The 288,358-nt window shown below is 40.5% G+C and overlaps 1 protein-coding gene and 1 long non-coding RNA gene across 11 annotated transcripts; both read right to left on the bottom strand.

Moving 5' to 3' along the window:
- Window positions 1-1,125: 1,125 nt before the first annotated feature.
- Window positions 1,126-227,070, bottom strand: PDE3A (phosphodiesterase 3A). Of its 8 annotated transcripts, XM_069003527.1 has the most exons (18): window positions 87,578-87,693; window positions 86,931-87,002; window positions 86,377-86,474; window positions 85,781-85,831; window positions 43,851-44,111; window positions 41,425-41,579; window positions 38,052-38,170; window positions 34,101-34,320; window positions 30,782-30,867; window positions 30,172-30,341; window positions 29,114-29,251; window positions 23,802-23,913; window positions 22,464-22,577; window positions 20,884-21,083; window positions 19,306-19,509; window positions 17,648-17,803; window positions 13,978-14,218; window positions 1,126-10,559 (listed from the first exon to the last, which is right to left on the bottom strand). In XM_069003527.1, the coding sequence occupies exons 3-18, from the start codon at window positions 86,410-86,412 to the stop codon at window positions 10,312-10,314; spliced, it is 2,511 nt and encodes an 836-aa protein (XP_068859628.1). In that variant the 5' UTR covers window positions 86,413-86,474; window positions 86,931-87,002; window positions 87,578-87,693; the 3' UTR covers window positions 1,126-10,311. The 8 variants fall into 8 exon arrangements, with proteins under 8 accessions (XP_068859628.1, XP_068859630.1, XP_068859625.1 ...); XM_069003529.1 differs by lacking the exon at window positions 86,377-86,474; XM_069003524.1 differs by lacking the exons at window positions 86,377-86,474; window positions 86,931-87,002; window positions 87,578-87,693 and adding an exon at window positions 226,678-227,070 and having other exon boundaries at window positions 38,052-38,167.
- Window positions 227,071-276,977: 49,907 nt separating this feature from the next.
- Window positions 276,978-285,985, bottom strand: LOC138104783 (uncharacterized). Of its 3 annotated transcripts, XR_011148281.1 has the most exons (7): window positions 285,922-285,969; window positions 285,532-285,627; window positions 284,471-284,594; window positions 282,751-282,939; window positions 281,166-281,231; window positions 278,831-279,080; window positions 276,978-277,250 (listed from the first exon to the last, which is right to left on the bottom strand). It is a non-coding gene; the product is annotated as an uncharacterized lncRNA (long non-coding RNA). The 3 variants fall into 3 exon arrangements; XR_011148280.1 differs by having other exon boundaries at window positions 285,532-285,985; XR_011148282.1 differs by lacking the exon at window positions 282,751-282,939 and having other exon boundaries at window positions 285,532-285,985.
- Window positions 285,986-288,358: the final 2,373 nt, after the last annotated feature.

Here is a 288,358-nt window from a genome sequence, read left to right on the forward strand (position 1 = left end):
TTCCTGTTCTGTGAATTTTAGCATCAAATAATTACATGCTATTGAGTTATTAAGTGTTTGGGACAGACCAGCTGCTGGCTTAGAATCAGTTCCCTTGGAATAGGTATAAAAATCTTTTACTTTCCTACTGGCAATGATCCCGACTTGTATCTTCCTAATCACTGCCTGGTGCAAATTTCCTTACATTTTTTCCATTCAAAATTTTGGCCAGAGGACAAATAAACTGGGGGGATTTGAAAACTGATGGCCAGATATGTGGCTGATACTCTTGCAGATTTCGAAATCTGTTAATTTTTAAGTTATGGGAAAATAGGTTTTGAACACATGGTTGATCTAGATAATTTTTATGCAGCCATTTCAAATCAATTAGCTGAAGAGCTCTCCAGGTCTTTGATGAAAGTAGGTAATAAAACTTTAAAAATGGGTAAAATTTTTGACAGCTGTGAGATACTTTTTTGAAATTATAAACAGTGAGCAAAGACAGTAGCTAGATGTCAATTCTAGCCCACATAAAAGACTAGTAAAATTTTTCACTGAAAAATGACAGCATACTTACCAATATAATGGCAAGAAAATTGATTTCACTCACTGATGTCCCACTTTGACAGATTACTCCTATGATTAATATGGAAAACTGTTAAGGTAACACATTTCATTTTCTCTGGAAGCATTAGTCACTCTGCATTGCTGTGGCTGAATGCTGCCATGTAATACTGACCACATTCAATCCGTATGGTCTATATTAATTGGATTGAGAAGTACACAGATGATGGACGCTAAATATTGGTCATCAGTAAAGAAGAATGGTTATAATGAGGCTTTCCACAGATTGGCTGAGCCATAAAGTATTTAACATGGGATTTATTAGTAATCTGAACCAAAGTGCAGAATTCTGCAGGTAAAAGTCGCAGGAAATCCGATACCAATAAACAGGAGCTTGGGTCACTAACACATACCAAGCAGGGCTGGCAGCTAAAATGGTAATTCAATATATACAAGCTTTTACTGGATTTAAATCAGAGTCCAAAGAGGGTACAAGTCATTTGTAGTCTGACACTTAAACTGAAAGCTGGGCACCGAAAGCAAATTTGTTCAGTAAAGGAAAAAGAAACACAGCCAACAGGATACCACAGAATTATATTTATGTTGTACATTTGTCTTCACATTGCAACATCCACATTGTTCATTTTGTGACAAGTATTTCTAATAATTTTGAATACATATTTACTGTATAATACATTTTACCAAGAGGCACTTCCAGTAATTCTGGCAAAAAGGAGCTTCATTAGAGTGTCTAACTTACAAAACAGTAAAAATAAATAATGTTTATCTAAAAGATTTTTTTTTTCCTGTACAGAATCTATTTTGTACAAAACATTTATCAGCCATTAACTAAATCACTTAACAAATACTTGTGAAGAGAATATATTAAGTATTGCTACATGTATCGAGTGCAAGATACTAGTGAAAGGAAAAGAATTATTCTGTTTATGAAAATCACCTAAAAATACAAGGCCTTGTTCCTGAAGTGTTTAGAAAGGAGAAGTTTGGTTACAACAATATTGACAATATATAAATATAAATTAATGTATGTAGTACTTAGTGAAAAGAACACTGTGTTAAAAACTGGCGTGTACAAATCCTAAACAAGATGGCACTTTTCTGCATTGCCACTTTGGCTGGCAGTTGTTTTTTAAAATATTGCTTCAAAAGAATTATAAAGGTACACAAAACCCTTTTCAAATAGAGCCGTATAAAATTACACTCCCCCCACCTTTTTCTCACCTTTTGAAAGGAAAAAAAAATCTAGGAGGGATTAAATTTGTAGTACTCGAGTGATTTGTGGAAACTTGCTACTATAGCTGAGTCTGAATAAGCATCAATAAAATAATTTTGCCCTGAGGTTCCAGGCCAGGAGTCAAACCTCACAGGATAGGATGTAAGATGACCAAATTCCTCAGTGTTTCCTGAAGTAAAAACTTTGTCTGGCCCGTTGTCAATTTTAAAATACAAAATTTGTATAATTTGGCCCTAAAATCTGGTGGGGGTCAAGTGCTTCAATTATATTGGCAACCCAAGATTTTAATTCAGAAAGGGTTGTGATCTTGCTACGTTAATTTCTTGATTACCAGAATGGGTTTTTGAATTTTCTTAATCATACTTTCTACACGATATACATACTTGCATATTGTAACCCAGACAGGGCACACTGAACTGGAAAAGAATTATTTTTGGAAGGTATTTCTTCTACAACTGGAGGCAAAGGTGAAAATACGTGTTTTTGTTGGAAAATGTCCTAGATGTTCTTCTATCAAAAGCACTAAAAAGAAAAAAAAACTGCCACCCATCAGTGAAAATGTTAATCTGTTAAACAAACGTAACCCACAGTATGAATCACTGCTTTTTTAAAAGTGAACTTAAATTACTTTCCATCATGCAAACATCTTATATTGATTACTCAAGAAAAGAAGACTTAACTTTAGAAAAGTAATGACCAAAAGTATGCTGACATCGTTGAAATATTAAAGATATCATCAACATCACATAGCAGTTATTAACATTGTCTTTGATCTTTTGGGACACCACCTGCAGTACTGTATCAAGGTTTACAAACACTTACAAATCAACATTCTGCATTCAAATACAGGTTTTCGTTGTGTTTCAGGATCAGGCAGGAATTTTGAAAAGGAAATTCAGCTTTAACAGACTTTAGCAGGCTTTCTACCTAAAGCAGTATGTACACACATGGCAAACTCCTCACTGTTTTCTCTCTGACCAGATCACACAGATTTTTTATATTTTTTTTTAGCAAAGCATGGGGGAATGTCATAGGTTAGCTAACCTATGACAGGGAAACATGACTAGGGACAGAGGAGGAAAAAAACCCCTGCCACCAAGAACTCCCAACTTCTTTAAATAAATACTTAAAAGCAAAGAGCAATAGGAACAATTGCTAATTCACATCAATTGTTTCAAAGCGTTCACTGCAGTAAAGGAAGACAGCGTTGAAAACTGGAGCTATTATTTGATCTGATTTCTATGGTTTTGCCTCAGGACAAGAGAATTCAGTCATAAAAGGACACATGGCCTGCAGCTGTGGCAAAGTCCTGTATACCTGCTCTTACACTTCCACACAGAAGACAGAAATATTTGGGTTTCCCCAACTAATTCACTGCTGGGATACACCCCTTTCCACCCCTGCAGATTTCAGTGGTGCTCCCTGGAGCACACAGATTCCATATGGCATCCAGGGCAGAACAATTCTCATCTGTTGCCCCTTTCCCACACCTTGGACATACTACACACATGACTTTGGAATATGAAACCACTGGCACAGACCAGCGACCTGAAAAGCTCAAATGAAATATTCTTTTTTTATTCCTCCTCTTGCACCAACCAAAGTTTTCCTTAATGAAGGAAAATTAAACAACTTCAGCAAAAAAGTCTTGATTTACTACATCCTTCAGCTTGACAGACCACAGCCAAGGCCAGTTGGTTTTACCTGAACTCATCAGCAGTTTTACATGAGCAAGTGCTTGGGGGAATGTCTGCATACACCTCAAGTGACACTGGCAAGGTTTCAGACTGCACAATGCTTATCGTTTCAGTTTTATCAAAGAAGTATTGTTAACTAGCTCAAGCTTTTGCCCCCTTTTGTCATGGTGAAAATGGACTCTCCAGAAATACACCAGCACTGTTCTGCCCCCAGGCTCCTGAGGAGCTTATATCACCCTAAGAGCTCAGGCAGGTGCTCAGTCAGGTGACATCTCCATCCTACTGAGGTGGTGTGATGCATTTTTCATCAAAAGAACACCTGCTTGCCAGGAAAATCCCACTAATGGCTTCTGAATAAATCATAATTAGGTTGTAAATGGAGAATAATTCTCACACTGCTCCCTCCAACACTGGGACTCAATAACTACCACAGCAGGGGCTAAACCCTGCTTTGATTTACCTTCAGAGGAATGTTGTTTTGCTAAAAGAAAGTGATGAAATTCAAAGAAAGATTTATCACACTAAATTGCTCTCAAAAGTACCGGTGCTATTTTGCTCTAAAGTTTGACTCCAATAATCAATAATTTTGCAAGCTCTTCCAATGTTTCTTAAGACAGCTGTCACCTAATTTCAATTATTCTTTCATCTGTTCAAAATCATTTAACATGCATTTTTCTCCAAGATCTCTGGACTTTTTTATTTGTTGATTCACTGAAAAATAGGAAAAAAAAAAAAAAGATTCCTCCACTCTAATGAATGGGAATAATAATTATCTTCTCTTTAACACTGCCATCATTTTGACTAACACTGCAACACCAAACAGAAATTAAACTCCCAGAAACTTTATGTTTGCTCCATTTCAGCAGGATTACATTTGATTTTGAAAGAAAAGGAAAAAAAATTTTGTTCTATAGAATCTGTTTGATAGTGGACTACAATTTCCTTTTCTCCTTCCCACAAAATGCTAGTTTGACTTCCTTCCTGTATGTGTACAACCCCATCAACTCGAGGACTGATTAGACCCTCTCTGAGCTGTCAGCTGAGGAATACCCAGGTTCTAAGGCCACCATCCAGGGCTGAGGCTGGGAAGAGCAGGCAACCCTTTGTGCCTGCAGAGAGGTGCGTTCCTCACTATGGGAACATGCTTCTGTCTAATCTTCTGCCCATGAGGCCATGGGATGTGCAGCAACTTCTCATACTCAGCCTTAAATTGAAACCTTCCTTCCTTCAACATGTGATGTTGGGACATCTCGATCATGACAAGATTTGCATAAGTAATAGCAAATGTTACATGTTGTTTTCATGCAGGTTTTCCAACAGTCAAAAGCCTCTTCTTCAGAGAACGAAAAGCCACAGACTGTGGCTGTTGTCCTGCCAGCCCACTGAGCACTGTGTGTGTGAGATGGGCCAGCCCTAGCTTGGGCCACAGTGCATCTGCATTGCCTCTGCCACACTTGAATCACCTGGTGCCCTGCCTGGGGTATTCGCTGTCTTCCCTGCATGCCAGTGCCAGCAGAGCTGGTTTGCTGGGCTCCCAGGCTCACACTGACTGGAGCATCTGGCTGCACATATTGAAGGTTGGTGAGAGGGTGGACTCAGACCTGCACCCATCTTCATCAACAGCAAAGCCCTCACAGGATCACACCATAGATTGAGCAGGATAATTCAGGGACTTTGCACAAATACTTAATTAACAATCAGGTCCAACCACAAACCTTTTGCTGCATTAGACTTATGGCTAAGTTTTCAAAAATCCTTAGGGTTCATGTTGAAAACTGACAAAATTCTCTAGGATTCCAAGACCAGCTAGGCTCAGGTTGCTGACAGCTACCCCACACCTACTCAGCTCACAGATCTGCAGCATGGGCACAGCACTAGATGCCCACAGAGAGTCCTTACAGGCTCTGCCACTGACTGATGCTCAATTTGGCAAGATCTTTGGCTTCTTCACACTGCATTCTACTTTCTAGGACATTTCTGAAGAAAGATGGGGCCAGAATTTGAGAAAGAAAAAAAAATTCCAGCAAAAAAGCAGACAGATATTCAGAATTTTTAAAGAAAACAAATTAACTTAATGTCCAGCATGGAATGCATAGAAAGGGACTTGGAAGGGGAATTTGCTTAGATTCCAAATGGTACTTTAAAAAGCATCTATCTGAACCTCTACAGCTTTAACTTCCTTCCAGATTCAGACCACCAGGATCTTAAGAAATTCTACCAGTGGCACACTAATGGTAAAAGACCCAAATGCATCTTGTATTTTAGGCTGATGATGATGCAGAGAGAAGTTCACCCATGATGCCAGGATAAAAACTGCTGAAAATTATCCTTGCATTAGTAACAAAAGCATTCTCAAATTACATCTACCCTGGGAATCACTTCCTGCCATAACATGACCATGTTTGCTATAAGAACCAGCACCCTGCACAAGGTCACGGGGAAGCCTTTGGTGACACACAGCTTTGTGTAAAAGATTTCATTCACAGAAAAAGGCTGTCCAAAATCCTGCCAAGAGCACAGTAAAATCCCTTTTCTCTAGATTGTTTCAACTCACTTCTGATGCACAGCTTGCAACATCTCACCAAACACCATCTTCCTACTGGAGAAAGTAGATGATTTTGAGAGATGAATTTTAAAATGCCCTGCACATTAGCTAAAAACAAACCAAGATTTTAGAATTAAAGCACAAATATAGAGCACAGTAAACTATAGCCCTTTGAACATGGTGGAAACTATTGTTTTTAGACACAGCATGTTTGGTTTCTTAGAAGCTAATGTCTTACACTCCTCCTAAAAGAAAAGGTAATGAAATAGTTTGGGGCTTTCACACTCTCTACTTCTACATGTTCCATCTGCAACACAAGTGCAATGAGAGAAGTTATATTCCATGGTAAACAGCATGTAGCTATCAAGGAAAGTGTCAATATATGGACAAAAGTGTTTATGTGTGGTTGCTATGTGACAGACAGAGTGCTTTTGTCACTGCACTGGGAGCTGCAAGGACTGTAAAAGCCCCATAATTCAGGCAACAGCAAACTTCTAGACTAGGAGAGAACAGGATCAGACACCAAGTGCCATGAAAGAGGGGAAAACAAAATATCCAAATGGAAAAAATCATCTAGTCTTCCTCTTCCTGCTTTTAAAGAACAGAAAACTAATAGGCTTTGGGTTTTTTTATCACTGCAAAACACTGTTCAAATGGGGGTTGCTTTCTCCAGTATCTAACACGCTGCTTTGCATATGGTATGTACCAGAAATTCCTATCAACATTGTAAACATGCCACCTAAAACATGAGTGTTTTGTTGATCGGATTCAATTAATTTTCTTTTATTTTTTTTCTTCCTAAAATATTTCATAGGCTGTGGTTTATTTGGTGCTTGTAACACCAAAGGACTATGCAAAGTGGAAAATCTTCAAGATCTAGCCTCCAAAAGGCTGCTGTAACTGCAGGTGAAAAATTTTGCCTCCTTTGGACTAGAAAATACTATAGAGCCCCCTAAATTACCTGCTTCATTAACTATGAACCCTAAAGCACAAGAAAAGGAGATTTTCACATTCTTGACATAAAATCCCTCTGGTATTTTCTTTTGTGTTATATCTAAGCCAGCCTGGAGATTTCCTGATCATTGTCTGCCAGACATGCACTTCAAAGACTGAGAATCAGATTCATAAGAAGTGGCCACCTGCAGAAATTGGATTTGACTACTCAGTATTTGGAGTGGGAAAAAAAGTCACCTCTTACCAAGCTGAGCACTCACAGCTACTTCAGCTTCTTCACTGGAATTTCTTTCCAGTTTAGATAAAAACAACAATCATTCTGATTTTAAGCCTGGCAGCAATTTCTTCACCATAAAGATCCAATTCAATGACTGTTCCCACAAACAGGCTTGGGTAGCAATGGTGTATCAATTTCTAACAGCTGCATTGGCAATGTCAAAAAACAAACTAGAAGCTGACACCAATTTTACTTAATGGCAACCAAAAATGATGACTAGAAAAATACAATGGTTCAATTCCAGCACATTTATAGATAACTTTTCTTAGTTCAACCCTGCATATGCCAGTTTAGAAGAATATGTGAAACTTCACTTACAGGATTTTGCCTCATTCTTGAATGCCTCTTTGTAATTTTACCAGCTGGAAACCCACTAACGCTGCAATAGAATTTTTTCATCTTCCAGGTAATATAAAACCCAATATTAAAATCCAGTTGCAGTGATTATGTACTGAAAATTGAAAAAGAAGTGCTTGGAGATGTGACATTTTAAAGCATCTCTGTGAGTTTAATTTTTAAAGGACAGAATGAGGCATAATAAATCCTTCTCATATTATAAGGTATGCATATCATTTGTACAAGAAAAACCCAAATAAAATGATCAATCAAAGTGACTGAAGAGATGTGAAAACAATGCAAGCTGGAATTGGTGGAGACTTGCTGAGATCTTGGAGACAACTTTTTTCTTTTGAATGCATTCTGCTATGTCCTTTCCCTTTAAAATAGCAGTGCGATTTGGATCTTTGCTTTCCTGATTTCATTGGAAAACACTTCCTAAATATTCCTGCTGATAAGAGCATTCAGAACCATGCTCCAGTCACTCTGCTGAAAGGCAAACACATTGTCTACTGGTAAGAGTAGGACAGGACAGTATCCTGCAAATGTAACCAGTAAAAACCCAAAATCTTCTTTTGAGCAAAACCTCATTCTGACATAAATGCAAAGCAAGAAGGAACTCTGAAGTGATAACACAAATGTGATTGGCTTTGATAGAGAATGTTTTCCAACGTTTTGGGGAGGTGTCAACAGGATCATGAAATTTGGTGAATGTGTAATAATAGCAAAAAGTGATGGGTGTAATGTCAGAAACTTAACACAGAAAGGACTTCTACAAACTCTGCCTTTCACAAGGAATCTTACTCTCACAAGCAACCCTCTTCTTGGTAATGGGCTGCAGAATCAAAGTAGAAAAAGCATACATAGTCAAATAATTTTTGAGATACTGAAGTTTATATATATAATTCCTTCTGTGGGAACAAATCTCTAAATTGTGTGGTACTGGTCGGTGTTGCCAGTCTTCAAGAGCATTAATATTTTAAAGCCTTGATCCTGTAGACCACTGGCTTCCCAGAAGGGTCTATACAAATTACTCAAGACTTATTTGTGGGGTTTGGAAATGGCTACGCTGTATAAAAATGTTTTTGTATTTATTTTTTAAAAAATTATCTTTACAAAACAGCTTTTCCCTTTTTTTCTTTTTCTTTTTTTTTTCTTAAAGATATCATTATCTACAGGAACCCATAAAAATTTTTCCATATTTACATCTAGATAGCTAATCATTGACAAATATACCGTGACATAAAATATTGAAAGTGAATATCCAACCTTTTAAATAGACATTTGGCTCACAGCATAAACAACAGAGAAAACAAATGAACAGAACAACAACAACAAAAAAGATCTGCTGTTCTTACAGGCCTGATCTTTTTCTTTCTCTTAAAAAAAAAAAAAAAAAAAAGAAAGAAGAAAAGTATATTGGTGGGATCAAACATGCTGCTTCTAAGCAGAATGCCAGCAACAAACTGCTCCCATCCAGCACCTCACACTGAAAACCCAAGTTCTCTGAAGCTCACGTGAGTGGTTGCTGGGACGCCCGAGTGTCCGGCCCACGCAGGACTGGCACCTGTCCCCCATGCAGCTCCTAATGCACCCTTGGCATTTTTCTGGGGAAGGCCATGGCCCCCACGCTCCCCCTTCTTTTCTCTCACAACAGTTTAGCTTTGTTCTTAAATGGTACATTTGGTCATTGATGCCCAGAGGCAGAGGGTGAGGGCAGAAGAGGATAGTGTGCTTCCAAGATAGCTTCCAAGCACGCATCTGCTCCCCGTTTTCTCCTGCCCAAACACTCGTGCTGACCCCACGCTGTTGTTCACGTGTGCAGCAGTACAGGGAGGGCCAGGTCATCTCCAGGGGAACAGACTGCTGTGTCACACAGTTACCCCTTTGGAAACAGCCCTCCTGGCACATCCCTTTCGCCAGCAGTCTGGGAAATGCCGAGGAGGAGGAGGAGGAGGTGGTGCCGGCACAGCTGGGTAGGGCCAGAGCGGCAGCCTGGGCCACTACTGAATGGCTGCTGCCTGCAGCTGGAGTGCAAACTGGGATTGGAGGGCTATGGGAAAGCAAAGCTCCTCAAAATTGTTCCCTTGCAGGCACAAATTCTCTAAAATTCTGGCCTTCTGTTTGTTGTGGTATACTGGGACATGTGCTACAGCTAGTGTGGTAAGAACTCAGACTATGCTATATTTCCTCACATGCACTCACACTTGCAAACACCCCCTCACTCACACATATGTGTTGGCAGGATATATCAGCATTCATATAAAGCTTTGGAACTTTTATCCCTCAGCATTAAGAGCAAAAGCTACTTAACTGGTACCTTACTGTTAACTGCAAATGTGCTTCAGAAGCAGCATTTCCTTAGATAACTTTCTTCTGTAAATATCACAGTGACCATAATATATCATTAAATGTATTTTGCTGAAGTGTGCAGCCAATGACCCTGGCTATATATATTTTTATATAATTCCACCCACCCCCAAAATCTCTTCAAAGACAGTCTGTAAAGCCAGTGTTGCAGTGTGAAAGCTTCCTTGAGCATAGGAGTTTAAACAATGTACCTCACCATAAAAAGGAAAGAGAAATTAAACAGCTGTAGGCGCATTATCCCATACTTCTACAGTGTTGTGTCTAAATGCTGTGCTGGCTTGAGAAAGAGTCTGTGCACAAGTCAATCTGTCTTAAAATACTGCTGTAAATATTGTCATTGGTTTGGTTCTACAGTTGTGTTCTCCTCTTCATCCTTTTTGGCCTTCCCTTTCTCCTCTTCCTCTTCCCTGATGGCCTGGATTTGTTCTGAAGATTGGTGCAGTGTGGATTGCTCCGTGCCTTGCTTCTCTGACCCAGCTAACCTCTCCTCATCCTCAATCACTTTCTGCCACATCTTATGGTTCTGAAGCAGGTGCTGAGTGATCTGACAGTAGATTTTCCTCCTCTTGAACTTCTTCTTTCCTGTAAAACACCATGTGACATTATGTAATGGTTTCTATTGGAGAAGGAAAAGGGACTGAAGGTATAGGAAGCAGACAGAGTGTACTGTGACAGATTTTTAAACCCACAAATTTAAACAGTGTTAAAATTCAGAAAGCTGTGTCTCTCCAGACCCTGGGGAAAGCAAATGGGTTTCCTGCACAGTTTGAGCCCCAGCTTCATCCTATCTCAAGGCTGCATGTTGTGCCTGACTCTGCTGCTCACAGCGGCATCTAGTCTTTGAATGATTATGCATCAAACATGTTGCTGAGCTGTTTCTGCTCATTTTATATCAAGTTCTTAAAGACTCTGATCAACACACATTAAATTCTGTGCCCTCCCCACCCCCAACAGATCCCTGCTGATTGTCCTAGGAAAAAAATCCTAATTTTTTTTCTCCACATTTTACAACTCAGAAGAGCTGTAGAAGGATAATGAACGATTACTAATGAAGCATTAGTAATCAAAGGAGGGAACCCATTCCTATGTCCCATTTTCAAAGTCATCTATTGCTCCACCATTGCAGTGGAGGTGACCTTAAAGCTTTAGCACAACATTGCTTTGGCACCAGTCTGAGCACTGAAGAAGGACTCATAGAGCCAAATACTATCAGGAAGCTTGCTTCTCTTTGGTTTTGAAGCACCAGTCCCCTGCTCTGAGCCTATAAAGTGTTTTTGTCCCTGGTGGTTCTCATGGCTCCTGACATAGCTGCACTACAAGTGTTTTGCTGTCTGAAGGGTGGTTTTTTTTCCTGTCAGTACAGTCTGTCCAACACAGATTGTTAACTCCTTAACAGTACAAAGTTCGAAAAATTTTCCTGGTCATTAACAGTGACAATGGCAGTCACAGAACTGAAATAATCACCCCTCCAAAGACAACTGCTGATTTTTCTTTAAAGGTGACGTAGAGGAATGTTTTGTACCAAATAAATTTGCATGGATTAGTATTTGCAGGTTGCCTAAAGCATGTCTGTGTCAGGATCCAAAATGGTTAGCCCTTGAGGCTTTTGAACTGGAAACAAAGAGCTTTTCACTGAGCACAGACCAAATCCAATTCAATCCTTCATTAGAAAGCCCTTGGTTCTCTGTAGGAAACCTTCAGGTTTAGCACTAATAGGAAGCCCCTACCCTGCCAATGCCACAGCAGGACATTCTCTCCTGGGTTTCCCAGGTGACCCCACATCTTGTTGCTCTCTACAGACACTGGCTGTGGTGTTAAAATTTGTCTGAAACACTAAAGACTGAGTCTGTTTAATTCTTATACTTGCGTAAGACCTTCAGGGAAAGTACATGTTCCTGTATAGTAAAAGAATTATTTCAAGCTACCTTACGTTTTGTAACTCTTAAATTTATCTGAACTGCATCAGTGAATTATCAGGACTTAGGTGAAGTGTTTTCTGACACAATTATATTTCTATCTGCCTAAAAGGCATTTTCATCAAGAAGAAGATCTCTCCCAACATCTACACAAGTCTTAATATCTGTGCATCTGACATCTCAACCTTTTATTGTTTCATTAAGAAAGTTTAGAACATCCAAAATTGTGTTGATCACTGGTATACATTTCTAAGGAACTACGAAGCCCCTATATTGACACAAAAGGTGTCACAGAATCCTGAGTAAGATCCACACAGTCACAGAGAATTTAAGGAACCTGAAGAAAACAATTTGCCACACATAGGTATGATAGAGAAGATGAACATCCCCCATTTGGTACAAAGGAAGTAGAAAGAATTTGTTGGATATTTCAGAACTTATGGTTCATTAAAGTTTTGAAGACCATAGTCTAAAAACACCAGGCTGAATAGTAAGGTACTATAACAGGGTAGAATGTGAAAAAGAAAACACAAGACCACTAAAATTGGTCTGTTTGCAATGTGAAAAGCGTTAATAATGATCAGTGCTTTTAACCTGAAAACAGCATTATTTGACTCCACTACTGGTGATACAGAAGATAAGTGAATAGAGATACAAGATGAAAAGAAACAAAGGATTTCAGATTGAGGTTAGACACTCCATGGATATATGAGAACATCCTTCATCTTTTTGTTTAATACGGCAGTATCAGTTTCAGGCTTTGGGGTCTGTGTTAATTACCAATTGCATACGCTTCCTCCTAGCAGGCACTTCCATAAAGGCCACTCTGCCACAAACACGTGGCTCTGCCTATTACAGAACTGACAGATCATGAGGTGCTAAATTAAGCCATGTGTGTTATATTACTTGTGTTTACTGTTCTCTGCAAGATTTTTTGTGCATGTGAACGTGCTAAACTTGGAACGTGTGTGTTTGTGTGTGTGTGTGTGTGTGTGTGTGTGTGTGTGAACAACAGGAACACCAACAATGATTTCTTAAATACAAACTGTTTACCTTGGGATCTTATTAGAGGTAAAAGGTTAATTCTGCACATCAGGAGACAGATTTTAGTTCCAATCCATATGTGACTTACTGCACTCATCAAATCTTTCTCAGCTTTCCCAACAGAAAACAGGGATGATACTCAGGTAGGGCATGAGCGTGTGGGAAAGAACAGAAAAACTGAGGCTGTTGAGGGGAAAAGCTATATATTGGTATTTCATGAGTGCACTTAAGGGTGGTGTTTCCTAAAAGTTCTAGATGTAGGGGAGAGAGAGAAGGAGAAAGAACATGAAAGGAAGAAAAAGGTAAAACATGCAGGATTAAACTGGTAAAAGAAAGAAGTCTACAGCTGCAGTATTTTCTCTTAAAAATCACTTCCCACAAGTGCCTGAAAACTCCTTTCAAGGTAAAAAGCTTTAATCTCAGTACAGCAAATATTAGCAATGTTGCCTTTCTAGAGAAGAGGCAGGAGAATACGAGCTTTAGTTACTGATTAGCCAAGTGTTGCAGCTCCCAGCACACAACACAGCAATGCTCAGTGCCAATTCTCTTCCCACTCTTCTCCACATTTCCTTGAAGAGATTTGCATTAAAATGATTCCATTGTTAAAAACTCTCTTACTGCATCAGCATTTCAGACCCTTATTCTATTATTCCTGTACCTCATACTAATTCGTGGAAATGATGAGTGTTTTTCTTGGAAAATCTTCTCCCAGACTTCCTTCTTTCAACTGAAATTCTTGCAGTCTATTAACACTAGTCCTGAAAGAGTCTAGAAAGCCCTCATGCACAGACAGGTGACCCACCACCAGAAACCTCAACTAAGGTAGAAATAAATGGTAGATATGAACCACATTGGTCCTGAAACCATGGAGCATCTCCATTAACAATGTAAGTGGCTACAGCTTCACCAAGGACAGCACTGACTCACTGTCCCTCTGGAGGAGGCCCATGTTGAACCTGGCCAGCTCACAGCCTCAGCTTAGTGCTTTGGTCACAACATGGAACTTGTTTTGTTGGAAAATGTAAGTGTCAACAACTTACTGGATTCGGCATTTTCACAAGTTTCCATTTCTGCTGTTTCTTCCTCTTCTTGCTCATCAGTGTCTCCTGATTCATCACTATCTTCTATCCATTTTCCTGGCATCAGCCCCGCTGAGTCATAGGAGTTACACAGTGGTCCCACGATGTGAGTGATGAAGGACTCCTGGAGGTGTGCCAGCTGCGGAGCAGAGCGGTCCATGAAAGGGCTGATTGGCAGCCCCAGGCTGGCCTCTTCATCACCCTGGAGATGCAAAATAGCTGTAATTTCTCTGAACTAAATGAAACAAAACTATGTCACAAAAAGGGTGTAAAGCACATCCAACCAATTAAAAATGCTGAAAGAACAAGAAGCAAAGGCCAATGGCACTTCCAGCATGACACTGCTACAGTGCCATCGTGTCAAATGGGCAAAGTTACAGCTCTTCTCTTGTAGGAGCTGATAGCAACCCACTAGCGATAACATGAATTTAACAAGGATGTTAATGACCCTGCAGAAGGATTCCCCTAGCCCTTGTCCTGAACTTTACACTGTGTGAAAACTTGAAAATTATTATTTCATTTCTTTATTTACATTATTTCAAAAAAATCCTTTCTGATTGTGTGATTGCTAGCTCACACCAACCTTGTTTACAGGGAACAAGACAACTTCAACAAGACAACTTCTACAAGACAAGGCTATCTCACCAAACTAGTTTTCTTAATAATTTTGTCCTTATTAAAAGTAACCTGGAAATGTCCTCTTGGCTTTGGGTCATAAATATTTGTTTCCTGCGACTATTAGAATCATCCCAATGAAAGCAGGCATTGCTCACAAGCAGTAAAGCTTTCCCATGAAGCTTTTTCTTAGCTTTTTTTGGGGAGAGAGGGAGGTATGAGTTTTTTCCCTCTCCTCTCATGATGTAAAATAAAGTAAAACTTCATTGCAGAATCAAATCTGATAGACTCAATTCCCTATCACAGCAAAGCTTCTGGTGATATCAGTGCACTTTCAGCTGAACAGACATTACAAGATGCCATCTTCCCCCCAAAAAATATCTAACCTCCCTAACAAGCCTGATATATAAATTAATGCTTTAATACAAAACAGAGTTCTACATTTAAGGATATAGATTAGAATTTGGAGATACATTTTCAGTTTCCATTATATTATACTCATATATATATATGAGTATATATATATACTCATATATATATCCTTGTAATGTAAATTTTTCAGAAGTAATGGTCTTTATATCTGACCAACACCCTGTCTGTATCTGTGTTCGGTGAAGGCCAAAAAATGAGAGCTAAATTTTGGAGCACGTACAGCAAATATCTCATTTCCTTGTGTTTTGTTTGTTACTTTTACAATAACCAACCCTGAAATGTTATGTTCAATCATTAAAAACAAAATATTTGTGTTGACAAAACACTAAACATGCCATCCATTCTTGAAATAGCAAGCAAATTAAGAAGAGGTGACAGCTTGCTCTTCTTTACAGAAACTTATCTGAGATTTCATGGTTGTGAGCTGGGAAAAATGCTGACTGTTGAAATGTTTACAAATTCTTTTTTATTGTTCTGTTAAAACATGATTTGTTATGTGAAACATCTTGCAGTGTGGTTTTTTTTATTCTAATATGTCTAACCTGTCTTCAAATAATTATGCTGGGCATGTGAAGAGAAAGAAACATCCTGCAACAATATGACACAGGATTTTGAATATTTCTATACAACACATTTTTATTAAGTAGTGTTTATTTATGTGAAATTCTTCAAAGGAATTGGTGTTTATTGTAACAAAGATATTTCATGATTTTCACAGCAGAGTGAAAATATGTGTGCTTTTTGATAATACTTCCTGGAAAATTCAAACTTCCCATGAAATTCTCCTTTTTAAAAATGAAAATATGAAGACTCTTCCAGTTGCAGAAAAAATCTAACACTCAAAAGCCCCGTGAACATGGTTTGATACACCTCTTGTAGCATATTACATTAAAGAAAACCAGATTTTAATATAGGTAAAATAAATTGAGAATCTGGCTTATCCTCCTTAAAGTCAAAAGTAAGTACAAGAAAGAAAATGTTTTCTGTTTTGAATCCAATTTCTGAATGATGGAAAACAACACAGATTCATACTGTGGAACAGATAACACAATATCTTCCCACATCTGTATTCTCACAAGCTTGCTTCACTGTCCAACACTGCAATAATATTAATGTATTGGGGCACTTCCCTCTGCTAGAACTTATATTGGAACAAAGGAAAGTCATATAGCACATCTGATTAACAGCCTTTGTCTGCCTGCACCAGTCACCCACATAAGCTATGATCATCACCAGAATTGTGAAGCACAGTTTGTTGGGACAGTTGTAATGAAGAAGAAAAGCATTTCCTGAAAGAAAATTTGGGACATGAAGGTTGTTTTGGGACACACTTTCTTTGTTTAAGAAAAAAAATGAAAACAAAAATTGAATAATAATATAATATTCCTAATATATGTAAGGTTCATTGTACTTTCTTTTTCTTGGGAGATTTAAAAGAAATTAAGAAGTTTCAGGTCAATGTTCGAGTTTTGTTCCTTTTCCTGTCTCCTTACATCCTCCAGAAGTCAGCAGCAAATCCTGGTTGGTTTTTTTTTTTCCAAACTGTAAGTGCAGTAAATTTAAGGAAAGTTGAAAAGGTTTTAAAAGGGATTAGTCTGTGACTCCAAGTTACTGCACAGCCTCCTCGAGAAGTCTGTGGGTTGTCTGGTTAAGTGATTTAGCCTGCTTGCTTCATCTGGAAAAGACAGGATGTGGAGTTTAATCTGACCAAAACATTCAAAATGTTCCCACTCAGGAAACAGAGGAATAGTGTGGGAACAGCCCTGACCCTTGCACTCAGCAGGGCTAAATAGGTTATAATGAGAAAAGGTTCAGTTAAGGGCTCCCTCACACCTAGAAAGAGAGGACCAGTGCCTGGCTGTATTCCCAGGTCTTTGTAAATCAATCTGTGGCTCTCCTCCTTCCTTGTGCCCCCAGCATGGCCTTGCATAATTAGTGCAGTTGTACTTACAAACCTCTGAGAGCTGGAAGTGTTGTCTTAAAAAATAAACTATGGGTCAGGATCAATGTGTAGGGAGCAGATGTGGTTGGCTTGTGATGAGATGAAAGCCAGTGTTACAGTCCTGCTCAGCACATAGAGGTTCTGCTTGTGTGAACAGAGATGTGGCCTGCAGGGAAGCTAGAATAATCCCACTGCTCTGTTTAGATCATCTGAACAAGGATGTTGTGTCCACTTTTGGAGACTACATGTCAATAAAAGTGTGAGACTGCAGAGGAGAGCCATGAGAACCATCTGATGTCTTGAAAGAACACAGAAGGAAGGATGAAAACATGGTTTGCACTAAAGAAAAGTGAAATGACAGCCATGATGACTGACAACAGGGGAAAAAAAAACAGGAAAGGAACACTTGTTCACCATGCCAGTGCTTGTCCATAGTGCCAGAATGAAACAGTTCAGCCTGTAGAAACACCATCACCAGAGGTCTCTGAGGACACATCAGAAACCTCAGTGACAAACGGACTTTCACTGGTCCAGCAAAAGAATGGATTAATACAACTCTTCACTCCCATTCTATCCCATCACCAGCACTATCATGCTGCAGGACTGTTTAACACCAGTCATGCAACTTTGGAATGCATTTACCTGTTCATAAAACTCATTGACGATGCCTTCTGTCCACTGCAGATGCAAATCTTTGCATTTTGCAGGCCCATTGATGTCAGCCAGCTTGATGCACATCTGACAAACCAGCAAGCGGTCGTTCTCATTGGTCCAGTCAATTCCAACATCATCGTTCACCTAGGAGACAGGAGAAAGAGACCATGACAGTAATCCTGGGCAAAAAGATGCACCCACAAAGGAAGTTCTGACCTGGGATATTATACAATATATTTAGCTATTTAACAAAATCACTAGCATAAGCAGGTGAGCTAACCCCAGGCTGGAATTAACATTATGGAAAAAGAAAAATAAGTGAAAACCAAAGAACATTGAGATGAATAATAAGTAATCAATATTTAGCACATTATGCACCTGTTTAAAGCACTTACTAGGAAAACAAACAAATGCAATGTTTCCATGACATTTTTCAGGAAGTAAATACCTACTGGTGTATAAATATAGATTACCATAAACTACCATGCTGGTTTGATTGCAATGTGGAGATGTGTGTAATGAGCTTATTTCCCTGTTTGATCTAAGTTGAAACTATTTCCACCCTTTTTCCTTTTCTCTATTTTTCCCATACCTCTCACAAGAAAAAGTGATACATATTATCAACTGCTCTAAAATAAAAGCAGAAAGATTAAGGTTGGAAGGGACGTGACTAGCAGGGATGCAGAAGGATCTCAGACTTTTATGGACCTACAGATCAGTTTTCTGCCTACCCTGGACCATATTTAGGGCCTTTCTTTGCAGATTCTTAAAGCCTAACAAAGAGAGATGTTACAGGGAAATGGAAAACAAAACCAGTCGTACATCTGGAGGCTTCAAAGTGTCAGCGCACAGATCCATCCTAAGCAGTACCACAGGAAAACCTTTTATCTGTGTCACCAAAACAGCTAGGAGGTTCTAGATATGAAACACACTGTTCTTGGGGGTTTCTCACAAGGAACAAGAAAGCAGTACTAGCTCCAAAGGCAGGTAACCAGTTAACATGCCAACAGCTTTGATGGGTGATGGAGTTTATTAAAATATCTGAATAGGAGGTGAATTCCAGTAAGTTAGGTTGAAACTGTAAACAGGTTTTAAGAAAGGTTTCTCAGGGTTGTGATTTTATGCTCACCGAATGGAGCATGCAGGAAAGATCTTTAGTGATCTTTTTCTGGAAAGAGAAAGGAAAGGAAGACCATGCTTTCACTGCATTTGGAGTTAGAATGTCAAAATTGTTGTGATTTCTGTGCTTTGATAATACAACAGTGTCCCTAAATCAGTGAAAATTCACTTAAAGTAGCCATTATGGAAACTTAGTAATTAACATCTTTGATTTTTCCCCCCCAAGTGCTTTGCTAATAGGTCTAAAGTGCCAGCGAACCAGAAAGCAATGCTGAAAAGTAGAATATAAAAATAGTCCATAATATTTTTAGCCTTAAACCACTTTCTGAAAAGAGTGAATATGTATAAGAAGAGAAGCTGTGCCTCTAACTTTAAATGAGTAAAACCCAACGGAAAGGCCAGATTATTATTCAACATTTTACAGCAGCCAAAAGGACATTCAGAGGAAATAGAAACCCTTTTTGCTGGATGCCACCGAGGCCCACAATCTTTTCTGACCATCCCCCAGAAACCCAAACTAATCTCACCTTGGCGTTGAATTTGGCAACGAAATCAAAGTGTTTCTTCAGGTCAGTAGCCAAAATCGCCTCAATGACGAGGAAACGGAAATGCTTGAACTCCACGTGGTCCAGGTTGACCAGGAAGTTGTACTCTGGCCTGGACATGAAGAGGTTCCAGGCAGCAGCAGCGTGGTGGTTCTCCAGCACAGAGCGGTCGTTGTACAGCACTGCCTGTGGAAGCAACGCGGCCAGGGGGACGCTGAGGAACATCTTAGCACAATCACAGCAGTGGATTATTCTGTTTCAGGCCAAGGTTAATGGCTAATAGAACACAGGTGTGTGCTTCCCTGATTCTCAGAATTACCCTCATTTAATGGATTACTGTCTTTGGTAATTGCACCAGGCAGCTGTGTCCATGTAGGACTGATTCCAAATGCAGAAACAAGTCAAATTCCAGTTTCCAACCTGAAAACACATACTCAGCCTGGCAGATATCTCAATGCTAAAATCCAAAATTGGTGAAATCTTTACCAATATAGGATTTGTAACTCTCGTAGTCACGGTAATTCCATTAAGAAAATAACAAGAAAATTATTTTTTCCTACTACTTTATTTTCAAACTAGAGGCAATACATAAAGGCTAATCATCTAACTTCTTTTTCTGAGTTTCAAAACCACAGAGCTATAGCACTTGTTTCTTACAATTAGATTTAAAGATAGTACATATCTTCTTCCAGTCTATTTACCTGGCCAGAGTATTAAAGTTCTTCATCACAGAAATGCATTGCAAGGATGAGAAGTATTACTATCAATTTATAGACACATACTGATACCAGAGCGAGTTCAGGTGACTTGCTCTTGGTGACAGAGGAAGTTTGGTTGCAAGCTGGGGAGTAAATTTCTGCATCCCTACCTGACTTGCCACCATTAATATATCTTTTTTAATTTCCTCATCCATATTTTCCAGCACAGTGTGCTGAAGCCAGATGGGTCAGCTATGTAAAGTAAGGAAAGATGATCACATAATTAAGCCAATAAAGAGTGACTCAGAATTGCTGCATTCAACTCTCAGGACTGGCAGCAACTTCTGTGTAACCTTAGGCAAGCCTCAATTCTACATTTATAAAACTGAGATTATTTTCCACTCCCTGCCTCCAAATACTTTCATAAAAAGACCGCAGCTGCTCATATTCTATAGAAACAACATAAAATGTGTTATGATCATGCACAATTAACTCGCAAAGCACAGTCAACTACACAAGTGGGTTTTTTTATTTTATTTTAATCTTTCTGTGCCTTATTTGGTAGAATAATTCTTCCATTCTTTCACAGTTACAAATCCTCTACCAGTCAGCAGAGCTTTAGCTTCTCCTTCACTGACACAGTTTATCAGTACCTTTCTTAACAGCTCTGCAAACTGAGAGTGTATAGGAAGACTCTTACCAGCAATCCCCAAGTGAAGTGATTATTTCTGTCACTTTGATAAGTTGTTTCAAAATATTTGGCAGACTTGTGCTTAATAGAAGCCACAGGCACCACTAGCAAGGAAAAGCTGTCATCAAGACCTTCCAAACTGCACAGCAACACTGCCTGAGATTTGTTTACCTGAGGAGCACTCGTTGCTACCAAGAAGGCATTGGTCCTTCCTGGGTGATCATAGTCATGCATGGCTGCAGCTACATAAAGAGCCATCAGCTCCAGGGCAGGGATGTTGCCAGCCAGGCATCCATAGCTGTCATCTGTAGGTGTGTATGTCTTCGAAAACACATAACCCATATGGCCGTGAGTGATTCCGCTGTCAGAATCTGAGCAGAAATAAATAAATGAAAACAGTAAAAAATCCAATGACATTTTTTCATTGGCCTACTGTAACAGAAGCAATAAAGCAGGGAGAGAGGGAGCAAATTTACAGTACATAACAGAAGAGTAAATGCAGCCTGACCTCAGTGCTTTCTGTGCCTATGATCCAGTACAATAAGGCAAACAACTGGAAAGGAACAAATCCTGATCCCACCTGGGGATCTTCCAGACATCCAGCAAAACGTATTTTCAAACTACGTAGGTTACAAGCAGTAAGACATGGATTCACAGCCATGCTGGAGCTTTGTGAGGGAACTTGATCTTCCCACTCCTTCCTCTAATTTCTTTCATCATGTAGACAAGTCTATGAGACACTGATAGTCCTTAAAGCAATGCACTAGAATTTATTAATTACATTGCAGTGCATTTTTTCCAATATGAACGTCTAGACTTTGAATCTTTGCTGATAATCCTCTTACCATCTGCTTTTTGAAGCATCTTGAGCATACCTGTCAGAGACACATACTGAGATGCTTTGCTAATTTAATCTGAATGACCTTGAATGGATCTTGCATGCAGTTGAACAATGTCTTCCAAATAAAAAATATCAAAAAACCTCAAAACTCAACCCCCTCTCATTCCACCTCACCAACAAAGCCACCAAAATCCCTTTCTAATAAACGTTTCCAGGAATAAAACCATTTAACACCAAAAAAAAAGAAATTGAACTAACTCCTGCTTTTCCAGCAACTCTGTGAGAACTCCCACAAAACACAGACAGGTCCTCTAGTTGCCATAGCTGAACATGGAGAAGTTAATACAAAAATGCAAGAAGAACAGCTTCCTGTAATGAGCAATCATAAAACAGAAGGAGAGTGAAGTCTTGTAAAGCAGTTGCCAGATAGTAACAAGTCTCTTTCTTTGGAGACAGTGAGGAAAAGCAAAGAACACCTCATGACAGCTAAGCAGTGGAAAGTGCACAGCACTACCTGCAACGCCCCAGAAATTTTAGAATATCAAAACAATGAAGGGTTTAAGGATTTAAGTCTACGCTGCTTCTGGTGCAGCATTGAAAAGCACTATTAATACGGTTTTCCTAGGAAAAAACCTATTGCAAAAATCAAATGGTAACAAAGATCTGTCATTATAGGCGACCACGAAGGCTTGCATTCACACATCATTAAATGTTAAGTATTGAGTTTTGAAGGAACAATTCCATTCCCTTCAAAGTCACACAAAGACACCTGAACACCCTCAGCATCCACAGTGTTACTGAACTACAACACTGTGTTACAGATTGCAACAAGTTCTGCATGCAATCATCAACTGCTGGCTTACACCAAATTTCATGAGAGAAAATTTAAGAATACAACATTTAAATATACCTGAATCACTTGCTGACCCGTGGTCATTAATCACAGTTGGGAGTCCTGGGATGGGCTGAGTTGTAAGGTACCACACGGCGTGTAGAACATCAGTGGCATGGATTCGGTTGTGATCTGTGATGGAAAGAAAACCACCCAGCTATAAAACATCAGGCTATTTCTGACAGAGGGATATCAGCACCATCTAGTGGGTACTGTGTGGCAGTCAATCCAACAGAGACAAAACCAACATTACCACGAGCATCAGAGTTGTTTTTACCTTTTTCACAGAAATAAAAAAAAAGATAAATTGATTTTGTTCTAGACAAGATAATCCTCTTTCCTAAAACAAAACACATGAGAAAAAACCCAAGGAAATACAGTGGTAGCTTCACAAAAATCCCAGAGACTCTATGAATAGTTAAATGTTTTAAACAGAAAGTAATGGCTTCAGTAGAACAGGCTGTGGGACTTCCATCTCTAACCTCCTCAGGCTGCAATCTGCTGCTTTAGATCCCCAATCCAGGTCAAATACAAGAAAAGGACTGAAACTGTGTCTCTTACTTTCCCAGAACAGAGTCCAAACCACCTGGCTGAAGGCATTTTGAGGTAGTTTTCCTTAAATCCTTCCCACTGTAGCTGCTCCAACTGGTATTTATTTTTTTGACAGAGAGACTATATGACTTTTTATAATAATGTCTCCTACATTTTTCTGGGAGTGCAAAGAAAACATGTTCCTCAGTGCTGGGTTTATCTGCCAGCTAAAGGGGGTAATAACTCTTTCCTCTTGGGAAAACAGTCTTTTGCAGCTGAAGCAGTTTGATAAATTGGATTTGAATACTTTGGGGATGACTGAAAAAAGGTTTTTCAGTGAACAAATGCTTCCCACTGAAAAATATCAGCCAAGCTGTAGTTACAGAACAGGGTTCACTCATGTATTTGGCATATTTTTTCTGCTTATAAAGCTCATCTCCTTTGGTAGCACAGCACTGGTACTGTGTAAAAGTCCAAGTTGCCTTTAGGGGGTTAAATGTTTCAAGAACCTCCAGCTGGGGCACTGGGGTTTTTATACACTTGCATTATCAGAAACAGTCTTTATTTATAATAGCTTTATATGATTTCTGGCTTGTGCAGATTTTGCCATGAATTATGAAACAATGTGAAACATAAAACACAAAGAAAAAAGCTGGGAGGCTGTGGTTCAGCACCAGCCTCTGCCTAGCCATCCATTTGGTCATGATGTACTAGAAGAAAAAAGCAGCTGTTATAATGTGAGAAGAAAGGCTTCAACACACAAGCATGTGGAAAATGCCCAAAACTTTAAGGAAGCATCATTATCTGCCAGGAAATTTTACTTACAAGGTATCTCTCGGTATCCACACTCCAAGGCATGAAAGTAGTTCATAAATTCCCTCACTGGTATTTTAAAGGTTTCAAACAGCCCCATGTCTTCAAAAAGCCTGTATGATACCTGAAAGAAAAAACCAATAAAAAACCATGCTGCTAAGTAGATGAGAAAAACTCTAAAAATTAGATATAAAACTCCTTAGGTCAAATTACCCCATGAAAATCTGCTTTCCTGGTAGTATTTTCTCAAATTCATCTGGTCCAGCTGTAGCTGCAGCTATTTGCATTTCTAGAGGGATATGGCTACTCAGTCAAGATATTAGTGCCTAACAGTCCTCCTCATTCCCTCATTACAACCCTCCAGATGTTGTTCTCTTCCTTTTAGGCATATGGATCCCTCAAATTTTGCAAACACCTCAGAAACCTAAATACATAAAGTGTCCAGAGGTCCTCGGTGCCTTTGGAAAAAATTCTCTACAAACTTATCTAAGAAACATCCTCAGGTTAAATCAATTCCCAGAAATGGAAGAGCAAGCAAAGGGCTGACAGAAAGGGGAACCACGTGGATTCTATGCATTGTGTTCTTGCTTTCTCTCCAATTTTGGAAGTGAAATAACAAAAATGACTTCAACAGGATATAAGAGGCAGCAAATAGCTTAGAAAGAAGAGCTGCTCTAAGTGTTCCTGCACTGTAACCACCTAGAAGAGGATGCATTGGGAAGGAGAATGTGACGGATGAGTGAGGAGGTGTTCTGGAAAGATGAATGCTCAGGAAATGTAGACAGCAGCTGACACAAAATGGGCACTTCTGAAGACAAGTTTATCTTGACAGACAAAACAATGGGACACAGTAAAATCACTGCCTGATCTTTTCACTTCTTTCACAAATTGGACCCTAAAGCCTTGCAGACTCTATTTATTTACTGCTGCTAGGCTAAATTCTGTCCTTTTGATGCCATCTGCCTGATAATGACTTGCCTAGAACTAAGCAACTTGAAGCACATTTGGACTGATGAGTGCTACATGGCAAGAAATGGTTACAAATTACACTTTGTGTTTTACACCTGAATGCAAATCAAACATCTATCCACACCTGCTTTTTTCTGTATATTTTGTATATAAAGTGGGACCTGTGAACTGCACCTGAAGTTTAATGAACATCAGCTCCAATTGTCCTGCCACTGTGGATCTTTACAGTAAGAATAACAAAAATGATATGAATTTGCAGCATTAATGATCCTCCTCCTGCCTCCCCTCAAGGTCATTCCCTACCAGGAAAAACCTGCCTGTGAACTAATTCTGGCAAAACATTACAACAGGCAGTGATGGTGCAGAGACAGGTTGAGTGTGGTGTCATCCAGGATGACCCTCTAGTGACCAATATCTGACAGTGGGAGTTCTGCTGGTGGCCCCAGCTCTTCTGTTCCTACCATAACTGAACTACTGAACTATTGTGCTCTGGAAGACAAGAGCTTAGAATAAAAGGTAGGGCCTGTAAAAAGTACTCTTCATTACTCTCTGAAAACCCCATGGGATGCCCCTGTATTGAGGCAGAGTGAGTAGAGTGACCTTATGCATAATTTGGATTAGACATAGAACCCTTTTCATCTCTCTAGAATCATGGTTTAACTGTATCAGCTGGGATCCAGTATTTCACCTAGAGAGATGAGGATTATTACATTCTAGTTTTAGGTCAGTGAAATGTAAGCCACTTATTTCCAGAAAAACATCTCTGTATAAAAAGAGGAATCATAACAAAATAATATTCTGCAGGACCAAATCTTACTGGTCTACACTAGCAGTACTGGAAAGGTATCTTAAATAAAGCATGTCATAAAAGCATGTTTTTCCTCCCCTTGGATTTTGGGGGGGTGGGAAATCCCATAGTTGAAAAGAAGCAAAGTTGACTGTGATGTGTAGGCATGACAGCTTTTCCCTCTGACTTGGGAGTAAAATGGCATTATTCTCTGTGGTCATTAGAAAGCATAAGTAGTCAAGCACATACTTTGGCCCTTTTCTTTCTTTTCTTTCTCTCTCTTTCTCTCTCAGCAAATAGGGAGGAAGCAGGTGTAAAGGCAGGTCAGAAAGATGAAAAACGGGCACTGATGTCTTCCCCAAAGTCAACTAGCCAAATTTTTTCATTTAAAAAAAACCCCAAAAACAACAACTGTGCAGCTTTTTTTATTCCTTGCTCTTGATTAAACATTTTCATGTGCTTCTTCTGTCTTTCAAAATACTTTCTTCCCAACCCACATGCTGTTTCAGGAGCTCCCTGGGAGTTGGAATCCTGTGGCCTGAGCACTTGCAGGTGAGGTGTGGCCCTTGCTGCCAGGGACAAGCCCAGGGACACTCTGATGGCTGCCAAGTGCTTGGCAGAACGTGCTCCAGCTCCTCCAGCCTCCCTTTCCTGCCTGTCTCTCATGATGGCTAATGCTTGGATGAATCATATATAACTCAGAGACTTCTAGTGGCACTGCCTGAGGAAGGACAAGCACTTCTGCATGATTCCTACTGGAAGCTGTTTTGCAGTTGGGCATTGTTATTCATATGTAGCTCCTCTCCTGGGTGTTGCAGGCACACGGGAATGGCTCTCCTTGGTGGACATGTGCAAGGCTTAGATTAGCAGTTCCCTTCTCAGTGTTTGCAAGCAACCCTCTTGCACTCCTTTTCATGTCTCGTGTATTTGCTTTCTTCAGATATGTGTTTCTGAAATTGCTGGTACCCAGGCTCTGGCTCTGACAAATTCCTCACAAGGTGGGTGTGATGATCCGAGGAATATCCCATCCCCCACATGTGATGATGAGAGGACCAAACAATCCTCTTGTCATCATGCAGGGACCAACTCAGAGGCCCTGCAGTGATGCCACCCTGCCTCTGACACTGCTCCTGTACTGCCAGCATAGGAGCACCTCCACTTCTCTCTATGGGCCCAGTAATAAAAGCTAAACTACAGGTTTTAGTCTTATAGGAGATGCCAGAAAAATGTTAAGTGTGACTGAAGATATTATTGAACTTTATGGCCTGTTATGAAGCAACAGCTCAGTTCTGAGAGCTTGGCTCTTCGTTTCTGAAATGAGACTGAATTGCATGTTCCTCTCTAAACGCTATCATGCTTATTTGCCACATTTACTGTGCTTGCCACTCTAGTTTGCACAGATGCTTTCATGGCTCCTGACTGGTTTGGGGTCTTTTTACATGTCTAAATCAATTTAACATTCCACAAAGAAGGAACAGACATCTCAAGCAGCGTCAAAGATGCTAAGCCAGCATTTGCTTTCTAAACTGAATGCTTCCCTAGAGGCATGTGTCAACTTTACTCTGTTCCATCTCATAAATTTAACCTAGCAAGGCAAACATAGTTAATTCAGCTTTTTAATCTACTTTTTTTTTTTTGAATGGGTTAGTCCATTTAATAGCAAAATACAGAGAATAAATCATTAGAGCTTTTGCTTTCCTTTGTTAATAATATCCCAGGTTTTAAAAATCAAACTAGAAAAAAATAGTGCTTTGGCTGGAGAAAAAGATTTATTTATTTTAGTTTCCTGATTTCTGAAAATAATTTCATTAGCAACATCTGAGTAGGTGGGAGAAATAAGGATCTCTATTTTGTAAACAAGGCTGAACTTGCTACATTCTGCTGTTAGGGAGAGGGAGTTATTACAAACAGCTGTTACAGAAAATGTTGAATTTTCATCACAAATATTAAAGCTTCTCTATTTTATTTCACAGGTCTCCTTTTGTGGAACTGTGAAGTGGATAACATGTTGAGAACCTGTGCAAAAAACACGTTGGGAAATAGAGTGAGGAGATTTAGTGCAATTTGAAGGAGGCATGGAAGACTCGTGTCCAGAGGTACAGAACCCCACGCAGCTTGGTAAAGTGCTTAAAGCTACAGAGGTACCCATGTCAAACCAGAACAAATTTTGGCTCATCCAAACCATTGGTTATGCCATTAAAAGAAAGTTTTCCTTATGTTTCATTCATTGTTCTATTGTCATTCCATGTTATGAGCTAATCATACTGCTAATGAGCAGTATGATCCAAAACAGCATTTCAATCACACACTCACCGTCTAGTGCAAAAGTGCCTCAATGTGCATCACTGAATTTATCCAATAAATATATCCAATATCCACAGTTTGCCTATTTCTCTAAAATGAACCTAGAGACTTGGCAGGCTGGTCAAACACAGATGTTGCTTGCCAGCTACAGAACACTAAAAGGCAGACCACAAAATAAATTTGAATTCATGCCATGGTTTTCCTTGCTGACCACCAGATAGCTGAATCTAGCTGAATAATAGGTAACCACCAAAGGACTGTAATTTGATCCAGCATTCTCTGGAGCTTGTTACACTGAAATCTGCCTGACACACTAACCTCTGTGTTTCTGGGGGGGGGTGATAATTGTACCACATTGTACCAATTAACTTTATCTCTTCTTTCCAGCACTCATCACTACATAATGCCTTGTAAAGTGATACTCGTTCAGTCAGATTCTCTTGGGCTTTTTTCCCTTTCATCCCTAAATAATAATAAAAATAATTACTTGCTTTTCCTGTTTAATAATCTTCAATACTTTTATAAGAAAAAATGACTAATTTGTCAGTGTGCCAGGAAAAGGGGCATAACAGAGTAGAAAGTTCAGCCAAGAAAGTGATTATGGAAAGTGACACTGATCGTGCTGGATAGAGACAGGCTGTGTCAGTAACTGAATTAAACCCACAGGAAGGAATAAAAACCTGAGAGCTGAAAGAAAGACTAGTCAGCTCTCCCATCCCAACTCATAGCAAATGAGTCTTCACTATGTAATAATCATATGCATTTTCTCTCAAAGCTCTGATTCTTTAAAAATGAGGGAATATAGCAAGGGTTCTTTCTCCCCCCACTTCCTCAGACCTTGCTTTCTTGCCTAGCCTGACTAAAATCTTCAGTATAAAAGAGGACCAAACCTCTGTATATCTTGCATCCACTGAATATATTTACTGTTTAGTTCTCCCATGCTAAACCCTGTGAGAATTTCTTTCCCAAAGAGCTCAGTAAGGGATGGAAGCATCTCAAGAGAATATTGAGAAAAGCAGAGAGAAGGCGGCAAAATAGGTGCATGGTTTTTTCTTTCACATTTTTAAATTTAAAAATGAAGACAAAAGTAAGGAAATATCAAAAGTAAGGAATATCATGAGACAGAGTTCATACTGTCAGCTTTGAATTAGGTGTCAGGGATCACAGTTCGTTGGATCATCAGCTTGTAAGGATGATGGCTTTTAACACATCTGTGTCTAAATCTGTCAACATTCAGACACTGCAGACAAGGTACACTTCTCACCTGACTGAGAATCCGACCGCATTTCTTCCCAATTTTTTCCACCAAATCAAAGATTGGGAAGTTCCAATTATTTAGCTGCTCCATCAGGGGATCCAAGTTGTCCATAACCAGAGGCTCAGGAGCCAGTACAGGCTTGTCCTGTGCCAGAAATCAGAATAAAGAGAATTGTTAATTCAGTGAAGCATCTCAAGCAAAAAATAATGCTCTTAAAAACTGAAGGCACATTAGCATCATGTGTAAGTCAGTGGTACTTCACTAGGCTCAGCATAGATGTCCTCATTTCTAGCAGCCCTGCAGCTACTCACTCTCCTTTGTAATGTGTTTCACTTGAATGGATAGGAAAGTCTGCTTATGAAACAGCAGTGTCTGCACTTAGCACTGAGACTCACTCATTCATTCATTCACTCATGGGAATCATTCATTCATTTCCAAGGGAGTCTGCCTTCATTGTGAAATTCGCTGTGGTACAGAGGGAAAAGCTCTCAGTTTCTGCTTCTGCCTCAGGACCCATTCATTACACTCTAACATGGTTAACACACCTCAGTCCAAGTGAAGACTTGTACTCCTTAACCTGAAACTACCTGTTTTTCAAGGTCTGCAAATAAAAGATGGGTTGTGCCCCTCCTTTCATATTTCTCCCTGTATACTCCCTGGAATTTCATTTTACTTAGAAAGTGGAGATGAGTAAATGTCAGAACATTTCAAGCAAAATGCCTTCTCTCAGCACGTCCAACTCCAACAGATTACAATAAATTTTTCAAGAGCTCCTGCCAACTTCAAATTATTAATTCAGTTGTACAACAGGCTGTGGAAAACTTAACTAAACAAAGCTTTCCCTCTGCATCTCAACCAAGCTCACAGCTGAGACAATCATCACTTGTTCACCACAGTGCAACATTTGTTGTTTAATACACCTAAAATAATACCTTGCAGCACCCTTAGGCCAGATTTTTTTTGTGGGGATTTGGGTTTTTGGTTAGTTTGGTTTTTGTTTTGTCTTTCCCCTCCATGTCAGCATACACTCAGCCTGTTGTGCTGGGGCAACTTAGAGGAGCTACCTCAGGTGGTATCAAGGGATGCAGGATGATGGTCTCGGGTGTGTAGGACCTACAGCTGGATCCCTTCCGTGGCTGCTCCTTGGAGCAATCTGTGTCATCATCGTTTTGTACGATGTCGCTGCTGTCGCTGTTGTTGGTCTCATAGTCAGAAGTGGCTTGAGCAGGATCATCTGCAAACACAAATCACAAAGCTTGTGGTGTGAACAGCAAGGACTTAATGGAAGTCTTCCTGTGACCTTCTGAATAACAGCAACAGGATCTCTGACTCACAATACGTATGTGCTGCTTGGCTGGCTTTGAAGTCAGACAATCTGTCCAAGGGCATTAAAGATATACCCTGCAGAGTGTAAAAAATGGCATCAGGGAATGAAGAGAGAAAAAATTTTGAAGGCCATTATTTAAGTAAATGGAGAGAAACAGTATATCCTTTATATTTTAACTCCATAAGAATTTTGTACATGTTGTACATACAAAAAGGGAAGGAGCCTCAAAGATGATTTGTATGGTCTCACCTGTGTATGTCCTCCTTTTATGACAGACAAGCTCATCTGCCCTTTTAGTGGATGATTACTGAATTTGAGGGAACAAGGTGTTTTTGACAAAGAATTACCTGTTCTGTTCAGGGTGTGTGCAGTAGCATCATTTCTGTTTAGTGTCCCATCACCAGCTTCTATTTGGTTGTAGGGTCTGCCACAGCTGAAATACATCAAGAAACATGCACAGTATAAAGAACCATGTGCCTCAGACAGTCTTGTGTAAAATGATTTCCTGCTGGCAGTGTGAGATTATGTCATACAGTATCAGCCATGGTTGAGGGTACATTCTCCAGACAAAATCACAGGAGAGTGCTGAAGTTTTATTGGATCTCAGGACAAAAATACAAAAACAACTTGGATTAACTGGCCACCACCATTAAATTTGTGTTTTCAACAGTAAACCTGTATCACGTGGTTTCTTTAAAGGATTTTTTTTATTATTCTCTAAGTATACCAGTACAAAATAAATTCCCTAGTTCTATACTACAGCTGCCCAATAAAGATGAATTAAAATTATGAAAATGCCAGAGTCCCATACAGTCTTACAGAATTCAGTTTGAGCACAGTCATAATCTGGCTTCACTCTTCTTGCTTAAAACTTGAATATGTTCCTCTTAAGGAGGAAAATGATATTTTATCATTACTTCAGTGACAGCATACCAAGTACATAAGAACTAAGAGAGCAGAGTTTGTTTCATCATTTCCAGAACAGAAACACATTTTGGGAGGGATCACAATATTATGAAATTTTAAAATGACTGGCTCTTCCCTCCCATTAAAAAGCTGTACTCCTTGTGTATAATTCTCTTTAAACCCTAATTAGGACCTGACATTTTAGCATTTTCTCTGGTCTGAGTCAGCATTTTGTGGCATATCTTATATATAACAGTCTTCACAAAGCAACTATTACAGAATTATTTGGATTGGTCAAACTTTGTACGAGAAACTTTGCACCATTTTAAGTTCAACATATAAAAATGGCTGAAATCCTGTGCCAGCTAGCTTTTGACTGGGTCATCCAAACATATCCTGGAGCTTGGAACCCCCTGCAAACTTAATGAGTTCCTGAAAGACTTTCAAATAAAAATGCTAATCTGTATTCAATGATACCTGTGGTGCATAGCAAAGCAAATAAAGTCTTTATCACTCAGGTTGATAAACAAGAGGAAAAAAAGTATTGATTTTCCCCTCTCACATTCTTTATGGTTTCTATAAGGTCAGTGATAGCCTTTGATTGGCTGTAATGCTACAAGGCTTTTGCACCAGTATGAGTGCACCTCTTTATTTCGTGAAAACATGCAAACTCACACTGATTTAATGTGTATGGTCCACAAAGCACTGTAGTAAAAAAAAGATTACTGAGCTGCCCAGTAGAACACTTGAAATCTGCTGTGTGTTGGAAGTAAACATGCCCATGCAGCTTTAACTCAATCCCTTCATGCACAGGCATTATAATACACTCCTTAACTTCAGGATTGTTTGCTATTTTTTGCACAGGATTTCTGCCTCATCCACTCAGCAGAATTAAAAATTATTACTTATGAGTTAGTTTAACAGCCTTTCCTGATATATGCTCTTGCTTAACGTGCTTTTCAAACTGTGCTGTCTTACCATATTTCACTTTGTGAGTAAAAAAAGAACTACAGTAAAACTGCCATCTTGATACCCCTGCCTGATCTGCCTTAAAGGACTGAACCCATCAAGAGTTCATTTTCTCTTTTGTTGTTGTAGGGGTGGGATTAGTTTGTTTGTGGCAGGGGTTTGCTGAGTTGGAATTACTCCTCTACAAGGCAGGTGTTGAGGCAGGGAATTTAGGGGATTGCATACCATGAAGACCAGCAATCTACCATGTGAAAGCTCAAACATTCAAAAATTTATCCTTGGTGTTTGTTAATTTAACTCTCACAACTTGTCATAGCCATTTAATTTCTTTGGCATTTGGGATTTTATTTTGTTTTGATTTTGCCTTTCAGCTGTGCCTACATTACCTGTGTACATTATTTATGTGTTCAGCTTCTATCTCTGGATTTGGCACCTCTATATACTAATGGCTAGAAATGGGACAGTGCTTATGATTTTTCAATGGATGTTAAAGGAACAGTGACTATTAGCACTAGGGGATGCCAATTCTATTAGCAATCATTACACCAAAATATTTTAAATAATATGTTTGTTTCAAATAATCAACAACAAAGACTATGTCAGCAATGTAACTATTTGCAATACTTACACAGTCTAAGCATTTGAAAACAAGTAAACTGAAAACCTACATAATCTATACAACTTACATAGATCCAATAAGACAGCACTCACAAGTTAATGAGCATTTTACTAGTGATAGTAATGAAAACAATCTGCACATGTCAAGAAATTATATTTCATTACTATCTACAACAACCTTACATTGATTTTTTTTGGCATTTTTAATGCAACTGTTAACTTTTTTTTTAATAGAAGGCTTCCAGAGATGATTGCCACTTGTGAAATAGCAGTACTTTATTGTATTATTACCACTTTGAAATGGTAATAAAGGCACAGCTTAATAAAACTGTAGCACCTTTATGCTGTATTTCTGTTGTGTAATACAGTTTTAATTTCAAATGAATCTGTCCAAATCCCAATTTTTGTATACCTTCGGAAAACTCTTAAAAGCACTTGAGTTTCTATTTAGTCATCTAAATACATCTTAAAAGCCTGTTGGGATCCTACCCCAAGCTCCAGTGAGGATGACTCCCTTGAGCACACTTGGAATCTCAGTTTTGACTTTCTCACAGCCACTCCACTTCCTAGCCTTGCACACAGCACACTGAGACACATCCAAAGTCACGTGATTGAAGCCAGAAACAAAAAACTATTTCCAAAGATAGTCAAACTTGATAACAGCCATGCTCTCTGCTGGCTGGCCACTCCTCCTGAGAGAAGGCTCAAAATTACAGAGACTCCAGGCATTGTTGGCCCACCTTTGTCAGAAGCCTACAGGCCAGAAGCTTTTACTAGAAGTCAGATTTTTCTATTCAACATCAGGTTCCTGCTGTGGAAGACTTGGCCTGGGACCTAAAGGTGACTGCTCATGTCAAGAGCATGTCTTGAGAAGCACAAGCTGTAAATCTGAGATCCAACTTTGGGATCTGCAGGTTACTGATAAAGAATTTATGAATCAGGCTGTCCATCTGACAGGAATAAAAGCAATAAACATAGCAATAAACACAGACAACAGTCTTCCAATTTAAAAGCATTTTGTAGCATTAATCTACACATTTACTCAAGTATTATAAACCTGAAATATCAACACAAACACTGCAGTAAATCACAAAAACTTGTATGTGGGCCAATAGAACATGTTCCTGAGAACAATGTGAAATGATTCCAAGGCATGTCAAATTATTATCTTACCTGCTGCAGATGATGGAAGGACTGATAATAGGGTCTGACAGGCTAGGTGCACTCTGAGTAGAAGTTAAGACTTTGTGTGGCTTTAAGCCCTGCTTGGTGTCAGTATCTGTAGACTCTGGAAATGACACAGAAGATGTTTTTCCAGTAGGACTTGTGGCAGGGGTCCCCTGAATCGGTGAATGGCACGGGGAGGTGAGAGGTGAAATATTTGGTGGGATACCTGGCCAAGGACAAGAAGAGTCTTGTCAATTAACAGAAGTGGCAGATGGGTGTACTAGTTCACTGTGCAGACATACTCCTCTTGAGATGCACCAGCATAGTCTCCAAAAACAAAATAAATAACAGCATACCCTCCTCCACTCTGAGCCAAGCTCAGGGCTGTCATAGAGTGATGAACTTCCATTACTATCAGCCACTTTTACCTCTTGAAGATCTGGCTCAAAACACAAAGCTTATTTTCCCTGTTGAGCAGGATGCACTAAATGGACAGGCATGAAGTGAAAGACATGTTTGTGGCATGACTGTTGGTACCAACATGTTCTAGTGACAGAGACACACAGCCCCAGACAGGCAGTTCCCAGACCTTTCTGCAGTTTCTCTGTCACCATCTGTAAAGCAGGGACAAGGAAGGCTTACATACATTCCCAGAAAATTTGGATTTCTCCATGTTTGAAGACTAGCAATAAACCAAAAAGAGGAATTTTTAGTAGTCATACATTATACAAAATACTGTGCTTCTGGTGCCGTTTCTGCATTCCTCATAGATTTTGACCTTGATCTTCAACTTGAGTTTATTTTCCAGTATCTGTTGCTCACTAAGGGAGACTTGCAACCATTACCTGCAGCACACGGTACTGTACACCTGAGCTAGAGTATAGAAACTGCCAATATCCACATGTGCAACCCTAGCAAAATGTAGTTCTCTCTGTCCCTTACTCCACCTAAGCACCACTGCCAAGATGAAATGCATCAGCCAGTCCAGTATTTAAACAAAGTGCTGCCTTCTCTTGGAATCCACTTTACAATTCGTAGTCTCTGACAAAATGATCCCACTCCAAGTGCAGAGGAGCAAACTTAATCTATTTTAAAAGGAAACACATGGAAATTGAGTTACCTGCTGTTCTGAAGTTTGTAGGAACTCAGCCCCAGTTAATTTACCACATTCATCTTCAAAGCCAAAGGATATCAAGGCCTTAGGAACTTGAACCGGTTTTAAGTCTGAATTGTGCCCTCTATCTAAATGTATTCCAGACACAAAAATTACCTTAAAATAAGGCAATATGTTGATCTAAGTTTATGAAATATTAACCTTGCAGGATATGCATGTACAGTTCCAGTGTTTTTTTCCCTGATAGGACTTACTGTGATAGGAGGCTAAAATATGATTTACTGTTGACAATCTGAGAGTTCAAAAAAAATTCTGATAGTTACTGTGCTGTAATTTGGAGATATCCAGCATCTCACTTTTGATTAAGGGTATTTCTTCAGCAAAAGTGGTATGCATTTAGTGTCTTAATTCAATGTTTACAAGTAGGATATAATGCTAGTCTTGAGATCAGAACACTACAGCCTTCAGAGCAATTAGAATGTTATCAGATGGCCATGACACAGGAAAATTGCCTTAAAATACAGAAAAACCTGTTTCACATTTATGAATTCATTGAGATATCAGTTTTCCATCCAACAAAAAAATGTTTTTAAAAACATTTCACAGTCTGTTAGTTGCACAGGGGATTGAGTTGGATTATTATCTATCTTTGAGCTATATGTTACCAAGTAATACTTGTAACTCTTAGAGGAGGCAATACATATGGTCATCTTTCAACAATTTGAAACAAGTCCTGAGAATTTAAACAGCACTTTTCACAATAATGTCTCTAATCACAACAGGCTTTCTACTGCTAGTAGGGCTCCAATCTCTTGAAATATTTTTTGTTGTGTGTGTTTTTGTTTTTTTTAAGAGAGTAATTTACCAGGGAGGGTAACTACAAATAAATAAATTTACAAAACAAAAAGGAAACCTTTTTCCAATAATCCAACATTCAACCATTTACTGGCAAAAGTGAGAGAAAATGTCTTGCTACAGCAAGGATTTTTTAACAATCAAGACAAGAGAAGAATAAAAATAAAAAGAGAATTTTTAAAGTATGTCCATGCACTTAGGTCCTCCAGAACTTCTTCAAATGTGCAGTGTTGAAGATATAGGACAGTGACTTCGATGTGATGTGAAATTACAGATGAAAACACTTGAGTTTTTGCCAAAATAGGTAGAACTAGCAGTATTTTAAAATGTGAATGTTTTCATGCATAATTAAAGACATTTTATAAATTTTATAGATGAACATATTTACAGATTTAGCTAGAACAATTTTACTAATAATAATTGTATAGTGCCAATGGAGCTAAGACATGAAAGTCTAAATTGCATTAAGTAGTGCAAATTGAAATTATTTAGTTGGAACATGAAAACAAATCATAACTAAAAATGCATGATTATTAACAGTCTAAAATATTGTAATATCAATTTTCTACATAAAACACTGATGAAAAATTTTTACTCCTCTCCATCAGCATCCCTAGGAATTGCTTGTGATGGAATGGAGATCTCCCTTCATCATGGGGGAGCTCATGTATTTGGACAACAGAGATGACTATTAACACTTTCTGAAAGCAGGAATTGCTAAATGTAAAACTGACTGATGGGCTTGATACGTGTTGATTTCCAAGTATAAGATATTATACACCCACTCCTCTCCCTTTCAGTTTACTGGGATAATCCCTGAAAATCACAAGCCAAATGTTTGTTTTGTTCTAAAGTGAATTCCTGGATCCTTGGTACTATGTCTCCATTATTTTCCAGTTAAATTTTATTCATTTGCCTATGTGCGTATTACGTTTTAAGATAATATTGTGCTACTTAATCTTCACTGTGGTAAAACAAAGCAGCTTTGTACAAGAGAAGATCTTTTGTATGGTTCTCTTCAGTTTGAAAAGGTGATGTGATGTGACAGCACTAGAAATGCAAAATAATTGTGCAGCCATATCTTCAAACTCATCTCTAAGTCGGGATTCTCTCACTTTTCTAATGTCAGGCCTCAGGCATCTACCAATTTCTATCTGATAGCTCGGTCACCAGGATCTCTGAGTAATATCTCAAGAGTATTTCTCTTTGGATAAAAAGCAAGCTGGTATGAAAAAGGAAGTCCTTGCAGTAACTTTGAATTGTGAGTTGAAGCACAGGGAAACAGCACGTTATACTGTGTTTGTAGAGAGAGGAGAACCACATTATTGTAGATTAAGGCTGCTTCATGGCTGTCATATTCTACATTTCATTATCAATTCCAGAGTCACCTTCTCAATTTCTTTCAGGAAAGAAATACAGGAGTAATGCTTTTTTTAAAGGGTCAAAAAGCTGAGTGAAAAAACCCCATATTTCTCACCTCTAAAAATCAGTAAGAATGACCTGTACTTTCTCAATAGTGAATATACAGAGATAGACCTCTGAGTTATAAAGGTTTTGTCTTGGATATGTTTGCATAAGACAAGTCAGTTGCTGTTTCCAGCTCACAATGGATTGATGTAGGTTGTGCTTTAGGAAATCTCACTCAAGTGATATGCACAGACAGCTAATGTCACAAATGTTATGCAAAACACCCTGTTCTCAGCCCTGCTATAGTCAAGGGAATAACAAAGATATAAATCACAATTTAGTATTGCATTTTCTGCATCATGTCACGGCTAACTTCTATAAATCAAAAGAGTCAACACATTTACAAAGGGCATGACTATGAGCTATAGTATGTTGGGTTTTTTAAAATAAAAGAAATAACTATATTATATTGATGGAAAAATAAGAAAAGCAGCAGGTTGGACAGAGAACAAAAGCAGATGCACCAGCTCGTCACAGGGAGCAGTTAAGCAAGGCTGACAGAGCTCAGGATGCCCACTCACCTTGCCGGCTCTGCCTTTTGGCATTCAGGTGGTTGGTAGAGGACACGGCGTAGGAGGTGGAGAAGGACCTGCTCTTTGTGATTGTCATCAGAATGGAGCTGTTCCAGGAGTCAGAGCTGCTAAACCAGAGCACAAACAAACAACATTCAACATGGGAAAAAGCCTCAACGGCAGATCTTAAGAAGTTAGGCGCTGCAGCAAGAAGTATGTGATACTGAGATAGCACAAAATCTGATGAGGAAAATGACATCTAGGGGTTAGCTGAACTGGTGTTTGTGAGGCACTCAGTACTGTGTTCAGCAAAAATATTTACAATGCAGACAGCCTGAAGCTGGACTTCCCTCAGTGCTGAGGCCTATTTGCCTTATTTATACAAAGATGCCTTCATTGTATTGTTTTGACAGTACAAAGAGGCTCAAAAGTTGACTTGAAATAAGTTAAATTTATGTTCTCTTTTAACACCTCCTTAAAAGAGCCAGAAGTGACACAAATTCTCAGCAGAACTGGAAACCCAGTCTCCTCTGCTGAATGTGCCACAGCAGATAACACAACAACGCTTGGGGCACTGGAGGAACTCCTCAGGAGGCTGGGGAGGACTGGAAGCATCCTGCATGGCCATGGTTAGTGGTGTGTCCCTTCATGCCCTAACCAGAAATTCCTGCTGCATCCCCAAAAAAATCCAGACAGACCCTGGAGACATTGGTCCAAGAGAACCACACTGAAAGAATCAGGGTGCACGTGTCCATGTGTGGGGGGAACAAATGTTAGTCCCCTACAGCAGCACGGGTTTATGCTTTTAGTCTTTGGGCTGTAATTGTATGCCAGAAGATGCCAAAATCTTCTGTACAGAAAGAAAACTGTATTTATAATCATTTTCCTGAATGACACCCATCAAATGTCAGCTTCTTGCAGGGATGCAACACTGGCTCTTATCAAGCTCTCTGGACAGGTCTGCCCGGCATCTCAGGCTCCACATTCCTCCTCACAGCCTCACATCCAAGTGATGAGGTGACACTCAAGGCAGAAGACAGACTTTTAAAGTAGCATAGCTCCAGCTGAGCTTGAAAAAAAATGAACTTGAAAGGAAAAAAAAAAAGGATTCTGAAAGAAAAAAGCATGTGACACTGTGTTACCTCTACAAACATTGTTTTGGAATAGTAAGTACTACCTACAAAAATATTTGTTGGTTGTCTTCATGGGCCAAAATTCTTAAAATCTGTGATGAAGTGAGGCAAAGAAAGAATACAGATGTTTTTTAAAAAATTTTGTTTGTTTTGGTTTATGGTTTTGCTTTTTTTTTAATTGATAGGAAGAATATAACACACTGGCCCACTGTACAGTAAAATAACCCCCATGAACCAAACCAAACCAAAAATTTCTGAACTGCATTCTTTGATTTCCTATGGGAAAATCACTCGATATAAAAAGTGGGTGAGGGAAAGAATGCGGGAGCTCTATTATTTTTCCAGTATAATGTCTACCCATTTCAGTGACACTGGGCTGGAAGAATAGGGGATTACTAATCTCAAACTGAGAGTTAAGGGGGCTTTTTGCAAATATGTGACCACAGAAATCCAGAAGTGATGTCCCACATTGTGAGGAACAAGTTTCATGTTTTGTAACTACAGAATTTGCCACAGGGCAATTCCAGGGTCAGCCTCTCTCCTATCCTTCAACTTATAAAATGTTTCTTTCTCTGTGACCAGTGGAGTGCTTGAATTTGGTACAGGGGAAGTGGCAGATAACCAAGATATATTTTTTTCTCTTCAGTTCAAAATTCTTCTCCTTGAAAGCAGATCTCTCTTGGTCTGCCAAAATTTTTAAAGCTAGACTTATAGGATTAATTTTCCCCCTTTCTGGAATACACATTGTTTCTCCTACTGTAAAAGAAGTAGTGCAAACAGTAGGCTGGGAGGCTTGACAGAGCTATAATTATACAACTGGCGACATTAAACATAGGAAGAACTGATAGCCTGCTTAGCTGGCTCCTCATGCAGAGTTATATAACAACCGCAGGAAAGGCCCAACAATAATATTTAATTGCTCTCCTTCTCCCTCTGCTTCCCATCTTGGGACACTTACACACTACGTGAGAGTGGGATCAACAGTATAAATCACATGCACCCCAGGAACCACAGGTTTGTGAGTGAAGAACATTTGCATTTGGTTACAGCTTCCTTATATTTACTTTTACTGAGACAGATGGGACTTCTCACAAAGGGAACTTTGGCAAAGCACGTATTTTTCTTGCATGAGACTTTCAGGGTACTCTGCAGGCTGCCTTGAGCACCTCCATGCCCTGTATGAGAGTCTCATCCATTGGAAAGGTTTAGGTATCTGGAGAAAGGCCAACCTTGGAAGAAAGCAGCTCTTTGGGGCTGCATTCACCCAAGCCACCCAACAGCCAACACTAGTGATGCTGGGCCTTCCCAGGTCCTATCTTTTTCTCCACTACCATCACCAAATTTTGAATTTCAGAAAAGCATGTGAGTCTTCCGATGTCACGGCTCTGAATTCTCTTCTTGAATTTGGTGCTTTCATTCTGATCTTCCTTTCCCCAAGGCAAAGCATGTCTCCACATTCTTTCTTCATCCACCAGCTCCAAGATGATAGCCCTTGCTGTGGTGGGGAGGGGACCTGAACTTTATTCTCACAGGGCGGTACCACAACTCGCTGCTCTCCACCCTTCCTTTGAAGGCTCTGCTCCTTTCTGACTAGAACAGAAACGTATTCATGGATCCAGAAAGGAGGAAATCCTGTTGTAATGACATGATGTGTAGCTATTACAACATTTATTACAACCTTAATTAGGCTAAACCTCTGCAAATTCCCCAAACAAGTCAGCTGCTAGCTATAAGCAGCTGAGCAGACTCAATTCTCTCTCCATTTCATGGGAGGACTATGTGTTTTATGATACCGGCTTGGGGATCAGACCCCGAGAAGAATGGAAGATGGAGTAGTGCTTTATGAACTGGTTTAATGACAGGACCATATCATTAGGTGAGTTCTTAGAAATGGCTGGGTTAATTGTTACAGTTTTTGCTTGGCTGGGCAATAACCACCCCTGCATATCAAGAAAACTTTAAGTAGATATCTTGCCTTTTTTCCAATTTTATTGGGCAGTTCTGCACTTCATTAGCATAAATAGATTTTTTTAAATTTATTTTTCTGCCCAATAATATGAATAATTTTGGCATAATCTGACAAAAAATGGGAATGCTGCTTCTTTGGCAAATCAATTTATAGAAACATGAAGAAGTAATTCTAAAACAGTAGTTCACAGCCAGCATTTTTGAATGTTGGACATCATCACACAGAACCAAAGAAATCTGCCCAAAGAGACACATAAAAGTGAGGGGAGGCAACTTGTAACCTGGATGAAGATGATTCATGGGGTTTGATGCTGGCACTGCGATCCCTTCTCACTGGGGCTGGCTCCAGTGTGGGTAATCCTGTGGCTGATGTTGTTGTGGTCCAGGTCGAGGACACTCGTCTCAGCAGTCCTGGAGGCAAACTTCTCCGTAAGCGCTGCGGAGAAATCAGCTCCTTACAGTTTATACAGACTTACAAAACCTCTACACATGCAGAAATAAAACCATTTCCATTTGCTTAATTCTGTCTGACAACACCTAGTGAGGTACTTGAAATCTGGATTCTCCCAGCTATTATTCATTTCAAACACAGCCAATGCTTGAAATGCTTGGAGAGTCTGGACCATCCTCCCTATCTCAAGTTTAAAAAAAGAAGCATGTCCACAGCCCCATAGCCACAAGATGTTCAACACCTGATGCAGCCAAAGGTACTTAAACAAGTTATCAGGGCCACAAAGGTGACTGAAGCATCTGTTATAAAAACAAAGGCTGAGGGAGTTGGAATTGCTCAGTCTGAAGAAGAGATGGCTCAGGGTAGATCTTACCGGTGTATACAAATACCTAAAGGGAGGGTGTAGAGAAGAAGGCTCTTTCCAGGGGTGCTCAGTGACAAGGCAAGAGGCAGTGGAGCAATAATTGAAGTACAAGAAATTTAATTAAAATGTAGGAAAATCTTTTTTACTGTGAGGAGGACTGAACACAGAGAAGTTGCTTGAAGAAGCTGTGAAGTCTACATTCATGGAGATGCTCAAAACCCAACTGGACATCCTCCTGAGCAACCTGATCTAGGCTGAGCCTAGAGAAACTTTCTCCTCGATGAGCTGAGGGATAGGACTGGACTAGACAATCTCCAGATGCACCTTCAACCTCAACTACTCCATGATTTAAACTGTCACGAACCCTCAGAATCAGAGATTCAAGGCAAGAAAGGCTGTGAGAAAAATAATGCAGGGGAGTCCAACTTTTTCCCCTACTGTATCTACCCAACCCAAAGATTACACACTGAAATAAAACTTTCATGCTCTGGGATACAATGCCTCAAAAAGCTTAGAGAAAGCAACACTGTTTACAGCAGATTTTTATTGACCACCCTGCCTTTTTCTTTCATCTGACTCTTCCATTTCTCCAATTAATAGAATTCACATGTTTTTTTTCAAATTTTTGCTGGCAAATAAAGGATCTTTTTTGGATCCAGATTTGCTGTAGCAGATCCTGTAATTTTGTCAGTTGTTTCTCTTGTGAAGTTCTCATGAAGTGTTTATAGTTAAGAACTAAAATAAATATATCTGCAATGGAGAGCTTCAACTTTGCCAGAGAGAGGGTCAAGAAATATGAGATGGAAGACATCTGTGGTTCTGAAGCTCAAAGTTGCAGATAAATATGTTAACACATTATCTCCTTACACGAAATGCTCAGTGTCAGATGCTTAAGGTGAAGATCCTAAATCTGCTTTTAGGCACTTAGATAAAGACCTGCAAACTATTTGTTTTATGAACCATAATACATTTAGGTCAGTGAATTCTTCAGTCAAATTAGTTCTCTGTAGAGAACTCATTTCTTCATCCTTCATTTCTCCTCATAAGGTATTATGCAACAGCAAACTGCTATCTGCTCCCTGCGTTTGCTCATGTGATAGCAGTGCTCTTCCACTTAACTCTTCCCCTCAGAGCCTAGAGTGCAGCCATTATAGACATGGTCACTGAAATAAACTGGAAAATGTGCTTAAAAACCTGTGAACATCCATTTCATACATACAGCTGCTAAAGAGGCAAATAGGGTGGTAATTATCATCACGCTACACTATAATAAAGAAAGAATCACGAGCATTGCAATTCAGATGCCTGGAAATGCTGGAATGAATACTGGCTGTGCCATTTAAACGGTACAAACATAAAAGCATTCGCCTGTGCACACATACTCTGCCTATATTTAATTTTACAAGGGAGGCTGCAGTACAAAAGCGTTTTGGTTTAGTTTCAGAAATGAAATGTAAGCTTTGCAAGATAGCTAATTAGCAACAAATCTACAACTCAAACTACTTCAAATCTGATGTGCTCTTTCCAGGTGTTCACTTGCTCAGTGTGGGTGGTTAACACTGGTTATTTCCTGTCTGATCTCTGAGCATTCATTAAGCCATTTTTCAAGGCGTGTATATATATCTGTGGTTCTGTCTTTTTCTTCTCAAGACAACTTCCATGAGCTCACAGTATTTGTCATACTAATGATTGTGATGATATTTTTGTTAGTTTGTGGGGTATACAACAGTTTAGACTTGATCCAAAGCACCTAAAGGTCATCAATAGAGACTTCTTCACTGACTTCTGTAGGTTTCACTCTTCTGGTTAAGGGAAGGAAGAAGAGATGAAGCCCAAAGAGGTCTGAGAGCCCAGTGATGTCCCTTTAGGGAGAGCCAGGCTCTAGCACTCACCTTGGGAATAGCTAGTTTTTCTCCTTTCTCTGGACATTCCTCCGAGTCGGAGCAGGTGTAGTTCTCACTGAAGGACACCAAGGGATTCACCCTTGGCTTGTGGATGGCCTGGAAGGTTAACTGTGTATTGAGCAGGTTGCTCACTGTTCTCAGTGACGTGCACACGTTAGGGGGCAGCGAAGGATCGGCCAGAAGGTCTGTGATGAGCCCGTGTGCTTCTCCCATGACAGCGATATCCACGGTGATACTGGTACCAGAAGACTAAAGAAGAGAAAAACAATACATGTAAGACAACAGAAGTGAACAACCTGCTGAGTACTACCTCAAGCTGTGGTGAACTCTCTTCACAGCTTCTGTTAAAGCGGTTACAGGTGGAAAAATAATAACATAAAATAATTCTTTAAATACAGAGAACAATGCTGAATAGATCAATCAACAGTCTGCAAAGACTTTGTAATTCCATCATATCTGATTTCACAGCTTTCACCATCTGCAGCTGACTTAACCCATCTGAAATGAATTGTTCAAGCTCCCGATGGAAACATGGTCAATAGCCAGAGCTTATTTGCACAAATAATTTTGGAGACATGGCTTAGGATGGGAGGAGTCTCTCTTGAGAGATGCCTGCATACTAACTACGGAGATATCTAGAACAACTAATGCTCATTGCTTATGCCTGGATGAATGAAATGAATCCCAAGCATATACTGAGATTTTTAAAATATCCCCGTGCAGCTAAACTATAGTATTCTGGTATGGTGGCAACAGCACTCTTCTCCAAGCAATTGCATATTGGGCAGCTGTATCAAAACTGAAATGGAGTAAAAAGTGGATTTTTTAAACCTTAAAGTTGTCAAGTCTGTGAATTGACAGCTATATAATACAATTGCAAAGGACTGGGGATCTTTAAACTCTAATAAACAACAGTGAGACTTGGATGCACACAGAAGTAGAACACCTAAAAAGGCAGGAGGCATATGGAATTTCAGTGCATTTCAGCCTCACTAGCTGGTGCACTAAAACCCACCATGAATTCTGCATGGAATTGCTAATTCAAGGCACTCCAAGAGTGGCCATCTACCCTTTGTTATGTCTCTGACACATAAGCTCAATCCTGCTGCTACTGTTTGGGACTTAGTAGGTGTACGTGCTGTTTCCCAGAGAGACCACTGCAGCAGATTTTGTACTAATTTGCTTTCATGTATTTCTTAGAAAAAGCTAAAATACACAGTTTGCTAAATGGGGAAGTTATGTCTGTGAAAAGAGCATATAAGTTACTTGGAGTGGCAGGCAAAGAGCATGGAGAATTGGTCAGACTTAGAAGAAGAGTGATTAAAGCCCCAGCCAGGAATGACTCATCAGTGACAGAGTTCATGGACCTTAAAACTCAAAGAACAGAGTAACACTCGACACTACTTTGTTCTCAGAAAAGGCTTTACAGGCAATAAAAAAGTATTTCTGAGGAAAGTGATATATTAGTTAAGTATAGCTAAACCTCTTCCGTCTGTCTTCCCAGTTGCATAACGTGGACATCAGGCCCTTGGCAAATAAATGTTTCACTCCACTGATCCCTTTCTCGTGTCCTACTTCTTGCTAAGACAGAGGTAGGCTGCAGGACCAGAAGATAGGCTTCCTCACTCACCATCCACTCCTGCTGCCAGAAAACCAGCCTCCTCCCCCATTTCTCTACCATGCTGTGAAATAGCACAAAACAGAAACAGCTTGATCTACTGGAGTGCTATTTCATGCTACTGATAAAAATTAATGCCTGAATTTAACTTAATGGCTCTTTCATTGCTTAACATCTCAGGAGCACATGCAGAAGATTCTGGCAGATGCTAAAGAAAATTCTTAAATTAAAGGACAAGGCTTGAGATGGGAGTAATTAATTATCCATCTTAACCTCAGCCATGACAAATGGACCAAGGGGGAGTGAGGCAGAATACATCACTCAAAATGCGACAGAAGCCTCATATTTTCAGCAAAACTGTGTCATCTACAGTTTGAAATTCTATTAAGCCTGGAGCCTGGAGTTGTCGACCGCCAATCAGAGACAGAGATTAATACTTCTATGAAGTAAACAAGTCTGACTCAGCGGGCTATAAGCAGAGATTCTGTAAGGCAGTACTAATATTTTGCAAAGCAGCCAGCATTGTTCTCCATGATTAGTACCAAGTGGGGAGAGGGAGAGCCCTTCTCTTCTCAGTGGTGGATTTCTGCCACAGGGCCTCCAGCTCCCTGTGTTGTCATGTGTGTTGGTGACCCCTGCCTTAACTTTGAGACCAAGCAGGTTTCTCCCAATCAAATGCCAGGCTGTGATGAGTTATGCGAGTCATGAAATATGAATGTTTCATCCATCTCAGGTGAATTTAGAGCACGATCAGACGAGTCTGACTAGGTAAAATTACAGCTATGTAGATTATTATTTTCTAAAAAAATATTACAAATTGAATGCATGGGAACATTTTAAAATATGTTACTTTTCAGATTCTCTACTACAAAACAGTGGAGAACTGTGTATGGTTTGCAGACCATCATTCAGAAAGTAAATGATAATGTGGTTCTCTAAAGGGCAAGGAAACCTGGAATTTAGTGCACATCACTTTGATGATGAGAAAGCAAAAGAGTAAACTGGTGAAGATTTTAGATTAATGTAATTGCATATGTGCATATGTATTGTACATATGCACATACACGTGCACACAGATATATATGCACGGAGTCTTTTTTTAGGGTAAAAGTGCATACAAAATCCATGCTCAGTCTTTCTAAGTTGTTTTCTCCTAATGTACATAGCCTCTGCATGAACTGATTTGGATTCTTTCCAAACCACTTTACTCATTGAAGCTCCAAGGCCGGATACTTGGGAATAGTGGCATAAACAACGTTTGCAATCAACACTAACAAGCAACTAATTTGATGAAACAAAACAAAACAAGGAAGAGCTAAGCTAAGGTGAATTTAATTTCACAATGGTCAGTGTTCATTTACTCATCTATGCCAATAATTATGAATGCAGTTCCCTCCCATGAATTTTGGATAAGACTGGCTTGCTGTTCACTTTGTGACTTCATTCCAGCCCTGATTTCAGCAATGTCATACAGTGACTAAAACTGAAACGCTCTAGGGCATGAGAATGAGAAAGCAAGCAGGCCAGGAACAAAAGCAAAACTAAACAGGCTCATTTTTAACTAAGGTAAGAAGAAAAATTAATTCCTTGCAATGCTGAAAAACAGCTGGTTTAGGTCACAGTGCCATCTGGAATTACTAACTGGGCCCAAATGCACTTGCTGCATGTTTTGAGGGTTTGTTTTATGTACAGAAATTAAAAAAAAAAACAACCCAAAACATACTGCTGCATGTGCAGGACCAAACCACAAAAGTAGCATGTCCCAGTATCACAGAGATGATTTTTGTCAAGGCAGGAAACAACTGTAAGGAACACTCTTATATTCAATAAGAAAAAGTATTCTGAAAAATTTTATTAATCATTTAGAATTTTTAGATTTGACTCATCTGTTTTGGAGTCTGCAACATGACTAGAAAAGTTTTCAAAATTTGCATAACCTTCATTGGGCTTTTCTATTACAGTTCACAAAATCCTATTTGTTTTCTTCTGTTAAATTATATTATGCACAAAACTCTTAAGAATAGCTTTTTACTCAGTAGGAGGAAAAAGCAGATAAAACTGTGCAGGAAAAATGGATTTAGGAAAATAGGAATAACAAATTCCTTTAGCCATAAGACCCGATAGATAAATTTCAGTATGAACTATTCCTGTTGGCTCACCTGTGGAGCAGATTTGACATCCGTACACTTAACAGATGCTTTACCACAAAGAAAAGTCTTCCCCCTCCCCATTCATGTTTTGCATATGATTCTCATCCAGCTTAATTAAAAAACACCTCTCTCTCCAACCTAGAAAAAGGGTTATTATCGTGACAACACAAAACCAGTCAAAACTTAAGCAGGAAAAAAGCCTCAAACCAATTATCCATTACAAACCACAATTCATTTCACGCAGCCTCATGTTAGGAAAAAATAAAATCTTCATTTGCTGTGGTTTGTACAAGGAAAAGTAATGAAGGCAGAGATGTTGGCCTTTCACAACGTTACACTCAAGAACACTCTGTAAGCAAAAGAATGAGGGAGGCGAGGAGGAAAAAGAAAAGAAAAGCAGCATCCAGCGTATCTTCAATCTTCACACAATTACGAGCAACTATAAATCACAATTTGATATGGTTTCCAAGTCACATCATAAATGTTCAGGCCAAGCTGTCTGGAAACAAAATTAAAAGCAAATATAATTCTCCATTATTTTAATGTCCACAGAGCAATTTGAAGGATAAACATCAATTGGCTTCTATGGAAATAATGAATCATTTTAAAGGCGCCACAGACTTAACTACTCCACCTTCCACTGAATGACTAAGGAAAAAAAGCGTGCATGCAATTCTTTCACATTTCACTTTTCTCTATTTAAAGCTCTAGAACTGGAGTGTTTTTATTTTTATTTCTCTCTTACTTTGTACTAACAGAAGATTTCAGATTTTCTCTTCTCTGGTGAGCAAACAAGATGTTTATGACAATCTTTTCTCCAGCTTAATGAAGCACAGCATTCCCACTGCTCTCTGGAGGTGAACCAGCCACAGGCTCTGTAAGGCACACTCTTTGGTAGGGCTGAAAATAGCATCTTCCTGTTGTCTCATCACATTGATCAAAGAAAACCTTTCCGAGGCATCTATGTAGTCACTGACTTTGCTACTGAGTCTTTAAAGCACCCAGAGCCACGTAATCATAAACCAGACATTGACGCACAAAAGATGAGCCCACAATGAAGGAAACTTAAACCTTGCTTGAGCCATAACGATTTTCATTTTAATCCTGCTTCTAAGATGCTTGAGATGGCACCACTAGAGCAAAGCAGACCTACCTGACAACAATTACATTGAACTCTGATCTGCAGAGCAGAAAATGTCATGACTGCCACATGAAGTGTGTCTGTAGCATGAGCACATGCCAGAAAGATGCCAGAGTCGAAGGATCACAGAGCAAGTCTTTCAAAGTAGCTCTGCAAACAGAGGATCTAATGAAGTGGGTCTCACTAAAGAGTTACACTTTTTGTCCCCTCACTGTATTGCAATGACCCCTTCCCTCAGCAGTAGACCTGAGGCCAGAGTCAGCAAGAGGCAGCCAGGCCTGGGGCTAGGTGTGCATGCAGCTGGCTCTGTAATCTCACAGTATATTAAACTACCAGTCTTCTACTACCAAGCAAGGTCACTGATTTGGACCTTCCTCTGGTATCCCACCATTGGCTAACATAAAATTTCTAGGAAGGTGACCATCTCTGAAACTTCCTCCCATCTGCCACATTTGTTTGGAACTGTCACAGAGGAGCATGAACATGTAAGATTACTTTCTTTAGAAAACCAGGACGACAACACCACCATCCTTTAAGAAAGAGACACTGGTTTGGGAAGGAAATACTTTTTCCCCCTTCTTATAAAACCTGTGGAATGTATCACTGTCTATAGCACACTTTGTCTGGGGAGGCAGCTGCCATCCCCACATCCTGCATCTCTACCTTAGGTGACACCACTCACAAAGCTCATAGTTACAGCTGACTAACTTTCTTCCATTACAGGATCTTTCAGTTCATGACAGCTTTGTCAGCCAAAGAGCTCAGACTGAAACATATACTGCCAGGTATTTGTCTGGGGTGAATTATTTCAGTGTTTGAGAAAAATTGCTCAGACATTTACAAGAAGACTGTTGGAGTCTTTTATCCACGCTAAAAACTCTTCGTAAACTGATACCACTTAATCTGCAGCAGGCACTGAAGGTGCAGGAAGGCCTTTTGCTTTCCCTGCCTTGATATGTCCAGATTTGGTTGTGAAGTCCCTGGGAGAAACGAAATCAAAGCCAGCCCTGCATGACCTCTGTGAGCTATCAGAAACCCACCAAACTGCCCTAAGTGTGCTCAACTCCACACACTGCACACATGTCCTCGTGCACTGTGCACAGCATTCCAAGGGGCAAAGGATCACATTTAAGAAACAGAGAACACATTTGAGTTCTATGCAGTTTTGGTGCCATCTGTAACTTTCAAGGGAAGCAATCAGTTCTTTCAGGTCACCTAGCAGGCTTTTCCAGATTTGTTACACACACCAAAAGGAAATGTCCTTGTGGTCACTAGCAACCAAGCAATAACAAAAACATAGATGCAGAAATAATCTCGAGTGGGAGGATTGGATTTGTTAAGATTCAAGACCTACAGACCAGGAAATTCTGAACCCGTGTGGATGCAAGTACTGGACACAACCCAATGCAACATAATTAAATCCCTGTCATTTGTATCTGACAGAAGGGACCTCAAGTGAACTAACTCCACTGGTACTGACATAAAGCAGTACTTAATTTTCCACATTCCCTCCTGCCCCAGTAGGGCACAGCTGGAAAACCCTGGAAGGCATAGGGAAAAGTGGCAGAGGGTTGTCCCCAGAGAGTGTGCCGGGTGGCACAGCATGGCAAGGGGCAAGCTGCAACCAGCCGTGTATGTGCTCTGCCTTGGGCTTCTTGGGAAATCCCAGCTCAAGTGAAGACACTCAGACAGTTGGGATGACCTTCTGCATAAGGCATGCCATGAGGAGGATCCAGGGAAAGCAGCTCCTGGAAGGAGGAGAGAGCACGAGCTGAACTTCCTGGCTAAGAGCCGCTGGTCACAGCTTGCAAACCTTGTGGAAACTCTGACGCTGATGTTTGATGTTCTCAGCAGAGCCTTGGGGACTCAGTCACCCAATTCCAAGGGACTTTCCGTGCTATTTGGCTGCCTAAAAACATTAAACTATCACGACTATCCAGCCCAAAGAACTACTTGATGATGTAGAGTAGATCACAGAGTCAGTCACAGTCAGGGTAGATTATTTAAAATGTAGACACCACTACAAATAAACTAGGAACTTTAAAAATTATTGCTTTTAATTAAAGCACAGCAGATGGGAAAAATTAAATTCTAAATGGGGCTCAAATCTGCTTTGCATAACACAGACTGAGGAAAACAATTCTGTACTTTAGAGGCTGTCCTCAATTGTCTTACATTATTGTTCTCCAATTTGTACATCAGATGGTCACAAATTGGTAGCTTGAAGCTGATAGTTGTGTTCATACAAAGAAAACAGTGACAACTGTCTTCAGTCTCAACTTGAGCTGCAGTACCACAAGCTGGGACCTAGCAGGAGTGGGATGCTGGGTGCACACACAGTGGAGGATAAGCCATCTATTTATACCTGGTGATCTTACCCATTTGAGTTTACAGCTCCAACATCCCAACTGCCTGCTTAGCATGGAAAGCTATTTTAATTCTACAGTGAACTAAAACAGAGCAGCCAAATATACAGCATGAGTTTAAAAAAAAATCCATTGAAAGCAATAATCACCATTCTGCCTTCTGTGTACTAACTAATCCTCCCACATTTTCAACTTGACAGTCTCAGTTACACCAGAGCAAAGCCAAAGGAGTCACACACTGCCATATTTTCTCCCTTTCAAAGTATTTCAGGCTCTTTTGGGATGCAGCTTGAGAAGAGACATCACAGTTAGCAGCAAACTTCAGAAATATGTATGAAAATAACCCCAGCTAAAGATTCACGTCTACCTCAGCCCTTCACTAAGAACTGTTGAACAGTATTAAAGAAGAGCATTACCAAATATCATTAAAAATGTTATGCAAATAAATGCAGCCTCTAAATGAAGACAAAAGATTGGGGGGGGGGGGGGGGTGGAGTGAAGAGTTGCTACACAGGGTGTCAAATGTATTTTCAATTACTAAAAAGGAATTGCCAAAGGACAATAAACTGAAAAAAAAGAAAACTTGGTAAGGTTTTAAAAATGAGTGTTAAAAACCAGAATAAGAAAAAATTAGAAACCAGGAAGTAATAATCAGTGAAGCTGTAGATAAAGAGCCTTTAATGTTCAGTCTGCTCTTACTGGAGTTAGGACAGGGATTTGGAAATGACAGCAGGAGCCAGATGTATATGTTGGGCCATGTTTTCCATACGCTGCAGCAACAGAGCAGAAAGATCCCATGAAATTCTCCAGTGACCATGAACACTAATGATATTTAGTGGCCCATTTTTAAGGATGGGCTTTCCCTGAAGCCAAAGGCAGACAGAGATATTCTCCACCTTTTGAAAAGGATAAATCTTCTGCACATCAAACTCCAGCGAGAGCTTCACAACAAACTGGTCAAATTTTAAATTTTTTTTCTTCTCCATCAGACCTTGTGGTTTGCATTATTTCAGTTCTCCTGATTTTAAGCACTCACACTAATACCAGTTAATAGCCACTGAGTGCTACAGATGCCTCCTCCTCTTTCTCATGACTTTATGTCACTAACGAACTCCTCTGTGAAAAGAATTAATCATTTTTCTGTAACACTTGGCTTTGGATTCTTATATTATGACTCATGCAAGAAAAACAACTATAGCCCTAGGGACTTGCAGCCCCCAAAACCTTCATCATAGCTGCTGCAGAGCTATTATTTCTCTAAAGTACAAGCTACTAACATCTAAAGCCACGACCTGCAAAAGACACACTAAGCATGCAATAGATGTGAAAATGCCCCACCTCTCCTGGGTTATTTCTATGCAGAAATCTTCTCATCTTCTTCTCATCTTCTCATCTCATTCTTCAATGAAGATGAGAACAGAGAGAAACAGTAATTCATATACAAGAAAAATGAAACACTATCCTCTATATGCCTTCTATGGTATTAAAATAATTTTTTTCACTTACCACAGATGTAAACTGACAGACCAGCAAGCCCTGAGGACTGCTTTCAACCTACTTCATCCTTGACCTGCAAGGACCAACTTAAAGACACACTAGTTTCGTTTATACTGTGGGCTCATTTTGCCTTTGCTGTCATGAATTAAAAAAAAACCAAACCAAAACAATTTGCCTGCTGAGATACAAGGTACACCACAGGTCAATGCCTGCATCAGATGGCCACTTTCAGCCACTGCTGCTCTGGCCTGTAATCTACACACTGGATGCTAAAGGCTCTAGGATTTTCTAAGTCATCTCAGCAATCTCTAACTTCTTCCATGTAGCTGGTGGCTAATTTGTCTTGTACACAGTTTTAATCTAAGAAAAGTTTTAGTTTCAACTTGTGTCTTTCAGGTTGTGAGCAGTGCTTGAACTTTAGAAAAAGAAAAAAGTAAAATGCATGTAATGTTCCTAATTATGACACCCTGGCTGCTTCTCAATTCCAATTAGAGACAGACCCAATCTGTACTTCTGCATCATTAATATCTCACCATACTGAACTCTGACTGTCTGGCTCAGGGTCTGCACTATTTTATGAGGGCCAAACACTTCTGTGTTTTTGGAAAGCTTGGATTCAAATGCACATCTAAATATAACAGCACCAGCTTCTCATTTACAAAAGGCAACAGAACCATAGAGACCAAAAAACAGACACAGATCATGAAGCACTGGTGCTTATGCTGGCAACCACACTAGACAATGATTTCTATCTCCACAGTGAGTTATGTTTTCTGCTTGGATGTGGATATTAAGTAAAAAAAAAAAAAATCAACTGTGGGTTGCACATGGGCTTTTTAAAATGTTAAATATCCTTGTGCAGCTGAACTTCAGTGGTTCATCTGAATCTACTCCAGTAAGAAATCAGTGGTTTTTTCAGTAAGTGCAATAGAAGCACTTACTACTACTGAGCAGGTAGGCTGAATAGGTCCTGGTAGACAGGTTAAAAGTCTTAACTGAATTTTTAAAAGGAGGTATAAAAAAAAAGTTATCAACATACAGATCTGTTTTACCACCTAAAATCAAGGATTTTGGAAGATACATAAATATAGAGCCTTGATATTTTAGCTCAGAACTAATCCTATTAATTGGTGCACACAGTATTGAGCTACTTGCTGATGAGACTTACAATCACATGACTGAGCCACAGGGCTCTCTTACACAGAGAACAGTGTGGTGTCCTCACAAACAAGAAACAGCAGCTGAAAGTAGGCAGCTCAAGGATTCGCAGTGCATTGACAACTTCAGACAAACACAAAAAATATTTTGTACTGACAGAAAAATTATTGATTTTGGAATTTCCAGCAACAGGAAGGGCTTATTTTGGCTTTGCTTCAGCAATTTTAGAATAGCTTTATTAAAATATAGGAACAAGAAATCACATCAACTTCTCAAAACTTAAATCTTTAGTTTGAAAATGATGAAATGAAGTTCCTCAGTTGTTTTTTTCAAAAAGGCTATGGCTTCTCTTTGTGAAGAACAGCCTGGTGCCCATATTTGCATTGTTTTCTGCATTAGATGTCTGTAGAGGCATAGTGTGTCTCTTGTGGTCAGAGGCTCACAGTTGAATTAAATGGGATCCATAATGGATTAGACTCCAGAGATGACTTCAATATTCAGGTTTGTTAACACTGGTGACCTAAGGCAGGGTACTGAAGTGAAAGATCTCTCCCCAAAGTCAGTTTAACTTTGAGGGGTTAAGCTCAGAACAACAAAGATAAAAGACCAGTTTAATCACAAGAAAACACTTGACTTCATACTCCTGACCTTGGTGAACAGTCATGCACATCTCTCATTGAAATGCTTTATGTAAACATATTTGTTAACAAACTGAAACAGACCACAAGCTAAATTGTTTGCCATACGGTGCTCTGACTGATCAGCTGATGAAGCATATGGATTCTGTCTTCCTAATTCTCTATTATCTTCCTGACTGCTTCCATCTGAGTGTTACAAGTGGCCTCAGATATCCTATTTATCCCATTAAAGTAAAATAAATAGATCCATAAATTGCTGCTCAATTCTCTCTGTACACCCTCCTTCTCCTCCTAATGCATTTGAGAGACTTTTGGCAACATTAGGAAACAGCCTTCTCTAGAAAGAAGAATCACTTCACTTAAATGATTTGTTCTTTTAATTACTGTCATTCCTAGCTAACACAGAGCAGAAAATGCATATCAATAATGCTCACTGTGCAACAGTTTGGCACTTTGCCAGGAATCTGAAGACTGCCCTTAGCCTAAGTAAAAAATTATTTGTATCCATTTCCTCTTTTAATGCAAGCTACAACTACTGTGGAGAGTAAGGCTGAAGCATTCTGTATGATGCTACAGCAAAATGAAATACCCAACCAAATTAAATATGCACAACACTTTTATCCACTTGCCCTCTTACTCTTCACTGACAGATCAAAGAAACATGTTTGATTTCCTGTCAATAAAATCAAGGTGGCACAAGAAGGCAACATGATGAGGTCCAACTTTGTTCTGCTTTTTAGGAAAGATGCCTTCAATTAGGATGGCATTTTTCTGGCATGGTATAAATAAGCCTTTAAGTCATAACTAACTATATAATTATCTAATTATATACACAGCCACAGTAATATACTTCACACACATGTAAATAGCTCACTTTAAATAAGGGAAGGGGAATTAATTGGAAAGAAAGAAGTTAACACTTAGTTGGCCTTTTTTTTTTAAACAGAGAAGAAAATGCAAATCAAAAACTGTCTCTAAAGACTATTTAATCTTTTGTGTATAAAGACAACCATATAAGCCTGTGCCAGCTACAAACAAACAGACAAGTTACAAGTAGGACTTCACATTTAACTCTGAAACCTGATTTGTGTGGGTTTGGGTGTACTTTGTAACCAGTCAAAAAAGACAAAACCATGTTCTAACCCTACATAAAATTTAGGGTCTGCTTTAAGGCCTTGCTTATGTGACCAGCCTAAATGCAAACCAGCCAAAGGACATTTCACCAAGTGCACAGAATAAATTATTTTAAATAAAACCTGTCTATTGGCAGACTTCTAACCACACACAGTAACTATTTCTGCTTGTAAAATGATGTTCATTTAGCTCTGTATAAACAATTTATGAATCCACCTTTAACACAACACAACCTTTTCTCCCTGCACCAAGCTGACAGCCATGGAAAACCTCACATGGCTCCAGAGCAGCAGGCTGAACTCTGTTTCCCCTCGGGCAGCAGCAGCACTGGTGATGCTCTGCACGCCAGCCCTTCATTACTGATGAGAACATAACGAGAGAGGAGATCAGAGAGCAGGTCTCGTGCTGGAACCGAGCCACAGCCTCACTTAGAATCCAAGCCAGGCAGACTGGGAGCTCCCAGGGGATGGACCAAGGAAGCCCAAAATGCCACTCCTCTCTCTAAGGGTTACTGCCTGCCCACCAGCGTCTCATGGGGTCAGCGGCACAGCAAAAGGCGAAAGGGCAGGAGACAGGGTCAGGCAGCACAGATAGGAGGACATCCAGCTGCACAAGTGAAAGTCAGACTGGGAAAAGGGGATGGGAGCAAGAAAATTACAGAAGCCCTAGTCTGAACACCTATTCCAGGCTAGAGCACAAATACTTCCATAAATGAGCACACCACCTAGGACACCTAGTGCCAGGTGACCACTGCAAGTGAGTCAGTGCCTCAGGTAACAGCCATGGTACAACTGAGCAGAACTTTTCATTCAAGGCATTACAATCCTGCAGCTTTAGGTGCAGAAAAGCCTCTCCCAGGCATCACCAGATGGCACTACTCTTCCTTCAAATCAAGACTATAGCTCTGCTGTGCCCGTGAAATGCTATCATCGATTTGGGAGGAAAAAGATCTTAATCCATGTTTTTTCTATATTAGCCCAGCAATCTCTCACTGTTCACATTCTTTCCAACGATCTTGCAAATCTTGTACAAACAACAAAGAAATTCTGCATCTGTGGGAGGTGGAGGGAATCTCATAACATTTTGAACTGACTCTCATACTAAAATATTCCATAGCAGAAGGATTACAGAAGTTTCTCTAGGAACACAAAACTCCCCAGCAATACATGAAGTGCTTGACAACTGTATTAAGAAAGCAGAATTCCTTCCAGAGAAATAAGTCAAACACATAAGGTTAACATATACATGCCTCTCTCTTCTCCCCATGTTGTATTTCTGTCTGCTATCAGAGTTGTTGAAGATGCTAAACTCTACCTGTAATTGTGCAGTGTTTTAGCATGAAAGTATTCTCTAAATTTGATTGAAGTTTATTGCATTTTTCCCTCACAAAAAGAGCTGTTAAGAGTATCCACACACCAATAATAACGGAAGAGAGAAAATGAAAATACATTAAAATGCTAATAAAGAAACATCAACACACATACACACAAAAAGCAATGTTTACACATGCATGTTAGTGTAAGCATGCTTTCTTCCAGTTATTGATGTGATTTGCAAAAAGATGCAAAGTATTCACATTGGCATGTCTTCAGTTGGGTACAAGCTGATGTCAGGCTGTGGAATACAGCTAATTTGGGATGGAATGGACACGTTCAAATTGAAGTCCCAAAAACCTCCGATTTTAGATGAGAAAGAGTTGTATTTCTTTTTTGCTTGTTTTCTTTGCGTTTAATCCACCACAGGACTCATCTGCACTCAAGACCTTACAAATTGATAAACTGAGAGGCAAATTAATCTTGCAGAGTGACTCCTCTAACTTCACCAGGAGTCACAGCAGAACTGAAGTCTGCCTGCTGTGCTCATGAGCTGAATTCCTTCACAAACCAGATTTTTGTTTTTCTTCTAAGCAACTCTCCCCCCTTTCAGCTCCCTAGAAGTTGACAGGCTGTTTCCTGCTCCATGATCTGTGAATCATGATGTGAACGCCGATTGCTACTCCCCTGTGAAATTAAATTAGGTATCAGAGCACAGCATGAGCAATAACTTTGCCTGAGATGCCAGCCCTAAAGAAACTCTACATTTTCTTCCCCCAGTTGAAGAATGGAGTTATGAAAGCAGGGTCAAGTTGGTTATTACTCTTCGTACTCTGCAACATCACCCAGTCTGCTCTGAGCCAGCTTAAAATTATTTCTCCACTTCTTAGTCAAGAATATAACGGTACCAAAATTAAAGAGTCCAATAATTCACTGTATTTATTTGTGTGTTCTTCTGTAACCACTTTGCACCATGTGAATTGCAGCAATGCTTAACATACACAGAATACCATGATAAATCACCAGAACTTAGTGCATGTCATACAGCTGGGAAATTGGTAAGACAAGGGTAACCAATAGTAACACATGGTTTACCAAGCAGGAAAGGCAAGTCTGTGATGCCGCGTTTCAAAGTGCCTTTCAATAGCACTTTGTTAAGCAATAAAATATTCACACTTGCAAAGATCATAGGGTTATGTTGCCCCATATTTTTTTTCAGACATATGGCCCTTGGGAACTTACATGCATCTTTGTCACTGCAGTGTACTGTGAGCAAGGAGGCACCACAGGGGCACATCTGAAAGCTGAAACTGCTAGAAAATAAAATAGTAATGTATTAAAACCCAGTTTGTGAGCTCAGATTATTGCTCATTCTGGAGCCTATGGTAATCTCAGATAGGTTTAGGGGAGTTTTAGTTTCAGATTGTGATGTAGCTGTCAAAATCAGATTACTTAGCCTCTGTTCTGCATTACTATGGAGTCCATGTGCTCCAACAAAGGTAGTTTGTGTTTCTTTTGAGAAAAAATAAAAAGTCCTCCCACCTTTCATTCTCAGACAGAAATACAATTCTCCTCCCTTTAACCTGAGAAACTACTCCAAAGATCAATTTCATAATCTGCAAGAAGCAGAAGTCTTCATGCTCCCCAAAATTAAGTCTGGCTTTTCCTTCTCCAACATCCACATGTTTCCCTGTGAACCTTGCAGGTTCCTCCAGGTTCACTTCTCCAAGGTCCACTGAAAATCTAATCATAAGCTCCCTCCCTTCTGGGTTAGTTGCCAGACAAGGGCTGATATTGGAGTTACTACGTCAGAAAGAGATTGTTTTGGCCTTCAAACACTGCCATGTCCCCTGCCCAGCTGCTGTGGAGATGGCTCAGGCACAGGAAAGTAAATTGGTTTAATCCTGTGCATCTGGTACTGAGCTCCCAGTCATCTGTTCGGGGGTATAAAGGGACTCTGTTCCATTTCAACACATCGATCATGTCACAGCCCAGCTCCAGTGATAGAGCCTGGAACCTTCACAATCTAAATCCTGATAGTTCCTCTTCTCTGCTAATATTTATCACAGTGTTGGACTTGCATGTTTGTTCCACAAGCTACTGAGTCACCTGGACCTGAGAGACTGTAAGTAACCCTCTTAGAGCTACACTGTAAGTCTGTTTATTATCCTAAATTCACAAAAGTATTCCTCTGTTGTTTAAAAAGAAGCCCACAAAACCTCTGCAAAGCACAACTGTCTAGAGACTTTCAATATTTCTACATTAGCCAAATGAATGTGAAGTAAACCCTTCATCTCTGCATCCTCTAAAGGATTCCTAAGGCAACAATATCCCACAGAAGGCCCTCTGGGTCCCTGGAAGGTGCAGAGCACTCGTTGCCTATACAGTGAGCAAAAGCTTTAGACCACTTCTGGGAATGCAAATGAATGGGATCCACGTGACCCCGGTAATAAAAGGCTCCTGTCTCTTTGCAAAGCATTGAAATGCCATCTGGCAATTTTGTTGACGTCAGCAGGCACAGAAAAACAACCACCACCTCCCCCAAAAAAGCAAAAGCCTTGGGCAGGAGGGGGAGGAATGCAGAGTTTCATGGTGTGTGTGCACTTGAGGCTGGTGTTACTGAAAACCCACGGCAGCGCGGTCAGCCCGGAGCCCAAATTCTGCACCAGCAGTGCAAGCAAACGCACCCCCCCCTTGCCTCTATTTTATAGAGCTGAGCAGCCCTGCGTTCCCTGGCACCCCGGATTCAGAGACATCTGTTTTGATGCCGAGCATCAAACAACGAGCACTACATCCTCTCTGTTATTTTGCCTTGTCACTGGCAGGTTGCTGAAAGTTTGTGCGTGAGGAACGAATCTCTCAGTGCAGGCTACAGGGAAAGACACACAACTTCCAGCACTACTTTGCAGGGTAAAGAAGATATGCCACTCAGTTGGCTGCTTTCACTACATTTCTTGCACACTGATCTGGAACACAGTGAAAGAAATTCTGTACTAGTTTAAGTAAAAATCTCACACCAACACTTCATGATGACAAGAGATAAATGACCAAGGATAATGTAGAAAAGATGTCCAAATCCTGTGGGGATAATATATTAGCTGCAGGCACGAATTTTAAATTATATCTAATAGAAGGCATAATATTGCTCCAAGTATTACCTGCCATTTGGCACAGAAAAATTGGCTGCATTTTCATGAAAAATGCCAATATTTTAAGTCAATAATGTAAGTTACCTTATCTGTGATAAGCTAAAATAATACTATGAACACATGTGCATGCAAAAGAAGCAGGTATCTTTTTGTGTTGAAGTACATTTTCCTGTTATCAAAGATTTCTTCAGTTATTTCTGATCTCAGTAAACAATTCACATCAAAATGCAGGAAAGGGCAGCAGAGAACTGCTTTAACAGAAACTTTAAAAGGATGGACATGTCCTCCATGAGGCACATTTAAACCCTGAAGAAAGGAGCTTTTGCTCTTAACAAGGGATTAGAAATTTTACAGTAGCTTTGTGACAGAAACACAATCCCCTCAACAGTATTTCTCAAAAAAATTGGAACCTCACAAGATGGGTGACGATGAGGAGAGAAGGATGGAGGGAGGAGGCTCTAGGGCCACATGCTCTCAATTGTCACACTGAAGTGTTGTAACAAAGCACATTCTTAAGGCTCTCCTGGATCAAGGCCTCCCTGACTGACTATTCAAACCTGCCTGAAGTAACAGTCCTTTTTCTTTGCCCTGCTCATTCCCCCCCCCCTTCTCTCCCTCCTTTACCACATCTCCTCTTACTGAATGAAACCGAGGCATTTTTCTTACAAAACTGCTCTTTGAATTCCTAATCTCTGCCTCAGTGTAATTTTTTAACAGCAAGTCAAAGCAGCACTGTGTAAATAACTGCAAGGAGACAGCTCTGCCTGGAAACTGGAAAGTTTTCCTTGCTCACATTTTAGGCTTGAAAGCTTATGCTCAATTCAATTAAGAAAATTTATGGGTAATTCCACAGTTTCTTCCCAAATCCTTATGTTCTCAGGCAGCCAACCCAGCAATGAACAAAATCCCTGACAACTGACTACTTTCTGCCAGCACATGGGCAATTATGCAGAAAGTGTGTATTTAATTGAGTTAGTAGTAAATCCTGATTTAGGAATGAATCAGAGGATGGAGAAGGGATACAGCTATTCCCTGCTGCCATTTCAGGTTTAATCACTTCTGCTTAAGGTTTATTTATTGACTTCATAAAATGCATAAACAAAAAAACCATCCTTCCATAATATTATAGGTATTAAGCCTCCACTTGAAGATGTAGGAGAATAAACTTAAAGCTACACATGTGACAGACAAGGGAGAGATTTTCTGAATTCTTCCCCTATCTCTCAGGTCTGCATCATATCATATCATATATCATATCATATCATATAATCTGTTTTAAATATAAACAATTTTCAGAGTTCACAACTAAGTCCCACTCAGTGATTCTGCTTAGAGCACTCTCCAGTAAAGCTTGTGTTCAGCAACAAATAAGAAGTTTTCATGTCTTCTTTCACTGATCCCAGAGTAATTTCAATGAACTCATGACAAATACAACCCCCACACCTAAGTGGCCATCCTGAGGACTGTGTTATCTTCAAAATCAGCAAGATACCTCTCCATCCATTCCAATCACTCACTCAAAAAAAAGTTGTCCTCCCTGTGTCTGTATGACAAGTGTGTGTTTCGCCTCCTGAAGCTGTTGCAGACCCCTGAGCTTCTCAGCTAAGCCAAGAAACGGCTGTAGCAACATTCCCAGGAAAGTCTTAGCAGCTCTACTCTAATGAACTTTCAGCTTCTAGTTAACATAATGTCCAGACACACAGCCAAAAATTCAGGATTGTAAAATTAATCTAATTTTCAAGGTTTATGGGGATTATTCATACACTGACATCCACTATGCATACATTAAATGTGACTTATTCAGAGGGAGCCCATCACTTTGGCAGCCGTACACAATGTGGGAGGAAAACAGTGCCACTTGCAGATCCTCCTGTACAAATATTTGTTTGTTCTTGTACAGAGAGCATTTCCTAATGCTATTTCCTGTTTTCCAGTTGCTTTGTTCTGGTCTCCAAGCAAGTAATCTCTCTCTCTAGTAGAGTTGTATCTTCCCCCTGCCGGGTACATCTGAAAATTTCTTTGGGCCAATTCATCTACTGTTCCAACTACTTGTGAACTCTCCACCTGAAGTCAATACTCAGGGCTTGGGGAAGTCCCCTGCCCTTTCACTGCCCTCCTCTCTCTTGGAGGTCCTTCCATATTTCAGTTTGGAGACTAGAGCTGAGCAAGCTAAACCCCATGGAGGCCCAGCCTGGGCTGGGAAGTTTCAATCTGAACTAAATCTAGCACAGCAGGCTGGCAGGTGACTGGCTGCACTTAAGGACTTCTCTAAACTGAAGTTAAGCTAAACTGAAAAGCTTTTAAAACTATTTCAGGCTCCTGAATTCGATATTGAGTTGTTAATCAAAAAATGAATATAAACCCAAGGACATGTATGTGGTCAGGCCACTTGAGATGATTCCTCTCTCCCAGTTTGTGTGCCAGCCCCTTGCTGAGGGCTCCGTTTCCCAGTTCACAGCTGATAGCGCAGTAAACACCTCTGGCAGTGGAAAGAATGTGGCCTTGACACAATCTGGGCAGCCGCTGCAGACCCAGCCAGGGAAGGCAAAATATGGAAATCCCAGCCTCATGCACTGAGGGCTAAAGCACTTACAAGGTGCCCTTTTATCCCTCTCATGAAGCTGAGAGCAGTGTGCTTACCCAGTGTGTGAAAGGGGCCCGTTGAGCCCTTGCTACCTTCCTCTGAAGGCTGAGCATCCTCATCTGAGGGCAGTTCCACAGATTTTACAACAGTATAAATCACAGTCAGAAGCTCAACCAAAGGTTTACAATGCAGATGCTATGCTCACATATTTATAGGCCATTATGAAACAAGCTAATTAAATATTTCCACTAGGCTAAAAGTGCAACAGTGTTAATATCCTGGGAAGAAGTGAAATTAGGAAGGCTCCAGATAAAATCTCTGTACTAGGATCAGCAATGGTAAGAAATTACAGGTCGTTTGCTTATATTACAGATGTAACAGCCTTGCTAAGTTGTGGATCACTGAGACAGCATGATCTTACCCACTCCAAAAAGATGCCAAAGAGAAAAAAATTAGAATCCTACATTCCCATGAAGCAAGTAAAGCAGGTGTTTAGTTCATTACTAAGTTACCTCATACTGGTATTATCAAATTTGTTTTTCATCCTAAGGTCCTTTACAGCAGCCTTCAGAACCTAAGCAGGGGTGTGTTCAATTGTATTATTTCGAGAGGATGTACTTTAGCCACATTTTCACTGTCACCACAAGAAGACAGAAAGGATTTCAAGGGAAATGAGGAACCACAAGAAGCCATGCGCAGAGTTCAAACTGTAACTGTGCTTACAGTCAAGCATCTCACCAAATGGGGCCACTGCAAGTAAGAGCTCTGTCAGTGCATCCAGTGACAGCTGATGTAGAAACACGCTGGACTTGCAGCTAAGCTTTGCCATTTATTGCTTTTACTTTCCAATTTGATCAGGAGAAAATGATTTCTAACAAAGGGTAGCTAATTCACATTTGTAAACCTGCCTTTTTGCTAACCCCTGCGTTCTCTGCTGTGCCATCCAATCTAACACATACATAATTGTGAAAAGTTTTAAACTTAATTTACCACTGTGTTGAAGTCTTTAGTGTGAAGCAATGTGATAGATTTTACCAACACTTATTAAAAATAAAGAGGAATGGAGTAAGCCATAAATAAAATAAAGTGCTGGCAAAGCCTGGAATGCAATGAATACATCTGCACTTACAGCAGTGGCCAAACCATAGTGCTTTATCATAGGAAAGTAGCTTGAAATAACTTTTCAGTGTATTTGATATATGATACTGCTCTTTTAAAACCAAGACTAGAGCAAGTTTGTGAACTTCAAAGTGAAGTTGTTTCCGGTGAGAGGTTTATTTTGTTATGAGCTTGACATACTGTAGCTGTGACACTGAGCAGGGTTGCAATGTCAAGCTTCAGAAAGTTCACCCACACTCTACCGACAGGCAATCACATGAGCCTGACAGCAAAAAATGTCATGGGGGGGAGGGGGGGGTTCTTCCAAAGTTTAATTTCCCAAGCAGTTTATCTCACACAGATTGCACACAACACCCCCCTACTCAAATCTCAACACAGAATGAGGCCTGAAGTGAGTGTTTGAATTTTCTTCTGTCTGGTGTATAATAAATCTAATTCATGTAAGGCAGTTTTGGCACTAAGCTATGTATTTGCACATTTCTGTTGGCTTAAGTCACACTTTCTGTTAGGAAAGCTGCTCAGAAAGGTTTATTTCCTCCACTGCTATAAACTGTTGGCATAAACAACCATTCAAAAATTTAACCTCAAGTTACTTGGTATTCTAATGGTTTACACTGAAGCCCACAAACTTGGGTTTCTTGTTAAAATCTATGTGTGAATTTAAGTGTGTTAACCTTCAAAATATTTAAATTCAACCTAAGAGAATAAGAAGGGGGTGGAAGACATCTGATAGCAACACCACTCACTTCCACTGCTGTCTGACTGGAGAGTGACACAGGAGAACCCACACAGATGAATCCTGAACTGGCAGAAGGATGAGACAGGGAGATACCGTATTTTTTTAAATTTTGGTCTTCCATTTCTATACAGGCTCCTCTGTGTGTCCTCCCTCAGCATTATCTCCTTCTTAGTCTTGGTTCCCTCCTAATTCGGGGGGGGGTGGGGAGGGGGGAGCAAGGTTTGGACTGTTTGGTTTTTTAAAATTTTGTTTCTTGGAGGGTGGCAGGAAGGTCAGCAAATAACTTAAATGTTCTGAAAACCAAGCTACACAGTAGCTTCAAAGAGGAGTGAAGCCAGATGGGACAAAGGGTTTGGTATGAAACACCAGAGTACTTCGACAGTGGCACAGATTCACCTGAGTCGTGCCTGCTGGGTGCCACAGTATCTCCAGTCTGAAAATGAAGGGATGAATCAAACATGCACTCAGTCACTGACTCATAAACATACAAGCACACGAGCTCTTTGGCACTTCTCCCCCTCCGAAATAATGCAGGAAAAAAATAATCCAAACAAATATCCCAAGGAAAATTATTTTGTGCTTCGCAAATTCTGTTACAGAAAGGGGATTTATATTCAAGCAAGTGTTTGTGCGTGCAGCTGGAACGGAGCTTTTTGAGAAAAGTACTGAAGCAATGACTAAGTCTTTTGTGTCTCTGTTTACCTAAAACTTGATTAGCACATTGACATGCAAAACACAGACACTTTCCAAAAAGGGTTACAACGCACCACGGGAAAAGGAGCAGTGCCAAAACAACATCATACCGTTCCTAGCTAGCTAAAAGCTCAGTAACTCTGGTCAGTTAGCAGATCTTTAAATGATTTTCCTGACATCCTTCCTACGTCATCTGAGACTGGTAAATCAAAGGGAGCTTTCTTTCTCCTCCCACAGCTTCATCCGTGATAAACACCCTGCAGCTGGCTGTGGAGGCAGTGCTGGTAATAGTTTATGGGTAGGATTAAATCTGGTTTACTCGTTCAGAAGACTTTCTGTATCCATGCAAGAGAAAGCAGAAGGAGAAGGCAGAGTTGGGCAAGGAGCACTTTCCAAGGAAGCATCACTCCTGTGACCTGAGCTACATGTTTAGGCAGTGCTGAGACAGTAGCTGACACCACAGGAGAGCAGAGAAGCAATCTCCCCCATGCACTTTTCTTCACAGGATGTTTAGAGATGTGCAGTTTCCACATAGCTGTGTTGGGATGGGTTTTTTGTTTGCTTTTGAGGCAACATTTAGTCTGTCTTCAATGAACTATATCCACTATGCCTCATGTATTCCTCACACGTGTTACTAATCCTTTTCCAACTGTCCCATAGGTGAAAGGGAAGAAATGAAAACACAAAAGGCTGAGCAGATACAGATCATCAAATCCACTGACACTTGACGTAAAACAGATGCTGAGTGGCTTAACAGTGATGCTTATGGAGTGATGTAGTGAAGCACAGAGACACCAAAGCTAACCAGGGAAGATCTCTTCATTGCTGGAAGCAGACAAGCCAGGTGAGCTGAGAAATTGGATATGTTACTGAGGCTATCTGTCTGATTCAGTACAGGCTGAACTGTTCCCAACACCAAAGCTAATTTGCCTGTATCTGCACGAGTGTACTGTCAAAATCAATTCTTTTGATTTGCTAAGTTAGGAAGGAAAGTTTAGTTTGCTAAGTTAGGAAGGAAACAACAATGCTACAGTAGAAGAGCCCTTTAATCTTAAAATTAGGAGTGTGCCAGCTCAATTAAAAACCATTTGTTTTGCACCCTCTGCCTACATTCTTTAGTTGCATTCACCATAAAACTTTACACTGTTTGGAGTTCTTTAATAAAAAACCCAACCCTAAAACCCCATAAATCCACAGCCCAAAACTCAAGTAGTGACTAGTCACTGTCATTTGCAGGTTAAGCAAATCAGAAGTGGAGGAGGTTAAAACTTTGGCAGAGGAATAGATTATTCTATACAGCACCTATTCTATTCAGGAAACCTTTCCAATGCCCTCTGCCACCTCCCCCAAAAACCAACACATCCCACAACAACAGTGTATGTCTAAGAATTCAGAACCTCTATCAGATCACTTCTTTTTGAAAGCAGTTTAAAAATATTTTGCTTCTATTTTTAATAAAATAATTTAGATAAGAAGACTTAGACTGTATCCAGTACTGGGCTCCTATGGAGTCCAGCAGCATTTAAGCAGCACAAAAGATGTTATCTGCTTTGAAATCTGTTTTGCCTCTTTGCTGTGGTCACATGTTCCTTTTCTTCTTTTTAATGTAATGTAATTTTATTAATTTTATCAGAAAAGAGAGGGAGGGAAGGTGATCTAATTTCAGTGGGAATGTCAAAGGAAATTTGTACCTACTGTAGCAGCAAGTAATGATGTGTCTGTATCAAAGAAAAAAAATGTATTCTTTCAGTCATCCTCCTGCTGGGAAGAGCAAAACTTCTTCCCAAAGACCTTATGTTCCTGTTCTTTAATTTATGCATTTTACATGAATGCTACCATGTATGTTGTTCATTTTACATTCAGTCAGGGAAGTAAATAAGACAATAATCACAAATATATGCTCTAATCCACAATTAATGAGCACCCTTGGAAGTATTCTATGCTCCCACATATGTCAAACTGCAACACACAGCAGCTAAAAAAATTACCCAAATGGGCTCATGTGTGATCTAAGTATTCTTGGCTGGAAATACCAGTTACTTGTAACAGTCTAATAAATTCAAAATGTCTGGCACATCACCTTCTCTGTTTATGCATTGGCAGTATCTTATCAAAATAAAGTTAATAATGTGGTACCCCTCTTCCTGCCACTCCTCAGATACCTTCCCCTGAAACAGCTGAAACTTCTTGGCCACTCTCAGCCAAGGCTGACAGCAAAATAAAAGCCAAAAACGTTTTGACTCTGGCAAAACTTCTTTACATGACCATCAGTTTTCATGAGGGGTAATGCCTGCTATGACCTCAGGAGCAGAGAGGGAATGGCTTCAATACAAGGTCGGTCAGTGGTTACCTGGCCTGGCCAGCCCATCCCTGTTGTCCAGCTCTTAATGAATTTACAGCAGTGATAGGAATTAGGGAATTGGGGTGTATATAGGATGTGAAACATAAATTACTGACTTTTAATTAGATTAGGTTTAATTAGATTTTCTGCCATTGAGCAACCCATTTAAGCTCTAACTGCAAGCCACTGAAACCTAAATGATGGCATTTACACTAGGAGTGCTGCCTTAGCTGATCTCCTTCATCTGTACTTTGTGCTCCAAAGGGAAACAGTTGCTCTTTCCTAGGATTAAAACTTTCTGCCTTTCCTTTTAAAATAAAATTATTCAATCAACAGAAAATGAATCATTTAAAGTAAAAAATCCAAGAAATCATTACTCCTCTGAAAACTCCTCAAACTTGGAAAGAAGCCCTGCAGATTGCTGAAGAGCCAGGAGACCTGGAGCTGCAGACCTGTATGCACTTCTCCACAAAACTGATTATCAGGGAGAGAGCAAAAAAATAAGAACTGGTTTCAAAATCCAACAGTGCAGATACATTTCATGGTCAGGAGGTAATTTCCAGAGCTGAAAATACAGGCTCTGCAATGATGCTGCTTCTGCTATCTCCAAGGCCAGTCCTGGAACAAAATAGCCCAGCACATGCACCAAACCTCTACTTTGTTCTCCAGAGAACATTTGTCTGATATATCAGATCCAAGTAACAACAGATAAAAATTTTTGTAACAAAGACATGACACATTTCTTCACGTTTTAATTTTTATTTTGCATTACATAAGACAGCTCTTTAAATGCAGCAGACACCCACCTCCCTCCCACGTGCCTACATATACAGTCTGTCCACATACCTATGAAAAATATATTATTTAAACATTAGTCAGAAAAAATGCAAATCTGAAGAAACTCCATCTTAAGAGATGAGCAGAAAAAACAAAAGCTGCACCCAACTGCTAGATTTGTCCCACAGTATGTGATAACCTTTGCATCTGAGAAAGGATGTGAGATCCCATCCCTTACCTAGATACTTGAAGTATATGTTATGGGCTGTCACAATATTAAGTCATTCCACATCAGAAGCCTCAAATGCTGTCACTCTCTTGCTGAGCCTCTGCCACAAATACCTTGGAGAATGTCTGCCAAAAGGGTGCCTTTGTGTCCGACATCACCATCTCCCAAATCAGCAAACACAGCTTGATGGGAAACACTTCCTAATGCAGGCTTATAATTTGTTTTGGGTTAAAAGGCATGACAATTATTGGACTTCAGTCATCATTTCTGCCATTCAGCTGACACTCGAAAATGTTACTTGCCCTCCCTTTAAAAACTAGATTGTGAAAAGAAAGCACATCTCAGCAAAGCGTGTGGGTAAGCTTCTGACTACAACCATGACCTCAAAGCTGTAATAAGAAAAATAAAGCAACAAAAGCAAATTATTGATTGCATTTAAGCAGTAGATTCCTCTTTAACTGCTCCAATACATCAGGTAATCCAGGAAAGAGAGATGGATGGCTGGCAATTTACTCCATCTCCTGAGACTATTTGCCTGGAGGAGGCTTCTGTTTTCTGTCCATGTTTGTGCAAGATGGAATATTCCTCCTGTCGTTTTCTTCAACTACTTTTCCAAATAGCTAAATTAAATACAACTTCAGGAGGGGAAAAGGTCATGAAAACTCAGTTCTTGTTCTCTAAAACTGGAATTCTTCCTCCTCCCTTTTTCTCCTAAATTAAATCATAAAGTACAAATATAGTAAGCACAATACCTCTCTCTGTCTTTTGTGGTTTTGCTATCTTTATACTCCTTTTCTATTTGCTAGTCAGAATCTATACACATATGTATCATTATTACATATATTCTATTTAGAACATATATAGAAAGCATATATATAGCCTAATTTAAGAATTCTTGCTCTGCAATTTTCCAAGAATGCTATAGCTTTTCACCATCCATACCTGACACAAATTGTTCACTAAATATATTTTGCTCAACCTCTGCCTTGCTCTTTGCTCATCAAACACACCACACACAGCAGGTTAACGTGCCCATACAGACTGCACATTTCTATTATTAGACCCTCAAGAATTTCGCCTCTGTGCAGCTCAATGACACTCACTTCTATTGCTATAGTTCTCCAGACAGCTGAGACAGAATTAGTGTCAGAGTCCCCTCATCCTCTTCCCCACTGCCATTCCACCCGCTGCTTTTCCACAGTTGTGGTGTCTGTTACCTGCGTCAGATGTTAGTCTGGCTGCTGCTGCCACTGAGGAAATTAGTGACAAAAATTCTGGGGAATCCACTAGGAGGATATGTCAGTGAGCAGGGATCAGTTTTTGAGTTTCTCCAAGGCCAGGTCAGTCTTAGGAAATGGACAAAACTCAGTACAGAAGCTAAGGGTTATACTCCTGGAGACTAGCAACAAGAACCAGCCCAAATTCAAAGATTCTCCATTTCAGATGGTCAGGAACATGTTCACTAATCAGTGAATGACCAAACAGTAGGCACTGATGCAGGTGCTACAGGAGTGATGCTTCATCCAGCTTGGAGGTGTCACCAAGGTTAACGTGGCCCGTGCCCTTCATCAAAATTGCTTCCATAAAGAAAAAAAGATGTGTTACTGTCACAGGAGAAGGGAACAGAAGGCCAAATATGCAGAGCAGACCCACTTTTTAGGGAAGTCTGCTGCCTCCCTGGTGTCCAGGTTAAAAACATGAAGAGAAAGCTTCCTGCCCTGGTACAGCCCTCTGATCCTTATCTGTCACTATTCTTCCAGGCAGGCAGGGATGAAGCTGGAACAAGAAGGCTGAGGGCAATCAACAGAGAGTTCAGGGGCTTGGGACAACTGGTTAAGGGCTGAAGAGCACAAGCTCTTCTGTATCATTCCAGTTGCAGGGAATGAAGAGGGAAGGAACAAGAAGAGCCAGCAGATCAATACCTGGCCCTGAGCCTGGTGGCACTGGCAGGATTTGGGGGTTTTGATCATGGGTTCATTTACACAACAGCAGATCTGCTGGTGAGAGACAGGGAAGCTGTCAGAAGGGGAAAAGGATCTTTGCAAAGAGTGAGCAGAGATCACTGAAGAAGCTTAAAACTAGTTTTGAAGGGGGAAGAAGATAAAACCAAGCACCCTAGAGATAAGACTGAAGGCAGCACGCTGAAGTTTGAGGGATGGTGTGCTAGTGAGGTCCTTCCACCTGCAGATTGTAGAGGTACGGGGATGGAGATCCATGCAGCAGCAGAGACACAAGGGTTATTGAAGTGCGGGAAATCACAGGAGTTGCTGAGAAGAGTCATGCAGGAATTGAGGCTTCTTCCCTGCCAAAGATGGTGGGGAAGATCAGTAGCTCAACTGACGTGCACCTACCCCACTTCACAAGGCATGGGCAGTGAACAGGAGGAGCTGGAAGCCATGGTGCAGCAGGAAATCTCCTTGGAAGGGCCAGGCAAAGAAGGAGAGGCAGTAGGGTAGCCCTGTATGTGGGAATATGGGGTTTTGGAACATGCAGTGCCAGGTTAACAGTTGTGTTGATGAACTTAAAGGTCTTTTCCAACCTAATAGATTCATGTGTTCTACAAATCTAAATGGCTTCTACTTTACAAGAGGATTAAAAATAAGTTTTAAACTTGATTTATTTTCTTTCCTTTAATCAGATACCTAGCCAGGCTCTAATTTATGTTCAATTTGTGCGGAAAGTTGAATTCTACAAAACTGCAATAAACCCAGGAAAGAGCCTTTAGATGAAGGAAGGAAATAAGCTATGGGTAGACTAGAAAAAACAACCCCTATCTAATGTAGCAGACTGATGGCTGAGAGGGGATATGTCTGCTCTTTAAAATACCCTATAGAGCAGCCTTGTTTATGCTACAGGATAATGCTGGACTGTTACAAATGGGATGGACTTAAATATTAGCAGGAAATTACTAGACTGTTCCTTACCACTGGAGGAGAATTGAGGGGGGGAGGGGAAGTGAAGTAACAGTAAAATAAAGCTTGGATTACATTTATGAAAGGATTACATAGTGCTCTCTTGCTAGCAGAAGGCAGCATCGGAAGTGTCCTTGCTCATAAACTCAAATACTGCATTTTCTGTAACCTGAGTAAAAAACTATAATAAAGAAGTTATAGTACTTTGAGGGCCAACTTTTGGTTTGTAAATTATCAATATTCTCAAGTAAGACAACAGGCTGTAGGATTTGACTTATAAAATGTAATGGCAACAAAAATGAAAAAAGTACTCCAAACAGAAAAAAAAACCACCACAAATACTAATGCTCATCAGCAACAAAATGCAGTTATAAATAAGTTTTATTTTCCTGGTTTAGAGAGAATCACTAGGTTATGATACTGTCAAATGGCACACTGAAAGGGTTGAGTTTAGATACAGGATAAAAAGTAAAAGTATATATAGGCTTTGATGAGAGCACATCAAATTGTTAAAAGTACTAGCAGATGGACATGAATAATGAAAAAATCTGAAGGTTTTTTCCTGAACTGAAAAAGGCGTTTTCCTAAAATATCAAAGCATTGGATGTTCCAGGGATTAAGGTTTAATACTGTGAACCTGGACCACATTTTGTGGATGGGAAAAGTTCCATATCAGAAATGAAAGGGGGAAAAAAAAGGTTGGCAAGGCTAAGGCAACTTTGCTTGGATTTGAGGGCCTACATAGAGCTGGATGATTCAAAGGAGGCCTGAAAGGAATCTAGAAGGGAATTCAGAGGAAGCATAGGTCTAAGGTCTCTATACCAGGCTTCTGATGACTGAAAAATAAAGAGGCATTTGAACATTTCTTAAGGAAAAAAAAGGGGATGCAGGCCCTAATACAGAAGAAATATCATCAAATGTGGAGATGAAACTCAGTTACTAAATGCTGATATGCACTCTGGCCAGCTGAAAACATGTCTGGAATGCCAGTCTGGATGGAGTACACAGCAATATCCATAACGGACTAGGCAGGCATTATAACTGAAATGGAGTAAGCAGTCAAGCTGGGGACTCCAAAATTATATCTGAAAAATAACAGTCATATTACTGAGCTGAAATAATTGCATCTAAACCAGACCATCTAAATCAACACGCATAGAAAATTTTATGGCAGTATGAGAAACTTAGAGGCATGTCTAGGTTAAATTCCAATTTCATGGCAATGGCCAAAAAAGTCCTTTGACTTGTTACTCCAACATGGCAGGGAACATGAATGGGACTGATTCTAAGTAGTTGTCTTCATACTAGGAGGGACAATCAGGCAAGTGACAGAAAGGCAGAGAACAGTCCTCCAGATGAGATGAAGTGAGATGATGGGAAGAACCACATCATAAAATAGCACTGCCCAATTATGTCCCTACTAAAGGCAGTTGATATAAGAGACACCAATTTCTAATTAAAGAGAAATAGGAGGTGCACTTTGAAATACCACCAGAAGCAAAGGCTGACCCAGAAACTGCTCTGTGCCTTTATGTGACTGCCACCTCAAGTGGCTCCTTCTAGAGCACACAGAAGAGATGCTGACCAGGGAAGTTCCATCTACCCTCTGAAGAAACAAGCAGAGTGCAGATTCCACATCCATAAACACCTCCCAAGCACTAAAAAACTGAGGTAGAATTTTCAGTGAAAGACACTCAACCATTAGAAACTTGACTGGGATCCCCAGCTCATTTTTCTTGGGTCAGTTGTTGCTAACATTGTCTTGACATTTAAGTAGAGCACTTCCCTTTGGCAACAACAGAACTATGTGTGCCATATTAAAATATCTTGGATTTGTTTCTTTCTGCTCCTATGGTGAGGACTTGCTAAAAATTCCTGGACTTCAGAACTCCAGCAATAATTCCAAAACAAAATGTTGGAAGTACATTTTTTCAAATGCCTGTAGCAACAAAAATAGCACCTTGAGCATCTCAGGAATCCAGTGCCCAGTTGCATAACTTTCCCAGTTTCTTCTTCCCAACTTTAAGACTCAGTATTGGGGGGGTGGAGAAAGAGCATCAGAATCTTGAAAGAAAGGTATTGTCTATGCCTCAAAAGCCAAAGGGATACCCCACAACAAAAGATTAAGGGATTTACTCTGTGACTGGTATAGGATAAAGCAGTGTGCCTTACATGTTCACGCCGCTCAAAGCACTTCCATTTCAGTTTCTACTTTTCCTCCTCTTCCATGCTCTACTTGATCTTCAGGAAAAAATGTGCACTGCACAGCATGAGCCTAAACATGCTGGGGGGGGGCTTATCACAAGTGAACTGTTGATCCACTTTTACACTGTCCAGCTGCACCACGTCCTGTGGTGAAGGACACACCGTGCCTTGTGCGGCTCCTCCACCAACACCAAGCAACATCCATCACTGATGGCTACTCTTCGAAAACCAAACCTGGTGTCTGTTTGGAAGACAGGAGGTGGCAGCTACACACAGAAACTGCATGTACAATCATGCATTTTAACAACTCCTATCTGGAGGGAAATGAGTCAAAACCTAAAGTGTGATTTTGTCCAGGGGCTGTTTCTGTGATGAAGATGCTACCACATCACAATCCCAGCAAAATCGCCATTCTGAGACAGAACTGGTTCAAAGGCAACGTTGATCCTTGAAGATTCTAATCACTGACTTCAGCTGTTTATCACTTTCACATCCCACAGAGCTGTAAGGAATAGAAAGCAGAACTGCAGCTTCTCTTGTCAGCTAAGCCCCCCTCCTATTCTGCATTTTAATGAAGAACTTAATCTAAAATAATTATTTGCAGATTGTTCACTCAACTCCAACTGTTAATTTAAAAGAAGCAAGCACATAAAACCCTCCAGGAGTCCTAAAACACAATCTCAATACGCACAGAGTTATTATTTTTAGACACCTATAAAAATTGGTCCACAATAATATGACACAAAAGCTTATTGCCATTTCACATTTCTATTATATCCATCACCTAACTTTGAAGATTCAGGTCCCCCTATCCTGGATGTGAAAACTGAAAATGCTCTATGTGTGGGTTTGCTCTGAAGCCGAGGGCATGTATGTGAGAACAGCATATGAACTTTCAAAACTGTACAAGACAGAAAATCTCTAATTTTTTCTCAGATACCAGAAGAATAATAGACAGTATTAACAGTGATATTTTCCTCATTTTTAGAGAAGTGAGCTCTTGTGCTTCAGAAGCAAAGTTACTGGAAACAGAAAGGTTATCTGGGTTTCTACCAAAATACCATCCAGGTAGTCTGAAAAGGGATTACATGTTTTAAATCACTACCTTGGTAGCTGGTTTTTAATATAGCTCCAGTTCTGTTTGGAAAGGTTTTTTCCTGGCTCCCCTTTTCCATCTACAGCTTTTTCTGCCTCCTCATGAATTTTGTGTGTTTGTGGGGGGAGGTATAGGGGGCAAACAAAGAGTATCTCCAAGGATGAAGGCTCCATAACCTCTCCATGTAACCCATTCCAGTGCTCAGATTAAACAAGTTCCTTCCTATTTTCAAACAGGAATTCCTGTATTTTAGTTTGTACCCATTGGCTCTTGTCCAGTGGCACCCCTGAAAAGAGTCTGGCTCCATCTCCTTCATTCTCACATCAGGTGTTTATACACATTCATAAGATCCTCTTGAGCCTTCTCTTTTCAAGGCTGAATAGTCCCAGCTCTCTCAGCCTCTCCTCATATGACAGATGCTGCAGTCCCTCAGTCACTTTTGTGGTCCTTTTTTGGACACACTCCAGTATTTCTGTGTCTCTTGTTCTGCAGAGCACAGACCTGGACCCAACACTTCAGATGTGTCTCACTGGTGCTGAGCTGCATCAAAGCTCAGGTTACCTCCCTTAACCTGTTGGCAATGTCCCCTGCAGTCCAGGATGAAGCTGTTGGCTTTCTTTGCCATAAGGACACACTCCTGGCTCACATTCAGCTTGATGTCCACCAGGACCCCCAAGATCCTTTTGTGCCAAGCTGTTCCCCAGCCAGTCAGTTCCTTGTCTGTACTGGTGCCTGCAGTTATTTCTCCTGAGGTGTGGGAGGACTTTATCCCCTGGTGTTGAACTTAGTAAGATTCCTGTTGGCCCCCTTCTCTGGCCTGTCCCTCTGGCAGCACCACCACCTGCTGTAGCAGCCACTCCCCCCAGTTCTGTATCATCTACAAATTTCCTAAGGGTGCAGTCTGTCCATCATCCAGGTTATTAACAAAGGTACCTTTCTCATGCTAAATGTTGAGGGTTTTTTAACTTTTTTGCAGTTCAATAATTGATGCCTTTATCTCTCCTCTAAGGACTTGTCCATTCGTCGTAACAAGTAGCTTTTCTAGTCCTGCATAAAGACCAGCAACTTAATAATTATGAACTCCAGATTCAAGACCTTATAATCTCCAGACTTCCTTTATGGACTGTAAGAATTCATACTGCTCTTGTAACATTCAAGGTTATTCAGGAATTGAAAATACAGCAATGCAGAGCCATTACACAATGAACCTTTGATCTCTAAAATCCAACCCGACATGAAATTTTCTTTTTTATGACTTGACTTTAAGATTTACTCCAGCTCTAGCTTATTCAAAAATCTCAGGAGGCTGCTCCAATAACTCATTTTGAAATTTTGAACACTGATCCATCAGATGTAGAACAAAATTATAGCTTACTATTGAAGTCAAGAAAAAGAACATCTGCTGTTGAGAGTAGAGCTGATCAGCTGTGAGCTTTTCCTCTGGGAAACTCATAAAATGAGCTACTAGAGAATTCAGCATGTGTTCTTGTAAGGAAGGAACAATAGGAAATACTTTCACTTATTTATTCTTTAAAACTATCCCAGAGAGCAGCAGTTACAGCATACATATCTTCCCCAGTATGGACACTAAACACAGGGGGGGAAAAAAGCCAAAACAAAATAGTATTAATAAAAATGCTTTTAAAATGAAGTTTCCATTAGAGAGTGAAATCAGCCAGTTCATTTTGTCCTCATTAACAAAGACATCTTCCAACAACAATGGCATTGTGGAAACTCTGTAAGGAAGGTTAGGACAGTCCACATCCCCCAGTGATGCTCCTATTACATACCAGTGGAAGCACACTGGCTGAAGACTAGGAATAAGCCCTCTCAGTAAAAAATTAGGCCCATTAATCACATTCATACCATAATTGGGTTCATCTCTGAATAGAGGAAGCAAAATTTTGCAATAATTGTGTTAAAAAATGTGCTTGGGAAGATGACAAATACCTGGAATGCACATATGCGGTAAGTGAAATTTAAGGTGTTACTGGAAATTAACAGAACACCTTGTGGCATGACTCTCAGCTTTACATAGTTGTCAAGAGCAAAAACGTAGTCTTCTATCATCACAAAAGCCCCAGTGCTACATAATTTTAGTGTGGCCTGGGTTTTTTCATTACAAAGGATCTGACTGTATCAGGCATTATTATGTTGGCCACCACTTCCTTCCTAAGACCCTGTTTCCAGTTGCTTAAAACTTTTTCAAAACTGTGAACTTTTGCACTGACATTTCCCCTTGCAACATTTAGCCTGTATTTGGAAAATTTTATCCAGCATAACCATTTCCAGGAGACTAAGGGACACTGTTTTACTCATTTTTAACTACTCACCTCTTTTGAGGTGCACCACTCTGGTCTCAGAACATTCTCAGTGTGGCTTTTGTTTCAGAGACTGGCAGACGGATACCCGTATGTTGGCAATTCAGAGGATCTGCAGTCTGAAAACCTGCAGAGAATTCTAGTTTGTGCTAAAGCAGAGGACTTGAATTTCAGGGGATTAAACTCTCTGAAAGTCTGTAAGTTTATGGGTCTTAAGGTATCCAGCAACTTTAACTGTCAGATGCCAATAAATTTCAAATCCCCTTAAATCGAACAAACAAATATAACTGATGCTCTAAGCATTTTTCCTACGTTTGCAACTAGAAAACAAAAAAACAAAAAACCCAAAGCAAACAAACAAAACCCCCCATAAACTCAAATCAAACCTCAAAACAGCAGAAAAACCCCAACCCCCCAAAAAAGCACATAGACAAAATCTCTTAACCTGAAGACCCTAAGACTCTAAATTTATAAATAAGCTATTGAGAAATATAAGCTCTAGTCAGAAAATCACACCATATAAAAACCAGGGTTCTGAAAACAAACAAATAAGTTAACAAAATTATGAAAACTGCTGAAAATTAAATTATGAAAACTGCCAGAAAGATACTCTTGTGATGAGAGAAAAATGCAGGGAGATTAAGGGGTGTTTCAGGAGTCTGATCACCCCAGATGGAAAAAAATCTTCATCTGCTCCAGATGATGACAGTTCACAATCCCATCACCTCAATGCAATTTCCATAGTCAATCTATATCTGCACCACACCACTGGACATGTACTCCCCAGCCTAAGGCAAAGCTTGGCAAAAAAAAAAAAAAAAAAAAAAAAAGGAAAAAAAGGAGACAACTTATCAGCTTCTGCCACTATCTCTGCTTTTCAAAAGACAAACAGCATCGAGCCCAACTTCTCATACTCTTGCCATGCTGCTTCTTCAAGGAGACATTTCACCAAGATATGATTTCCCACTCCTGTTTGCATTTCAGTGCTGATTCCTTTTCCAAACTGCAGCACGGCTATGATCCTACAAACTGCAACCTTCCTTAACTGGAACTTGGTCACTGAATAAAGAAAAATGCAATTTGAGTATTGTCAGCGAGCTTCTCTGTCACATAACTGGACTGCCTGACTAGCAGCAGGACTTGCACTACAAACCTGGAAGGAATAAGGGTGGAGAAGGGTTTTGAAGAAGAATGGAAACATTTCTGGAAATTTGTGTTGAGCTCCTGCTTAGTTATGAAGAATAGTGACATGACAGAGTGAAAGTCATTACTGAGCTTCCAACCCACGCCTGTCCCCCTGCCACTCCTTTTGGGATAGAGAATTTGAGAGCATTTGAGAGCAAAGAGATTCACAGGGTGGCTGACACCATTTAAAAGGTTTTTCTCCATCCTACGAGCAATGGATGTGGAAGGTTTCAGGAGGTTTGCCCACATCATCTGTGTCACAACTGCCAGTATGACAGATCCTGTCCTACCTCAGAGCAGCAGGGTAGAAAGCCTGCAGGACAAAAAGAAATGGTCCCACAGTCCCAGATAGTACCTGAGGCTCAACTCCTCATTCTAAGTGAAGCAAGCACAAATCTGAGGCAGATTATTTCTTTGAGATAGCTTTCTGCTCTGCATCACTCATTTGCTGCATTAGAAAGCAAGGAAGTATTTCACAGATCATTTCTTAATCTCAGACTCTGCTTCCTGCACCTTTCCTGCTGTGCAAAAGCAACTCTCCTCCCCCAGCCCCAGCTCGATATTCCAACCAACCCACAACCCTCCTATGAGGCTTCTTTCTCATAACATCCCAAACCCTGGAAATCTCTGCTCTGCCACTAAAGCTTTGAAAGCTTGTCTGCTGAATGAAAGGATAATGTAAGGTTTTATTAACAATGAATAACTGTGAAAACCCACAAAAAACATTCTTAACAAGAAACTTTTTTTTAATTTAAATTGTTTTCAGGTAAAGTATAAGGGATTTGGTTAGAAACAAGGATCACTGTAGTGACGTGTCCCAGCAGGACTCGGCTTTATACATGAACACCCAATGAATATGGTGGCTGCATGATGTAATGTTATATGAAACTCAGAAAATCCCTTGGTTTATCATTTCACTGCTATGACTCAATCAGGATCAGTTTATTTGCTGCTTAGCTCCCTGCATGGGCTGTAGACCATGGAAGTTTGTCCCATCTACCACATCCAGTGGTAAGGAACAGGATATTGCACTGTACATGCAAACTGCTTTAGGCACAGCTGTGCTGTAAATCACTGGCAGGTGAGGGAAGCATCACTTCATGGGCTTTACACTAAGCCATCACAATCTAAACTGGTGACTTAATGGTACAGGAAGCATTACCACTGCTTACACTGCTGTAAGCATGCATTCCTACCTACAAAAATATTACTGCTTTTATTTAACTGCAGAGAACATTCCTTTCAGCTATCTACAGCTGTGTATATATAAAACCCTACAGCAACTATTGGTTATGTTCTTCTTACATAGTTTTGGAAATCTAGTTTGCGTTTTTAAATTCACAGTCATCAACAAAACAATTAGAAGTTTCCATCATGGGGTAATGTGAGAAGATTCTTCCTGTCTTAGGACCAGTATCAAAACCAACTTATGCTCAAAGGCTACAGCTCATGAAATTTACAGGTAATTTCAGGTAGATGGAAATACTCAACAGCATTGCAGCAAATATTTAGCACCTCTGGCTCATCTGGTTACCACAATATTTTAAATCCATATCCATTCGGTGAAAGCATTCTCAGTTGCAGCTCTCAGGAATAAAAAATTAGGATGAGTCCAAGAAACAAGATCCTCAGGCACATACACCAAATAAAACCAACAGAGAATTTCCCTCCAAACCTGTACTGAAACTTCAGGGAAAGCTTTCAAGCAATCTGAACAGCTGGATGGACAAGAAAGAAAAGCATTCACAAATTCTTTCCTTAGTTATATAAAGGTAATTCCTTCTGAAATTATTGACAAAGCCATTCAAGATTCAGGAACTATTATGATTTGTTGAATAGAGGCCAATATATGGTATTTAATTTATCACTATTTAGCTTAAATTTACCCATGCAAAACACCCACAGGATAAAGATATATCTTCCACATAAAAAAATGAACAGGTAGATCAGACATTTTTCATCAACCAAAACCAAAAAGATCTAATTCCGTGTTCACACTTAAATCTGCTTTCCTCACTCCTTCACACACATAAAATACAAAACAATGAGCAGCAAATTCCTTTGTCATAACAGAGCCTGGAAACCATGGAGACCTCTGTGATGTAGTGTCTGAGAGCATAAACAATGCTCAAAAGATAAAAAATAAAATTATACAACAACCTATCTCCAAAAAAATCCCCAAACCAGCAACCTCCAACTATATTGTCTATAGACATCATAATTGCTCTTGTTTTTTCTCTTACTTACTTCTCAGACTGCTCACCCTTGCCTAAACAGTTCTGGGTGTCATTTGATTTCATGCAGAGTAGGCAAGATGAGGAATAAAAATCACGTAATGACTTAAAAAACCAAAAAGTATGTTCAAATAGAGTATCAGACTTCACTGTGGACTCACAGCTCTTCTTAAAAGTCAGACCTGCCACATTGTTTTACACTAGAAACAAGATCAAGCCAAAGAATTCCAGTTTTAGAGTTTGATTTTTTTCCTTCCTTTAGATTTTTGTTTGGTTTTTGTTTTTATTTTAGGTAGCAATAAAATAAGCCCATTTGGAGAGGTTTTGTCATTTGTTAACAAATATATTTTATCTACTCTGAATAGAGAAGTAACCTACAATGTTACTACTTACCTGTATATATATCTATATAATAAAATGTATATATAAAATGACTGTATAAATATAAAGTCATTTTATCAAAGTCAGCCTAGAACACAGTAAGTGACTGCATTCCTTTAAGGACTAAAGAATGGATTTGCACCAAAAGGCAGTGGTATTATTTCTATACAATAACTTGTGAACAGGATCAGCCTAAAACACTCCAGAAGTTGCCTCTTTGGGGTTGTCATCTTGCACAGTAACTGCATTTTCCTTCAGTCAGTCCTTACAGACTCACACTGTGCTCAGGTTAACTGGATTTACGTGCATCACTTACTGAGTCTCACTCTCCCAAAGTGGCAGATGGGTCAGGGAAATTTCCTTTCCTCTTTTAAAACCCTCCAGAGGGGTTGAGAGAGTGATGGTGGAACTGATACACAGGCCCGTGGAGTCAGGCACACCTCACACCTAGGTGAGCAATACTTATTTTTCCCACATACTGTGTTACAATATGTTGTATGATGCAATGCAACATTAGGGTTAGAGTGATTCAAAGGAAATGCTGGAAAAGTAAGGCTGAAAAACACCTTTTCTTTGAGATAACATCAGTGCTTCTACATCTTCTTAACAGAAACAAGATGACAAATTATTCACGTCCTAACAGAGCATTTATTTATCCTTTTTTGCCAGGAGATTTAAGAATGCTGGACTGATCTGGATCAATTAAATTCCTTTCACTACAGTAAAATTTTATCAGTCAACAGTGCCTTTTTATGTTATTGTGAATAATAATGTGAAAGCATGAGGGGTTTTTTTGACAAGTGATGTGTCTAAGATCTCTAAAAGTTCCAAGTGGTATGATTTATCTTTAAAATCTACAACTCCATAAAATACGGTATGTAATCTGCCCTGCCCTTCTCCCTCTTAATAAAAATATACAGGAGGACCCTTCTCAAAAACTGGGGTGAATTTCTGCTGTCCATCCTTCTTTCTGTCAAATAATTGCCTCTTTCCCGCTGATAAAGACTACCCCTCATAGTCAACTGTTTCATAAATGGAAAACTGAGTTGGAATTATGATTGAGAAGAGAGTGGAGCTCTTAGCTCACCAATATTATTTCCATAATTATTTATTTTATTATCTTTACATCCCAAGCAAGATACTGAAAAATAAAATAAATCGGAGAATCTTGGAGTGCCAGGAGCATGAAGTAGGAAATATACTAATTGTGCTGCCATTCATCACATCGTAGTCGTACTTCTGGTGACAATATTTGCTTTTCCCAGCAGATGTTTACATATGTTCTCTTTACATCTGCTTTACTCTCATCTTGGTTAGTGCACTGGAAATGACACATCAACCAAGACTGCTCTGAAAACACTGAGGTTCTGCCAATGCCTCAGTGATTTTATGCACATATACATATATGTAAGATATGAAATACAAAAAGTCATGCACCGAGGAACTCATCAACAGCAGAGTACAATTTTCCTTAGCCACTCAGTTTAAAATACTCCTAAAACCTTTAGAAAAGTCTCCTTTTTGAGACAGGGGGGCTCTGTTGGTTAAATACACCTGCATTAGTGGGCTGCCATGGCATCTCCATATTCACAAGCACATGCTCTTGCACAATCAGCTTTACCAACGTTTTGCAGCATTAATCTTGGAAACGACAAATAATGATCAGCTGGTTCCCACTGTATGCAGAGAACCCCTACACCCCTTTAAATCACTGTAAGTCTCTTTACAGTGGCACTGAGGGCAGACTAAGACACAACAGATTCCCAGAGCACAGTACCTGGTCAGCAGCGGGAATCGACTCCCACCTACGCTTCAGCAAGTACAGAGATTTCCGGCTCATGATTCCGAATCTGCTCTAGAGGCTTTTCCAGACTTGAGAAAAAGGCTTCTGTCCCAAACCAGTGGCAAGAACCTTATTTCTGACTCCTGTTCTTCATTGTAGATGGCAGAGCTCCCCGATGCACACAAGTTTTTGTAAGCTGCAAGGTTGAGACCAGTTGTACCCCAGCTTCTCCTGTTTCTCTAAAGCATCTGTGTCCTTGCAGTGCCACAACAAAAGGCTGAGGCAGTGAACAGCCCGGCTTTCAGTGACAAGCTACCTCGCAGAAAGAAGCCTGGAGTAGGTAGACAACACCAGACGCACTCAATCTGAAAATAGCTGTTGCTTAGGAACTGGAGGGGTAAAACGCAGCACCTCAGATATATAATTGAGAGCTTTTATAGTTAAAGAGAATTAAAAATGCTGGACTTGTCTTTCTCTCTCCATCATCATTCTTTTACAATGCTGGAGGAACGACTGCTCGATTCCACTGACTCTGGGGCTACGCCTACATCTCCAGCAAGCCAAACAAGTCTTGATGACAGAGCAACAAATTACTCCCACACATCCAAGAGCCCTCGTAAAAATGTGTGCACAAAGTGTGCAGTGAGTCCCACCTGAAAGATCTTGGAAGTACTGTGTTCTAGTAGAATGATTAAAATACAATTTGCATATTTTTTCTGCAGAGCAATAATATTCCAAGGATGAATTCTGCCAGTCACACTTTCTTGTGGCATGTGCCAACATTACAAATGGGTATGAATATTTTCCCCTCACATGATGTGGTTCTACAGACTGCATGTATATATTTGAGAGGGAGAGATTTCTTTAGGTGGGTTAAATATTCTTAAACACGAATTTCTTTAATTTGGAACTCAATTTTAAAGCTTCATGTCTAAATTCTTAATTCTAACATGTATTAATCTTTAAAATTAAGCATGAAATGTAATGAAATTCACTTTGCACTTCCTGCTTCATTTTAAACCCATACAGCAAATTCTCAGCATGAAGCACTTACAGCAGGCAGTGTTGTCTTTAGGGATGAAAAAAGAAAGGAAAAAAAAAAAGAACAAATACGTAGCCAGGAACTCACTGCTCTTTGTAAAGCAACCTATAATTCAATCTAATTAGAGCAGCCTTAATAGTATAATTATTCTAAAAGAAAAGGAATCCTACAACATACATAGACATATATGTGGGCAGTCTCTTAAAAGTGGAGTGCAGTGATGGTCATGGTAGAAGTCATGAGCAAGTTAAATATTGTAAAGACAGCTTTTTACTTGTGCCATTTACATTCTATTGAATTGCAGATGCTTATCACGAGACAAACTCCTGCAAACAGAAATTCCCATAGGCCTCAGAGTATTTCATTTGACATCCATCGCTACCTGTAACTACAGCACTTTGCATTTAACTCCTACGTGCAGAAAAGGAACATGTTTTCCAAGTGGGCCATTAAGAAATATGACATGCACTTGTAGTAGCTTCCCCTCATGTTTCAACACATGCCATAAAAACCTACTCGCTCTTAAAAAAACCCCACTGAATCAGAGCTTTTTTAATGAGTCTTGGTAGAATAACTTTATGAGTTCATATGTGGATTTTAGTTTTACATTATGGTAAACCAGTGATTCCACTTCCCCTTTTTTCTTTCTAGGTTTTAAGGTATTTAAGTATACATAACACATCACTCACCTTAATTTTTCACCAAGATCTTGTTTTTTACAATGGGTGCATTTTTTAAAAGACACAAACAGGCAACAATGCAACTGAATCACAAAAGGATAAAACAGTCTTTTCTATTACATGCAAAAATCAGAACCTCATATATTTCTCCTAACCTTTCAAGGAACTACTTAAATTAGGTTTAATACTATTCCTATCTAGACAATTTTCAGAGTCATGTAAAAGAGAGAATCTAAAGCTACAGTGGAATAACTGAGGCACATTTTCTTCTTTCTATTGAAACTTTTCTTCCTTTTCTTCCTTGGTTTTTGTGTCTGGGCACTAGGATAGCACATCAGAAAGCTTGGGTCATTTTGAGACTTTTCATCAGGAACTGTAGTGAGAGAACAAGGGGGAATGCCTTCAAACTGCCAGAGAGTAGGTTTAGAATAAATGTTAGGAAGAAATTCTTCCCTGTGAGGGTGGTGAGGCCCTGGCACAGGCTGCCCAGGGAAGGTGTGGTTGCCCCATCCCTGGAAGTGTCCAAAGCCAGCTTGAGTGGGGCTCTGAGCAACCTGGTCTAAAGGAAGGTGTCCCTGCCCATGGCAGGGGGTTGGAACAGGATGATCTTTAAGGCCCTTTGCAACCCAAACTGTTGTATGATTCTACAGTTTTCTTTCTCCACTTTATTACAGAACCTTTAACGCTTTTACGGCACATCTGGATTGTCATTTGTACAAAGTATCCATATGAAAAACCCTTCACCTGAAGTAAAAGCAAGCCCAAAATGTGGAGCCCTAATAATGTATTTGTGTATTTTCAGCACTAGATAGGAAAGACTATTTTACCCAAGCAGGAAAATTCCTGAGCATCAATACTGGTAGCAATGTCTCGTTTGCAGCAATTGTAATTCCGCAGATAATTTTAAAATTTATTGTGATACCATTAACAGTACTGGCATAATTTCCTTCCAGTGACAGGTCAAGAGCAAAACAGTGGCTACACATGGCTTTCCTGCACTTCCACACACAGTTCTAACACCTTGGTCAATAATGAAAGGAACCATGGTGAGAGGGCCATCGAAGTTTTACAAGTCTTTCAGGTTTAAAAAAAACCCCAACCAAAATAGACACACGTTATTTGAAATTGCATTCATTTGATGTCCTGATGGAGATGTGAGTAAGAAATGCTTTCTCCATACATCTAACCCATCTTTTTGCTACCCAAAAAAACCTTTCTGTTGGATGACTCGGCTCTGTCTGGACCAACAGTTTGAATTACAGCTCAAAAATTATATTAATGAAAGCCAGCATGGTTTTACCCCTTTTCCCACTGCTCCAACCCTGCAAATATTAAAAAAATTAACAACTTTGCCAATGTCAGATGGAAAACTTGCATGAATGCCTCAAATGTAGCAAAAGCCAAAATCAAACAAAAAATACTGAGCAACTGACCTGTGAGCCTCTGGGTCCTCGTTTGTGATCCCATTCAGAATGCCCCATGAGCTGAAAAACAAAGAAAAGCAGAGGTAAGGGATAAATTGCAGTCATTAGTTTTAATTGAAACATTCAGGCTTTTATATCCATTACACATTTTCTTACAAATAAACAGGTTTGCTTTTATGATTTATTTCACGCAGCTTTTAGCTTCATAATGAAGCCAGATAACATTGTACCTTTACATTCAAAACCCAAACACATCCAGCATCACAACTCTGCTCATGCCAATAAAATTCCCACTGCCACAGATTCGGCTTAAGCCAAATGTTTAATAATGATCTGGCAAAAGGACAGCTGACACATCATCAACAAGGAGATGACCAAAAGCTGGGGACATTTGATTAAACAGCAATGTACATTTTTTTATCAGCCATGAAAATTAGCAACAGCTTTAAATCTGTTTCACCACTGAATTGTGGGGTTTTTTGTACAGCTACTCAGGGATTCCTTCTGGGCATCATTTTTTCCTACACACACAAGAATTGCTTAATGCAAATATAAAAATTTGTGAATTAAAGATAGGAGGGTTAATGTGACATGTAATGACTTACAGTCATGATAATTTTCTTGCTCATTTTTCCCAACATTCTTTCCCAAAGGAAATGCCTTCTCCCAGTTCAGAGGTAGGCAAGGAGATTTACAACCTACACTTATTGCAGAACATGCTTTCAAAACATTCATCCCAGGACAAGAGATTAAAATTACTTTGAAAAATGAGGAAAGCCAAATGCATCTCCTATGATGAGACTTTTTTTCACATTCTCCATCAACTGTTCCTACTTATCCTTTCCTTTTCCAAGGGCCCCTTCTTTTTAAGTTACTACTTACAACTATCTACCTCTGTAGCTGGAGACAAACCACACATGCAGATAGGCACCAAAGATCAGAAGTGCCACATCATTTTTCTACCTGATGCAGCCTTGTGACTGGCCCCCTCATTTTACTGCAATTATTTCCTATTTTCCATATACTGTAGGTGGAAACACTGGCTGTTCTGCATTTCCCTATTTGTTCTCCATTACTGGATGAAGCACAGCTTTGATGTTTATGAAAGCTGGCCTCAGTAAATAACTGGTGTGCAAAAACTACCAAGAGATGCACCTACCGAAGGTTATGTGCTTCAAAGAGCCTCTGCCAGAACCCTCGTACCTGTCCTTCCTCTGTGGCTCCTGCCATTCTGGACCAAAAAAAAACCTCAGTTTTTTTCAGTTTTACTCTTTAGCCCCTGTGCCTTGGGAGGAATTAACTCCTGCTTTCTTAATTTACTTGGCTAAAAGAAAATTAATTTAGCTTGAGTCTGACCACCTGCAATTCCCAGCATGATAAGGGCTGTCTTTACCTACAGGATCCTATCAGTGAAATTAGCACAAAAAGTAAGCCTCACAGTTAAGAAAAAAGGATGAATGTTACAGGCCTGGCTGTGGCCACGGTGGTTCTCCAGGCTTTACAGACACTTGGCAGCACACACCACACCTTCAAACCCAAGTGTAGCATAAGATCCTGCTGCCAGGTTTTTCATGCTCCTACCCTCACTGAATCCAAAGTTCACTAAAAAGTGAAAGGTTGCTTTATTACTGCCACCAAAAATGAGAGATGCAGTCAGAAGTCAGGCTTGGAGTTACTGTTCCCATATGCAGGGATGCTCCCAGTCCAGCCAGTCCCAGGAAACCAGACTGATGTGTGCCAGGGTGGTTACTCATGATCACCACTAATCCTCACACCTAAATCAAGTCCTCTTAAACATTCATTCACCTCCAGGCATAGTTTGCTCATCCTGATCCCTATTCTTGCCTGGTGCTCCACATCTCCACAGAGAGTTTTCAGCCCCACAGCCTGCTCCTGCTCCTGCTCCTGCTCCTGCTCCTGCTCCTGCTCCTGCTCCTGCTCCTGCTCCTGCTCCACCACTCCTCCACCTCCACAGCCTGCGGGTACCTTTTGTTTCCCCATCGCTAATCCTGCCCCTTCACCAGGTGTGGGCAATCCTGGGGTGCTCCACAGACTGGATGTTGCAGCAGCAGCTAATGCTACAGTGAAAAGTCAGTCCAAAGGCTGTAACAACTCATCCTTGCTCCGTTTCCCAGTGTCTTAACTACCAACATCACTTACAGAAGAGAAGCCAAAGTCACCAGTGAAGCAGTCACAAATTCTATGGAACCAACAGAGTGACCCCTTGCTTATTCTGTCACCATTTTATGAGCAAACTCCTCGTAGCAAATTACACCCTTGTCCAATTTAATTTCTCGGCAAAAGTGCATTGGTGGAATCAGCATGTTTGTATTTTTGCTGATAGATCCGTTGTTCAGTGTAAAACAATGCCCACACTACTGTTCTGTCTCACTGTGCCAGGATGTTCTGCTGAGTGACATGGATTGTGGCTGTCACCCAGTAAAATAGTGAGGTTGCTTTCAAGCATTACTGTCAAATCCATGACCTATGAAGCCAACCTTTTCCTCCCATTTTTATAAAATCTTACTGGCTTTAAAATGTATTTCTCCCTCATAATCTAAAAAACTGTGCTGATCTCATGCTACAACGTTCTTGGCATATGGTGGTCCCTAGTAACAAAGGAGTGAAGGAATGAAAAATTAAATTAAAAGGATACCACATAAAAAGGCCTCAAGCTTTAAGACAGAAAGAGAAAAACCCCAGAGGTTATAACAAAATCTCTGCTGGGCCAGCATTCTACAGAGGGATGATCGCTTCAGTGTGACACCCTTTAGCTCAACAAGCCACACTCTGCTCAATTACTTCTGAACCTGATTTTCTTTCCATGGACAAACAGTAAGTGCTGGAGCATGATACCCAGAAAAGGAGGAAAGAAAGTATTCCTGAATTATTGGGCTAGGTGGAAATCACGATTTCCACAAGCTGAATAGAAATTAAAAGATGAAAAAACAGAATTAAAAGCAAAGACAAAACCCAAAACCAAACAAAACCCCACAAAAACAAACAAACAAACAAAACCCCAAACCAAACAACAAACCAACTACACTCAGAAAAAACAGAGCATGTGCATAAATCCACTTGAGTGAGTCAACCTTCTAAAATCATGGAAAAATAAAATAATATACTGTTTAATTGGTGCATGCATGCAAATAGAGATACTGACATAAAAATGCATTTGGAAGTAGGGGGATTTATGTTTATCACTAACAGATGGGTTTGCTCCAGATCCCACCACCTCCTCTGAAAGTTCTCTGCAATCAGTTTGGTCCAGAGTGATGATAAAGAGCCTCAGAGCATCAAATTTATTATTCTTACTGACCAGGCAACTAGGGCTAAGTGTATTAAGGCTAAGCAGCAGAAAAGGAGGGATAAAACTGAAATCAAACTCCCACACAGCTTATATGCATGCAGTCTCTCTTGGAAGAAAAGGAGCTACTTTACATTTCATCTGAAACTGCTGGAAAACCATCTCTGACAGTTTTAATAGTTACAGATGAAAGCAGCTTTTAGCAACAAGAACAACTCTTGCATGTTCAGGAATGCACAAACACATGGGCTTCACTAAAACCAAGTGGTTCATTCTACCCTAATAACTTAGACTTACAAGTCTCCAGGGAAAATGCTCCCCCATTCCATCTGAGGATGAGGACTGTCAGTGGAAGATGAGGCAGGAATAGAAAAGACCCCAATACCAAAACCCCAGTCACAGACAGAAAAAGAGAAGTGAAAGGGGTCATGTCCTTTTGAAGATGTAAGGTGGTGGCTTATGCTCTAAATTCCAGGTTTTTGCTATAAACACCATGAAGTTTCTAGGCCTGTGGTTTTAAAACTTATGTTCACTAATGCAACAATACCTTCAAAGGAGTAAGGAATGGTATAAAGGACTGCCTACATTAGATATCTGAGATACCCATGTTAAAGTAGAACAAAGCTGTTTAAAAATTAGCATCTTCAGCCCTCGCCTCTCTAAATGCAGTTCTTCTCCTATATGGTTATTTAATTAAAGCCCCAGCAAACGGTTACATAAGGATTTCAACTTTCATTAACATTCATAAACCATAATTCTAAGCCTCCTTAGTATTAGAGAACTGCAGGCAAGTGTGACCCACACATTTTGTAGGAGATCTAAATAAATAAAAAGACAGAGAGTAAAGAATGACAATTTAAACCTTTCCAGCTGTTTATAAGTCCTGGTTTTCCCATATATAATCTTTTCTGTCCCGGGGTTTTAATTTTGGCACCCTTGAAAGAGCAATACTGCTAACTATGCAATGGCTGGAAAGAAAAAAATACGAGATAAAAAAACCTCCAACAAAACCAACCAAAAAAACCCAATCCCAAAAAATTACTCAGAGAAATAGAAAACACATAATCTTATTATAAGGACCTCCCCAACTGGGCACAAGTCAGGAACAAAACCCAATATTTAAAATACAAGCAGCCCCATGTATACTCTTTGAAAGGGGAGGGAGTCCTCAGCAGCAGAATGCAACAGCATTTTGAAACATATGGGCTCATTAAAGCAAATACGACACTCAGCACAGTTTCATTAGAGGGAATGAGCAGATCTTTTCCCTGTAAGTACTTAAGAGGACCAATGAAATAGTTATATTTAGTGTTTAATAAAAGCCTTTAAATCAATTCAAAGTCTATTCTAATTCTATTCAGATTACAGTCTATTATGCGGCAATTTTTTTTGACACATATTTACAAATATGCAACACTTTTACTGTTATAAAAACAATTAGATGGTGATGACAAAAGTGAGCTAAATCAGCCAGTAGTCACCAAAGACAATAAATGGGATTCAAAAAGGCTGCAACAGGATCACATAGCCCAAATGCACATGAGGACCTTGCCCCAGCTCACTGGCTCCTTCCCTTGGATTTCAAGAATTCAGAGTGTGGCTGGATACCTCATTTCCATTATAGTGAACATAAAAGTGTCCTGCTTTCTCTAGTGAAAGGTGAACACAAGGCAAAGCACAGGAATGTGAGAGAAAGTGCTCCTCTGCCCCATCTGTGATTGAGAGCCAAACATTTGCATCCAAAATTCCCTGTGGAACTGGCTGTGATACATGAATAGGGTGGCCTGAGCTCTCCCAAACAGCTGAGAACCTGCAAAAATACCTTTTTGCCACTCCTGCAAGAATTTTGAGCATTTAGAAGTGGTAAAAATGAATTACCACTGAGATTAGGAGAAGTTTTGGCTGGGTGGTAGCCAGCAGCTTTAAGAGTTGTTTACATGTGGGAATCAGCACCCAGAAGAGCAAGATAGAAGTATCCCATCAGGCTGGCACCTGGTTTCAACCTTCACCAAAATAGCAGAGCTTCTGTTTAAACATGAGCATAACATCTTCCCTCTTTGGAAGAGATTTAGTTGAATGGGCATGTTGAGGATGTGAAACAGTGTCTCACTGTTGACTTCTTTGACACTGCCTCCTTACAGCTTGTGCTGAATGGGGCACAGTATGATCCATATTTTCTGACTGAATGGGTATTAGCCATGCTCCAGTCAGGATCATATTTCCACTGGTAATAGAAACTGTTTGTTACCAGCATGTAGGCACAAAATGTTCCCGATAAGTTCCTTTTTTGGTAACAAAAAAACACAAAAAAACCCAAAAAACAAACAAAAAAAAAGCACAAATTATTTCCTTGATTACATATTAGAGGAAACATTTATTTTTACAAACATGCAGGAGTCAGGTCACACAGAAACTAACAGGGTGTTTTTGCACATACTATTTTGAGTAGGATTCCTTCTATCCGATAGACTGTTCCCTGAATTTTCATGGTAATCAAGATAAATGAGATGATTTACTGACTTGATTGATTTAGGAGGGCAATTTTGGTGTGGACACCATCAGCAAGAGTAGCTAAGCAGTCTGGAGCTGCTGAGATTCACCACTGCCAGATCCTGATAATGTAACAGGGGAGCAACTGCATGGCTGCTCTGACTACTTTCCCCACCAAATGGCAGAACTGCACCTTGCCCTGAGGGCATCCAAAGTGTCAGAGATGCTTTCCCTGCTGGGTGCTGAGAGTGATCACACACAGGTATGTGTAGGCTATGACACACAGACAGCAAAGGGCTCCAGTATTTGGAAAAACAATCCCTTTTCCATAACTCCTGGCCAGCTCCCAGGGTCAGCACAAAGCACAAGATGTCAGAGCTGTGATGTTCAGCCAGATGTGTGAGCTGCATGCTCCTGTCATCACAGCCACTGTGGAGAGGAAACTCTCCACCCAAATGCTCCCAACGTTTTGTAGCCCTGCAAATCACCAAGGTCAACCTCAGTTCCAAGACTGGTTCAAAAAACCCAAACAAAACCCCCTAACAAAATAATTCACCACAACAAACCAACCAAATTAATAAATTGGGGGTGAGCATTTAAGAGCCATTCATCTGCTTCCTTGTCAAAGACATTGTTTCAAAGGTTTCTGGGCTGCTGGACAACAGTTGGAAACAGAGATAAGCTTTTTAAACCAAAGCTTTGGAACTTGGCATTGCTCTGAACTGGAGGCAGGGGCAGCGAGGTCCAGTGATGGGTCTGAAGAGGAGTTGCAGTGAATGGTTTCCCTGCAGCATGAGCCCCATGTGGGGACAGAGTTAAGCCCTCTGAAGATGCTACCCTGGGGAAGCTGGAAGTCCTGGAGGGAGCTGCCTCCTCCATCCCTCTCAGAACCTGGCTGGGAGGTCAAGCAACGAACCACAGCACTGCCAGAGGCTACACAGAACACTTCTGTATCAGGCAGATACTCTGCTGAGACAGTGAGCAGGACAATGAGCCACTGCAGCAGCAGGGGATGGAGAACAAATAGGGCACTTGGTGAAGCAGGGCTGAGGGGAGGTAAATGGGCATGGCAGCAGAGAGCACAACCCAAAAAGCACCAGCAGTGACTGTCCCACAGGCACGGCGCGAAGAAACTGTCCCGAGCACTTAACCATGGACTCAGATCCAAAGGAATGAGATCATATCTGGCACGGGGAGAGACAGCAAGAGACTACATTTTGGAGGACTTTCTCGTGGCAGCATATGACCTTTTTGCTCCAGACAATAAACTGCATCTGACTTCCTCGGGGATCCTGGCTTCCTTATGGGGAAAAAAGACATATGACACAGCAAACCGGCAGCTACTGTGCCCCTAGCTCCACTGCACCCCTGAAAATGAGCAGGTTTAACTTCACAGAATGTGAAGCTACTGGGAAATAAGAAAAAAAAAACGTAGGTGGGAAAAAGAAAAGGCACAGGAATATCCACCTCCACACCCTGTATCTGGTTTTATACAAATCTTTGTCACAACTACTTAAACAGATGACAGTAGTAAAACAAATCCATGCGTGTTTCTATTATTTTCACTCCTACCATTGAATTTCTCAGGTCCCCATTAATCTTTCACACATCAAAGAGGATTTTAAACAACAGGTTTGGGAGGCAGAGCTGTAGTAAAATAGAGAAAAGACCCGATTTTGAGTGGCATGGGGGGTGGGAAGGAGGAGGTGGTGGTGGTTGGGTTTTTGCCCCTTTTTTATTTCATTTTTTTTTGTAAGCTATTCTTATTCTTCAGTGATCCTCAAGGATGGATGCCACACAGAGCTACTTGAAGATATAAAGCAGATTTTTTAACAAAGGCTTCCTAAATTAATGATCTTAATCTGGATATTTAATTCCAGAATAAGTGAGTAAAACAATTAAACTGATCATAACGAGATTTCTTATCCCCTTGAACTGATCTGGTAGATTAATAATGGGCATATCAATCTGGTGGACTAGTAATCCACAAGCAAAAGTGTTCACCAAATTTTCCATATACCCATTTTCCCATTCTGAGCATAGTCATGAAAACCAAAGCCTTAGAGAAAAATATCCATACTGGCTAAGATAAAACTGTAGGCACAGCTACTCTGATATCCTCCCACCTTAGCCACAGCCATAATTTACAAACAGTCACTTAGAAAAGAAGATTCCTTAGTATGGGAATGTCAGGGCAACACAGCAACATCAAGACTCCTAAAAATAATAGCAAGTTAACAAAAGAACAGAAGTAGATTGCTAAAAAGGAGAAAATTACTATTTAAACATTGCTTGCTATTCACAGTGCACACAAGAAGCTCCTGGATTTCAAAGCTACACAGTCAAGTCCACCCCGGTGCAATTACATTCCTAGAAAAAGTCAGAAAGCTTATTTGCTTTTTTTTTTCCATTGGGAATCATTAACTGTGCATTAAGAATCCCATTCACAGTACCAAGCCTGCACAGGCTTGATAAACTAAACAGCTACTGCAGTAGACAGAGTCAGCATAATCTGAAATCATGTTGAGGTATATAAAATCTTTTTTCTTTTGTTAAGGAGTCTAAAGACTTCTACAAAACAATCTGCTCTGAAATGTATGTTCCCAATACTATTCTCTCTTCAGTGCACAGTTTTTCTCTCCCTTTTTATCTTTTCAAAGATCCTAATGTCACACAGGTTTCATCTGCACTTTGTGTTGCTAACACAAGTCTCAAAGGTGATGTGTACCCTTTCGGGCTAGTTACCAGTGCACAGGAGGGTCTCTGCTTCCAAAGAAATGTCTTGAAGATACAGGGAATGTCTTTTTGCACAGCAATCAAAACCCACTGGAAAGAAGGTAAACATTTCAGGGATTTTTCAGTCAAGCTCTGATTTCAGCTGGATCACCCTCAGTATGAACACAGATCATGACAGCTCATATGGAAGGCAAGTTAGTCCAATGAGGTTAGGAAGTGCATTATTCAAAGAGCTGACCATTCTCTGGTAGTTTACATAAAAACGGGAATTTTCCAATTTGAGTCCCAGTGGATAAGTGTCTACCTCACAGCTAAAAATTAACAACCCAAACAAAATCCCAAAACATCATCAAATTGACATCCTTACTGGCAGTCTCAGCAGAAAAAAGCCCTTAGGACTGAGTAAGCATGGAGGTTTCACCAGACATTTAACCTTTGGAAGTGGTTCCAGTGCAAGGGAACCGAGCCACGGCAGCAGGGACAGGGACATGCGTGACTTGCTTGTGTCCCCTCTGTACTTCCCTCGTGCACACAGGTTGGTGTTTTGTCACAGCTGTCAACTCAAACCAGAGCACTTACAAAAAGGAAGAGGGTAGAGAGTGAGAGAGAAAACATCCTAACTCCAAGTGCTTGGTCAGAGAAATCAAAGGTGGCAGTGCCACTGTCCCCCCAAACTGGAAATTCTGTAAGCAGCAGAATCCAGCAGTTTGACCAAATCACATCTCTTGTGATACCATAAGCACTTACTGAAAAGAAAAAGCCTAACTTTGCTTATGGTAATAGGGCAACTTAGTGTCCATCTGGGGTGAAATGCAAAACACGGTGACAACAGGAATCGGTCCCTGGTAAGGCCAAAATAGAGGGTGGCAGAAAGCCAGAAATGTAATAGTTACAGTTTCAGCAGCTCCTTTTCCTCAAACACATTAATGGTAGCACTGAGGGATAGCTGCGATGCAGTAATGAAAATTTTAAGCTAACGAGAGTTTGGCCTCCCACAAAGCAGACTGACCCACAGGGCCTTCTCCCACCCAGAGAGCAGCACTGAGTCTGGCCAGGTGAAGCCTCAGCTTCCAGGGTTTGCCTGGAAAAGAAAAAAGCATTGCTCTGCCAAGGGCTGTTTCAGCCTGACACCCACACAAACACGCCACTTCTTTCATTAACACACCATTTTCCTGGTTTTGAGGTTTCACAAAGCAGAAGAATAGCACTGACATTTCAACAGCTAGATCCCAGCTAGCAAATGTCCTAAAATTACTCTGTAGAGTCTGGTAGCTTACTAAAAAACCTCAATGTCAAAACTCAAAGTACATTCAGTTTAAATACACCCTTGGGGGGATTTTATACTAACTACTTTCTATTTCAGACTATTCACTTTAAGCTCAACCAGCAATGCTTCATCACTCATCCAGGAAAACTCCCCTCTCTGCCACCCAATCTCAATCAACCTGCCAAATTAATTATCACCCTGCATTTGTCTATTGCTAAGAGGAGGGAAAAAAGCAAATAGATGAACCTAGCAGTGACCCGAGCAAAAACAAACCCTCTGAAACAGAACTAATTAAATCAGTTCAGTGATCTTCTTCCAGCACAACACATTTCACCCACTCCATCCCCAAGCAGCCCAGTTCTCCCATCTCCTCCAACTGTCCTCGGCAGGGTGCTCACATGGGGCTCAGATGTCTCTCCAGCAGCAAACCAGGGATCTTTTCTACTCATCCTTGCAACCACATCATTTAAAATAAAGGAAAAAAGCCAACTGTCACACAGAAAATTCACGATAATTTCCCACTGACATTTACATGCAAATTCCTGGCCACAGAATATGTGTTTCAGCCAGATAGCAGTAGGATTTGATTACCTACCTCAAATTTATGGGACCACAGGCACCAAACTTTGGTGCTCTGCTGGCTCTATGGAATAGAGCAGAGCTCAGAGCACTGTCAGAGCAGGGCTTCACTTTTAATACCCCAGTCAGGCCTTACAGCAGAGCAGAGAAATTGCAGAATTTGTGGGTTTTAAATCAATGCCATGAGTCAGACACCAAACCTTGTGCTAAGTGCATTCCCAACCTAGCAAGTCCATGTGCATGCACGGCCGTAGCACTGATGACCCTGCTGACTCAAAAGGTCCTTGCTCAAGGAAATAAGCTTTAGGTTCTCCTGTCCTACCATTTGAAGTGACAGTCCAGTTGAAATGCATGCAAAAACACATCTGGGGCATAAATTTTCCCACTGCTGGAATTGGCACCAATTTCCTTGGGGTCATGCTGTCAGATACTGCGTGACACCCTGTGCCAGCTGACCACGTCATGCCTGTGCAGTGGGAACATCATAAGCTGTAGGACCACGGTAGAAACACCAGCCTCTCCTCTCTCAGTGCACTTCACTTTCCATCACTCTTCTCTTTCTGTAGAACACATTCAGAGCAAGAGCAGAACAGGGCAAGGCAACTCAAACAGGGCACGAAACGCCAGGTGACAGCCCCACCTGGGGAATTAAAAAGACACCGAAGTGAGACTGCCCTTGACTGCGGAGTTGGAATATCACGTCAATCTCACCTTGCTTTTCTCCCTAAATCATTTTTAGCATGGTCTGTGCTTTCTTAGACAGGAGGCACGTCACAAATAGATATCAGCACTGAAATCTGGATGCCTGCATGGGATCCCTGTCGAGTCAGGTAGAGCTTCAGATGCAGGAGCCCTGACAGTGCCCTCTCCCATAACGGAGCGCAGGAAAAGCACAGCAACACACAGAGGCAGGACTCTGAGTCATCTCTAGGTAGGTGCCTACACAGGCAACGGTTTGTCATTCGCACCCATCTGCTGCTCCAAATCACACACACATGCTGTCACATGTGCTTTTCCCCATCTGGATTGCAGAGATGCTGGATATAAACAGGCAAAAGCCAGGAAGATGAATACCAGGCTTGTGCTGTACAAGTGGGAATTGTCAGGCACCTTCATCCACCCTTAACAGGAGCGATTTCAGTGGAGGTTTCTAGAAGCTGAAGTAAAGACAGATTTTTCACAATGGCTGCAGGTTTTTCCATGATTTGAAATACTGCCTTTCAAACCAGTCTGACTCTTAATGAGCTTTGCTTCTCAGATTTTATTTTTAAATAAAACCATGTATGTTTTCTTAGAGGGATATCATAAAATACATTCTCCTGCAACATTGTCTGCCAACATTTCATTCCATGTGGTTCACCCAAATCCTATTTCCATCATATTTCCATAGTGTCACAGCACTGCTAACAGCAAAAGCAGAGCCCACCAAAGGTGCAGTCTCTACCATGGTGTAAAGGATGCACAGAATATACGATATTCAGGGGGGGTCACGGTGCAAATGGGTGTACCAGGAGGCATTTCAGAGTGAGAAGGAGAAAGGCAGAGCAGGACAGAGGGGAAAAGAGCCCTTTCTGGAAGGACTGACCTCAAAGGAGAGACATGCAGCTGACCCTCTGTTTCAAGCCCCTAGTTTTGGTTCAGTTAAACTAAATGACATGAAAACTGCTGAAATGTTCTTTGCTGGAAGAATATCCCATATTGGAAATATATTTGGACTAATTTGCCTTCCAGAAACAGGGTTGAACAAAATTAAGTACCATTTCTGGGGTAAAAAAAAAAAAAAGGAAAAAGTTGTGTGTCAAAAAGGCCCATCTATTAAAACCAGAAAACTTTGAAATTTGTTTGTCTTCTTTTATATGTGCAACTACTTGGCCCTCCACCATTGGTCCTTCTTTTTTCCCCAGAATTTTATTACTTGAGTGATCTAGCTTTGCATGCTGCTGAAATATACTTTTAATGCAAGCCTCATCAATAAAAGCAGTGTTTCCTCTTCTTATTGAAAAGCTGTTCAGCACTGCCTCAGAAACAAGAGCTTTCCTTCTATTAATCTCATTACAATGTCTTCAGTCCCTTCATTTTGTTGCTGAAAAAGTAATTTAAGTTCCTTTTTTCTGTGTCCCAAATACTTTTCCTTTCATCTTCCTATGTTCAGTTTGTGCAAAAAAGCTATTTTGATTCAGCAGAAGTGTTATTTTACTAGAAATATATCGCTTTACCCTAACCAGGAGGGTCCACATTGAAACGTGTTTATACTTCTAACTGTCAAAACAAACAGAAAAAAAAAGGGGGGGGAGAGAGGGGGAAGCTTTGCTCAGTGCTAAGTGGCTGTGCAGATCTGGTTTTCTGACTATGAAAAAGGAGCTCTCCAGATGTGTATTGATTACAGATTCAATCCTGAGCCCCTAATGCTAACAACTTTTTCATCAATTCAGCGTGGCCTGGAGGTTGTCCTTTGTTTTTCCTCCTGTGCCTGGGAACCAGCCTGGTCTTCCGGGAGCCATGGCTAAACACAATTAGTCTGCATCTTTGTAAGATGGCTTTGAGTCTCTCCCTGCTATTATCTGTCAGCTGCAAATCAGAGAAATCTTAGTAGCAACCACTTCTAAAGCATTTCCAGGCCACCATACAAATTTGTTAACTCAGACAGAACCTTCCTGAGGAAAAAAAAAAATTATTTATCTCCATTTCACAGATGGAGAATCGAGGCATTTACCCAGCACAGTACTGCAAATCTGGGAATAGAAACTAAATATCTTCAGTTCATGGGATCAGACCATAGGCTTTGTTTCAATCAACTATTTATGTCCAAGTTCTTCTTTTGGGGGAGTCAAGGGTATACACCAGGGAACAGAATTATTCTTATTTTTGGCTGCCAGGAGATCTTATCACTCTTTCTGAAAAGGAACTGTTCAGCCCTCTAAGTATCAGAAGGAGGATGGCTTCACGTACCAACAGCCTTCCTTTTTATGAAAGAACATTTTAAGCAAGTGAAACAGGAAAGAAAGAAAAACCCAAAGGATAAAAAAATAAAGTTTTTCCCCCGTATCTGGGCTGAACTCAGGCATCTTTCCTCAGTTAGAAGGACTTCAGCTAGAGAAGGTAACCTGAGCAAAGTCAAAAACTTTACTTTAGTTGTGCCTCAGACCTGGGCTGAACTTTCCCCAAGCTTTCAAGACATTGAATCCACTTCAGCTCTACCCATGGATGCAGAGATGAACAGCGACAGGAAGAGATAAAGAGCCAAAATGCCAGGAGAGAAAGCATTCTCACAAAGCGTTCTGATTTACTGAGGTGTGTGAAGCAACTCTCACACGAAAGTTTTCATGACAAGAGCTCCATTTTCTCTCTTCCACTTTCAATTTTTTCATGCAATTCATTTTTTCAGAAAGAGAAATCATAGATAATTACAGCTTACCTACTTTATTAGTATAAAGACCCATATTCCACAAGCATGTTGCCAGGAGATAAGCAGCTGCATTCTGAACATTGAGTGCCTGTGTGCCTTGGGCCCTCTTTGTTAGGACAAAGACTCCTTGAAGGAGAACCAGGGCCACCGGCAACTCTGGTTCAGGCAAGGGTGACAGAGGCTGAGAAACAGATGCTTTATGAGCTTGGGAGAACTACAGAAGAGGAAAAAAAATAACTTCCCTTTCTCATACCTAAATATAGAACATAAATAAAAATGTATATATCCTAAATAGTTTTCCTAACCTTACACTTTTCTTCCCACACATCCGCCCTGTTCCCCCCAGCACACACAGTGTGGCCCTGGAACCAGCGTTTTCATTTGTTTTCAGGCAAAGACAGTTCATGGTAAAACACCTGCAGTGCCTTAAGAGAAAGTCAGGTGGATCAAGGAGCTGCTTACATGCTCAGTTCTCACCAAGGAGCCACACAAAGGTGAGTATTCCCAGTGGAGACTTCTCAGTGGCAGTCTGGAGTGTGACATCGAGGAAGAGATGACCAAAGAGGGGGAGAAAGAGTTCCCAGTCGCTTGTAATGCCACATTTTGTTGGCTCTATGACTAAAAAGTGGTGTCCAGCCTCCATATGCATAATGCCACCCACATTTTCCACAATATTAAATACACAGGATGGAGAAAAAAGTGTATGGAAATGCAGGTAGTGCCCACACTGATAACTACTGATAAGCTCAAAACATTTGGAATCTCTAAAGACAACAGCACTAAATCCTCTTACTGTAGCTTACAGAAGACACAGCTGGTTGCTTTCTGCAGCTGTAAAAATTACAGCATTTCAAATTTGCTTAGAATTTCACTTCCTGGAATCTGAATCATAGAAAAATAAAATAAAACTTCAAAATTATTAGGAAAAAGAAAAGAAAAAAGAAAAGAAAAAAGAAATTACATTTCCTCTAAGAGAGAAAGAAGGATTTTAAATACTAGGACTGCAAAGAAGGGAAAAAAAATAAATACAAGGACTGAAAACTGAGTATTCATGGCTGATCTGTGGTCTGCTGCCTCTGCATTGGTGGGAAACCTGCTGAAGGGTAAACCTTAGCTCTGCCTGGTATCAAAAGCCAGAAGAGTAAATATGGTAAAACATAACAAACAAGCTGCATCCTTCCACTCTGTCAGGAGGATGGGCAGGACAGAACAAAATGCCAGAACTAAAGCAAGCTAATGCTAAAAATAACTTTATCTCTCCTTCTTTATCTCAAGGGCCAAATTATCTCAGTTCTACTTGAGAAGACTAGGCAATGCCAGCACCAGGAAGGTCAGAAAGCATGTGAAAATTTACCCAGTTGCTTATCCACTGCCTAAATATCTGCTATTGCAACAGTACAGAATAGCACAAGAATTCCTACTGTCTTACAGCACAAATATATGCCAAGTCTTTATTTGAAGAGCATGAGTTAAAAATGCACTTTGGATACTACAGATTTAATGTCCTCACATCCTAATACACAAGACTTTTTGGGTTTTTTTTCAATGAAATAGCCTTCTGGTTATTTATTGAAAAACTGTTTTGTGATTATTATGAAGTATCTTGTAGAGGTACAGACTAATTCCTTATCCCCAGAATGCAAAGAGCCACCTGCATATAAGCAAATAACACAACCAGTTGACTTGACTGGAAGAATTAAACCTGGATTTCTTCAAAACTCAAATGCTTCACAAATTGAATTAGCTAGAGGTTTTGGTTTTGATACAAGTACTGGAAGGGAGAAAGAGGATATTTATGAGACATCAAAACATCCTTTTTCAATATTTCAAAGTCTAGGACAACAGCATTTCAGTTTTCTTTTACTACAGAGTGTTGAAATTAAAATTTGAAAGGAAAAGAGCCCCAAAACCCAGGGAAAAAACCCCACAATTGTTTCAAGCTGTAAAGGGTTTACTGACTCAAATGAGCTTTTCTGCTGTTGTCAAACTTCACTCACAGAGTTTCTCATGGTATTCAGGCTGTGTTTCCTGAAATGCTTCCAGAGTCCTCCTTGCAAATCTGGTCACTGGGCTATAAATCTGGTTGTTGGGTAGCTCTTGATTTACAAAGAGTGGCCAAATTTTCAGAACTTACAGGCTGGTCAGTGCTCCTAAGGTCAGGATGCACAAGCTGCACACTTGGGAGAAGGGCACGGAGAAGGAGTCAGGAGAGGTTCATGGGCAGGAGCTGACAGCAGCTCACAGGCAGCCTGATACCCAACTGGAGAATGTCCTGTGGGTGCTGTGCTCTAGGAAAACTCACAGCACTGAATCCTGGTGTCTTTGCTCTCCCTGCTTTCAGGTGTGGATCACCCCAGAGCAGTGCAGACATCCTGGTGACCTGGTGCACAGGAGCAAGTCCAGCTCCACTGCTCATGCCCAGCAAAACATGTCCCTGGGAGCAGAATAGTAAAGAAACACTGCCAAAGTGCCAAGCTGTAAGGACCAAGGACCTGAGGGATCTAACAGGATGCAGACATCAGAGCGCAGGGACAGAATGAGGTCAGAGTCTGATCTCCAACCCAGGGAGCACAGCAAGCTCCTGTCCTGGGTTGCAGTGTATTCTATTACCATCCTCATGAGCTGTTGAAATCAGGTGGGGCAGTGTTTCCTTGCCTCCTCCCCCCAGACTACCTTGCTGTTAATGGCCCATCATTGTCCTGCAGCATGACTCAGAGATAACTCCCTCTGGACTGTCTTCTGTTAATGAGCCTTATCAACACTTGGCCTCATGACTCATTACCCCATTGTGAGATGCTCCACCCAGAGGGAGGAACCAAGCATCCCATCGTGGATATAATCTGGGACTGAGCACCAGAGACACTCTCTCCACTGGATTTCCAGAGGACAGGAGCTACACAGCCACCACTGGACTGTCTGAGGAAGAGCAGACCCCTTCTACTACAGGATCACCACTTCAGAGGACTGCTACCACCACCCCGCCTAACAGGGACTCAGGTTGTATCTTGACTCTGTCAGTGTTTTCTTTCACTTTCTTTGCCTTTCCTTTAATTTCCATTAAATTGTTATTCTGACAATGGGTGCCTCCCACTGGTTTGTTTTCAAACTAGCACATCCGTCTAGGCCAACAATTTGCTGTAATCCTGTTACTGGATGAGACACAGGGAGAGAAGAAGGAATATCCTCCAAATTCATACAACCACCAGGTACCCAAACAACGAACCCAATCCAGAAATATGCTAAGAATTGGCAAGTAGATGGCTGTTCTTCTTTTGCTGTGTGTGGAGGAGTCATATGTCCAGGATTCTACACCAGGGAGGAATTTCACTTTTGCAGGACAGGACATACGGCTCACCCTAGCTGATACGCCCAACTGCTCAGTAAGCAGACAAGTGTTCACTGTTTCTTTTATTTGGTTGTTTTGGGGTTTTCTTAAAGGCCATACTTCTACAAAGGGATGCAAAATCCATCCCTAAATCTAGCAAACAAGTCAGAGACAGTGATGAATTGGCCAATTTAGCTCCTCCAATCTTCTTTACCAATCTCCTCTAATTGTTCCCAAGTCCCTGTGGGAACAACAGGAAGCAGTAACTTCACTTAGAGAAAAGGCCCATGGGATTAGCTGTACCACGGTGGAGTTAATTCATTATTTTTGTCAGGTTTTGGCCAAAACCAGAAGAAAAAGCCCAAAATATGGAGGAGGTATGAGACAAGGTTAATTTGTATGTGAGAAATCAAGAAAAAAAAAAGTTAAAAAAGAGCCCAGACTTCTTTCCAGCTCTTGTTGTTTCTTAGTTTCATTCACATCTCTCCTATGCTATAACCATTTCTTTTCAGTTTTTACCTCACAGAGTGCATTGCCCAGCAAACTCCTGACCACTAAAAAGTGGGTAACTATCTACTGCTGGAGAGTTTTTTTTGCCCTAAGAGGACACAGTCAGTACAGCTCCAACACCTCAACTTTCAGCAGCCAAAGAGTTGCTTTGTCACTGAATGCAGCTGCAAAAAAGCCAGAAAAAGGGCTCACTTCGTTTTAAAATATTAATTTCCCAATGTGAGGAAAATTCTTATACTTGGCATAAAACATGGGGGCCAGGTGGTATTGAATCAGTCCAAGGTAGAACTTTCCTCCAACCAAAACTCAGTTTGACTGAAATTCTCTGGGGCAGAAGAATGTGTAGCTCTGTCCTGGTTCTATGCTGCTTCTAGAATAATGGGGCCAGATACCCAAGGGGAAATCCTAAGGGTTACTGTCCTGTAAATAACAAAATCCCAAACTGGCAGCTACACATGAACAAAAACCTCTCTGGCTATCACTGTAAATATGGATTTAACTAATCAATCAGCCTGAAAGACTACAAAAAGGTCAAGGATGATTATTTAAAGTACCAGTTATCACATAACTGATAGAAGAACAGCATGACTGTGCAGCTCTTAAACCAGAGACCAGATGCCTAGACCTAAGAAAAGCTTATTATTGAGATTGTGAGGCTGCGACGGAAAGAGGTTTTAAAAACACACTCAAATAGCAACCCTCCTTGAAAACAACCATGCTTATACTATCCTGTAATACTAAACTAACACAGTGAAAAAGCAAGCAAGCAAACAAGATTGAATATCTACACGAGGAAAAAACAGTAACAACCAACCAAAAAAGTGGGCAATATTGAATCTATTTTGAGAATGTTCTTAAAAATAAAACTTCTTTTCATAACAGGAACAATTGGTCCTGACAAACTTACTTCACTTTATACATGAATCAGATTTAAGCTCAGGCAGTTACAACAGTGCAACTCCTGTCAAAGAACTCTAAGGAAAAACTAATATCGATATCAAGTTTCTGCTTTTCAGACTCATCAAGCTAAGGGCTGATTAGGTTTAGAAAAAAATTTAAACAACAATATGATGAAAAAAGAGGCCATGGCCCTGGCATATGGTATTATAAACACAGGAAAGTGCCAGTATAAACCTTTATCGGGAGACTGGGTTCTTTGTCAAGCCGTGCCTTTCTTCCAAAACATCCTTGCTGCCATATGTCTGCATCTCGCCAGCTGCAGGCCTAATAAGAGACTTCTTATTCATGCTGTATAATGTTTTACAGGTTTGCCACGGGGGTCACTCGCTGGGAGTCATTTACGTCACAACCCCAACAGCCTTGGAGCTGAGGGGAGCCAAGAAATGTAAGCTGGTGGAGGAGAGAGGAGGGGGTGAGGGGAAACATCAGACTTGGAGCTCTGTGATTTCATCTCCTATCTGAAAGCTTGGCTTCCCAACTTGCTCCTCTGCTCCAAGGGGCTCTGGGACCTTCCTGCTGTTTTTACACTCAGGAGAACAGGGGAAATTAAATACACATACTTAGATGAAGACTGCTGAAAGATTTTATTCCCTCTACTCTTGTTCTGCGCCTCATCATTTGCAATAACGCCACAGTTCTAACAGGCCAGCCATCAGTTTCTGTAACCTGTTTGGAACATTTTGTGCATTTATAAAATGCAAATTGAAAGACATGCCACACATGCAATGCAGCCTTCATCGAAGACAAAAATGGAGCAGGCTGCCTGATGAAGTCAGTTTTTAAAAGAAAAACTGCTACCCCACCCTCACAGTATATCACCCTAACCTGGCTCTCTACAGTGGTTTTGGTTTGGCTTTTTAATCAGCATCCACTAATTGCAAGAAAATGGCTTTTCAAATATGTGTGCTATTACAAAGAAGAGACATACTCTCACTAGAGTGACATCTAAAAAAGCAAAGTACCAAATCTGGAGCTGTGACTGGAGTGACCAGAGCATCTCTTCCAACTGTCTGCAATCCTGGAGGCAGGGAAATATTTGCCTTTCCTCCTCACTCCCTTTCACATAAACGGAGAATGACAGAGATGGGTGGAAACATGAGGGCAAGGTAAAAATTTGCCATTTTGGCTACTGGAATAATTTGCTCATTTAATGGCCAGTGAACTGAGTGTTGAACAATTCAATCTTGCACACCAAATTCAGAGCCATGCCAACAAATTCATGCAAAGCTGTCATGTAATTGCCCAATAAGTGATGAACAAGAAAGGCCAGAGCTTCAAATTGTTCATTTCCAGTCAAGTCAATATTTCAAGGGGTTTTTTAAAGTGCAGGTATTCTGTAAGCATCAAACAGAACAGCGAGGGGACACTCTTGAAACATTTTCAACTCTTGCTCCACTTTGGGGAACTTGGGGCTTCTGTTTTCCTTTCTGTCTGTCTCAGGGGATAGGAAGCTCTTTATTTCAGTATTACCCCCTCCTTTTAAAGGCTTCGAACACTGCACAAGTGTGAAGTGTACAGGAAGACAAGCCTTGCCCAGTCAGATGCTCACCTTTTTCTTTTTCAAATGCTAGCAGGTCATTCACAAGGCAGGACATTTTATTTAGTTAGGAAACAGCTGCAATGGAAAGTGACTTGGAAAATATGAAGCAGGTATTTCCATGGAAAGTTTAATAGCTACAAGAGTTATTTTGCTAAAATTCTAGACGTTTAAATGTTTTAGTCTTAGTTTTGGTTTGGTTTTTTTTTTAAGAGAAAAGACATCAAATGTCTACGTTCCTTTCTCTTACCTGATTCCTGTAAAGTCATGATTTGAAACTATGCATCAAAATACAGTCTGCTTTAAGAGCTCCTTGTCTTGGAGTCACACAGTAAGAGAAGAACTGCACTTTGCACTTTTGAAATACCAGCCTTCCAGACTGAGCCCATCATACCAAACAACACCTAGAAAATCATCGAGGACAGAAGAAGAAAGTGAAAGCAATAACCAAAGAGGAGAACATACTGACACTTTTAAATATTTTAATTTGTTCAAAATGATACACATCTAAAAGATGCAGCACTAGCACTTGCAGGCTATAAATGCATCCTCTGCATGAGTGCAGCAAACCTCTGTGCATCCCACTCATCCACAGCTTCTGAACGAAGGGAGAGATGGAGGACCAAAGCACTCCAGGCAAATCCAGAGATTTATGAATTCATGAAAGCCTCTCAGTGGAGAAATACAGATCTTTCAGGTCAGCAATCCCTAATCAAAGCGGAAAATAGCACTTCAGAGCTATGACGCACTTTATAGCATGTTAAAATTAGTGTTATGAGTGCTGAAACTACAGTAGCTCTGCTGGGAGTCCTGTTAATGAATGTACAGGAAGTGTAGTACTAAAGTCCTGTGGCACAGACACGCACACACACACTGCTGTCAACTAACCTATAAACATTCTGTGCACTAATTCCAAAGTCACGGTCCTGGTCTATTTTTTGCCATTCTTCCCATAAGAGAAACTAAAAATAGGCCCATGAGAACCACGCATGGGACTTTGCTCTTCATATGTTTAACTCTTGCAACCAAAACTGCCCAGCACTGCTTATGAAGAGATTCTTCAAGGATTTTTCAATATGTAGATGAATGATATATTTTATATGTACACACACATACGATGAGGTAACACTAACCACTCTTCCCTATTTATGTATTCTCTCTCAAGTTCATTTATATATTATTTATCAAGATAAAAATAAAGACATGAAGAAAATACGGGCATGACCTCATACAGGTCTGAAGTTCTGCTCCAAAGCACAAGAGAGCAAAAACAAAAAGCGAATAAAACCCCCCCATTCTTTTGAAGAATCAGTGCTATGTCATCAAGCAAGGTTACATAGCTGGGTGTAAAAGAAACGCTCTGACACACTGGAAAAAGAAGAGCTGTTAAATTTAAAATAAAAGATATGCCAGTAAGAAAAACCAAGAATCACCTTGCCTATGCAGCACCTCCTGTCTCTGCTACAAGGCCTTTTCCACATGGTTGCAAGGCAGCCAAACTACCGGAACGTCATACTTAAATGCTGCAAGTGCCAAACAGGAATACAAGCATGCTAAACCAGCAAACCTCCACCTTCCCCCTGCTCCTCCAGAGAAATGCTTCCCTGGCTCAGGACAGATAACCTTCCTGTTGCTATCAGAAAGGGCATGTGCTGTCTTCTGGCTGCAGCCAGCTCAGGGGAGCAGATGGCAGCAGAGCCAGATGGCAGCGCACACAGGTTCTGCAGGGCTGGGAGCACACAATGCTGCATCTTCCAGTGAGGAAAACAAATGTTGGGAGACACCAAACTGAGGCTGAATTGACTGCCTCAAAGCCTCTGCTGTTTATTTTCAGGGGCTGACGCTTCAAAGAAAAGAGCTGCTAGGTTTCTGCAGTGATGCCCAGCACTATAATGGCTGGAAAGGCTCCCTGCACCTTGGCAGAAAAGTGCCTGAGCGTTTGCCTCAATGTACCATCACCAACTCCACTTTTATCTCATTCATTCATTAACAGTGGTGCTTTGTGCTTGCAGACTGCTGAAATGCTTCTTACATGGAGTTTTAAATACTTTTGAGAAGGAGACTAAACAGTCTTATCTCCTTGGTAAAATAAGGAAACAGATGGGTAAAAAGTCCTATTCTCTTCTGCTGTGAAAGCTGAGAGTCACTGCCAAGAAAAAAGCCAGAATGCCTAAGCTCCAGAGTCATGCTACAGCCACCACAAGGGACTGCAAAGGGATAGGGTCGTGAGGAACTGGAGGGGAGGTGTGACAATCCTGGAAAGAAACCTGCAATACAATGAAAGGGGCACTGGGCAGTTACGGATTCATAGTGGGACTTGGCAAAACCAAAATCACGGGACCAGAGAATAGCCTGGGTTGGAAGGAACCTTAAAGATCATCTTCTTCCAATCCCCTGCCATGGGCAGGGACACCTTCCACTATCCCAGGTTGCTCAGAGCCCCATCCAACCTGGCCTTGAGCACTTCCAGGGATGGGACGGCCACAGCTTCCCTCAGCAACCTGTGTCACCACCCTCACAGGGCAGAATTTTTTTCCTAGTACCTAATCTAAACCTACTATCAGTGTGAAGCCATTCCCCCTTGTCCAGGAGACAAGGAGCTGGGATCAGTCATGTCACAGTGGAAACCAATGGAGCAAAGGAGACAGGGAGTCGCTGTGGCACAGCAGGGTGGAGCAGGGACATACAGACTGGAATCTTCAACAAAACATGCCACCAGTGAACTCCTTAAACAGTGGGAACAGGCTGGGCACCATGAACACAGGTTAAAGACACAAGCCAGGGAAAACACTTGAAAGATGAGTCAAGAGCAGTGAGAGTTGGGAGAAACGTGCCAAAGCATTCACCCAGCAGAGTGCTGGCACATTTCAAACCTTGGGCTAAGACACATGGCCCTCCTATGGCCAGAGGCAGCCAGAAACCTGATCTCTCTGAATTACTGATTCACCTGAATAATGAATGAAAAAGAAAAAAAGGCTCCAAATAAACAAAAACCCCCACTTTTTAACTCAAAAGTCCAACTGTACTTCACACTTTCTTTTATCACACAGCATGGAGCTTAATGAAGGGGCTGTAAGGTATTTCACTGCAGGGTGAAATACTCTAATTTGGCAAACAGAATAGGTGCTGCCTACAAATGCTTTTGAATGAGCAGCTGCATTTTTACCAGTATATGTAGCACTAAAGTTTAACTCCAAGCTATGGAAATTCTCCTGTCTGTTCCTTTATTTTCCTGGAGCTTTTAACATTCATCACCACAGTATCTGAAAGCTTCAGAAATATTTATTTGAATAAAATTTCCTTAAGGAAGAGAGAGCTAAGACAAAGAGTGTCAGGTCAAATCTGTCTGGTAATTTGAAAGGTACAGTATGACAAATCCAAGGCCTATTTCTGAGAATTTTTCTTATTATATAATTCTTTCCATATTCAGGAGAGTACCCACTGATCTCTGGAAGCATTCAGTAAATAAGATAAAGAGTCAAGCAGTCATAAAAACAGGAACTCACAAGAATCTGGATTTTAAACAAATTGCCTAGTACTGCACAAAAAGTCATCACTCTAGGGCATCATTCACCTATCTTCACCCTGAAATTTTTCCTTCTGCAATCTCCTGACTCATTCTCTAAACATATTCTGGCATCCTCAAAAATGTGATCTAAGAAAATGCTGCTGCCCTCAGTGGAAAGCACAGATTTACATCCAGCACAGAGTTGTTCTGTGCAATGAGTGGATCAAGGAAACTATAGGAAAAGAAATATAGAGAGACATGTAGGAGATGTGTATTACTTTAAAGGTTTAGGATATGAAGGGGATAATGGGATGCAGGCTAGTTAATCTCATGCAGGCTACCATAATTTTAGTCTTCTCCTTTTTTCTGAAAGCCCAATAAATCCTTTTACAATGTTTTTCAGTGGAGTTTTATGAGGTATACAGTCAGAAAAGTGAGACCTGCCTTCATTTCTGTTTCAAGTTTCATGAATATTTAAACGATGCAGCAAGTGAAATCATCCAGTGTGAACAAGCTCAGAAACTGTGTCTTGTTAAAATATAATCAAAAATCATTTTAGGTTCAGATTTTTTTTTTAGTTATGTAAGACAAGTTCCATTTACCTGATTCAGTTGAAACATTAGTCTCTAATAGAAAGAACAAAGCAGCCCTTCAATCATAACTTTGGGTGACCACATACTGTATTAATGAAGAAAAAAAATAAGGTTGAACACCTCTCCTTGTTTCTAAATGCATTCTTCATTTAAGACCAATATTGCTTTGCTAACAATCTGTTTTCCTGGGACCTCGTTCTTTAACCCAGCAATTTGGAAACCTGAGCTTTCATTAGTGTTCTTCCAGATGGGCTTTTTTTGACATGCACTGTTATTTAGTTATTGGTGCTTTTATGTAATTTACGTCATTTTGGAGGAAAGAAAAAAGTGAGAAACAGCATTCCAATGCAGCCTGGACAAGGATGAACACTTGCACTTCAGGCTTCTGCTTTGTAAGATGTCTGATTTAATGTAGAATGTTGTTGTCTGTGCTCAGGTCAGGGGAAAGACGAAGGAACGACAATTTGAAGTCCAGCTGTTACAGTAGCAATCAGATGGGTTTGTAGGGACTGTAAAAACCAGACAGGTCTCAAAATCAATTTGTTTTTAAGTCCTCAGACAAGCGACTTTCACCCCTTCATTCACAGAGTTCATTTTTTTTTCTTCTCTTCTCCTTTTCCTTTAGCAAACAAGTTTCTAAGGCTGAATATTTACATATTCTGAGTTCCAAGAAGGAAAGCTGCAAAATATCAAAATAACTAATTACAAAGATGATCTTTATATTGAAATATAAAACCTTCCTGCAACAGCCCTACTGCTTACAGTAGCTCTAGTGACCTGGTCAACGTGAAAAAATACATTTTATTGAAATAGTAACATTTTTATCTCTCATATAAGATTTTTTGTTTTTATTTTTTAGCCATAAAAAGCTCCTGTAGTTGAGTTCAAACCAGCTGTTACTTTGTACTGGCTTTCAAAGACTAATTGTATATACCACTGCATGTTTAGCTAAAAACATACGCTTACTATGAGCATACTTAAAAAAACAAACCTAGGCTTCTTCAAAAACACAGATCTTTGGCTTCATTTGCTCTTCTGGCCAAAACTACCCATGCCTAAGAATTTAAATTCTATCAAAAAATGAAGCTGCCTTTTTTTTTTTTTTTTTTTTTCCTCCCTACTCACTCTCCTCTCTCCAAAACAAGATAGCTAAAATAAACCCCATACAGTTTTGCTGGCTTACTCAAGACTGTAAATTCCCTCCTGAGTTGCTGGAGCCCCCAGTTCCCATGTGACATCATGGGGTGGTAGAACCATTGTGTTCAGGTCTGTTGATGTTGGCAGGTATCAAAAGCTCAGGGGAGGACAAAGCTCTAAAGTGTTGAAGAAAAGGTCGCCTGAAGGATGAGGAAAGGCAGTGGAGAGACCAGGCAGAAACCTGTCCTCCCTGCCCCTCCCCTGTTCCCACTTGGGCCAAATTCTATCAAGAAGCAGAGAATGGGAATGGTGAATGAATGGCTCACCTTCCACCACAATGTTGTTTAAAGCTCCAGCTTTCTTTCCACTGTGAACAGATTGAAGTAGTAAAAATTAATTAAGCAGTGACTTTTGACTACTGCCATGGGCAGGATGATGGCACAGAGGTCATCTCTGGGTCACCACAGTAAACGTGCACATTTTAGTGTAAGTTGCAGTAAATTCTACAATGTGAAAAACTTGCTCACCGCTTATGCGAGGTCACCCAGAATTATTTCCTTATGTGGGGCAATGACTATAAAAAATGCAAAGGTCTTGACTCATGATAGTTACAAATTTGCTGGAGAAACATGGAAATTCTTAAAGGTAGGACAATCCCTCCGTGCTGAAAACACATCATATTTTATTTTCCTGTGTTGACCCCAAGGATAGGCTGCAGTAGGTACTGCAGAGCTGCCACTGCAGTCATGTTCTACGGACTGTTCTAAGGTTTTCTCAATGAATTGCCTTGTACTGGTGGGGGGAAAAAAAGACCCACAAAAACCCCAGAAAAAAAATCTGAAGCAGCTGACCACACATCAGTACCTCTCCTGTGCAGAGAGCTCGTACTTTCCAAAGTCAACATTTTTCTTCCCTCTCTGGTTTGTGGGGGGTGGGGAGGGGTTATGTGGAATTTATCAAACGAATTATTACAAACGAAACGAAGATAAAGCTGAATGTTTTTTACTTTCATCTACACAGTGACAAATATGACTATAAGAAGTCCTTCCTTTCTCCTGTCCAGGCCTGAAGTTGGTTGAGAGCGAGATTTGAAAGACACCACTTCTACTTTTCTTTCATTACATCACTTCATATGACTGTACAGGCAAAGGAGCCTACATGATGCAAGCTAAACCTCCTTGGAGAGGAAGACTGTTTCTCTTGGACTTACTTACAAGCTTCAGAGGCCAATGGCACAGTTGAAATTCAAGTATTTGAAAACCCAAACATGCCGTTTTCTTCATCAAATTCTCTATCTAGCAACAGTCCCCTGAGGAGCAGGAAGAAAGCAGATCCTTCCTATTTCTCTCTTATTTTCCATTCTTTATTCCTTTCTCTTTTCGCCCCACCTCCACAAACGAACAGGAGAAATCTCCTCCCCCCCATCCCTCCTTTTTGTGGGCAGTGACTGGGAAATCAGAACCTGAAGCAGCTTCCCAGCCCATTCTAAACATGTGGGCAGGCTGTACACTTCTCCAGCTCTCTTGCTGGCTCCTTTCCATAATGAGCTCAGAAAACACAGAATCATCCCCAAATATTACAAGCACCAGACTGTTCTGCTTCTGCAGACTCCATCAGTGAAAATGATGAAGCAATACAGGAAAATATCCCTCCTTCCCCTACCTTTCATTTATAATTGACCTCTTTGATCCTCTCTCTGGAAGGGTCTGAACTTTTCCTTGAGGTACGCCAGCTTAATGACAGGAAAAACAAAAATTCAGTATTCACTTCAAGAAGTGTCAGGCGTAAAAGAATGAAGTCCCTGAGAGAAAAGTGGAGGAGAGACTTGGGAGCGGCAAAACTACCAAAAAAACTTACCCTGAAAGAGGACAAACCCATGACAGTGTTGTCTTTCTTGCAAGCAAGCAAATATATCTGAAAAATTTCCGGGTTACTTAAGCAATGCTTTTAAAAATTATTTGCTAGGGAAGCAACTATTAAAAAAAAAAAAAAAAGAAAAAAGAAAAAAAGAACTCTCAAAGCAGTATGGTACCTTTTAATTATTAACTGTAGTTTGTAATATTTTTTTCAAAAGAAATAACATCAAGGATCCACAAGACAAAAGCCTAGGAGTACATACTGGCACCTGAGATACAAATAACTAGAAAAAAATAGAATTATTCTGCCTAGTTTCACAGAGCCTAAGAAACTCCATACATTTGTCTAATCCTTTTTATCTGTGTTACTGCAACAATAAACTTCCTGGACAGACACAGAGCTGCTCCCTTGCCATTTTGGCCTTTCAGAGAGTACTTTTTCACCACTGCAAAAAAAAAAAGTGCAGGCGCAAAGGTCCCCTGGGCTACCTAGGTACAAATTTGGGGCTACCATGCACAATGATGAAGGCCAAAGCGAAGGTGGCACATCACTGCCACTGATCAACATTGAGGACGTGCACCCCAAAGGAAGAAACATCACTGGATTTGGTCACAGCCTGAGGACAAAGCCCAAACCTGCACCATTTGTACTTCTACAATCTCACTTCCTGAGAATTTTTATTTTTCATAAATGCAAAACAATCTTTTGAACTGCAATGCTAGCAAAGAAGTCATCAAACTTAGAATGCACAAAGTTCTTTAAGAAAGCAGTACAATTCAAATATTATGGATAAATCTCAGTTTGGATTAAAAACTGAGATTTGGATTAAAATAAGGTTAGAAAACTCTGATTGAGAGCACAGTTAAACATGAAAATTTTTGACTCATGAATAATTCAGGTTGAAAAGGACCTATCAAGGTCACCCTAGTCCAAGTGCCTGTTCAAAGCAGGCTAACTCAGGGTGTTCCAACCCCAGGACAGATGGGCCACAGCCTCATACCGTACACCGTTCTGGTGTTTAACTACCCTTGCTGTGAAAAGTTCTTCTGCTTGATCCTTCTCTTGCTCTGCTGATTGCCCCTGGATGTTACAATATGCACCTTCGAGAAAAACCTGGCTCCATCTTCTCTCTGATCCAAGACTGAAGAGTGCAGAGAGATCACAGCCTGCTCCTCAGCCTCTTGTCTCAGCCTCAGTGAAAGGAAATCACACACAGCAAGTCACAGAAAGTCATGGAATGCCTGGAGGGAAGGGAAAGATGCCTTCCACCAGCTGGCCAGCTCCACTCCCGAAAGGGCAGTGGGTTCCTGGTGAGCACCCATGGCCAGTGGGCGCAAGGATGACTCAGGGTCTGGCTGACTGCTTGCTGACTCATTTTCCTGGAACCTATGGAGTTAATCACTCAAGAGTGCTAATGGACTGCTGAAAAGGGCAAGTTGCTGCTTTTGCCCTCATATATGTCATGATTCACAGAATTCTGCTAATAGCAGAGTGCTTTGACTGACTCCTCCAAAACTGATTTATGCCATACTTGATGCAACTGTCAAAGAGTTAATTTTCTACAAAAACCAAAACAAGGTGTCAGTATCTAACTTAACAATGTCACCCACACAACAAAAAAGACTTTGCGTGGAAGAATGTGTAACTGTAAGGCTGACAGCTGTTTAAGGGATATTGGACTAAGGCCACAGTCGTATGAAAATCTGTCCTCTGAAATCAAAGAGTTTCTTAGTACTACAAAGCAAAAGATAACCAGCACTCCAAAATAAATCTCATTTTCTCTGATCCCCAATGTGCAACAAAACAAAAAAACCAGAAAACTACTGATCAAACCAAACACCTGGTTTCCAGCACGCAGCCCTCAACTCTGCACTCAATCACAGTTGTGGACCTGTCATACCATGAATCAGGAGGAAATACTTTAATTTGAAAAGCAAATGTAATTACACTAAAGAAAGAAGGCAAGTGTTCAGTCTGCTGGCACCATAGCTCCATCTACCTTCCTAGCTTCCAGGGCATGCACAGCTGGCAGAGCAAACTGTGATGCATTTGTGCTCCCAGGTGTTTCCTCTGAGAACTGAGCCACACTGCTTTAGGGGCACCCAAGCAAGTGTCTGTCTGTGCTATGCAGAGAGCACATGTCCAAGGCTTCTGCATGTCCCCCGAAAAAGCTGCTCCTCCAGCAAGTACATAAAGCATTATCTTAATTGTTTAAGTCTTTCCCCCTGGCATGCCAAAAATCTTTTGAGGTTCTGCCAAGAATATTTAACTAAGTCTTCCCTTAGAGAGGTGGTAAAGGGGGAAAATAATCAAATGGGGTTAAAGAGATGGTTTTCCTTTTTCCCTTCTGATAATTATACCGAATATATCTCAGCCTGACAACAGAAAAATGATCACCTTATGACAAAAGAACTGTAGGTTTGTTGTTGTGGAGGTTTTTATGGCAAAGCTTCAGGTCACAGCCTATTGCTGTTGTCTTTTGCCATGCAGTGTTACACAGAGAGACTTGATGAAGATACAATACAGGTGAAATTTTCTTTGCATATGTCACATTATTTTTCTAGGCATTTTCTACTGATAAAATCTATTCCAGCTCCATTTCATGCAGTTTTTTAGTGTCACATCACCTGATATCAGCTATGAGCAATACATATTTCATATCCCACCTACCAACGGAAAGAAGAAAACATATCTGTCTGGAACTCTCCCTTGCAGACTCCAAGTCAAGTGATTATCCGTGGCTTTCTTGGTATGGACAATTTTCCAAGCCTCAGTGAGATACAGACCATTTAACAGTCAATAAAATCATTGGCTAGTTATCAACTAGAAGACTATAAAAAGTTAAAATTATCTTTTGCAGACAGATGCAAGACACTTTTCTCATGCCTCAGGGCAAAGGAAAGACAAATGCAGTTTCATTTAGTTTAAAGTCCAATCCATGTTTAAAAAGTGGCTTAAATTAATCTGGTTTTCTTTATACCAAAATAAAATGGGAGCTCTCTGACACTTTTGAGTCTCAGTTTAGGGAAAAATGAGGAACAGTTGAAGGGTGGCAACTTTGTAAACTGGTATTGCTGAAATCATTCATTGAAACCTATATGAGGTTATATGAAGAACCTCAAAAAATTATTAAAGCCTTTTTTTGTGATGCCACTGTGGTTTATAAAGACAATGCACTGCACCACACTGTTTTGATACAGGAATTTTATTTTTAATGTATCACATGCATCCCAACACCCTGGAAACAACAGGAGCAATACAGGATACTTCCAGTAAAGCACAGAGACCACCACTGATATAGCCATCCAGAACTTTATTCTACTGTGAGTCTAGATACCAACAGATCCACGTGATATTTCTCGCAGAAAGAGTCAACAGAAAAACAGTTGTCCTGTAACTCAATAACCTTTTGTAGATATTTTAATATGCCTCAACAGACAGATGTATCTGACAGGCAGCAAAAAGGACTCATTGACTTCCAGTACTGACATGACCACAACTACAGCAACTCTTCTAAATGAAATAAAAACTTTCTAGAAGTCTAGCCTATAAAGGAAAGAGAAAAGTTACAAAATTAGTAACTTTTTAATCTGACTGGGTGACATTTTAATACTGGCCTGTGGTGTAAACAAACAGGAGTATTAAAGATATGTTGGTTAAATAAATTGTATTAAATCAAAAGAAAATAAAGAATCGCTTCAATACAACACCCTACCAGGATTTTACTGATCCTACTGCACACTGATCCTAGATGATTGGAGGGCTCTGTCTATGATACACATTCATGGACAAGCACACACAGACTTGCAGAGGTTTAGGAACAGAAAAGCACTCATACCTATATATGGCTCTGTTATATGGCACGGCAAATAAGTGCAAATACAGTAAAATATATGAAAGGACTCACATAGTGAGCAAAATAAAAGCACAGACAGACTGGAAAATTTCCCACTAAAACAGAATTCATTCCTGAGGTATTCATTTCAATGGAAATATGCTTTTGCTCTTACTGAATTTAATAAGGAGATCTGCCAGTTATTACAAATGCAGAAGACGCAGTTACTCTGAAAGACTGAGACAGTCAAGAACATTAAATCATACAAGTCTCAAAAGGTTTGTCACTTTTAATAAAAGGCTCAGACACTGTATTGGTAATCAAATCAATCTATAATAACTATTACACCGTACACAAAGAATGCAAAACCTCTGTAATCGAGATATGGAATTGTCAGCTCACATGCATCAGGTGGAACCTAACCCAGGCCAATAGCAGCCAAAACCATTATCTGTCTGATAACTGTTTGGCAGCATCTGCAAAACAAGTTAGGCAAGTCTACACCACGCAATTACACCACCATGCAGGGCTACGGGAGCCAGCTCAGGTGTGGGAAGCTGCCTTGCCACGTCAGTGTGCCGCAGTGTCCAGGCTAATCAGTGGCTGCTTGGGGCACAGTCCTGCTGCTTCCAAGACCACAGCTGGATTCCTGCACAGCACTTCCCTGTCTAGACACACCAGCCCCTTCAGAGCCAGCACTCCCTGCCAGCCCTGCACCGCTCGGGACAGAAAGGTGTTGAGATCAGTGAAAGTCACCACCGCACTCCCGCTGGCAGGGACTGGGAGCCCTGACCTGAGCTGAGGTGCTGGGACACACAATACTTCCTGGAAATGCTCTCTTCCCAAAAGGCACAGGACAAAGTGATGAAAACACAGCTGTACAAACTTTTTCCAGCTTCCCCAGTCTCACTGCAAGCAGCTCTGCGCCGCTCTCTCGTGATGGGCAGACCTCCTGAGGAACACTTACAAGAGGCCTTCCAACTTACATGCTGAAAATTATAAAGAATGTTATTGTTCCACTTTCTGCTGTAAAAGACACAAAATGGTGATACTGTGGGTACACAGGAGTGCCTCAGGCACTTTCAGTTAACCTACCCATTGAGATACCCATGTGAGAAAAATAGCCTTGTCAGATGCTAAATTGGTAGGAAACTGGACACTGGTTTATGTACTGGTGGTACATAACTGGTAGCAGAGCCCTGGTCATCCTGTGTACTGACCCAATTTATTTTATCCTGGATTTCAAGGCAAAGAGCAAATTTTTTCTAGTCTCTCTTGGTACAGCAAATGTGGTAGTGAATGCAGTACCAACCATTTCAACTAGTGAGCCCTAAAAACTGCAGAAAAGTGCAGGATATCTGCTTGCTCTACTGAGCTGTGGAGGAAAGTGACACATGACAACTTTATGCTTCAGTGTCCTGTGGCACTTTTCTTAATAACAAGGATCAAAAAGACACTCAAAGAAAATGCACATATTTATGTCATTAAAAAACTTACATTCGATGCTCTCTAAAACCAGTGAAACCCCCAGCACCATTCCAAATGAGGAGTATAGCAAGTCAAACTGTACTGATGTCTCCTGGGCATTTCTAAATTAAAGCCTAAAAATCAATACTTATTGTAGCTATCTAGTAAAGGTTGCTTTCTACAGGGAATTTAAAATCATGGCACACCTTGACATTTGTCTAAGGTATTGAGCTATTTTTTTAAACACATACTTATGGCTTCTAGTCTCACTGAAATGACTCACTTTTGCATTTTCAGTTTCAGAATTCCAGCTAAATGGAAATGCATATATGGTCAATGGTGAATGAAACTGAAATAAAGCACGAAATAAGGTGTAGGAAAAAAAAAGAGAGCAAAAGAGAGAGAAAGAAATAAGGATCCAGTGGAAGCTAGTGTTTCAGAGGTTTAAAACAAAAATACTAGTTATATTCTCATCTCTCAGTATTCCTTTAGTATTTTTCTCCCTTTGTTTCTTGCAGTCAAACAGCTGCTCCTAAAAGTTAACCTGATTGTTTTGGGGTTTTTTGAAAGGCTTGAATCCCTCTTTCCAATTTCTGCAGAGAGTGGATCCTACTTCCTCCATCAAGTTCTAATTAAAATGGAAAGATTCATTTCTACACTTCTTAACACAACTGTTACGGCAAACTTCACCCTAAAGCAAACTTCAAAAGGGTAAGACTAGAAATCGTTTGCATTGGTGTGATCAAAAAGAAAGACAAAGTAGATTTAGGAATTTGATGAGTTGCATGTGTATGTATGAGTGTATTCTTCTCAAATTAGCTTTGATCTGGAGAATGAAATCCCAGTGTAAAAAATTTCAGACTTTAGTCATCAAAACATCTATGTGCATAATTACTGAAAGAGACCAAAATAAGCTCCAAATTTCCAATAAACGTAGAAGTGGAAAGCAGCAGGATCATTTCAGGAACAAGACTGTCATCATTCTTCTCTCAACCACTCTTCTCTGCCCCATATGTTTCTCTGGGAAAACTTAAGATCCATTTATGAACTGAAAAGACAAAAAACAAACTACAAACTCTCATCTGGAATCAGATTCAGTGCTCACAACTGCCAGAAGTTGTGCTATTATACTGGGCGTCAGAGTGTGGTCACTGTTGAATCAAATCTGACTGGAAGCAATCTGTAAATTACCTCAGGTCATAGCCCTGCCTTGAGTCAGGATCACTTACGGGGGTGGCATTCCTGACAGACAGCCGGTTACCCTTGTTTGACAGCACTGCTTCCAGTGCCAGTGCCAGTAATCCTGTTCTCCACTAATTTACGCAACAGATGATTACTTCCTCCTTGTGAGAGCCTTTTAAAGAGTCATGTTACTCCTCCAGCTTTTTTGACTCAGCTCAGATTCTGCCAATCTTTTTTCAGAGGTTGTGTTTTCTTTATCTCCCGTCATTTTAAGAACTCTCCTCTGGACTTGGGTTCATATCTTTCCTGGACCACGGGGCACAAAATTAGAAAGAGCCCAGTCTGAAGCCAAAGAGCTTTGCCATTTCAGAGCAAAGCAGACAGGTTATGTGATTTGTCTAGCTGAAACAGTAGTTTAGTTTAGGTATTCATTATGGCACTAACTTTTTTCACATCTTTATAATATAATTTTTCCAAGTGTGGGTTGTGATCCACAAAAAAACCCAGATAGCTAGATAGCTATCTAGATTTTTTCTAGATAGCTGCTCCAAGCAGGTTGTTTCCCATGCTTCTTAGGATTGCCTAGCTACACTAATCTGCATTTATCAAACTGAGCTGCAGTTCATTTCTGACACCGAAACTGCAACTTAGATAAATTTTGGGATTTAAACCTGTTCTGCAAGACAATGACAGTCTCTCTTAGCTCCTTGGGGTTTCTGTATTTAATGAATATTCCCTGAGGTCTGTCGTTCAGCTTGATAGTGAAATTACTAAACAACAAAATCAGCTGTAATTTTCTTCCTTTCGTTCTTCCAGGTGCTTAAACATATTCTGGCTACTTAGCTTCAGTGTTTTTTAGAACTGAACATTTGAAATTTCCTCTCTCACCTACCTCCCCCTCTTCAAAAATCAGTTTGGACATTAATCTATAGGTCTGCCTCACATGTGCTCTCAAATGTGCAGCTAGAAGCTCCAAGATGTTAGCCACCAACTCTTTACAGGTCCTAACATTCATCAAGTCAAGATTACCCTAAAACATGTCCTCTAACTTTGTCCATATAATGCTGTCATCTGTGGGCACATTAATTGTATCAGGCATCTTCCACACAACTGACCTTTTCCATCAAGACAGCTGCTCAACAGCCATGAGTAAATTTCAAAAATATTGGTCTCCCACTCTATGAAGAAGATCTTCCTCTGAGTACTTACATATGACCACTTCCTCTGATTTTGTGTGTATCTTGCTAGTCACCTCTTAGTTTTTGGCTTAGCCTTTCCTGTTTTGTCCATGGGTACTGCTAGTACATTTCCTCATTTTTCCTTAGCTCCTAGACTCAGTTCCCATGGGTTGGGCAGGTGCCTATATATATACACATACACACTTATGCACACACCAAAGCTGACATTTTTACTTTGCTGTCATTTCTTGTCACTCACGTTGCTTTCCCACCTGGACATACTCAAGCTGTTGCTTCCTATTGGTTGCAGCCAGATTTGAGAAGTTTCTCTTCTAGTTGTGTTCTTCATCTCCTGAAACAAAAGCCACTTCAACTGCTTGTGTGTCCTCTCATGCACCATGGTAAAACAGACCTGGCACTCATCATAATAAATTCTACAGCCTTTTCTTTTTCAACTGTCACATAAAGACTCTGGGTAAAGCCCCTCCTCATATACAAAGGATTTCAGAGCAAGTACATAATGGCTATACATGGATGTAGCCCTATTCCCTGCTTGTTCTTCTTAAGCCAATTAACCACTTAAATATTAATCTTCTGTTAAAATTACTTACTCGGTCAAGTCTGTCCCAGGCAATATTGCTTATACTCATCCATTATTTTCTGGTTTCCTTCTCATTACATGTGCAAAGCAGGTTTTTCAGTTTTTCTCCCCTCCCATTCCTTGCCCCCCAATTTTAAATTGCTGCATAGAAATCAGTGCAATATCTGTGACCTAAAAACCAATTAGCTGGTAATTCCAAACCAGGAAGCCATCATCATTCACCGTTAAGTCCTCAACATGGATGCAATACACAGCTTTGCTCCAAAGAGATTATATTTCAAATAATTCCCTTCCTGCATCATAAGTCAGACAGCAGTCCCACACCATCAGAATAATTAGCCACAGCTTTCTGTTCTTCAGTGAAGATGTACAGGCTAACAGCTTGATTTTAATTCCCCTCTGGAACAAGTAACTAATTACAACCTGCATTGAATGTTAGCTCCAATAATTTAACAGGGTAATTCTGGATATCTGTCAGACCTTTAAATTATGTGTAAATAGATTGTTATGAATGCTTGAGAAAATTAGATTATATATTTAAAATTCTCCTACAGAGCAAGTTGAAGACCAGCTAGACACAGGAGTCCCTTATCACAGCAATTTCAGTTTTTGAGTTTAATAATGCTAACAGTTCCATATAGCTTCTGGCCCAAATAAATCAATAGCTACCCAGACAAAAATCCAACTTTCCTGAACAGAAAAGGGTAAGTCACAAGAAAAAAAAAAGGAGGAAAAAAAAAAAAAAAAAAAAAGGTATGAAATTAAATTAAGCTCTTAAAAGTTTCAGACAAGAAAATGGTAATTCTGCATTAGCATCTTTTAAAAATAAGAGGCCTTTATCATCATGGGAGGGATGAGATAAAGAATCTTTAGGTTTTATCCCCAAAACTTGATAGCCAGCCAGCATAATAAATACCCAACACACTGGACTGACTGCATTTGAAATTCATTAGTCTATTGCTTTCAAAAAATAAAGGTTTTCTTTGGTGACCAGTGTATGGCCCCTCCCTGGTCTTAGAGTGTTGTAGCCTGTCTCCCAGGACAGTGAGAGACTGGGGGGAGAGGAAAGGAGAAGCAGACTATCTTATTTTATATTAGTTTAAGAAGTAGAAATGGGAGGGCACTACCTAGAGGATTGTTGAGAGAAAATACATCAACTGCAAATTTCCTGCTTCCACAGAAAATCTGTCTTATTTCAGTTCACAGTTACAAGATCACACATCTTACCAAATTTAATATAAAGATTAAAATAATTTCAAAATTCAGCCTGAAGATGTAACAAGCCTTCATACTTATGCAATGTCCACAAGATGCAAAATGAGTTTCAAATTGATTTTGTGTTCCCAAAAGTCTTAAACACCTCTCCTTTCACTTCTGTGGCTATGTGATAAAAGCATGGCCAAGGCAATATTGCTGCATTTCACCTCCAAGTTCAATGGAAAACTTACTGTCTTGTCAACAGAAATGCACAGCATGTCACATTTCCTGAGCTTTAGCACAGAAATATTTATATTTCTTTTCCAACTTTTATTTCACACTTCTCTCTTGTACCAGTTCAGACCTAGTTTTTCCTTCCTCTGTATCACTGTATTATTATAATACTTAATAATAATTAATAATAATACTCTGTATTATTATTCCATGTGTCAAAGGAAATGCACTTGAGAAATCTTGGGTCCAAAAAGGCACAACCACTAGAATCCATCCTTTCCATGAGCAGAGCAGGGAGCATCCCCTGAGCTCCCCAGCTGCCATGCTAGTAGCACTGCCAACTCCAATGCCAATGAAAAACAACCAGTATTTCCCAGTTGCCTGTGATGAGGCACTGAGGCAGCAAGGTACTTCTAGAAAGTGCTTTAAAAACCTCCAGGTATGTGCAAAATGGCTTCGGATAGCACACGTCAGGGAATCTGCAACTTAAAAGGACTCCTGAGCAAGTACAAGGCTAAAAAATCCAGAGGGAAGAGGAAATTCTTGTCTTTCATCTCCTACACACACGAACTCTCACTTCTACTGGGGAAAGTACTTGCATAAGCTTATGTAAGGAGAATAAGCTTCAAGTAGGATATATATCTGAATAAAATCATCTGCTTTCAGACTTTTCCCCCTGGATGTTAAGATTAAATAAAGACACTTTGCTACTGGAAGCCAGCCTAGCTGCTGTATTTATCACTGGTCAGAGACTGCATAAAAAGCTCCACTTACCAAACCCCACTGGACCTACTGGCTACTCTCCCACATGAATTCACATGGTGCTGCTACTACCCACAGGTCTGACACTGCTGTGGAAAAGGGAGAACACAGCACCTTCACTCAAACAGACTCTCCAGGGCAGAAGTCACAGCACCAAGAGTTCAAGAAGAGTCTGGACAACACTCTCAGACACATGGTCTGATTTTTGGGGTTGTCTGTGCAGGGCCAGGAGTTGGAGCCAATGATCCTGGTGAGCCCCTTTCAGCTCAGGATATTCTATGATTCTATACCATGGAAGCCTCAGAAATGCAGTTTATTCTGAGACTGTTAAAAATTTGCATTCTTGAGCCTAAGAATAAGCAATTATTCCCATTCATCTAAATCATAGTCCCTAGAAACTGTTGAACCTATTATGTGTAGCCCAAGGCCAATTGCTATGCATACAATTGAAAATAAGATTTAGATGTCTTTCAGCCTCTTGAAAGGATTTTTTTTAAAGTCCATAGGGTTATTTAGATAAAAGTCACCCTAGAGAAATCAATTTTATCAAAAACCTGAATGATAAGATTGGCTCAGATTCCTTTCTTGAAAAACCATCCATATCTAATTAAGTGTATAAATCAGACTGATGAAAAAGGAAATTTGTCCCCTGAAGATACAGCCTATGCTATCAACTTTTACCCAGGAATTAGCCATACACTCTTTCATTTCACTTCACTCAGCCTTCTCAGTCTGTGGTTGTTGCTCAATTACCAAAATATATTCACTACTTATTACAACTTCCTGTACCTCTCTAAGTCAACTCCTTCATTTTTTCCAGGACACATGCAGATTCTCATATACATAAAAATCATTAAGACTGTTCCTGCCTTGACTTTTTAAACATCAGAGCATCTTTCTGTGCTGTGTTCTTTTGTGTTCTGGTTTTAAGCTCAGTCTCAGACTGCAGGGAAGCCCCTTCCTGCACAGTTTCACCTCCTACACAACAGCTAGAGGCAGCACAGGTTATTCCATTTAGGGTTTGTAACTCAAGTAGTCCCAGCAGAACATGGGACAAGCAGATGTATTGACCACCACAGAATTCACAGTAAGGCTGGGAAATCCGTGCTGTCCATGCCAACCCTTTCCTCTCAAAAAAAAAAGAGCCCAAAGGAAATCATACTGCTCATGAATTTGCCACCAGTTTTGCAATTCCATGCTGGAAAGCCATCCTTGTTCTGTTTTGCTGGAATGCAGTCATTCCAGGCTACCTTGCCTCACCTGCATGTGGATCAATTTATCCACTTTCATCCCAGACTCACACTGCAAACCCCGAATTCCATTAAATCAGCTTCTCGAGCTGAAGCTGCTTTTTGTGTTCTTTGTAATTATTTTGCTTTAGCTTGAGTAAAAAAAATCCTTTTAGAATGTTTTTAATGCCAGCCTGTAGAGACACAGCTTCCCCTTTGCTGCCTCTTCCTATCAGCACAGAGCAAACCTCAACACTCACACGCTGCTCCTCCCACGTGCTGACCTTGGCATGCTCAAGTGATCGCAGTGAAAGGAGAAAGCTTTCCCTTCAGACATGCGAGAAGCTGCTGCATAAAGCATGAAAAAAGGCACTTGCCCTGACACCGGTAGCACTTGGGAGATAAGGGAATGGTCAGACAGAATCCGTAACAGTGCAACTGATAACCCAGCTATCTGCTACAGTTACCAGATAATGCATGAATCCGGTCTTTCAGCCTCTCAAAAAATACACAGCCTCTGCTCACTGAATTTAACACACTCCAGAAATCATTCATTCTTCTGTTTCCTTGCAGATTCCTGAATGCTCACCAAGCTTTGGACAAGGATTTGCTACCATTAGGTTATCAGCAAGCACTCCACCCCTGGCCTGCTCTCAAGATGACTTTAGCATCTCTGCAGCCCAGTAATCTTCAACAAGTTATATGAGGAATGAAGAGTCTCCTCAAGGGCTGAAACGACCAAATTAATATTTCCACAACAATATCCCTTGACTGAGATCATCACTGCCACACCTCTAGTAGTGTGTTCAGTTCTGGGTGCCTCACTACACGAAGGACATTGAGGTGTTGGAGTGTGTCCAGAGAAGGGCAACAGAGCTGGTGAAGGGTCTGGAGAACAAGTCTTTTGAGGAACAGCTATGGGAGATAGGGTTGTTTAGCCTGGAGAAAAGGAGGCTTAGAGGGGACCCTGCCACTCTCTACAACTACCTGAAACAAAGTTGTAGTGAGGTGGAGGTTGGCCTCTTCTCCCAGGTAACAAAGGATAAGAGAAGAAGAAATGGCTTCAAGTTGCACCAAGGAAGGTTTAGACTGGATATTAGAAAAATATCCTCGCACACCCCCCAAGAAGGAATTCTCCCAGTCAACTACAAAAATCATACAGAAAAATTCCTCAACCCATACAAGAACAACCATTACTCCCATCTGGTCAGGGCAAAACTGTGACTTAAAGCACCACCCTATCCATGAGTTAAGGCAAAAAGCTCAGTGCAGAGAGATGCTGCACAAGTGTCTCAACAAGACTAACAGACATCTCCAGCTCTAATGCATTCCTCCTTCTCTCCCAAGATTGCAGGAAATTTGCACTGAAGGAAAAGCACCCACACTCTACTCTTGAGTTTCAGTAATGGATGTGATGCTCACTCCCACACTCTGCTCGCTTGCTTGAAGACAAGCTAAAGGGGATGATTATCAGCTCAGCAATTTGTTAAGCATGAGCCCTAGGACTTAAAACATTTCCTACAGGACATCAAGGGAGAGTCTCCATATTCTCAAACAAGTCTCTGTAGCCAATTCACAGCTAAGTCTTTATGATGAGGGCCACACATTCATGGCCAAGCAGGAAGCAAAAAGCATACCATTGAAACAGGCTGAAACCTGCAAGTATCTCAGCAGAAAAGGTGATGGCATTTTCCTGCGTTTCCAGAACTCATTCCAGCTCTCTTAGAATATTACCTCCCTTAAAATTACACACTGGCTTCAGTGTCTACTGATGCTGCACCTTCAGTCTCTGCTGCAGCCCAACAGCACTGCTAATATCAGGGCTCCTAACTTGCCTCGGAAATCATGGGGAAAAAGAAGTGGAAAAAGGACTGTCTAGCTCACAAGGCTCCCATTCCTGCTATCAACAAGCTAAGCTATAGTAATGACAAGCAGAAGGAGGTCTGGTGAAAGGCTGCTGTGTGTAGAAAGCTGAAGAACAGAAATAGTATCATGGGAACCCAAGCTCAGGTTGTTTCAAAGGACACTGAAAGAGATTCATAGAGCCAGCTTACAAGCATTTGCACATTTCAAGCCAAGGACATAACCAAGTCTCGTCATTAACATAAACAAAACCATACATCGTACACACACATATGGAATAGTTTGTGTGCTTAAGATAATTTTTGGTTTCTCTTTCAGGGAATTCAATCATAGCTGACACTATGGTAGAAGGTGACCTTACATAGCATCTGTGTTGCAATGCGTGAATGTGTTGCTAGGGTGAGCTAAGGATAGGAGCTAAGCCTTGGCTCTACATTTTCTGGCTTGTTTCAGCTCATGTCAGCCCTTATTGTTATTTCCACATAGGGAGAGGAAGGTGTGATTAAGAGGAAGAACACTGTTGCTTTGCTTGACTGCTTCTTGGCAGTTGATGGATTTTGCTAAAAACCTTATCAGAATAAACCTCTTTCACGCAGTGGAAGCATTTTCATCTACAGAAAAGGATATACTGCAACTGAACTGCTCCCCAACATTACACACAGCTTCACTGTCAGCATGGGCTTGATCCCTCTAACCTGCAGGAAAGGAAGACTGAAGTTGAATCTCTTTGAAATAACCTTTTAAGTCAAGTTTCACGTACTTATTGGGAAATAAAACAAGCTAGCACACTCGGGTGGACAGATGATTCACTCCCAGCTCTTAGCACTACCTCATTTTACCTTTCCTGGAAGTACAACCCACCCAATAATTTTTCTTATTTCCCTACTCTTCCTAACACCTATTCATTTGCAGATGCCTGTGTCCCCCAGTAAGAACTGTCAGATGTATTATGAACAATTTTAAAGTCCACAGACATTGCATGTTATTTCTGGTAGACAACAGAAAAGGTTAGCAATTAATCACTGTCTGCTATCTGCACTTAAAAAGTGGCAATTATTGATAAATGTGTTCCCACTTCAAGCATGTTACTGAGAACTGTTGAGAAGTCTGGACTACTAAAAAACCTGAAAACATTAACTGGTCAAATAGCTTTTGAGGCCAGAACACAAATACCAGCTTCACTAATTGAAAAGACGACGTCATTGGACTGATTTATGAAAGGCACTGCTGATGTTTAGATTGGGAAAATTTACTTGAGATGGCCAAAGTAAACTCCATAGCCTTTGTTTTGGATAGGTCAGTTTATGAAGCTGTCATTTAAAAGAGCAATTAGAAATAAACAGATACATGGTGATATGGAAGAGGCTGGAGTGGGGGGTGGTGCTGCTGGTATTGTTTTATTTTTAAACCCACATACAACTGGCCCAGCAGTGTTTCCTCCAGGCTCCCACTCTTGTCCTCTCTCAGAAGTGAAAAGTTTCCAATACAGCCTTCTGCCTAAAATACCATTAATGATAGCAGCATATGTTGTTTACGATACAGGTCTACTCAGTGTTCCAGCAACTAAAAAGTAGGGAATATTTTATATTCCCAAGAGAAACAGGCTGAAAATACTCTCGCTGAGTCACAAATATTCGCTAGGGCACAATTCAGGTAGTTTCCAAGAATTCAAGCTGTGGCTGAAATGATTTATAGTCAGAGCAGCGAATTAAAACATTTGTGATGCTTAGAATTATTACTGGTTTATGGACTCTAATTACAAGTAGCTTTCTTTTCTTAGCAACTCTATTTTTTTACTCTCTAATATATTTGACATTTACTGCTTTTTTCCTGGCTGAAGACTAGAACACAAGGATGTTTTAAGGCACCCTATCCCATAACCTTGGCGCTTTCCTTGTGCAACGAGGAAAGACACGCCCTCCTGTACACTGCAGAACAGACTGCATTGAAACAGGTTGCTTGAATACAAGCAACCAAGTGGCATCCATTCCCAAAAGAAATAGCAGAAACTCATCCAAGAGCTGACTGCCAGGCCCTCATGCACAGGGAACTCAATTTTTTTTCTGCACTTACACATGCTTTACCTGTTTAATCAAACACGTGATGCTACTGTGGAAAAGCTGTTGTCCAGCTGAATGGGGCTGCTATAATCCACTAGTAATGCCAGTGGATCCCAAATATTTATTGGCTCAGCTGTTCAACACACAGCAAGGGGGAAAAAAAAATTAAAAATGCCCAATTGCTCACACAGAATATGGACTTCAGGTACAGTCACTGCTAAAGAGCATCTATAGGCACTTGGAACAACCATACAAACCTTTGGGTGAGATTGCAACAGAAGGATAAATATCCAGAAGAATACAGGACTAAACTAAGGAGTAAATGCCATAACTGCCTTGTAGTAAGGGAAAGAATAAAAAGGTGTGAGGGAATAGGTAAGGCAGTTGAAGGAGGACACCATAGGGCAGCAGAAAGAAATTATTAAATGTTGGTTTGGGAGCCAGAAGCTCTTGCATATGGTGGGACCCAAGACCTCACTAGCCACGGCCAGAGTAAAAATGAGATTTAGCTAGATGCCTGGTAAGTATCACATAATTGGACTTTACCTAGAATAATCAATCAGGCATATCAAATTAATTTAAAGCCTCTGTCTTCCAGGTGTTATATTCTTTAAAGTATGAGATAGCCCCAAACAGTGTCACTTGTTGGTCACAAAAATACCAAATATTTCGCGAAATCATTAAAAAATCATTGCCATTTTGAATTTCCAAAGACTTTCACCTGTCTTTGGTGGGGGCTCTCTTCGGGGAAAAGGGAGAAGATATTTGTGTAAGGGAAAGTTCCCACCTTACTATAAATGCAATCAAAAAGCAAGCAGACCTCAAAATTCCCAGCTCTTATAACTATCAGTAGAATTCAAATCAGCCCACAAGTAATTCCTGGGAATTTTAGATAAGCTAACCATTAACTGCTGAGGGAAAACGAGACTTTTCCAAAAAGGATTGGTGTATTTTGTACCCATTGAACTGCAACAGGGCAGACTCTGCCCTGTAACACACAAAAGTAACTCCAGTTGGCTTCAGTGGTCTACACTGAATTTTTAATCAATGTATCATATTAATCTTTCAGTAAGCAGCTTTTCAAGGCCTAGTACAGTACAAGAAATTTCATACATGCTACTTCAAATAGAAATTAAAGTGAAAAAGTTTAAACAAAATCAGACAAAGCCGAGCAAAAATCCCCCACAACTTCCCAAAAGCACAGTCTAAGGGACTAAAAAAAAGGCAATTTCAAATACATAATATTAACTAAAAAGCCACAAAAAGAAACATCAACAATGCCCCCACAAAAAGCCCAACCAACAAACAAAAAATACCAACGACACAAGCCACCAGAAGAAAGAGAACAAAATGAAATAAAAAATCCCAGTGACATCTCAGAAGCCTCTCTCAGGGCCACAATAAACTCTCTGCTGTCTGATTAGTAGTGCACTCCCAGTGCTCCTTTTTCCACTGTCTCCAAACTCCAAACACAATCTGGATTTCTCTCTCTTTACTGGCCACCTGTATTTAAGAAACAGATAGAAATTTAAAACCTTTACCATTCTCCAGGGCAACTAAAACTGTTTAACAGGTTAAAAACCAGCCTTTTGTTTGCTTTCTGGATGAGGAAAGGGAAATTAATTAGGCATCTTCATTCAAGGAAAACAGTGCAATGGTATGGCTTTATTTGCAATGCCATTACCTCTATTATTTACTCAAAAAATTAGACATTTAAAAACACTACACAAAATAATTGGCATCCATAATTATAGGAGTTGCTTATCTTGAAGAAATTGTAGTCATCTACATTAAAAAGGTAACCTCCCTCAACAAACTCCACTTCCTGCTATTTCACCTCAGTTTTGACATAAGCTGAGTAGCAGCGATGTCTTTCTGATTTTTACTTTTGCAAAAAGTCCTTAAGATGATGGTTTAAAACTCCAGTATTACCTATAAAAGATTGAAATACCTTACCATAAAATCTTGTTGTAGACATTTAATAGTTTATGTCTACAACAGAAAAACAGAAGGCCTTCTCCAGGCCTACTGAGCAAATCAGCAGAGCCAAGATTAAAACTCTTACTCTCCTATGTTTTGAATTTAGGAGATTCACTGTTAGAATGGGATAACTAAAAAAAAAGTCTTCTACAGACATGAACACTCACTCCCATCAAAAAAGTGCCAAACAGCATTCCATTAAACTTTCAAAAAAAACCTTTTGGAGTGAGAATATGGAAAAATTTCAGCTCAGAATTGCCTGCAAGTTCACAGCTCCTGTTTTCACATACTTCTAACAATAAAGCTTCATTACATAACTGCAATGTTGTTCTTGCCATAGGAAATCTTTCAGATGACTTCCACGTTGCATGTGGCAGGTCATGCCCTTGCTGGAGCAAACAGAGGCAGCTCCAGCAAAACTGTGCTTCAGCTGACAGCAAATGGTAATCGACTTCCATGTCCCTCAAAAGCTTTCACAGCAATGTAACAGAAACACTGCAGTTGTGCCTGCTCCAGTCTGACAAACTTGAGCTATTTCACAAGATTTTCCTCAGTTTAACAAAGAAAAAAAAAAAAAAAAACAAACCAAAAACCTTTCTACTTGGTTGACTTCAACCAATACCCTAAATCACAAAGCAATTGGTGTCAATGGACACTGTGGTACAGCTGCACCCATTTAAAAGAACAGCTGCTCAAGAAATAAAAGCACATTTTTTTTATCCAGCCACAAAACTTTCAGAAACATGAGTGACAAATCTGCCTAAGTGGATATTTATTAGCAGCACTAAGGGCTCCTCCTTAGATCCCCAGTGTTTTGTTCCAGGCCCAAATCTTCTCTCAGCATAAAATTACTCATTTTTTTGTGACTGTCCTGGCTTCTATGAGCAGCTGCTTTTGCCAAACATTAATAATAATTATTTGTCTTCAGATACATGATATACTCAGTGTCACCCATACATGTGAGTGTGCTCTTACGAGGCACCCCAATACCAGCTGCCCTTTATAGCTATTCTGGAGCCCCCCCACCAAGGCCTCTGATGATGCAGTCTGAAAAAAGTAAAGCCCAGCTTTACTGCAGGCATCTGGGTTTGTGGCAAAGGAGGAGGTTTTACTTTTTCCCATGGCCTCTGTGTCATATCCTGTTTCTCAGAGTCCTCCCATTCCCCTAAACATGACTTATCTCTCCAGCACTTCTCTTTCTCAGACTCCAGGCTCACTATCCTGCTGACAGTGGAGCAGCATGGATGCCAGCTTTGCATATAATTATAGAAAGACTTCAAACCATGCTCCACTGTTTCCCGGCCTTTGGTTATTCTAAGAAATACAAACTTGAGAATTTGAGGTTTGTGAAGTGTTTTGGAATGCAAGATAAGAGTATTATGCAGAAGTGCTGTTTATATTTATTTGGTGTAATAGAATTTAGTTCAAATAAACCTTGTAAGTGATGGAAGTAGGAAAGTATTTGTTTGCAAGACTAAAATGACTCCAAAATGCACTCTAAAATGACTAAAATGTGTTTCCAGATTAAAAAGTTACAGATGCACAAGCACAAGCCAAGATCAAATTCTGCTGTCCTTAATCAAGCAAGATGACCCTAAAGCTACTGGAGGTCTAAGACAGTTTACAAGAGGAGGAAACTGGATCTTTGGCATGTTGGTGTATGGAAACAGTACAATAATCACCCCCTACAGAGGTACTTACATCTGGGTCTGAGAACAGATGCTACAGCAGTACCAGAGGTGCGGTGAGGTTTGGTGGGTTTGGTTTGTTCGTGTTGGTGGCTTCTTTCCTTCCCTGGAAACAATCCAGGGACAGCGTATAGAAAATAGAACACAACAAAAAGGAAGGAATGTTCCTGAGAAAAATATTCTCTACAGAGCTATGGATGGGTCAGGAAATGGACAACTGACCCCTGCTTGGGAAAGATTTTATCAATGAAGAGCTTTTTGGTATTCCAATCAATATTATTGCAGGATGGTGGAGGAAGGCAATGCAGCTTATCATATCTGCTGCATTATCTCTCAACTTTACACAAGAGATTTAAAAAACTGCTATGGAAATGCTGGCCATTAATGTACAAAAACCTTTTAAGGAGGATCACAGAGCAGGGGTGAGTATCTGGTAAGAAGTTCCATCTGCTGAAGCCAAAGGTCCAAGCAGCTTCCTCAGTGCAACCTGAAGCCTTTTCCAAACACACACTTTGCCCTGTTAGCCAAAAAAGAAATAAAAGATGTGCTCACATGTGGCCCCAAATGAAAGCCTAGAAATTATTACGAGTTCTAGTGAATATCAGTAAAAACAATCTTTTTCTTTTTTAACAATCCTCTCCCAAACACCTCTCAGGAACAAAGGCTAGGACAAAAATTGCCTCAGTGCTTTCCCAGTGTATTTCTTATACACAGAAATAAATTGTGTATAAGCCTGCAAAAATTAGGTGTTCAAGTAGTCCCAGAACAGGGGAACCCAAAAGCACCACTGAGGGAAGTCCTGGAAGGGAAAAGATAGGCAGGGGAGGGGAGCACAAGTGACCAGAATCAGGGCTTAATGCCAACTGTGAGGTCAATTCTGTTCTCAAGTATGCAGGCACAAATCATTCCTTTATAAAATGGACTACTGCATTTACACAGCAGAGCAGCAGTAGCCAGCTTTAGGAGATTCACTCATAAATTTGCCAGAATACACACACAAATTCGATGTTATACAGAGCCCTGTGTGGACTCAAGGGTGAAGGGAACAACTTGTTTTCAGCTATATCTGAACTGCACAGACAACACAGAGAATAATGGTGCCATATTTTCCTATTCTGAACTGACAGAAGAAGGTGTTGGCTACAAACTTAAGGCTCACATTATTGAGCTCTGTTCAAATATTCCCCTCATTTAGACCACAGACCTCAGAAACAGGTCTCCTCATTTTTCTTTCCCTCCTTTTTGAAAACTTAAGGAAGTCATTCAGACATACAAATGTAAGAACTAGTTAAATTTTAAAGTATCTTCATACCAGAAGGTACCAGAAGAGGTTTCTAAACTTCTTTTCCAACAGACATAACTATCCACTTTTAGAAGCAAACCACTTCCACAGTGCTCTAGATACAGAGAAAGGAGCTGAAACCCACATTTTTTTTAAATAGGATGATCTGATGCAGAGCAGGTGTTGAATGAAAACCCCAAGCAACCATACAAACCGGGCTGCCTCTAGCACACACAAGTCCTTTTGCATCCTTAGATTGCCATGGCTACTTCTCCAGCCTCTTTGGGGTATCTTTCAAACACCCACAGATCCACTCCAAATTCATTTGCTACCTTTGCTATTTAAATGAACTCCATTTCCCTAATGCAAACGCCACAAATTACAAGTGAAGGGCTGAGAACAGAGACAGGATAGATGAGCAGCATGTATATTCAGCAACAACTGGTTACCTAACTTTAGTCTTCAAACGAAGAACCTACACCCAGGCAAAACAAGGCAGTTAGGAAGTAAACAGCAAAATGTATAATGCATTCAATTTCATCTTACTCTTTGAGTCAGTGAACAGACACAAACCATTACTGTTGCTGGCCTACATATGAAAAATTTGTCTTCTCTGTCTAGCAGCTCTAGGATAAAATCCTCTAAGGAAATTCTACATTTTAAAAAATACTTTTCTACACCACAGTTCCACATAGGTAGTACTGGGATCAGTCATCCCTAGAAGTATAAAAAGGCTGTGGACCCTTATCATCATCCCACTTTTTCTAACACATGCTTTACAAGCAGTGGTAGCAACACCATTGATGGTTCAAAATTCCCAGTTCCAGTATCATTGCATCAACAGCACATTTGGACCAGTCCATGAGCCTTTTGAACACTCTTAGTGAAGATTTTCAAGCTCTCTTTGTTACATTTAGATGGGCTGTGGCTGTTGTTTAGATTCAGCCTTCAAGGCTTTGGCACTCCGGGGACTTGGTGCAGTCTGGCACGGGGTCACTCCTGCCACAAGTGGCTGCCAGAGGCTCGGCTGGAGAGGCGGCAGGGAGAGCCCTCTGCCTGCCTGGAGAGAGGCACACAGCCAGAATCTGCACCAGCCCGTTCACGCATTGCAAGGACAGCCCAGTCAGCTGCCATCTTTCTGTGTCACTTTAGAGCAGGACTGACTTTTTAATGGGTTTATCAAAATAAAAGCAAGAAGCTGTTAGTCACGTTTAAAGACCACCAGTGTCCCCATTTGAGACCGTGCTCTCCATTATTCCTGCTATTTGACATGCTTTCCCCCTTTGCCCTGAGACATTCTTTCCATTGAATTTGCAACAGAATGAACATAAAACAGACCTTAAAAAAAAAGCCATTACTCTGAAATAATAGAAAACAGACAAAGCCATAGCAATTTCTGCTGGTGTAAGACAAATTAGTGGGATTTAACACATAGCCTGATGAGTACCTCCCACCAAAGCATCAACCATAGACAGATGAAAAGATTAGGAGTAGCCATTGCCAAATAAAAATTCTTATTGAAGCTAAAAGTAATCCAGTTTCAAGGAAAGTTCCAAGCAAAGACTAAAAGCATTGTAATGCTAGCAGATTTCCATGCTTTTTCAGAAAGTCAGGAATTAGAAACTCGTTTGGTTTATAAAGAGGAATGCATAACACGCTTGACCATGACAGGGAAGAATTGGAACAGATCACACCACATGTCCTTTCCAGACCTTAGATTTTTGAGATGACTGGGTACTGAAAGCAAGATGATCCAGATGGTTATTTGTTAGCCTGTTATCCTGCCCTTGTGATTCCCTCCTTCCTTCCCAATCAAGTGTACGTTCTCCAAAGCACTTTCAATCTCAAACGAAACAGTCTCAGGAAACAGTACATTATTTCAGAGTGCTAAGTTTAATGTAAATTGTAGTTGAAAGAGGATAATATTTTAAGTGATCAATTAATCTGGTCAGCATTCTGAAATGCTCAATTATATGGTTAACATAAGCATGCTGAGAGCTTGAAAGCTGAGCTAAATGAGTAATGAAATTCTCTGGCTTCGTGGTTCAGTAAAAATGAAGAAGGGAAGTGGGGGGAGCAGAAATCATCTTAGGCCAAGAAACAGCAACATTTCAAAATAACCCCAAGAGCAGGTTCTTCTCAAAATAAAGTTCTTTATGTCATTTTTGGCTAGTATACATTTCTATTAATCTTTAAAAAGTGAAACATAATTTAACATTTAAGCATAAGTGACAAATTCTGTTTTGAAATAAGGCCTGAAAAATTCTTTACCTAGCTTATTTGGTATTTCTAGAGTTCATCCTATTGTCGTCTTTAATTCCTTGGCTGAAAATACTCAAATCATGTTAGTCTTCATTTTCTTAAATATTCGTGACGGGGTGACAGAAGGGACACCCTACTCCACTAACCATACTTTTCTTTGCACAAGTCAGCAAATGCTTCTAAGATGCCCCATAAGCCTTAAAGACATCACTTCCAGATGATGCCCACAGAGCTGCTGATGCCAACATACAAAACCCTGGGGAACATGAAAAGACAGCTTATCTTGAATTCCAAAATAACTTCTCTCAAAAGTGTTGGACAGTGAAACTACTGAGAGGGAAGCTAAAAAAAACCCCACATGAATCTTTAATTAAAATATTTTATAAGCATAGAGTAACTGAGGTTGGAAGGGATCTTTGGAGTTCATCTGGTCCAACTCCACCGAAAGCACAGCCAACGTAGTAACTTCATGTTTCTCTTACTTCTTCAAAGACCCAATAAGAATAAGCACAACCTCAATGATTTAGAAAGGGATATCAAAAGTCTTCGTGACTTAGATAAAAACAGCGTGAAAGTCAACCAAATTAAACCAAAAAAAAGGAATAAAATGCAAGCCCTCATAAGTTCCTTCTATGTTACCTGCTGTTGATTTAACACTCTCCCTTTACAAAACACACTTAAGTCCAAGAGGAGGCAGGATATAAAACCTAGACAGGAATATGAAATGGTGGCAGATGAATGAAGGCACCTCAAAATTACACTTTTCTCTTAATGTATTCTTTTCTTTCCACTGAGGTCCAAAATACAGACATTTTACACCATTCTTTGGCTACTGGTAAATTAAACCAAAAAAAGGGATATCTTTAAATGCTAAGTTTCTCCTTCTGGAAGTCACACTTCTGGCATGGGCAAGCCCCTGAACAGTTCATTGCTGTTCCAGCTCAGTGTCCCTCACCCAGCTGGTATCAGATGTCTAAGAGGATGTTCCAAGAGCTCCCTGACAGGCAGATATGGTACTCTTTAGTGTCTGGGAACATCTTTTCCTAAGCCCTAAAATTTGGATGTAGTTCTCAAGAATGCTGTATCTTCCTCCTTTCCGACACTTCTGCTTTTCTCTCTCTTTTTAAAAAAAACAAAAAACCTCCCAAAAACCAACCAACCCTAAACATTATTTTTTCTTGTAAAACCCAGACCACCATTGTTGAGAGAGGCCAAGAAGCTCACACATAACGTGATAAATTTATCTGTACATCTTAATGTCAACAAAGATACAAACAGGCTGAGACCTGAGATGCACAAACCCAGGCTTTTGTCAGGGCACCCATGAGAAAATTACAGTCCTCCTGTGTGACCTTTACCAGGAATCTCAAGTGCAATCCTTTCATGCAACTTGAGCTCAATAAGCACGAGGATAAGGTTAAGTCAGACAGCCGAGACTCTTCTATAATCAGGAGAGAGTGACGGGAAACTCCTGAAAGTAATTCACATTGGTGTAAAACAAGGAGAGAGCTGAGAGGAAAAGGAAGTGGAGGAGAGTAATGAAAGTCTTCTGAACAGGATTTAGGAAAGTAGCACACCTAATTTTCCCTGCAGCCTTCTAAGCTCTTTAAAAGCAACATGATTAAAACACATATATATTGAAGGAACCTTGAGAACAAAGATAACACAGCCCTTAGGAAATGGTAAGGCTAGAGCTCAGGAACTTCTTTCAGAAAATTTCTCTCTGCCAGATGATATATTTTATCAAAGACAAACAAACAATACTCACTGTGTAGTTTCATAGTCTGTACAACTTGAGACTGTATTGTTAACTACTTATTTCCAGTGTAATTAATTTTAGATACTGGAGGAAAAAACCCACTGTCTTTAAACATGAATGGCGGCAGGGTGCACTTAACACTATTTCTCCTTTTCAAGCATATCTTTACACTTGACTTAAAAATTTAGAATGGGAGCATAATACCCCATTCATTGCTAACAGCACTATGAATGAAAGGCTCTCTGAACATCTGTTCAATGATATTTAATGCATGGTCTAATAAGCATTGGCATTTCCCGCTCACAGATTTGTAGGAATTACATATGGGCTGCAATTCTGTTGACAGACCCTTGCTCTTCTGGAAAGGCTCTGCCCAGTCCTCGAGGCTTTGGTTTAATTCCTTACGGACATCACCATATGCTTGCAACTCTGGCTAGTTACACTAAGCCAGGTCTGATCATGGCATTGGATACACATTGTCCAAATACTGTAGAGCATCAAAAGCCACTTCCCAAATTAGCTGTTGCTAGGAGAGAAGGGAATGACAGAGAAACACAGGAAGCAGAAACACTGGGTTTTTTTTCACAGAGCTGGCATTTATGAGGCATTATCATGAAGTTTACATAGTCATGTCCACAGTCTCTTCCTAGCCTTTTAATTCATAGAAGAGTTAAAGCAGCAATCACAGAAAACAGCAAGGAAATTCAGAAACCACTTTCTGTATTATACAAGGGGGCATAAAAAACAAACACCTTGATGTTTTTACAGTTCTGTACTTGGAAATGCAAAGCACATAAGTTAATTTTGATTTGCACATGAAAGCACACTCACTCCCTAGTTAATCTTTTAAAATCCAGTAGGGAAATTGATTTTACTTCAGGGTAGTAGAAGGACAGGCAATAGGGAAAGCTTTTCAAGGTTTATTCCTTGCATTTGAGTATTCATGGAGACGAAAAGATCTGAAACTTGTGCAATATTAGTCACACTGAAGAGGTCCAACATAATGACAGTGCAAGAGCTAACAAAACATCTGCGTGGAAAGAAACCTGACCCAGCATAAGTAATATCTTTCTCGGTTTGTAAAGCTCCCTATGGACTTCATCCAACATACTTTGCGGATCTGCTCTCTCTCTATTCCCCTGCTGCAAACTTGCACTCGTCTCAAGCTGGCTGCCTTCTCAGCTCTCTGCATAACCTCGGTGCTCCGGCTGCTTGAGCCAACTCCTCTGCAGCTCTTGCTGTCTGGAGTAATCTCCCTGTGCTTCTACACCTGCACAGCTTTTCTCCTCCCTCATCCTCCCCCTCTCCACTTCATGAATGGCACTACACAGCCTGGCAGTGCTGAAACACAATTCCAACCAAGAAAAAGAGAAAACCTTTGGTGAAAATAAAGCCACTGGAAACAGTGTGGTATTATCCAGCATACATGATGATGGAATGGGAAAAATAGCAGGATGAAAGCAGGAGTTCATGCAACTTTCAGGGTGAGGAAAAGCTGAGAAATGAGCCATCTAAAAGTCCTTAGAGGCACAGAGGCTGCTGCACTAATCTGCACTGCTCACTGCTTGTTATCCTGCTTGGCCCTTTTCTCTTCCAGAAAAGACCCTCAGAAACTTTCACTGGATAAACACAGCATTTAAATATCAGAACACTCTTCTGTATACTTAATACAAGTGATTTTTGAGTGGTGACTGGCTGCTTGAACAGCCCATGTTCAAAGCCATCCGGCTCTTTGCCCTGGTTCCCAAATGATATGACTGTCACCTGACACCTCTGCCACCCGCATTTACTGCTCTCTGACCAAATGCAGATAAATTATTGAGGACCACATGGGCAATGGAGAGCAACCTACCTTCCCTAAGGGAGATAGCAACCCTGGAGAATGTGAAATAATGCACTGAAATATGGTGACCTGACAGTGGGGATGAACAAGCTGTAAAAGTGAGGGGCATGCAGACAACTCAGCAAAGACCTGAGGAGCGCAGCTGAGATACCAGATCCTGTATAAGTACTGATCTTGAACATAACAAGCAGAAGAGTAATGGAAAATGTGGACAAACGTCCCCCCACCTCTGGCTACTTGGAACAGATCTGTATTTCACTGCTGTCAGTATGCTTTTCACTAGACAGTAATACAGATGAATAAAAACATGTCTTCCAGAAAATGTCTGGATTATGAGATACTTTAGACAGCCAACATTGGTAAGAACAGTGGATTTTTACAAATCAGGTTTGAATTCACAAAACTCACACCAATGAATTAAATTGTAGCCTTTGGTTTACTCCAAGCCACCAGGTATGGAAAGTATGGCAGAAACCTTAAATATTTGGTCCCCGGGCTCTGCACATTTTGTAAGCAGCAGACATTTCCATAAACCTATTAACCTCTTGAGACAAAGGATCCCTTATGGCATGTAGGAAGCCTTTCCAATCTGTATTTTTTCTTTCAAATTAAATTTTAAAAGAACTCACAAAATGAAAGAAAGTGATATAGCAGTCTTTTCTCATTACACTTGGTGGTGATCAGGACACATTAAACGATGTTTTGCTTCACAGAGGTTGAGCAACTGGATGCCTTACAAGGACAGGGAAAATATCAAGTCATTCATATCTAAAAGGCCAAAATAAATTCCACAGTTGCAACAGTAAAATCTAAGAAACTGAAAAATAGAAACACTTGCTGAATATTTCAAACAAAGGAAATGGAAAAAAAATCAAATTAAAAAAATACTCTGGAAAGCAAATGGTAACAACAACAACAATCCAAATACTAGATGGAACATTTTAATATTATTCAGCCTATTCCAATTACTACTACTACATTTTAACATGTTTTTTAGACAATCTATAACTCCACGTTGATTTTCCTCTACAAAAAATGTCTTGCTCGTGTCAGACCCAAAGTTTCAGATAAAAGAGACGGAAGTGTGTTTTTTAAAAAAAAGAAAAGAAACAGTCCCACGCCACTTTTAACATGAATAGCAAAGAGATTCAGCATTCACTTAAAGGCTTTACCTTTGACCATCTGTGACTTAACTGTTATTGTTCTATAGTCATATATCACTTATAGCTACATGCTGTGAGGAGTAGGGGAGGAGGGCTGGGAGAAGGCATTTAATGACAGTAAGCAGAGTACTTACTAATTTAAATAACTCCCAGAAATGTTCTTATCTACTGAACAAACATTCCAGTGTTTTAATTAAGCCAAGCAGAGAGAGATCAAATGACGATGTAAATTTATGAGTAACTCTAAGCAGTGCAAGATGCACTTTTGTTCCTTAGGCCAGGCTAGCCTTTGAGTCATTTTTCCCCCCTTTAAGTTAGAATACATGGGGAAAAACATTCTGGAAAGTAAGTTGCATGGAGGCTCCTTAACCTACTTTGTTACTTCCTCTATAATTAAATGTTTTTAGCATTCAGATGAGCAGGTAAATCACTAGTAAAACTTATTTAAAAAAAAAAAAAAAATCTGCTGCTAGGAAAGTGGGACATTCAGTAGTAGACATTTCAAAGTTTTAGCCAGAAATACCAAGCACTGCTCAAAAGAAAGAGTTAAGAGCACAGGAATCAATGTCTGCATGCATTGCTTTGGCACCAAGCTGGAGACCAGACTGAGCTGCAGGGCTGTCCCTGACACAGATCTGCACAACCACAAATATCACAATGCCTTTGAACACACATCATCAGGTTTTTGTCGGAAGAGGAGTCACACTGATTTGTTTGCTCAGCATCTGTCACTGCTCCACATCTAGTGCTAGAATTACACAAGTGCAAAAGCCAAAGCTCAGATGGGCCACCAAACAGCTTTATTATAAACTGATATTATTTCTGTTGATTTAAGAGAAAAGGTTTATCTCCAGAAAGCACAAAAAGAAAATCACATCCTTGATCCCAACCTCTCACAACACCTGGAGTCTCAAGTCAAGCTGAGTCAACCAGCAATGCATTACAGAAGAGAAATGTTGGTAAGTGCATCTTAAACCAAATATTCTCCATGTTATGGAAAACCAAATTAACAGGTATTCTGAAACATGAGCAGAGAGCTGAAGGTACAAAGAGGTTTCATCAGGATCACAGTCATGCGAAAGTGGAGCAATGCTTTTAAATGACTGAATAAGGAAATGTCAGAACAAGTCTAGTCATAGAAATATTTTTCTTCACATAACCTTCCAAGTGATCTCTTCTTCATAATGTAGAGGAATGGAAGAATTTTCCACTGCAGAAGAATCTATGAACATCTTTCGGAAATCAACTTCAGCAAGAAACCAGGGTAGGATAAATAGGTTCTTCCTTCCATTATTTGATAGCACAGTTCTTTCCCCTTCAAAGCAGCAAATACAGTTTTCCAAAACTGTTCTATTACATCCAAAACTCTTCTAGAATACTTCACTTCTTAGATACATGTCTGCTCTCCCACATCAGCACAAAGATTTCAGTTGAAACCACTGCAGACAACCTTTTGCTAATTTATGCCTTACAGTTGTCTTTACCTTATCACCAATCATATAAATAACCGAGGCTTTTATTTCAAAACAGATTTTAAATACTTCACTGAGTCAATCAAAAATGTATAGGAAAATGTTCACTATATTTAGACCAATTTAAAACCCACAGCTCTACACAAATTTAACTGTGAATATTTAAAAAGCATCAAAATGCAGTAGAACCAGTTGTCTGTATACATACAAAGAAGAGGATAAAAATGAGCCCCAAAAATTACAGAATTATCTGGAAAAAGGAGACTGGTGACTCATGAAGATAATGCATGTTTAGGTTTAAGACTTGGAAATCAAGAATAAGGACCCAAATTCCTTGCATTAAAGTCTAGGACTGCATAAAATTTCAGGAGGGGGAACAGCCCCCCGCTACAAACAAAACACACATGGATTCTGAACAGAATTGTAGGAGTCTGTAAGCTGAGGTTAATATCAAAAAGAGCTGTTAATTATTCACGCACTTCGGTGTTGACTCTCCTTCTGTACTGGCCCTTCATTTAAATTAATTTGTCCTTTTCTTAACCTCCTAGATTCATGTGGTCATATATTCCCCATTCTCAAGAACTCAAGAGAAAAATCAAGCATGAATGTAATTATGAAAATCTCCCAGAGTTGCACATGAAACTTCTTTTCATGCAAGAGTGTAGTGGTTTGGCCCAAAATACTCATTACTGTTTATCTTCTGTGAGATAAGAAGTAGGAGAGTAATGATCTTTTAAAGTCTGAAACAAAAAAAAATTGTTTCACTCCCATTCCTCGTAAGTATTTAGAAGTCTAAAATAAGCATTATTTTAAAAATAATGTTTAACTAAAAAGATTTGGGGCAGAAGAAAATGAACATTTTACATCTCCTCATACAGAAACTTTACATACATCATACTTACAATGCCTTTTGCCATTTGACTAAATAACTTGACTTCTTTCTCAGCTGTTTTAACCCTTCATCTCCCAGTCATCATCATTACAAGACACGTTGCTATGGGGAAAAGAGGGTAATAGATTATGCACCTTGATAGCCCCCCCGCGGTGTAAAGGACAAATCAGCAATAAGCAAACAGCAATCAGATAAGCTTGGAGATAACTCTGGGCAGGAAAAACTTCAGATAGTCAGTAAGAGGTACTAAGAAAAGGGTAGAAACATCTCTTGGTAGAAAAAGAAAAAGGAAGCAGAGCTTTTATTGGGCAAGGAAAAGATAAGATATGACAACTTCGGGAAGGTCAGCAGGTTCTAATCTCTCACATGCAAAGCAGGCATTTATGACTGGGAACAGATTTAACTGTGGGGACTAGAGAAAGCCACAGAAATGATGACCGTTCTCAGTATTTTAATGCCGAAGATACAGACAGCACCAAATATGAAGAGTTAGAAAGCTCCTGCGAAGACACCTTGAGCACAGCAAGAACAAAACACCTTAAGGGTAACAGGTCCTTGAGACAAAAATGTAACACCACCTTCAGACAACAGACACCTGAGGCATGCTAAGAACAAGCCCTTTGTGGAGAGCCCAGTAACATCTGTAGAGCTACCTAGCAACACTTTAGTGTTCCTGGGAATCTCATCCTAAACATCTTGCCAGACCACTGCCACACCAAAGCCTTGCTGGGGCTGAAACAAACCTGATTTCCCCCAGTTGTGTTCTGCAGAAACTAAGAGTGAAGACACACGCACATTCCCCTTTAAAATTTTGAGGGAAAAGAACTGGTCATTAGTTTCTGGTGAAGTATTCATGCCTCTCTCTCCTCATTCTCCCTCCCCATTCTGTACCTAAGAGGCTTTTAAAATATTTTTCTCCATGAAAAAAAAAAAGAACTATGCTGTTAGGAGCCAGATGTGATGAAAAAGGAAGTAAAGGCTTTGCTGTTTTTGTAAAGGTAATGTATTACATGAAAACAAGTGCAAGTGTTGAACTGCACTGTAAGCCTGTAAGCCTGCAAACCTGCCATAACATTCCCACTCCCTCAGCCTTGAGGTGGAGGAAGCTTGGTCCCTCCAGGGGACAGAACGATCCAGTCCCAGCCAAACCAAACTTTCAAGAGCCAAAAGCTCCCGATTTATGTTCTAAATTATATGTAAAGATTTTACATCATGAACTCCCGGGGTCAGAGCAGAAGCTGAAACACTTCATTTTAGAGTCCCAAACACAAGATAACTTTATTTCCCACGCCACCTCCAACACACACCTAGTTTTGATTGTTTCTATGTATCTTCTTTTCAAAACTGGACTCTTCTGGAACTTGGTTCATCAAATATGAGAAGTGCCACAAGGGAGAGGAAAGAGCATCCTTTCTGTGAGGAAGTGGTTGCTTAGCTCAATTCTCTAGAGAAGAAAGTGTACAGGACCTGAGTAAATTGCCTGCTCACTACAAATGGCTTTGAAAAGATTGCAAATGCAACAGAATTTCTGTAACAACCTTTTAGATCACCACCTTAGCTTTGGACCCAACTTGGAACTTCCTCCTGAAGTTCCAATCCACTAAATTAATTCCTGATTGCTTCAAGGAGAACTGAAGTTTATTTGCTTTTATGGAGTAGGATTCTTTTTGTCTTTGTTTTCGCTAAGCTAAATATGTTCATCAGTGACTTGTAACTGTGCTTTCCAAACTTCATTCCTCTGTCTTACGATGTGAGATGGATCACTTTGTGCATGTAGCACTTCACTCTGATGAACAAGTCAGTTGGCATCAGACTATTCAGCAAATGCATCCCTAACTAAGACCAACACATTACAATACCAGTTCTCATGAAAACCTGAACCAAAAATGAGAGCTTCCTGATTGGTTCTGATTAGGGGGAAGAAAAAAAAGAAAAAGGAAGGCAAGGCAGCAACAACAACAACAACTCATCCTTCATATCATTCCCCCACAGAACAGGCAGTTTTCAGAGTAATTTGTTTACAAACAGCTACAAGGACAGGAAAACAAGCCCACCCTGGCCCTCTGACATCCAGGTTGGTGTCTGCTAAGAACAGAGTGCCATTTTCAAAGGTTGCATTGCATAACAGCACAGGGCTCAGCACTGGACAGAAGGGTGGGACTGGGAGCTCACACGGAGTATTTGGACATAATTTGAGAAAACAAATTTTCAAACAGGCCTTTTAAAGAGGCCTCCAGACTTTATCAGCCCCTGGAGCAGCCGTTGTTTTATCCAGCCTAAACCAGAACAACTTACTGATTGCATTTTTTTTTTTTCCTGGGAAGCGAACAGATCAGTCTGGCACACTGATTCATGGTGTTACTACACTGGCTTTCCTCAGCTGGAACATTCCTTCTGCATCCCATGAAGGCCCATTAAAATAAGTAAATCATGAGAACCATCTGTGCTCTGCAGAGAGGAGGGAATGGGGAACTGCAGTGGATTTCCCTCTTGCTGCACAGTGTTGGCCCCTTCCTGCTTGTGATATCAGCCTGAGTTATGCTGAGAACTACATCCAGTATATGACATCTTTTCTGTTTAGTTAAACTTTCAGTTGCACAGGAAGATGGACTAGACTTGGGGCCACATGGGACAGAGGACAGCATAACAGTATGCTGGGAGAAAGGAACATCATCTTTCTTTTCCCTTCCCAACAAAACCTTCATCAGTTGGGTTTTTTTATTTCACATTATCTTCTTCCACTTGAGTTGACATCCTTCCTTTAGGCTAAAAGCTACTACATGCTAATGAATATATATAAAAATAACTTTGTTGCCAATCTTATAAGAGAAAAGTTGCATTTTCTATCAAAATTCACTCCTTACAAGAGTGCCCGCTTTCAGGTTTGTTTAAATAACATTGTACTGAATTTTCACTCATACCAGCAGAGTATCTGTCTGCCCTCTGAGCAAAGCTATTTACTCCTCCACTAGCATCAAAGCAGAGGAAGAGGAGGATGCAATTAAGCAATTAAACACACGATGAGGTGATGTGATATGATATACACCCTTACATGAAAGTGAATTAAAATGGAAAAGAATAGGCCACTTATAAAAGTATCTTTTAAGAGCAGTATGCTTTTGCTTTGAGACAGGCATCTAATCCTCCATGCCTCATCAGGAGGAAACACCACTTGTCATCAAAGAATGCTATTGTTGACAATTAATTAATCACTGCAACATGCCTTGGGATCTTGGAATGTAGCATATTGTTGCTGTTACATGATGCTGAGGTCTCTTCAATCTGTGAAATATTTCTATTAATGTGGATAACCCAAGTGTGTTGTGATGTTTACTCTGAGCATGCTTCTTCTAAGCAATTTCACAATCTTCCTCCAATCCTGCAAAATATGGTTTGAAAAGTCTGCAAAAACAGCTATAAAAATATCAACCCTTATTGATCCTTAAAGAAAAGATCCACATTCTACAAATGTTTTTACAATGGTTCCTTAATTAATGGAGCAATGTGCTGTATGTGAGTGTAATAGTCTTTACAAATTTGGGACATAAAGGGGTCCCAGCCATTAAGACCAACAGGATTAATTCCTTTCTGTATTAAAAGACAGGCAGTAAAGATCCACATTTTCTACTGAAGACCAAACAACATCTCAGAAGATGCCATCTTTTCTGGTAGGAATGTGGACATCACAGGAGAAGAGCACATATTATTGGCTGCAATCCTTTCCTAACAGACATATAGACTGTCTCATCAACCTCTAAAATTTCATGTATTCTTTGATAATCATCCTTCTCTACCTCAGGGTTTATAAATGGGTTTTATAACCTCTCTCTTAAGAACAAAGGGAGCTTAAACCAAAGTAAAACAATGCTCGTCATTGCTAAGTGGTGCAAGACACAAAAATATAATTTATGGCAACCAAAAAGATGAACTCAATCAACGTATACACACAGAGTGTATATGGGAAACACTCAAGTTTGGAGATACAGAAAAATCATGCCAAGGGTTTAAGAAATAAAGGAAAAACAACATATTTCTGTTGAGATATACAGAAAATTTCTCTTGTGCCTTACGCATTTGCCAAGAGAACAAATTGAAATTTGATTGCTAGAACCACACAGCAATAAAGAGCACCCTAAGTCAGAACCAGCATAAAACCACAAATAAAACCCAGTCATTTGCCAAAGGCTGCCTGAAACCAGGAGGAGGCTAAAACTTTTTATTTAGCAAAGATGAGAAAGGAAAAGCTCTGATGTGGTCGTCAGAGTGGAGCACATTCACAGCCAGGCACAGAACTGCCCTCGCAGAGCTTCCCAGCCCCCTGTGAACAGGCTTGGCTCCTCACTGCACCCTGCACAGCTCCTGGCTTTCAGGGCAGAACAGGAACCCTGATGCCAAAGAGACATCGCAGGCAAAATCCCTGTCAGTAAGAACAGAAAGGAGCAGTGCTGAGGAAAAGCTGCTCTCCCTTCTGCAGCTCATGGTTGTGGAACACAAAATAGTCACCAAGATGGATGGCTACAAGTATAGAAATTAATTTTAACTCTTCAAAGTAGCAAGATAATATATCAGCCACCTGTAACAAAAGCACATTTACACATTTCCTAGTGGAAAAGTCAGTAACGGGGTAATGAGGATGTCAAAAAGCTGTCATGGAACACAGTGCTGTTACCAAAACATTACTATCAAAATATAAAAAAGCACATTATAAATAGGCAATCTAAACGTTTCACCTTCTTTCAATTCAATGTTTAGCTTTGTCTCTATCTATACCATTCAACTGCTTGTATTTCTAAAGGACACCAGACATACATCATGGTGACAGTTATACAGGCCTGAATTTTACTGATGTGGTGTCAATATTCTGCCTGTATTGTAGTATATGTACATGAAGAATCAGTATTGAAAGAGCCATTCTGTTCACTTTAATGAAGAACACTGTGGTAAAGCTTACATAAACTAACTCATTTTCTGCTTACTGGCACGAAAATTGATTTATTTTAAATATCTGACCTGTGACAAAAATTACTGTCAAAATACAAGAAAGCAGAGTGACTTTAAAATGTACTTCAAAAAGTCTAGTTGAATTTCTCTCTCCAAAGTACCTTCTAGCTCTAGAATAGAAATTTCTTATGTACATTTCCATTTTTTTAGGTTTTTCCAAAGGTGAATTGTTACAAGCTTGCTTAGTTAGCAGGCATTGATTTAGAAGAAGTCCCACTGTTTATAGTAAAGGCATAAAATGAAGAACGGTACTTCTGACTCTTAGGAAATTTTATTTTAACCAGACTAGTAAGTAAAAAGATAAAACAACGAGGTGTTGATGTCTACTTCCATAAAAAGAGCTTTTTCTGAATTTTAGTACAGAATTGTTAAAAATATCCTCACATGCCCAAAAGAACATAAGAGTGTAATGTGATGCCATTTTCCCATCTAACACAGGCTGTGACCTAAGAACATGAGTATCTCACTTAATGGCTACGGATTTGGATCCTCACAAAAAACCAAACTCACTCACTTACCCAAACTTTTTCCTGTTCTATTTCCACACAGTAATGTTTAAGAGCATAAACTACTTTTTGACATAGTTTTTCTTATGCATTGGGATTATTTGCCATTCCTCAGGACAGGAAAAAAACAGAAAAAAACCAAAAAGAAGGCATAAAATATTGAAATCCAGTATTCAGAGCCTACCAGAAAAATAGAACAGGTTCTAGCAGAAACCTGCATTTCTTGGCCTCTTATTGTTGTAACAATCACAAAAAACAATATTCCAGTTAATTTAGGATACACAAAATAGCAGAATTTGGGGTATTTCTTTAAGCTATATCTTCCAGAGCAGAATAGAAAGTAAACCTGTTCATGACTAAGAAAACTTCGTAATGAATCAGAACGTGTAAACTTTGTTTCAAAGAATAAAAATACTGAAATTAAGAATCAGGAAGTTCCTCTATATTTGGCCCTAGTTGCCAAAGGCAAGTTATCGAGTGTCACTGTTTTGAACAAAATATTTAGTAATATCAATAAAATATTTAGTAATATCAATAAAACATCAATTAATTCTGTGACTATCCTGAGATAGATTTTTATTATTTTTCCTTAATACTGTATGCCATGATCAAATTTCTGTTATAAGAACAAACAAAGATTATACAATTGAGGCTAATATCTTGAGAAGGCATGAAATAGCAAAATGCTATGAACAACTAATTAATGGAACTCTTCCCTACTTGAGGTAATTCATGTTATTCCTTTGAGCAAAGTATGGACAAGAATCTGGGTGATAAGGATCAAAGGAAAAGAAAGTCTTCTTTCCTCCATCATCTACAACCATTGCCATTAAGTTAGAGAAAGCAACAGGAGTCAAAGTGAGGCGGCACGTGGCTGTTGGGGCTTATTCTGAATGCAGAACGCAAAGCTGCTCTACTCAGGAGCTGGCAAAGGGAGACTAAACTCTACATCTTGTTTTGTATCTACCTTTCTCTTCAGGATTTAACCACATCTGGGTTACATTTCAGTATTCCAGAGGTTGGAAAGATTTTAGAGTAAAGTTTGTGGGTCCTACCTGGCATGGCAGGCCAAATTTTCTGCCCCAGTGAAAAGGAAGAGCATGCGGCACAACCTGAGGGACATCCATTCAAGCTCTACCCCTTGTTTGGTTACAAAGCCTCTCTTTAAATTGTCATGGAGAAATAAAAAACATTCTCTTCCAGTAAGACAGGTCCAGGAGCAAAGATGCCTGGACTCACAGGCACAACTGGTTTGTCTGCCTTGTGCCATACGGCCTCTCTGCAGACACTGAGCCAGGAGCCCCGTAAGAGCTGAGGGACTGGCAGAAGTGGCTGACAGGACATGGCTTCCCAGCTCCTTCCACTTACTCCTATGGCTTGGCAGAGGTCTCCCTGTCACCAGACTGCTCCCTGGGAGTGCATGGCTCTCCCCAGGAGCCCGGCTGAAGCTGGTGCTCCCTGGGAAGGGTCACGCTGGCTGCAGCAGGAGCACGGCTTCGCACCTTTTGCACCCAATTATAAATACCCCTTACTATGAGTGAGCTGGACCAATAGAAGTTCATCTTCCATTGGCCACCCACTTCTAAATCCAGCAGTGACATTAAGACGACTCGCTGGGCCCTGCTAAAATAGAAACAAACAGAAGAGTTTCCTGCAGCCACCAAGCCAAGTTCCAGGGCAGCAACTGAGGCATGACATGGCAAATTAGCCCTGAATTCATCAGTGCTCAAGTGCTCTATTTAGGGCAGTCAGTAGGGAGACAAAACCCCATCTCCTCTCGCATTGTTTAACTCACACTGTCTCATGCACTTTCTTAGGGTCTCTCTAGACTTTCCAGATTTCTTTAGAAGCCCAAGATGGAGCTTTTGCGAATCCCTGTCAAGTACCATGATTACAAGGGATGTATACAAGAGGCAAATGGGAAAACAAAAAAGACTACCAGGCTTGATTCATCAACAAGTTAGACCAGTGATCCTAACCATGCCTTTCCATGCTGTTCATGGTCCTGTTCTCATGCTGCTACTTTGATTTCAAACACTCCACAGAGCAGCAGTTTTACCTTTAATAGTCTGAAAGTTCTGGCCCATGAAAAATTAAGAGAATCACTCCAAGTATGACGGGGAAAAAGCAGTAGGCATGAAACTCTAAACGCAAGCCTTTATGTAATGTTACTTCAACAGGAAAGCAGTACCGACAGGAAAAAGGATTTTACATTTGTTGATAGACAAGGGACTTAAGCCAATTGAAGAAAAATTAAAAATAATGGGATGAAATAAAAATGGGGCCCCCTGAGGTCCAAACATGAAATCTGCAGGTGCTAAATCTCCTATTTATTGCGGTTTTCTGAATGCTCACAGTCTTGGTTAGAGAAACAGTGTACACCTCACAACATCCAAAGCTGGATCTGCAGCATATTAAATTTAGGAATCATTAGAGTTAAGCAAGCCGGTTTTCATGAGGGCTGAACACTCACAGTACCCATTAGCCTCTCTGTAAGCCAGAGTGAGGCAGACTGGGGAGAGTGAAGAACAAAGATGAACACAACCACTAGTTCCTCAATGACGTCCATTTTCTTCCATGGAAAAAACCCCACTTGCTTAGGGAACTCCTAACCCTCAGATCAGTTCTTCTCACTGCAGTCTGTCTGCTCTCATCCCCACCCTGCCAACATACAACTCTTTGTAGAGCCACAAAGAAAATGTTAAGATGACCTCGATGAAAAACACCTCCTTGAAAGGACTTCAGGTTCATCTCACTTCCAGGCATTACATAAAAACCAAGGCAGAAGCAAGCCTTAAATATAAGGGCCACAGGGCAAGTCAGTGGTCAGTCACTAAACACTAATGCTGCCAGTGTATCAACAGGCAGAGCCTGCTGACATACTGGAGTGATAACATGTGGCCCAAAGAACATGTGTGCTGTTGTGTGAGTATATAAATCTTGTTCAATTTCAGACTTGTGACAAAAACTAAAATAATCAAGGGACAACGAAAAAAAAAACCCAACAACCAAAAAACCAGCCAAAACCAACAACAATGAAAAACACAACCAAACAAAAAACCCTGCAAAACCCCATTTTCAGCAGGGTCAGTTCCTGACAGCTCACTGTGCAACTGATTCAACAGCAGTGCTGGTATAAAATGGACAAAAGTGGTTAGAAAGCACTATCAGTCCGTCCACAGCCACCTGAACTTAACAAGATAAAGTGACTACGAAACCACAGCCAGTTAAGCACCTTGAAAATCGTATTTTCAGAAACTCAGCTTCTGGGTACTTTGTCTGACCACCACAAACAATTATGGAACACGGTAGCAAGTTACCTTCATTTGGGAAAAGAAATATACCTGTCTCTATCTTGTTACCAAAAAAGCTTCACATTTCTGTGTAAATGCAGTTTCTGCTTCCAAGTAAATTCCACTTCCCTTCACTGCAGCACTTTAATCCATGCAGCCTTCAAATTTATTTTCACCCTCCAAAATAAAGGGAAGTCATACAGTTTCTCCATTGGCTGGAAAAAGAATCTAAACTTGACTGAGTAAAGAATAAATTTCTGTTTAAAAGAAAAACTGGCTTGCTTGTATTACAACAAGGACACAAAAATTTAGAGATGAGTTAAGGTGAACTTTTGTTTAAGATGCTCTCCTAACTGCACTTTTTTGTTAACACACTCAAAGCTTTAGAAAAGAGTATACTCAAACATCTGGACAATGGATTCTGCGATTGTGAAATCCAGTTTGTAAGCAGAAAAGTCCCTCTTCTGGGAGAGAAAAGAAAATGGAAAGCCAAAGCATTTCCAGAGGAGGAAGATGATGGCATTTTACTTGCCTTCAAACTCAGCATAGGCGAATGAAAACAGTTAAATAATCCATGCTTCCACTGTACTTAACAAGAAAAACGCTGCCACTGAGTGAAAGCCAAGCTGCTTGTGCATTCCTGGCAACAAGGGTCTTTCTAGACAGAGAGAGGTACATGCAAAGTTTGAGAATTAAAGGTCCCCCAGCTGAACATGGCTACCCTTGGTGTTGGCACTCAAGAGGAAAAAGAAAACATCAGCAATCATTTCTACAAGACAGGAACTGCTTTTTTCAGTTTCACAGGAGTGGCTGAATCTCCCAGGTGTTCCAACTCCCGCTGGCACGGTGCAGCTCCATCAACAAAATGCATGGCTCATCTTTTACCACTGCTAGAATTGCCTGCACATGGAAAACTCTCCAAAATGCATTCAAATCATCCCATAATGTGAAAATTGCCCAGTCCTTCAAAGCCATCTGGAAAATATCTCATATTAGGCAATAAGGTCCAGACAACCACACTGGTCATATATTTGGATGTCTGTGTTAAACAAGGCAGTATCATACTGCAATACAAAGCCTAAGAAGCCTGGTATTAAATAGCTTATGTATTGCTGAAAGAACAAATATTAAAAACCACAGAGATAAGATTAAAAAAAATAATGCAAGCTGCAGCTCCAGAATCTTTGGAAATGCCACCAGTCTTCAAGTCAAGGCAAGTACAGTAAAAAAAAGGAACAAATTTGACCTGTATATTTAGTGAGGAAGACAGAAAGCCAAGGATCAGATAACTTTCCAATACACCAAAATGTATCTGCAGAAACTGGTTCCTCATGTAAGCCAACAGGAATGCTTGGTTTGCAGGCACGGGGCTGCTCAAGTGAAGTAGCTGTAGCATCACAGGAAAAGGACAAAAAAAAGGCATCAGCTGTTGATATGAGAAAAATCACAGGAACTACCCAAGACAGACTGGCTTGTGGTTTCCTTTGGGTTTGCAGAAATCATAGGAGTACTCTGCTGATTGCCTTAGAGCAAGTATTTGCCAACAAATTACCACAATGGTTTCCTCTTAAGAATAAAGTGTGTGCTCACATTAGGATCCTACATCACTAAAACAGGGAAGTTCTGTTATTGATTTCCATGGCTGTTAGAAAAAAATACAAACCAAATCCTTTGTAGCTGATCTCTTTTGGAGCAAAAGCCTACCAGGAGCTAGAAGGCAGAGGGCTTTGCAGCACCAAGCTAAAGGAAGTGCAGTGTGGTAACTTTTGGCAAATGCTATCATTATAAACGGTGACCATGGCAACCAACAGGAGGCTTTTTTTTTTTCCCTCTAGACCCTGGGGGGGAGGAAAAAAATGTGGACATTTCTCTGTGTGTACATATATTAGTCTTTGTACGTCATGACAATGTTTGTGTGTCAGGACCTTGCTCTACAACAGCTGCTCACTCACTTAGGGTAATGTATATTCCCATTGATTTCCTGCTAAAAAAGGAAACAAGACACACAAATTTTCTGTCTTTGCTTGTAGCCCGAAATGGAACACCGCTAAAAGGAAACCTGAAGAAGTTTTCAGCTGACAAACAAGGGGTAAGAAAAGAAAGAGGATGCTACCTAATAAATATATAACAAAATGGTAATTGTCTTTTGATGTGTTATTTCTGGCCAGGTTTTCTTCCAAGTACATCTGTTTAGAAACCACAATTAAATTACTTTACCCTGCAGCTAGCATGGGGGTGGTGGTAAAAAAAAAACCAACCACTAAAAATGCTGATAGCTAAAAATGTCTTCTTTGGGAAAGTGAGAGTCAACTTTTTTTAAAAGATTACAAGGCTACAAGTACTTACCAAGTTATAAATCACTTTTCAAGTATACTGTGGCACAGTAAAATCTTCTGTGATGAAAACAGTGTCTAGATCATGTACTAAAGTGGCACCACATTACTCAAAACAACACTTGTCATGCAAAACTGAGGCCTTTGAAATCTCAGCACCACTTCAATCTCCGTTCAGCAGAACTGCCTGGAGTAACTCACTAGTTAAAGCCAGGTCCTCTTTGCCTTCCTTAAAGATGTGGATGACATGACTGAGTAAAATTCCCAGCTTTTAGTCTTGGATCATAGACTTTTGCATCACTGTGCTTTATACTTAAGGTTTAAGATACACATAGTGCCCCTACCCTATTCAGGCATCTCTAGTTTGCCTATACAAAAGCATCACAGAATAATTTTGATTGGCAGGGACCTCCAGAGGTCATCCAGTCCAACCCCCTGCTCTAAGAAGAATCAGATGTCAATGGGAAATACAGGAAAAAAGCATTCTTACTGAAACAACTTCATTATGAAGTCCTCACAAAAAGAGGCCTTGGAGTGATTTAATCTCTCACTTGGAGAAATGCCAAAAACCTACTGGAAACCTGACTATTTCTGCTGGATATGGGGCAGCCAGTGCACAGGAAGGGTCAGAAGCCATGGATGTCTTTCTCTGGTCAGTGAGGAGACCCACTAGGACACAATTATTAGGTACCCATCAGCCATCCCATTCTCAGTGACCAAAAATCCCATCAACTACACTGCAGTCATACGAGCATATTTGTGTTCTGAGTATATAAAATAAAAGCCAATATCATGATTTCCTCATGAAAATTCACTCTGAAGACAAGTCTACCATATACTCATTGGTCTTGTGCAATATCTACCACACCCTTCAACAAAACTTCCCAAAAAAACCCACAGGACCAATAAAATTAAACAGCCCCTTCAAACTCACCACGGTCTATCTGTGAGCCACTCCTAAGAGTAAGCATATTTTTACTGAAATCAGGATATCTTAAAATTCTGAATCAAAGATATATTTTCATTATTTTGTACCCCACTGCCATCCTTCAATGAGGCACTGCTTTCAGATGTAAAAAATCCTGTGTTCTTGAGCTTTGTCACAGTGTTTAATAAAAAAGTGTATGTGGGAAAGCTTTGTGACCTAGAAAGGAGATGTACTGTATGAATGATGCACTGAGCCCAGAGAGTAAGACGTCATTATTCTATTTATATCTATAGGCAGAGGAGAAACGAGTCCAGTAAAAAGATGAAACACTTCATGTACTGCAGGAATTTTTATTTACATGAACAGATTTTAAAAAAACCCAAAAGACCAAAAAGCCAGCACCCAAACATCAAGACTAGCATCCTTGTGGTACAAAGAATAAATAATCAAATTTATAATGATCAAATCTCAGTCTTGGCCAATTTGTTCTCTTGTGTATTTAGTTTGCCACATCTCCAGTTGTCTGACATGAAGCAAAAATATTTCCCATCTGTGGTTCACAAGTAGACTATCAAACCCATTTAAAAATTGTGTTCAGCTGGTTCCAGCAATCTCACCAGATACTTAGAAATACAGTGCTTTTCTTGCCAGCTTTTCTTCAAGAAACACCTATTTTCTTTCCTCTCCTGTGGCTGCACACTGGCACGGGTGTGTGAGCCAGAGACACCAGGACAATAGAGGTGTCAGACCAACCAACCACCTGGGCAGTTTATGCAATGGCTCTCAAGAGTTTGCAGAATACAATGCAGATTTTACACCTGTGATTTTATTTCAATTCTGATTAGATAAAGTGCAAGAAGGAAGGAAAGGATAACCCATCATTCCCAGGAAATCATGATGCAGGACAGTTCTAGTCTCCATAGATTCTGCTGTAATCTCTCACGTGCTTTTCCTGGTATGTTCCCCTTGTGGTTTTTGATCATCAAACAGCATCAACACTGACTAGAGGAAGAGCACCCTGATACATGACATCACTGGAGTCCATTTGTAAGAAGTAACTGTCATCATAACAAGGATCTCTCTCTCTCTTACCCCTGCTATTCATTTAAGCCTTAATTTACGTAAGTAAAAATCCTAGTGAACTGCCTCTCCCATTTTCATAATATTTTGAAAAATCACTGGCAAGCACAGGAGAGCTCAGGGACCCACTCAAACACATTTAACCTACATGCAAAGAGCTAAGGGAGCTATTTCAGCCCTGCCTTACGAGAGAAAAAAAACACATGCAAAATCAATTACCGGTTCTGCCTTTTTGAGGCTCTGGATCTAACAGCTGTAGCTCACAGACTCCCTCACATCACATGTTTATATGACAGCCCTTGTACATATTTTAGTCATGGAAAAAAACAAAACCTTTGATGGCCATTTCAGTTGTCATCAAAACAACCAGAACCTTGTCTGCTTCCATTCTGCATTTCCTTCTTTGTATTCACCATGGACTCACAGCACGCTCTGGAAGATACACCCTCAAACTACCCTTTGTAGACGATTTCTGATTTGCAATAAAATGAGAAGCTGCCACAGTTTTTAGAAGGAAGTTTTCTGACACACACCTGCAACACATTCCCCCTGTATTACTCTTCTAGGCAAGAGAAGCAGGTTGTCTTGGCAGGTTAACGCTGACACAAGTAGTGAGTAGGTCTAAGCTCTGGAAAGAAAGGATCCTACTGAAATTAACTAACCAGTCACAAAGGAGTAACACTCACAGTGTACAGGCACTACCAGAGAAGGGACACAACTTTCTAGCGTTTCACTATAATGAAAATGTCACTTAACAGCCCTGTTTACCCCTTCCAGCAGCCATCAACGGACTGTCTTAATGCTTGCAAAGGTTCTGTAGGTTCAAATACAAGCAGGTATTTGTTCATAGAATCACAGGAAGGGAACTCAGGAGGACATCTTGTCTGACTTCCCAATATTTAGTTCTAATAAACACCTGACCAATTTTACAGCAGCTGACTCTCATCCTAAATTCATTAATGTAACCAACATGAACTCCCTACAATCAAATGAAGGAACGCAGACCTGACCAAAGGAGTTAAATACCCAACTTCATAACCTTCCAACAGCATCAAAATCTGGTCTTCATCAATTTTTCTCACCTTCGATTTGCCTGCATTTTTGAGTGGAAACTATTGTGTGCTTCGTGTGCCGGCAGAATCCCAGCTGGAGGCTGCCAGCTCTGCACCCAGCCACGTGCTGTGCTCGGCATGTTGGAAAATGTTTGGGACACTCAGACCTAAGAGTGCCAACTCATGGCTGTGGAAAAATACCAAATGGTTACTGAGGAGAGGACTTGGAAAAATTGCCAATTGTTCACTAAGTGTTTTAGTCTTGTCTCCCCTTTTTCACTGAGTGTCTCTGTCTTCTCTTACAAAACTGCAGCTTTAGAGTTAGGACACTTTGTACTTTCCCCCATATTACTAATTACTGCCGCCAAGCCATGAAGAACTACCCCACACTAAGTAAGTTTTTCCTTCTTTTACATCATTAAATTCTTTGGTTGGCTAGAGTCCTTTATTGAAAAAGAGGTAATGAAGTTTAGTTGTTTCTTATATCTGGTTTATATACACACAAAACCAAACCAGACATCATGCTGTTCATGACAGGTTTACTTTACTCAAGCAATGAAGTTTAGCAAGACCAACTTTACTATTTTTTTTTTTTTTTCAATGCATCAGGTTTCAAAGCCAAACAACTTCTTTTACCGAGAAGCAGCTTAGGACTACATGTAAACAGCAGAGTGAAAATAGGTCAGATTTTGACAAGTCTCTGAGTTACCTCACAGAAAGTCTTGAAGGAAATTGGAGATTTTCTGGGAAACTTACCCACATCATGTTTCCATTACTGAACAAATAATAAAATTATAAAAACAGGAAGGAGGTTTTTCACTGTAGCCTACTGTATTTGTTTCTTTGTCTCCCATTAAATTTCCAGTGCTCTGGATACGTCTCACTCCTATTATTTCTAGAATAAGTAACCCCATATTTCATTTTTCTTCATTTATATGCACAGTATTACAAATCATATGCTGTTAGAACAAACCAACAGACAAGTCAGCATGAAAATCGGAGTTGTTTTATTCGGGTTTTTTTTCAGCAAACCAACCAATGCCCATTATGGCAAAATAATTTATTTTTCAAGGAAGTGTTAAGTGGCAAAATGAGAATGTTCAACCTCTTGTGTTTTTAAACTGAGATAGCTAATATAGGCAAATACGAGGTCACAAATTACAGGAATGCTTTTAAGAAAGCCTCTGGGAATGAGTAACTTGGGTACAAATTGAGCACATGGGCAGACCCCCTGACTTACCAGAACGACATGCTAGAAAACATCTGGCTCAACTTCACCCTTTGTGGAATTCCACAGGAGCACAACCAGAAATGTGTCCCCTGTCTGCAACAACCAAACTGTTTTACCACTTCCAGCACAGATTCATTCAAGTGGAAACATGAAAACAAAGCAAGAAGTCCTTTTAGGATATGCAAAACAGAGGGCAGGCCAATGTCAGAAAGGCAAATAGAGCCAAGAGCTGAGGTGGGGCTTGCAATTTTCCCTCCATGGGCTCTACCCAAGAAGGGCCACATTCCACAAATCCATGCTAGCAGGTGCTCAAACGCCAGCAAGCAAACAAACCTCACTGAAATCACTGCAGGCCTTCACTTTTTACTGCTGGGCTCAACACTTCAACACAGTTAAGAGCTCTTAAGAGCTCATCTGGTTTAAGGCCAAAGTATCCAGTGTTTTACTCAATCATGTCGATAAAAAGGATTATCAACCACCTACTTAACACACTCTTTTGCAGTGTTTCCATCCCTCTGACTGCTCACCTATTTGTGTCAAAGATAACCTGTTTTACAATATAGGCAAGTTAATGATTCTCACTAGTGTACAAGGTGTACACCACGTGCTTGGCAGAGATAAAGACCTGGTGTGCCCCATAAAGCTTGCCATCAAAACAGTCAAAAAAAAAAAAAAATAATAATAAAAAAAAGGAAATAAGGGAAATATGGAAAGTGAAATTAGCAATTTTTTGAGCTCATCTGTAACACAAAACCCAAATACTTCAGCAGACATATAAGGAGAATCTGTTATAATTTTTTTGTACTGGCAAAATTAACAAAATCCAGAACAAAAGCAAGCAAGGCCTGAACCACAGTATTCCAAGCAAACCTCATTAGAGCAGATTGGGAATGGAACTCTGTCAGCTGAACACTCTGTGATGTCCACAAGCACGGCATACATGGACTTTCGTACAGCCTTCACAGACACTGCAATAGGCTCTACACCTCCAAAAACTCAAACAGTGCCTAAGGACATAAATGTCAGTGTTCACACTTCTTTTGTGGTGGTTTCGTAATGGGAGACCTTTAATTTACTTCAGATTTTTTAGGCTTCCCTCACATTTAAGAACCTTGCAGTTTGAAAGAAGCAGGATGCTTCAATTTCTTGAACTGCTGCCATTTGAAATGAGCCATCTTCCATTTTGTACGGAATGAGCACAAACTAGTCTCATGAAGATCTGCTCCTTTCTTTGAACAACCACCAATGAAACTCAGGTCTGCATCTTCTTGGTTCTGAAATGCAATCTGAGATCAAGCTGAACATTTCTTGTTTCATTTAACTTTCAGTGCTTGCAGGTCTATAACAAGTTTTACTATAGCTGAGGTTCTCTCTTGAAAATACCCATCAGATCTCAGAATTACATCAAGATCTTCCCTTACACTTGGAGGAGGAAAAAAAGAAAATCAGGCCAAAGGCACTAGTTATACCTGTGAGTGACATGCAGAAAGAGAGCTTGAAACTCAACCCTAAAGAATCTTTTATTTTCTTAATAGGTGCATTTATTTATATGAAATCATAGAATATTCGAAGTTGGAAGGGACCAATAAGGATCACTGAAGTGCGGCTGCTGGCTCTGCACAGGACACCCCAAGAATCCCACCATGTACCTGAGAGAGTTCTCCAAATGCTTCTTGAACTCTGTCAGGCTTGAGGCTGTGACCACCTTTCTGGGGAGCCTGTTCAGTGCCCAACCACCCTCTGGGTGAAAAACCTTTTCCTAATAACTTCAGAACATTTATTACCACGATTTTCAAATTCCTCTCTGAGCTCTGTGTTATTGGGATAGAGTTTCTTGGCTTTTAACATTGTAGTTCTGTAGATTTGAGTTCTGATACATGAAAGTTGTATATGATTACTCATGCATAAAAGTTGAAATTAATCCAAGCTGCTCCAATTAGAAGCTGTAATTCCAGTAGAGGGAGAAATCATTAAGTCCCAGATTCAAGGGCATCCCTTTTGAGGAACTTCCATAAACTTTAACTACAGGGGCAATAAACACAGAGTGACAGCTCACATTAACTGAAATAATAAAACAGTGAGGTCATTTCTCTATAATGCTTATCAAAATTTTATCTCAAGTAAATGATTTATAGTACTATAGTACCCATCAGGGCTACTCCTCTTTCTGCCTCACAGTCAGACATTCTCTTAAGGGGAGACACTCTTCAAAAGAAGAGACAATCTTCCCTCAATTTGTCAATTGGCAGTCTCCAATAAGATAATGTTGCAAACAGCCACCAGCTGCTATTTCCACTCCGAGGGATTCAATGCACGTGTGTCTACCTGCAAGAACATTTTTATTTACCTTCTCCACTGGTCTGGTCATACAGAGATCAGAAGCCACAACCTGTTCTGTACACTTCAGCAGTACTACAGCCTCTTCAAGAATTGTTTCATTCAGCTCAGAGATGGCTTTCCAGGCAGCAAAGGGAAATCAAGCACAAGCAGTAAAATACTTCGCGAATTGAATCCTGGGTTCAGAAAAACCCTAAGGTACTTGTCTTGACATTGAAATGAGCTGGGCCACTGACTTCAACCACAACTGCATTTCCTCAATTTGTGCAACATTCGAAACTCCAAATTAATTTGACAGGAACACTGGGTGAGCCAGGAATGCTCATCCTCAGTAGCAGTTACGTAATCTACCAGGCGTTAATCTTTCCTTGTCTAGGATGAAGCCTGTCAGATGATACTGCCACCAAAGCTACCTCTCCAAAGTAAACTCTGTAACTTGTACAAGCTAACACCTTAGCCTGTTTATTTACATTTCTCTTTAATGACTGCTGCGTCTAAAACTCCATAGGCAAAGAAATTTCAAAAACCCAAACTAAAACAACAAAACCCCAAACCCTGTGTTGCACTTCCTTATCGTCTTCTCTCCTGCCCATTGCACTTTACCATGAGGAAAAAGGAGAGCTCTGTTCCAAAGCAGGGGAGAGAGGAACACAGAGGTTAGGAGAGACACCCACATCCTGCAGATAGTCATTGCAGAAACAGCATGAGAACCTGGATGTGAATATCAAAACATTCTCTAATTAAAACATTCAAGTGCCCACACATTTTTTTCCTTCTGATGTTCTTCATTATTGACACTATATGTGAAGCTGCATTTAGTAGCCCTTGTGGGTGGGCATAGGTCATTCTCCGCTTCTGTATATTCTATTTTCCCCAAGAGAGGCTTATGCAATATCCTGATGTTCAAACAATAATGGAGTCATGGAAAATGTGCTCTCGCATGAAAACTTTAGGAGGGGGATGGGATGAGATGGAGAGCTATCCCATTATCCTCAAAAGTTTCAATTTAAACCAGCTGTACAATAAATAACTTCCTGCACTTTGCCACAAAGACAGTGCAAGAGTACTCTCTAAAAACAAATATTTTTGGGTCAAGTGTGTCTATCCACTATAGTGATAACACTGCGAGTACTTCCTGTGAGCTCAGCAACAGCCACATGGGATTCTGCACAACTTCACCATTTTCCAATGTTCTACTTCAGAAGCAGGACCTGGCTTTCTGTTTCCCACCATAACATTTCAGCCTGCTCAAGTAGGTCTCCTCCATGTTAAGTGAGAGGGCTTCCCTAGGGAAACCTGTCTGCAATCTCTTGTCCCGTGCCAGCGGGAAAGCCCAACCCTGACTCCATGACTACAGTACACGTACAACCCCAGTCCACATGGATGTTCTCATGTGAAATTCAGGATGAAGTCATCTCAGGCTTTTCCCTTCAGCTGTGAAATGGAGTGAACTGAAATGAGTCCCTTTCTCTCTCCTTCACCCATCCATCTTTTCTCATAACTTGTAGGAAATAAGTTCCTTTCACCTTTCTATATCCTGTGAGAAATTTGTCTCTCACAGAGTCTTAGAGGACACGGCAAAACACGTATTTATAAAATTAACAAAAACATGGAATTTGTGTGACTGGAAGAAACTCAGTTAAAAATACTTCATGATCCGTCACCATAAATCGAATGCTTTCTGCCATATAAAGTCGCCCATGACAAAAACTCACTAGCAAGACACCATGATGCACACAAGTTATGCAGAATTTGTATCTATTTGTATCTATTTGTATCTATTTGTATCTATAATTTAAATAGTTAAAGATAACTAATACACATTTCTATTCTATTAGATAATGCAAAGCATGGTTTGGGTTCTTTATTTCTGCATGGAACCACTTTAAGTATGATGAGCTGCCACAGACCTAACCCAAATCTTTCGGTATTTCATATTTTCCCCTAAAAGTTTTGATGCCTACTGAAAGGTAACAATAGGGAAATATCTGTTTTCATTTTAAAGTAAAGTTTTCAGTGACAATAGCCTAGGAGAAGCTTGAGAAATGTACCAGGAAAAAAAACACACAACAAAACAAACAAAAACTCACAAGACAAATAAAAACAATGTACACCCACAGTTTGATATTAGCAGGTATATACACTCTAACAAAGGTTTCTTTCTCTCTTTCTGACACTTGGGGATGACATGGCTCATTCAGGCAGCTGTCACAATAACTCATAACATATTTGGCTGAAAGAGTGGAGCTGTATTTTTTTGCTATAAAACTTTTTTAGATTGTTTTGAAATTTCTCATCCAATTTTTTCCAGCTAAGGCAGTGGGCAAACATGCCTGATCAAACAACCATGCAAAATATACACTGTATATCTAACCTGAATCTATCAAGTTTTTGGGGCTTCAGCAGCTTTAGCTACGACAAACTGACTTACTCTGCTCAAAATCCTTTTTTACCATTAAAGGGTTTTATAAGACACTTACATAGAGCATCAATGCCAAAGACACGTCATGCTGGCACAGATCAAATATCTTCAAGCTCCTGTGGCGGCAGGAGGATGCTCTGCTAGAAGGTATCAGGCATGTATGACCTCTAATGACCCACAATAGCTGTGCAAGGCCTGCACCTCAGAGGCCACGTTCCCTCCGGACTCCTTACCTTGATCCACAAAAGCACGGCAAATTGTTGCTGATCCAGGCAGCTCAGCTGTTCAAGACATCACAGTGAAGAAATGTACCATTAAATTACTTTTCCATGCACAGTTTATAGGTGCTGGTAGTCCATGCTGGGCTGGAAAAAAATGGGGGGATTGTTCCTTATGAGCTTTGTGCAGACAGCTTGTGTGAGTGTTAGACAAACACCATACAGGCTATGGCAAGAGAGCAAGGATGTTAAAATAAAAGCATCACTTCTTACCTGCTATCACATGCTCTGTGGCCATAGCACTTCACCATATAGTCAGTCTCTATCTAAATTGAGGGGGTTTCAAACCCATTGTTTGCTATTTTTATCTTATGGAATATTACAGGGGGGAAAAAAAATGATTCTCTTCCCCTTCATACTAAATGTCTTTACTGATTATCACCTTATCTTCCTTTGAAATCCAGCATTTAGACTGTTTTCTTAAAGGAGCAGGTCACTAGATGCCCTTCAATGATCCTGCTAACGAGTCAGATGCCTTTTTAGATTTAGGGTATTTTTTACAGAGCCTCCATAAGTAGAAAGCACAACCAACAGCAGCTACAAAACTTGTCAGCACAAAGACTAAAATGATCTGCACAGCCCACGGCTTTCAGTAACCTCACAAATACCAACCTCTGCCCTCTTGCTCAGCTTCTGTCCTCCAAAGCCACGATCAATATTCTCTGCAGCCTGTCGCTCCATTGATTTTCCAGCATTCAGACTCTCTCAGCATTATCATAATGATAACAGCTATTGGAGACTTTCCTGCTAATTCATTAATAATCATAACCCATCAGTTATAAAGATGATTTGAAACAGCAAATTCACAGAAAGCCCTTAATTTGCTTTTAGCAGTTATCTCAGCATCCCAGCCAGCCACTGAAGTCCTGGGGTCTGACTGCTTCAGTGCAATGAGATCCAGGAATCTTCAGATTCCTTTCTGATGAGATTCAGGGTGCTGGCACTTACAGTCCCCTGCCAGGGGTTTAGCATGATCATTTAGAATAAACCAGAGCTACCTCCAAGCAATCCCCAAGGCTTTGCTCCTGCCTTAGCCCAGCCCCTCCTGGCCTCTCCAGCACCTGAACCTCTCTGGCCATGGGTCTCTGCACACACACCTCCCCAGTGGTTTTCCCCTTTAGTCAGTTTTTCTCATCTGAGGGGAATTTTTCACCAGTGAAGCCATTAAAACATTAAAACTGACTTAGCCTGATGAAATCCTGATGGCCAAATGGACCAGGTTTGATGGCAAAGCATGAAGATAAACAGACACAAAACAATCAGCATAAAAACGGTGCTTTTCATTCCTGTTTGATAAAGTTTTGAAATCAACATATCAAATGCTCAGCACAGCAAACATCTGCAGACAACCAGGAGCAGGAGCACACCTGGCTTTTTGTGGAATTTATCTCAGAGCGTTGCAACAGCACTCACATATAGGACAGAAATCACAACTGGATATTACAAATCATACCTCAAACATGCAAAATAAAACCAAAAAAAGAAGTTAATCTGACAAGATTAGCATTCTCTCCACCTTTTTTCCTTTTTCCCCCATGGAATCTCCACACGATTTTCCTCATTTATGCTTATAAACCTCATCTTTAAAAACACTATGAGTGTAAGAATGTATTTTTTATCTCCTCCCTTGCTGAAACTGAAGCCTGTGGCGAAGTGGAAAGAAGTGGTGATTATTAATTCACTGCCTCACACACAGAAGAATCAATCATCACCTTTAGATAAGCAGACAGAGAGAGAGAGGAAGTGTGTATGTGTGTGTGCCTGTGTGTATGAACACACACACATATATGGTAACAACTGGTTTTTCACTTTTCAAACTATTTGCTTTGAGACTGGAACATTCTGATCCTGGCAAAATGACGCAACTTATTAGTGGCAAGGAGTGACTCAGTGCCTTGCATTATTTTAGAAAGCCAGAAGAGAGGACTGCTAACTCTGCTACTTCCAATTCGCACACTCTTCCAAATTCAAACTTTACTATGGAAAAAAAGGAAAAAAAAAATAGAAGTACAATGGAAAAAAACCTTCAAAATAACTCAGAAGAAAGTACAAAGAACACTACAGAGCTTTCAACTTGTTCTTCTTAAAACGACCAGGAATGAGAAAACACATGTACCTGATCAACTATTTATTCTAACTAGCTCTGCTTTTAAAAACAGATCACAAGACATCAGAAAGAAACGTTTACAAAAAGTCTCCAGGTCTTCTCCATCCATAGCTCTTTCGATAAGCCAGAAAAAGATCAATTTAGCCCAAGTGTACATCCATGTTTCATACAAGCAGTCATTTCCCTCAGATATTGTATGTGAGCACCAGTAAGAGTGAAGAGGTATTCTCAGAGGCGTCTCCTCCAGGAAGCAGTCGTTTCTGAAGACTCTGCTGCATCACTGGCACAGCACACACTGTATCAGGGCAAAAAGAACATCCCAAAGGCTACTCTAGATTCGCTAAGGTAGTGATGGGAAGCTTTGCCCACTCTTCAGTTCACCTCACTGTTAATCCTTTTTCTCCATACCCATAGTTTTGTTTGGTTAAACACATCTTGAGAGGAAGCATTTTACTTATTTTTAGCATATATGAAAAATACAGATCAATTTATATATGAAGGGTCTTTGACACAGTGGTCCCAGCATTGTAGAGACCCAGCTTCCATTCTGAGCAACAACATTTAGATACACTGAAGTGTAACTTACTTCCCCTCTCAGTTTGCTTATCCCCAAAGTGGAACTCCTCATACCTACCTGCTTTAAATGCAAGGATTGAAAAAATGTTAAGAAAGCACTTTTCTGGATCTGACACTCCAGCTGTACCAGCCAAGCCTTCTAATACAACTCCCAGGCACCAAAAGGTGGTTTTGATAACACAGTTTATGACTGGTTTGTGAAGTGAAACAGGCTATGTTAAACACAGGCATGTTTTTAGCTTAACAACTACACATAGAGGATTGTAAAAGTTACTAAAGAAGAAAATAAATTTCCATCCCTAAATTCTGAAAAATTGTGGCACAGGTTTGGCATTAAAGTTACTAAAGTAGTTTGAGTATTGCTTATTTAAAAAAAAAAAAAAGGAAAAAAAAAGGAAAAAAAAAAAAGAAAAAAGAGGAAGGGCTTACAATTTGACATTTATTAGAGAACACAGTAATGCCATTCTGTGTCTGTGTCATATTGAGTCTCTGTGCCCTTATGCACACAATCAGCACAGAGATGCAGACATAACACCCAGAGAGGTGGGAGACTCCTTTCCTACCTCTGTACAAGAACCTTTGTAGCAAAAACTGAAAATATCAGTTCAGCATTTCTCTGACAGCTATTTCCAAAATTGCCATTTTTATGTGGATTTTAGAATCCAGAAGAAATGGTTTTTATTTTGAAGCCAGAGTAGTCTGGTTTAAAATAATAATCCTGTAATTTTATGTAGTGTAGTTTCTGAGTTCACAACAATGTCAATGTCATATGCAAGCTCTACTACAACAAAACTCCCTGTAATCATGTTTGGTAACTATTTATGGAGAAAGAGAAACCAAAGTATGCCTAGAGACAAGGAAAAATTAAGAGTAAGATGATTAAGACAGAGATCAAAAAAAACCCCCAAACCTAAGGCTTGGGAAAAAAAAGAGGAAAATAGAGAGGATTATTGTCTTACTTATGTGATCCTCTGTATTGAAAAGAGATTGCAATCAGAAATCTGCCACTTATCCAGTAAATTAGCCTGACTTTCAAAGGCATCCTCTAGCAGATGTGTGCCTTGGAGTAATCAGTGCACCCATTACATGGAAAGCCATTTATCGCAGGAAGCAGGATTAGACTGAGTCAAGGAAACAAAACCAACTCTCCCTCAGAAAAACCCTAATTAAAATCAGGCAATGTATTCTTTCAGACAAAAGTTTTTTCAACTTGAAGCATCATCAGGTATGAAATGTTGAGAATAACTGAATGAGTAGAATCCAGGGATCTCTACATCTTTTTTCATTTTTTCTAGTTTAAGCCTGAAGGTTTGTGAGTAAGCTGACACGCTCCCTAGAAGAGACGAGGAGCGTGCTTTATGTCACCTTCAGTATCAGCCTCCGACTTCATAAACACACAAATTCATTATACAATGTAAAAACTTGGTTTCTCACCAGCCAGGGAGGATGAGGGGTTTATTCTCCAGATCTGCCATCGGCTTTGGCACATCACACCCTCTTCTGCCTCTCTTCTCCTCAGGGAAAGTCACAGGCTCAGAGCTGTCTGGGCCCTACAAATGTGCTTGGTGAGCCACACATTCACATACACACCCCGGACAAAATCAAACAGCAGCAGGGAAAGGGCTGGAAATGTGGCCATAGGCTCCACAAGCTGTGGGCCATATCCTGCCAGTGACCACAAATTCTTCACTGCACTGCAACCACCAACAAAGGTTTTGAGCACACACCCCTTACCCTCAACAAGATTACTAGCTCAAAGGCCACACATACAAGGGAAAACATTATTATCACCTATTAAAACAGCAAAGGTCTTCATCTCATGCTCTGAAGCACTCTGGGCCCTGGACTCTGAGCAGTGTCCAGGACTGGTTTGCCTTCTGTCACCTTCCTCTCTTTCATTATCCTCCTCTGCTGTCTACCCGGCAGCACAGCTTGTCTTCAGCTCCCTAAAACTGATCTGGGAACTAAGGAGTAACAGACTAGGAATGCAAAAGCACTCATCAATACTGGCAGAGAGGAAAACCAAAACTAAACCAAAACAAAACTACCAGGGACACACTTTTGATTGTAGTGTCTCATTCCACAACTCATCTTCATTGGCCTAATGGTTAAAAGAAATTTATGGGAAATGCCCCTCTCTCCCAACCCAAATTGCAGCACTGATTCACTGCACAACACTGACCAGGTCATTTAACCTCTCCCTTTGTTTTAATCAGCTGTAATGGGAGGATGAAGATCCGCATCACCTGAAGTCTGAAGAAGTTTCTTTGACCAGAGAAGATGCTTTGAAGGATAAGTAAGCAACAGAAACAACACAAAGCACAAATATATAGTAATGAATCAGCAAATATAAAACAAAATACTTCTCTTTAAGAAAAAAAAAACAACAAAGATAAGGTTTGAAAGTCAGATTTCTAAGAGGCAGCAAAAGAAGTGAACTCAGATTTTACCATATCCAATTATATTTGGGATGATCTGAAAATGGAGTTCACAAAGCAGCAAGTTTGCATACGAAGAAAAACATTGTTCCAAAAATGCCTAGTTTTACAAAAAATGTACATTTATAAGAGTGTTCAAATCTTTCAGATTCTTTAAGGTTTTTATTCTAGTTTCTTTAATATCTGGGCATTTTTGGCCATTCCCACTAATTCTTTGTGAGCATTTGCTCAAGCATTCGTCAAAGGCAGGTCCCGAACATGGGAAATCCTCTCCTGCATGTCAAATATGCCCTAAAAATACTAAATGGGTTAGCACAGACAAACAAATACATAAGAGAATGTAATATGAGCTTTTGGACATTTGACAGAGTTTGGAAACGACCACCTCATTTTTCAGCTGGTTTCTGTTCTTTCCATTTACTTGGTGAATGTCCTGCCTTCCCAGCTTTTAGCTTCTCTGGTTGAAGAATTAATCCCAGGCATTCTCTGCTTCAGAAACCTACACACCCCCTTTTATTTAGCAATACATTTGAATGGAAGGATGAGCATCACTGCATGAACATCTTGTCTATGCCACAGTGTAATTTTGGTACTTCTAAAAACACTAAAGAACAGAGCCATGATCCTAGCAGTTACTGTAGGATAATTTTTTTCCGGAGTGGCACAACAAGATGAAATGCATCCATAATCAGTGTGTTTAATTCTTTGCCATTTTCTTGTTATTTACAATGCTGGTCATTCAACCATTAGCCACAGACATTCCCAGAACATCCAGCATCTGAAATAACACATGGAACAGCTGTTTACCTCAAATGCCATTAAATCTATTGCACTAAACAAGACTGGAAGCAAGGGAAAGCCTGTAGAAATGCAGGCAGAAGTACTTAAATTTGCTTTCAATTCAGAGATTTATGAATTCCGAAATTCACTTAACCTGGAGTGTACTCCTGTAATAAACTCCACCCTGCACATGCAAACACATGTGCTCACCCCAAAGCTTTGCTCCTGAACACTGTGCTTATTAATTAACATATTGCACCCCTTATCTTTAAAGTACAGACATTGCAATCTGACCTCTTCCCAGGAGTGAATTTTATACATTATTATGATTATACATTTTTAAGAATTCAGTTTCTCAGTCCCAATTAAGAGGGAGATTTCATAGTCTCAGGTGTATTCTTGCCCTGGCTTCTACAAACAAGAATCTGAAGTATGATCTAGCACTCTTAAAATTATGACACTCCAACCTGTTCCTAACTTCTCTCCTAACAATGAAGCAGCAATAGGTCTGGACAAGAGCCCACCCAATTTGATACCACCAAGCCCCATGTCAGGAAAAAATGCCTTTTTTTTTTTTTTTGGTTCTGTTCAGTCTCTTAATGGCTCTTATTAATTGCCAGGGTCCACCTTTCAAGTGAGCAGCTCTGGTGTTCAACAACATCCACAATTAGCTGGCCCTGTTACTGTTTATCTCGGAGGCAGGCACGGAAATTTCCAAGTGCGTGGTGTCTGCCGTGCCCATTAGGAGGAGGAGTGAGGACATCAGTCTTTGTGACATATGGTATTCAGATGCACCCCACTGACACAGAACATAAATGGCCTTGGGGCACTGATGGCGAACACGTAACTTCTGAAGCCATCATGGCCCAACTGTCCACCAATTTATCACTGTCTCACAAAAGCCATGTGTATACACTCACTCCTGCTAGCCATCATTTCAAAGGGGCTGGCATGTCACTACAAAAGGGACAGTCAATAAAACTGTCAGTGCACTCCACAGCTTTTTCCGTGCTGAGCGCTGTGTTGTGCACTGAGTTAGGTGAGAATCAGCAGAAGAAATTCTCTGTGCTTGCCTCTCTCTGTCCCCACACTCAAATGCACAGCTGGGAATGAACCTGAAAAAAAACTTCATTGGGGGCAGTGAAAAATGAGAGCCTAATGAAATTCTTACCTCTCATTTTGCCTCCATGCTTTGCAAATCCTCTCAAACTCCTTGTAATAATGTAAACGAAAATAGATGCAAATGCAAGCAGAGGAACCAGTAAATAATTGACTGTCCTGATTACCATTGTCTGCTCCTATGCAGAGCTCATTTGGTAATTATGAGGAGCTGCAAACAAGCTATATAGCTCTACGAATGCATTTAAAATCAACACATTTTGGGGGGGGGGAGAGAAAATACATTGCATCACATTTTCTGCACCATTGCTCCTTTTAATTCTTATTTTGAGCTTAATACATCTACTGCTTCACTTATGTTGAGTTTAATAGAGACATTCAAGTCAGAGATTAATATTTTGGCTGCTGCACTTAAAAAACATGAAAATCATGCTTTTGGATGCTGACATGGCTTGTATTTCTTGTTTACCTTAATCTGTAACTTAACAAGCCCAATTTCCTTTCAGCTATGTACACATGCGTGTGATTGACATGGGAAAATGACACATGCCCAGTTAAAACCACTGAAAAAATGCATTCAGCATTGCCCCTAAACCAACCCAATCTCTGTTACCAAGACAAGGTGTGCCTGTATTTCCAGATGCATTGGCCCTGATCTTCTAAAGGCACCAGACCTGTGCAAAGCAATTGAAGAAGGGTTCCCAAGATCTACTTTCTGAATACAGCTGGGTATTTTTAATACTGGTTTGTAAGGACAAAACTGAACTAGGTTAATACCAATATAGAATAGAATAACAGGATTTTTTAAATCCCCTTAGGCCAATAAAGAGCTGTCACTAGGAAAAAAAAAAAGAAACATTCCAGTTGAAACATCCTTCCTCCCATGCTCAGTGCTTATGCAAGATGTAATATATTAATAATTTAAAAAATAGAGTATTTAGGATTCCTGCCTGTTTCTTTCCAGCTACGCCAAGCCCCAGACTCCCATAGGCAGGTAAAAATTAATAAATTATTCCATAACCAGTCTACCAAGCCAGTTTTTTAGAGAGGCTGAAGGGCCAAGAATGCTGTTTTAAGTTTCAAACAGCAAATATGGGAATCAAAAATAATGCTAGTTACTTCTGTGACAGTATTTTAACAGAAAAGAATGGAGTGGAACCCTAAGTTCTTGCCCACGAGTTTATCCAAGAAGGAAAAGCAAACAAACAAACAAAAAAAATCTGAAAGTTCAATACCAAATATTGAAAGTAATGAAAAAACAAGCTTAGCTGAAGTTCACATAAAAACAGAGAAAAAGTTATTTTGAAAACATACATAAACAGATTTAGATTTAGAAAACATGGCGTTTTAGCATTCAAATGCTCCCTGCTTCTCTTAAACTGAACCTGAAGAAATGCCTGATACAGAAAAAATACTGCGTAAGATACACGCACACAGGTATTCATTTGTGCTGGTTAATGCAACTGCTTGAATAGCCTTGAAACTGAGGATATCACAGCCAGAACTAGGAACAATTGCTTTTGTTGCAAGTTGTGAAGACTCTCCCAAATTTCCACTGCAGTTGGCACTGGCAGGCACAACCACACCCTCGGTGATGAAAACATACCCCAGGTAAGTGGGAAGCTGCAGTGACAGCTCCCACAACATTTTCCTTTTCAGCTGTTGTCCTCTCTACCAGAGGATGGCATCTTATGAGCAGCTGATGTTCTGCAGTTTTCAACAGCGTTGTCTGATTGTCATATCATAAAGCAGTACCTGACCCTACACTCAACAGTCTAATCAACACAGATTTCAGTGATGTTCAAAGCCAGAAGAGGACTCTTCCTTTCCCTTGGAAGTTACATGAGCAATTTTACTGTACTTCCTACTTACAAGTATCATTCTGTCAGAGGAGGAGGAAGCAAGAGAGAGAAGGTAAGAAACATTTCCATTTGGTAGGCCACTGATATTTATTTAAAACCCCATAAAATTAGCACAGATTTTGTAACACATTTAAATTGTCTTTGTATTTGTTTAAAGCAAGTCTGAACTGCAAGCATGGGAACATTTCTTCTACAAATCTGACCTCACCTTGTCCAGTAAGTGACCCAGGGGACCAGATTACAGTATTACAGCCTGGAGGTAATTCAAGCATTTTCACAACCAGTGGACAAATCCTGGTTTGTTCAGGGCCTTATTCATGCATCAGAAAACACTCTGGAGTAGCATTTCAGATTACTTTGAAGACAAGGTCTTATCTTTGAAAAATAGGTAAGTCACTAAGTCAAAAAGTTTTTTTTTAAAAGAGATGTCGCTCAAGACAAAAGGCAGATTCTAATAGCAGCCCATTATTTGTACAGCCCTAGAGTATCAGAGAGATGAAGTTTAAAGCTGCACGTGGCCATCACACCATGGAACTGTAGCTGACACAGGGACAACCTTTTCTCTGTGGAGAAATGGAAAGCACATGTGTCTTTCCAGAACTCCATATTCAGTCACATTTTACAATGCCAAGTGCAAAAAAGACAACCACAAACAATTTGTTTGCTGACGAATAGGCACCAAAGCCTTGGAAAATTCCACAAATAGTGGCAAGGAATTTTGTGCTAAACAATACGTCTGTGGCAGAGATGAATCCAGTTCAAGGGTGATTAGAAGCAGGAAGTAATAAACAGAGTCAGCATCAGACTCTGTAGAAAGTCTTTAACACCCAATTATCATAAACAACAGGAAAAAAATACAAAATTTATTAAAATCAGGCTAGTGCTGCACACATCCCATCTAAGTTTCTTATTTCTACGAAAACCCCTAGCATATCAATCAGCTTTAAGGAATGACTAATAAATTTTAATATTCCTTCTGAAGTTCATATTAAAGCATTTTATAGCAGGCATGATTAGTTTATTACTATTAGATCAATATTAATATTGATTTGACATAATAAAGTTAGTGAGTATCCATTACTTTACTAATTTTTACTAAATTGAACAAATATTTCAAAATATCATTAATAAATGCTCAGTATACACCAGATTTTGAAGTTCCTCCTTCTCCTCATGAAGGGAGCAAGTCCTAATAAATGCAGAACTCCAATCCTGACTTCACTTGCCATTAAGGGTACAACTAGACCAAGTGGAAAGGAATGTTCCCTTATTACCCTAAACGACACATCAGTATAAAAATTACATTAGCAGACAAGACCTGTGAAAATATGCTTGTATTATAATTATACATTAAGCTGAGCCAACACCTAACAAAATGAGGAACTGCAGAGTTCAGAGTATCAGCCTGAGGAAATGGCATTTAGAGAGAGAAGGGATCCCATATGTAAAAACTTTTAATGCTTTAGGAAGAATAACTACAAGTGTGGGTAGGTCATTTGTGGGCTACCCAATATCGTCCAGGTGACTGAAAAGCTCCTGAGTACTTTTGTGACTCTTGCTGAAAAGGTACCATCACAAAGCACTTGCACTTCCTGAGCTTCCAGCCATGAAAACCAAGACATAAATCCAGTTTCCAGCAAAGAAGTCACCAAGCCTCTTTATTACCAATAAAATTGCTAGTAGCAAACATATAAATGTATTTCTAAACTATTTCCTTATTTTAAGTCAAGTGCTGTAAACTTGTTATCTTGATGGTAATTATTCAATCCTAAAATCTATTTCTGCCTTGGCTGAAAAAATAAAGCTGGAGTTAAAAAAAAAAAAACAACCAAACTTAAATCCCAGCCTTGCAATACACGTGGATTTATTTTCCATTACAGCATGTGGGGTTTACTGGTGCAAGTACCACCAGAAGAAAACACTCAAGTCTGTACTTGACTCACAGGCAACTGTAGTACAGGCAGGACTAGTAGCATCAATTTAAAGTGGTCCAACACTTTCCATGGATACAGCTCATTTTAAGTTGCATGTGCAACGTTTGATTCTTCATTTTGTGCCTGAGATTATGGATATGAGTTGAATGCTCGCTGTGCAGATGACAGAGAAACACATTATTCTACCCCTGTGGAAATCAAAATCTGCTTTCTTTTAAGTCTTATTTCAAATCACGAATTTCACAGTTTGGAGGTGATACGGTACAGCAGATGTCATTCTCTGTCCCTCTCACAAGCTCCCTCAAAATGGCCAAGTTGTAAGACAATGAAAGTAGAGCCTTGGATGCCTTAAGCCCTGCAATTCCTGCCCTCCCAGGAAGCTGCCTGCTGCCCGGGCTGGGGCACACAGACAGCAACAACCAGCAGAAAGGAATTCCGCAGCTCACCTGGCAGAAGACTTCATTCACTGTTTAGATGCTTTTGACACCTAAATGAAGCAATAGTCTCATTTTAGTTCCACACCAAACCTGCAAAATTTATCTTTAATAAACACTTAGGAAATTCAGTCTAGACAACAACAAGGGAACAAATACACAAACTTGGGATGGCCACATAAATCATTTTAGAAGTTAGTGCAGAAAGCAGGTTGTGATTCAAGACATCAGGACATCCAAACTCTCTCCTCTGCTTGCTGCATGACCTCCGACAAGCAATGCTGCTCAGGGTCTTAATACTTCCATTCCCTTACAAATTCCTCCTAGGAAAGGAGGACACAAGGATAGTGAATCAGATCTCACCATTTAGGTAGATATCAAAACACATGTGAAAAGGGGACTCACATGAGGAAGTGAGAGAATCAAGGTTCTTATGGTTGAAGTCACCAAGTGAAAATTAGTCCCATTTAAAATGGGGCTGACTGTAACATACTGGATAGCATACAGACCCCAACTTGTGTTCATGTCAGCATCCCTGTGAGCGACAGAAATTTTACAGCCCGACATCTTTTCCTTTGGGTAGCTGATTATTTCTTCTGACCCTCACAGTTCTTATTTTCCTTTTGTGCCGAGGAAGAGGCACCTGTGTTCCTGCAGTCATTTACAATATTCAGATTCTGCTTTTGAACTTTCCTTTGCCCCAGTTTCTTGTCATCACTGCTTAGTTATCAGCATGGGGAAGCGAGCAAGTAGCTTTCTCTCTTCCCTCAGGCAATACCATTGCTGCGCTTTGATTTGCGTCACAGAGACAAAAAAAGTAGAACAGCTGCAGCCCTTAATTGCAGAAACCACGTATGCGAGGCGAAGCTGCAGTTTCACTGTTGCTCTTTCAGCTAGAAAAATTATTAAAGGCCCAGTCCTGCTTCCCCAAAAACACATTTCCAAGCTTGTACACTAGAGCAGTATATGACTTTCAGACAGTGAAATATGGTAAAAAAGTAAAAACATCAATACTTTTAGGTAGAATAAAGGCAAGTTTCAGAAACACACTCCTATACCAAGTATATCACCTGCTTCCCACAAGTGTCCTAAGGGAGAAAATCCATCACTGCTTGTCCCTGTTCTCCGGGCCTCCCCTTGGAGAGGATGGATGGGCACAGGCAATTTATTCTGCTTGCTAAGGTGGGTTACTGTAGTGGGAAAGGTCAGGTGCCTGGGTTGTTGATTAGGTGCAGGTAGCACATTTATGTCAATAAATACTAGATCTAAGAGTCACATCTGGCATTTGCAGTGAGGGGAAGACCAGCAATACATCCCACGTTCCTGGGGACATCTTTCCCCAGATTTGAGATCTAACTCTTTCACACATACACACTCCTTTTTACACATCCATAGGTGCACTCTGACAACAAAACAAAGAGGGGCTTTCATTACCTGGGCATGGAACTGAGGAGCTTAACTTGCTGGGAATTCCCGAACAGTGAAAGATGGTCACCATGATCCAGCCCTGGCCACGAAAACAATGACTATGGCCAGACCAGTACTGGACTAGACCATTTGGACTAGAAAATACCCACACAAGTTTATTACCTTCAGCTTCAGCATACAATACTTCTTTCCTAATGAAACACTTTCTGGCAGATAAATAGTCCCTCTGGTTCTGAATGGCTGTTTTTGAGATTTTCATGAAGAAGTTCATTTTCTTTCATACTGTCCAAGTTACCAGATGGTCCCAGAAAGTATTTTAAGATGTAGTTTGTTTACTCTGTGGGGCATTAGAAGACAACTTTATACTGAGAAGAATCATCATCTAATGATGATAATCTTTTGTTTTGCTTCTAAAGAAAAGAGCAGTTCTGTAATGGATAATGTGCTAATACATTAATATTTGATAAAAAGGAGTAAGGATATCAGGGTAGGTGATCCAAATATTAAATGTAGAAAGAACAAAACATACTAAGTAAGCGAGGACCATCAATTAGAATCCTAAACAACATAATGATTAATTGCACTAGGAAGAAAGCTACCAGTACCTCAAGGCCTTAGCAAATCACTACACAAATTCAGATGCAGACTGCTTTCAGACTGTGCACTCAAAACTTACACCTGCAGTAGTCACATGCTGGTGATGCAACATCTGGATAGATCTACTCTCCCATCCAACCTCCACCAGCTGATTCAAGAACAGCAAGGAGCATGAGAAATTTGTCATTATACTGTAATCATATGTGTGTTACTGATGCTTACACAGCCCTGCTTTCATGAGGAGAAAAAGCCAAAAATAAAAATGTCCCAACTTAAAAGAGTGCCCTGTTCTAGCGGTATTTACACTGCTGCAGAAGCGTAAGGTTTGGATTACTAACATGGACTATTCACCACCAAATTCCCAGGAAAACACGAGCTGTAAAAGGTTGTGCTTGCTTTAGCTTCTTGACCAAAAGGTAAAACTCTTCTAGACAACTTTGCAGTTTTGTCTAAAAAATATTTTGATCCTGATGAAATTTGTCATTTCCCAAAAACCACACTTACTACCTTGAAAAAAACCAATCACCTTGAAGCACTGTTTCATTGGTTCAAAGAACAAAAAAAATCCCTAACTCACTAAGATTTGGTTTATATAATTATTTTCCCTACATTACTTGCTTGTACTGGGTGAATATGGTGAAGGTTCTGATCTTTACCGTCATGTTCTCAGCACATCCTCTTTTCGGGAGAGCTCAATTTTGCCATTAGTACAGGGTGCTCAGTCAGGAATACAGTTTTTTCCATATTCAAGGACATTGCTTGATCATACCAAATAGCTTTGGCTCAAAGCATAGACCTGTCTATTTTTATGAGTACTTATTTTGGTGCCTCACAATCGAGCTGTTTGCTGTAGGCAGTAACTATGACTTCTGCTCATGAACATGCTTTGTTCCTCAATCTCCTTCCAGAAAATAGGAAGCAACAGCCTGACAGCAGAAGGGAAAAGAAGACAGCAGAAACCTCTGTATCAGAGCTATCCTCACACATTTGCTTCCAGGTCTAGATGTACTTCTGGATTCACAGTTGCTTATTCCAATCAAGTTTTGTCATGGGAAATTTCGACAGACGTGGAGAATAACAATGTTTTTCACCTACAGTGAAATGTTCCAAAAGGCAAGATGCCTGGTGGCTAATTTTCTCCTTTTGGTAAATATGCATATAGCCTGTCCTGTTTCTGACTCGAATGATATTTGAAGTATTTTTAGAGGCAACCACAGGCTAGACCAAACATTCTCCCTTTCCTGAAATAGTAGCTCTATTTTATGGTCTCTGAAGCATCCTGGTTTTCCCTGTCTCAACTACAACTCAGTTCTGCTGATCTGCTCGAGCAGAGCTCTTCCCCACACCTTCAGGGATGCTCCCAGTTCTACATAGCCCACCTCAGCCTTTGACTACCAGAGCTGTATTTCAGTGAGCAGCATCACCCAGACAATCCAGCTTCTGGTCTCATCTGGACAGAAGAGAAAACAACATGATGGTATCTCTACTCATCCCAAGGTTTCTTGAAAAAGAGATGGTCCTGGAAAAATGGACTTCTTCTCCAACACAACCAGCAAGAAGAGATATGGAACAGGACAAGTTCATTCCTCCATGGGCAGAGAAAATCTTACATCAAGGATGGACCTGACTCTGAAGAGTGCTGGCTGAATTCTGTGTCTATCTTTCAAATGAGTACCTAATGTACCTTGATTTCATTCAAGTTTAACAAAAGCATCACAGAGGAACAAGGTGTGCATGCTGGAAAGGCACCAAATGGTGACATGTTTGTACTGCTGTTTGGCTAGAACAATACAGCATTTATCAAAAGTTAAACATTTACTCAAAACAGGGCTTCTGAACACTTTCTGTCACAGTGTAAATTGCTGTAATACAGCATAAAGTTCCATACAGAGGAGCGCACACAATGAAAGAGGTAAAACAATTCTGCTAACTTGACCCAACCCTTTTTGCTCTGTTTCCCTATTTCTGAGCATGGGAAGAGTGGGATAAGACTATTCCATGCTTGTTTTAAAGAAGATAATTAATTACAACAGCATCTTTTCCTGTTTGATTTCACTCTGATGTAACTTAGTTAAGGAGAAAAAAAATAACAAAGGCAGAGGTACAACAGAGAAAGTAATTCACTTAGGATTTGCTAGCCCTGTGGCCTTGATCCAGTTTCAGCTTTTGTGTCTAGCTGTCTAAACAGAAGGAAGAGTCAGAAAAAAAAATTACACAGTCCAAACAATTGTTTGTACAGCACGTATCAGTAAAGTGCCAACCAAATTATCCTGCATCTGTATGGTAGCAGACAGTGATGTGGGCACCAGAAGTTTAAGGTCCTAGGATACAGAAATCCTTCTACTGCCATTTCTCAGTTTAGAAGGGCAGCAGCCTGTCCCAAGAGGGGTCATAAAGCAGCCCTACCACACAAAATCTGACTGGCTTTCTTTTCTAGCATGCAGACTTTAAGACTGGTATTGCTTGAACGCTGCACTGTCAGTTGAGTGAGGCTGATTTTCAGGAGTCCTCCAGCAAGCACTCAAGGAATTAAGTCTTTGCTTTACTTGAGCCAGTTCTGGAGACACATATGCTGCCAGCCTCCAGAGGCAAGGGATTGGCCTAAAACCCCTGAAAAAAAGGGCTGTAACTTGCATATTCCTTCTTACCACTCCTGCTCCAATGTTTATGTATTTATATACAAAACCAATATACATGGACAAGTCATCTTAGACTTCTCCAGGGAGAAAAATGACATGAAAAGCTCTCCCACTTCCCAAAGAGTACAAGCTGGCACATGGGCAACTATAACTGAGATGAGCATGCAGCTGAAAAGCTTTTCCAAATGTTGTGGCTGTCCTGCCCTACCGCCAGAGGTGTGTTTCTTCCTTTGTGTTGTCATCTGATGCAGACTCAAAGGAATGAGTCCATCCACAGAACTTGGGCAGCACTGAAATGCATTTAACAGGCGCCATGGAGGCACTGAAATAATTACCTAACGTGCAAGGTCACAGTGTCCTGCACTAAATCTTCCATGTATTGTAAACAGGCAACTTCTGCAGGACAAAAGCACAAGCAGCATTGTTTTGCTCACCTATTAGAGTGGCCTCACCACCAGCATCATTACAAAAACAGGGTATGTGATTAGAGAGGAGAATAATCTAAATTTCATCCTCAGGCCATGGGCTCTCCATCCCTCCAAGCTTCTCCCAGCAAGCACAGTGGTTTCACTTACACAGGGCTCGTGTTTCTGCCATCTGCCCACCATATTGGTGGGGAGGTTTGAAAAAAGACCGAACAAAGCAGAGCTTGTCTCTCTCCACCAGCCAAAGAGAAGCCTGAACTGGCACCCAGCAGGCAGTCTCTGCATCAACAACTAGTCAGGAGTCTGTGAAGGTTAAAAACAGCAAGAGATCTGCTTTCTAAGAAATAATTTAAACTGAGTTGAGGCTATATCAAGAGCTGGAAAAGGGCCTATTGAAAGAGTCAGGGGGAGGGGGGAAAGACCCCATCAACTACATGTGTGATAAAACTAAGGCAGCACAAAAATCCAGCTGACATGCAGGAACCAAAGATTTATTCACAACCCTTTCTGCAGAGGTCCTTGACTTACAGCTACTGTAAGAAGCCTCTCCTAATTCCAGGTATTGAGTGGCTGATGGCATCCCAAGGGAAGCTTTGCCACAGTTACATATTTTCCTGCTACAGCAGGCGGGAAGAAAAGACAGCTACTGGGAAGAAACCATAATTAAAACCCCAACATATTTGTATGAAATGAGTTAACATGGACAACAACTCCATAAGAGGAGGATGAAGAACTCCAATATGATCAAAATATTATCCAGAAATGGAAATTCTTTGGTGAGAACTTGGGAGAGGCACTCAGACAATTGTTATCTTCCATTCAGTTTGAGGCTGGGCAAGCAGCTAGGGCCAAAAATACCAATTTCAGTCAGTTGTTCAACAATATAAGTTGATACAGCAGTGATAACAGGTGTCTGTGTCATTACTATAAAATAAAAGCCTTTGAACAAACTAAAAGGAAATTTCCAAAACCAGTCTTTATGGCAAAGAAAAACAAAAATACCACAGGGCGCTCCCATCACTCCCTCAGCCTGGAGTCTACCTTATTTTCTGGTGAGCAGGGCCATAAAACAGTAAAAGCCCTTGAACTGGATCCTACAGAACACAGCATTTCTGAATAGCTACTAACACTCTGGAGATAAGCCCTAGTTGGATGTTTAGTAAACAGCTGCTGGCACAAAAATCATATGTAACACAAACCAACCAGGATACACATATTGATCTTACCATCTCAAGGGGATTCACAGTCTACTCAAACACACAGCTTCTTCATCAGTTATCAAAGAGAGAAAAAGAAGGTGTGACTGCACACTGGAAAGACCTAATTGTTTAAAAAAAAAGCAAATAAGAAGTATTAAAAGAAGCAATAAAATGGAGAAGTGAGGCAAATCTTGTAATTTTCAGATCAAAATAAATTAACGTGGTCTGAAAATTAAAAACATCCCAGATTAAAACTCAGTCAGCCACACCATTAGTACATTCCTCCCAGACCAAGTGGTCTGAGGAATTTATACATTTGGCATCGTATAAAATGTGCTATTCCTGGCAGGTCTTCGAAACAGGGGAAATGAAAATGCCAGGAACACAGGCAGAGCAACAGGCCCAGCTTCAAGAGCACAGCTATGGGCTACTTGCTGGCATTTCCAAATATTATAAGTCCCAAATCCAGAGCACCAAAGAGGGCTACCAAGTTGTGCTAATCAGCCTCCCCTTGGATTAAGTTACAGCTCTGGTACGTGCTGGGATTTGTAGGAAATCCACAGCAAATTTAGTCTTGTAATATTTATGGGTAACAACATAGAGACTTTTTTCATTTGTTTAATTTAAAAGTAAAGAAGTCACAAGCTGAGACACCCCTTTTAAAAGGTTCAATACAGACCAGTTCTGAACTACAAAACACTAAAACCTTTCTTTTTTCCATGCTAAGGCAACACTTCTGAAAAAAAACCCAAAACCAAAAAAAACCACAATCAAAACAACAAACCAAATAGAAAATTCTTTTCCCACAAGGAAAGGCAGCTTTATGCATAAGATTATCTTTCACCAACTATGCAGATAGTCCGCCTCAAGGGAAGGGAAAGACTTGCGAGGCATCTGTCACACACAGCAGCAAAAAGGTAGATGGCAAAGAAAAAATGAAAGACACAAACCCAAACAAACTCCCAAACTACCAGGAGGGTTTGGATAGAAGGACTCTTGCAAATGACCATATTTGCCCGCATCAATGACATCTACATTGGAAACACAAAGCTTTTCTCGGTTGGGCTTGATTTTTTAACATTTGGAACATTCATTGCAAGCATGCTGCTGCTTCCAATTTTTAGGAAGAACACCTACATATTAGCAGAAGGAAGGAACTCACTTCAAGTACACAAAAAAAGTCCTCTACTGAATTTCCAAGCGAAGGCAAATGAAGGACTACAAAATTAGTGGTATCTGTTCAAACAACTACATGTCAGAGCATATTAAATGGACCAACTCCATCACACAATTCCAACTCAGTTCACTGCCACAGATCCAATCTCCATCAACCCAAGAGTTTGTGTCAGCCTTCATGAGTTTCTCTTAGACATTGATCTGTGCCTCTATGACAGAAAGTAGCTCCACCTGTCACTCATTAATGACTGAAGAAGTGAGAGCTTAATGTACAGCAGTCCCTCACTCCGGCAAAAGAGGTAGAAATGCTACACCGTGCTTGGGAACAGCTTTGTCCTGCTTTTCTGCAATTAACCAAATTGTTGCCCAAGATATCATGGGCCTAAAGACTTATTTCTTACTGACTTATTTTCACAACATGAAAAGCATGTTGTGCCTATGATGGTTTTTCCTATTCCAAAATATTTGCAAGACAGATGACACCTTATGGAAGTGCCTCGTGGCAGTCCTTGGCACGAGGTGGGAGGGTGAGCAACTGTGAGTTATGGACTGAAGGGAAATTTGTCTTCAGAAGTGTGCTCATCAAAAGGTACTTTGGAACCAGTTCCCCAGCTGCTCCTGACACAGACCAAAATCCCAGACAGAAACATACACGACATCTGCCTCAGAAGACAAACAAGGGAACCCGAACCACTGCAGCAAGAAAATATTCTCCAGGTTCCTTCTGTATCACAACCATGTTAGCTCTGCAGACCCTTTGGCATACCTGGCATCATGTCCCACCCCACCCCCACCATTCCCTGAAGATCATAAGAACATCTTTGATTTGCAGAAGATAGAACACATGTAGAAAGAAAAGATCCTTTAGGTTTAGAGGCTAAGGACCTATTAAATTCTCTATTTGTTAAAGCAAGGAAAGGCAAAGGCAACGGGATCAATCAGAGGTGCAACACAGATGTAAAAGCAGAGACACTAAGAAGAAAGGAATGAAACAATAGCCAAAGAATGAACTTCTTCAAACTTCACACATCCTAATGCTGCCCACTTCCTTTGCACTCCCTCAGCTGAATTTCTGTCCATGTAAATAAGCATGTGCAATGGGAATTTAGCTCAGGACCTTGCTCCCATTACTGTATCTTACATTTAATTGAAATGTGCAATCCCATGGAAGTCCAAACTTTAACCCATTTGGGTGGAGTGACTATAATTACAAGCTTCATATTTTTCCTAAAGCTCCAGCTGCTGGAACTCTATGACTCCGTGAGAATCCAAAGGTCTCTGTTGCAGGATTTTTGTTTTGTTTATTTTAAAAGATATCTCAAGTTCTCATGCTTGTGCAGAAATAAAAATAAATAAAAAGAAAAAGCTTAAAACCATGACTTGCAGGTTTATTAAAGGCTCAGAAACCAGAAGAGGAGAGAAAAAAATACTTTCCATATTTTAAAAAAAGCTTATGATTCTTTTAGTTCCCTAACTGCTAACTCCTTCAGGTTTTTCTTCTGCAATACTTTCTCTCCAATGACTTTTTTTTTCCCAGAATCAAACTATTCCTCAATAAAGTGATAGATTAGAGGGCCCGTTCTTCCTGTAGCTTTACTGAAGGTGATCATATTTGATGTGTCCAAAATTATTTCTCTTCCATGCATAGAAAAAGATGTAAAATTATTCCAAGGGTTAGTTTAGACCACAGTGCAGGAGATGAGAGGGAACGGAGATCTGCTACAAGACTTCTTAGATGAAATATAAAAACAGTAACAAAACATTTACGTAGCCTCAGAACAAAAGAACTAGGCCACAGGCATCAGGTTTGTACCTATCACCTAATCAATGCCAACAATAAATGAAAGCCTGGAGAAGCAGAGAATATATTTGACTCCCCATGGGCATTTCTCTGGGAATTCACTAGAAGGCCTTATCTGCAATACCGACACCATTAATGCCAAGGGAAAAAAAAATTACCCAGCCCATTGCCCTAAAAATGGCTTCATTACTTTTTAATTTTGATTTCAAACTATTTTCAGACTTATGGTTTTGAAAATGCTCTGTAGAAGTTGGGGAGCAGCTTTGTGATGCAATGTGTTTTACGTGGTAGCACCAGATGACCACACCAGCACCACACCATGCACCAGACCACCTGTATACCCTCCACCAGAAGAGCAAAGTAGTTGTCAGAACTCATTTTCTTCACAGATGTTATTAAAGAAGTGGATATACACTTTGTCCAGCTCTAATGTTTTTATGTTTTTATATTTTCATGGAGAAAAAGAAAATATTTTTTCTAAGCTGTTTCCAGCTTCAGGACTCTCAAGTTACAGAACTGAAGCCCAATAACCATCATTGGTGATAAAGATGAGAGACAGAACGAAGCACAAGCAAGAGAGCACACATGTGTGTATATATCATTATATTAAGCTATGCATAAGCACAGCTTGGCCAAATTAATTTTTCAGTTAAACTCCCATTACTGAAGCCCAGATTACATGCAGTTAATTAAAAAATATCTTCTAATAAATCTCTCTGAGTAAAGCAGACTACAGCTATATAATAGTGACGGAGACATTTACTGAAATTCACTCAGACCACTGTGCTGGCTAAAGAGGTTAAGCATTGGAGAAGAGGGCAGAGAGGTGCACTGCCATCTCACTGTTATGCTGCAATCCCAGAAAGCCTGGCTGGCTGAAGAGGAGCTACTCAGTTCACAGAGCTGCTTCAAAAAAAAATTGCATCCATTTTCAAATGTGCTGCGAGGTTTCCTCCCCCTCCTCTGCAGTATCAAATGCTACAGTTGGAAAAGATATATAAAATGGGATGGAGCCCTGACTCCTAACAGTAAAACCCCACTAATGAGAAGTTATTAGAAATATCTTACTCATTTCACCCACAAGAACACTTCCCCAAAAAATTTATCATCAGCGTAGACCTTAGCCTGAATGGTAAAGCCAGCGATCAAGCTCAGCCTTTTCTACATGGACTGCAGTACCACAGCATAATGCAAGCAGCACCTAATCTGAAACATCCTAATTTTTTTAACATATCTAAGGAATTAACAATCAATTGTTTTCATCTTCAGGGCAATAACTGCTCAGGCCAAAGGAAGAAAGTAAGGAATTGTTTCATTTGGCATTCTCTTGTATCAGAACATTTACCAAACAGCTCTTACGTAGAACTTGTCATGGTGATTCATTTTATTGCATCCAAGCCTGCTGTACTGCCCCAGTAGGTATTCCAACTACAAATGAGTCATAAAACCCCTGAATGTGGTGTTTCGTAGAAAAGGCCGAATTCTCCATCAAAGGAGTTTCAAGAAAAAATAAAATTAAAAAAAAAAAAAAAAATTAAGCACCATTACTTGGGGGTGAGGGGGCTGGAAAAAGAAAAAGAATACATGAATAAATAATGTGGAAGTAAACAAAGTCCTTGCCGTGTCGAGCACAGATGTTCTACAGCATTTATAAAGTCTCTGGTTACAGAGTCAGGGCCATTTCCCCAAGGAAAGAAAAGCACTGTATTGCACAATATGGGAACATGCATACATAGGGAATATGCACTGACTTGTTAGCACTGAGGAAAAAAAAGTATTTTGATAAAATCACCAATCTACTGCAATTCTACACAACCAAACAACCTGATGCTGCCAGAGGACTTGCACAGAGGTGATTACACTGGAGTCAAAATTCTTACAATGAATTCTTACAAACATTCAGCTTACTGTTTTAGACATCTACCTACACACAACCAATTTTGCCTCTTTGAAGCAATTATGTGGATTAGAGAGCAGCCTATTATGAAGTGCAGACACTGAGTAAATCATTGCCCTTGCTCAGTTCTGAAACAGAGAACAAGCTGTTCTGCTTTGCTCTGGACTTCTCATCCGTGTTCAGCGCGTGCACTGACTCTGTGTGTGTGGAACCTGTGCCCATTCCTGCACGGAGATGTGAAGGCAAGAAGTTAAGTAACAATTATGCTGGCATTAAAAGCTGTCCAGCAAAGCAAGTCTGTAGGAAAGGGATGAGGTACAGCACTCTGATGGAGCAGAGCCATAGCACGTGCATGGGGTTGTTTAAACTGCATTAAGCCACAGAGCACAATTGTCTGCAGAACTCAGAGCAGTCCATAGGCAGGACAGCTCTCTGCTTTCTCAGGGCTACAATAAATAACCACAACAGCAGCAAACGAAGTGGGAAGCCATATTTTCCAACAAGCATGACAGCATGAGATACTTGCATTCATTCTCCCTCTCTGAAGATGGGCATATATGAACAGGTAGCCAGAAGTGCAGTCTTACAAGACTCAGGCATAGCTCTTCTAAACTTGCTGCGCTGCAGCACAGAGCTAGTGCACATATCCAAAACAAGATAGCTGAAGAGCCAGCCCAGGTTTGTTTTGCTCTGCTGGAGAAAAGCCTTATTGCTTCTGGTAAGGAAGCCAGCTCAGTATACCCATGTCTCAGGGCATACAGACATTCTTTGGCACTATGTAAGTACCATAAACAACTATCCATCTATCCAGTGCTAGTTCCTTCAGATTTATTCACACAAGTCATCCCTTCTGTTGAAAGACCAGGATTTCTGCCCAACATTTCCAGCTGATCCCGGTGTGACAACTTCCTTCTGAAAATCAAAAATCCCTGCTTTCCAGTTCAAGAAAGCAAACCATTAGTCAGAGCAATCTCCTAGCAGTAAGAAACCACTGATTGAATTTTCACTCCACCCAATTCAAAGGTCAGAGAGTAGTTTTCCGTCCTACATTGCTCTGTACCATGCAGACCAGGAAGCTGAACCAAGTCTTCCACATCTGAAGCCAGTCCCTTAACAGCCTACCATGCATCTGCACACTCACGTGCACACGCTTTCTCTCTTTCTTCAGAACTCTCTTTCATTTTCCGCTGAAAAAAAATAGCAAAACTGATGAGTCTTGCAAAATACTTTGGCTCCAAAACCAAAAAAAAACATTTCAACAAAATTCCAAGTCCAGTTTTTCTGAGCAATGCTAGTATTGACATCAATTGTCAAGATAACAAAACCAAAGTGTGCTGACAGAGTAAACTAATGATACAAGACCATGAGCTAATTAGGATGGAAAACAGACTTCTGTGGCATTAAGTTTGTATTGCTCAATGTTTGTGAGGTTTCAGGTGCTGTTAGACAGATCTGGAATCCTCACTCTTCCACTGCCATGTGTCTAGAGCAAATGCTATACACTAATCGAAGTTGCTCTAATATTTTCAGGAATGCAAAGATGAGCTAATAAAAATTAGATTTTAATTTTAACACAGCCTATTTTTTAAATCATCAGAAAAAATGAGTATTCTGTTTAGAAAGCAGTTTTACTTTCACTGACTGCAGGGATGGAAAAAGGAAAGAGAAAGGAGAGAAAAAAAGACTCAGAAGCGACATTCCTACTCCTCTGCCTTCTTGAATGACTCCATTATGAGGGTGAAAAGGAGACTTAATTAAATCAGCTCCACTTACCAACCAAACCTTACCTGTTTCTTTGCCAGAGACACCATTCCTTCTTGTTCCCAAAGGAGTGTTGAGAGGAGGGAGAGAAGAGCTGCAAAACTGGATTTTAAAAGCAGGAAAGCAGAGGGGGCTTTAACTTTCTGTTACCGAATGAAAAAATAACAGTGGAAAAAAACTCAAACAGAGATATCAAGCATTCATTAGTGCCAAGGCACCACTGCTACAACTCTTCTCCTGAAGATCCAGGATACCACATGCAGAACTCCTGGATACTAAAAATAAGTAAATATTCTAAAAGGGCTTCTGCTGAATTGTACTTTCACAGCAGAAGCTGGACAAGGTCCAAGAAGAACCATGAAACTGAGGCTTTCTGTATATTGCAGCCATCAAAATATGCAGTAAGTTAAAAGACTGCAAGGAAACCCTGTACTGTGGTAGCCCCTGCTAAACCTCATAACCATCTCTTTCTCCTCAACTGTTGTATGAGAGGAGAAAAATTATTACCCACTGAAAATTAAGAATCAACTTCTTTAAACAGATGAGTCAGCAGATGTAAACTTGAGCAAAGCTAATTCCCCAAGCTGCTGACATCACCACACACATACAGAGACCACCTAGGAATTACTGCAGGCATGCTACCATCCTGAAAAACATGGAATAAAAAGCAGAACCACCTCTGTGATTGTAGGTGTTGTTTTACTGTGATTACCCCGGGTAACAGAGCTGCTGATTACCTCAAATAGTCCGAGTGCTATACATTTTGCTCTTCAAAAGCTTTCATGTAGCATCACCTCGCACCTAGCTGTTTGTGACAACAGAGCTGTCATTGCTCTGGTCCCTGGTGCAGACAAAACAAGTCCCAGCACTGTCAGGGCCTCCTGAGCAGCTGCTGAGAGCAAAGGGGGATCCACTTGTGCAGAGGCACAGGTCACCTCTGCCCAGCCACACTGTCAGCAGCAGCCTTCACCCACAGCTTTGAGGGGGCTCAGGTATCACCAGCAATCGGCAGCTGAGGAGACTGAACTGTCAAATTCTATCACCCACAACCCAGATTTCTGCCCCAAACTGAAGCAGAACTGCAGTCAGCCAGCTGGATTAAGAAGAGTAACACCATGTTGTCACTATGCTCACTGCAAATAATATTAAAAAGTTGCAACTCTATTATTCCCCATACTGCAGAAGAAAAATGCCATTATTAAAATCACTTGCTGATAAAACACCTATGATATAAGTTGGGCTCCACCAGAGCCACCCATGTAGGCCTGTGGCCAGATCCAGACAGAACCACGAGGCCACACATGTTTTGGACCATGCCAGACCTCCCCAGCCATGACACAACCCCCCCAACCTGGCTCTACCCCAAGTTTCACTTCTGCAGGAGGAGAGGGAAGCTCAAGGTCACCCATCCCTGAACCTCTGTGGGCTGCCTGAGCTTCACAAAGCTCACCAGTTGCCCAGTTTGATAATAAATCCCACTGCTGCCTCTGCCCTGACATTACAATGTAGGTTCACATTCACTGCTGGACACACACCATGCCACTGCAGGATGCCAATTCTCATGAACAAAAGATCCAGCTAGTTAAACAGAAAAATAAATCCCAGCTGCTAATAGGAGGGAAGGGAATTTTCAGTCCAAATAACTGCAGGATTTCTTAAGAATATTTTTTTTTCTAGTTGGAATAATTCAGACCTAGAAGAGGCCTGTTACGCCAAGCACAGTAAGTTAAATCCACAGCCACATCTGAAATAGGCATCTGGCTTACTAATAAGAGACCCTGCATTTTGCACTTTACCTGCAGTATAAAGGAAAATCTCACTATGGCAATGCCTACAGACTTCACATATTCCTTTTACTGCAGAAATGTAATACGACCTTACAGACACAGAAAACAACATTTGTAATATGGACAATATGGACAATCAGAAAATATATCAGCAAGTCGTATTTTATTTTGACTACTTCTTTAAACAAAGAGGAGAAAAAGTAGACTGAGCTGCTCACTATCTGTTTTGCAGATTAAGGTGACACTGACAAATGAACAGTCAATTTGCCAAAAATTCAAAGAATTAACTTTTTAAAAGGAAGCAGAGATACTGAATGTATTACAGCTGCCTTTGACTTTATAATGCAAAGCACTGTGCTGAACTATGGAAATCAGAAAGCCAAACCAACTTGGAAACAGATCAGTCTGCATTTCACTGTAAGCAGTAAACAGGAGAAAAGGCTTTGAGTTTTAGGGGTTTTTTTTCAAAGCATAATACAACAAATAAAAAGCAACTTTCCCCACCTGCCATCAAACTGTCTGCCTTTTGATATTTCTGTCTTTTACAGCAAGTACACTATTTATCACTTTCCCAGTAAGCATTCAGTGCCTCCCCAGTAACTGTGTACCCAGTTTGTATTTGAAGTGCCTTTGCGACACATGCATTGCCTGCCTGAGAAAACAGCTAGTTTAATTCATCCCTAGTCAAACGGAGCACAAACTAGAGTTTGACCATGTGACTACATAAAGAAATCATCAGAAGATTAAGCATAGATGATTATACATTCTTAAGGCTTTAAAAAACTATTTCAAGCCCCAAGGTGTTTTAGGTTAGGACACTCCTCTTCATGGCTTGGGATTCTCTTCATGGGAATCTGCAAACAAAATACAAACAAACAAGAAGACAGTATTCAGCTACCCTGGCAGGACTGTTCAAAGCCTTATGCTGTATTTACCCCAAATCCCATTAACAGATGCTGTTGGTCCTTTCAACTACTCTAAGAAATAGAAACCTTTCACAAGATCTCCTGCAAACTGATGTGGTCAAAATTAACAACAATTTTTACTAATATATAACCCCCTGGTCCCCACTTCCTGACGCACTTTTGCACACTGTCCTGCCAGGGGACGGAAAAGGGTAAGGAAACACGAAGTTACCTAGCGTGACTTGGAACAGAGGGCCTCTGTTCGGATGTAAAAACCGCAGTGTGTTTTTAAAAAGTTGCAGGCTACCAGGAGAGCTGATGGGAGGAACAGTGAGATTCACACTGAATGTCGGTGTCACTTCTGAGCTGTCACACTGTGCACCACGGAGATAAACACTGCACATGTGAAATAATTGTCAGTTACTTCAGGCTGTCAAACATTTCAATGGAACATTGTCATCTCAGCAGCAGACAAGTAAAATAACTGTGTTTAAGCAAGTCTACATTCATCCAAAACACACCTCACAAAATCCCAGGGGCGTGGAGGGAGGGCATATAAAAAGCACCCTTCATTTGCCCTTAGAACACACTGAAAGTTCATGACAAAACCCTTAATGCCACGTTTTGTGCCCACTGGCGCAACATACCTGCCTAACACTGCAAAAGTAACGTAAATGCTTAAACCATGGTAGCACAATGCAGCTGTGTCTTAAAAGCCTTGTTATTTCAGCTGGCAGAGACAAGATGAAATTTAAAAAGAAATACACTGGTGCATACAGTTCCACTGGCAGGATAGGCTGGGCTCATGTTTTGGTTGTAGGATGGAGAAGATTCAAAGCTGTTCAAACCTACCATGGAAACAGCTGGTGCCAGCATGGCACTACTCTTGTTAGGGGAAATTCCTTGACCGACCATCCAGGAGCCACTCTGGCAGTCACCCTCACACCACCTGAGCTGGGATGAAAGCCCCTTTGCAGCTACACACCCCACACTCACACAGGCAGAACAGGTTTCCTCACCAGCTCTGCCCCAGGTTTCCTGTAGCAGAGTCTCAGACCTCTGGATCCTTAAAGCAATTTAATCATGGCACAGTAGCACAGAAACACCTCGAGTTGGTGTCTTTGAGGACGGAACCAGAACAAAGGAACCCCTGGGCTTTTGTCCACTCACAGTCTAAGCACAGGAAAGTCTGGGATCTTCCTGTTGAGTCTTTGGCTCCTGCTGAGTGTGTGAGCGTCCAGTCACCTGGATGTGCCACAGGTCCCCATGCCCTTTAGTAAGAAAAGGGTTGGCAGTTCACAGCCTCCTGTCTCAGGCTCCCACCCAGAGCTCAACCTGCAGCTCACACAGCAGCTGCACTCCAAGCTCCCTGCACTGAATGTGTTCCTCAATACTGTTAGCTTGGAGCACGGACATCTGGGGCACTTAAGAGGGTCTACAGCCACCCTGGGGATGCCAAGAATTTCTATCCCCCATCACAACAGCTCAGATGTACCTGTGTACTTAAAGCTCAGGAAGGGACCTCCACTGTCCCCGCTAAGAACCCGAACTGGCCCCTTCAAGAAGCCTCCCTTGCTTCCCTCGCCACAGAACAGGGCATGCATGCAGAGGCTTTGTTAACTCTGCTCAAGTGGGGGTGTTGCTATCCCTGAAGATAAGATCAGTCCCTTTCTGCTGCTGCAGGGGAGGCAAAATGCTCTGACCCCTTACTCCATGGTAAGTCCATGCCTGGATTTCCTGATTTAAGAGCAGGCAAGTCACCTACCTGGTCTATGACAGAAAATATCCACCTGCAGATGAACATCAACTTTATTTCCTCACTCCATCATCTGCTGCTGTACACTGCCCCATCCTCAAGGCAGGGACTACCGACAGCTACATGTGGAGCAAACCATGACAGATGTTGTAAACCCTGACAGATGTTGTCTTGACCCAAGCTGGTGCTTCCAGAGTTTTTTCGGGTTATATCAGTACCTTGTGCGCACCTGACTGGGCAGGTTAAAAAGAGCTGGTAAAGGTGGTCTGCCTTTACCCAGGTGGTGTCCCCAGAACCCAAACAGGAAAGCTAAAGTTCAGAGCAATGAAATCAGTAAAACAAACACTTTTGGAAGGGCTCTCCAGCTCTGAAAAAGCCAAGAGATTTGCAACATGACCACAAATGGCCAAGAGCTGTCTTCTCCCAATACTTAACATCTAAACCACTAGTGCAATTAAAAGGCAAATATTTTTGTGAGCTAGAAAATGGAAAACAAAATTGTTTTGTTTTTGTTTAGTTGTTTTTTTTAAGTTATTCTCTGTTTCTGGAAGCCTGATTTTCATTAATGTAATATTTCTGTTAGCAGCCTTGTCTACGTAAGGCATCTGTAGAAAGTTTTTATTGTTAACTTAATAGTGAAAATCTAATACAGGTTCTATTTGAATTTTCCTATTAAATTGACGTCAATGGCAGTCTGAGAATCAGATTGTTACAACCCAGACTGTGAAACAAACATTCAAGTCAGATGCTATAAATGTAGCCACTGCACACAGGTAAGTGTGTTTTAATATTTTTAATCAGGTCTCTGGGTAGAGCCAAGATACACTTGGCATAGAGATGAGGGGAAAAATTATAAAAATGTAGATGTTTTTACTTGGAAAGTCAATTATAATTGATTTCCAGAAAAACTGAAGAAAAAATGGAATACGCACAGAGAATTGCACTTAGCAAGCAGATGTACAAATATAAAAGTAACTAGAGCTTGATGTCTTAATCTGTGCTTGCCACACAACAGAGTAAAGGTGAGACATTGTCTTCCCCCTAAGGTAACTTCCACAGGAACATTATGTGTGGCACAGGGATCCCAAAAAGGAAGGGGGAATAAGGGAATCCTATGGCAGTGTTGGAGCAGCTGAATGGACTGAATAGTGGTACAGTAGAAAGAAAAGAAATTGTGTGTAGGAAAAGGAGATTTTTGGTTGGAGATCAGAAGTGCTTCCTGAGAACAGGATTAAAAGAAATCTGGAAATTCCACCTAAGATTCCCATCAAAGGGACAGCAGGGTCCTATACCTCATCAAAACCTTACGCACTTTGGAAGAAACTCATCCTCCTCAAAGCTGTAGATTTCTACAAAGAGACCAGCACAAAAACAGATTAAATAAATACATCACCAAGTGGTAACAAAGAGCTGTGCTGGAAGAGAGATGACTGGGATGGCCTTCTTTCCCTCTCCCGTGCTGGTCTCCAGAAATCTGTGGGTATGGCATGGGGTCCCAGGGCACACAGCACTAATGCTTCTCTTGCCAAAAGCCACAATAAGATCAAAGAGAGCTCAGAAGAGTAAACAAAAAGTCAACACACATGGCTCTATTATTTGCAATTGTTTACTGCTACAAAGAGGGCCTGAACCCTTATCAGATTCAAAACCTTTTAGGCATGTGTGAAAGAAGGATGAATCAGAGCAGAAAAGCCTGAAGAGTTTTGTCATTTTTCCCATAGAGGTGGACTACACAAGTCGTATTTTCAACTCCAACAGAAAAGCATTGAGCTTTGTGCTAATTATGAAAATACTCAGAGTATCATCCAAATCACGGATTCTTTTATTAACGGGAAAACTAGTTGGGTAAAAGTTCTCTTCTAACCCACAAGATATTTGTAAGGCCTGCAATAATGAGGTTTGAAGCAGGTTTTTGAATTAAAAACAAACGAAACAACTAAATTGCTTTAAAAAAAAAAGGTTAATTACAGTTCACAGAACTTCAGATTGTTTCTCAGTTTATACTGACAAGGCTGTAAGTTACATACAAGTGTTAGAAAAGTGAATTCTCTTTCCAAAACATTTTTTCAGGACTCTTGGCAGTAATAACCAGCTTGGGCTTGGATGTTAGATTAAGGAGAGGGGAAAAGAGCCCTGTGACCCATATTTTATGTCAGAGTAAGAGCAAGGAATGGTAATGCCAGTGCAGGCACCAGCTACCTGCCACAGACCTGACCTCTGTCTGGAAATTATGGACACTGCACTGAAAAATGGAGGGATGCCAGCACTGCAGTAGAAAATGAAGGTGCTGGAGCCCTCAAATGCATCCCTCTCCCTTATAAATCCGTGCTTGCAAAATGCAAATTCCCAACGTTCAGCAAGAAGTCATTTACTTGACGCAAACATAAAAACATTCAACTTCCTCCTTCTAAGCAATAACGTGCTGAGATTCTGTGGGCACTGAAACGCCTGCCCGTCACAGCCCTCGGGAACACAGCCTTGTTGTGATTACGCTGGTGGACATTTGCTTTGCGCAGAGCACCAGGCTTCCTGTGCAAGGCTGGAAAGATCCCAGCATGATTTATGGTATATTGTTACAGCAGCGTCTAGACGTGACTCGCTCGCTCAGGAACCGATAACAGTGAGCCCATGACAATACAAGCCCAACAGAGGTAACATGTCCTGCCAACACTGCAGTCGGCACAGCTCTCCGGGACAAACCTCTTTTGTACAGCCTCCTCAGCAGGCTGGTCTGCTATTCCCAACCTGCCCAGGGCAAGGGAAAGGCAGACTGAGCTTTTAGGAGTTGTGATGCACCTATCACAATCTTTCCTAGATGAGCTGTGGGGATTCTAGAGCCCTCCCAAGACACTTTGCCCAACTGGGAATGGCTGTTCAAGGTATGGCTCCAGCAACAAACTCAACCCAGGCTGGAGCGCACTCTACGGCCATCTTATTTGCACACTGAGAAAGTGCTGGGTGCCTTCTCCAGGGCCTTGGGAAGGATCTGATGGCTTACTTTTGCCATACCAGTAAATGCCATTGCCTAGCCAAGACACAGCTTACTTTGGCAGAAAACTCTGCAGTAGGATTAGCAACAGCACCAAGAGGGCTTTCATGCTGGGAGTAAGTGTAGCTGCACCTGGGCTTCTGTTGACAGAATTATGCTGGTAGAAGTGGAAGGGGGAAAATGGGGGGGAAATGGCTTCCTGACCAACCACACATGCCAGCAAAATCAGTAAGCGTAGGGTCAGGCTTCAGAACAAACCACACTGTAATTCCTGGCACACGCTGTTATAGTGGAAATTTCAATCACAATAACCTGCAGTAATTAAATGGACCACGGAAGGACTTCTGCCCTCAGGGAAGGGATAAAAAGAATAATATTTCCTTCAACAAGCTGGAGTACATCCAGCACCAGCACAACTGTGCAGGACTGGGTGTAGCGGTATCAACCTCTCATGCGACAACCACTGGCAAGGAAACCAGATAGAGAAGTGTGGGAAATGCGAGTGCTTTCTCTTTTCAGTCACATAGCATTCCTTGATATCTGAAGATCCTAGCCCAAGGAGAAAAAAAAAAGCACAGCTGACTTGGAAGTCAGCCAGTGGGCACTGCTGCTTGGGGAGGTAGGTGTGAAGAAAAACTGCAAGTCTGGAGCATTTCTGGAGTTGATTCCTTTCTGCAAGCAAGCTCATTTAAAACTTCACTTCTTCAGTGGCAGGTCCCAGAGCAAGTCTGGCCAACCAGAACATCCCTCAGAGGTGCGTTGGTTTTGCAGGGCCTGGTTTTTGGTAGCAGGAGGGCCACTGAGGTGGCTTCTGTGAAGCTGGAAGCTTCCACCATGTCCAGCGGAGCCAATCCCTGATGGCTCTGAAGATGGACATGCTGCTGGCCAGGGATGGGCCAGTTAGAGATGGTGGTAATGCCTCTGTGATAAGATATTTAAGAAGAAATCAAAACAAAGTTAGGACTGCTGCTCGTGAGATTGGAACCATGCTGGAGAAGTTCAGGGAGAACTGTCTCCTGTGGGAGGGACCCCATGGTCTCACAGGGGAATAACTCCTTTCCCTGAGCCCAGTGGAAGTAAACTTTGGGTGATGAACTGACCAAAACCCCCATGCCCTGTCTCCCTGCACTGTTGGTGGGAAGGAGGGAGGCATTGGGGGAAGAAAAGGTGTTTTTAGGGGCTTATTTTTTACTTCTCATTAACCTCCTCTGATTTTGTTAGTAATAAACTCACTTTGTATTTCTAAGATGAGCCTGTTTTGACCTTGGAGTTTTTTCTCCCAGTCCTCAACTCATGAAGCCCTCATTAAATTTTTCTCTCCTCTGCCCAGCTGTGGCAGGGAAGGGTGAGTGAGTGGCTTTTGCCTGGCATTTGGCAAAATGTCAAACCACGACAAGAGGAGATAAAGATGGAAAGAATAAGGAGAATAAAGAATGGAAAATAAGGAGAAGAAGCTAGGTAGAGTCCCGACAAAGTTCCAGTGAGCTGGAACTGAGCACATGAGCAGCCAGCAGGCAGCTGCGTGGCACGGAGGGCACAGGAATGCTGGGATGAGCAGTGAGGTGTCTCCCATTCCACACTGTCGCCTTCTCGAGTACAGGTGGAAAATAGAGCAATTTCAGGAACCATGTACAGATGTGTAGCAGCTCAGCATTTGAAAATCTGTCTCCATTTGTGGAAGCTGAAGAAGGCTTCGTCATTCAATCTAGCACAGCATTTGTTTTTCAGACAGATCCAATTATTTTTCAAGATGCAAGCTCTTAAAGCTGACAGGATGCATCCTTTTCCTATCCTACCACTACACCAGCTTTTATGGAAACTATGTATCTAAAAAGACAAACAGTTAACAATTCTCCTTACAATAACATCCATCCTATTTTTGTAATCACTTGAAGCCTTGTTTAAAGACATGTGAGGTTATAAATTTGCTTTACTTCTTTCTGGTTGACTTAGCAAATCTTCCCCAAATCAAATGTTAGTCACACATACATTCTCTAAAACTTAATGCTTAGCAACACCCAAAATAATAAACTCTACAGGATTTTTATGAGTCAGTATTTCTACACTCCTGTCCCATGAAATATCAAACTCCAAACTCCTTCCTTTGATCAGTTGGCACTAATGTCACTATGGCTAACTCTGGCCACACTCATGTATTAAGCAGATCTACTTCTACCTGAATTTCTTATTTAATGCATTTGCAAGTTTTTAAGGGAGAAACCAACAAACCCCTGCATCTGTAAACTTTTTTTTAATCAAATGTGTAAAATCTTTAAACTTTTTTTTATGACAACCATGGCCTTGCTACAGAGCTGGCAGCTCCAGCACTGCAACCACAGGTTCACAAAGATATTTGATGATTCCCTTCCCAGAAATTCCTTAATACAGATTACCAGGCATTAGGGAATCCTGGATAGATTAACGAACAGCTGAACGTGCAGTCAGCAGAATAGGAATGTCCTTTCTGAGCCCAGAAAGTAAAAAAATAGATATGCTCATATTTCATAGAAGACACAAAACAGAGCAGATCTACATGGGGGAACACATTTTAGGAAAGGGCCAGTGTTTGTCCAGCATTATTCTTGTGTGCAAGCTCACAAGCACAGAGAGCATCAGCCACCCTGAGTAACACCCACACACTCCCTTTCTGTTAATAACAGGTGAGATCAGAATGCTTTTAAACTAGGAAGAATTATGACAGTTGATGAAATCTTCCACTACACTGTAGTGTACATAAAATTAGTGTCTTGTAGTCAAATACATAATACAGTGAAAAATAAAGCAGTCTGTATTAGCAGGAACATAGCTGGGAAATTACATGTTTTCTTTGCTATTATATCTACCACTACAATTTCAATACCTCAGTGGCATCTTGCTTCTTGAGTGCACAACAACTCGGAATTTACAGGTCAGAGAATAAAGGAAGAAGGGTGAAAACAGAAAGACATTTACCTACAACTTTGCATTTTACAAACCCTATTTATGCCTAACACAGCTATTCACATTTGGTCAGCTACTGTACACGTGTGGGAACTGTTCTGAAAACAGTAATTTGGCAAAGGCAGTAAAAACGCACAGCCAGGACATTTGCTGAACAGAAATACATGAAAGCTCCATGAAGGGGCTTAAGACAAAGCTGGGAGGGGTAGTATTATAAATAGTGGTAGTAGCAGCAGCATAAAGCTTAAGCAAGCAATCTAGACAACCAAATAGCACATTCCCTCTCTTTCCTTTACAGAGGAGAGGAGAAAATGATGGCAGAGGTATAAGGAGCAAAGAACCGCTCTGTTTCTATTTCCCTATTCTTTCCATTTGTTAAAAGCATCAAAGTACATTCAACAGCCAGAGAGAGCAGGACATTTCACAGCATGAAGCTCATTGATACAGGTGAACAATAGGATTTGAAGTGTGCTAAGCAGCAGGTGAAATACAGAATGAATCTTAGAATCCTGCAACACTGCTGACATCAAAGGAACAACACTATAGCAGGCCTGACTCTGACCAAGAGCCGTTCTTAATGTGGGAAAACCTGTAACAACAGATCATGGTGGGGTGAAAAAAAGTGTGGGAGAGGGAAGTTAGCAAAGCAGGTTGTCTCCAAGCAGCTTTTGCCACTCTTTCCTTGGGAAAAACCTGTAGAGGGGCTGTGCTGTTTTTGGCTGGGATGGTTTGGGTGCTCAAAAGGACTGTTTTGGTTTAAGCCCTGTCAGCAACAAAGCCCCACAGAGCCATTTGCTCACTGTCTCCTGCTGAGATGGGTGAGAAAATCAGAAGAGTAAAAGTGAGAGAACTCGTGGGTTGAGACAATGACATTTTAAGAGGTAAAGCAAACATTACACATGCAAGCAAAACAAAACAAGGAGTTCATTCACCACATCCCATGGCAGGCAGGTGTTCAACCACCTCCATGACAGCAGGGCCCCATCACACGTAACAGTGACTTGGGAAGACAAACGCCATCACTGCAAACATCCTCTCCTTCCCTCAGAGTTATTTGCTGAGCATGATCCATATCATCTGGGACATCCCTTTGGTCAGCTGGGGTCAGCTGTCCTGGCTGTGTTCCCTCCCAACTTCTTGTGCACCCTCAGCCTCCTCGCTGGGGGGGTGGGTGAGGAGAAGAAGAGATTTTGTGTAAGTCCTGCTCAGCAAGAACTAAAGCACTGCTGTGTTATCAACACTGCTTCCAGCACAAATCCCAAACACAAATCATACCAGCTACTCTGAAGAAAATTAACTCTGCATGCCAGCCAAAACCAGCACAGGGGCTCAGTCTGAGAGCTCACAAATATCACAGCCACCAGTGTCTGGATATACAGTCTGGGTTCTTTCAAAACTTTCTCTAGTGCTAGTGTATATTTTCTTCCTCCTCTGGCTCACAGACTTCTGGGACAGTTCCTGTAACCACCCAACTATATTTCCAGCTTTGCTTGGAAATTTGTTCTTCCAACTGTATGCTTTCAATCTCTGCCTCAGAAGTACAACAGCAATACATACAGGTTTTATTCCCAGCTGAAGTGCCAATTGCAACACGCAAGTCAAAGTTCCAGGAGTGACCTTAGTTCCTACAGCCTCAGGGACAGGCTTGGTGGCACATACCAGCCTCCCCTGCCCATTTCCTCCAGGAGAAAAGGAGTGAGCAACAGTTTCCATCTGGAAAAAGACCATCAGGGTGTCAATAGCAACACTAACCTTCAGAAACCCAAACCTTCATCACCAAAGCTTACATTAAAGCTACCTGAAAAAAGCATCAGTGAGCACAAGTCCTACTGAACTGCAAAACTAAACATAACTAACTGCAAGTGTATCCTTGACAGTGACATGAACACCCTTCACCTTTACAATGCCTCTGTCTTCCCAAGTGCTGGCCTTGCATGGTTCAACACGTGCAGGTCCAGCAGCTGCAACCAAGTTAGCTTTCAGGACCAAGAAACAAAATTTCTATTTTCAACATTTCTATCTGTCCCAAGAAAGATCTTGCAGGTGTAAGAACTGTAGAGAATAAGAACCTCACATTACGACATTGGGACTAGAAATAAACATTTACAGCAGTCTACTGAAAACTGGTATCACATGAATCAAAGTAACAGCAGGAAGATCAGAAGAAAAGAGCATGTAGTACATTGTGTTTCCAAACCCATGTACCTGTCCCAATTTTCAAGTATTAAAAAGATCCTGTTTTTCCTTTAGCTGAAAACAGAGTTCAGATATCAAAATGTTCACAAACTCCACAAATCAAGTCTACATTTATACACAGGTGACTAGTAACATAAAAAAAAAAAACAAACCAAAACTTCTCCCATCCAGGCACATGTACATACTAGAATCTTATGGTTACAGAATGAAATTCTGCCAACTTCAAAAACAGACAAACCACCAACCTGCTTCAAAATCCATGCTACTGAATGCTTTAAGGTAAGGATCTAAAAGCTTTCTGTGAGGACATAACAAAAATGGATAAATCTGATTCCCAGTTAGTGCTTTCAAATACCCATGGGCTCTTTACGGTCAAAGAAAATTTCCCCAGGGATAACAGGCTAGTGGTTCAACTTGGGGATGCCCAAGTAGTCATGCTGGGGTCACCATCTTATGTTCCTCACCAGACAAATCCACCCTCTCACGATAAAACAGTTAATGCAAAGGATCCAGCCTCAGTCTGTTGTGCATGTTAATGTCCTTGACCAACTATCCCCATACAAAGAATTAATCATAGAATCACAGAATCATTTAGGTTGGACAAGACCTCCAAAATCATCGAGCCCAACCTATGACTGAACAACACTCTGTGAACTAGACCATGGCCCTGAATGTCACATCCAGTCATTTCCTGAACACCTCCAAGGGTGGTGACTCCATCACCTCCCTGGGCAGCCCATTTCAATGCTTGACAGCCCTTTCCATAAAGAAATTCTTCCTGATGTCCAACGTGCACCACCCCTGGAGGTTGTATTTGTGAAGCAACATGCAATGAAACTCAAGCAAGAGGAAAAGACAGCACACAAATATCAAAGCACACAAGTGTGAAAGGACCTGTGTCTGGATGCACACCAAAACAATTAAATATCCTTACTTGTAAAGTATAAAATATATGTCCACACATCATGTTTACATGTATATATAAATTCAGAAGTGTTTCCAGCTTTATATGTTTCTACATGTTTCCTGAATTTGGTAACACCTGGAGAGATTCTGAGATGTCACGTAAGGGAGTTTCACACACCAAACCTTATGAGGAGAAACAAACCTAAAGGTTACAGGGTTATTTGACTACCAACATACACATTGCTTCCAAAAAGCTGTAGTCAGGAAAGGAGGAACCAATCCTGTACTCATGATCCCTTCAAGCAATTTGCTGTTGCAATCAAATTTAAAACATGCAATTAATCAATAAAACTTGCTAAAGGATTCAAAAGTGTTCACATATGCAGTCATGAAAAAGTTCTGACCTTTTTTCCTTGACATTCATTAAGCAATATTCATCCTGTTTCTGTTAACATGGACTTTCGTTATTTTGTTACACCAAATGCCATGGAAACACCATACACCAGGACATCTTCATTTTGATTAGCAGACCATCACAATTTAAGCTCTTCTTATTACTGAAGAGTTTTCTTAAGATAAAAAGATCCTAAGTCCCTTAAAGCCAGTTAATTCCTGTTTTAATGGAAAAAGTAACTTTTTCCAGCTGTGAAGCAGCCCTAAACTCCTAGAGGCCCAAACTCCCTTAGCCAGATTTGACTTGAGAGCCTTTTCAGGATTAAGAAATTGGTTTGAGCTCAGGGTGTACTGTCAGACCACAATAAAAGGAAAATGAATACAATATGCTGGAAATACAACACTAGTCACATTAAAAAAAAAAAGCACTTTCTGACAGCATTAATTATGACACTGTGGCTCCCACTCTTATCACGCACAGCCCTTTCACAGCAGCTCTCCACCCTCAGCCATCCCAGGCATGAAACAACACAACAAGTCTTTTGGAAGACAGAAAAACAGAGTTACTGCTTAGTTCAAGTTCACAGAAAATGCTTGCTGAAAGTTCTTTTGGTCTGCTCTTCAGTTTCATCTGTTTCAAAGAAATTTCTGCATCAGTCTTTGGGAGAAAGGGTGATGAGGGTGAGTGGTAAGGAAGGGACAAACTGTGGCAAACCAAGGAAAGTCACAGTTTTCATAGAAAAAAACAAAACAAAACTCCATGCTTTACATATTTCTACTGAAAAACTTTTTCCAAAGGGGAGGAGGGAGAAAGGAAAGAAAGGAAAGAAAGGAAAGAAAGGAAAGAAAGGAAAGAAAGGAAAGAAAGGAAAGAAAGGAAAGAAAGGAAAGAAAGTGAAAACTCTTGGGATGCTGTATCTGCCACCCAAGGCTCCAACATAATCCCTGCCAGAGCAGCCTTAGGCTTGTGACTTAACAGTCATCTTTTCTTTTGTCCTGCAAACCCACAAATAAGAAATTGTTTATCTTCTGAAATCTTCTGAAAACACACAGCTGAAAGCAGTCAGTGAGTGATGTGCCAGCTTAATTCAGGTTCTCCAGCCCATGTATCAGATCATGGGGTCTGAGTGCCAGAAAGAGCCAAGCTGCCCAGAGGGCTCTGCCATCCCCACTGGGGAGTGCCAGCAACTGAGATGGGCAAAGAAGTGGAAAAGCCACAGGGGCGAATATAAAAGCAGTACTGTACACTGGAACAAACTGGTGCAGACTGGGAGTGAGGTCTAAGTCCCCTTCACCAGGAGCTCTCTATCAATATACCACCACACAACCCCTTCCTTAGAGAGACTCTGCTTAACCTATTCATCTTTGGACAGACTTGTCCTCCACTTTTGGACCTGCTCACATGGATTGGTGTGCACAAGAGGAACACAGAATGAACAGTGCAATATACAGCCATCAGGCAGAGCTGTACTGCAGAAACCAGCAAAGGCTGCCCCAGCAACAACTTCAGTGTGAACAGCTAGTTTTCCCTCCAGTTTAGGCAGTGGTAAAACCAACATTTGCTGCCATGCCAGCAAGACCAAGCAAAAAAACAACAGCCACGTGCTCAAAGACAATGTACAGATTTACTGCCCTCATGCAGAGGGCAATGCCATGACTGCTCCTTATCACAGAGCAGTTCAAGAAGCAACACGTGTCCCATACACAGGTATTCCAACACAGGAGAAACAAAGTACAGCAAAATAGAAAGCTACAGGGTCAATGACCAGCAAAAGCTGGGCAGTGACCATCTGTAGCTGTTCTGGCATTTGGAGTGGCCACATAAACAATGATTTATGGGTTCTACCATTTGGGACTGTCAAACAGCAATGGCACAGGAACCATCTTTAATTATGGAGGATTTAAATCACACATACAACCATTACAAGAGTAAGTTTTGAGACAAAGAAATCTATTTTCTTTGTTCCTACAAAATCTTGGCCAACTTGTCTGCTTGACCAAGCTCAATTATTTTTCCTTGATAGTAAAAACCATCCTAACTGTACAACAAATCACTATCCTACACAGCAACACTCCCTGTTAACAGAACCCACATGTGTGGTAGTCCTTTAATAGCACTCATTTTTAAGAAACAGTTCCCAAGAACACATACATACCACAAAACATCCAAGTTATAAAATCAGGAAGAAAAGTTAAGAGCTAGCCTTGCTCAAAGAAACAATACATGTATCAGCATCTTTATTTAAACTGCACAAAGACATTAAACAAATACATAACTAGGAGCCTGAGACCATTACAGTTTTGTTACAAATGCATCCAGTGCAGCCAAGTTCAGAAGCCTGCCACCCTGAGAAGAATGCACGTGATGTTGCTGATTCATTTTTCTGGCCGTCACAATGCCGACTCCCATTCAAATGTCCATTTTCCAGACTCTGCAGGACTGTCCTCCAACACCTAGTCTTGATAAAGTGTCTTTTCTTTTTGTATTTGAAAAATAAAGTTGATTTCCCATTGTCAGTAAAACTATCATTGCAGTTGTACTCATTCCATGGACCTTCTCCCATTTCATTGTAACCATTGGTCCAGCTTGTGATCACAGAGTTTGACAAGCTTAGTGTGTTACTGAACTGTCAAGACAGTCTTTCAGAAGGTGCAGACACTGAAATTATGTAAATCCCTTTTTAAATTAGTAAATTAATCTCTTATTTTTAATTTTTAAATACAAGTCGGAAAGACCAGCAGTAATGAATCTCTGATGGGAGTTAATGGATCTCTTGCTATCTCCCAGCAGGGAAAAAAAAAGAAGCTGCTTGATTTTTGCATCTCAGAGAAACTGAATTAAATAAGTAATGTCAAAATTCCTACACCCAGGAACTACAAATCACTTACTCTTTAAGCAATAGAGATGAACTCAGGATACAGACTAGCTCTCTTTATGGATTTCAACCCTTTTGTTGACCTCCTTACATTGATACTTATTCCTCTTCCTTTTCCTACATTGCAACTCTGTAAAAATCTAGCAATATGCTTATAAAATGTTCTTGAAAGAAATAATTTGTATCCAGCAGAATAAAGTTTTACTAGTGTTTTCCCTAATGCAAACATTCCAAACAAATTTCAGTTTTGGTCAAAAATTTATTCAGAATTACTTTAATTAAATGTTACTATTATAAATATCGAGGCAATTTAAAACATCTGGAATATAAAATACTTCTTTGTATGCAGTGTTTTGAGTAAAATCCAGTAATTTCATGAAATTTATTTACCATGTGCTTCACAGTTAACTGAGGTGACTGAACTAGGTGTTACCTCTGAAGTCACAGTTACCTGCTTGTGCAGAGATTCCTGCTTCCACCCACACCAGAGGAGCAAAGCACCCACACACCAGGCTGCTAATCCCTTGGGAATGATGGAAATACCACCAGCTCAGCCACACAGTTCAGGAAATGGCAGTTTAAGCTGTACTATAACAATCCCAAGCACAACTGCAGCACCACTGCCCTGAGCAACCCCACAAGCATTTCCTTCATGCAGGAAAATGCAAGAGTGTCAGCAGGATAACCCACTGCCATAACAGAGAGAAGCTGTGTGCCTGGCTTGATAATGTGAGACAAGCAGTGGGGCATTTTAGGATTTTATATCTAAAGCAGAAACAAAAAAGACTTCTTTCAATCTTTCTGTGAAAAATACACCCTGAAATCCCTTCTTGTCTGACAGACAGTTTCTTGAAGAAGTGTACTCACCACAAATCCTCCTAGTGTGGATGGGTAGGGTACAAAGAGATGTAACAGCACTTTGTATGTAACTGCATAAAGAGCTGGATATCAAAAAACACTTAATTCTGGGACAAACTAGTAATACTAGTTAACTAGGACTAATACATTCTTCTATGCCTTAACTGCAGTTTTCCCAGTTACAGCCCAGAAAGAACAAACTGTCCCCATGCTAGAACCTCGTGTGGCTGAGGTTTCCCTGTGCCTTTCAGAGCCTCGGAACTTCTTGTGTTAATTGTTTCAGTCTGGCATCCAGCACATATCCAGGAATGACTGTAAGGGTCTCAGGTGAGGCTGGCCCAGGGTGGGGTTTCCAGGCCTCCCCAAGGCTGTGCACCATGTTAGAGATCCCTGTGCTGGCCCAGGTGGGCTGGCCCACTGGCTACACACTGCGCCATTAAGCAATTACATGAAGTAGTCCCTGGAAAACTGCTGGTCTGTTAAGACTGCACCATTCCTGGCCTAAAGTCCATTCCTCTCTTCTTTTTTTGGCTCACTGAAGGTTTGTAAAGCAATGGCATTCTCCAGAAGTACTTTATCATGTCATTTCCAGTAATTACAACGCCCCTGTGAGATTAGAGACCCCCAACTTGACCATTATCACATGCCCATTCCCTGTAACATCCTTCTGGACAATGTCTCTTATGCCAGGGCGGATTTAAGATCTAAACTGATAAAGCAAAAGACAGGGAAAAATGACACATTAATTCCATTTATAATGCAAGTCGCAGATACTTCAACATAACCCCTCAAAAATAACTGAGCAACAGGCAAGAACTGTGTCAGATCTAAGTTCTGAACTGAAGTTTAGCCCAAAGACCATACAGGATGCTGAATAAAAGCACCCTACTGATGCAGCTCTCCAAGGCTATTCACTCTCTCCCTGCAATTTCCTGACCTGCTCCCACATCAAGAGCAATTTCCTTTACCTTCATGCTGACTCCCACTCCTACACAGGCAGCTGACTGAGCTCTTTTCCTTCCCTGTCCTCCTTCCACCCAGCCTGGGTAACCAACATGTTTCTAAAAGGGCTGCTTTCAAACGTGCTCACGGGGACTGTGCCCACGTGTGGAACTGTGTGCTGCCACAGCCAAGGGCTGCTGTACCCAGGGAATAAGGGCCAGGAGCCCAACAGTACCATGCCTTTGAAATGTGCTTTCAATTATCTGGGAAGGACTCAAAGAAACGCCTTGGGCTCCCCATGAGACCAGATCACCTGTGACGCAGCAGAAAATGCCCCTTAAGCACAAACTCCTGCAGAAACTCAGACTTCTTAAATGCTGAAGCTAAAGCTGCATTTCAACACTACAGAAACAGTCCCTTACTTTTTCCCCTCTCTCCACAATTTAGCCTTCTACAACATATTTAGAAGATAAAGCTATGTTTGAAAACATAAATCTCATCATTAAGTATTACAATCACAGAAGAAAAACACAAAAAGCCCCAGCCAGAAGTCTTTTATTTAGTCCTCATCTATCATTCTTTTCCAATCTATGTGCTCAGTACAGGCTAGAAGGGAGCTCGAGGTTATGCTTCTTGCAAATCCTTTTCTGTCCTGTATTATCAGCCACTGTTATTACCTAAAGTTTCATTCAGAAACAGCATTTGGAGTAGTTTTTCAAGGGGGAAATTCTTTTTAATCAAGTCAGGTCATGCATGATGTTAACCAGATTTGTTTTTATTTCTAGTCACTCTTCCAATTATTAATATAATTCCCTGCAGACAAATGGTGTGTTTGTGGTTTGCAATACACATCGAGAGAGAAGACTTATGAGCACAAGGCATTCAAAGACTTTTTGCCAATGAGAAATGGGAAACTTCTCTGGGTAGCAGAAAGTACAGCATCCAATTAATTAGTATTTTCCTTTTTTATCCCTTCTATTTTTTTAATTTCCACCTCAAAAAGGCTTTTGGCTGCATTTTATTAATTCCCATTTTTGACAGACAACTGAAGCAGGAATTGTATGGAACAGAGTTCAAAAAAATCCTTTCTAAAATAAAGACAAAAATAATTTAATGCAAGAGAGGTTTAGGGACTTGCAGGGTCATAAGTGAAGTGTTGCCTTCAGGCAGATGAACTTTGACAAGATGAACCTGCAACATTTTAAGAGACAAATTCAATCCCTGGGTTCCCCAAGTATTTTCCAGGTGATTTCACCTAAACCACTTATCTCCATGTCTCTGGTTACTTCTGGTGCTTGACCATTTTTCTCCCAAGACACTCTTAGGATTTCAGATGTTTAAGAGCTGGAAACAGTTATGATGCAGACAGGCCAAAGCTATTCCTTTTGCCTCCTTTGAGCAGCTGTACAAAAGCCATGACTCCCCATGCCTGGAAGTGCTCAAGGCCAGGCTGGACAGGGCTCTGAGCAACCTGCTCTAGTGGAAGGTGTCCCTGCCCATGGCAGGGGGGTTGGAACTGGATGATCTTTAGGGCCCCTTCCAATCCAAACCATTCTATGATTCTGTGACCAAACCAGACTGAGGGGAACCACCTCCCCCACTACTAAATGGAGCACACCAGGGAGGAATACCAAGTTTTCCCAGACCTACAGCTCTTGGTGGAGGGAATACCAGTGCCCTTCAGTACATCTTACAGTTACACGCTAAACTAAATCCTTTCCCCACCCCACAGCTGCACTTTTTGACACAGTTTTACGTGCCAGGTCAAAAATCACTTAAAGAAGAATTTGCCCAGAGAAAAGAAAAACATCTGAAGCAAACAAAAAGCCCAACGTCAAGAGAAATGGAGGGGAGAAACAATAATTTTGAAGTGACCCTTAGTGGGGGGCAGGGGAAGAGGTCTGTCTGATTTTCTTTGGATATAGTTGTGCAGGAAATCGTTGAGGTGGGTTAAAATACCTTTCCTGTACATGCTTTACAAAGAATTTCCTCTGATTACTAGAATAATATTTGTTTTCATGTCAATCTTGATAAATCACAGCTGTGGTGCTTTATTTCCTCTCTTCCCTCTGCTTATTTCCATCTATTAATAGGCCTGCATGTACCCACACATCAATTAAAAACATTCATATATACTTATTCTATATATAAACACTTCTGTTTCGCAATCAAATTCCCTACGTAACATTGTTCTGCTCCTGAAATGTGTCATTTGCACTTGCACTCCTGAGCTCACGGCATGACCCTGCTCCCTCCCCAGTGAGCCCAGGATCCCAGCAATGTCCTACACTTTCACAAAGCCCCACGCTTGGAGAAACACAGAGGTGTCGAGGAGGTAACTCAGTCAATGTCCCTGCACCCACTGTAGGCTCACAAGTGGAAGTGCCAGGACAAGGGAAGCAAAAGCATGAGCAATGCTGGCTGTTTGGTTCTGGGTTTTTTCCCTTTCTGCTTCCCCAGTTCAGGAGAAGGAAGGCAAGACATCTGAAGAAGCTTTAGTATAATTCAGAGCTATTAAATTCTGCAATTTCAAAGCTATAAAAGGCTCTGGAAGTAGTTTCAACCAAGTATTTTAGGCCACCAATATGGTCAGCATCAGTTCCAAATGACATTCTTCAATATTTCCACTGCTGAATGTTGGAATCCAGCATAGGAAGGAAGGGATTTATTCTTCAAGTTTGATACACCAAAACTCACATTTTTTAAATCATATGACTTACAGGAAAACTACAAAAATCTTAGTTCTTGTTACAGCTTATCTCCTCCAGGTGTCACCTACCCCCTTAAAATACAACTCTGAACTAGTTCTCAGGCCCAAATTCAACACACTTCTCAGACTCCAAGGAGAAACTGGAGATAAAACTGCACTGCCACAGCCCACTGAGTTTCATCAACTGATCAAGTCTGGAAATTCTTTCCAATTTCAAGTCTTTCTTGAAGCCTCTGACAGTCACAACAGCTGCTTTATTTCTATGCTGAGCAGAGCAGCATTAATGAGAGAGTTACTTGCTTTCTTTAAGAGGATTTAGCACAACCATAAAAGAGGACTTTTATGACAGGTTCCACTAAACAGTTCCTTAGTTCTTAACAAAGCAGGTAGATACGGTTTTGAAAACAAGACTCCCTTCCCAGAAAGTTACCTGGAGGCATCTGACCTATTCCTGCTGACAGTCAATGCATTCAAAGGTCTCCCCTAGGAAAGATTATCTCCTGGAGTTGATTAGGCAGTTTTACAGCTGCCATGCTGAGATTTTTAACAGCCTTTAAGAACCAACCAGTTAGTTCACAGCGAAATGACAATAAAAAGAAAAAAACCCCACACTATGGACTGACAACAAGCATTAAAACCCAGGCAGATGAGAACTACTGGGCTGGGCAGCAGGGCACAAGGCACAGAACACGCTGTACCCTACACGTACCCATTCCCTGGCCCTTCCTCCCACAGGAGCTCTCTCCCAAGTCCAGTGCTGCTCCCTCACGTGAGCAAGGGTGACAGGGTGCTGCTGTGCCCTTCAGACTGCTGTCCCTTATCTGGCTGCTAGGAAACCTCCCTACACACGAAGTCTAACAACTCCTGGCCACTCCATCTCACTTAGGCCATGTAGCACTCTCCTGGCAGCCATAAAAGCATTAGGTTAACAAGCGGACTTGATAAATCAGCTTGTGGCCGAGCCAAACGAAGAGCAATTAGGAGCCTAATCTGGAACTTGAACACTATCATTTAAGGGGAAGAAAAGAGGGGGAAAAAAGAGTCTGCCACCAATCACAACTTGATAATACAAACTAAACAACACAGCACCTGCTGAATCAGAGAAGGGCAACAGTAGAAAAGACACAAGAAATCTGATCTGTTCTTCAGTACCCCTGTCTAAGGGCAGGCACCAAGACTGCAAACTCCTGGCTCTGGAGTAGGATTAACACTCCACTTTGGGTGCTGACTGGAACATAAACGGGGCTTACTGGTTGGGTCTGCACCAAACAGAACTGGCACTGCACGAGGATTCTGGCCAGCAGCTGGGGGGCACAGCCCACAGGCAGATGCAGGAAACACTGGCAGCAACAACTTTGGTTTTCCCTAAGAAAAAGCAGGTATCTAGACCCACTTGGAAAAATATCTAAAATGCTATGCTGAAAGAACCTTGAATGTACACAGATGAAATTTCCCTACACAGCTTGTTGCAGAATTGTACTATTACTATTCATAGAAAAGTTTTCCCCAATATCCAACCAAGCTTTCTTTTTCTACAAAATACATAGGATGAAAAGAAATCAGCCACCAGCAGACATGGAACACACTATTCTTTTCTGGTATCTTGTGACATATCAGAAAAGATATGGATTTTGTTCATAGCCATTTCCGCCCTCTAGGCCTCTCAAAGAATGTTGTTTGCATATAAAAAGCAGGGAGGAGCTGTAAAGTACGAGAAGAATTCCGAGGGAACTCTGGACTTCCAGGCTTAATCCAGCAAAGACCGGATGTGATGCACTTGGCCTTCATGGCAAACAAGGGAACACTGAGAACCACACTTCCCTTCAAGGTGAATTTTATCCAAATATATCTGCACATGGATTTTGCACCATTCCAAGCCAGCTGGTCTCAGGTAAATTACACAGCTGAAGCAAGGAAGATGGGACAGAAGAACATGGCACTAATTCACCTCTCCTGATTTAGTATTTCATTTACCTCAAGTGAGGCCAACAAGATCTATTCCATCCAACACAAACAGCCCTCAGACTTTCCCTCCCTCTCAGCTCCCAAGAATCCCACAGAGATATAGAGCAAGTCTAACTCAGAAGACAGCAGGTCAGAGCTAACAATTTCAGTACCCGCCTTCCCACTATGTCTCAGACCCAAGCAAGATGTAACAGTAATTTCTATGGCTTTTTCACCACACTATTTAATATAAAAGTCAACACAGGATTAATCTGTCAGTGTATTCATTCCTGTGAGATGCCAAATGCCCTTACTGCCAATCCAGTTCAGCACAAGTTGAGTACAACACACCTCAGAATGCCAAGCCAGTATCTACAGGGTGTTCTGTAAGTAAGAAGACCAATACAAACACTAAGCGAGATTAACAGAGGGGACACTGATTTGCCACTTAATAGTCAAACATCAAAGAAATAAAATACTTCAATGCTGGCAACTCTGTGTGGAAGCATCTGACGAAGACACTTAATGATAAAACCTACTGGCCTGAGAAAACATTTTCTTGCAGCATTACTCCTCTCACAAATGACAAAAAAGTGCAGGAACAGAAGTAGAGGATGGATGGGGATGGAAGTTCTGAAATCTTACCAAGACTTAACAAAAAGAACTATGCCATCTCAGGAACCTGAGGAGCACATTACTATCATCACAGGGGCACAGCTCTGGGACTTCAAATCCAAGGTAACAACTTCACTTCCTGGCCAACAAGCCATTTGCAGGAAGGATATCAATTCCCTCTACATCTGCCCAACGCAGAATGCTTTCCACCGCCTCCAGATGAGGGACAACAGCCAAAGAACAGTGGATGTGAGCTGTCTCTCCAGGTTGTAAGCAACAGTTCATGGTGAAGATTTTTACCTTGGCAAACATGAGGAGATATAAACTGTGTTCTCATCCAGATAGGAATTTTTTACTATTTTCTTCTTCATTGCGTTGCTTCTTTGATCTTCTGAAATGGTAACAATTTCAGTGGCAGTGCTAACAGCAGGCCTAGAAACTGCTCACATCCAAGAAGCAAACAAAGAATAAGATCTTGCTCATAAGCCAGCCCCTAAAAGCTAATTTATTGCTTCCTATTGCAAAGCAGTGTGTGGTCACATCAGGAGTGAGCTTGGAATATCATGCTTGCTGGGAAAAATAACACACATATGGAGAAAGTACAAGACACTCACTGGTACATGGATTAATTAGAGATCTAAAACACAATGTCTCAATGAACAACATGCCTAGGTCATCACAGTTTGCTAAAAGCAAACGAGAACTTTTTTCAGTTACACATTCAACAGGAACAGTGTATTGGAAATTATTTTCAAGACAAAAGGAAGCTCTACCCACATGCAATGAGTACATGCAGGTAATTTTATTTATAAAACATTTCTGTAAATACTATGGATTATGACAAAAATGAAGATGAGTTTTCTAGGCAGAAAATCTTACTGCAGCTGCACAGACAAGAACATATGCCTTAACACACTGAGCATCAGAAACTCCTCTCCCAAGGCCAGTATCAAACATGTTATGAAAGAAACTGAATTACAATTTCACATCTCTGATAAAGCTTTTTTCCAGCCCTCACACACTGTAAGTGAAAATTATTTCCCCTTCTTTGTAAACTGCTTTGATTATGAGCTCCATGTATCATCTATGGACATTTGGAGGCAGTGAAAGATCTCACAGCAAGGCTAACATTAAATCTTTGCTGAGAAACAAGGGGAGACATCTGTGTTTCATTGTCTTTGAAATAATTAACTGATTGTGCATTACCAAAGTGAAAATTAATTTTATTCTACTGTGAGAAAGTTTGGGAAAAGTGGAAGTCTTTAGTAATCTTTAAAAAAAAAAAAGAAAAAGAAGTCTAGATTAGGCCAGACAAAGAGCCAGTTCCCACAAAAGGCATGATGGAGCTATGCCAAATGCTTCTAAGAACAGAGCATTTTTTGGTTGTTTTTTGGAGCCAAATTTCTTATGCATTCATTCTGTCTTTTATGGGTATTAATAAGATTTCCACATAAATCTGTCTCTACTTAGTCATCTTCACCACTGTCAGACTTCAGAGTCCTCCACGAGGAAGGACTGCCAACACAAATGTTTGTGATGTCACACGAGCCACACCATGGCTCCAGCCATCGCTCAGAACAAACAGGCCCAAAAGGTGAAAGGCCACTATAACCCTATGGAGGGGCAAAGGATTAAACAATAAATATATCTACCATTAGAATTAAGAGGGTGAGAGGTGAAGTAACAGCAGCAATCACCTAAATGCATTTCCTGATTCGGTGTTAACAAATGGAAAAGCAGTGAGCATCCTTCTGTAGTTTAGTATGCATTCTTAGGACACACTTCACCTGCTACTGGGAAATTTTACCTGTGCTCATCTGAAGCTGCCCTTCTATGTTCATTTCACATACTATGACCAGAACAAACCTGTCTTTGATGTATGGAAATTTCCTCCAAGGCGTCAGTGAATTTTTACATTTAAGCTTTTGTATTTAGAGCCAGGTAGCTCTTATCATCCGTCAAAATCTGAGGCAGATTCTTCACAGATTGACACCCATGGATGGATCTCTCTGGTTCAACAAACAGACATACACGCACATACACCCCCCCCCCCAAACAAAACCAAAAGCAAAGAAACAAAACAAAAAAAAATATCACCAGATGGTTTAATCTGGTTGAAGGGAAATAAGTGAGATGAGCTAAGGAAAAAAAAAAAATATCACCAAAGTGCTGTATTCTTGGGTGGTCACTCACAGACAAGTATCAAATGAATCTAATTAACCTTTCTTTACATGCAGAAGCAGAATCAAGTGTCCAAAGCCCATCCTTGAGTTGTTTGGCCTGTCTTTCACGAAGGGGGGGTTCAGATTTGCTGGACTAGAAGATAGGGAATGAGGCAGGAATAATCAGTTCACTGATGTAAGCATTCCTAGATCAAAAAGGAACATTTGACTATTCAAAAGAGGGGCACTGAGGAAGCTGTTAATTCAAAGCATGTGGCCATCAAAATCATGACATTTCTTTTAAGTTTGCTTTTTATTAAATAAACACATGGAAAAAGAAAACAAACCTGCATACAGCTAAGAAGTTAGATATCTAAAATTTCATTAAAAACATCTGCGATTGCAGATTCAAGCATTCAAAAGATAGTGTATGACATAATTATGCTTACAAACACTGACTCACTGTTTTAGACAGCAATGCATTAAGATCACAGGAAAGATACTCCCTGGGCTATCAAGTTTCTCCCTAAAGTTCTCATCTTCTTAACCTGCTATTATAAATGATTAAGACAATCTGATTGTTACTTTCATCTCAGTTCTAAAAACCTTAACCAAATAAAAGACCCAGAGGCCCCCAGGCCAAGTTCTCATGAGTGCACTGAATGACAGCAAAGGAAGCTGTTTCGTCGCTGCTCCCACTGTCGCAGGATTTTTTGGGCTGGGTTTTTTTAAGTGCATTTCAGTAAATTTTGCAATACAGTGACTTCAGCTTAAAAACCAATGTTTTTCTCGGCATCACGTCACCACTTTCATTTGAGAAGAGACAATATATAAAGCAGATCAGAACATGAAATAAGCACATATGGAATAATTTTACCATTTTTTTAACACAGATTAGTTGCCGTTTCCAAAAGAAAAATAAAATATAAAGATCTAAACATGAACCCAGAATTTAAAATTTTGGGTTTTCAAAAAGTGTGCTCAAGTGGCAGATCACAGCCCGAGTCAGGAAGTCTTAAGGTTAATCTTAAGGATCTTCTTGTCCATCTATGTATAATACAAAAGGAAAAGAAAATTCTAGATCCAAGGATGATGGCAGCTCAAATATTGGAATGGAAAACATTGAAACTATATCTCAGTCACTATTATCAAAAGTACTTACTATCCATCAACTCTGAATAAGAACATCACACATGTTAGGACTAGATTTATGCACCACACACAGCAGAAGAGAATGCTGAAATAAAGATTGGATAGCTCTGAGAGGAAGGGGATAGACAATCTGTCTTTACTACTTCACTTAAAAATGCTCTAGAGCTGTCCAAGAAACATTTGTGTTTGCCATCTCTCTCTGTCTCACCACAACAGATGCATCCAGAGAGCTAGGTTTAGATGTCCTAAATTTCAGTTAAGCCCTGGTTCCTCGTATTTCCTATGAGCTGGCTCTGACTCCAAAGGTGCCTCGCCAAGAGGAAACGACAGGCTTGGATCCTCAACCGGAATTTAAGCTGGAGTAAGTGATTTAGGGCTGGCACCCCAGTCTGTCTAATTGTCACACTATTACCCCATGCTCCTCTATGACACTGCTTGACAAACACAGCAGGCTTAGCAGGAGCCAGCATTCTGGATTCTGTAGCCCAGAAGTCAGTTTGCAGTCCCAATAAGGCACAGACAATATTTCTCTTTGCCACTGAACAGATGTCTTACTATGGTCTCTGTAATGAGGTACTAACAGAGCCCATGCTGCCTAAAATGATCAGACTGTACACACCTATGGATATACCTGCCTGCTTCTAAAGGTTTTTTGCTTCTCCACAAGTCACAGAAAAGATGAATGCTCTGCAGCTCTGAGAAGAAGCCTCCTGGAAAGGTTCAGGCTCCCTTTACACCCTTATCCCCCTTTTAACTTCCATCCCTCACAAGCACACATGAAGTACAGCATTAATTCCTTTAATAGAAAATGTTTATTCATTTGCAGTTGTGTGTAATCAGTAGACAATTAGGACTGCATTTAAGAATGGTACTTGCATATGCCTTAAGCTGGTGTTAAAAAAAATAAACCTCAGTAATGGCATATGAATTATCTTGAAACATTTCAGCTCGCACAGAATTCAGAATCAACAGAAATGCAGTGAATTTCAGGGTACTGTTTTAATAAATAACAAACACAAACTAGTCCACAGCTTCCCAGAGAACAGGTACATAGCAGCAACAACATATCCACTACACATAACAGAGTTTTACCAGCTAAAGCTCATTGTGCTTATCTGTAAAAATACAAGTCACCTATTTATTTCAACTGGTCTTATCATGCTTCTCACCAGCCAGAGCTACATGCTGAACAACCCCTTATTTCTGCCCACAGGAATGGCTCCAGTTCAGGCTGCACTGGGACCTTATCAGCTCCTCCTGCCCAGCCAGTCCCGTGCTCCACATCCCAGCTAAAGCCAGCAGCAAGTCAATCCAGGCATCTGGGACACCATGGAAAGCACCTTTATGGCTTTACACCTCTAGAACAGATTTCTGGCACCGAGCTCCAAATTTAATGCTGGAATGTATCATTTGTAAGACACAAGCAGTTATTTGTTGATCAAAATCACTACTCAAGCGTTTCCAAATAAATAATTGCACAACTTGGCACACGTTTTCAAATCAAGAAAGAAGAAGAAATATTTAAACTATAAAGAATCAAAGTCAAGCAAATTATTAACAAAACTGGCATATTAATAAACAAGGCTGCCTACAGAAACATCAGAAAATGTGATTTAATATACAGAAAGAACCTTGTCATACGTAACTCAGGCTTGTTAACTGCACTGTCACAGTCAAACAAAGAATTCCATCCCTCTCAACTGCACAATACTAACTTGTGTAGATAGATACATACACATATGTATATATATAAAAATGTCTATATGTGTGTGCTCACATCTACAAAAACATGCTACAAGGTGTCAGGTCACATTTTCAGCAGCACAACCAACCTTAGCTTTGAATTACTTTCTTTAAAATAAGGAACAGAATGGTTAGCTGTTAAAAAAAAAAATTTAAAAGCTCTCTTTGGATTTAAGGATGTGAACACAGCTCCTTCTGCACTAAGGACTGAACTAAAAGAATCACCCTGTTACCCTGGGAGGGCTGAGCACTATCAATTACCATTGAAAATAGCAAAGGCAGGGAGGAGATGATTAAAAACCTTTACAAAAATAATCTAAGAAAAATAGCGTTTTTAACAAACCTTGACTTATACAATGTGAATTTTAAAATATCACTGAATGAGAAGGTGAAGGTATCCATTGTCTCACAAGAGTAAGAGGCAGGCTGCATTTCAGCACAAGTATTCCTGTAACAATCCCAGTGACAGATTCAAACTAAAACTCCAGCCACATGAAAAATATCTTATCAGTTATCTTGCAATTACAGAAGCACCCAAACACATTAAAGTTCCTTATCAACACCAAATACAGTGATCAGGCTTTGCCAAGAGCAACCTATAGTTAGCACGACCAGTACAGCTGAAGAGAAACACACCAGAGAATTCAGTGCAGCATCCAGCAGCTTTTTGCCATTCAAAAGTGAGTTTCAGGGGAAGGACTTCAGCATTACCAATATAGAAATAGTGGTATCTGCATTGCAGGGTGGGTTTGTAGAGGAAATGAAGCAGCAGAGTCTACTCTACAAGGAAACCCCAGATAGATCTGTCAGTTGGTGAGCTCAAATAGGCATCAATAGGAAAGAAAGAAAAGGAGAAAAAGGGAAGAGAAACCAGAAAGGGAAAGAGAAGAAAGAAAACAACAAAAAAAATACTCTCAAAAGCACTTGAAACTGCATTCACAGAGGCAAGGGTAGGCAGTACATAAGGTTGTGCAGCCCTTTTTAATCTACACTTTCACACAGAGGTCTGCACCTTTCCACAGCTGTCATTTCACCTGAGATTCAATATACGCACATAGACAAGGTTTCACAAGTTTTAGTCTGCAGGCAACAAAAAGCTTGGGAGAGCATATCTAGATTACTGCTGATAGAAGTGGAGTAAAAATTGCTTGGACATAGCTTTTCAACCCATGCAGCACCCTTTCCAAGTGTCCTCCTCCACTGCTGGTCAGGCAGCAAACAGAAAAGCTCCTGAGAGTGCTTTTGCAGACTGCCACGAGTGCCTTCACTGACAGCACACAGCAGACAGCCCCACTCTGGCCTCTTCAGCAGCCCCACAACCACATTTTAAGGCAAATTTGGGGTGTATGTATTTGCCAAGAATCAATATTTTTACATAACATAGGTAACAAAACAGATTAATGCTCTGCCTCTCCTTCATGACATTAAACACAAACACGCAGGGGCTTATTTAAAACCATACAGCAAAAGTAAGTGCAAGAGACTCAAAGTATCTGTACTCCAGGGTGAGGAGCACTTTAGGTTATTGCTGGTGCCCTGGCAGCAACTCTGGCACACAGAGATGCCAGCAAGGTATCATCAACCTGCTGGGAGTGCAATAGTTCAAAAAACAATTAACCTTCACCACTCAAATACTCAATTCTTTCCCCACTTGGAATTCATTTCACAACTGCGCTTATGGACAAATTTACTCAAAAATCAGTCAGAAGGATGCTGCTCAGAATAAGTAATGTTCAGTTTTTAAGTTCAGTAATAATTGTTCCCCTACAGTATTATCTTTGAGTAAAAGACAACCAGAAACAAGAAGCTTTTCTAAACAAAAAATAAACCAAACAACCTTCAGTGACTTGATCCTCAAAACACAGTGATAGTTTTCCAGCAGGCATCATCATACTTATATTTCACACAGCTTTAAATGAAGCTGAGATATTTCTAAGAGGACCAACCAGTCTAAGAGGAAGGGTTGCTTTTTTTAAGCCATCAGCAGGGTGTGCCTCAGGACTTCAGCAACCATCAGAAAAAGCATCATGAGGATATTTGAAAAGCACCACTCCTACAGAGTTAGGCAAACAAAAATCCCAGTAAAAAAAAAAAAAAAAACACCAAAAAACAAAAACCAACAAAATGACGCAGAATATAATTTTATTTTAAATTTCAAACCAAAGCATAAATCTTACTACAAAACAAAGCCAACTTAAGCAACATACAAAATACAAAAGTCAAATAAACCACTTTAACCCTGCATATTTCACTGGCGGCTTGGGAGTGTTAGCCAAGGAGGCCTCAGCTATGCTCTGAGCTATTTCTGATATGTGGAGGTTTTGTAATTTTCCAGCCTTGTGCAGGGCAGAAGGAGAGCCTTTAGCTGTATTGATGCTCATAAATAAGTTCTCCCTAAATTGTTTTTCAGTAGTTAATTGCAGTAAAAATACAAAGAGTCATGCAGTGATAGGTCCTAGTCAGTAGGCACTCCAGATAAAACAGCATGGTCACTAAAGCAGACAGAGTGACCAACTGGGAACTTTCTTCCTAACAAGTATCAGATTTTAAAAAAAGCACCAGCTTTTCTAATCCTCAATCTGTTTGGCATCAGAAACCTGTACAATTCAATAAATAATAAATACAAATGTCTAAGCTGGAAGAGTTTCATTCATACCTTGTGACATGCACATGTTCCATGATCAGTGTGTATTTCTGTCTCACACAATCAGACTTCTTTGTAGCAGTTTAAAAATAAAAGGTTTGGGGGGAGTTTGTTTTGAGGCTAGAGAGGGATTTTTTTTTCTTTTTTCTCCAAATTCCTTTCTATTCTTCCATTTTTAGGCAAGTACCTTGTCAATACCCTTCAGTCAGATCTGTTTTACACAGATTTTCCATCTCTTCTTAGCTGATGCTCAGAAGTTTGGGCTGTCTCTGGACCCTAATTATTCTGTATGTCTGACGAAAACTTGATACAGCACTCCATACCATGCCTTCACTAACCCAATTTCACTATAAAACCTCACACACACAAAATCTTTTCAGTGACCAGCACTGCCAGCTAACACAAAATCCTTTTCTTGACAGGTTCCAAAATTAACAATGCCATTTCACTGACCAAACTCATACAACCACCAGTATTTTCCCTTCTGTTCAGCAACCCTTGAGGTGGCACTGAAAACATCCATCTCCTGTGTTCAACAGCAATGAAGGACCATTTCTCTCATCAGCACATTACACAGAATCACAGGCTGGGGCTGGAAGGTACCTCTGGAGATCATCTAGACCAACCCTTCTGGCAAGGCAGGGTCACCTCAAGCAGATGACACAAGGTGGTGGCCAGGCAGGTTTTGAATCTCTCCAGAGGAGACTCCACAGCCTCTCTGAGCAGCCTGTTCCAGTGCTCAGTCACTCTCACAGTACTTTTTCCTCATATTCAGGTGGAACTGGCTGTGTTTCAGTTTGTGCCCCTTGTCCTGTCGCTGGGCACTGCTGAAGAGAGCCTGGCCCTGTGTTCTTGTCACTCACCCTTCAGATGGGTGGATGCATTGATAAGATCATCTTTCTCCAGGCTGACCAAAGCTTCCTCAGTCTTTCCTCACAGGAGAGATGCTCCAGTACCCTCATCATCTCCATAGCCCTGCGCTGAACCTTCTCCAGCAGCTCCTTGTCTTTCTTGATCTGTGAAGCCCAGAATGGGACACTGAGCCCCAGATGTGGCCTCACCAGGGCAGAGTAGAGGGGGATGTTCTGCTATTGCACTCTCCGAGCGGCATTTCCCGTTTTAGTTATAAATGGTTACATAGAGTCTTGAGGCGCACTGAACATTCTGCGTCGGGAAGGACCCGCTGGGATCATCAAAGTCCAGCCCCTGGCTCTGACACCGCGGAGCCACGGGGCGCGGGAAGCGAGGGACGCGGCTGGAACAGCAGCTCCAGAGCAGATCCCGACACGGGCCGAGTTAAGGACCACGGACAGATTTTGCGGAGGATGTCCGTGCCCGGCTTGGCCGCGCCGAGCGGCGCAGGGGCTCTCGTGCCCTCTAGGGGGCCGCGCCCGCCAGCGCCGGCACCGCTGCGGGAGCGAGCGGCACCGCCTTCACCATCACCACCTTCACCTTCACCACCTTCACCATCACCATCACCACGAGAGGCTCGCGGCAATGACACCGCACACAGAGGAAAAGGACGAAAAGCAGCTCAAACCTTTCATTAAAAAAAATCCCACAAAAACCAACAAAAGAAGCCAACGCTTGATAAAGACGTAGAGCTCCTCCTCTTTCCACAACCCCAGTGAATCTCCAAAAGCAGTTCAGAAAGAAGGAACGCTGATATTACACCCACAACTTAAAACTCAGACGGACATCGCATTTCATTATTGTTTTTATTACTCCCGGTACAAAGAACTGATGCTACCGCTTGCAGCAGGGCTTAAAGTGAAACTCGCAGCGGGACATAGAGCAAGACAACTTGAACAAAAAAAACCCAACAAACAAACAAATAAGCAAACAGCAAAAAAAAACCAAAAAACCAACAAACAAAAAACCAACAAACAAACAAGAAAAAATAAGAAAAACAAGCCCCACAACCCCTCCCCCAACACCTGAAAACCTGCATAGTCCAAATGAAAGGTGTTTCTTCGAGTGACACCCTGACCAACACCGAAAAGACTTTGAGGAAAGTGTTTGGTAATTCATAAAAAAACTTCTTCAAAACCAAGCAGAGGAAAAAAAAAAAAAAATCAATGCACAAAGAAAAACACGACTTCCACTTTGTTATCTGAATCTGTCCATTTCTTTCCTATCTGTCAAGGGATATGCTACAAGCTGTACATCTCCCATTAGATTACCTAAGTAAATCACAGCAACTGGCTCAAAGCTTTAATTGCAGCAGTGTTCTTTTGATTCTCAAATCATTCAGGATGCAGTCAGCTCACCCCCATTCCAAGCCCTGCAGTTTGCAGGCACCAGAACCCAGCAACCTTTTCACTTCCAGGCTTGAATTTTTTTTTTTATATTACTTTTTAAAGAAAAAAGCCCAAGCAGTATTCCTTCTATTTTGCAACACACAGCTATGCCTCAGTCTCCCACAAAAAACAGTTGGAATGTGAGAACACTAACAGCAGATTAGGACAAATTCATACAAATGTCACAGTTAACGTCCAAAACATCATGTGTCACTGTTTTTCCCCTCCAACCCCCCAACAAGCTTCTCAAAACACATTTCATACACAGGGTCACTGTTCTGGCTCTTTATTTAATTAACATGACAAACCCAGAGTACACAGGATTTCTTTCAGTTCCCCAGCTTTGCATTTTCACACTTCAGGCAGAAAGAGCAGAAAGTCACTACTGTACTTTACTTTTTTTGCCAATATACCATAGTATACATTTCTTGATTTAACCAATTGACAAAAATAGATTCCAAGCCCTTCGTGAGAGTTTCAGCAGCAGTTTTAACATTTTTGTGAGGCTGAAAGAAAAATGAAAAAATCTAAGTAGAGTGGGTTTGCGTAAATGAAGCCATGCAAAGAAAATAAAGCATTACATCTGGAATCCCTGGGTGATTTTTCCTGGAGCCTTACTTAAATATTTTACACAGTTGTGTTTCAGAAATCACCAGATGACATAACTCCTCAGTATTCCTTCGTTTTTAGTGACCTAAATGGCAATGCCAGTAAATCTTATCAGAGTAATTATAGCTCAATAAACCTTATTAGCAGGAGGTATATGGTATATAAAATATCACATCTAATAGGAGACCTATGTCTTTGACACAGACAAAGTTCAGTATCTAAATCTGATCTGCCTTCTCCCCTCTAAAATTTAAAATTTCTCTATGTTGCCCCCTGATCTCCCCTATTTTCAAGCCAGAGGACAGGTTCCATATTACTAAAAACTGGTATAATGTAAAGGTACATTTGTCTGTTTTTTAAAGCAAAATGAGAAAGAACCAGCAAAGGGGAAGAAACAACATATTCCTGGCACTAACAAAGCTCTCACTATCAAACAATGAGAAGAGATAAAGCCTTAATTTTCCCTTGGAAAAAAAACAAAACAACAAACTACAAATATATTTCTTTTTCTCCACTGTTTCTTAGATCTTATCACTGCAGAGATATCTTTGACCATGTGAACTGTTACAGTATTGTCTTCTCAACTCCACAGACAGGCGGTGATAACGACGCTCCCGGCTCACAACTTTCCCAGGCTACAGGCTGGGAACAAGCAGGGTTACCACCCAGAACCCCATGAAAAACAGTCAAATCGAGCAAAAAGCCCACTGCTGCTGCTGGAGGAAGTTAGGCAAGTCTGGCACCAAAGTTACTGATCCGAAAAATTAACTCTTTAATCAGGAGAAACGGGATGGGAAAGATGCGGCAACACGAAACAGCAACCAAGTCCCAAATCAACTGAAAATAAGTGACAGACCCTCAGATGTCCCTTGGGAAGGCAAAGAGCTTTCTCCTTTTCCAACTACCCAGAAGGAAGTAAAGAGCACAAAAGAAATATGCAAGGAAAATGGACAGAAAGCCTGTGTGCCTTAGGAGCCAGAGAACACGGACAGGAGTTTGTCCAGGGAGCTGCTGGCCTGGCAGCTGGGGACATCAGAGCTGCAGGAGAAGCTTCTCCATCCTGACGCTGCCTCCTGCATGGATCACGCCAAGACTCAGCACCTCACAAGTGCCTTTACTCACACAGGGTTGTGTCACCCGCTAGTTGGGGGACCAGAAAGTCCTTCAAACCCTGATGTGTGCTGTACCCCTACATCTTCTGACTGAGGAAAAAACAAACCTACAAAGGCAAATCAAACTATTTGCAGCAGCTGCAAATAACACACACTTGTAATAAATCCAAGGTAGCTGAAAGCTTCCCACTCCCCTAAACAAAACAAACAACAAGCAAAGCTCGAAAGCAAAATCAGGAGTCTTCAGCATGGTTTAAATTTGTCCAGCTACAATCTCTTGTGCAGCCTTCTACCCACCAAGGCAAAATCATCCCCTTGGACTACTGTATGTTGAGATTAACATGCCGATCAGAGGCACGAGCTCTGGAGCATAAGGGCATTATAATATTTTAATGGAAAAAAACATCACATAGAACACATTTCTGCTCCTCTTCCTACTCACAGCAACCTCCTCTCTACGCTTTTAGAAAGAGCTAAAATATTTGCAGAAACCTGGAGAAAAAACTCCAAAAGCCAGCTTCCTGGTGCCACTTTTACATTTACTAGAAAAAAAAAAAAAGGTATTTCTTCATTCATTTCCTGTCTTATCCATCCATTCACAATTTCGCTCTGCATCCTCTTTCAAGTCTGGGTGAGTGAGCCCTCAAGGAGCTGAGCATCCTCAGCCAGCCTTGATGAAATCACAGGGAGACAACACTCAGCTGGGACCAAGATCATCCACACATTTCTCAATGAGATCTACACACACACCAGTCTGGAAGCTCTTAATCCAAAGAATTTGCCAAAGTCGGGAAAGGGAGACAAACAGCAACCACAAAAAGCACAGAATTAAAGTTAAAATGGGGAAAGAGCACTTGTAGCAACAACAGAAGGTTGCATCATGGTACCATTTGAATTCTGGATGGTGGCTTTTTTTAATGAAAGTTTTTCTTTATAAATTCTTTTTGGAACTGATAAGCAACTAACATGAGATGTGTTAATACAATATCCATGTTGTCAGTTTGCAATACCTGGTACTGTCCTTTACATCACAATGCCACATAGATTCACCTTCGAATTCTAGTAGGGAAGAATTCAGGTTACAATAGAGATGTGTGTGACTAAAAAAGAAAAATTCAGAAATTCCAACTTTCACAGAATCTCATATTAACAGAAACAGATATGAAGGCAATCAAATTCTGGAAAAATAAAAGCTCAATTAAATGCTCAGCAATAGAAAAGGTGACGCAGGAGGTGATGGGAAAGTTCTCTAAAACTTTGCCTAATGTTACTCACTAAATCAAAGTATGTGTTTCAAAGCAATAAAGTGGATCTATTTCCTGATGAAAATTATTGGCAGCTCACAGATGTAAAAACAAGACAAGAAACATTCATGGGAGGAGAGGGGGCAGGAGAAGGCCTGTTTTTTTTCTTAAAACCCTCATCTCTACTTTTAACATGTTCTATTTAAAAACTGTCCAAAAGAAAAACATTAACCTGTGCTTTCTTAAAGTCTACAGGGAGCTGATTTTTGCTATAAAGTTTGTTTGCTGTAAGAGAGTCCCACTTCTCCCAGCATTTCTTCGAGGTCCTTACAGAGCTTTGTTTCAGCTTTTCCATTTTTCTATCATGCTAGCATTTATTTAAGAGGACAGCTTTTAGGAAGAGAACTTCAAATACACACAGCCACATTGTGCTAAAAAAACCAAACCAAAAAGTCTCCCCGAACTCCAAAGTAATCATCCATTTCTAATCACACAGTGACGCAAGCAATAGCAGATCTCACTATTGATTAATAGTGAGTGAGAACAAAAGAAAGAGAAATTTGCCAAAATCCTGCAGCGGGTGAACTGAACAGTTGCCAGCTAACTCCAGCCCAGCTCCATAGCCTGGAAGTGGGAATTGCTGAGGGCAAAGCTGACCACTGTCCCCAAGTAATAGGAAGGGAAGTCTACTCTGTTACTATCACCAGTTTAACATTCTGGTATATGCAGCAGATTTGAAGTCCCTCCATAAGCAAAGACCGTGGTCACTGAGTCCTGTCTCTGAATGATTGCATTTAGAGATGTTAACTAAAAGGCTGCTTTTATTGGAAGCGTGAAAGCAAGCAGACATATGTTTAAAACTTTACAAACGATTATTGTAAGCAACCACCAGAAATGTCTAGTATCACCAAGTAAGCCTAAAGAGTTTTAATTTCGTGCCTTATTGTACTTAAAAATTACTCTTACACCGTTCCCTTTCAGTTCCTGTTAAAGTCCGAACTGGGTCAGTTCTCTACTTTTTCACACTATATTTGTCTATGGTAAATATTTATTTTACCTAAACAAAACTGTTAAATAAATAAGTACATTTGTTGTAAAACAAGTCTCAAGTATATAAGGTTGTCAGGCCCTCTTCTAGAAAATGTCAGAACCAACCACAAAGAGATGTAATCAAACCATTTCCAGAAACTAGCCACCCACACCATATAGTTAGATGCCATTACTTGGAAAATACTTCGCTGCTTCCAGCAAGCAACCTGAAATAAAACCTGTGGTGTATGACAACACACTTCACCTGATCACAGTGCACAGAATCATTTTCAATACTAATTGAAAAAGAAAGCTTAACACCATTTGATGCTTACTTCCCTGCCAGGAAAGGTTTCCCTTTCCACTGGTCAGCAAGGGTTGCGCTGACTTTCAAGACAGTTACATGCGACCCATGGAGTGATACTTTTGTGGTGCAATCTTAAATCTCAAAGCAACTGAGAAACACTTCAAGCGCAGAACTAAGTTCACTTTGTGTCCGTGTCAAGACTCCACAGTTGTGCAGTTAAGATACCGGTGCTTGATTGCTTCTTTCTCCAGTTTTCTGATGTGTGCATTTAAATGAACGCATCGCTGGTCACAAAGTTCTCACTCAGCCATTCCAATCACAGCCTCTCAAAGGAAACAAAGTTGAGATAAATCGCGTGTGCCTCGCACCGGTTCCAACAGCCACGGCAGAGCGGGAGCTTATTGATTACACGCACGGGAACAGCCTTGGGGAGGCAAAGTGCAAAGAGGAGCCTCAGCGGACAGGCTACCGCCCTGATAAGGGACTTCTCCCACCGAGGACAAGCTGCTTGGCTCACGCACACACCCCTTCCAAGCTTAGAGCAAGTTTAAAAAGGCTAAGCTACCTTTCTAGGAAACTACAGGTTTGAAACAGCGAGGCTCGTAAGTGATGCTGGGAAACCCGAGGGCTGCGCTGAGGGCAGGTTCCCACCGGCTCCGAGAGCCAAGCGGGCACCGTCTACCCCAGCCCTCCCTCTGCCAGGCTTAGGAAAAGCCAGCGCCGGCGACAGCTGTAAGAGAAAAGCACACCCCGAGCCCTCTCCCCGTCGCCCGCAGCCGGAGCAAGTCAGACGGGTCCGGAGAGCCCCGCTTCCCCCGGCCCTGTCCGGAGGCGTCCCGGGGCTCTCCGTGCCGCCGGGAGCCGGGGAAAGCCCGAACCGTGCGCGGCCCCTCCGGCGAGGAGCGGCGGGAGGACGCAGCTCCCCGCGCCTCCGCCGCCGGCGGGACCCCCGGCAAAGTTTGGGACCCGTCTCCCCCTAGCCCCTGCCCTACCTGCTCCCGGGGGATGCAGGGCAGCGAGGTCCTCCGGTGGGTCTTGTTGCCGCTGCCGCCGCCGCCCGACATCTCGGGGGAGATCATGGAGCTGGACCGCCGCCGCCGCCTGAGCACCGGGGCTTCGTCCGCGGCCGGGGGGGCGGCGGGAGGCTCGGCCAGCGGGGCGGCCCGCCGCGGGGGCCAGAGCCGGTCGGCGTAGCCGGCCAGAAGGATGCCCAGCAGCCCCAGCAGGTAGGCCAGGTAGGGCCGCCAGGACGCCGGGACCCTCTCCAAGGCGACGAGGGACGTGGTCTTGGCCGCGCTAGTCACGGCGAGCATGAGGACGCCCTGCCTCAGCTTCAGCACCAGCCATGTCACGGCGGCCAAGCAGCTCAGCACCACCCCCGTAGCGGCGAGGGAGAGCAAGTGATCCTCCTCCTCCTCCTCCACCTCCTCCCCCGCCGCCAGCGCCGTCTGCGCCACCGCTTCCCCCCCGCAGCAGGCGGCCAGCAGCACCAGCAGCAGCAGCGCCGCCGCCCGCGGCCGCACCGGGCAGCGCCCTGCGCCCAAGAAGGCGCCGGCCAGGCAGAGGGGCACCGCGCCGGGGGGCACCCAGCCCCGGCCCCGCGGCCCCCGGCCGCGCTCCCCCCGCTCCAGCCTCACCACCAGGGCCAGCAGCTCCGAGAGGGAGCCGGCGCGCAGCGCCGAGGAAAGTTTCCGGCGGCGCCAGGGCTCCCGCGGCGGCGGCAGCGGCGCGGTCCGGGCGGGTGCCCCTCGCTCCGCCGCTGCCGCCCCGCCGCCGCCCGCCCGCCGCCCCGCCGGGCTGCGCGCCTCGCCGCTGCCCATGGCCTCGGCGGGCTCCCCTGCGCTCCCCAGGCGCGATGGGCGCCCGCCCCGGGGCTTATTCCCAGCAGGGCAGGGTCCGGGAGCGACTCCGGCCGTCAGTGCCCGCTGGCCGGGGGAGCTCCCCGCCGCAGCAGCGCCAGCATTTCCTACGGAGCGCCGCGCTGGCCCCCCGCTCGCCTCCTCCTCGAGAGCCCAGCGCTGCGCACGGGGGGCTGGGGAGCGCCGCGCCTCTCCGCGACCACCTCGGGCTTGGGGCGGAGGGGTGGGGCGGGAAATTAAAATTTATTTTAAAAAGTACAGGAGTGGGAGAGACAAGGAGAATTCCTAAGCGGCGTAAGAAAATTGGGAAGGGGGAAGGGGGGCGGCCGGGCGGGGGGAGAGGCAGCTGTACCACCTCAGAAGTGCTGCTTAATTTCTAGGCCATCCTTTGCCTTCCAGGCGGAGGCAGGGAGGGGGAGGCGGGGGCGGAACAGCGCTGCCCGCCGGAGGGTCCGTGCCGCGCCCGCGGGGGTCCCGGCCGTGCCCCGCGGATAAGGGGAAGGACTCTCCCGGTCGTTGCGGACTGCGGGGAATGAGAAATGACAGGGGGAAAAAAAGAAGAAAAAAAAAAAAAAAAAAAAAAAAAAGGCGCCCAGGGCTAAAAGAAAAGGCAAATAAGAGGCCAGCGTAACGGCGGCAGAAGTTGCGAAGTCCTGCCGGGAGGGCGAGAGGGAGATCTGCGGGAGAGACTTAAACGTAAGCCTGCTTGGGAAGAGAAAAAGAGGATGAGCGAAAAGGAGAGGATTTCCCTCCTGAACGCTGCTGGGATAGTCCTTGAGTTTTACACGGGAAAAGCGCTCCCCATGTCCGGGAGAGGAGGCTGCCCAAAGCCCAGAAGCGAACCTGCACCGAACAAGCGGCCGAACCCGAGCAGCGGAGCGGGGTGCTGGGGGCGATAACGAAGCAGGAGGCTGCGACTCCCGAGGAAGGGCAGCCCCGTCCCGGCCCGCGTTCCTCTGGAGGAGCTCCCTGGCACCGGGCACTGGCAGCCAGGGCATGAATCCGCCTGTCAGGGTGGGGGCAATTATGAGGCCGTAAAAGAGTCAAAAAGATGGATGTTTATGAGTGATTATTACTGATTGTGTTGTTGTTTTAATAGGAAGCCCGAGCTGGAATACCGAAGCCAGCGGGCTACGGTCCTCAGAAGGGTTATGGATTTCTAGGCTGTGGCTCATCCAAAAGCGCCTGCTTCCTCAAAACCTGCCTCGCCCTCAAGCCGGAGGGCTCCGCAGAGTGCTAGGGGCAGACTGTGGCCCTGACCGCGGGCTGCCCAAAATTGGTCTTCACACGAGTGGAATCAGGTGCAGACTAAAAGTCTGTGCAGAACCCCGGGTCGCCCCGAAGAGCATGGAGTAATGTATTTAGTACTTAATACAAACCACAGAAAAATACAATCACCAGCTGTGAAGCGATTAAGAGTCAGGAAACTAACAGATTAGAAAGCAGAATTTCCCAGCCCTCTTGCCTCTCGCACATCTACAAATCACTAATTTGAGACAGATTTATAGCCTTTACATATTTATTGGTGTATCTATCTGGATATCACGCCTATCATCTGGGATCTGAGTATCTGAAATGGTAGCATTAGTGAAGCATACTTGGGATTTTTATTAGAAATGGGTCATAAAAACGGAGTCTGTTTTAAAATAATAGTTTTCCAGCCTAACTATTATGGAATATGGATTTATTAGTCATTTTTATGTTTGAAGCTTGGTTTGAAAACAACCTAGATATTGTTAGCAAAGTTTGGCTCTGAGGAATGGAAAGCCTCTGGTTTTTTTAAAGGTTAAGGGGCCAGATTAAGAACAGCTGGAAAGGTTTAGAGTTTATTCTGGTGAGACAGCAATCAGCAGGTTGCCATACACACCTAGAAAAACATAGCTGGGTTCCATCTACCCTAAGCATCAACCTCCCAGAGACAGAACCAGTGCCCAGAGAGTAATAACTGCATGACTCTTTTTCAGTTGTTTTTTTTTTAATATGCATCTTTTAGGTATTTCTAAGTCTAGATGCATCAAAACAAAATGCAAAAAAATGGATTGCAGTACTGAATACCACACATGCAGCAGCTGTAAATCAGATAGATCTGACCTTCAACCTAGTACTTCCTACCAAGTAGCATTTGCTTACATCTTAATTTATCTCCACTTTGTTACTTTACAATTACACCTCCTGATACCAGAAATGTTGGCACTTAAAATAATGAAAGCAGAAAGTAGAACCAGAGGAATAAACACGCCCTACCTTAATTTTTTTTTGCTGCCACCCAATTTAGATTTATAATACATAGATCAAAGCAGACAAGTGACTATATTCTTTTAGTTCCTTAAGCTAAAACATTAATTATTCTGTTTAGATTAAAAGCAGCAGTGGGGTTTTTTTTGACTGGACAGATTCTACGTTGGTGTAAAGAAACATGTATTCTTTGTAATAACTGCTGAAATGTGGTTTTAGCCTAAACACAAGGGCCTTTTTCCCCCAAGAGTGTTTCAAAGTCATTAAATGATTGAAACATATCTCTTAAGCTCTGTCTGCCAGGATCTCTGAGGCTACCACGAGCCTAGCTGGCAAAGTAGCGGTTACAAGTTCTAGGCCCCAGCAAGGATAAAGGCTTAAGCTGTCAGTGGCTGAGCTTGCCTGAAGCTGGCAACCCTATGACAGTCTAGACAACCCTAAGATCTTTCCAGTCCCACATGAAATGGACCAGACCTCCCCAGGGCATCTGCCACTTTCTGTGCTGAAGTTGACACAAGAAAGTCAAATTAAGAGTCCTTTTTCCTGGTATATTGATTCTCACATCATGCATTAGGTAGCATGATGGAAGTCGAGGCTCACAAAGTCAAGGCACAATTTCTTACGCATTGATCAGTACATGGGAAGATGAACTCTCTGTGCCCTCTGCCACACGGGGTTTGATAGAAGTACTTCTGCATGTTTCTTAATGAAACAATGTAATTGTCTCTTATTGTTCTACTGGTTATCTAAGGGTGTTTTAGGCACTTAAGTTGTGAAGATCATTCACAAAAAGGCAGCAGTAATTTAATTTTAGTGTCTCCGTCAAAATCAATAGCAGGTGGGAAAACATGGTAGGTGATGAGCCAAACAGAACACGAGTTTCGCAGAAGATGAGAAATAATGACCATTTAGGAGTTTTCCTGTCCAGAGACACACAAAAAGAAGGGGAAGGGCGGGAGGGTATTGGTGTTATTTCATTCTTCAGGATATGATTCCACTGGATTAGGCTGCCTACAGCTGATAGGTACCTCTTTAACAGCATGTTGAGCATATAGTTACAGTCACCTAAAAATTCTGTCTTCCTTCTCTAGAGAAGAGAAATTCTGGGAAGGCAGAACTCTACTGCTGCAAATAGTCAACACCTCAAGACTTCACTGAAGTTCTGGTGATGCATCCTTTTGGCACTTGCAGAATCAGCCTCCTTTTGATGAATAGATGTCTATAATAACCCAAAGAAAGTAGGAACCGTTACATATGATGAGGCCATTGTGTAAATTTGCTGGAATAGTATCAGTCATTCACCAAAGAAGCTGCAGCAGTTCACAGTGCAGTGAAAACCTAGAAATACCCTTCTATTTTCCATTTGAAGAGCAATCTTCCATAGTGATGGTAGAGACTTGTTGGAGACTTCAAAGGAGAGAAACCCAGGAAGCTTCATGGGTTACCATCACAGAAAGATCTGTAAGAAAATAAAGGCAAACATCCAGTTAGATAAAAAAGCTAAACTGATTTTCACTGAAAAAAAAAAAAAAGGCAGTTTGCTCTGGACAACAAAGAGCAGGAGATGCACAATGAAGAAAAGGAGACATAAGGAATTTTTGGACAGCTGACTGTTCCCCAAGACATAATCATCTGTCTCAGAATCACTTCATCCTTAGTAACTGGTGAAGAAGATGAAGTGAATTTTACATGTTGTAAGTAATAGTACTTTTACTTAATTCCCTCAAGGGACTTTACATGAAAAAACCCACACAAAACACGTGATTCTCCATCTAAAGGGAGAAACAATGCTTTCCCTGACCACTGAGGAGAGGAGGAAAGATTTCACAATGGAACTGTTTAGCCCAGCTATCCAGATCAGACAACCAGCATTTGTTTGGTTCGTCCACACTTCCCTGCAGTCTTTTCTCATACCACTGCTGGTTTGTGGTCACAGGGACTGGGCCACAGCTGCTCTGGGCAACCACAAGAAACATGTACAGGGCCACTTCCCATAACAGGTTACATGGTCTGTGCTCCCAAAAATAGTAGTACAACTAAACAAAAGTCCCAAATCCCGAAGAAATGCTGTGATTTAGCTGAAGTGAGATGCTCTTCTGGGGGTAAAGAAGCAACAGTGAAAATGACATAAATTCTGCACCATGTCCTATTGAAGAGTGCCATGGCGGGGGGGGGGGACGGGAAGAAGAAAAATAATAGAGACAGTCCTATTCATACAGTTTCAACTTTATCAGTCTTGGTCTATACTCATGGTGGTTATTCTTACATTTTTGTTAATTTTTTTATCTTATTCTTTGTCATTAAACTTTTCTCAGCTTCCTATGGCTTTGCATATGGATAATCCTATATAAATTTTTATAATGCTACTGAATATTGAATGACCTAATTTAAATTTGCATAATTTGTGAAATGTACTGTGATTAAAACCTATACACGGTGGTAACGTTCTGGACTTTAATGATAGTTTTCTGTGTTAGGATCTCAAATTATTTGACAAACTTTTTAAATCATTAAAATCCTCAGAAGTTTAGGTAATGACCAGTAGGTCACATGACAGATTTATATATGTCTGTTTACTGGAGCCCTTAAAAATATGCTTACTTACAAATATGAGCCTTTTTCTGACTTCAGTGGCATTTCACAAAGACTATCACATGAAATTCAATTGAAAGTTTTGAAAATGACAAATTTTTCATGTAACTCAGTAAGCATCCAGAGTAGTATGTAGTAAAAGGTTTTGTGTGAGTTATCTTGCTGATTCAATGATTTTAAGAGTGAATGTGGCATTGAAACATGTTTACCATATGAATTAGATTATTTTTATACCATTTTCAGCAAAGAAGTAGTAAATAATGTTATTTTGGGGTTGAGTGCAGGCATACTCACAACACCCACACTGCATCTGTTTCATTTAAGTCACATTTTCAAGGTTTTCTTCATGAGGGGATGACCGAGGTATGTAATGAACAAAAATTAACTCCTATATTGGGGAGAACATCCACTTGATGACAAATCAAATTTATTAATTCATGAAAATTTCCATTGCCTTCCATTGTGGTGTGAATAGAAAGAATTACAATTACTGTATTAGGAAGACAATTAGAATCCTCATGCACTGTAAAGAATAGGTTGATTCAGATTTTTCCCAAGTACAGAAGTGAGCTTTTCAGTCTCTGTAATTCTGTTATACTTCCAATAGAGGCATTTAAGAAAGTACTAAAAACTTTATATTTCAAAATAAGAATTATTCAGAACTGGATGGATTACTTTTAGCTTACTTGAATTATCATGCTTTAATGAAAGAGTAAAATTCTGATTCTGGAGAAGAAGGAGTGTGACTGGAACCTTTTATAGGTTATCTTTTGTAACTTCTATATATTATTTTTTGTCTATGTATCTTTCGTCAGTAGAATCATGGAATCATAGAATATTTTGGGTTGGAAGGAATCCTAAAGATTATCTTGTTCCAACCCCATGCCATGAGCAGGGACACCTTCCACCAGACCAGGTTGCTGAGAGCCCCATCCAACCTGGCCTTGAACACTTCCAGGGATGGGGCATCCACCACTTCTCTGGGCAACCTCATAATAAAGAATTTTTTCCTAATATCCAATCTAAACCTACTCTCTGTTAGTTTGGAGCCATTCCTCTTTGTTCTCTCGCTCCAGGCTCTTGTAAAATACATGTGTATGGAATGTTTTTTGATGATGCCCATGGAAGCAGTGTCGTTTTCAAAGAGTGATTCCGTTTTATCACAACTGAGAGCTTGCATTATGCAGAGGTTTTTACTGCAATAGTCAATGTGATACTGCTCTGTGGACAACTGACCACCTATGCTGATACCTATGTGCATAAACCATACCTTAAACACTCTCCTGGAGCAAGGCATGCTTACCTTTCATAGCCAAGAAAGTCACAGGGCAAGAAGGGCTGTAAGAAAATGAGGAATAATACCGAGGCAGGCAGAATTCCCTCAAAGAGCTCATCTTCCTTGTGAGGGCCCCTGGATCAGCAGAAAGTGGCCCGTTCCCACTGACACACACTGAACCTCATCCACATGGGCTGGCTCTCCAAGCCATTTCTGAGAGCACTGCCTGCTTTGGGATGTAGAACATGAGTACTTTTAGCAGTGTCCTGTTATTTTTGAAAGAAGTGTCATATAGCAACGTGATCACAAGCTCTCCGTTTTGGGTTTTTTGAAGATGCCAACTGCAATTCATAATACTTGAATGACTGTCCCAGCGATTTGGTTTGCTAGTTTTTGCTAACATCTGGTAATTATGCCATAAATTTCTCTCTCATAAATTTAGGTTCAGGAAAAAATACCTTTTAAAAATTCTGTATGTTATAATTTTGAAGCCACCTGAAGTACTGGTTTTGAAAGCAAATATTCAACTTCTTTTAAAAGTAATAATTACAAGTACACTGACTGGTTCAAATCTGCACAGGACCCTCTGTTTATTTTGTGCTTCAAATGGTGTTTAGTTTTCTGATCACTGGGTTGTTTAACTCTTCCACTGTTCCTTTTTTTTTTTAATATGCACTTAACAAACGTCTCACTCAACAAATTTGAGTGGATACATAAATGTTCGTAGGTTGGGGCCCTATTTCTCATAAACTTTCATTTGACTGGACCATCCATCTCCTTCATCTCTACCAAATATGCTCTTGATCTTTGTTTTTCATCTGGTGGTTTTGTTGTTTTTTTGGTTTTTTTTTCTAATTCTTAGAAATATTCTGCATAAGGTACAAGGAATTCACAGGTTTCTCCAAAAGGAATTTCAGTGCTCTTTAATGTAACCTGTTTTGTTACAGTTCTGGGAGACAACACTGAAAAATCAAGATATTTACTAACCTGAATACTATCTTCGGTGTCAGTTACATTTATCTTGTGTTCCAGAAGTCACGGTACCAAAAAATGTCAGCAGCTACCAAAAAATAAGTATTTTTAAATTATTTTTAAGTAGTTCTGTAAGTACACCAAGTTTTATGCTTCCTGGTTTTGTGATTTATAAGCATGTGTATGTGTGCAACCTTTTTCTATAGGAAATGGGACAGATATTTTCAAAGCATCTTTACCTAGTAAGACTAAAAAAATGAATTTCTGTTTAAATAGCTGAGAAACTGAAATGTAGGCTGAAAGTAAGTTTTAACTAGTGTATTCCAAGAAAAATGACCAAATCTCCCGGAGTAAAGGGAAGCTAAGAATGAATACTTGTTCTACTGATTAGCCAAAACAATAATTAATTTCATTGAAACAATTCTCACTTGACAGGTAATTCACACAACCAAAGGTACAGGCTCATTAATAACTCAATAATGACAGTCCCTCTCTGAGATGTGTTAGGAAGTTTCTTTTAGAGTGAAAAAAAAGTAATGCAAAGTCTTAATATTCAAGAAACACAAGTTCTTAAATTGATTTGGAATCAAATTATTGTAGTTAAGTAAGAATCTAAAGATACTAATAAATACTTAGTGGGATTTTCAAAGATTGTTTACCTTCACGTGCCTGCGTCCAAAAATTCTTCAGCTACCTCTACAGCCCTCTGCTTCCAGTGTTAAGTCAGGTGCTGAAGTTTCACTTCTGGGCTTGTCCAGGAGCCTTGCAGAGTCAGCAGAGCTGAATTCTCCATGTCTAATTAATGCCTGACAAGATTCTCAAGCACAGTTCCTCCACCTGTATCTCCTGAGAAACTCTATCCCAGAGGCACGTGGTGAGCACATGGAGGAGCTCCCCAAAACCCCCAGTCACAAAGTATGGAGCACTGGGTAGCAAATTCCTCTCATTCTTCAACAGTGCTTTAAATTCCTGTCCATGAAATATTTTGTTAGTCTTGCAAACCTTGATGATGAATCTGTTTCATTTTGTATAAATAAATAAAAAATATCTGTGGTAAAAAGGGAGAAGCAATGAGTATGATACCACAGCCTTGTGGTAGAAACATTCACTGAGGGGCAGAGACACCTGGATCCCAGCCCCTGTTCCAGAGGCTGGTTTATATAAGACTTGTAATGTAAATGTTGAAAATAAGATTAAAAAAACTATTTAAAATACGTAAAGTAACCACTGGAGCAGGGACAGGTGTCTCCATCATGAATATCCCTACTTTTCATGGTTGCCAGGTTCCATACCTCTATGAGCTGTACACCCAAACCTTCACATGGCTAGAAGCCACAATATACATTCTTGCCCCAGGTGCTGGGAAGCAGAAGCTCTCGGCAGGAACTGACTGTGGCTCTTCAGGAATTCCACCAGCCCGTTTCTGGATCGGACTGCATTAGCCATGCAGTTGAGTCCTAAATCCATGTTACATTGCCTTCAGCAGCCTGGACTGCCATGCTCCACCCCACAAAACAGAAATTCCCTCATGTTGTAGCTCCCTCTTGGGGATTTGGTCCCAAGTGACTAACTGAGAAACAAATATATCAAAAATATCTGTAAAATAATTCTGGCCTTTGACATTAAGTCTCAGTGGAAGCTAAAGCTTACAATGACAGTTAGACTCGTGAACCTTTACAGACTCCTTTTGAGATGTTATCCTAGATCCTGAAATCTTGACATTTTTAATCAGTTCCTTTTAAGCACAAAGAGGATATAACTAAATCTATCATCTAAAACCATCCATTTTAATATCAGGTTGCTTCAATACTATCTCCCCTACCAGCACCAAAAGGAGCAAGTGCCATTATCCATTTCCAAGACTGTGTAATCCTGTGCAGCATCAGAACATTTACAGATCTTATGCAGTGTACATGTACAGATATTAATGCTGCACGATGTCACACCTGTCATGAGATGATTTTCTTGGGAAAATGAGGAACACACTCGTATGCTAAAGTGGCTTACAGACACACCACAGAGTAAGCTTTAGGCACAGTACAGGTGGGTTTGACCCCAATAAAATCAAGGGAACTGCATATTCCCCCCTCAATCTGAACTGACTCACACAACAATTCAGTATGAGAACACAAGAATTTTTAACAGCAACTTTGTTGAGCTTAATGAAATTAATTTCCTAGTCACAACAACCCCTCTAATTTGTTTCCAGGTCTAATACAAGAACCATATGGAGAAAGGCACAGAAAGACAAGTAGGCGGTGCATGCCATTACCCACCATCTGTCCAGGCAAGCCATGCTGAGCCAAACGAGGAGCAGGTCATGGCTCACACGACATTCACAGTTCAGAGCCTGTCTGAGAGCCAGTGTGCACTACAGCAGCAACTGACTGCCAGGGCACACACAGGAAGGTTTTCCTGGACTTACCATGTGAGATGAGGACAGCAAGGGGTTGACGGGTGAGGGAGGAGTAGCAGGTGAAGACAAACACCTGAGAAGTGAAAGCCTGTGTTGAGGGAAGCAGTAAAAATTGACTGAGTGGTGTAGGAGTAGATTGTAAAGGCATACGTGATATAGCAGCTTGAGATGCTGGCATGAAGATTTTTATTGCAATAGAAAGCCCTACATTTACTAAGAGCTGGAGATTTTGCCCCAGGTTTCATAACCTTAAAATGTAACATTATTCCAACTGGTATTGCTTTCTCAGCAAAAATTATAAAAATATAAATGCATGTTAAATCCTATGGCAGGTGTTTCGCTAAGATTTATAGATGAACTTATCCACCACAGAGCTGTGTTCTCAAAGAACCTGCCCTGCACTTCCCTGCACCTGCAGAGGGCTGGGACTGGGAGGATAATTACGAGCATTGAGAGCCTACACCAGATGTTCCAGGAATGGAGAAATTCCATCTTTGGTTGGCTGGCCTCAAGAGGCAGGAAAACAGCAAGAGGAAGTGCCTGTGTTTGAGCTGGCATGTGCCATGCAAGCCCTTGGCAGGTCAGTGCCAGCCCTCTGCTGCTGGCAGCCTTCTTGCTGTGCTCTTTGCCTGGGGTTATTGCCACAGACCGGGCAGAGCCAAACACGGAATGTACGGGGAAGGCTGAGGTGTTAAAGGAAATACGGCTGTGAAATAGGAGTGCATGCAAATGAAGGGAGTACAAGACTCATAGGACTCGTATTTCCAACTCAACACATTCCAGAGTGCAGGGCATTGCTTCAGAAAGATTAGGTGTCACTTCTGTGCTTGGATCATGTAGATTTTGCATTTTAGATTGTTATCAGAAAGAGTATGTAATAAAATATTCAGCAGCAATGTTAATGTTTTGTGTCTTTGTGTTTTGCTGCCAAGATGATTAATATTTTTCTTTTTAAACAAAAGGGACTAAATAATAGTTAGCCCTTATCTCTTAAGTGACCAACTTTGGAGTTATGTTTTTCCCAGTATTGGAAACATCCATTTTCACTTCCTCTCAGCATATTAAGCAATACCAGGAAAGTAATCTTGCTTACAATTTAGAGCAAGAATTTTCACCTCAAACCAGAAGCCTTGCTTCTTAAAATTATATACTGTAGATTGAAGAACAGAATAAATCCTAAACCATACGTTTCAAATACTTTCAGTTCCTTCTTCTCTTACTTTTCTTTTCAGAAGTGCAACATGGGTACATGGTCAGTTTAATAGTGGTAAATAAATCTTGGTCAGCCACTTCCAACTTCTTTTTTACTAATTCATGCAAAACTGTCAGCATGTCAGTGGACTGCAGTGCTTGATTTCAAAGAGGTCTGAAGAAGGGAGGAAAGCAGTATTGCCAATGTATTATTGAAAGCAGGAATATCTCTGCTGAATTTCAGAGGGGCATTTTAAGATTTAAATAATGAAGCCTCAGAAAGAATGAAAATGCCTAGGTGACACAGCAGTGACAGGCACAGACACTGTTCGTGTCTGGTTGGTGTGTGTTCTGTCACAGCTCACTGCTTTTCACACTAATGTGGAAAACGAGGGCTTCTTTATTTTCTTTTCTCAACTGATCACCAAGCAATCCCACTGGAAGTCCTGTGACATGGAACCATCCAGCCTTTGGGTGGAGAGAGGCCCTTCTATCCCAATGGGGCAACCTCTTGAATTTGGGCTGTAGGATACCCAATGCTGAAGCTGTGTCTGGGCTCTCGACAGCACCACATCCCTGTCCACGTATCCCTTCACTTCTCACACCTTTGCCCCACTCAGACATTTGAAGGAAGGTTTCGTGGATGGCCTTACAAGCTCATCCCCTTTGTGCCTTTACCAGATCCTTCCACTCCTCGAGGAGGAGGTTGATGAGCCACTTTGCAGAACTGGAACCATTTACTGAGGGCAGCTGCTCTCGTCAACAGCTGAATTGCAGATCCTTCAGCAAGGCTGCGGTGCCCAGAAGGGCAAATGAAAGCTCACAAAGAGAGACAATCCCCTAAACACCTCATTTGCATTGTTTATAGGCTTATTTCAGCCAAATTAATAAAGGGGTATGTACCATTGTTGTTAGTAACTATGGTGGGCTAAGGTTTTTTTAGAGGTCTCTGTTGTTTTCTTAAATTAAAAAAGAGCCATTTTCAGGAAGCTGGCAAAGACCAATGAAGACCATTTCATTGTTTAAGGATTAAGGGCCAAAGAAAGCCTGAATGATTGATTAAGAGAATGTTTGTGTGAAATAAGGGGACAACAAATGGATTGAAATCCTTTCCCTCAGAATCAGGTTTTATTAACTGGCACTGCTTGAACAACCATTTTTGAAAGAAATTTAGGGGATAGTCTAGCCTTATTTAAAAATCTGAAAATCACTTAGATATCTTTCCTTATTTTAAGTTCATCACTTCTGTGGAAGTTCTTGATAAGACACACTTAGTTTGCCCTTTGTTTCTGTTGCACACACCAGAGTGTATCTTGCAGGTAGGCAGTTTTACCTCACTGGCAGCTGGTTCTTAAGAGCTCAGGATTTGGGTGATTCTCCATTTCTGAACAAACATGCGAGCAATTATTTAGAAGATGTAATATGTTTTATCTCCTCCCTGGTGCCTCTGTGCAGCAGATTAGTTGTTCTCATTTAGAGACTGAACATGAGAGTTGGGATATACCTGTGGCTCCTGTGGCTCTGTAGCATCCCAGAGGGGCAGAAGTGGCACCCAACCTTTCTGGAGGGGCAGAAGTGACAGCCACAGGAGGCAGGCAGGCAGCAGCAGCAATGCCATGTTTATCCCATGCTTACCCAGCCAGCAGGAGAGATGCCTACATCCAGGGCACTGCATGATCTTCTTTTGCAGCCCACAGATTTCATTGTGTAACTAAAACAAATGTGAAATGACAGACCCAAATTTAGGATTTAGTGTGTTGCATTATTTAAAAATCCCTATTAATTTTGGAAGCTTCCAAATGTACTCAGTGCCGTGTGAAAATAACCCAGAATCAAGTGAACCTGAGCTAGACTTGCCAAGTTTCAAAAAATGTTTGACTTTCTTTAACTCTTTCACAATATTTTTAATAATTGACTTGCACCTCTTCTAATTAGCAATATCTCATCCTAAGAGAGTAATTTTTTTTTTCCCTCGAAATATTTCTTTTCAAATTCTGTATCATTTTTTCTCAGTTTTAGAACATGAACAGGGGCTCCAGCCACATTTCAATTAATTGCTGGCTAAGTAAACCTTCATGCCCAAATGAATTTTTGAATCAAACCACCCCAGAACTTTAGGAAAACCCTGCTCATCTTGCTACTGTAGAAGGGAGGAACTTGAATGGTTTTTGGAGTACTGAATGTGCAGATGTGAACCAGAGAAGGAAGAAATCCATCAGCACATTGGGCAGTTCTAGTTGCAGAGAGACAAAAGTGATCAGTTTAGATGGTGTGGTTGGCTCAGAGAGAAGGTACACTAACAGGGGGCTGAAGCAGGAGAACTGGAGCATAAAATTAAGGGCAATTCCTCATTCATAAATAGAGTCCAAAACAGTGTAGACAAATAAGACATTGGTATGTCCACCAATGTTTGATGGCCTTCACATGGGTGGAGCATGGTTTATTCCTTTTAAAATATTCCAGTGATCCCATTAATTTCTGTTTTTATTAAATAATATTAATATTTTCATATTCCTAGGGGAGAATAGGTGGATTTTCCTTTGTCACATTAGATATTCTTTTGATAGAAAAGTCATTTTCTGATAAAACTATAGTCAATGTCTGACCATTTGCTGGTTTTCAAAACTCTTGCAAGGCAGTTAAATGCTGAATAACTAATAACTGCGTGGTACGATATTTTTTGTAGCTTATGTTTTCATTTCTATTTTGTGCCTTTAGAGTTTGAGTTTTTCAAGTGTGTTGAGAACCTTCAGTCTGATGGCGACTGTGAGTTTATCAGTGCTGTATAAATCTCATTCACAGCAGCATTTAATGATTGCTGCTTGACGTTAAATCTGGATGAAATGCAGTCTACTCAGCAAGTTGAGTGCATTTTCAAACCCCCACACAACAGAAAATAAATCTAGAGTTTTATTTTGTAGCCAACCCAATTTAACACAATACTGGGATAAGGTACACAAGATCCACACAAGGGGAATGTAGCAAATGTCAGAAGGCTGGGAATCCACTCCTTCACAAATTTCCATGCCTTTCCATAACCACAATGCAGGTACATGAAGACATTTCAGGCAGTTTTTTACCTCTGTAGCTTCAGCATCCAGAGCAAGTACCCAAGCTGAGCTCTGGCCATGGATTTATTCCAGAGGTCTGAAATGCAAATAAGAAAAAATATACATTTTTAAAATTGCATAGGGCTCACTCATAATGTGTTTATTAATATAATTAGAGCATAACCATTCCTTTTTGCTTCTTATTTCCTCTAGCTAATCCTGATTATTTGTATTAACTAAAATTAGTAATGATACTTGCCAAGAACCTGTGTCAAAAATCTAAAAGAGACACCTTGATTTTGCTTCTCAGATTTAACAAATAAAAATTCTTCTAAGATCATAAAAGGAAGACAAAGCACATCTTAAACTTTCATGCTTTTTGAACATGATGGTGCTGGTGCAAGACACAAGAACATGCTACTAGAGCTTGTGAAATTTCTCATGCAGTATATCTTTTTGGAAAGTGAAAATTACATACATCATGGAAAAATAATGGTTTATCTCTTAATTAATAAGAAAAAAAACCAAAAACTACAACCCAGGCTTCATTTTGCTTGAGTCAAAGAATAAATTAGACACATTTTTTTAAATGAAATCTGCTTTACAGTGGTATACATTGAATCAAATTTAGGTTGCTCTTTGGGAATGTGAAACCACTGTGAAGTTTCTCAACAAAGACTGATGGCATAAAGATCATCTGGGCATACACTGGAACAAATCCTAGAAATTTCAGTTCCCGTTTTTCCATGTATCTGCATTTAGTTGCTTTAAACTGTGATCTCTTTATGATTGTAGCATGATTCCATATTCCTCCAAGAACTTCTTGTGATGTCATTCATATTTGAATAGAGTGTTTTAGCAATACGGCACCACCACGATAACTACAGAAGGACTTTTTAGTTAAAACAGGGCCCTGTCTAGGAGAAAATCAACATTTTCAGTTAGATTCCTAATAATAATTGCACTCCAGTATTCTACAGCTGCAAAGGAGATGAGCAAATATGGGGGTGGAGAGTTCAGCCCTTCCTTTCTGTGAACTGGATTTAAACCTTAAGCCAAACAAAACTGTGAATTGTGAGGTGGTTTTGATTTCACTCTGTAGTCAGCAGCTGGCTCTGAAATATAATCATAAATTGCCCAAGACTATCACAGATATTTTAAGACAACCTCTTAAATGAATCTGGGCCATTGCAAATTAGTAATGAAATCTTAATCCAAACAAATTTCACAGACAGTAGATACTAATCTAAACACAATTGATTAAAAAAAAAATAAAAAAGAAACAGGCACTTCAGTCTCAAAAATGAAGTTACCTGCAAAGCTTGAAACATGCAGCAGTGATGGATCAGGAAGTTATTAACTATTCACTGTAGGTATCGTTTAAAAAGCTGAGTTTGGCATCTGCTATCATATATCATTTCCTTTGAGTGGAATGTACAAAGGAAAACTTTGAAACTGTGGTTTGAGGGCCAGCCGAAGTGCAATTTGTTCCTTGAACAAACAAAATGTAAGTTTACACCCGTTCTCTGGATGCCTTTGTTACATTATCTTACAGAACAACTGACGGGACTCTGCTGAAGCGCTGAGAAATGAGACACTGTTTCCCACTTGTGAGTATGTTTTCCTGAGTGAAAACAAAGTATCCCTTCAGTAACAGCAGTATAATTACATTCCTAAGCATGTTGAAGGTATTTTAATTGGACACAAACTGTGAGACAGGTACTGCAGTTGGTGATAATTCAAAGTTTAAATCACAAAATCTTTATTACAAAGATCTTTCGAAGAATCACATTTGCAAAGCTAGTGAATTAATGTGCTGACTGGGACTTGCTTCTGACAGGTCCAGCTCATTACATTCAGATACCACTGGCACAACTGAGTCTACTGGGAGCCTAAAAGTCTCTGAGAACAGTCTCAGAGTGACATTTGGGATAACAGGGGTGAATTTCAGCCAGGTCTTTCATATGCCCATTTGCTGCTCTATATTTTTGGCTCCAGGCACATGCCAAGATCAAATTCCCAGACTTTCTCCGTGCCCGAGCAAATATTGTTCAACCCAGATTTGGAACATTCATCAAACACAGACACAGCACGTTACTGTACACGGCTCTGTCACATGAACACAGTCCCACAGTGGGTTGGGGACCAAGGGGATGCTCAGAGCCTCCTGCAGCTTGGAAGCACCCTATGGCATGGAAGGAGAGGGTGCATATCACTGGTGACATGTCAAGGGACAGTCTCCAAGGATACCTTTATCCTGGGGGATTGATCTCCAGTGAATCCTCCAACCAGCTCGGGGAAGAGGAGACAATGTTCCTCTAGGCTGCAATTTAGTGACTAGCTCAGACCTGGCTCTGAATAACCCTTGAAAAGCCTGCAGTGCTGAGCTTGGTTAATAAAAGCTAGGCTACAATTTGCATGCCAAATGGCTATTCCCCTCTCCCTCCCCTCCCCACCTGGAGCTGATGTGGCCCATGTTATTTTAGCTGATAGATGGTGTCAGGTACAACTGCAATGGAGCAGAGCACACAGGAGTTGTGGCAGGCTGCTCTTGCAGTAGAGTTTCTCAAATCAAGGTTAAGAGTTATGCTTGTCTCAAGAGGGGCTCTAAGCACAGGAACAATCCCCTCACTATTAACTTTTTAGAAGGAGATTCAGCCAAGAAGATGTAAAAATGTCTAGGATGCCAGCTAAGTCTCATTACCTTTCATGAGACAGATGCTGCTGCCTTGCTTTTTGAGGAGCACTTGTTTGTCACCTTAAACATCTAGAAACGTTAATTTCTTTCAGAGATGGCTTTCAGTCAGGCTTTCTTTGTTTGCATCTAATTTATGCTTCACTTTGTTTTTCAGAACACAAACTTTGGAAATATAAAGGTAATAGAATATAAAATTATTGTTGTAGGAAAAATATGGAGTCAAAGATTTTTAATTAAAAAAGAGAATGAGTTCTAGCTTAGAGAATGCTTTATGGTGCTCTAACAGGACCTCTGTTGCTGATGTCAGGATCAGGACAGAAAGTGCAAAACTTCTCAAGTGTCTTCTTTTTTTTTTTTTTTTTTTCCTATTTCCTTCATTTCTTTGTGACAGGTTTGGTTCATCTTGTTAAAATTATTTGTCTGGCTTAGTGCTTTAAAACACAAAGTGGGATTTACAGCACTTCATCAACTTTGGTTGAAGACCCAGGAAGTGAAAAAGGGGAGGGAAAACAAACAAACAACTTTCCCCCAAAAGAAAAAAAATAATATTCACCTGATGGCATATACTGATGAGAACAGAGGTTCCCAGCCAGTGCTTCTTAGATATCATCACATCTGAGACTGAAATAGAGATATTCCTGGAGACCTGTAACAGCTTTGATGGTATCTCAGGTCTATTTTCTTATAAATGCAAAAGAAAGAAAGGAAACTCTGTGAAAATAAAAATGAACAGATAGAGATCCAGGCTACAAAGCAGAACTACTTTCAGAAAATATGGAAGTATCATTACCAAAGGAAAAGAAAAAAACAAAGCCCAAAAACCAAAAAACCCCATAAACCCAAACCCAACCAACCAAACCAGCAACAACCACCAACCAAACCAAAAAAACCCAAAAAACTCTGTCTTGAATGGTGGAAGAACTCACCCTCCCTTAACCACCAGAATGGAATTTACTGTCAGAGTGAAACTTGCCTTTCAAGATTAAAAAAACCCAAACAAAACAAAACTCCAAAACAAAAACAAAATAATAAAAAATCCCATGAAAAACCCAACTATGCATTTAATGCTAACGTCACTGAAATCATGTTCAGCCCACTTTAAAACAAGGAAGGCTATCTAAAAAGTTTAGACAGCAAGTTCTCTTGTAAGTTGAGATACCGAGCAGGATGGAGAAAGATGGCAAAATAGCCCTGGGTAGCCTCTTTTGCTTTTTTTTAAGTTGTCAGTAGCACATCCTCATTAAATATTCAGAAGGATTTCTATCTCAGACTGGCAATGTTCAGAATTTTTGTGTACACAAGAGATAAAGAAGGAGCACTAGTTTTCCAAAGCCATTAAAATCCATTTAGGGTATAAAAATAGTTCTTACATCACAGCATATAATGAAATATTTCTGAGTTTCCTCATTATGCCAGACTGCAGTAGCACAAAGGGAAAATAAGACTTCCCTGAATCCTACATTTGTGGTCTCAGGTACAGTTACTACTTGCATACACATTTGTGCTCTTGGACTATGATTGCAAAGGAATACTCTAAGTTAAGATAAATCATCAGAAGATATGAAGTCAGTTACTCTCTTTCAGAAAAAGCTTTAGATAATATAATTATAGCTTGAACAAACCCACCTGCTCATCCTGCAGTGTTCAGGAAGAAAAGGTTTCTAAGCACAATATTTGGAGCATACATGCCCAACAGATTTTTTTCTCAGACTACTTATAAATCTTCACCTATTAATAAAAGTGAAGGAATTTTCATCCAGTGTCTAATTTTTCCTCCTCAAATTAAGATAAGTGTTATGATTCTGAAAATGCTGGACACAGCAGCAAATCATATATGATCTGTTTACTTATAGTATCATTCACTGATCATGAAAAATTGAAATATATTCCCACTTAAATAGAATATTGTAGCATTAATTTTTTTCTCATTTGATAACTGACTAAAAAAATGCACATACAAATTCATGTTAAGGTAATAAAAATGATCTTGCATGAAACTGATATAAAAATATCTTCACTGTACAACAGTTTGAACACTGACACTGCCTATTTTTAGGATCAGTTTTGAAAATGAAGGAATGGGTAGAAGTGGGAGAAAAAGATGCTGCTCCTGGGTATTTGAAATAAAACAAGCTATTCAGTCACATGGACACTTGCCATTTTGCCTCTTAATATTTTGTATGAAACAGATATTTTTTCAGATCCAGTCTAGCATAAAGTAAGACTTATATAGGCCATTCAATTTTTGACATATTCTCTCAATTATTTAGTTCCCTGTCTTGCAAATACAGCACTGGAGTGCATGGGCAGCCTGACTGAACAGCATGCTTGAGGGATTAAGATAAAAATATTTACATACCTGTAGATGGATAGATAGAGAGATGTATGTACACACACATACAGAAACGTGTATATATATTTGTCTTGAGAGATTATGGATGGAAACTCATTCCAGCCACAATTTCAGTAAGCCCAAACCATTTCCCTCACTGGAAATGGAGCAGCAAGGACTTAAGACTTCCACAAAACAAAACAAACCACACTGATGGTTTGCACCATCCATATTTTTGATTTTAAACCCAAGGGTTTGTTAGGATGAATGAGCTTATAAATGTATGAGTCGTGATCAGGTTTGGTTATGCCACATCTTTCATATTTTTTAGGCTTCCGTTTACAACTGGTGCTATTTGACTTAATGATTGGTGTACCTGTCATGAAAGTTTCTGAGTATCTGAGAATATTAATAGATTTACAATTTTATTGCTGCTTCAAGAAGACAAAGACATTGGATTGTTGTTTTCTTCTAAATTACAGCAGAATTCTCGTGCTAATCTCTCAAGCTCTATGTCAGTTTATTCGCATTTTAAGTTCACTAGTTCCTTTAATGTTTTCTATAAGGGGAAATCCAAGTTCAATACTCACTATGAAAATTTAATTTCTGGGAAGTCCTCAAAGACCATTAATTAGATTCTTTTCCTATGCCCACCATTCATAACAGCTCCATGTGTCGCTAGGGGATCTTCTTACAAACGACCAGAAGTTGATTTTGAAACAGTTTGCCATTAATATTTAAACTCACGATATAGAAGGGAGGACTCTTAATTATAGAAATCTTGTACAATTCTGGTGTTTGTGATTATTCCCAGAGAGTGAACAAATGGTGAAATTAAAAGCAAGTAAGCACAGAATAATTACCAGTGCTAGGAAAGTACTAGGGTTATTTCTGGTGTGTTTTACAACACCTGCAATTATACAATTACAATTATAATGCAGCTAGAAATCTATACTAAAATCAAGACTCCATCAGTGTTCTCAGACCTACTGAATTAACTTAAATTTTCTCTCTTCTATACAGGCATGTACAGAATAAGAAAATACTTAGTTAATTATGAGAATTAAGCACACGTAAAGTTGATTTTTCTGCACAAGGACAACACCATTAGTGTCCTTAAACTGATACATATGCTGAAGTGTTACATGTAATTGGGAGCTTGCAAAAAAATATTTGGAAGCATAGGAAAAGAAAATCCTCAACAAAAGGACTGAGCAAAGTGAAAGAGGAACTATGAACCAAATTTACGTAGTTATTGAAATAATAATGATACTTCCCATTTTTAGAACATTATTTCTTCTACTCTAAAAAGGGTACAGATTTGTCAGTTAGGAGTCAAAGACTATTTGAAGCTGACACTTGCAATGTAACTTATTGAAAACCACTTCAAGAAAGTTAAAGGTGAGTAAAGCAGAACATTATAACTCAATGGAATAAGTAGCATAAGAAGAAACAATGGTTTTGACCTGCATATAATATAATCTTAAACCACTGGAGATAGAGACAGCTACTGTCTGCATAACCTCCCAGCACTTTTTGAAAATATATCCAAATTTCAGTAAGACTTGTTTTAGAGAATCAGAATCTTTTAGACTGGACAAGTCCCTTAAGATCATCAAGTCCAGCCATAAACCTTAAACCACCAAGTCCACCACTGAACCGTGTCCCTGAGCACCGTGCTTGCTCATATAGAATTGTGTATCTTTTATATATAAAGATACAACAAGGATTGTCTCCTAAACATAGCTTCTCATTTCTGTTTCTTCTAACTGTTATACCTCAAATTCCAGTTCACACTTAAAAAATAGCATTTGCTGAGAAGTTTCAGAAGTTTTCCAAACTTCCAAAATTCAGGCATCTCCAAGGAGGATGATGATTTGGAAAAGTTTTTTTGAATTTCATTATGGTTTCTCAAGCATTTGATAGTCTTAATGAAGCTAGTAAAAGTCACAGTCATCTGCCCCATGGCCCATTTTTTCATCTTGCTCCTGGTAAGCAGAACAGAATTATTAAAACGTGTTTTTCATAGTGAACAAAGCTATCCCATAATTACTATTACACCAGCTGAACAATACAAAGTATGGCAGTCAAAGGCCAAATTCACTGCTGCATGTGAATCTTAGATTGTTATCTAAATTTTCAGCCCTTGTCTAAAAATCTTTACTTTTCCTTGGATAGTCATGACATGGATACAAGGGCTAGAACCCTTTAATTTTGAGAAATAAAGTTAATTTCTAACCTCCTTACAATTTTCCCCCATCTCACAAATTAATAACTAGTTATTCGTTATTGTTTTCAAGGAGAGTGGCTTTTAACAGATATATAAACAATTACTCTAACCTTATTTACTGGCAACAGAGATAAATAGCACAAACTTTGAGTTTCACTGTTGCTTTTCTTGTGCTTAGTCTCTTGTTAAGCAAGCACAGAATGCATTATCTGAGAACTATCTAAAATGAGATAATGTTTAACCATGAATATATTTTTATTATTTATTATCCTTTTCCTCAAATTAATGGTTAAAAGAGATTTGAAATTCAGATTATTTTGGAGTAACTCAGGAAATTACATCATCTCCATGGAAATATTAATTCCAGGTTTCCATCATTCCTCTGCTTATACGGGGGAAGGGGAGAAGGAGAGGAAGTTGTCAATGAGACAATTAACACAAAATGAGGCTTAGTAGAAATCTAATCTTCACCAGAAAAACCATTCTTCTTGCTGATTAAACAATCAACTCTGGTGCTAAGAAAATAGCACAAATTTTACACAACTACCAAAAGAGAATGAAGACTAAGCTAATTATTATAATTCAACTATAAATTGCCAAGAAGTTTCCAATCATTTAGGAACAGCTCTTACTCACACTTTGGGGTTAGCATGTCCCAGCTGTAATTTACCACTGAAATGATATACAGATGTCAGTAATTCCAGGATTAGGCACAGTCCCTGCACGAGAACAAGAGGGAATATGATTTATTATTTCACTTGATAACTGTAGTTAGAAATGTTTAAGAAAAATATATACACATACACTGGCAGCTAAAGCTTCTTTAAATTAGGAATAGTCCCTGTGGTTGGACTATCCCAGGAAACCTAGTAATTGCTTGCCTTACATGACTATTATCATCTTGTGGCTGATTAGTGCAACAAAAATTATAACAGCAGTCAAGAGAACTCAGCAGATGGGGTGGTGAATATGGTACATGGCTCTTCTGTAATCTCATAAAGCCCCCACTCTTTGTCAAAAAATTAATCTATTTGATAACACAACTTCCTTGGTAAGAAAGTACAAGCATGATGGCATCCTCCAAGTGACTAGATAAAAGGGAATCAAGGATAGGGGAGGATGGGAAATAGGACTATGATATGATTTTGATTTCAAAATCTGCATGGAATGACCAATAATATACATGTCCTTCCCCACAGGACAAGGAAAATTACATAAGTAATGAGCCTATTTGATTAGGAAATGATCTAGAATACCAGAACTCTTTGGGGAATTTGTTCCAATCAACCAGTGATAGATAACCTAAGAAATTACAGCGGAAGGCAGCAACATTATTATGTTATTAAACTCCTTTCAGCAAATATATCTAAGTGCAGAAGAGCCATTAGGCCTCTTGCTCTTGTGCAGTCAAAGAATTAGGGTCAATCCTTCATTCAGCTATGTGTAGGACTACAAAGTTATTGTAGGGAAATTATACTTCAAATATATATTTGAGTGTGTGTGTACATATGAATACCTTACTTTATGAAAACCCTTGTCAGATAACTGGGTGTACTGGACATGAGTTGTATGACATGAAAAATGGAAGAGAAAGCAGGGAGCATCATGCTTTTTGTTTTCAAACACATTTGTTTTATGAATTAAATTCCCTGCTTGCTGACAAGTCATGGCCTTGGTTTCTCTTGGCTTCTCTTTAAAATAATCTTAAAGCTATTAAATATATTTCCTCCACCTTTCATGTAGCTATAAAATACTTATTCCAACAGGTGAGACACATTCCAGCTCGCAGGTGTCCCAACACAGATCCCACCAGTGCTGGCTGTGAAGACCGTAATTACACCTGGGTCACATGTGAGCTTCCCAGAACAAGATCAAAGACCAGGAGCAGTTTTCACAATGCCTGGAGGGAAAATATGTGTGCAAAGGGACTTTACATAGTTCTAGCAAAAGACGTTTCATCTCTTAGCAGAACAGGCTGGATACATCACTGCTATATAATGGGGTTTTTTAAATAGAAATAAATATGGTTGAGCTGCCAATGATGCAAGGAGCAAACTGCTGGGCAAAACAGGGGAACAACTTTCCTTCTAAGAGGAAACAGTGTCAAAGGCCCAGGGAAGAAGGAGAGAGACAGAGACAGAGAGACAGAGAGATGCAGCACAGGGAGGAGAGTCTGCAGAAGAGCAGCAGGCAGCAGCAGCCTCTGGGGGGATGAGACCACAGGAAAGTTGAGACCCACTGCTAGAAATTTCCCCTGAGGACTTTAAGAATAAGCAGTTGTTGTTGGGAGATGTTATTTCTCTTATAATTTCCTTCTAGAAACAGTATCCAAATCCACATGTGCAAAGGCATGTTTTTTCTTGGCTTTTTGTCCAGACATATTATGTTTTGGGTATTTGGACCAGAGCTTGCCAAACATACATAATTTTCAAATTCAGAGTTTTATTTCAAGCATAACTTCATTATATTTAAAATTTGTTTTAACCAATTTGAAATTGAAACCCCCACAAGCTGTATTTTTCATAGCAACCTATGCTCCTTGGGTTCCAAGAGGAGCAGACAAAAGGCTGATTTCCTCAGGAAAAAGTTGCCATATGGCATTGGTGCCAATTGCCGAACAGACTGCACCTGCCTCCGATACCCACCGAGATTTGGCCACCCTCAAAGTAAACAGGCAACGGGGCTGCTTTGATGGAGCAGTTCCCATGCCTGTGAAAGCTCACCAGATTTCAGTTCATCTCACCACCAACCCTCCTCCTCTCCCCCACAACCCCAGCAAGCAAATCCCCACATTGCTGCGTTCTGACTCCAGTGCAAATACTGGCAAATACCTGATTACTGGAGTGACATCGCAGGGGTGGCACTTGCAGTTCTCTTCAGTCGTTATTCAGCAGGAAGATCCACGCTGGGTTTTTTGTAGTTTTGGTAATAACGAACTTGGGCCTGGGGGAAGGCAGCTGCGTGCTGGCACTCAGACCCTGCGCCAGTCCATCCCCTCGCTGGTGTTGGCACACGCTGTGTCGGGGTCATGGTGCAAAGTGAAGTTGCCTCATTAGCATCTCTTGACTGAAAAAGGATAAAACTTAAAATGAATCCATCTGTTTTCTGCACTGCTTTGTTTATACTTTCTAATGCTGGGTTTTGGCAGGCCCAGACACTATTTATTCATCACTGTTGTCACTTATCCGTTCATCTAGCCACAGAATTTTGAATAGGAGCGTTCACTTAGGCAAATTTTTCTCTGCGTATTTGTTTGTCTTTTTGGACACAACTGCCAAATATTTATTTGAAAGTGAAATCCTGAACAGCAGTCATGTGAAAGCAAAGAGACTGGGAGGAAAAGGGAGTAAAGGTATGTTTGATGGCACTCAAACTGTAGTTCCTGTTGACAGCTCCCACTTTTATTCTGTATAATGAGCTTTCCTCACTGTACTACGAACCTCTGCCTTATGCTGAGAAAAAGCAAGGCATCCTAGCACTTGTTTGAAATGTTCATGTTTGGCAGAGGTTTTTATTCTTAGACATATCATGGAATCGTGGAATGGTCTGGTTGAAAGGGACCTTAAGGTTCATTTAGTTCCAGTCCCCCTGCCGTGGCCAAGGACACCTTCCAATATCCCAGGTTGCTCAGAGCCCCATCCAACCTGGCCTTGAACACTTCTGGGGATGGGAATATGCAAACCTCTCCTATGAACTGAAGGAAGGAATCCCTCTAAGACCAAAAGCATGGAAGGAGAGAACTACAAGGTGAATGGACACTCATGAAAGAGTGGGGAGCACCTGCTGAGAAAAAGATTTCCAGAGGTTGCAGAGAAATGACTGTGCCCATTCAGTGCCTCAGGAGCTTCTCAGTTAAGGGAGACAGCTTCAGTCATGGTCATCACAATTAGTGTGTACAGAAAACATGGCTGTAATATCTACTTAAAAGGGCCTAAACAGATACTGGGATTGCTGAAATGATGGCTGGAAGTTCTTTACTCAGCAAGTGCTTGATGAACTACCTTCTTTTACCTGAAAATCCTCATAATACAAAGGTCAAAACAGACAAAGTCATTATGGCATGCTGTTTGATTTGAAGTCTGAAGTGTCCTAGTCTAAAGTATTTATTTATTTACACATACCTGACATCTCAGCTTGCAGAAATTTACCTACACCTCTGAATATTTTAGTAACTGTGGCCCAAATCTTCACCAGAGCTGTGGTCCATGGTTCTTTAATTTCCTCACACCACTAACTTCCCTTAAAATTGAATCTCTGCTCACTGCACTAAATGTAGTTAGACAAGAATCACTCAGAGGGGAATATGATTAGTAATAATTTATATCATGCTCAGCAGAAGAAATATTGTATGTATGATAGTTTGTATCATTGTAGACTGGGAGATTTGGGCTGCCCAGGAAGAACACTCCTTATTTTAAAATAAGCTTTAATTTATGTAACCTTGACTCAAATCAGAGATGATTTCAATGCATTTGTGAAACTACTTAGCACTGATGAAATTGCACAGATACAGAAATGGAGTTGTTTATTCTGCCTTACTAAATAGTTGTGGCTGGACCTTCTAGTATCTAATCAAGGCATAATGAATGCATTCATGTTTGCAAAATCACAAGAAGTGGAAGTTACTTATTGCACAAGGGAGGTACTGTGAATAGAAATCGACCTTAAAGTAACAGGGTAAGGGTTAGGACAAGTTAATCTAAAAAAAACAAAAGAGCATAGTGATAATTTTTCACTTGCAGAAAGATGCAGATAGGCATTATATAATACAACAATTTTAAATTTTAGTTATATTCGAATGAGAAGTTGCAGAATCAAAAGTTTTGTTTAAAAAAAATTGTAAGTTAAAAAAATACATCTACATAAGAAACTCCAGCAATTCTATCTATCCTAACTTGGTTCTGGGGAAGTGTTTTCAGTGTCATCACAGCACTTTGGAGTTCACAAACATGTTCCTGGAGTTGTTGGAATCCTCATCCTCATGAAACTGCTCCAGCATGTCAGAAGTCACAGTATTTGGACCAGAAGAAAGATGCATTGCATTTAAGCTAATGTTGGCTTTTTTTGTGACCTTTAAATATTTGGACCAAGTCTTCTCCCTTGTATGGGATAACCTCCTTGCAGCCTTCCCATCAGATAAATAGACAAAGCTGGTAGGAAGAAGAATAATCTTGATCACATTTTCTCAAACATTTGAAGAAGCTTAGTCCTGATAGGTGACAAGTTTTTCCCTCTTTTCTGGAGAGACTCCAATTCTCCCACTTATCCTTTGAAGCCTGTGATAATTTCTACCTTTGCCTTTTTAGAAGATAGTTTACATAACAACAACAAAAACCAACCAACCAACCAAACGAAAAACCCCACCACCACCACCACCAAAAACCCAAACAAACAAACTAACAAAACCACCACGACCACCACCACCAAAATCACTTCCCTAATCTCCCTCAATTGTTTCCTCAAGGTAAAATTTTTGATTTATTCATCCAGGAGTTCTAGAGGGCCATTCATTTCCATATTATAAAACATTTTGCCTGTTCTCAAAGTAGCATCTCTCTAAGTTTTAGCATTGTAGCTGTATAGAATAATGCAATATTAAGGATTGAAAAATTAAGAACTCAGACTCATAAATGAATGAAAACAAAACAAAGGACATACAATGCTGCTTCTCAATTTCATCTAAGCCAGTGGAGAGGTGTCACATATTCCCCTGTAAACCCTAGGAGCTACAAACATATAGAGAATAGTCTCTCTGGCCTGAGACACTAGTCAAATTTCAGAGCTTTCAGTGATTCTTGATATGGAGAATATGAAGGTTACCATATTCTTGTCAAAATGCACTGAACTTTTTCTCCTGGCTTTCTACTTTCAACTGGGCTCTTTGTTTACAGTGAGGCAGCCCATAAAGCTCTGGACTAATGCTTTTGGTTATCAATCCATCCCCTCAGCACTTTTTCATCCTGCTAAGGGCACTTGGTCATCCCTCCAGCTGAGCTACTGAATGTACTTTGCCCATGAGTTGTCTTTAATGCAAACTTCAGTTCTCTTTTGTCTCATTTTTTGTGCAGTTTGGTGTAGTTTGAACACAGTACCTGAAAATCATGAATGTGGTTTAGCTTCTCTCTGAAGTTTCAGGACTTCGTATATGGTCTCCCCATTGTCCTACATCTTGGGCAAAGATGTTTTCACTCAGTGCACAGGAGATTGTCAAGAGCTGTCATTTCCTACTTCAGCATCACTGGAGATATCTGTAGATGGGTATTTTCAGTCCTTGAGCCATCTTATTAATGTCTCTCTGTCAATGGGGAGCCTGGGATCAGTCATCATGCCTTGAAGAGATATTAAAGTTTACAGTTTTTGTTATTCAGCTGTACATTGGCACTCCCCACAGCAAATCCTTCCATAGCTTAGAAACATGGGAGTTCTGATGTTTGAAGCTCTGCCTATTTTACTTAAATTCCAACTAGACACTTTGTGGGTCAGATACAGATTTATTTGAGAGAGAACACCCACACTTCTCTTCAATCTCTTAGAAACTCTAAAGGAAACCTAATTTCTGGCTGCACCACTTCTCAAATGTAAATTATGTTTCAGATCTTACTGACTTCCATCTCCATGCTCTGAGACATCTCTTCACAGCCGCTGCCTTTATTAACTCATTTTATGAAGTCTTTCAAATTTAAAACCAGGAAAAAAAATGGTTTCTGTACCTTGGGTGCTGACATTTGTTCCTGACATAGATGGAGGGAAATTTCTCCTTTAAAATTATGTCTGTAAATAACCTTGTAAAGGAGCACTGGCCCTTCCTTCTTGCCAATAGAAGTGCCATTTTGACTGTACACAAACAAAACTGGAAGGTCACTGGTTCAGACAGACAGGCCAAGCAGGCCCTGCTTGCAAATATACCTATTTATTTTGAAGGAAAGGAGTAGTGCACTGCAGTTATACAAAGTTTCTGCATTCTAATATGCCCTCACCTTCACTCTCCCACATACCTTTTGCACTGTCAGATTGTATTTCATCATAGCACCTAAAAAAAAAAAATCACAGCTATGTCTGTGTAAGCTAATTTTCAAATGGAACAGGATAAAATGTTTGAGAAGTTGTGTCAGAAAAGCAGTCTTCAGATCATGCTGGCTTTCTATCTCTGCTGCAGGCCTCAGGAGGTCCTGCTAACTCTCCACATGCAGTGTAGGAAGCTAAGTAGCCTAACTCAAAGCTCTAGGTTGTCCTCTGGAGCAGGGCTCCTTTCTAGGTCTAGCCAGGAATGCTTTACCTGGACCATGCACTTACAGCCTTTGAGAGGACAACAGCCCAACAACTCCCACACCCTCTCTTACAGAATGTAAATGATCAGTCCACACATGATATACTTGTAGACCCATTACTTCTGGACAAGGGTTCCTGGAAGTACTGTCCTCAAAGTGCCACCCGAACCCCAAAAATTAATTTATCCATTAACTCTTTATGAAAAAGATCCGTTTAAAAATTCTCCATTGTGTTGTCTCTTGCACCCTTTTCCAACATTGAAATGATCTCATCCTTAAAAGCACACAGACTTCGCAAGTTGTGCAGTTATTCTAAGCACAAATTTAGCTGCTTGGGTCTAGAATTTTAATCTCTGTAACCTGCTCCAGCATCACTGATCTCCTCAGTTTTTCCCATGTGATTTGATCTCTAGCCTGAGCGCCAGTGACATTTTCATTTTTCACATGAGCTCAGCCAGTTATAGCTGTTCTCCAGATTATTTCCTTGGCGGGTGTGTTCTGACCCCGTTTGATGTGGTGCTGTGGCTTTATCTAGTGAGATAAATCTTCCTCAGTTAACTCATGTGGGAAGTCCTGCTCTGAACTAATTGTGTGTGCAAAGCAAGCGTGGTACAATACACATAATCCAAAGGTACTTAACGTGCAGTAAGCTGCCCTACTTTTGGTACAATCGTCCTACTTTTCAGTGAGGAATTTTGCTTTTCTCCTCAGTAAAAAATTGGCTAAATATCCTACTTTTTGCCATTACACTTTGCTTTTCTTTCCTTGGGGAAAAATAAGGAAGATAAAGCATACAGGGAATGTGCAAAACATTTTTCCAGGTTTCTTCTGTATTCCTCTTTTTTTTTTTTTTTTTTTTTTTTTGTTCTATCAGCGTTCATCTCAGCACTAGAAAATACAGCATTAAGAGCAGGCCTTGCTTCAATCATGCCTTGTATTTAAATAAACTGATCAAAGCACATTATAAAAATTTGTTAAGCCACATGAAGCTCAGTAGAAGTATTACGATTGTCTTGTTACTGCAGCAAGAAAGGTTAAAGGATTTTCTTGTGATCCTGCTGGTCAGGCATAAAAACAAGAAGCATGGATCAAAATTATTATGCTGTTCCCTTTCTTTGCTGCCTCCATTTCATTGGGGGTTTTGGTGCTTTAAGAGCTAATGACACAGTGCAGTGCTTACTATCATCTCTATTGGGGTTTTGTACTTAAATTTTAAGGGGAGGTTTGTAGCTAAGACAGAAAAAAGAAATGAACCAGGCCATACATAGGAAAAAATTACTAGCTAATAGCAGTTAACCAAATAGTTTAACCACCAGAAATGCTCTTCTCTTCCAAAGTATGCACATATCAAGGACTAATTTTATAAATGACTCAAACTACTAGTAGTTGTGGTGAAAACAAGGTGTTGACAAAGTCAACCTGACCCTAGGACAAGGGCTGAACATTTCTCTAACTTCTCCCTGCACTCCACCTCTGTTCCTTTAATTCTGGATTCCTAAAGTTTAGCTTTGGTTCCAAAAACAACATTCTTTTTAAACACACCCTCAAAGTAGATTTTAAAGTCTCTCAGACTTGGTCTTTTCTTTCAAAATGCCCAGAATAAATGGCCCCAAATGACCCTCTAGCTGGGCAAGACTGGCCTTTCATCATTCCTTCCACTTGAACACGTCCACTTTCCTCCTTCACACTGCCTCACCCCAAGACATGGTCCTCCCTTGGCTTCTTCTTCCACTCCTGCCCTAGAGGCATTCTGGTACCACTCTTACTGCTCAGCTGCAGATCATGTCTGAACTGCTGCCTGCAATGACACCTTCTGAGGAAACAGGCACAAAGCCTTTGTGTTGAATCTGTTAAGAGTGTGAGGTAAAATTAACACAAAATTTTTGTCCAGTGAGCATTTTTCCTAAAATTGTTTTTAAATGTGACCTGCTGAATTTAAAGGATTTGAATGAAAGTAAGACCCAATCTTCTCTTTCTTGGTTGTGGTATGAAAGAAAATTCCTTGTCTTTTCTCATCTATATCTGGACCATCAATTTTCATCATTCCTCTTTCAGTCTGAATTATTAGAGTGTTCTCTTGGCTGGCTGTTATGGAGAAAAGGAGAACATATCTGTCAAGACACACATACTGACGTAGGAAACTCTAAAGGCACACATTTGAGCCTGGAATTGTGGGTGCTGAAGCTAAGATCTTAATCACCCTTTGCTGAAGCAATGACCTCTCCCCCCAGGATTTAAACTAGTGCCTCTTCACATGACAAACACTGCTACAAAAGGGAAGCAAAGTACTCTAGTATGTTATACCATGATGCAGACAAGCAAAATGAACAATGTTTCCCAATTCTGAACCTAATCTCTGCCAAACCCATGCCACTGTGCTTGTAATTGTCTTCAATACATTTAATGGATTTATGAAGACAAAGAAAGATATTGAAATGTTCAATAAACAAAGCAACAAAAAACTGATGAGAATTTGGAAAAATCCAGCTGGGAGGATGTCCCCTTTATAATTTCTTTGCATATAAATTTACCAAATGCCAACCTCAATTTTTTCCTCCAGCTTTACTAAGTTGATTCCAATGCCTGAAAAAGGTGCCAGCTTAGTATGTGTTGTTTTTAAAGATCATTTATTGTTCATTTCTTACAAATGAACAATACCCAGGGACAGAGTTTTCCTATCCTAGATCAGCACTGTATTACAATTGTGGCCAAGAAGGATCTGTTTAAGAGATAAGTTTCTGAATTCTATTCAATGCTGTTCTTGCAGAGGCTTTAATTAAGAACTTTAATTAGTCTATTTTCTCATTGCCTTCTTTGTAGGAAATGCTGCTTATTACAGAATTATTGATACCTGGACAGATTTACAACAGAAGAAGGTTACAAAACTCTTTCAGAAAGATCCAGAGCCATCATGAGAAAATTAGAAGTCCAGTTCCAAAAGAGCTGGGCTGGATGTGAACCACTGATCTGTATCACGGAATCAGAGAATCATAGAATTGTTTGGGTTGGAAAAGACCTCTAACACCATCGAGTTCACCACAAAACCTTGTTCCCAGGTGCCACATTTACATATTGAGCAATTCTAGGTTCCACCACTTCCACACTCTTCATTACTTTGTATCGTATTCCTAATTCCCTTTCTGACACAATTTCTAAGCACTGTGAACGAAGAATTTGCTGCTTTGGGACTTCTGTTAAGATAGCTCGTTATATCAACAAGCTACAAACTCTGATGAATGAGCTCCGTTTTTTTTATCCTTGATAACTACTAAATTTTGCACACTTACTGGAAGTATGGAGAAGCCTTTTGCCCTTTGTTTTGCTTTCCAGCAAATAGACATTTTAGTGCCCTACCCACTGCACATATTCACAGGAAAGAACTACTGCAGTCAGGAATAGGGGAGCTTGAGGCCAGATTTTTCATTCATGTCTACAGGCAGGACTTTGTTCATCAACCTAAATCCCTGTAATTCAACCCAAGACACTTCCAGCATGGAGTCAGCTGCATCTTTCATAGACCCACCTCAGCCAGAAGTAATTGTGCCTACAAAATGACAGTTCAGGCTTGCCAGGAGCTTTCAATCCCACAAGACTTTTTTTTTATTTTCCTCCTGTTTTATCAGGAATCTGAGAAATGAGGTGAGTCATTCAGGCAGCTTTGCAAAAGTTGACCAGCAGCCTGCAGTTTTGGCACCATGTTTGAAAGAATTTATCTAGAAACGGATAACTGAAAGGAGCCAGGATTAATGTAGGTGGAGGTAGCTTCTTCTACAGACTCCCTTCCCCAGTCTCACAGAAGATGTGCCCATTCAGGCTGCCAAACAGAAGTCCAGCTGCAGGGTCTGCTCCCTTCCCACAGATGCAGGGGTGCCCCAAAATGTTCCTCATCTAAAGCCCAAAGTGAGCAGTATAGATGATAACCACAAATCTAGCAGTTCTGTGGCAGCTGCTGTTTTTCCTTACACCTCCCAGACTTAGGTTCTTGCTCATTTGTTAAGCTCCCACTCCTCCACCAGGAGCATTTGACAGCTGAACAGGGGTGCTGTAGCTGATCACTGACATCCCACTTATGCCATAGCTGATCTCTGATTCATTTTGAGTTTGTCCAAGCTCCAGTTCAAGCTCTCACACAGTCCTCAACAAATCTATGGCATATGGCAACATTAGGATTGCTCCTAATTATTTTCCCTGTAGTTTCATCTTTGCTGCTGGCTTCCTGTACTCCTGGCAGTTTCAGTTGTTCTTTGCTTCCTAGCACTGGCTCCTGCACAGGCTATGTGCAGATAAGCTACAGAGCTTACTCTGTGATGTATCACAAAGTCAAAGCACCTTCTAAAGGTGTCAAACACTAATTTCTATTTCAGAATTTACCAGAAAGTACTGTTATAGATGTACACATCTCTTGCTATTCAAACATTTTTAAACCATTTAAACATTTTTTTTTAAAAGAAATACTTCAGGACTCCATTATGAAAAAGCAAAGGAGTGCACTGTGCTGAACTCTCCAGGCATACAAGGCTCTTGGAAAAGTGGTGCTTCCAGAGAGTGGGCTACTATTTTAAATGAAATTTGGGAAAAAGGTGGGGAAAGGGAGGAAATCTATCTGCATATTATCTTTCTGTAACCACCTATCAGTAGCCTAGTCAACACAGTATATACTCAGACTTTGCAATGTTTTATTTCTTCATGAGGAAACCAGCTCTTAAAACCTATCAGTATTTTCCAGAGAAGACTTTGGATTTCTGAACCACTCTGAAAGCCTCTGATGAAAAAACAAAGCACCTTATAAAGGCCCCAGTGAATCTTGCAGCCTCCTATGACTCCCTGAGCAGGGTTATGTCTTTTGTGGTCATGAAGTGACGAAAGCTCATTGCAAGCTTCATTTTCCCAGAAAGCCCAGAGCCAGATGCCACAGCCCACAAAGTGGTCAAGCTTGGCACGGGAGCTGCTCTGCTGCAGCACATCTCTTGGACAGCCCCCATCTCTTAGTGCTTCAAGGGAGGCCTGGCAGCAGTTCCAGAACACTCCCCTGGTGAAACCTTGGGAAAATTACAAAGGTAGTTCTGCTCTGGATTTCCTTTTTTAGTGCAATGGGGACTGGTTTGCATCCTTTGTTCAAGCTCTCTCGGAGCCCAAACTGGTGCAGTTGAAAAAGTTCTCTATTTAACTTTTCATTCCCCTATCAAATGGCAAAATTTAGTGTTGACCTGCACATCGCACGCTCCTCAGACAGGTCTGCATGGAGAAAACCTGCTATTTTTAGTACATTTCTGTGCAGTAGGCAATACTCTTAATTCAGTGGGATAAAAGACAGCTCTGGAACTGCATTTAAGCCTCTAAGTGCCCTTCAAGGCCTGATCCCTGGGAATAGTACCATGTAAAAGCATCAGGGCACTAGGCAAGGATTCCCTTCTGCCACAGTTACTCCTGTTTTGCTCCTACCTCTCTACTTTTCTCAGGCCCTAAGTTGCTGTTTGATGTGGGCCAGGCCTGTAGATCGTGTACAATCACAGTAAGCACCATGGGCTGCATTTATTGGTATGTATCTCTACAGATCCACTTAACCAGGGATGCAAACAATCACTGCAATTAAAAGATTGGGATCCACAAATGTTATCAGTCACACAGTGTTTGAAAGTGGCAGTGATTGTTAACACAATCTTTCCTGTACACTGAAATGACTGTAGTGTCTCCACAGATATCACACTTCCAGAAATAATCATTTTATGGAAGGACTTTAGCTATTTTTACCTGGCCTTTCTGCATAAAATTCATTAAAAGCTGTGCTCTTTTCTTGAAAGTATCTTCTCTTGCTGACAAAAAAAGAGTCAAATATAATAAAAATAAATCAAGAATACATCAATACAACACTCTGGGACTGTGTAAATTATACTTCTGAAAGTGTGACTAAAGCATAGAGAAAAAAGAGGTCATGGTTGAGTCTGGCATATAAAGAGTACGTGTTTATAACTTTGAAAAGAGTTGCATAAGTTAAGTGAGACTCAAGATAATAACACAGTAAAAAAAGCACTCAAAATAGCCACTAATCCATCATTTTAAACATGCATTTAGGTAGACAAGGTAGATAATGTGATACTTCTTATTGCAATGAGGATATTTTTAAAAGTTCAAGCTTGAGGGCCCAGAAGTTCTGCTTCTGGATGTATTATTATATAAATATTAGATTAATATTCTTGTTTCAATAAAAGATATCATGTTATCTGTACTGTCTTAGACTGAAATTTCTTGTTCTTGGACCAATAAGGATACAAATATCCAAATTTTCCATTATTTTGACTAAACCTCGGAGTATTTAAAACACATCTTTAAAAAAACAGTGGTGAATTATGCCTGAAAGACAATTTTATACAGAGACTCATGGCTGTTTCTGTGTTAGTGTGTTCCCCAGCTAGCAAAGCCCCCCACTAAAATCCAAGAGAAATTAAGGTCTCTGATTTTTCTTTGTCAGAACTGCAGAATAGAACTCAACCTATTTTCCAAAACTTTAACCCTCTTTTTTCTGTTTAGAATTACAATCCATCTTCTAATAAATCTACCAAAAGGCAGGATGGGTGCATAGAAGAAGTGCAACAAAAGTTTTGGCTTGTTAGGAGCAAGTCTTTTGCCAAACTGTGATTTTGGGTTTGGTACCCAAAGCTGTGGGATTTAGGGACTGCTGAGCTACTAATTAAACTACCTGGTAGATTACCATCTCCTAGTACTGCCTTCTCAATGAGCAGGTTAGGCCTGAGAATGCAGGAGCTTTGATACCCCTTTGCAGCCTTACTGTGGATTTCACTTTCCTTCCCAGACCCAGGAGTTCGGGCTCAAAGATGGATTTGAAATCCCATACACAACAATGACTTCACTGACTAATAGGGTTAGCTCACAAGCTTTATTCTACAGGATGGAAAATGTCCTTAAAAGTTCAGTCCAGCTAACTAAAAACCTGCTAATGTTACCTGTGGATTAATTAGGCCATAAGAACTTGATAAGCACATTGAATTCAGTAATTATCAGGCTGGAAAGTCCATAAGCTATGTCATCAGTAAAAATTACAGGATTGAACTTCATGGCTTTTGCTTGAAGATAGCCTTGAGACAAGAAGCTTTAGAGCTGCAAGTTATAGGCATATTTTAGCTCAGCTTTGCACATTTTGACTTATACTACATAGTTCTATCTTCTTGTACAAACAACTAACAGCTCTATAGGGTTACATTAAATATTTCGATAAAATTATACTTTGAAGCTGCAATCAGTTCTTCAAGAAGACAAAAAGCTTCAGCTCCTGCTCTGCTAAGGTGCCTGCTCTTGGAAGAATTTGCCTAAAATCTGTCCACGTGGCAACAAGGGATTTTTCTTTCCAAGTGTGCTCTTATGAGAAACGTACAGGGTGGTGTTGAAAAGTTGGACAGTACAAACACGTCAGGACTCTTTCCTCACCACTGAAACCACAGAGCAATTTAGCTAAGTAAAAAGGCCAGGCACATTATGATAATGGAGACCTAAAATGAACATGGCCAAACCACACTTGATTTTGATTCAGTTAAGCAAATCAAGAGCTTTCTTGGTATCCTTTATGCTGTGGCATTAATAGACAGCAAACCTAAGTAGATGAACAAGAAAGAAAAGCTCTTCCATAAAGGTATTTCAGAGGTGCTCAGCGTGATGACGTGAGAAGAAAGCAATTTCTTCTGTAATTTCGTTCAACTGACCCCATAAATCTGGTTTTCAGTCAAAGTAACAGATACAGGGAACCCAAGGGGAACATTTACATGTACAGATATTCATGCAATGTTTACCCTTTGCTGGTAGCCGAGGCACTTTTAGCACCCTGGATGGATCTTGGTGAAGGATTGACAGTGAGTTCAAGCTCAGTAATTGGTATAACCATGCCAAAGAGGAGGAGGAGGATGGTGTTTCCCCAAGCTGTGAATAGCAGTAATTTAGTTTCATGACAAATAAGATGATTTTACAGAATCTTTGTGATCTCGAAATCAGAACAATGGCAGCAACCAAGCCAATAGGGAAGATGTGCGAATGGAAGCTTTTAACCTTTGTTCATTTCAAAATATCCTGACAACAATTATGTTCTGTAAGGAGTGGGAAAGGTTTAGCACCACCTTGTTTTAGCCCCAGGGGATGGATTAGAGCCTGAACCTTTGGGCTGGGAGGACATCAAACCTCCTTCCTGGAGCTGGAAGCCCATCTCTCGACAAAGCTAACTCAAATTCTCATTCTTAAAGAGCAAATGGGAGACATAAAGTGCCTACATGAATATGGAAACCAGTCAACATTAGTGCACAAGAATCACTGCAACTGTGCCTAAAGAGGGTTGGGAATTAAGTTTATTTGGTTTTCTTCTGCTTTATTTCCTTTTCTTTTTTATGTCTTTTTGACATGTAACATTGTGGGGTAAAAAAGAACAAATTCCACCCAGGAATTTTTGCTCCTAAATCAATGGAGCTCAGCTGCTGTGTGTCCCAAGCCTGGCTAGACCTGTCACTCTCTCTTTTTCTAATTGCAATTTCTTCAGCTATCTGTACAGCCACTACTAATCAAGTTTTCCACTTTTGGCAGCCAGTAGGAAAGCAGCAAGCACCCAGGAACTTCAGGAACAGTGCCTTTCATTCAGATAACAGAGCATAAATCGGTTTTAGGTTGTCCATTGAAGGCCACCATCTTTTGTAGATGAGAGAACAAACAGACTCACCGTTTTTGCTTCCTCTTGAAGTCTAATGAAATGATCAAATATGATGAGTCATTCAGTAAGAATTCATACCGAAGCTCTTTTAACTTCAGTGAAGTTTCCAGTAATGTGGAAAAGTCTTCAGTCCTTTGGACCATTGTTTTACTGGAGTTAGAAGCACTTAAAAATGGCTGTAAGAGCACATGGAATTTATGGGCAGGATGTAGCCCCTGGCTTGCTTTTATTTCCTTTTTCCAATTTTAAGTCCACTGTCCTGCTTTTATCATCCTGCAGCTTCACCAAAAAAAAAAAGAAAAAAAAGAGAGATTTTTAAACTTACTTCTACTCTATTCTTCGCTTCCACCAGTTTCACTGACAGTATATTTGTGGGTTTAATGTCCTTATGGGAAGTAGTTCTTTCTCTCAAATCCCAGCTTTTTATCTTCTCATCTTTATTGCTTTCACATTCATCACTAATTTTGAAAAAAGACACCAACACACACACACAAAAGAAAAGGGAACTACCTCTCCCTCCCTTTCATTGATCTTTTGGGCTTCAGCTGGACTCCCTTCCTCAGCTGTGACTGTAGCTGAGGTGAAGTGCACAATTAAAAAGGCACAGGAATGAGAATTACAGAACACTAAGGAAAAACATTAATGAAAAAAATCACTTTTAAACTTCCTTCAGATTTCATAACCCTTTCTTAGGAACTAATTTCAAACACAGAGTTGGTTTTATTGCACAGCTCTATGCTTCCCTATAATGATCAAGCTGTACTGAGTCTGGACTTTTACTGCCAAGAGCGTATTTGCAATCCAATATTTTGGTAGTTTGCACTAACCTTGCATGTCATGATCAGTAGGGACGTGAGTTCATTTCACTTTTGCATATAGTTCAAGCCACAGGCTTGAAGTTATCAGGTCTATAATGCTTAGTGGCCACAGCCTTTTATTGCCAGCTGTCTGAGTGAACCAGCTTTCAAAGGTTGCTTCGCTGCTCCTCGAAGTCATGATCACAGGAGAGCAGAGTAATGCAAATTAGAGCTCTGAAGTGCCCCACCATTTAAAAATAAACCTCTGCAAACTTCATAAAATGCAGATCTACTCATTTCGAGCCCCAGCAATTTTGAGAAGACAAATAATCAGGGAATGTATGATGCACTATTATTGCATGATGTAGGTAAAGTCTAATTAATTAATTAATTAATTGCACCTCTGATATTGTAGAGTTAATACTCTTCAACAAAATAATGCCATGAAATGGGACACTGGATGCTCAGTGATGCTTAAATGTAAATGAGTGGACCACAGTAAAAGGAATTACTTCATGGGAAAAGAGTGCAAAATTTGCATAGCACATTTGGGTACAAACACAGGATGTCTCACCTGCCCTCTCCAGCCTGGAGGACAAGAAATAGCTCAATAAAACTTAATGTTGCTGTGGTCCCATTCACTGCAGAGTCCTCTGAATTACTAAACTTACGATATCCCTAGATCCAATCCCTGAAAGTTCCCTTCAGGATTTCCACATGCCATCATCTGGGAGTGCCCAAGATGCTGACCCATCATTCTTCATCCAGCCTCGTGACTCCCATCTCCTTTATTTGCATTTCTGATGATAACATGAATCTTTAGGTGGACTTTGACCTTTTGACTTCTCTTGAGCAAGAGTACAGGAGCCAATTCTCCCACTAGTTACATCCAAACAATCCCTTTGATATCAGAAAGGCTTACTCTAGAGTTTATGGAGAGAGACTGCTAAACTTGACCTTTAATCTAATCAGCATTGTAGAAGAGTTCAAACAAACAAAAAAAAAAAGCACAACATAAACCAGATTCAATAGTAAGCTGCTAACAATTACCACCAGAACAGGAAAAGATGGCTTTATCTCAAAAGGCAAATGGAACCACCTGACATCAGACAAAGAACAGTTCACAAGTCCTCATCACCATGACACTAAAAAGCATATCAGGGCATTCACCTGGCATCGCCTATAGGCAGAACTGGCAGTGGCAAGCTGTAGCAGATCTACATCGCAATCAATAGCTCAGGCTGCCATGATCACCTTTTGCTAAGTGTGTTTGCCAAGTGCAGTAGAAGTTAATATTCAGTGAAGGTTCAATAGCCACCATTGATTCAGCATATTAGTCCAGAGCAGGAGATTTCCCTGTTATTTTGCAAATACGCACCCTGACACAACACCAGATAGTGAATGTCACCCGTGAGCTACTGCACATTGTAATCTGGGCTGTCACTGTCCAGCAGATGCTGTGGAGCCTGAACCTATGCTTCTCCCATCACCTAATTCACCATTAACCACAGCTGTGGATCCCATGAAAGCATTGCAGTGAGAGGAGCAAAGCCTCTGCGCACAGGCTGGTGCCTGAGCTGGTTTGGAGCATCGCGGTGCCAGTACTGTGATCCCATGAGTGCAGATGCACGGACGAGTGGAAGAGCAGAACACAAGCTGACACAGTGCAGCCAACAGCCCACGGGAGTATCATTCCAAGAGGTATCCTCTGGTTTTGACTGCAGAAGGGATGGTCTGAGTTTCCAAAGCTGGAAACAATGGGAGCTGCAGGTTGTGCTCCTTCAGCTGAATGAGATCAGCTCCAGCCAGAATAACAACTGTGTTCATTCATTGAGTGAACTCATGAGAACATTAAAAAACTAAAGAAAATGTAAAATGTGTTCATTGGCATTTTAATGGCATGTCAGATGTGCAAATAGCTGTCTTCACACAAGAGGCTAGTGCAGCTCCCACAGACTCAGCTAGAGGGAGGCTCCTTCCTGGATATGAACCACCAGGAGTCTTCACTGCAGCTCTGCTACTCTAACTCCATAAGGGAAGGAAAGGTATTAATCCAGGGAATACCACCATTCCTTGCTACAATGAAATATACTCTTTTCTCCACCCTGGAAAATAATTTGGCCAAACTTGGAAAAAAGTGAGAATTCCTGGCCTTTCCAACTGAACTCAAATTTTCAAAGCACCTCCACAGAGCTTCCCTCAATCACCAAAGAACACAGTCGTGGTACAGTGCCAGGATATCCTTCTGTTAACACAAAAGAACCACAGTGCGATCTCTTGAAAGTTACAGGTGAGTCACAGGTTTAGTCTTTGGTCACAGACTCAAATAAACCTGTAAGATTGGATATAGATTTGAAATTTGGCCAGGGCTCTAGTTCAACTGAAAGGGCACCAGGTTGTTCAGTAAAATTAATTCTAAATGGCACAAGGCACTTGAGGTTATAATTTTCATAATAGCTTTGCTGTTTCTCAACAGCTCCAGTTTGTGACTGGCTGTATATTTTTTTCTGCTTAAAGACTCAGCAGGTCTAGAGTCCTTCACTTGTGCCTTGCTTACCCAAACTCCCAGCAGTCCTGCCTTTCAGACTCCAACACTTACTCTCTGTGCAGAAATTGATTAAATTATAGGAAAAGTATCAAGGGTCTTAGAAGATTACTTAAAAAACCCCAAACCCAAAACCTTAAAAATGTTGTTAGCTCTTTCATCAAATAACATATGGCACTTTAGTGTAGAACATTTCCTCCAGCTGCATTTATGGAAGGATAATCTTATTTCCCTTCACAGGGTTGCTTTTTCATTATTTTAACTAAACTCTGAAACTGCACATGCAAGGAAGATTATTTCTATGTACAAACTGAAAAATATTTCACTTTCTAATGTGGATAGTAAACTTTGAATTAACACACAAATCAGGGCTACCTACAAAGAAATATAGTGATGAGTTCAGTTGACTCTACTTAGAGGTTTTCCAAAACTCCCACAGCAATATAGCCCAGCAGCAATAATATATACAGACAATTTGTATTCCTGAGCTATGAAAACTAAATCTATGCAGAACTTGATCGATTTTTATCTGCTTCTAAAAAGTCCCAAACTTAGACCAGATTTAAACAAAGTGGGTATACATAACACATGTGGAAAGCAGGTATTCTGTATTCTAAGTGAAAGTTCAACTCTGGAGTTAAAAACTTTGCAATTCAAACACCAGTTCTGAAAGGAATAAAGTCAAGGCTTTTTTATGTGAAATTGTAGTCACTCTCAGTAAACCAAAGTGTCTTCCATGATAGTAGTTTGCTACTCATTACTATAAAATCTCTTTTTTTATCAGTAATTTACAGCCAAACTCTCACAATACTACACACAGGGTGCAATTTAAGGAAAGAACATAAAAAATTTGTTCCTTTTTACAAAGATTCACCCAGAAGTACCACAAATAAGAAAGAACTCGATTGTGGCCTTCCAGTACCTGAAGGGAGCCTACAAGAAAGATGGAGAGGGAGTTTTTACAAGGGCCTGGAGTAGCAGGACAAGGGGAATTACTTCAAACTGACAGAGAGTGGGCTTAGATTGGATATTAGGAAGTAGTTCTTTACTGTGAGGGTAATGAGGCACTGGAACAGGTTATTCAGAGAAGATGTGGCTTCCCCACCCCTGGAAGTGTTCCAGGCCAGGCTGGATGGGGCTTGGAGCCACCTGGGATAGTGGAAGGTGTCCCTGCCCATGGCAGGGGGTTGGAATAAGATGGATCTTTAGGGTCCCTTCCAACCCAGGCTGTTCTAGGATTCTGTGAATTCAGGCCCAATACTACAGACTGCATCTGCTAATGTCAACTCTGAAAACACCCAGGAGTAGAATAAAATCTAGTCACTGTTATCCTGCCCAATTGTATAGACTGTGATAGGTGGTTCAGCTACTTAACAGAGAAGTCTGCATTAAATAAAAAATTGAAAAAAATTATTCAAATTATACTAGTAGGAATAAAACAAAACACATAGACCAACTCATCATACTTGCTGCTGTAATTTTTAATTAATGCACAACTACAACACAAAACTTGGTGCTCCAGACATTTAGGGCAGAGAGGCAATGGGCATGCACAACTCTGAGCTCCTTGAAAACAGTGGATATTCAGGACCACTCAGAAATAGGCCAAGAAGCTTAAAATTAAAAGAATAATCATTCTGTAATTATTATAGGAGGAACTGCAAGACTGGAAAATGGAATTATACAATTTGTATTAACTTTTAATCCCTGAAACCCATCATCACCTAGAGGGAAGTGATTTTACAAAATGTTACTGTATGTTGATTGAGAATTTCATCAACCTCTGACATAAATGCTGGGGCTTTGCGACAGTAGCTTCATTTCTTTATTTGATTCATGAACAGGCTGTGACTATAAAAAGAGAGACGTGCCCCAACTGTCTTCCAACACACGGGAGATGTCAGCAAAACTCAGAGCAAAATATGGTCTATAAAACAAAAGAAAAAACCCAGAGTAAGTATGTAGTAAAAACATATTGCCAGTACTACAAACACTACCTTTCAGACATTTCAGAATTGTTTATAAAACATTGCAACATGCCCTTCTTTGCTATGCAACATTTTACCCTGAGTAAGATACTTCTCATCTAGATTTCCAGGTACTTGAACACAGCTGTTATCCGTGTTTTACAAGTGAGAGAGCTGTGACAGCAGACACCTGCCTCAGTGTCTCACAGCAGAGCAGTAGCAGAACCTGAAAATTATTTCAGATCTCTTGATTTTCAGAGGATGCCTCACTGAATTTGACACTTTGGGAAAATAAGATTCTTGAAAATTAATTTAGAAAGCTTAGCATGTTTCACATAATTAATTTATTGAAAAATGGCCATATCAAAGTTTCCAAAGCTGCCTTGAACACTGTCCTTACAGCAGGTAAGTTTAAGAAAAGACCCAGAATATCCCTACTAAACAGAAGATGAAGGAAAAAAGAAAAACTGTGATAGCCCATGGGAATAAGTAGAAAACAAGAAAACAAAGTACAGCAGCTGAGACAAATCAACAGCATACAGCGTTCAGGGCTAAAACCATATTTTTCTGACAGCTTCAGAGTAGCCTCTGAGTCGTGGCTACTTCATCAATTCTCCAAAAAAATAGCTTTCCAAGACTTCAGTCATACTGTACAGGAATATGCTTCATATCTGTCTTTGCTGGAAGAATGCCTTTCTTTGGGGGTGCTTAACCTAGGTTGGTTACCTCAATTTACAGCAGTGAAATCTGTCATTTAAACGGAGCTCTCAGTACAAATCCAAGCCTGTGGGAGAATCTGAGCTTGAATTCATCTGTTTACATAGGTAAAAACCCAATAAACTTCTTTCATTGCTCTTTTAATCCAGGTTAACTATGCTTAATTTAGCTGCAGGTCAAATACACCACTGATACAAAGAACAGTAAGCAGTCATTTGGTACCTCAGTATAAGCCCATGAGACCAACTCAGGACCATTTTGATTTACATGCAAGAGCATCAAGGTAAAACCAGGCCCTGTTACTGCTGGAGCAGCCATTATTTCAGTTTGTTTTAATGCCTGTGCCTGAGGCCTGTTTTGGCTAATTCAGAAGCTTGTTTCAGAGGAAAAACTTCATCTCAGTAGCTGATTTATTGGGGAATTCCACCTGCATCCTCAGAAAAAAAAAAGGTACTAGAGACTGGCGCCTGTAGATAGTAAAATCTACAGATGATATCCCTGAATTATTCACACTAACTACCAGGGCCAAGTTTCCACATCTTTTATACAACCAGAGCAATGTTGTCTAATCTGTGTGAAAAAAACAGTCTCTGTTGATTGGCTTCATCTTGACCAATCCCTGGAAGTGTTCAAGACCAGGCAGGATGGGCCCCTGAGCAACCTGGTCTAGTGGAAGCTCTCCCTGTCCGTGGCAGGGGAGTTGGAATGAGATGATCTTTAAAGTCCCTTCCTACCCCAAGCCATTCCATGAATCTATGATTCTATGTCAAGTTTACAGAAACCATCACTTAAAAGAAAGTGATCACTTATAGGGATGGAATAAGAAGCCAAGCACAACTAAAACTTTTTTTTGCAATATATGGTCCACTGTGGCTTGGAGAAGATCGAAGAAAATCAAGTTTAAAGAGCAAAAGCATTACTTTTTTCCCCCCATTTTTTCCAATCAATATATTTTTGCTGGAAGGCCAGCAGCAAGTCACAGAACACTCACTTTTAATAACCGCAGTACACCTAGGAATTTCAGTTTTGCTGACTGGTTTGTTGTGAGAAATGGGTAACACAGCCTGTTATTAAGATTGCATAATACTTCCGATTTGTATGTTCTTGTTTGAAGTCCAGGAAACTCATAAAAAGCTGAAGCCACTAAGACTCAAGTTCTTCACACTCAGGTTATGCCTCAGGCTGAATTTGTTTGGACATTTTCAGCCAAAATTATTTGGTCATCCCTAAGCACAAAGTCAGTGAAATATATGCTGTTACTTGACTCCCTCCACTCCCCATCTGTTTAAATAAAAAAAGGTGACACTCTCAGGTCATTTTAGTGTTTTGAAGCATTCACAACATTTTGAAACACTGAGACTGACAACGGGAAAGAAGAGGTCTTCCCATGTTAGGTAGGCACAGTGTGTCATCTCCTTGAACTGTGCTCTAATTCAAACCACCTTAAAACCACTTGAAAAACCAGTTTGTACACCCTCAGCAAAATTTCCTTCAGTTTTGCAGTGAAAGCTCCCTCAAAGATGTTGACACTGAGCACATGGCCAGCATTTCCAGCTACTGGAGGATGGGCACCTGGGGTGGGTTGGTCCTGGCTGGATGCCAGGTGCCCACCAAAGCTGTTCTATCACTGCCCTCCTCAGCTGGACAGGGGAGAGAAAACATAATGAAAGAAATATAATGGGTTGAGATAAGGGCAGGGAGAGAGAACTCACCAGTGTTCATTCCTCCATCTTCCAGTCCTGTGAGGAAGTGTCCTGGGTTGCAGTGTATTCTATTACCACCCTCATGAGCTGTTGAAATCAGGTGGGGCAGTGTTTCCTTGCCTCCTCCCCCCAGACTACCTTGCTGTTAATGGCCCATCAATGCCATGCTGCATGACTCAGAGATAACTCCCTCTGGACTATCTTCTGTTAATGAGCCTAATCAACACTTGGCCTCATGACTCATTACCCCATTGTGAGATGCTCCACCCAGAGGGAGGAACCAAGCATCCCATCCTGGATATAATCTGAGATTCTGAACACCAGAGACAACCCTTTCTAATGGACTTCCAGAGGACAGGAGCTACACAGCCACCACTGGACTTTCTGAGGAAGAGCAGACCCCTTTACTACAGGATCACCGCTTCAGAGGACTGCAGCCACCATTCCACCAGACTGCTACAACAGGGACTCAGGTTGTATCTTGACTCTGTCAGTTTGAACCAGTGTTCTCTTATTTTTTTTTTTCCTTTTCTTTACTATCCCCATTAAATTGTTATTCTGACTTGGTGCCTCCCACTGGTTTGTTTTCAAACTGGTACAGGAAGTAAAAATTTCAAATGAATGCAATGTAGTGCAAAATAAAAAAAAAAAAAAGACCAAACATTTCAGGGTAGGAAAAGAGAAGCTTGGTAGAGAAGGATGGGACAAAGGGGAGAAAAGGCACCAGGGCTGGCCAAGGAGACCATGCTTTCCTTAGGGCTGAGTAGACCACTGAGGAGAAAGAATTTCTGATGTTTCAATAATCCCTCAGTCTGAGAGCCAGGGAAAAAAACAGTGCTTCTGAAACACTGAACAGTTTGTGCTGTGGAAAGAGCATCTGCTTTCTGAAATGAAACATTGTTGTGTTTTGGATGGGTGACCAATGCAGGTTTTATGGGCTAGAGAAAAAGGTGGAGAGAAGATGTGTCAGCTTGGGTTTGAATGAAAAATTTCCTGAAGCTCAAGAAAATATTCATCTATTTGGAACAATGTTTCTTGGCTTGGTCCAAATTAAAATAGAGTTGTACAGAACAAAACACAAGTGAAAGTTGACAAAAACCTGGATTTTAAGTTTATGTCCATCAACAATGGAATGATCATTAAAAATATAAATTTTTGTAGTAGTCGTGAATAGCGTGCTTTGGTTTTATGGATGTAAAATGCATGATTCTGCAAAAATCCTAGCTGCAACTCACATGAGGACCTAGGCACTGAAATGATAAAGTCCTGATCCAACAGTCAGGAGCCTGAAAAAAGGCAGGCTTTACACATTAAGAACAAGTGTGTAATTTCAACTCAATGAAGCCATGGGCTTAATTTTTTTTTTGTTTTGGATGTAAAATGGGGCCTGCATCATCCCCTCACCTCATGGGTTTGGTGTGAAGCTAGAAGAAAGCCTTTGCAGTGCTTCAAAATTCAGTGACAGGCACTGCCAGAAAAAGCTAGGGGAGAAGTAATTCTTTCTTCAGAGGTTTAGTAATGGGGTGCAAAAGGCCTCATGCCAAGCAATGATGATTATCAAATTATTAAATGTAGGTTTTTAAATGAGTGCCATCTATCTTGTTCACCAAATCAAGCAGGGATCCTGTCAGAAAAATACTATAGGATCATAATTAAATCAGGCAAAAGAATTGAGTTTAAACTGCTAGGCAGGCATGTGCTGGCAGGAATTACTCCATGGGTTCTTCATTTCACAGGCTTAAAAAGGTTGATTTTTTTAATATCTCACTGTTAGTATTTTAAAATCTGCAGTGAAGAAATGGATGGTTTAATGCACTGGATACAGACTTTCTCACTTGACTTAGCTCTTCTTTTAATTGACTGTGCAAAGTCAAAGCTAGGACCTGCTGTAATAATGAGCACAGACTTGCAAAGAGTGCATATTCCCAGTTGTATACAACTGCTTACATCTATTATAGATCACTCCAAAATGCCTGACTCTACACTGATACTTTAACAAGGTCCACAGTCCTCCCATCTTGATAAGGCACAGAATACAGCAATGGCTCTTAACTTCCACTGGTTTTTTTTAACTAAAGATGTCAAAGGAATTTCTCTTTATTCAGTGAGCCTCCTTCCACCTCTTTTGACAGCCTTTTTTTTTTATTTTCAGGGTTTAAAAACATGACTGACTGAAAGATGTTTGCACCTATGCCTAAAGGATGTAAAATTTTGTTAAAACTGCTTGTGGACTACTGTAAGGTTTTCAGGATTTTTTTTTTTTTTAATCAAACAGCAAAAAACAAGAGCCTTGTAGAGCACAGAGTATTCACAAAGCATTCAGGAATTGCTCTACCTGTGTTGCAAATATATCCACCTCTGGATCTTCAGAAAGCATCTGTTTAACACTTTTTGTAAACATCACAGTGAGAGTCAGGGCTGGAATAGAAGGAAATGACTGTGTCTAACTGCGGAAAGACAGAACATAGTTAACCAAGATGGAATTTTCACTGTACCCCAAGACTGACACACCTAAACTAAACTAAAACAAAACAAAAAAATGCAATGAGATGCTTATATTTCCAGACACAGACAGGACTTTAGGGTTTTCCTATCACCCTAAACACTGCAACTCTAGCAAGAAAGTTTTCTGTGGCAGAAATTCAGTATGAGCTTTAGAACAGCCTCTCTTACAAATGCAAAAGGAAATAACTTGTATATTTGCTTTGACAGATTTGTTAGATTAAATCCAAGGAAGTGAACACATTCCCTACTGTTAGAGAAAGCCAGATTTTTAACCAGACTTCAATGAATCCATTTTTCATTGTCCATCTCTCTAAACTAGAGATATGGATGGCTCCTGACTTGTCCTGCTTTAAAAGCAAACTTCCTCTACTAAAAAATCCTCTACACACAAGAAAATAAACAGAAACCTGGACAAATAAATCTGATGATACTCACTGTCTTTGTACAATGAAAACAGCAGCTTTTTTTACATTGTCTCATTTCAATAAGATTGTTAGAGAGTAAATTTAAATAAATACCTCAAGATTTGGAAGATGTTTCTAACCAAGCAGAGATGGAGCTCAAGCTGTTCAGTATAAAAGCAGCATGAAGTCAACACAGCCATAGAAAGAATCAGATTTGCAGCCACCAAGCTTACCACAGGTGCTAGGAACTTGCTCATTTTTACAGGAGATTTTTGCATTGTGTAACTGGTAATTTGATAGTTTTTTCACAAAACACAACATCTTATCTGCATAATGGAAGGTGAGATGTCTGTTCAATTCATTCATTCAGGCCAATTTCCTTCCAGCTTTATTAATGAAGAACCTAGTTTTCAGTGTTTTTTTCTTAGTGTAAGAGGAAGACAGGCAAAATATTGTCCCTCAGTCATGTGTCAGAACATGCAGGAAGAGGAACTTGTCTATAAGTCTTTCAAATCCTATTCAGATTTTGGACACTTTGTTCAGACACTGATGGAAGTCTCTCATTCGTGTCAAAATTTAAAAAACAAAAGACCAAAAAAAGACGGGATACTCCACACCCAATGGAAACTGAACCTGGGATTTTTTTTCTGTTTGCTCTTCCCTGCAAGACAAATCAAGCTAAAATAATAAACAACTTTTAAAGGTAAGCCTTGTATATCATCAGAGCTGAATGAATTAGGTTTGAATATTGCTACATCAAAATAAATGAAGGACTGACCTGTTTCAAAACATATCTTTGTACGTGTTTTGAATGGGACAGAGTTCATTTCCTTCACAGTAGTTGGTATGGGACTATGTTTTGGATTTGTGCTCAAAACAATGTTGCTATATAGAGCTATTTTTGCTATTGCTGAGCAGGGCTTGCACAAAGCCAAGGCCTTTTCTACACCATAAATTATGGCAAAGAAAGTAATTCTGTAGATGAATTTTATCCTGTAAATTACAATATTTCTTCATCATAATTGGCTTCATTTACAGTAATTTGCCTTCAATAGCACATTATGGGGGAGAATGTCATTGCTCACCTGTTTGCTCTGCAGAAATAACCTCCCATTTACAACATTTTAAATTCTTTCACCTCTCATGAACCTGATCCTAATTATATAAAAGAAAGGATAAATGGGATCTCCAGGTTATCAGTTCCTGAGTAGCAAACATTACATGTGTGCCATCTTAAGTCCTGGGCATTTCAGTTTGTTGTATCCCAAAATGTCTCTGGAACAGTCTGTGAGCAGGGCACAGCACTGGCATTCACTGAATTACACCCAGGGTGCAAATTGCAACAACAAATTCGAGTACAGTAAGAGCCTATAAGACAAGAAACCTCTCAGTACTGATTTAGACCAGTTCAGTACTTATTATTTGCTTCCTTATTTGCACACAAGTATTGACACCTGAGCTAAGAAAATTGTAAAAAAGATCAAGAAAAGGCCTCTAGTGCAAGAATTTAAGGCAAATTTGGTCACAAATATTGGCAGACAGAGCATCTTGGGTTTGGTTTTTTTTTTCAGAGTTCAAGAAGTTACTCAGCAATATTTAAGTTTATATAAGTCCCTTACAGTATGATAACCTGTTTCATAAGCAATGAATGAAAATTTCTATCAGGTCTGCTGCAAGTAATTTCACCACTTTTTTTCATATAAACTTGTCAAATTATTTCTTGCAACATGCACTGCACACCTGGGATTTCATTAAACAATGTCAAAGACAAGATTTTTGATGTTTTCACCTCACAAATTTTGTTCTAATGGTATTCTAACATGTAAATGTAACTGTGCAGATTCCCCACACAATAAGAAAGAAAATTATATATATTCATTATGCTGCTCTGATTGCTTTTAATCTTTTCAATCTCTACTTAAAATTGTTGGGGGAAAAAAAAAAATCAGTAGAAAAGTATCCATAATATAAAGTGGGTGGTGGAGAAGGCCCTTTCTGAAATATTTGAAATTACCTAGTCACCTAAGTGGAATTTTCAACTTTTGTATCTTCTAATCTTTCTTGCTGTTATCTGAGTCTTTCATGTTTTCTGTATGAAGCAAACCTGGAGAGGGGAAAAAAAAGTGGTTTGGGGTTAGATTTCAAGAGGAGAGAATACGCTTTATAAATGTGTACTGTGCAGGAAGTTAAAGAACATCTTCAGATACCTTCAGGGGATTTTATCTGGATGGTAAAACAATCATTTTATTATCAACCTAACTTCAAGACCTCATTCCTTCCTAAGCCATAGTTTTTCAAATGGACGTATCTGTGTGAATGAACTTTGCAAGACTGAACCTTTAGCCCCTCAAACTTGATAACACAACTCTGAATGACTTTGCACATGGGAATAGTGCTCTTGATCTCGTTTCAGCACTATTAAACAGACTGCAGAGGAAAAAGTCCAATGGAGTCATCCTAGAAGCTATTTAAATACAAAAGTCTATTCAGATCAATGCACTGATTTGCAATCTGGGAAATGCCACGAATTGACCTTCTACATAAACTCCTGAGGAGTTTCAATATGCCTTTGTTTATTCAGTTAATTTATAAAAGTATAGAATCTTTATTTTTTATGCAAGAATAATTCCCCCTCCTTAGTCCCAGATGTTTTCCTGGATGTAATTTCAATGTTGTGTGTCTTATTCAGTGCTTTTGATTAAATTTGTAATGCATTTAAAGTATCAGTATGTCCAATCAAGTGTAAAGAGACATGTGCAAATGAAGTGATTCATGCAACAGGAATTCAATCTTACACTGCCTTGTCACCTATTCTTTTAGGAATGAATTTCATTTACAGCTAAAGTTTCCATCACACATCACCAGCCATGCAAACAGACTAGAAAACACATTGTACACTCATTGAATGTGAATATGGATTGCAGAAAATCTATTATATATTTTTTAAACAAACATCTTTGGTTTTGTGGTTGAGCCACAGCTACTCCTTCCTCTTGAAAAGTACAAAAATGCATGAAACCAGTACTTCAAGGATTTTGCAGAAATACTGTAATTAAAATTTGTAAAACTCCCTTAAAAAAGAGAACTAATTTGGCAGCAGACTCAAGGTCTGTCAGAAGCCCCTTTTTCCCAAAGCATCTTCACACCAACGCTCAAGTAAATTTTAGAAGCGAAAAAGCCTCTGTTAAATTGAGGGCTGGGATAAAACAGTGAGCCAAGCCCTAAGCTTTCCTAAGTCAGGGCAACAGAACAAGGCTGATGTCAGTGAAACAGAGCTAAAATATAGTGAATGAAGATGTAATTCAGCATTGAGGGAAAAGAAGCTGCAAGGGCATGGACATGAATAGTAAGAATAGTTCCCTATAGCTCTCTGCACTTTACTTCAGTTTGCCTTCTTCTCCATCAGCATCTCTTACTGAATTAAAATGACTTCCTGTATTCAATTTTGTTTCTTAATGTGGTGTGCTTGCCCTGTGTATACAAAAGAATGACAAGGGTTAAGGCAAGATGATACCCCTGTATCCCAAACCCGAGCTCTAGTACAATGACATGCCAAAAGAAGCATTGCAGCCAAAGTTCAGCCCAAGCACGGCAGGGGTGCACGTGTGTGTGCTTTAGGTTGTAGCACAATGTTGTGTGTGTCCCTGCACCTTTGGGCTGGAATATCAGGGGGAAGCCACGTACTTGAGGTGTCAGAACAGCCCTCTCTGTAAAGCCAGTGCTGCCTACAAAGATTCAGGTCAGCTTCTGGAAGTGTCTGCAGCTCTGTGCTTCCTCACTGGCTGTGCAGGGCCAGCCCTGCGGCTGGGAGCTTCCCTTCGGAGACTGTCAAGGCTGACAAAGTGGATTTTGTGGTCTGGCCATCTGGCCACTCGAATGACATAATCTACCCTCTTCATGCAGTCAGTCAGGAAGCATGAATCTTGCTCTTGCTCTGGGGAGAAAAGAGGGCAGGATAAGGAACTAGGATGAAAGACCAGCTGGTTGACTAACATAAATGAACACTGACACATCCAAGATGTCCCCAGCTTCATCTCTTCTCAGATTTATTTACACAGTCTATATTCATCATGGCTAGCATAAGGGAAAGAAACACAATTCTGATAATGACATAAGGCCAGGAAACAAACAATCAAACATTTACACATCATTACAAAGTTGGAGGCATTAAATGACTTTTGCAGTGATCTTTGGTGCTGCTTGTAGGGTTAATTAGTAACAGGAACAACCCCGAGTTACTAAAACCTCATCACACTTTCAATGCATCTTTTAGGTTGACAGGGAGTAAGTTTCACAAATAATCTTGATATTTGTGATCCTTCATGAAACAGCCATTTTGATAATAGCTGAAAGTGCTTGCACTTAGTTCCATTACTGCATGGCTAAATTAATTTTTTGCAGTCCTGTTCCTTTGAATAATACAGTAAGGAAAAATTTAACACAAACTTTCCTCAGTTATGACATTTCTATATTTTAGTTAGGTTGAACTATGTTTCCTGTCCTGAAATAAGTGTTGTCATAAAAAGGCACTGTTGGGCAGGACAAAGACTCCCAAAATAATTATGCTGATATGATATGTTTCTATGTTTTCTTTTGTTATTATTGTAACTGCAGTTGCTTGATCACAAGCTTTTCCTCTTCTCAAACCAAAATTCTCCTCATCTTAATAAGGTCACAAGAATGTATTTACAACCTCAGATTCCATTGTCTCTGAAATGTTTATGTGGATGCTTAACCTTTTCAAAAACAAGTCTTTATGAAACAAACCTATTCTGAACAAGTACAGAGATAGCAGAGCCCCAATGGTTAGTTACTAAAAATCCATGGCAAGTGGAAGATCACTTGCTGTGGCAAACTCAAACCCAGAACAAAGACATGGCTACAAGATTCATGAAAGTCTAGGACCTATTATGCCAATTAGCATAATTTAATAATTTTAAGGCTATCCACTAGTACCTAGTATATATTCATACACTAATTGGTTTTTTCTCCCCAGCTTTACCTCTAGAGACCTAAAAGCAGGGCAAGGCAGGTGATATCCAGGACCCTGTGGCTGTATCGTGAATTTCCTGCTCCCTGCTCTCTCCACCCAGTGCCAGTAGCTGTCAGAGGACAAGCTCCAAAACAAAAGTCACCAAAAGCTGTATGAGCCCCCAAGGTATTTATTCCATCTGTGCATTGCTGCACAGCTTCTGATCACTTTTCCCCTCCCATTGTTTTACTAGCTTTCAGGATTTATTGTGATATTCATGACATTTGTTTTATCTTAAGGTCTGAACAACTGAGAGAACCAGCATTTCACAGCTTCAATTTTTTAAGGAAAGCCCATCACACCATAGAGCATCAGAGTGGCTCAGAAAAAGGAAAGAAAAAACCCTATTTTTCAGGCCAATTTCACAATTTGAACAGGAAGGGAGGAGGGAAGTTGGTCTTCATCTTTGAGATTTTTCTTAATCCACAGGCAAGAAACACATTTTTGTTATTGTTTGAAAGAAATACAGTTGCTCTTGGTAAGAATAAACCCCTGCAGAGAAAGATGCTGTTTTCCAGCAGATGAAAATTCTTCCCCCAGAACTCCTGGAAGTGGGAGGTGTGAAGGTTACATATGTGATGCTTATTTGCATCACAAAAGAAAGTTTAGATCTGAATGTCAGAATGCTTTATGAGACTTTAAGATAATTCCCGTTTATGAAAGTCAGATTTGCATGGGCAATTTTGAATATTTCATTGGATTAATCATAACTTCAGATATGTGTAAGTGAAAATTAAGGAAGCATTAGAAACCACAGTTGCTGTCAAAAAGGATCTACAGCAGTTCTTTGTCTGCAATATATTTTCATCATTCATCCAGATTTAATTTCTTCAATGACTTCTGGGTTAGAGAAGAAGCAAATTATTTCTGAGGGTTATGGCTCATGTCCTCAGAAAACACATTACATATTTCTGCTATATCACATGCCAAGAGAATGCATTCAGAGCTAGATGATAATGGAAGAAACACGTAGGAAAAAGTCTTTACCTGGAGAATTCAGAGGCCAAAAGGGAATAATCCATTAAATTCTCTTGGGCCAATTTCTTTGTTGATCTAAGAAAGGAAAAGCATGTCCACCAATTGCAGCAGCACATACACCAGGGGAAAAAATAGTCTAACCAAAACAACGTACTAATAAATAAATACAGCTAGCACACAGGCCTCAGAACAGCTGCTGCAACAGAGAGCACTGTGCCCTTTCTCATGTCCTAACAGACAAAAATATATAGCTCTGTTTTACACCACAGACATCCCTATCTAAATATGAAAATAGAGGGGAAAAGGTGAATAAATAGATTTAAAAGTATGTGCCTAGAGAGGCCTGGGGCTTTTATGTGTAGAGGTTTATTTACAATCTTTTTTTATTTATTTTTTTTACTAGATCTAATACTGCCCTCACGGTCCATCCTCAAAAGAGTCAAAGACTTGAACATTTGCATGAAGGCAGCAAAGAAGAACAATATTGGTAACAGACTGTTTAGTGTAAATAAAGATGAATTTACTCCATTTCTTTCCAAAAGACTTGAATGAGAAACCTTCAATCATGGAGAGAGACCTTCTCTGTCTCCTCACTTCAGGCAATTCAAAGGAAACCACAGGAGACTTGACCTCATCCACTTCTTACTCCCAGACTGAGTCCCATGTTTCTAGCTTGGCACAGGGACTTCAATGCCTGAGACTCTGAGCTCTGGCAGCAGATTTCAAGGAGAGCCCAGTGGTCTCAGAAGACCCTCCCAGTTTCCTCCCCACCCTGCACATCCTACTGAGGGTGCACTGAGGTCAACCTCATGCCTTCTTCTCTCCACCAGCCCCTTATGGTACCCACTTTTTAGTCCTTTTACTTTTGTCTCTTAAAAACCCCAGGACTTTTATGTTAAAAAGTTATTCATGTGCCCCATATTCATGTATCCCTTCAGGCAAATCTTTTTCTGGCTTGTTCAGAAAAAGCACTCTGGAAAATTTGCAACACAACCAGCAGAGCCTGTGCCCTTTCCTTAATCCTACATCCACTCCAAAGTTCTGCTGATTTAAACAGCAGAGCCTCAGGGTCATGACCCCTTTCCTTGTCCTAAAATAAGTTTGCAGAAGCTGCCCTTGTGCCTGAATTTTTTTGGTAAAACAAAAAGAGGTTCAGAAACTCCTGCAAATAGCTACGTTCACTCAAAACAAAAAATCTACCTCAAGGGAAGTGTTCTTCAGTGTCACTAATGACAGATTAACTGGAGAGCAAGGGAGCCACAGGAAGGAGCTCTGACTTCTGGCTGTGACTCTGCAATGAAAGCTCAGGGTCCTCAAAAAGAGACAGGCCACTACACCTATTTCTTTAGTACTGAGAATGTTGTGAACCTCTGTCACAGCTAAACAAAATCTTGAATAAACTTGAAAAGTAGCCCAGAGAAGAAGAGTGGTTCTTCTTTTGTTTTGTCTTGAGAGATACTAATAGAATATTTAACAGATAGGAACACCACAGCCTGAGAATTTTTGGATCACAGAAGTGGAAAGCTAAGCAATTATTTCTAATGCTACTTTTTCTTTTTAATGAACAGCTAGTTTAACTGCTGATATTAATTACCTCTGGCCCACATCAGCTCCTTCCTTGTGCTGAGGGATGCATAAACATTGCTTCTTGTCTGACTTGAAAGACTCCAGGCAAGCTGAAGCTTAAAGAGCTCTACTGGGATGTGTTGAGCATACCTCCCACCAGAGCTATGGCCATTTACACCCTGTAATTCCCTGGTGCACAGGAGTCAGTTATTCATTCCTGAAACACAGGTCAAGAACATGGCTAGAAGTAGACTAGGTTCAAGAAGAGGATCCACAGTTAATTTTGACAGATGTTTTTATCAGCCTACCAACAGCTGAAAGGTGATTTTCAAAAATGCAGAAGCATATAAGCTCACATTTTTACTCCTTAAGGAAAGAACTCACTTAACAAAGCTCAGCAAATTTAGAGAAAAGTAATTATCCTCCTGTTCCAGATAGCACTGGATATTTTGAACCAGGAAAGTTTAACAGAGTTGAACATAAAGTGTACCAAGCAGGTGGTTTTTATTAAGATTTCTGATGTCATGCATTACTTGGAAGCCACACAAAGCATGCAGGGAACATTGTGAAATGAAGTTAACAAGAGGGTCACACACTCTGTAGCTTCTGTAGGCTGAACTTGCAGCATGCCAGAGAGGTTTCTTGCCTTCCTCCCGAGTCTCTCCTCCACACTCCCCATCTGTCCAAACCAACCTTTATTACAAATCCTCCTTCCCCCTTCCCAGAGGTGCTATATCTTCCACATCTTTGTCTCTTCTACTGTCCCAGTTAATATGCAAAATTTCTCCCTCTTCACTTGCACTGTCCCATCCCACAGCAGAATCCCTCCTGGGCAGCACCTCCTGGTCTCTGGCACAGCAGGATCCTGCAGGTCTATCTTACAGAAACCCCTGATGTTGCAGATCCACCCCACCCCTTCCTACCTCCTTAATGGCCTTGAATTTGCCCCAGTGTTCCTTCTTTCCTGGCAGCTGAATCCCCACTTTTTTTTCTGGTCCAGAGGGGCCAGAGAAATTTTCTTTTTTGCAACCCATTTGTCCCCAGTAACAGAGGCCTCTTTCCTTGGCTGTACGTGCTCCTGTTTGCTGTTTCTGTCCCTGCTGATGTTTGAGCTGTTGTCTCCCTTTCCTGGGATATTTTCATTACACAAACTACTCCTCCACACTTTCTGACATCTCCCATTTCCTAACGCCAGCACTTTTGTAGGCGGCAGTCCCTCAGAATAGCACCACCTTGAACAACTGTGAGAAGAAGGTGGCCTTTCTACTCTGCTGTATGGGAGCCATTAACTAGATCTCTGATCCAAAAGCACTCCAACTGTGGCTGTATTTGAGAGAAAGCAGAAGCTCCACGTGTCTCCCATTTTCTTTTATTACTTTTCTATGAAATCAAGGTCTTGGCTATCAAATCTTGTAACTTTCCCTAAAGTTTCAAAACCGTTCGGATGTGATGTTCAGAAGTTGCTGTTTTGCAGACCTACAGAGAAACGTCTGTGAGTCTGTGGCCTCTTGAGCTAAACCAAAAACCAAAACAGAGGTCCTCCTGAAACAATTCCACTCCAGCTGCAGAGTAAAATAGGCCCTACTCACTTCCAAAACACAGACAGCGAGGTTTCTGAAAGCACACTTACGTAAGACATGAAGAAAAAGAATGTAGCCTCTATCCCATGATCAAAGCTGACAATTAGGCCCCACAGAATTTTGCATGCAACTTTTTTCCTGGATCCAACTGCAGGCCTTCCTACTTACCAGGCTTTATATTTACAGTTCTGTGTAGGTCAGAGCCTGATCCAATCATCTACAAAGCTTGGGGGCAATGGTTGCTTTTAGGGTTCTTTGCCATGCCATTTCATAGGTGGAGACCAGCTACAAACTTGTAAACAGACACATATGTCAACTCAGAACTTCTGGGGTTTCTCTCAGAGCATATCTGTCTGTTTACTTTCATTAACAGCAAAAAACTTCATAGCTATTAATTCTTTTTTTCTATATAACAGAAAAGGAAATTATGGCATGATTTAGAATTTTGGTTTTGAGCTTGCAAACAAAAAGAAAAAAATGTAAACTGGAGCTGTGCACTTCAAAGACACTTTGTTCCCTGCAGATTTTTCCAATCTGTTCTTTATAAAGCAAAGACTGTCTGTCAAAAGTGACATAGAGCTGTTCCTCGAAAAGAAAAGGGTACTCATGGGATCCCTCATCCTATATTACTGAATTCACTGCTTCTAGACATATACTTTGTGTTGTATATATTGATTATACTCCATAATGAGGAAGAGACTGCTGCACAACTGAATTTTAAGCATGATTCCAATAGCACTGAGAGGCATAATTTGTTTTGCACATTTTCATTTACAATTATTTCTTTCTCTAATTCATGTTCAATACAAGACTTGCAAGCATTTATCCTGTGCTCTGGGCACATTTGATATTCCTGTAAACAGACAGCAGAAAATATCCCCCTCAAATGTGCTGATAATATTTTAAGTGAAAACAAGTCCATGAGACCAGAAGCAATTTTCCAAAGTCCATAGATGCTCATAGGCCCTCTCAAATTTAAGAAACTTCAACTTTGGTGTTTCCGAATAAAATTGGTATGAAGAAGATTAGTCAATTATCAAATTATCTAAGAGATTTAAGAGCAAGACCAACATCTCAGACTTAGCAAATCTAATAGCAATGATGAGGAAAAATTTCAGCTAATAACCACCTATCTGCTTCCAAGTATATTTAATATTCCCAAGCAGAAAGGACTATATCAGTCAGATTCTCAGACAAATGACACAGTATTCAACACAGATGAAAAATACCTCAATCACTCTGGAATGAAATACATTCTCACTGGCCTTGGAGCTGTCCCAATGTGTAAATGGAAAGGAAAATAAAATGTATCCTCTATAAAGAACCTGAGTAGAGTACACACAAGAAGTAAGAGCTAAAGAACCCAAAGTCCTCTCGAAAACTCTTCTCTAGAACCTCTCTTACAAGGCACAAGAATGAAAGCACTTCACATTGAATTTGCATTTTTCCCAGTCCTGAGAAGAGCTAAAATAACATCCTCTTGAGGTCAGAGTAAGACAACAACTCTAAAAATACCATCAGGGTTGTAAAAGCTCATTTTAAAAGATCAAAGTCACCATCTGTATAGCCCCTGGACTGCTACACAGACTACCTAGCCCAAGAAGTGCAAATAACTCAACTGGAACTTGCTCATGAGCTTGAACAATAGGGAAATACTGGCATAAAATGGCCCCTGACTTCACTGTCAACATCCTGCAAACACTTCACAAGCAACAGCTGGACCTGTGTTCCCTGAAGGAAAGCTGAGTTTCCTAAAAGGAGAAAGTGATGGCAGCTGATCAGGATATCAGGTTTCCCCTTTTCTGCTGTTAGCAGAGGGTGCTCATCTGTGGAGCCAGAGCCTGGACCAAGGCCAAAAATTCACTCTGTAACCAAGGCCACCTTTCTCTATCTTGTACTAGGCATGGCTTGTTGGTCAAAATTTATTTTAAAAGATTCAGTATGTCTTCAGTCACCTTTCTGAAAAGAATAAGGCAGTAGAGAATTGGAAGGGAAAGGGTGAAAGAGAAAGCAAAACCACTCCTCCCCAGAAAACACATCAAATGATCACCCATGCAGCTCTCTCACCTTTCCCTCTGGCAATTACTGTAATTCCTTCCCATGCCACCTGTGTTTTTCCATCTTTACCAATTAACTGCTGAGACTGCATCCGCTCCAGTACCTGCTCCTTAGACCCAAGGAGGTGAATACAATGGGATGAGAGATGGCAATTCTAAAATTATAAATCCAGTTGTCATTTACTGTGTTCTGGAATGACTGGCCTTACAATGTATCTCTTTGCAAATGTTTAGCTTTCAGGCAGCCCAGTTGACCTAGTACTCTATGGGTTTTATCTCTTGTATGCATGCTTTATCTTTTATATATTTGTGTTCTGGTAAACACTACACACATATTAAAAATTACCCTGATGATGCATCTTGCAACTTGGCTTCAGCCACATTCTGCTGAAACCTATGACAGTCACAGGAAGATGAGTTACTGTCTACAGCAGGTGTGTACTTGGGCTTCACATCTGAGGTGTTCTTCATAGCACAGCTGTGTTGATTTTTGCTTGCCTCGTGGTGGAAATTCTCATTTAATATTAGCTCTTGACTGGGTCCTCCGAGTTAGATCTAGAGAGTGGTATTAGTTTGGGTTTTTTTCTGCAAGACAGAGGCGGCTGATCTCACTGAAATCAAGCTTAGCCAGGCACAGCTTGTAGTTGATATTAAAAAAAAAAGCCAGTAATATAAACCCACACTTACCATAAAAAATCAAGAAAGATAGTAGAACACCTAGCCACCCTCTCATTCAAATGAAATTTGCCAGCAGTTTTTCAGTCTGATCTTGGGCTTCTCATGCATAAAGTTCATGTCAGCTAAAATTCATAAAAGCATCTTTCTTCTGCTACAGGGATGGTAGCAAATAACTGTGCCACCTAAGACATGTTACTGTAGCTCTCATGTACCAGAGACAAAATTACATTTTTGAGATGAATATCAATTTAAAAGCCAGTCAGAAATGCTTTCCTGAGAAGCCCCTGTAACAAAAAATGTTGTATCCCAAAATGGAAAATTTCCATGCAGTGAAAGTAGTTTTTTAAAAATAAATTTTCAGAAAAACCAAAAGGAAACTTATTTAAAAAAAAATTAATAACATTGTTTTTTCAGTTTATCTGAAATGTTCTCTTCACTTAATTTTCCTTTCTGATGCAGCACAGCACTTTCAAAGTTGGCATTTGCATCTGGCTACCTTCTGCTGTGGCACTGAGAGGTGACATCCACCAGAATTCCATTTAGATGCTGGGGACCAAGTTCCAAGGCACAGTCACCAGACTCATGGCACAGAGAGTGTCTTGGGAGATGAAGCCCAGACAACAACTATGATAAATCCATATTGTGTTCTTATTTATCCTCCCACTGTTCATAGCTCAATCTTTAGCATGATAGAGTGAGTTTCCTTCACACCTTGCTGCTGTCTTACTATAGCAACTACAAAAAAATGCATCTTCATTAAAAGTTTTGCTGTGATATCTTTGTTGTTAGAAGGGTTGGGGAGACTTGCGCATCTGCAAGGAAAGTATGTCCAAGGAGTTGGACTCCATATTTGGAGTTGTTTCAGGAAGTATTTATTTTCTCCAAATGAGTATCATAAAAATGCTGGCTATTTAATTAATTTAGTTACATGGTATGTTGCATAAGTGTATGAAGTTCTTGAAAACTAGATTTGACTGAGAAAAACACATTTTTGTGAGGAAAGTGGTGATTTGTTGTTCTAAATTTCCCTAAACAAGCATTCAAAAAATCCATAGTTTTAAATAAAAGGTGTATAAAAAGCAGCTGTCCTTAAACAGAAACAATTCCATCTGTCGGTAATATAATTTGTATTTCTCAAAATTTCGCCATGACTGTGCAAATAGTAAAGTGTGGCAGCAGACCACAGCACAAGACTCCAGTTTATTGAGAGTTTAGCAGGGTCTATGTTTCTCTTAGAAACTGAGCCCTGTATTTCCACTAATAACAGTCTTGGGGTGTGTCTTCAAAAAAATCCCAACCACAAACCAGAACTCAAAAAACC

Source organism: Aphelocoma coerulescens, chromosome 1A (assembly GCF_041296385.1).
Source record: "Aphelocoma coerulescens isolate FSJ_1873_10779 chromosome 1A, UR_Acoe_1.0, whole genome shotgun sequence".
In the NCBI taxonomy this organism is placed as follows: Eukaryota; Metazoa; Chordata; class Aves; order Passeriformes; family Corvidae; genus Aphelocoma; species Aphelocoma coerulescens.

Bases quoted from the DNA above. Each gene is read 5' to 3' on its own strand.
- PDE3A (XM_069003523.1), bottom strand. From the start codon at position 226,998: ATGCTCGCCGTGACTAGCGCGGCCAAGACCACGTCCCTCGTCGCCTTG. The intron at 29,252-30,171 runs GTAGCTCCTCTA...TTTCTGGCACAG, and splicing joins ATCCCTTGATACCACCTGAG to GACAAGCCTGTACTGGCTCC. The intron at 10,560-13,977 runs GTAAGTTGTTGA...GGTGTTTTACAG, and splicing joins TTGTGAAAATGCCGAATCCA to GAAAGAAGAAGTTCAAGAGG.